General features: G+C 37.3%; 5 protein-coding genes and 1 long non-coding RNA gene across 7 annotated transcripts; 3 read left to right on the top strand and 3 right to left on the bottom strand.

Annotated features, from left to right (window-relative positions):
• The first annotated feature begins 57,298 nt into the window (after nt 1-57,298).
• MARCHF1 (membrane associated ring-CH-type finger 1) lies at nt 57,299-147,613 on the top strand. Its single transcript, XM_067297875.1, has 7 exons — nt 57,299-57,400; nt 100,316-100,366; nt 112,696-112,775; nt 113,066-113,803; nt 125,632-125,812; nt 143,580-143,727; nt 147,255-147,613. The coding sequence occupies exons 1-7, from the start codon at nt 57,299-57,301 to the stop codon at nt 147,554-147,556; spliced, it is 1,602 nt and encodes a 533-aa protein (XP_067153976.1). The 3' UTR covers nt 147,557-147,613.
• A 4,851-nt stretch (nt 147,614-152,464) lies between these two features.
• Nucleotides 152,465-155,966, bottom strand: LOC106484077 (uncharacterized). Its single transcript, XR_001292515.2, has 3 exons — nt 154,655-155,966; nt 153,521-153,636; nt 152,465-152,745 (listed from the first exon to the last, which is right to left on the bottom strand). It is a non-coding gene; the product is annotated as an uncharacterized lncRNA (long non-coding RNA).
• A 2,348-nt stretch (nt 155,967-158,314) lies between these two features.
• On the bottom strand, nt 158,315-178,892 carry TMA16 (translation machinery associated 16 homolog). The gene is given in 8 exon segments (XM_067297876.1): nt 158,315-158,420; nt 158,422-158,553; nt 159,532-159,574; nt 166,227-166,375; nt 167,430-167,514; nt 171,089-171,126; nt 177,419-177,531; nt 178,813-178,892. Coding segments are annotated over 8 exon segments (627 nt in total). The 5' UTR covers nt 178,816-178,892; the 3' UTR covers nt 158,315-158,356.
• Nucleotides 178,893-203,923: 25,031 nt separating this feature from the next.
• NPY5R (neuropeptide Y receptor Y5) lies at nt 203,924-205,255 on the bottom strand. The gene has a single exon (XM_013942102.2). It carries the CDS (start codon nt 205,253-205,255, stop codon nt 203,924-203,926), a length of 1,332 nt encoding a protein of 443 aa, XP_013797556.2.
• A 14,091-nt stretch (nt 205,256-219,346) lies between these two features.
• Nucleotides 219,347-220,885, top strand: NPY1R (neuropeptide Y receptor Y1). Its single transcript, XM_013942099.2, has 2 exons — nt 219,347-220,126; nt 220,246-220,885. The coding sequence occupies exons 1-2, from the start codon at nt 219,389-219,391 to the stop codon at nt 220,702-220,704; spliced, it is 1,197 nt and encodes a 398-aa protein (XP_013797553.2). The 5' UTR covers nt 219,347-219,388; the 3' UTR covers nt 220,705-220,885.
• A 39,893-nt stretch (nt 220,886-260,778) lies between these two features.
• On the top strand, nt 260,779-283,161 carry NAF1 (nuclear assembly factor 1 ribonucleoprotein). Of its 2 annotated transcripts, none has more exons than XM_067297872.1 (8): nt 260,779-261,644; nt 264,498-264,639; nt 268,006-268,099; nt 271,839-271,921; nt 273,006-273,166; nt 275,328-275,379; nt 279,249-279,354; nt 282,453-283,161. In XM_067297872.1, the coding sequence occupies exons 1-8, from the start codon at nt 260,917-260,919 to the stop codon at nt 282,875-282,877; spliced, it is 1,791 nt and encodes a 596-aa protein (XP_067153973.1). In that variant the 5' UTR covers nt 260,779-260,916; the 3' UTR covers nt 282,878-283,161. The 2 variants fall into 2 exon arrangements, with proteins under 2 accessions (XP_067153973.1, XP_067153974.1); XM_067297873.1 differs by having other exon boundaries at nt 279,249-279,317; nt 282,453-282,662.
• The last annotated feature ends 5,197 nt before the right edge of the window (nt 283,162-288,358 follow it).

The following is a 288,358-nucleotide window of genomic DNA, read 5'->3' as shown; positions in this document are numbered from 1 at the left end:
TAGGTTTACCTATAATAGGTGCTTATTTTGTTTATTTTGAAATGATTCATAATAATGGTGTGGTTTTTTTGTTGCAATAAAAATACCCTAATACCCATTCTTTGTTATTTTCATGATGAAGTGTGGTCTCTGAATGGAGAAGAGGATGGTATTTGCAGAACATGAGTTTATCAGTTTTTTTATGCAGGAAGCGGGAGGTGGGAAGGATTATGAAGAACCTTTGAAATCAGTGAATTTATTATATTCTTTTTCCATTTTTACAAAACACATCTGTTTATGTTGATACTGCCTAAAGTTCTACTTTTAATAAGACCAGATTTTTAATTTGCTAGATATGACATGCATCCAAAAAACCAGTCTTTGACTTGGAGTGCCTACAGTCTAAATATACAAAACACACATGGGTTGAGAATCATGTTCTACAGTCATGGCATTTTCTTTAAACATTTCAGCCTATTTCCTCCATTCCCTTACCCTTTCTGTCCCAGCTGAAAGAATGTTTCTTAAGAAGCAGCTTACAAGGGAACTTTTTGCAGTGCACTACCACTCCACAACAAGTAGTGAATCTTGGTTAAATCAAGAAGTCACAATCGTAACTGAACCGGCAGCGTACAAAAGCAGCCGCTCATAAGTGATGACTATGTTGTGTACGTAGTCACCCAGTTTGTTGAGTAAACTGGGATATGTGTTTCAAAGGAGACCCCTTCTCGGCTTTTTGTTTCTCCTTTACCAGTAGACACCCGTGCTTAGGGTAGGTGGCATATTTTAACAGTTTTCTAAAGGAAAGAGTTGCAATGATTGCAACTGTAAGGCACTTGAATAACTTGCAGGTGCAGATCTACAACCAGATTTGTGTCCTGCTATTAACTGGGTCTGGGAGTGAACTTCCAAGCACACAGCTGAAAGGGAAAATTGTGTGTCATGAATGTAACCAAACTCTTCTGAGCCGGTGCTGCTAATAGCTGTGTCTTAGTTGATGCGATCTCATGGCACTGCTTTTTAAGCTGGTAAGACAGCAAGGTCTTAAGGCTGTGAAAAGTATTTTATTCTTAGCTGAGTAATAGTGGAGAACAAAGCTGCTTCATTCACTTCTTTGTGTCTCATAGACACCAGCTTTTAAATCTTTCTGGTAAACACCTGTTACTGTATTGTTATTATAGGTCTTATTTTCTGTTTTATCACTTCAGTTCTCCTTAGTACCAGAGGGGGAAAACCATGTAGCTAGGACTCATTTTTAGCTGACATTCTGTTCAAGATCAGAATTTCAGAGGGGTAAGAGAGGACTGGGTTTTCATTTAAGTCAGTTCAAGTATACTGCTTTTGCTGGAAAAAGCCAGTAGGGTGAGATTTAGAAAGTAAAATATCTTTAGTAAGCAGCTGAGGAATACTGATGGTGGTGAGCAAGAGCAAACTAGGAGAAAGTTATAAAACCAAAAGAAGCTATTAATAAGATAAAATTGTATTTTAAGGTAAAAGATCCTTACAGTGTTAAAGTCTACAAAGTATTTATCAGTTGGTAATATTAGAAAGTGATAATCAGAATAGGATGTGCCTCTCATCAGTGCTGTGAATATTCAAAGGTAGAGGTGCTTTGAGACTTCTCTCTCTCAGAAACATGGAAATTCTATGTATGCATCCTTTCCTGATGGAATTTAATACTGCTACTACTACTAATAAAAAAACTGATGTTCATTTCCTGAATTGGAGATTCTGCTAACTCTAGGAAATGTTCATTTTCAGTTTCAAACTTATTTTTAGATTTCTGTTATTTTGACTGAGCTGGTTCTTTTCATTGCTGTCATGAAATGCGTTTGATATCTAGTGTGTCTTTTTTTATGGTAAAAGCAAAATTTCACTTTATATTTGAAGAAAACTCTCAGTAAATGGTATTTCAAGAAAAACTTTCAAAGATATTCAGTATAAGTTCAACCTGTCAGGAAATAAAAAGGATACAGTTGTCAAATATGATCATAGTGGGTTTTCCAAGGAATACAGCACCAAATTGTCTTTGAAACTTAGCAGCAGCAAGGCTTTTAACTGCTTTAGTCTCCTGAGAAAATCCAAAGCCTGCTCCCATTTTTAGGCATTAAATAAGTAGTATCCAAAGTGGACAGCCTTTAGGTGCAGAATTCAGAGGTAACCTCTTATGAAAAGGCTGATTTAACTGTTTGCAAGTTCTTTTTTTACGTTGAGGCTAGTACCTATTCCTAATTTGGTGCTTATTAAACTGACACAATATAATTTAATAGCGATATTATCCAAAGCCTTTATTTATTTTCCCTGGTCCTTTCCATTTTGGCATTTTTCAGCTACTTTATGACTTTTATCTAGAAAAAGAGCGGTCTGAAAACAGCTGACATTTTGAATAGTGAACTAATTTGTGCCATGACCTTGCCTCTTCTTTTAATATTATAAAAAAGCAGATTATTATACCACTGACTTGCTTTTACAAGTCTTCACTTCAAAGTAGCTGCTGGATTTCCCTAGGCAGTTTTGAATTGTTTTCCACTCGTATATTCAAGGGTTTTAAAAAGTCACCTATGTGTATGCCTAATTACTTTAAACAATTTTTTTTTTTTTGTACATTGGAGAAAACAGTTTTTCTACACATTAGCTGGAGTTCTTACAGTGTGATCTGGTGTCTGTATATTGTATCTTGCTCTGCAATCTGTATTTTGAGATGGATGTCTTTTGTGCTTTTGCACACTGGGTATCTTAATGATAATTAAGAGCTATTCCCTGCTTGCAGTGTTTATTACTAGAATATGTGTGTAAGTTTATGCTTGAAATGTGCAGCTTGTGTTAGTTTCCCATTCAGAATAGTTTCTTAGAGGGGGGAAAAAAAAAGACTCAAAATACAAATGCAAATGACAATTTCCTGTTGTATCATTTTCATTCCATGTAGTCACCCAGTGGTGTCATGCTTCTAAGATTGGATCTTTGCTGTGTAAAAAGCTGGTTCTTCTTGCTCCTAAGCTGGGATTTTGCTCGTGTCTTCAGTAGCTTTTTAAGTGGAGAGATGAGAAGGGTGTGGAATCTTGGAGGAGTTACGGTGTGGTCCTGCCTTTGGGAGAGAGGACCAGTGCGGGTGTTGGCACTGTTCAGAAAACAAGAGCTGAAGACCTGTGATCTGGACTAGCTTGTTTTATTTTTGTTATTTTCATGAAGTTGAACTGAAGGTGTATTTTCTTTTGCAGAATGTAAATGCTGTGCAGACCTTTGCTAGTTTTTGGAAGTCACTCATGCTGCATGTTGAAGAACTATGAAATTTGACCTTCTGTATCAGCATGTTGTCTTCTTACACTAACTTATGAACAGGGATGAATTTTACCCTGTAGCGAGCACAGGATAGCCACATGAAGAAAACAGTCTTAAGAATTAAATGTCTTCTGATGTCCTTTTCTAGCCACTGCTAATTTACTGATCAGAGGCCTTACAGGGTTTTTTAAACATTATGTGACACCCCATGTGAGATTTCTAAAGAATTGTTCTTAGAACCATTCTGGTGTAAAAAAAAAATATGTGGTAGTTCCTGATGGGGTAAGATATTCAGCAATACAAAATAACTGCTTTAAATTATGTGATGGAAAGAAACTGGTTAGCTTTATGGCATGGGTGGGGAATAGTAAATCTTACCTCATTACAGTCTTAACAATGACTTTCATTAACTGTTTTTAAGCAGAAGATTGACAAATCTGACTCTATTAAATTAGGTTCTCAAAACCCTTTTCTGACTGTCTTAAAAATGCAGTTTTTTGGCAAGATGCTATTCCTGTTTTCTCTAAAAATATTCTTGGGAAGGATGACTTCAGAGTGTGTATTGGAGAACAGCTGTAACTTTTTTCTTGATTGTTGTTAATTGTTGTGGGCAAATGATGGAAAATTGTGCTCACCAGACGTAAAATAGCTGTGCAGAGAAGCCTGAGTCACTCTGAAGTGCTTAGGGAAACTTAAAGGCACCATAACTAGTATGGGTCTTCTTGAGTTGGATTTTACTCCTCTACTTAAGTATTGGTATGACTATAGAGCAAAGTGCTTTTTTTGGTATCTTCATGTTGCGCAGGAGTTCACTCTAAAAATACTTGCTTTTGTGTGGTATTGAACAATATTCAGTTTTTCAATGAGTCTTGAAAGAACAAAAAAAATGTAATAGCACATTAAGTTTTATCTTGTATCTTCCAAAGCATTCGGGGATAGATAGATAAAAGTACCATCAAACTAGTCCTTTGATGTTTAGGAAGCTGATAATGAGTGACACAAATATATGACTTAAAGCTGGAACAGAATTGTGTTTTCAAGGAAATTGGGAATAAATATTTAAGATACTGTCACGGAGGAGTGATGCACTTCCCTCGTAAGAGGGAAGCAGCACTATGTTTATTGCGGTAAGACAGCGATTTAACAAAGTTCAATCATAAATAAGAATGATTTAATGAGGTTCGATTGGCAAGGTTCACTCAGTTATTTACTGCGTGAAGGACAGGGTCAGATGCGTGCGCAATGGAGACCCTCCTGTTGAGTCACGAGGTTCAGGCTGGACCCCCTTGCTTTCTAAACTTCCCCCTCAGAGGAGCCTGGGTGCAGCTGGATCCAATCTTAGTCCCAGACTTGGTCAACGATTTATGCCTAAGGGATTATGTGCACAATTAATCAGAGATAAAACTCAGCAAAGTTTTGCGAAGTTCGCAAAAGTTCCACATGCTATTAATCGCTTACCGAGGATCTGTCGCGGGTAAGGAATCTCTCAACCTCGAGGAGTAACCTTGAGAGGCATCCCTGCTCAAGGGGAGGTTCTGCAGTGCAGCCCACTGCCATGCAGGAGAGCTCAACGGGCTCTGAGCTGCCCCCTGTTTATGGGGGGGAGATGATTGACTCGTAGTCGTGTTTGCCTGCTAGACGGGCCTTAGTTGGTGCATGCTCAGTTAGCCCTTGCCTATGTGCTGTTTACAGGGTTGACGGGGAGAGACAATATTGGGCGGGGGGAAGGAGCACACCATCACAGATACATAATCCACAGAAACATGTAGAGAGGATTGCATTGGTTTGCCTGGTAATGTTTGTGTTTAAAAGTGCTTTTACTTCAGGAAAAGATTTTATTATGCTTCTCTTCTTGTATGCCCCCCCCCTATGAATTACCACTGTTAGACACCTAATTTCATGAAAAACTAAAAACCAAAACAAACTCTTGATTACTTGATCAAGAAAACACTATGTAAAAACCTGTGTAATTCTTATTTTAGTACACCTTTTCAAAAAACATTCGTAGATTGGAATGCAACAGTCACACCTTTCAGAATAGAAACTTGAGGAATTTTTTTTCCTGAATCTGGCTCCACTAAAATTTAAGATGAAACAACTGTATTGTGATAGTAATACTCAAATTTATATGGCAATGTCTACATAAAAATGCTGTGTAAGGAGCTGGTGAATTTTATTCTGAAAAATATATTGATGATGACAGGAAATTTAATCAGAAGACGAACTTTTGGAAGAGAGGCAGCCTGACAATGGAAGAGTGTGGGCAAGATAGGAAAGACTGCAATAGTTGAAAAATGAGAGACAGAAAATGCTGAAGCTAACTGGTTTGTGATAATATTTTTTTTCTTCTGCAAGTCTTGCAAGTATATGTCTGAAAATTCTGATGTTCAGGCCTTCTGATGCTCAAAATTAGATGATGTTTACAAGTATTTCTTAGTGTTGAATGTTCTCTAGTCTAGTCTAGTAGTGCATTAATGTAATGCCAGTAGTGTTGTCTAAATACGCTTGTTTTAGGGTCTTTGTTTTGTTTCCATGTTTCTTTTTGTGCTATTTAATAACTAGTTACAATATAAGTATCAGAGCAAGTAAATCTGATGAAAAATAAATATCCTTTTATTGGTTATGTGGATCTGCTTTTGGTATACTTTCATAGCTGCTCGTGAAACTATAAACTTAGTGTCTTACTTTTTGGCTTGTACTTTACAACCCTTTAGCATTCTCTTTATCGGGAGAGAATGAAGAGGGATAGAGAAGAAAATGCTTGTGCAGGTCTGCTTGTGCTGTATCATGCATTTCTAAACTTAATTATCATTATTTAATCAGAAACGTATTCCATGATTGTTAAAGAAACAACCTTTTTCATTGGCTCTGATTTCATTAAACTTCTCAGGCATGTTGAGTTTCAGCCGGCGAGCGTGCTTGGTTTTGAACTCAGTCAGCAACCCCTATAAAAAATGTTTAATTAACTTTTTGCCAATGTCAATATAGTTCTATTATACTCTGAAGACTAGATGAGCTCCCTCTGGTGGCTCGTTTACATTGAATTTTGCTTTACTAAAGTATCTGTTTACTCAAGTGAACAAGGCTGCTGACCCGATGAATCAGTGAGGGATCAGTTCCTTGTGGACTTGCTTTTTAATTGAAAAACATCAATAATTTTCTTACAAAAGAAGCACCAGCATTTAAATTCATGGGAGTTTTGTTAGCAAAATAAATGAGGAAGTATTAGGTAACTTAAAGTAAGCAAATAAAATCGAACAACTACTAAGTATAAATCACACAATAGATGGCAATAATTTAGGAGTAGCACCCCCCTTAAAATAGATCACTGTTTGCTCTTAAACTTATGAAATATTTGGATAGTAAAGACTGTGAAGACATTCAAGAATGTGAAGTCTGTGTTTTTAAAATGGTTAAATTCGGCAGCTGAACTACAATTTGAAGTAACATGAATCTGGTTATCAGGATTCATGTGGACTACTTCATAGCATTAAAGGGAAGCATAATGCATCCCTCTCACATATAGTCATCTTAAAGTTATGAAGCCAGGAGATTTTGTGGGTCAAAAACACCAACAAGTTTAAAGTGATTTTGCTACCTCTATAAATTTAAAATTCCATAGATCCTTTCAAACTCCATGCTGTTGTAATTTAATAGGATCCTTATATTGACAGTGAACCTTTCTGTCCCTGAAGCCATGGGAGAAGTTTCAAAGCCAAACAACAAGCAGCCTGGAGGTAAGGTTAAAAACTCCCTCAAAACAGAAGATATCTTTTATCAAGCTATTTTCAGTATAAACTAATTACTGAAAGAATATCAGTAAAATTAGAAAAAACGTAGTTCTTGGAATATGAATATTTAGCCAGAAGATAAAATCTGCCCAGGTTATTTCTGAAGGAAAGGTGGAGAAAGGGGTGACTGGAGATAATGGGATGGAAATGGCAGTATTTTAAATTTAAAAGAAAGAGACTGTAAATAAAGGGAAAATTATAATAAGAAAAAGCCATTTATAGGAAGTTCAGAAGAAATAGTATAATAAGTGTTTTGAATGACTTCATTTGCATTTTTAATACATTCCTTGCATTTTTTCAGAACTCTTAAGCATTCTAGGAACTAAGTTCACAAAACAACTAATGCTTAGCAAACATGAAAAATGTTATCTAAAAGTGAACCTTTAATAATCACACAGATGAACCTGGTTGTAAGATTTTATTTTGATTGCATAAATTGTGCATCTGTCTTCATTCTTTTTCAAATGATTATTATATAGCACAATTCATACTGTAAATCTCAATTGCAGTACTCTGCATCTGAATGAATACCTACTGCTTATCAAAAAAAAAACAACAAAGAAAAATCTTGGTCTTATAATTAATTATAGGTAGCTGGTAGCAGAATAGGTATGTTAGCAAATAATATCTTACTGTTGTCCGGTTGTTTTAAAGCAGTATCCTTCTGTGCCTGATTTGAGCATTGCCTTGACATTATGATCAGAACTGTGAGAAGTGAAAAGTCTAATTTTTGAGGAAATTGGCAGTGTAGTTTGAGAACAAAGAAGTTTACCTAATGCACCCTGGGACTATGTTTGCATTTTTGCAGCTGATCATATTAGCATCTCCGAGTCATCTTGTGACTAAGGAATATGCTGGTTCTTCTCATCAGTCTGTGCTACCAGCTGCTACCAAACTTCTCTTGCTTGTTCTACCAGCGCTCGTTCTAACTTGCTGTTTGTACTACTGAACTTCATCCCCTTTCTAATGCTCTCATCTATAACATCATCCAGGCCTTCCTGTAGTGTTCCCTGGCCCTCCTCTGTGTTGCCTGATTGCTTTAAATCTTGGCAAAGAACTTCAACCCATTCTTACAGAACAACATTAGAGCTCTGTAAGATACTTGTATTCATATTTGTAGAATTAATCTAAAAGCAAACAGATATGATGGATTCCATGGCTTGCTGTGTTTCGATGTTTCTGTCATAAAGATTGTTAACCACCATCTGTTAGGGATCAGATACTTAAAAATACTTTTACATGTGTTTTATTAGGAAGTGACCTAATAAGGAGAGAAAAACAATTCTTAAATAGAGGTGACGATGTCTATATTTACCGTTTACTTTTTAGTATTAGTTTCTTGGTAAGTACTGTTTTTCAGCTCATAATTCAGTAACTCATTAGCCTTTTCCTGGACAACTAGACTTAGAATTCTGATCTGTTGTAGTGTGCGGACAGTAGTGTTTTAATTCTGTGTTTATATGCAGGTGGGCATGTGCAGCCAGACAGCATAGCATGAAGATTTCTTGCTTGCACTAGTACAAAGCCAGGAATGTAATTTCATACAGTGTAATTTTATGAAATGAGATCTGCTTTATATTTTTATTGGGAGGCTCAGCAATGTCCCTGAGCAGACAGGTTGAGAGGTTAAATTTCATAACAAAGGTAGAACTAGCTGAACTGGAGGGGCGATATGAGCTCTTAGTGCTTGGGGGCATAGGCCATGTTTGTGTTTGCTGGCTACTGCAAATTAGAATAAACATAGTAGGATCCCTGCATATGATGTAGGTAACTAATTGGCATTGCAATATAGATAGTAGTTTCTGAGTGTTCGGATGCTTTAACTGCATCATTTAATTTCTTCTGTAGTGCATATTGGTTAAATATCTAGCCTACCAGCTCTGAGTAGAAGCTGGTTTCTCATTAACTTTTCCTGTTTGTTTTTGAGGTATGGTTACATTTAGACACGAATCCCAAATTGTCACTCCACCTTGCAAGAGAAATGGGCTGTTTAAATTATTGCCAGTTTGTGGAACTTCTTTTGTCTTCCTTTGCCCCTATTTCATGGGGACACTGTAATGTGATATGTGAATAGTATGTTTGGTTTAATTTAGATAAAATAAACTTAGGCTAACACTCTACTGGAAGCATCCATTTAGAAAATTTAGTGCTTAACAATGGAACTGAGAAGTTTTCTTAATTTTGCTATTTAGAAGATAGTAAGACAGTTGGTTTTAAAATCCCAGTGGTCACATTTTATTCAATTTTACTACTGTTTTGTCATTTCATACATCATTTGCATCAAATCTCAGCTGCAGCTAGGTAAACTTTTTGACGCTTCTTTATATTGTTACAGTGCGTTTACAGAGTATTCTGAAGAAAAAACAAAAACAAAACCGAAAGTGTGTGCAAAGACTGTGGTGTGCAGTGTTTTTCAAGAAGTCTTGCAAGTTATGTGCATATTACATTTATTCCATTTTTATGACATACTGATGGTAACTGCAAATATTGTTGGGCGGAGTCCTTTAGATTTGCAGCATGATGTTGCCTCACTGTGTCGCCTTTTAAGTTTTCCAAAACAAATCAGTGTATTTACAGAAAAAAGTAAAGTTTGGTAGATTTGCAGGTATATTTGCCAGTGTGAGTCTTGCCTAATGGAAGTGCAGGAATCATTGAAACATGAGCATCCATAGTGAGCTGTTTGCTATTGAAAAAGAGGTGGAGATGGGACAATCTCAAGCTGCTCCCTTTGGTGTTCATATACAGAATTGTATGGTGTTTGCTATGATCTTGAGAGAAAGCATTTGGCAGGCAGTACCTGTACGCAATGACTTGAGGCAGGTTGATGTATTGAAGATCTGTCATTTTAAATGTAATGGCAACATTTTCAGGTTCAGTGAAAAAAGGTGCCTGCATATGGCATAGCAATGGTAGGAGACAAACGCAACACTGAATCTTAACCCAGCTTTAGGTCCATAATTTCACCTTTTGTTTGCTGCTCCTTTCTGTTGTTGTACTTTGATGTCAAGTTTTATTTCTCTTAGTGTAGTCTTGAATATACTCCAAACCATTTCCGGTTCATAATTACCAGAATAAAAATAAACAAATGCTTGTACTTCAAACAAAACCATATGAAGCTCTTCAGGACCAAAATCATGTTATAACTTACATCTTTAGGCACTCAGTGAATTTCTGCAAATGCACTCATAGTCCTGTTCTCAGACTGATTTAAAAGGGCCAGTGTGCTGTTGAAGTCGCTTGTATTTCATTGCTGAAAATATAAAATCAGATAATTTTTACCCTGGCAGCCATCTGCCCTTTTATTTTATGTAACAGGTATATTTTAATAATTTAGTCTCTTTTCAGCTATTACGTTTTAATTTTTTAATTTGCTTTGACTTGTACCCTTCTGAGACCCTGGATTTTTAGGTGTTCTAAGTAGGTACTATAAGTGCAGAGATCTTAGAAGTGGCAAATATATTCTTCCATGTTTGTACTGATTTGTTTTTCAGCCTCTCTATGGAGCAAAAAGAACTATGCTTAGTAATGCTGATGAAATGATGTGCGATAATGTGCACTATCTTATGAATTAGCAACATGGAAGAAAAAAAATCCAAAGACATGAATTTATTTGAAACTGTGTTTACTGCTTTAATACACTATATTCATATACTTTAAGTAGTATTTCTCAGCGCTTCATCCAATTATGAAGCTAAAGGTGGGCAAAGAGGAAAGCTACCAAAAAAAAAAAATTAATGTTCTGATAACATCATGGCTACATTCAAGCCTAGATATATCAGTTCCACATAGCATTTAAAAAGTGACTTCTCATATGACATCTCACAGTCATTTGATGTCCTGACTAGTGAAAAAGACAAATTCTATTCACCAATTTTAAACAACTTTTAAATTTTGCTTTTGGTGGGGGCTTACTTGCATAAGAGTTCTGTCTGAAGCTCCTGCGTTCCTGAGGCCCCTCCACTTGAAGCCAGTCCACAGTGTGGAACAGTATTTAAGACAGATTCATCCAGATGGCAAAGATGATTAGGTTTCACCATTCAGAGGAAAAGATATCTGTAATACAGTCCCTGCTCCTTTGAAACATTTGGACATTTTCAAATAATTACTATCTTTAATTTTATTTGGCCAAAGATGCATTTTCATATTTGTCCTGACTCCATTGTTAACTTTGTACTGCACTGGGTTTTATTTATTTATTTATTCTTTTACTGGGAGAGGTGGGAGAAGGCACAAGGGATTTTTTTATTTATCCAAAAATTTCGTTTACCTCTACTGTCACGTAACTTGAGGACGCTGTGAAGCCCAAGGGATTGGTTTACATCAGTCTTCTCTTGTCTGCTTTAGATAATTGCTAGTTGCATCTTCAATTTAAATGATAGAAGCTTGTGCTAGTTAGAGTAGCTGTACCTCATCCCAGCTGATCATTATCTAATGCTGGTATCCGGTTCCACAGCTTCTGTGATGATCAGACTTGCTTGTCCATATCTAAGATGCAAATATGAGAGAGGCTGGAAGGCACAACAGGTATCCTGCATTAAATTTGCTATTATAGATGAGATCTGCATGTTCTTTTCTTTTTCCTCTCAAAACTTCATGTAGCAGAGTAAGTGCTATTTTAAGGGAAAGAAAACCAAATTAATTATTTATGGATACGAGCGGACTCCTTTTTGACTTATAGTTCTTAGGATAACATAGTAAATAGAGAGTCTGATATATGTGGTGTTTGCTTTACTCTGAAATATCTAAAGAAAAAGAAAAATTAGTGTTTAAAGAGTGTTACTGGAGGTTTGTGTATGTGTGTGTGTGTAAATAAATACATGCACATACGTAAATATACAGCAGTATGTAACCTATGTAACCTTAATTTTTAGCTAGCTGTTCTTTCTAAATCTGTTTGCTGACAGTGTTCATTATTTCCTTATTATTATTATTAGCTGTTTGCAGTTGTTATATTAGTTTACCCTTCTGTAATTTTGTTGTTTGTGTGGGTCAGAAGTGAGAGTCTCAATTGCTTTCATGCACTTGATAATATCAGAGGGAACCGGAGTTGTTCCTTTGCAGAAATTTTGGTTTACAGAAGGTTTTGTACCTTATATAGGGATATCTAGGACTGCTGTACATGTAAGTGCAGTAACAGAATGTTACCAAGAAGCCCAGCACCTCTTTAGGTAAGGCCACATTGTTTTGTTGTGCTCTGAAATAAAGTTATGATGAGGACAAATGAGGCGGTAAAGTTATGCTTACTCATAAAAAGTTTCTTATTAACGAAATGAACATCTAACTGACTGAGTTCTTTAATTTAGTGCTGAAGGCAATATACCCTTGAGGACACTGAAGGTATAGACTAGAGGTCAGGTAAGATATTTGGAGTATATAGGAAACATGATAATAGGTTGGAATTATTTATGAAGGTGTAAGATCTCCCCGGTTAGGTAGTGGAGTAGTAGTGTGTGCAGATATGCAACTTTTCTGAACTGGTTTTGAGGAAAATGGAACTCATTCCTAGACCTCAGGACTACAGGCTGTAAACCTGTACGTTTTTGTACATCATGTGTTCATAGCCAATGTTGCTTTTTGACAAAATATTTGGAGGCCACTCTGTCAACATTTAAGCATTTTATGTTCACAAATGCTATTTTTTTTAACTTGAGTACAGCTCGTGGTTTAAATACCATATAATGACTATGATACATCTTAACTAAAGATAATTCTATGCTGAGTAGAAATTAATTACCTTTTGTTCATAAAAGAAAGTGCTATTTACGTGGGGAAACATTATTATATTTTATTCAATTCAAGAATCTTGCAAAAGTTTGGAATTTTGAAAGTGATGGCAACAACTCAGAGTGGCAATAACATGCCAGGAAAGTGGCAGTATAATGTTTCCTTGTAATTATGTTACAACAAAGTTGGACAAGGGGGCTGTATCACTGGTTTTCATTCTTTCATTGATGCCACTATGGCTGGACCGTTACCCAGACTTCATCTGATTCTCTCCTTTCTTCACTGCAGTGTGCTTGTTTGCACCGGTATGATAAGAAGATCACATGCTCTTCATTAAATTAGAAAAAAAACATTGTGTGTGTGTGTGTGTGGTTGAATTCTAATCCCTTTTTGTTGTCTATACTAATCACAGAATCACAGAATCACTGAGGTTGGAAGGGACCTCTGGAGATCATCTAGTCCAACCCCCCTGCTCAAGCAGGGTCACCTAGAGCACCTTGCACAGGATTGCATCCAGGCGGGTTTTGAATATCTGCAGAGAAGGAGACTCCACAACCTCTCTGGGCAACCTGTTCCAGTGCTCTGTCACCCTCACAGTGAAAAAGTTTTTCCTCATGTTAAGATGGAAGTGTCTGTGTTTCAGTTTGTGCCCATTGCCTCGCGTCCTGTCGCTCGGCACCACTGAAAAGAGTCTGGCCCCATCCTCTCGACACCCTCCCTTCAGATACTTGTACACATTGATAAGATCTCCTCTCAGCCTTCTCTTCTCCAAGCTAAACAGGCCCAGCTCTCTCAGTCTTTCCTCATAAGAGAGATGCTCCAGTCCCCTGATCATCTTTGTGGCCCTTCGCTGGACTTGCTCCAGCAGTGCCACATCCCTCTTGTACTGGGGAGCCCAGAACTGGACGCAGTACTCCAGATGTGGCCTCACCAGGGCTGAGTAGAGGGGGAGAATCACCTCCCTCGACCTGCTGGCAACACTCTTCCTGATGCAGCCCAGGATACCATTGGCCTTCTTGGCCACAAGGGCACATTGCTGCCTCATGCTTAACTTGGTGTCCACCAGCACTCCCAGGTCCTTCTCAGCAGAGCTGCTTTCCAGCAGGTCAACCCCCAACCTGTACTGCTGCATGGGGTTATTCCTCCCCAGGTGCAGGACCCTGCACTTGCCTTTGTTGAACTTCATGAGGTTCCTCTCTGCCCACCTCTCCAGCCTGTCCAAGTCTCTTTGAATGGCAGCACAGCCCTCTGGCGTATCGGCCACTCCTCCCAGTTTTGTATCGTCAGCAAATTAATAATACTGAAAATTAGTTGGGGCATCTTCTTATGGACTTGCATTCACAGATTATTTGTACAGAGAACGTATGTGCCCTAAGTATAAGAGAGTATGTAGTAGTCATGGTGGCATGAGTGGTGCCGATAGACTGGGAGATGCCACATGTTGCAGGTTGGAGCGTAAACCTAGTGTAGGCATAGTGTAGTTCTTATTTTATGAGAAGTTTCAGTAACTTTCAAGGATCTGAGTAGGCAGAGTTAAGGTCCTATACAGCAAGGGAGGCAAGAATAAATATCTGAGAGAGAGCTATATTCCATCAACGTGAAGCTTACCTCAGGCTTGCACTTCTTATCCTCTGCTCCATCTTTTGTAGCACTGTTGTGTTCAACTCCAGATGGCGACTCCCTGAGCTGTAGTAAGAAGTGATTGGGGGGACCATAGAAGTCTGAAAATCATTCTCTAAATGTTGTGAAGTGCTTTGAGACTCTGGGAATTAAAATACATTGTAAATTGAATCAACAGTCCTGTTGTCTTTCCAAGATATGTTCTGATATTGTACTGCTGTTCAGAGATCATAGATGCATTCGCATTAGATGCAAAAGCTTTACATTTTAAAATTCGATGGAGTAAATACTTGAAAAAGCAGAGAGGGAATACAAGACCAGAGTTTGGAACTGAATAGTAATCCTAAATGCACTGCTGCCACTGAGCTTTATGGTGTGATCTTGGATATGTCCCTTAGCTTCCAGTAGTTCTTAAGGAGCAGTGGTGCTCTCCACATATCTACATATAGCAGTATAAAGCTTGACAGTTTTGCAACTTCTGTTTAAAAAAACTTGAGGAGGGGAGAACAATATTCAGCATATGTAGTGCAAGGACATGTTAATTTGAAATCTCAACATAGCAAAGAATTGTTATTAATGAGACCCTTAAGCAGAATGCAAGCATGCATTTATTTAATGGTAAAGTTTATCCCTTGCTTTAGATCAGACTTTTTTCTTTTATAGTTGTCAAAGGCTTACATAGGTTCACTGTGGGGGGGAAAAGGGGTGCAGGATTTATTCATCTTAAAAAGAACTAAGCACATGACACCCTTTAAGATCTTTATTCTGGATCACCTGGACAGACATAGATGGGATTAAAGAGATTGCTAGTTAACCTAGAAATCTCTGACTTAAATCTCAAATTTAGATGCTTTAAAATGCAGAATTATTGGCACAGTGTCAAAAGGGAAGTGGATTTTTTAAACTTAATTAGGCATGGAAACACACACTACAGAAAAGTTCCGTTTTAAGTTCTCAAAAATACTGTTTTCCTACTAATGTTTTTATCAAAGAGGTAAGTGATTATCATGACAAAGCAGAGCCAGATTTAGGAATTCCTAATCCAGTCCTTCCTCAGAGGAAGGAAAAGAGTCTGTAGCTTTAAAACTTTCTGGTAATTTAATAAGAATTTCCTTTACATTTTAGTAGAGTTTAAGATTAACAGTTAAACTTTACCAGCCTGGTATGTGGCATTTCTTGTCTTTGAATACTGTTAAAATACATTTTTGGATTAGAACTGTTTTGGTAAGCAAGGGTTTGTCTTTTTTCTTGATTTATAATCAAAATTCTGAAAAATCTTCCTGTGTACATTTCAAGCTGTTTAAACATACTCAAACTAATTTTGAAATATCAGAGAGTAAGGTGGAATACACATGTAAAAATTAAAATACGTAAAGGAACTGTGTAAATGGGAATAGACTTCATTTTATGCTTTGTGAATCTATTTCATTAGTACAAATATGTATATACATGCACACATATATACACACATGCATCTGTAAGCTCATAGTGCACATTACCATGCTGCTTTAATGTATTTGATACACCCTTAAGTTACAGTGTGTCAGTATAACTTAGTTTAAACCAGTGATGTAAAAATGGGATGACAGTGTGAACCAGGTCCTAATTTATGACAGTTAAATCTCTTGTAAGTTCTTCTAACTCAAACTGAGAAATAGAAGCTAAAATAGTGAAGGAGTGAATCAAGTGTTTTAAAATCCTCTGTATGTGACTTTATAAGAATATCCAGGTTGCATGTAAGTGCCTTTATTTCTTGGTAGAATTCAAAGCATAACCGTATACAGCTAGAAATAAAGGTGTTTGCTCTGGTTTTGTTGTCTTCTATTCCTATATTACTTATATTTCGACTTCTGATCTAGATATTTCTTTACTCTTTTAACAGAGCCAGTTTTGCTTGCCTTCTTAATATTTATTAAGAATAATAAATATTTTTAAGAAGTATAAATGTGAAGACTTTCCTTTCTTCATATCCTTTTCCATAATACTGCACCTTGGATACTCTTTTATTGTTTTGTATTTTGGCGGGTGGGGAGATGGTGAGGCAGTTTTCCTGGGCGAATTTTTTCTTGTAAGTGAGAGAAACAGAAGCTGCTGGGTAGGATGAGCTCACGTATGTTACATTTGCAGACTGTGTGTGCTACTGTGCAGCCTCTGTGTGTGTCTGCCTTTGCCTTACTCTGCTGCGCTTGCCCCTGGCGATGTCTCAGGAAAAGAGCAGCCCAGCAAAGGGTTAACTTCTTACTATCAACCTCAGAAAGGCACATTTGCAATTGCTCCCAGTCTTGTCTTCCTTTTTACACCTCATTCGCCCACCGCTGCTCTTCACTTCAAGGCAGATCCTTTGTACCTAAGCAGATTATTGTAGACGCGTGAAGGACACAGCAAGCTATCCGTGCTTTTAAAGGAGGAGATTCTGGCTCCAAAATAGGACACTAAGCTTTTCAGCCTTATGCTGCTTTACCTAGTCAGCACGATGCGGGGTCTCTGGGTGCTCAGTGGACTCCCGTGGAATCGGATGGGAAACAAAAGCAGAAGTGGCAGCCGCTGCAAATGTGGGAGTCAGTGCCATTAAAGGGAAGCGCTTGCTAATAAGGGCCTGCGGGACCCAGGTTTCCTTGGTTTCCACGACAGTTATTAGGTAACCCAGAAATTGAATTGTCTCCCACAATGCTCTTGGGGGCGAGGGGGGAAGGGGGTGCTCCGGGGACACAGCGGACGAGCTACGACTTGCAGTAGCTCAGCTCTCCGAGAATGCAGAACTCTCTGGATTATTATGCCGTACTTCTTTGTTTGCTGTTTCTTGGTTTTGCTTTCAATTTGCTTTGCTTTACTATTCTGATGGAAGACCCTGGCATGTGCTACACGGTTTCTCAAATAATATTTTCCCCTTTTCATTTAGAGCTGAGCTTGGCAAAGCAAGGATATGAACAATTATACAGGTGGGCTACTCAGGGGGAGTGAAGATATAAGGCATCCAATCGGGTATTGGCAACCTGCAGCACTGTAAAAATGCCCCTCCAACAGATTTCTGTAGTCCCAGCGCGGGAGACTGCCAGCAATGGGAGAAGTTCAATGGGCAGAAACAAAGAGAAGAGCAAGGAAGTCGAGGTAAGAGGAAGGTTTGATTTGATACAGTAGGACAAGCCTGCCATTGCTAGCCAATGTTTTTGGCTGCTCAGCAGGATGCAGTGTGCTGTAGCTACACAATGCACACGGTTGCAGCATGCTTTAGTACAGTGAAGCAATCTCCTGTGGTTAACATGTCTGAATTACAGAAAAAAGCGGCATATTAAAAAATGTTAACCCCCCCCTTTTTTTTTTTAAGTGCATGTAGTTCACTATTGCTGACAGTCAGCATTGTTCTGTATAAACTGTCAATTAGCAGTTTCTTTATAGTAAATTGGATGAAAAAAACATTTTAATAAGATTCATATCTCTGTTTAAAAACAATAAAAATACCATGTTAAAGCCTGCATTTGTAATATGCATGTGCACTTCATAGTGGATGTAGGCATGAGCTCTATAACTTAGCCTTTATTATCATTTAAAAGGCATCAGTGTTTTGTTTTTCATCCCTTGACCTCTTTTCTTTGATTGGTAAGTGTTCAATAATGTTGTTCCATCAGTAAATGTAGTATCCTGTTGTTCTAGTTAATAAGAAACTGTAATTTCATGTTATATTAATGGTTAGAACAAAGCATGTAGAAAACGTGTGCCAGTTTTTAATGGTATTTTTACAGGAAGGAATCTCTTTTTTTAATATGTGTAGATTAAATATATATTGGGTAAGACAGACAGAACCCTCCCCTCTGCCCCAAGAAACAAATAGCTTGTTTCTAGATGGTGTAGAAATATATGTTGGACATAATACAGACTTCTGCTTTTTACAAACATGTTTCTTGTCTCTGTGTCTTTCTGTTCACTGTTTCTATATGGAAAAAAGGAACTACTGGGAAAACAGACATGATCTTTTTTTAAGGATTATCTGAGAGACTGGGTGATAAACTGCATCCCTGAGAGAAGTGGTGTGTTAACTTTTTTTTTTTTTTTGTAGTTCATGTGACCTAGATTTCAGGAAACTGTTAAGTTTAACAGATGATTGATACTTACAACAGGCTTGCGTGATTGTTGTATTGGTAAGCTTGGAGACTTTTTTTTTTCTTTGAGATGCCTTTTTACTCAGTATTTGGCCTTGACAAGCTCACTGACTATGATTCTTCTGTTTTTCATTTGGGCACCTTTGTAAACAGTGTCCTTCCCTGGAAGTACTACCCAATTGCTTAACAGTAATGCTGTCATCAGAGTTCATAATGTCTAGAGATTTGTGTACTGAAACACAAAACTTAAGATTTTGTTTTTTTCTTCCAGTGGTTGGTTAATGATAAAGGTTCAGGTGGAAAGTGTTCTTCATATTAGGACCTGAGATGTGAAAAGCAGAAGCATAAAATGTTACCTAGCTTAAACTTGTTCTTTGTCATTCTTGTTTTGATTTGATCATTAGATTTAACTGAAGAATATGTGTAACGTTCACACAGAGGTCAGCTAAACATGATACTTAATTTAGGATGGTGGGGGGAAGTGTGGAGTTTTGTAAATAATAAGAATCATTTCATATGCTTTTCTATTTCTTTTTATCCACTATGAGGGCTTGATCGCATCATTTCAGCAATACTCTCATGTCTTGGAAAACAAAGCTTTTTCTTGAAAGTTTTGGAAGTTCTGTAGTAGAATAGAGCAATGGCCTGGTAAATTAAGTTCACAAAAGTTTCTTTTGTCTTCTACAATTAATATTAAAAAAGAACTTGTAGTATGCTCATTAAAATGTGTTTGCAAAACTGTCCTTTGCTGGACAGAGATGAACCATCCTGCTCAAATATGTGGTCATCTCTTATGGCTGTAATTTATGCAGAATAAATCTCGCAAGTATTACTGATAGATATTGTAGGTCAAGTGGTAAAGACTGGGTGTTTCACATAATATTGTCAGCTTATGTAAATTCTGGTGATGTTTAGGTTTGTGTTGTGGATATGCTTTGGGAATGGTGTACCAGGCTTATTATTGTCCAAAGATAGATTGCTTAGGTTTATGTACATGGTCCTCTATCCCCACAAACCCTCGCAACATGGTTCTCGCAGGGGGAAGCTTTTTTACTTGTACTCAACGTTTCTGTCTGTGTTGGTGAGGTTATGGCTTTTCAGTTCTTCTGGGTTCATGGTGTCTGCTGATTTTGTTTGTGCGAATACCTGCTTCCTCTCCCTTTCCATTAGCAGACATTTTGAGTTGAAAGAGCTAAATAAAGAAATGCAGTCCTCCAGCAGTTAAATGGACTTCCTAGAGTGGTGAGAGCATCAAGCTACTTCAGGAAAACATGGAAACGAAGTGTCTGAAAGGTCTTCCAATTGCTAGGATTACAAATTCTATGTTGAACTCTGTTATTGCTAGAGAATTTTAGATGATTTCCGTACAATAACATTAAAATTTATGGAAGAGCATTCAGCTCCTGTCTACTCGTAGAGCTCGCTGCAGTGGCAAAGTGTTTCAAGGTTCACAGTGAATTAGGTAAACTTGTTTGACTCAAGTGCGAGAACTTCAGCTACATAGGATTTGTGATGCCACTAATCCTGTAACACTGGTCAGTGGTTATAGTCACTCATAGACATGCTTTATCTGAAAGTTTTAATAAGGGTCTCTGCACACTTAAAGATGATTGCCAAATATTGGTCTATTTTTAAGAATGTTTTTAATTGCAGGGTTAATTAAGGGCTGCAAGTGTGTAGGTATCTGACAAATACTAGAAATTCCAACAAGACGACCGTGGCTAGAGGGAGCTTTTAAAGGCAGTCTTCCTATTCAGTATCTTCTGTGCGAGCAAAAACATTTGTGCAAATTATGCCTGTAATTTTTAGGTGATTTGTCTAAATAGTCAGTAGAAGTTGTAGTCAACAGCAGATTTTGTGTCAAATTTAACTATAGAACTTTTTTTTGTGTGTTGTGTAGTCTAACAACCATGTAGGTTTTTTTCCATAGTGAAACACCTAGAATCTTTAGGTATATTACAGCAGCTCTGCACTGCACTTCCATAGCAGGTATAATCTTCCACAAGTTTGATTCACTGATTTTAGGAAGGCTTAACACTCATTAATACTACGTGTTTTGGACAAAATATTTAATCGAACAAGTTGTCTGTCTGTCTGATTCTTTCACTAATGATATTGGAAAAGATTACTACAAAAATGAAGACAAAAGTGTAGCCTGTAGGATGCAGTCACAACATGATGCTGATTTTTTTGGGAGGGAGTTTCAGTAATTAACTTAACTGTCTAATATTCAGGAAGAATCGTAAGTACAGAGTGAAATATGTAATTGTGTTTCTGTGATGGAGAGAAACACTTGGGTCAGTGTTTTCAGAAAAGTTTAACACAGCTATTTGAAGTGAGTTAAATCAGTGACCTAAAAATCAAATCATGTCTTCAGAACACCAAATCTGTTAAGTTTTTGAAAACATAGGCTTCAGTGCCTTGGGACTATATAAATATATGTATATATATATTTAAATAGTTATGCTGGCTTCTGGTGGATTTTCTTTACTGTGATAACTAAGGCTAAAGAAATATAAACTATATGTTTCCTTTATAGTAAATGAAATGCCTGCCTGATGATTTTATTGATTTATTTATGAACATTTTATGAACTGAGGTTCATCAAATAGCCTCTGTTTACACTGTCTTGCGTACAGACATGAATTATTCTTTTGAGATGAGTTAAGTGCATAGAGAAGTTTTCATACAGTAGAGAAAATTGGACAGGGTGATGGAGTGAAGCTTAGCCAACTTATCAGGTAACACTAACCTAGAGTTTCTAAGGGTCATAGAGTAAATTGCCGTGACTACTGTGGAAAATGAACTTGAATATTGTATACTCAGATGGTAGAATTATATTTATAAAAGCCAATGATAAATGGCATGACATAGCAGAGAAAATAGTCCTTGCTGCCAAACTAAATTTTTTTCCTGATGCTATGGATACTGTACCTGTTTAACTCAACCATTATTTTTCAAAATGTGGTACTGGAAATTTTAAATGCTGTTCTTAAAAGGATTAACAGAATGAGCTCATATCAATGAGAAGCAAAAATTCAATCTGTTTAAGTAATCATCTCAGAGTATGAAATATTTTGATAGAGAAAGCAGACAGTGACAAACATGAGTCAATCTTCATACAGCTGCCTTGCAAGAATTTTCTTGGGGGAAAAAAAAAAAAGGAAAAAAAAGACTTTGGAACTGTAATATGGCTTTTGGATGCATTTCTGTGGGAATACCCCCTGCTTATTTTGATAATGATTCTTGTCTTCCCTGACCCCCAAACCTACCCCATATCCTAAAGTTGTTAGAGTATTTGATATCCTATTAGTTAACAAGCAATGGATTTGCCATATTATTATTGCTTTACTTCTAGTTCCAATCCTCTGCAGAGGAAAAAGACTGCCTGTAATTTACTGGTAAATGTTTTTCTATTTATGTCTACTGCATCGCTGTAGTCTTAATATATTTTACTGCTGCGACAGAGGTGATGATGAATATTAGTTTCCTTCCTAGAACTTCATAGAGTGTAATAAAATTCAAAGAGAAATTTTCTTTCTCTCCACCACTATGAAAAACAAGTGCTGCTACATTAGTTTGTGAATCTGCTTAATTAAACATCTATCTCACCCTTTTCTGATCCCCTCCCCAATGTTTATCATTGATGTGAAATTGAACTGTGCCAACAGCACAGCTCTGTGCTGCAGAAGAAACACTGGACCTACATATTCCAGCAACGTTTTCATATTCTGCTATCTCAGATGCAATGGGACAGCAAGAGACCTGCAGCTCTGCACTGTTATCATCTGAGGCCTTAAATGTGTATGTTGACGTGGGTGGAGACAGTATGGTGCTTTGGGCTTGAACTTGGTATTTTTGTTCTATTGTCTGTATCTTAAAAAAATCTGACAAACGCATTGCTTGAAATGATGCATGTCCATTTATTGTGAAGGGCATGCATTTTTTTTTTGTAAACAGATCTTCTCTTCAAGTGAGAAATGAGACTGAAACCTAATGGTGATTTCAAATGCCAAATTAGAGTCTCTGCTAGCATTTATTTTAAATGCCAGACTAGAGTTGCTCCTAACATTTACCTTAAAGCTTGTAAATAGCCTAGGAGATATTGACGTGCTTTTTGAGGGAGAGGCAGTAGCTGCATGTCCTTGATGGGAATAAACTGTTTTGCCTTTACATAAGTAATGTTACTTGTTATTTGTTTAAACAGTGTAATGTGAGATGAAGTATTTTAAAGACAAATATTTTTTGTGTGTGCTACAGTAGTGGTTATACATATCTATTAAATGATTTTCATGGGCAATAGTGATGTGCATGCACAGATAGTCGGTACTTGAAATCTGTCTGTAATTAGTAAAAACGTAGTAAAGAAATGTTTTACATATTTGTTTACATTGTTTTATTGCCTTACAACCTTAAGTTAAACAAAGTAATTCATTTTTTTCACATGGGGAAGCACAGCATTTAGTGTAGTTTGATTTGGTAACCACTTTGATCCCTTTTACCAAAAGGTGAAATCAGAGCAATGCCTGATACAGGTGTTTTAAGGTGTTGAAAATGTTGGTGCAGTTATGTCAGTGCTAATAAAACAGATGATACCCTAGTTCTTTTTCTTCGCTGGGTGGCTTCAGACATGTGATGCAAGGAATAAGATGATAGAATTGCAAGAAATTAATGAAATAATTCTTCAGTCAGATAGCAGATGTTTTTCGTTCTTGTTGATGTTTATGTTAAGTTCTGTTCTTAAGGTTTTACAGGTATAATTCAACAGATGGATAAACTGTCACCTAGCATATAGTAATTTGTTACAGGAAGTGTGAGGAGGTTGGTTTTTAAGTAGAGCTGCCTGAAGAGGGTCGCAGGAATCCAGTCTTTGTAGGAGGTACAATGTTTATCCAGCAAGAGATGCATGGGGGTAGAGGGGAGACCTCCGAGTGTATGAAGCAGGTAACTAGCATGGTTTGTTGACATACTGCTTTTCCTTCCTAGTTTGTCTTAAAGTAATGCTTGTGTTAGTGGGCGTGATTCTGTTACATGCAACATGTGACAAAAGCTCTAATCCTGTATATAGCCAATTTTGTATAGTATTTCTCAAAAGACACAGTGGATTATTCTTGTTTTCTAACATAGTTGTCCAAACGGCAGTCATGTCATGTTTAAATGGAAGTCCATGTGCATCTGCAGTTATAGGACACTTGTTGCTTCCTGATGAAGTTTTTGTGTAATTTTGTGGTGATAAATTGCTGTTGCATTTATTGGTTAAAGTGCTCCCAAAGTACTGCTGCAAATCAGTGTGGAGTGCTTAGTTACCTTTCTAAAGCATCTTTATCTAAAGGAAAAGTTCTTTATGAATAAGCCTTCCAACTTCTGTTTGGGAACTATTATTGTTTTGGTCCACTGTGTGGTTCTTATGAAAAGGCAATTTCATGAGAGTGGAAAAAAGGTGAAGGTTTGCCTAACAAGGTTAGGCTTGTTCTAATTTTGGTTCTTTATTTCTGTTTCATTTTCCTGTGAACAGAAAACATTTCTTCTGTTATCAGTAGGAAAATAGGAGATTGCTTGCAGTGCTTTTATTAGCCTGCTGTAGGACAAGGCCAATTCTTTACAGGGTGCTTTTCCTGATCAGATTACATAAATGCTACTGGCTGCATAGTGCAATTGTCAGACTTTCTGTGAAAACAAGATGATAAAAGCATATTTCACCAACTTGAGTTCCTGTGTATTGACTGTGTGTCAAATACCAGTATTGATTTTAAAATTGGTCTTCTCACTAATAAAGGATTTGAAGCTTAAGATTCCATATCTCAGTAGCCACGTTTCTCCTTATGTTTATAGGCAGTGCTTAAAATCTGCTGAGGCACGCAGGTCTCGTGAGGAAAGCTTGCTGTTTATAATTCCTTTTATCTCTGGAATTCCTCGTTCCAATAAATTCAGATTTTGGGCTTGTTTGTATATTTTCCCTCCCCCATTTTGATGTGGTTCTGAGCTTAAAATACTAAGTTTTAGATTTCTTTTCATTTGTATTTCTCTGTAATGTTAGTCTGAGATTTTATAGAGGAAACATTGCCATACTAGAAAAGTTATAGTAACTGTTTCCTGCTAAGTTCTGTTTAAAAAAACCAAACCTCCAACAAACAAAATTCCACAACCAAACAAAAATATCTTCCATCATTTTTTATTAGTGATTGTTGGCTTTTTCTTCAGTTATAACCTCCCATTCACTTGAGTTTCAATGCTTGCTTAGGTCCTTAATTAGGTTGAAGCAATGGCAGCTGCCATAGTCTCCACAAAATTGTCTTCTGATTAAAGACAGCTCTCTGACACTGGATCCTGGTTGGTTTCAACTATCCTATTAGTTACGGAAAAGCACCAGTGAGGCTTAAAGTGCATGAGTATACTAATAACTGTCACCTCTGCAAAACTTGTGATGTCAGTCCTACATGTGTATTCAGTTTTGCCTGAGTCTGGCTATCTGAATGAGAGTTTTTTAAGGAAAAAAAACCCGCCTGTGTTCTGGCTACATTAAGTACACAGTTGGCGCCCCCATAGTATTATATAAAAACATTAGTTACAGTAATATTTAATTCTTCTTCACAATGATGAACAAAATTGTACTGAATTTGACCCTCAGTCTTTTCTCTAAGGCAAAGCAGACTTTCCTAGCTTGAGGTCTTTCTCAGAGACGCTTTGAAGGGAGCTCGTTCTTACGGTGAGAGTGAAGAATTCTTTTCTGTAGAGCACAGACTAGAATTGCAACTCGTATCATCAGCTGTGGAAGGGAAAGGGTGTTTAACTTACTTGGTCTGCTTCAGTGAATTTTTATTAGCATATTATAAATTGTTCTGAGTATATTATAAATGCAAGCACTACCAGTTTATGCATATGCGCACTTGGGAAACTACTCATGACATGAAATGTACCATGATTTTTTTTTTCTTTATTTTTTAAATGAGGCTTTATTGTATATCTGCTGAATTCTGTGCGTGCTTACTTCTCTGTGAATACTTTCAGCGTGCTGGACAGTACTCAAGATCTACCACAGCCCTCTGGCCTTCCCTCCCCAACAAAGTCTGTTCTTACCTGTAGATACACTCATTTCTTAGCTCCTATTTAATGTACATATTTGTAAGTTTATTATTTTGAGGTTTTCTTCCTTGAATGTTATATTATCTTCATTTGAAAAAAGGAAAGGTTATGTATTGGAGAACGAAAAATAAGGAGTGGAGAGGAAAAGTAAGTTTTTAAGTTTGCAGTGCTGATGGCATTTTTGAGAGAGAATGATTAAGAGAAACTTGCTGCAAATCACAATAGAAATTTTCCACTTTTTGGTATGAAAACATTGTCCTAGAAGATATGAAGTTATAAAGACACCTATAAGCAAATTGGTGATAGTTATAAGTTAGCATAAACCTCCTTTAAAAAAAAAAAAAAGGTTTTCATGTATCATACATCCTTTTTTGTTTTTAAAATCATGTTTTTAGTTTATAATAAGTTGTTGTAACAATGTGGATATTTTACTATGAATTATTATGACAACTTATTCACATTTGAAGGACATGATTTCTTGTTCAGTCCTTGAGCATATTCGTACCACAAAAACATGTATATGTTCCCTGTAAGTGAGTAACCATGGGCCTAAATTTATATTTACGTGAAGGAATAGTAACTATGTGCAGAGTACTCTTGCCTTTTATTTTGCTTTGAAGTGTACCACTGTTAAATTATAAATATTTCTTATTAAAGGGATTCTCTTTGTTTCCATGTTTTTAAATGCATAAAGACTTAAGTGAGAGACAGTTGCAGTGGTGCCTTCAAAATGTCAGAAGAGTGAGTACATGCACCTGGAGTATGGTTTGCAGAGCTTGATCTTCAGTGTCTTTTGCGGATGCTCATGAAGTCAGGAGTTTGCGTGTTAAGTTCAGATAATAGGGATGTCAGAATTGGTAAGTAGGCTCTTGCTGTTTGCAGGGCTGGAACTGCTGGGTTTGTTTCTCCCAGACTTGAGAGTGGATGAAGCTAGAAGACAAGTTCCTTGACTTTGACTGCCATATACACTCTGACTTGTGACTGTTGATTCAGAGTTGGAAGGAAGTCATTTATCACACTCCTGTCTGGTTGAGACAACCTGCCATTTGGTATCTCCTTAGCCATGTTGGTTAGTGATTGCCTTTAGGGTGTAATCTCCCACAGCACCTTTTAATAAGGTAATTTAATTTTAATACGGTTTTAATTATGTTTTTCATGCATGTAGTAAATTTGACTGTTTTGTGGATTTCCTCCTTTTTTACTTTCTTCCTAAGAAAATTGGCATACCTGTGCAGTTCTTGCTCTGATTGCTGCTATTTTGACAGCTATATAATATGAGCTATGATTTTAGCAAGACAAATTTGGGGAATCTGTAGAGATTTCAAAGTATTTTGTACAGGCAGAATGGAAATTTGAGTCTTACAAAGCTTTGGTCTTGCAAAGCTTCCTTCCTTGCATAGATTTCTTATTGTCTTATCTGGCTGCTTTTTATTGCTTGTTCAGAGTATAAGGAATTATATCATCATTTCTTTTTTATGATTTTTATCTCTGAACCAAATAACTTAGAATGTGAAATTACAATGCATTACGATAAGGATAATTAGTTTTTTTTAATTCATGGCAAATATTTGTATACTATTAGAAATTTGGGGGATAGGGCAGAAGGGAAAATCCAGGAAGAGACAGATACAACTTTTAAATGATAGAAGGGGCAGGAAGGGTGTCTTCTTTAACTTTGGCAGATGAGTACACAGCAAGGATGTCTGGAAGAAAGAAATCCCATCAAGTTAAGAACTAGTCACTTGAAAAAGGTGAATCTGAAAAAATTCAGGGAAGTGAGAAGTCTTTCCATAAAGTCTCTACCATTTCCCTAAATTTTTATAGTTTGAGCCTCGCTATTTCATAGTTTTCGTTTTTGTCAATCTTGCTGCCAGATGGAAAACACTGAAAATAAAAAAGCATTGAAAATGTTCACAAAGTGCTGACAAGTGCACTGTATAAGCTCTTGAAAAAAACATGAAGAGCATTTTTCTAGCATTTCACCTTTGTAATGAAAAAAGGTATTTCTTATAACAATAAAGTAGATTTTTGGAAGTGTTAGTTGGAATTTGACAGTGTAGCGTTATTTCTAATGAGAATACAAACATTAACTGTTTCATATTCTGGAGTGGGATGATTCAACTTGAACAAGCAGAGAGAAAACGGTTCTCAGGCTGGTTTAAAGTGTTAGCAGATTCCCTCTGCTCTGTACTTGGCTTTGAATACACAAGAGTCACGACTTCATTCCCCCATCACTGCCATTCGCTTCAATTGCAACAGCAGTAACAATTTGCAGGCAGTGGAAGTGTTTGATTGTTCAGAATATGTTTGTTGACTGCATCCATGTTGTTGAATAAAACTTTTTGGTCACTGGCATAGAGTGCTTCATCTAGCTCACTTACTAGCCAGATCTGTCCAGGATTGTGTGCATATAGAAAGGCAGTAGAAAAGTAGTCCTTTGCAGTTTAGTTGCTGGGCATATTTGAGGTTACAGCTGTATCTTACAGGACTGTCATGCTGGAACATTTTTAAAGTGTTATGATAATATTTCATTAATTTTAAAGAGGTCTTTGTCTTATTAGAGAGATTTGTTCTTTAGTGGCAGCCCAGATTAAAAAAGCGCATGCTGTCCACTGTCATTTCTCTGAGAAACCGTCTCTTACCCTTAAAAGCAGACTTCTCCATTTGGTACTCTGCCATTACTGTAGTAACCTGAAGCACTAGTTTTATTGAATTGTGTGGGAAAAAGGGGATATAGCAAACACTTCACCCTCTTGTTATCCCTCATGGTGCTGGGCAAGATATTAAAAACATTCATTTCCATGTAGGAGGTAAATCTCAAGTACCCAGTGCAAGCATGGCATGGAGGGTGGGGGAAGGGAGAGACAGCAATGCTGTGTTAGTATTTTGGAGTTTTAATTATTTAGATTGTTTTACTTCTGTTAACTTCAGATGCTCCCTTTCTTTATCTTTGAGAGCCAACGAAAATGCTTGGTAGCATTCAGGATTGTCAGACTGTTCTACATTTGTAGGCAAGGCCAAAGTAATGCAAAGGGTTAACTGGCCGAACTGTGTGAAAATAGTGCATTTTGTTGAAGAAGTGTGTTTTGTTCATGTGAGTCTTTGCCTTTTTGCATGAACCACGTGCCTGTGACGGGGGACCGAGATAGCTGAGTGTGCCGTAGAGTTCCTCCTCGTCTCAGGGTAGATGGACGTAGAGAGGATTGTGATAAGGGAGTTTACCAGGTCCAAAAAGGAGCTGGTGTGATAAGTGCTGGAGCCTCAGTGTAGCTGGAAGGACACTGTATCTTTGGTGCTGAGTGCAAGAGTGGACAGTGCTGGAGCTGGGTGCAGTGGTGACTGTGTGAGAGTTGTGAGAGCTCTGCTGCTCTCTCCCGGTTTTCTAACCACGTCCAGCCTTTTGTTCGGAGTGCAGGAGTTCAGGCCCAGGTGGGCTGTGGATAGGCCTTCCCAAGGCATGTCAGGACTATCGCCGTTACAGATGGGAAGCAAGAGGAAGGCCTGTTCTCATCCCCTGATGCTGTTCGTTTCTCCTGCAGCGAGGAAAGGAGGCCATAGCACACCTAGGGCTTGTACTGCTGCAAACTCAGCCTTGCCTGCCTTGCTTGAGATGTTTCCAGGCTCATTAGTGAGGAGTCCCCACCGTAAGCTCACATCTGCAGGCAGAGCTGTTTGGTCCTCCTGAGCCACAGTGAATTAGTTGAGTCGTTGCTGCTTCTCTTTATAGGATCCACTGCCAGTCATTTAATGCATGAAAATAATGTTCTTTTTGATGACGATTTTTCTGTTCTATTTCTACGCCCTGCCCCCATCATCTATAATGCCTTTCTTCAAATCATCATAACAAAGACTGTGATTAGGACTGTGGTGGATAGCTCACCACGCTGTGTCTTTGGTTCTAACTCCAGATTTATTTTTCTGGGCCTTCATTTCCCCCACCTGAAATTACTATGGCACTGCTTTTCTACTTTTACAGAATGTTTTGAAATCCCCTAATGAAGTCCATTTTGTAAGAGATATGGATTCCCTGTGCTGTTTCCACTGGGTGGATCCACCTGAAAAATGGTTGGCTAAAAGTTTTCCAAATTGTTTGGTTCAAAGCATTTCAAACTCAAAAACAAAAAATCAAAAAATTCAGAATGTTTTTTGTACATTCTCACACGTTGCTTTTTTAGGTCTTTTCTCTGCAATCAAAAGACAGTGGCATTTAGAAGAAACTTTGCATTCTTGCTTAATAACACAACCCCAAGAATGATCGCTACTTTCCTTACTTTCAGAGATTTCATAGCATCTGTCACCAGCCAGCCTGGATGGAAAATTTTGAGTTCATTTGAGATCTTAATATAGAATTCTCTATTCTTGTGAATTGCTGTAGTTCAGGTATTATAGGAGAAACATGACAAAATCAATTTATCTCTGAAGCTAATGTAGCCTTTATTGTCAAATAGCTAAGCTCAAATAAATAGATAATGACATAACTGGAAATAGTTTTTCTGGTGTCACTATTTGTATCTGCAGTACAAGTCACAGTGCTGCTGCATACAAGTGACATACCTGGTTTTATAAAACTTTGAGATATCACTTTTCAGCTGTAAAAGCAAATCATTTAGTAAAATATGGTTAATCCACATCATTTTGTTAAACTCTCTTTTTCTGAATTAAAATAAGGGAAAATTCTAACTTCTGATTATTGGATTGTTGATTCTTACGGTGTGTTTTGCCAAACTGATTACCACAAGCAGTATGTGTATGTATATATATATATATATATATATATCCGTGTACAGTAATCTCATGTGCAGATAACTCAAGTGCAGGTTAAATGGATGTGACTGTAGTTTAAATGAATGTTTCATGTTCAACGTGACATCTTTTTTGTTCATTTTTTGTTTTTTCCCAAGCAGCCTTGTGCTAAGACTTGATACTTTTTGGTGCTGAGCACAAGCAAATTTTATTTGTCATTCACTAATCCTACCAGTTTTTCCTCCCTCCAAATTTCAGTTTATGAATATTGAAAGCTGGAATAACATTTAAGGAAGAACATATCGTGGTGAACAAATTCGGGCTTTTGAGGCTGTCTTGCTCTGCCCACTCTGGCAAATTTGAAGGAATTCCCAAGCTGTGAGAGTGCTCACACCCCCGCTGGTTTGGGGTCCAGGCTTTAAGCCTGCTTACAGTCCATAATGCAGCGACCAGGCTCCATGTGTGCAGGAGCAGGCACTGCTGCAAGCCCTTCCCTGGCAGAAATTCAGTGATTCAGGGTCTAAGCTCTAAATCAGCCCTAGCCCAAAGCAACACTTTCAGCTTCTATGACACTGCTCCATTCACTGTCTTTCTCTGGAGGATGTGAGAGCTTGAGCTAGAAAGGGAGTGTGTCATGGGACAGATTTGGGCCCCTTATTTTGACTAAGCTGGTTTAAGTGCAGCATTGGTTTATACACTGGAGAAGGGATGAATATTTCAGTAAACATTCACATCTAGCAGTTCTGTGCTAAAGATATCTGTATATATTTTGTATGTCAGATGGATTGTGGGTTTTTTGTGTCTCTGTTTCAGTTATTTGCACTCTTGTCTTTTATGGTAATGCTGAAGGGTTTTTTGAGCTTTGTGCGCCTATGTAGTTGATACAGCTTCTCTAATATTGTAACAAATTAAGGCTATAGGTGATTAAGGCTATAGGACAAATTAAAAGTGTCTCCAAAAGCATGGAATTGAAGTTAATGATTGTTCAGTATGAGTGGTGTTACTTGTGAGTGACAGAGAATCGAGTTTTGGAAATTTTAAATCCAACAGGAGATCTTGCCCAGTTTTATTAATTCTTTTGATATAAAAGGAGTAATTTTGGAGAAACTAGAGGTGGAGTGAAGAAAGAGCTACTTCAGGGTTAAAGAATGAGTGCAACTTTAGGTACAGTGTATTAGGGAGCTTTTACCATGTGTCCTCATAAAGTCAGCTGTGTTTAGGGCAACGTTAGGGCCACGAAAAACTGCACTGGGAAACATTGGTCTTCACTTCTGCGCCTGAAAATTAGATGTCTGAATAGCTATTATTTGTCACGTGTGTAAAATTGTGGATATAAAAGTAGCAGAACATGTCACTATGAAAATCAATTCTAAAAACTGAGCACTTGATAAATGCTCCATAAAATTAATATTACACAATAAAAAATAAATTTATAGGCCATGAAGTGTTTAGTGGAAATGCCTTAATTGTGAATCTGTGTTAGGACAAAAGATTTAAAGTTCTTTCCCCAAATCCTCACTTTGGAGAGCTGAGCAGCTGTTCGAAAGTGCCCCTTGACATTGGTGGCCGTACTGATCATGTATTACTGTGAGCTTGTACAGCTTTTATGACCACTGGAGAGCACAAGCTCTCTGTGATTTGAAGATGTCAGATGAGTGAAGGATGCGTATATGGCTGCTAGTCTCCAGAGTCTGACTTCTGCATGCAGAAGTCTCTGATAGAGGTGAGAGAACAGAGTAATTCCCTAACATAACTACTTTTATCCCAGTGTCATGAGCATGTGAATATATTTCTACAATTACATTTAACATTTTAGGGTTTTGATTTAATCTGAAACTTTAGCTTGAAAACAGACTGAAACTCTGCATAAAAATTAAGCAACGCCTCATCAAATAATAAAGGATAGATTGTAAAACCCTTTTGGAACAGGAAAAATTGTTGAAGCTCATGATCAAACATATAAAATATCTGCATTATATATAAAATATTTCTAAATGTTACATCATTATATTTTGCTCATTCTCATTCATCAAGCCTATTAAGATTCCAAGTGCACAGATAAATGCAGAGAGTGCAAGCTTTTATTTTTGGTTTGTCAGGCACCCTATTATTTTACACAAAAGCTTATGTCCGTGGAAAATCTTTTGAAAATACTATGATTTTTAAATTTGTTTCACTGTTAATAGGCATAAAACTTTGTCTTGTTCTCTGCAGTTTATATAATTAGAAAACTCTTGTCCTCTTTCTGAAATGCAAAAGGACATAATGCCGTTTAAGAGTGAACATTTAAAATGTATTTGGACAGGTAAACCAGTGAGATTTACAGCCCTGATAAACTGAGGAAAACACATTTGGTAGGCCAATAGGGGTTCTATTATATTGCACTAGGAATGTAATACTGTAATCCTTGCAGCACTTTCTTATCCTGAATGAGAACTGCAATAAACAAAAAGAGTATGTTTTTGGCAGTTTCATGTACCTTTTAATATTGTTTAGTTGTTATATATGAAATATATAATGGTGTAGGTAGGCAATAGATGCATAAATATGGACATTCCTGTGTTACAAAAAATCTACAATGGGTTCTAAAAACGAGATAGTGGAAAAGGAAAGAAATATTTTGGACGAGAAACTAATAGAAGGCTTTAAATCTTTAAACTAGACTTTTTTTCTAACCTTATTATGCCTCTACACAAAAAGTGTAGTTTCTTAAATTTCCTGTGTTTGTTCTCTTTTAATATAATCAATGACGGATAAGAGAATGGTAATACTGCAAACATTTTTGCCATATTCCTTTATTACTGTACATAACTAGAATGATTCAAAGCTAAATACAAGCAGTTCTTGTTCAGAGATAGAGTGGAAATTGATGAAGGATGAGGAAAAAGCGATGCCTCATAAAAAGTGATTTAAGGGAAAGCAGACCTATTATGGCAGTCCACACAATTTTATATACCTTAGTTATAATAAGATCCATTTTTTCTTCTTAAATATGAATATGTGTTTATATAAGATCCATAACTCTCATGCTAAGCATAGGCTTAGTCTCAGTGAATTTACTGTTTATTCCATTGCTTTGTAAGGCTTTATATTTTTAAAGTTGAAATGCTTTCAAGCATCAAGACATGAATCACGTCTTGTTACTACTAAATCATCTAGTTACCACTGTCATAATTAGAAGCATTGTAAACATGAAATTTCACTAGTTGTTGAAAAAATCTGTTTCAGCTGAGAAAACTAATGGAGTCAAGTTCAGGAATGTTATGTTCCTTCATAAAAGATTTAAGTCCATTTAAAAATAATTGTTACAAAAGGTGAACCATAATTAGTTTATTTAAAAAGTATATAATCCTAACTTACAGGCTTCCTTTCTTTCCACCTACTGCTAAAGGAGTAGGTGGAAAATCAACATCTTTAGGAGTCAGTGGCAGCAATACGTTTTCCAGACCACTGTCGATTAACAGCATGATTTTATCAAAGATGTCAGCTCCAAATGAGAGAATGTTTCAATAGTCCCTGAAGCATCAGAGTAGGTATTAAATCGAAATCAGGAAAGAGTATTCCTTGAATGCTGAGTGTTGTGTTGTGTTGTGTTTTGTTTTTGTTTTTAATAGCAGGAGAAAGAAGAATAACTAAGAGTTTCAGATTTCATTTTGATTTAGTAGTTGTAGTCTACAGTATTTAATTTTCCCAATAATATCCCAGCTTCTCTAAAATATTAGTTATAATTAATACATTGCAATTGCTTCATTACTGTTGCCTTAAATACAGTGAGTGTAATTGTTAACTTTGTTACTGTGACTTAAGCACTGCTGCTAATGAAGCACGTTGTTACCTGTGTTGGGTCCTTCATAGGCAGGTACTCCTCATTTCACTGCGCATGCTGCTCATAGCCTAGCAGTGAAAGCAGCTCTTTTCTCCTCAAAATGCAATGAGTAGAGCCCTGGATCTTTATGATTGCATGAGTATTTGGTCAATATTAAGCAAAGCCACAGAGTAGAAAAGTGCTTGTAAAACTGATGGGGATTTCTGGTCTTGTGCAACCCCACCAAGAGAGCCAAAGTCCAAGCTTTGAAAGTCTGAACTTTGCGGCACAGTTGGGTTCTGCACTTGGATCAGGACAGTTATTTGTTGCCTTCTATCCAGGAAGTGAAATGAACCCAAAGTCTAGACCTGAAATAAGATCACAGAATGACAAAGCAATAAAAAGAATAAACTGGGCCTGTAATTGTGAAGATTTAGGGTATCATTGGACTTAGCATTATTGCCAGCTTAAGTAACTGTATCCCATTTTCAGGGACTGACGAGACTTACGTTTCGATGGGCTAAATATTTTGGTGCCCAAATACCTTTAAATGCTCTGACTGAGATTTAGGTACTGAATTCCTTTAATAATCTGAGTTTGTGGCATAGCCACAGTAATTTGGAGAAGCTTCATGTTACTGTGTAGTAAGGGGATAGGTTGCATTTCTGTTTTCTTTTTCTTTTCAGAAAGTAATGATGTTCATTCAGTACATTCTCCAAGTGTAAAAATGCCCCAGATATATGCTTTTCTTTGTATTTGCAAGAATTTTTACAAGAAAGTGTGAATAGAGTGGTAATTAAGGAAAGAGTAATGTTTGTCAGAACGCTGAGTTCTTCATTTCAAAGTTACTTTGCAATGCATTTGCTTCTTTGTTGAAGAGTTAGTTCAGAATGTAGACTGCGTATTGAAGGGATTTTATAAGCAGGAAAAACAGTAAGAACCGATTCTAATTGGTCTGTGGTAGAATATTTCCAAGAAACTAGATTAGATGTAATTATCTTGGGAGGTTAGGCAACCCTCTTATCCCCATTAGTGTACTTACATAATACACATTTTAATACCATCTCACAGTAGAGCTATTGTTAAACCATATGAGATATACAGATACCGGGTGCTGCTGTTTCTTTCTAAAAGGCTCATAAGAGATACCACTATTGCTGCAAGTATGGTTTCTTGCCTTTGTCCTCTTTCTGACATAGCTTATTATGGGCAGTTGCAGCTCTCCTGCTCGCTTGGCCTCGGATATTTGTTTGGTCTAAAAGAAGGGAAAAGGTGTAGTGACGGGCTGGATTTCTTTCTCTCCTTTGGAAAGAGGACTGCACAGCAGATGATAGCTGGTTAATCTGCTAGTAGAAATCAGTAATAGGAAGAGAGGAATCATAATTTCATGCTTTTTTTTTTTTTTGTAATGAAGAGAGGCAACATTCTGGGCAAAGACTGATATGAATGGGAGGGGTATTACTGCATGTGTATGGTCCCATACATGCAGGTATATTGTCAAGTATTAGGTTATTATGTAAATAATACTAGTGAAAGAGAGATTAGAATTTAAGTTGACATTCAACAAACCCCTTATTAAATTATGTGAGTACAGTTCTTTCAAGTGGAGGATTAAAAATAAACTGTGCATTACAAGTAAATTATGTGACTGCAGCTCTTACTAGCTGTGTATTAGAAAAAAAAGAAAAAGCATTCTCTCTGTGCTCATCATGCCCCTATGAGTAGAATACTGTCAGAAATGTGTGAATATACTCTTTCAGTGGCTCGGTGGAAGATTTTTTTTTTCTATTTTTATTTGTTTAGGGTTTAATACTGGCAATTTTAGTGATGTGACAGACTTGAGGACTTTGCAAGTGTTGTCTCCTTTTGTTTTAGCTTTCTTGCTAGGATTTAACTTGCATAGACTGCTGAATTGAGGATGAGACTAATTTACTTTGTTTCTGTTGTTTTTCATTTAGAGAGGTAGGCTTCTGATACAAAACTTTTTGTATGGAATAAGAGTACAAGAACCACTACCTGGCATTAAAATAAAAAATTGCTTTTAGGTTTGGAAATGCTTTGTTTGGGTTATATTTTTTGTACAACGTATTTTACTGACCTTCTGCTTTAAGCTTACTGATATGGCCAAAGGCCAAAATAGTGCAAAAAAAAAAAAAAGCTAATAGGATGAAGTGCAGCAGCTTGATGAGGAAGGACTAAAACCTGCTTCGATTAACTCTTCTCCCCTTCTCTCCCCACTACAGCAGCAAAGCAACCACCAACAACCAGTTGGCTACATTTCCTTGTTTCTCAGCACATTTCCATAAGCTGATAATTCTATAACACCTTTAAGTGCCTATTTGAAAAGCAGATCTTGGACGTGCAACCTTCCATGCTGTGTTTCTCTGGTATGTTTTCACGATGGTGAATGGTTTCTTCCCGCACTGTACTCTGCAAGCTGAAGCTGTTGCAAGCAGCCTGCATTGGCAGAGGATAGACCATTAGCGTTAATACCTTTACAACTTTTGCCAATGTTAGTTCCGTGGAAACCTTTGGTATTAAAGATCCTTCTAGGGAGAAGTGATGGAATCCAGAATCTTTATCATGACATAATAATGTTGACTTTTATAACTATCATGGCAATAGATATGCTTATTTTAAAAGTGGTCAAATTCTCTTGGAGCTGGACTGAACCTTAAAACCTTTAAAACTTATCTGATGTCCTGCACTGTAGACATAGTCCATTATTAGCAATAGCTATTAAAAGCACTGGAGAATATAGGAGAAATGGTATCATGTCTCTAACTTTGCTAATGAGGGCGGTCGTCTTTAGATATAGGGAATCTACCAACAGCTAACCAGAGATAATATGACTCGACAAAAATACTGCTTAAATGACATTGCGTGTTTTTTCTGTTTGTCTAGTTTTAATTTAAGATTTGTGGTGCTTTTTGTCTGGCAAAACACTGGATTTTGTGTTTAATTCTAAGTTGTAGCTCTTAGAGAAAACCTGTCTTTTTCCAGAAGTTTGGTTCAGATGTTACAGTGGATCAATGTTTCCTGTAGCTTGTAGCTACTATATCTGTTTCTTCAGAAAACAATACTTTTTGTGTGTTTAAAGTTCTCACCAGAAGTTTCAGATAAATGCTTCAGAACACCACTACAAGGAGTTTATATGACCATTCAATATTTGCCTTGTATATGCCATACTGTATTTAAAAAAGAGGAGTTTTGATTAGCAGTTCCCCTGTTCCTTAGAGGAGCAAGATATTCTCCCTGACCACATTTAGATTAGAAAAAGTGTAATAGATGATCTGAAGGAAATAGGGCATTTACTGATGCGCCTGGTTTTGTGAGTGATTTTTTTTGTTTTGTTTTGTTTTGTTTTCCAAAGGCAAGGAGGAGATGTCAAAGATACCAGGCAATTTATGTAGGTTTTTGGTAGTTTTGAATTATTTTCTATTATCAAGACATTTTTTTCATCTTTAATTGCCTGTCATTAACATTTGTGACTGCCTGAGAGCAATATGGAATTCTCAGATCTTAAGTACAAAACATACAAATTAATATACAGAAATATGTGGAAATATTCTGAATAGTTTAAAGACCTTTTCATGTCTCACTCTTTTCAATCGCTTACGCTTTGTTATGACGTCAGTATTGATTGAGACTTCTGTACATAGGCATATATGAACAGACATACCTAAGTCCAAACTCAAAGCTTGCTTATAATTGTTACTGCATAGACAGAGATGGCTGCACTGATATGCTTTCCATAGTGAGATCTTTTAATGCAGATGAGCGAGCAGTAAAAAGCATAAAAATAAATTTATTAATGCAGTCTGTATTTGCACCTCCCCATCTGTGACCTAGGATGCAGTCATCTGTCACACAATAATTTACTGTTATTTCATGAATCTTTTATTTCCACCCCAGTTTTGTGTTTTATTAGACTGTAAGCTGATGTAGAGTGCTGCTGAGTTTGGCCCTTGGAACTGAGTTCCTTTGAAACAATGTTTCTGAAATTTCACTTGAGTTTTTTTCGGAATGTTTAGAATATTTTCTGTTCTATAAGGGCTCAGGTGTTAACAGGGTTATTTCCTATTCAAAAATAATGTTTTGTGATTATACAATTAGGAATTATATTATTGATTTTCTGCACAATAGCAAAAAGTGATTGGGTGAGATCCGATTTAAGTCACTTTCAAGATCTACTTGTTGCATAACTAAAGAAAGACAAATACTGTCTTCACTTAGAGGTGTAATTCTTTACTTTTTATTCCTGTTTATTACTTATAACCGTGCTGTTAAAACACAAGAAGAAATAAAAATAGGCTTGATACTATTCTTTGTGTGCAATTAATATTTCTTTACTAAATTCCAGACACTTTCTTCATTGTGAAAAACAGCAGAACTGCAAAGACAGGAAGAGAAAACATTCTGTAGCTAGTGATCTTTCTGGATGGTACATGAGAAGATAGGAGCTTCTCTTCAAAGCCTAAGCTGAATTGCCAGTGTTTGCATTTGAAAAATTTATGTTGTATTCAACATTTCATGGCAAATCACTGAAAAAAGAAATGCTGAGACCATTTTTATTATTGCTAATAAAAACACATCACTGTATAACTAAACCTTCTAATATTTAACTCTTTATAGTATTTAATTGAGCAACTTTCACTACCATCTGAATGTTTTCAGTAGTGGAATATCACAAGAGGGGGAGGTAAGGATGTTACAAAATGTCATTTCACTGGAGAATTGGCTTGCCACTGCCAGCATGCCAAAATTGAAAGCAGATTGCAAGTCTCAGAGTGCAATATAGATCCTATTTTCAGTAATGTTCACCTGATGCTGTGAAAGCATTAAATTAATCCTGTAGAGAGAGTGATAATGGGACACTATGCAAGGCATCCACTAAATTCGGTCGCTAACTGAAAAAGCATATACCTTTTCGTTTTTGGATTAGTCAATGTTTGTATCTCTCTTCCTCAGTTTTATAGCTTCTCCGTTCCTTACAAAATGTTGGGTAACACATCCCCACACAGAACTTGTTTTACATTTTAGCAATCTATAAATCATTGAAGTATTAAAGTACAGTTATAACACTTGTATTTATAAGAATTTGCCTTACAAAAGTAGCTGTACTGTTGTTAAAACTGCCTGGAAAATGGGTTTCCCACAAGCTCTGATTATTGCATCTTTCTTCCTCCAAACTTTCTTCTCACTGTGCACTAACATGAATGTTATATTTGGATCTTTTTTTCTTTTGTCATTGTGCTGTGTCCACCCATAACTTTGATGCGTTTCTTTCCTCCTAATGTATATGTGGACGTAGTTATGAGTAAAGAAAAAAACACAGTCAGCATCTGCATCAAGGGATCATATTTACTTTTTCTGATTCTTTTAAAGCTGGCTCTCTTGGCAAAGTATTTATTTGCCAGGCCAGATTTCAACTTGTTCTTGATTTCAAATCTAACTTTCTCCTCACTGAAGAAGTACTTTCCTGCCAAATCTTACTCTCCCTCAGTTGGCTTTGAATTTGTTCAAAAATATGCCATAAGAGGCTATATTTCATTACTTTCGTTTTTAAAATTGAATCAAAGGATTCCAAGAAAAGAATGAGGGGCATAAACTGAGTATCAGCTCAAAAGGTAAATGTTTCAAATACTCAAGGGTGCCTGAAAGAGCGAGCCACTTACAAATACACGTTTTCTAAATTATAGCTGTGATATTGTCAGTCATCACACGAGATGCGTGTGGTGTGTCCGTGGGTGTCAAATTAGAGTAGGTGGATAGATTGCTGATTCCTGATCTTTTATTTTTCAGAGACTATCAAACAATATTTTAATCTGTAAGGTTAATACTACTTTTGACATTTAGGATGATATGTCTTCTACCAGGTATTTGGTTTAAAGTCTTTTAAAAGGAGATACTTACCACAATATATGCAAACGAGGCTTGCTGAATTTTGTAGTTATAACAGAGAGATTATGGAAGTCTACTCAGAAATGTATTCATGCTGGAAGTTTAGTATTGTCCCATTGTAATATGAGCTTCTTTGAAGTTCTTTAATCTGAATTACAAAACCACAATTTTTACTTTGCCACAAATCCTTAATTCTTCAAATGTGGTTCAAATGAGTCAATGAACTGATGATTTACATTACAGGAGAGAGGCTAGATAACTCTTTTTTTTTTTTAATCTGAGATATCTGTTTTCAATATCTGATCAAATAAATTGCTGGCAGAAACAAGTGAGGTAAGGAAGATGTGCCAAAAGAGATGCTAACAAGATGACCTAATTGTTTCTAAATTATGTTAGTAGGGTTTTGTGTTAGAAAATTATTTTTTTTTAACATGAGCTAAGATCAAGTGTAAAGACAAGGGAAGGTACAATTTTATGTACAGCATATTAGTCTCTTTTAAGAGGAATGATCCTCTCAGAAGATTGTAATATATGGTATTATTTCATCACTACCATAGAAAATTAAACTCAGGATGTATTCTTCCAGAAATTTGGGGGAGGTTGTTCTGTTTTGTTTTGTTTTTCTGGTGCAGAACCCTAAACTTCTTCAGAAAGTCCATGATATTAAAAATTTCTTCAAAAGTTAATGAAGCTAGAGACTAATCAGACTGCTCACTGACTTTATTTTTCTGGCTAAGCTGAGAAATTTCTTGACAAACTTTACTGATTTTTTTTTTAATTTCTGGAGCAGATGTGTGTCTTCTATGTGAGACATAAATTGTAGGATGTGGTAGAGGTGAAGAAGTCTACACTTTTTTTTCCTTCAAAAGTTGTCGTAAAATCACCAGCTGTATTCCCATGGGTGTATTACTAAAGTGCCCTACTCACATGTACACAATCCTTGAAATTCTGGGAATGACAGATTTCACTGAGCCAGCTCTCAAACCAAATAAAATAGATTTGCTTAATTAGGTGAAACATGATCTTGAAATACAAGATTTTCCATTTTTCAGACTCTTAGAAAGCCTTTTTAAATACATAAGCCCATATGTTCCTCATGCTGTGCAAAACTGTTCAGAAGGGAGCAAAGCCAATTAAAAATTCAGAGATCTACTGGGACTAGGTAACTGAGGAAGATGCATAATATTAAGGGTCTGCACCAAGGATTTCAGTCTAAAGTCAAGAATTAATTAATTCAAGCCCACAAACCTTACATTTTTAGTTGGCTGCTAGAGGATTCCTGACAGCCCAAGTAGGATCTCTTAATGACATGTTGCAAGCCAGAAAGGACAAAGCCAGTGTGAAGATGCTATATACTGTGGGAATGCGGCATACTGGAACTTGCATGCAGTAATGAATTAGCTACTGCAAGTCTACCAGCTGCTTTTAGGCCTTCTAATTTAGGCAGAAAGCTGTTTTAGCTGTGTGAATATGGTAGGATTAGAAAGACATGAATGTTACTGTGAGGGCCGTTTTTATCATCTTCCCTTGCAATATAAAAATGCTGTGTGCTGCAGAGATGAAGAACAAAATTGACACCACATATCTACCCAAGACTTCACAAATAAACTTTATGGATATCACAAGTTTAAAATGAATCATCTAATATTAATGCAAATACCAAAAGTTTTCCTTCCTAAATCTGACTCCATCCAGTCCCAGTGAAGGTCATTCATTACATAAATCCTGCAGAAGACTCTGCAGAAGTACTCCATAAAAGCGTCTTTAAAAAGGGGTACAGGAGTGGAAAGAGAATCAGAAGAAAAATCACAAGAATCAGAAGAAAAATAAGCTTAATCCTGTCCTGCCACCTAATGAGTGTTGTGAAGATGTAAAAGTAATTTACCTAGACTTTGGCAAATGGCAATCAATTTTTCATTATGGGAATGGTTTTCACTCCGGTGCAGTGTGGCCCTGGCTGGCTTCATGTCTATTAGCCTCAGCTATGTCTGAGTTAGCAAACCTTCATGGGCTGTGGATGCTGGAAAGGGCAAAGCTCAAGTGGCTCTTTGAAAGTCAGCTTGGATGCTGTCCTGCTTAATATCTGTTTCACACCTAAACTGCCTCTAGTCCAGTGTTGGCTCTGTAGCTCGTATGGTTGCAGTCATATGGCAGCAAAAGTGAGTGTTCAGATCCAAGCTGCCTCCAGACAGAGACAGATATGTGATTGTGCATGTGAGGCACAACTAATTAATAACCTGGATAAATGACACATGGATAATTGAGAGTTTTCTGTAGTTTGATTAATGCTATAGTAAAGCCTAGGAAGAAATTACAATTCATGTTTTGGAGAATGATTTAGACTGTACAGTAAACATGTTTCATGTTCTGTTTTTTCCTCCTTCTGACTGTTGCTCATTAAGTGACCAGCCCACTGTGTGTATGAAATAAAGCAAGGAAAAATAGTATGTGACCATAGAACTAATGAGATTATAATACATATATACCAAGCTGTAATAATTTTGGTACTTTTTTTCAACCTGGTGTTTGATTTTGCAACTTCAGTGACTTCCTTCAAGTGATACTTAGTAATATTCAAAATTGGCAGATCCTTGTGTAAAATGTTGAAGCTGTCCTCCTTTCACAATGGAAATAGCTCACTTCCTCATATATTTACCTACTGCTCATGATTACTTACTTAAAAGTCTTTCTCAGGAAGCTATCATCTAAATTTCTTTGAGGGCCCAGTCAAATAATAATTTCTCTTCTGTGTTTACTGTGCTGTTGACTTCCCACAAAGAATTTGAAGAGGTTGGAGAAGCAGGATTTACCTTTGTAGTATTCTGCCCATTCGTCCCTATTACCTCGTAGTTTTCTGTTTTGTTTTGGATTTACCTCGCTCTGAAGGTGGCTGACTTAGTAATTTTGAAGACCATCACTAATGTTTTTTCTAAGGGTAGTCACAGCACTAGTTGCTTAGGCAACTTCTTGTATCTCTGTGAAGCCACAGAGTTGAGGCCAGTTTCCATCTGTGTGTGAGTTCTAATAGTCTCATACCAGAATAACTTAAACATTACCTGTAGCTTATGTTCTTTGGGAATATAGTTATGCTTTGCTATTAGCAAACAATACTGTCAGGTAAACCTATTTCAAATATCCAAAACTAACTTAAATAATTTTCTGTTAAACTGAGGTTACCCATTATGAAACAAACAGGATGATAATCATAGTTTATGGGAATCTTGTTTTATGCTTTGTTGGAAACTGCGCTTTCAAATATAAATAGTTAGGTATTCAGAATTAGGTTAAGCATATATCTGAAATTTAGATATGTGATAGTAATAGCTCTCTGGTGACTTTTTGTGGAATGTTTTTATCATAATTATTTCTTTAGCAACATGCATTTCATCAGTTCTGAACATATGGTGAGTTCAAAATATACTAGAGAGGTTTTTGGTGTTAACTGTGTTGTGTGTGGGTTTTGGGGTTTTTTTTTGTAAGTAGCTAAAAAATGTTTCAAAGATCCTAGTTAGAGTTATCTCCCAAAACTATTGCTCTTAACCTAAGAGTCACAGAAGGATATAGAAGTAGCAAAAAGCTAATAGGGCACTGTTACTGAAAACAAGCATCTCCCTATCTTGCTTGACACCTACCAAGTAGTTTTGGTTTGGTTCTGGCTAGTTGAAGCAAATCAGAAACTGGACCAGCTGCTTCATTTTCAGAAGAATATATAACATGTTTACCTGCTGCTTGATGAATGAAGGAGAAATTAATCATTCTCCACAAATAAAGACTGAACAGTGAGCCTAAACTGGCAGGGAGTTTAAATTGATGCCTTGCTGAAAATGCTACTGTTTGTTTCCTAATAGTTCTGTATCTTGAAAGAAAGAGATATAAATTTTGGAACACAGAATTCCCCCTAATGTATACAAATTGCTTTATGATAGAAATTGTATTTCAAACATTTTTCTCTCTAGGAGGAGGAACAAAAATCAGTGAGCATAAAATACTTTGTGTCTTGGCTGGTATATTTGCTTCTAATGCCATATGTTGTATACTGTAAGCCTCTGATAGCTTTCTGTTGACCTGATAAATTGCTTGGACTGATTAGTGCTTGTCAACAAAGTGTGTCTATATAATGTTGTCTTAATACTTAATTTATATAAATAGCATTCTCTGGAATGATCACGGTAACTGTACAGTATAAGACCCTAACTGGTAAAGTCCCGTAGTTTTTAAAGGATATGATTGATATTCTTCTCATCTGTACACCTTGATTATTTTGTCAGTCTCTGAACATGTAAAATGCACATTTTAGTACTTCTGAAAAGATTTCATCCACTGTTGCAGGACTTATTTTTTTTTCTTTCTTTTTTTTTTTTTAATGTGTTGTCAGTTAGTAGCAAAGAGAATCTGTAATTTTCACACTTTCAATACCATGTCTATTTATACCGCTGCTGAGCTTACATGGAGCAAAACATATTTTACTTCCCAGTGTTGTTTCTATTTCAGGACTTCTTTTGATACATTTGTAATTCTAAAGACTATGTGGTGTCTTCTGTAAAACTGTAAAAAAATATTCCTTCTGTAGTAGGGCCGCTGCTCTGCTAAAAAGCAAGTTTGAGCTGTCACGTTCATTCTGAACTGCTGCTCCTGTGAGCTGTTTACTAGATGGGAAAAGAACTTTCTGGAATGAAGTTTTGCATGTATGGTAACAACCCAGATATATTTATTTTTGTCTTTTGGTGGAACAGCATTTAAATGTCATTTTTAACAAAAAAATAAAGTAAAAATATAAACTATATTTTGCCTGGTGAAGTGATCTCAGGTGTCAGATAGAGGTATATTCTTAGTGAAAATGTATTTTCTATTTGGCAATTGTCCACTTTCTTTCAGTGCAGGAGATGCGTTATATTAATCTGTATTAACAGCAGACATTAACACTCATAATTAAGCAAACCGTGGTCCCATGGGTTGTCAGTGAAGACTTAAGTAAATATATACTCAGAGAATCAATATATTCTGTGTCTCAGAATAGTCTGTCTCTTCCCCGAGGACACCATTTCATAGTGCTTTGTTTGAACAGGAAATGGATAGTCATTTTAAACATTCTGGAAAGTCCCTTCTGTCCGCCTGGCGTCCTGATCCTTCAAAATGTGATATACCTTCAGTTCTCATCGACTTCATACAGAATATTTCAGTACTTATAGGATCAGACACAAGATTAACACAGTCCTCCTCTTCCTCCTTGATTCAACCAAACTATAAAGCGTTGCAGGGTGGATTAATAAGCCCTTAAGCATGCCCATGGAAGTTCAACTATAAGCACAAAAACAGCCAAAGACCACTGTCATATTGTAAGATTCCTCTCCTTTCTCTACCTGTTGCTTTGCTTTATTATATTCTCTGTGCACATTTCATTTTCCCATTCCTCACATCACAGTTCAGTGTGTTTGACCCCAGTATTTGAGTATCTCACCTGCTCTTTTCTATTTGTCTTTCAATTTCCCACCTCCACATGATTAGGAAGCCAGGATTTGACCTGGATTTGCTATACCGCAAATATTACAAAAGCTGAGGAGGAAGGAATCTTCATTTTGCTCTTTTGAGTCTTAAAGTGAGTACTTCAGTAGCAATAACTGCTACTGTCCCTCAATACACCTTGAAAGACTCCTTAGTTTTGCAGGTGACCGGCCTGCAGTTACATACAGTTTTTACTTTTAAAATTTGTTTCTCTCTGTTTAGCTTTCTAAGTAACTGTTAAAGTTGAATATAGGCCAGCTACCTACATGTGCCTTTGCATTCCTTTCTCTTTTGCATTATTTCACTATTCCAGAGGCAAACTTGAATTCTGTGGAACTATATACAGAAAGGGACCTCAGGCAAATCTTACCTGTTGAGGTAGTATTTAGCAAGGATGTTCTCAGTCCAATCATGCATTTGAGGGAGAGAAGATGGAAAGGCATTGGGAAATAGTGTGCTTTCTGTTAGTTAGCTGAGACTTGTAGCATGGCATATATTTCAAAATGGTAAATAAGTCTCTTCCTAATGTAGTAAAAATTAGTTTGTTAAAGTTATATGGGTCTGTAGGTGTACTTTTATGAGTGCCTACTAAATTTTGAAAGCTATTGGTTACAGGAGCTTGCCAGAATTTTGTTGGCGAAATTCTTATTTATTAACACTTTCTAGAAACGTTCCTAGTTTAGTATATTTTTCTGAATAGAATAAAAACATCAATGTCAGACAGGAAGGATACTTGCTTACTTCAAACGAGAGAGCACCTTCACATGAAGATGCTACATTTAGAGGTACTGATCTTGAAAGTAAATGGTTTAGAACAGAACTAGAAATATCAAATTATTGCAACCCTTGTTAAGCATTAAAGAAATAAAAATGGTTGAATTAAGTGTAAAATGTGTTAGTGTCTAAATGAATAAAAAATGAGCTTCAAGGAGTTGTACAGCTTAAGAAAGGAGACAACCTGTGGACCAGCTCAAGAAGATAGTCTATAGGGAGTGGAACAAAATGTGTACTTAGGCTGATACTGAAGGCAAAAGAAGCCAGACTTGGTAAGTGAAGAGGCAGAACTTTTCAGAAAACAGGAAGAATAGAGCACTAGAAAAGAGAGCTGAAAAAACAGCCAACCTCTCTTCTTACTGTGCAAGTTTTTAAGCCCAGGAGTGACCCTGTATCAGTGAATTTATGTTGCTTGTTTGGGCTGTAGAAGACTTGGGGGTTAAGCTCTTGTTGAACAGCAAATGTGGTGACCTTTGACAAGGAATTTGATGCAGGTGATCAACGGTATAATATCTTTGACAAGCTAAGGCTTGTCTCTTATCCTTCTTTGGTAGAAGGGAAAGAATAGCACATTTACCTCACAGAGCTGGTGCAAAAGCAAATCATTTTGAGCAGCTTAGTTACTACGGAGTAAGGGCACATTAAATACATGAAGATAGCTCATTAATTGACACTTTAGAAATACCCAAGTTAGCATCAGCTGAGCTTTCAAGAAGCCATATAACTGCTTAAGCATAGTACCATGCTGCTATGAAATAGTTCTCATGAGGGCAAGGCTTATGGGTTAGCAGTGGAGCTGCTCTTTGGTAAAGCAGTTAAACAGCTTTTGGAACAGGATCTTTGCACAGGACTGCCCTGTGTGTTACGTAGCTGCTCCAGGTCAGACCAAGGGGACCTCCGCACCATGTGTACTGCATGCCATTGACTCGAGTATAGCACTGGTGTTCACTGTAGCCTAAAAGAAGGCATTATGGGTGGTAGCAAAGTCAAAGGAGGCTTTAGCTGCTGCATGACATGCTTCAGTGAATTGCCAGAAGTCGGGATCAAGCCTGCTGGATAGCAAAGGATAAGACTTTGCTGTCTGAGCTGATGTACCACAGCCACGGCAGGGCTGTAAGTCTTTTTATGTTAACCCTGCCACTAAAGGGAGGCAGGGAGCAATGCTGTGTAATCAAGCATTATGTCTGTCTTCTCTACGATCAGGATCTCAGTTTCACAACTTTATATTTTGTCAGTATCCTTGCTAATGTCTCCTATCTTGGACATTCTTTGGAAATACTTGCAAGAGGGAGGATGCGTAATTTTTGCATAGTGGAAGTTTGAAATAGAATATAACAGCTGATGCTGTGCCTTAGTTTTATGCTTTAATTAGCAAGCACAGCAAATACTACATCTTTGGTATTTTTTTGATGGCTTGTGAGTAATGGCATGTGATAGATGTGATGTTCGTATTAGCTGCATGAGCTTTAGCTTGCTGACAACCAAAGAGTGCTGTGGTTATGATAACTCTATGCCCTGTATTGTTTGCATCTTTTAAAGGAGCAAAATCAATATTCTAAATGAAAAACAATTACTAAAACATCAGGGTCTGGAATTATATCATGTTTTTGTTGTTGTTCAGTTGTCAGTAGTGTTAGTCATTTGCTCTCCTATTCCTTTGGATAATTTTATAAAACATTACTGTTGCATTGGTTTCTGGCTCTTTTTAACTTCTTTTTATTCATAATAAATAGTGCTTGTAATGAATTTGCTCCTGATTAGTGAGCAATACTAACCTGAGTGATATCCATCAATACAAATTTTTAGATATTCTGTGACATGAAATAGTTTATTTGAATGACAGTTGACAGAAAACAGAGCCATCTCTGTGAACGGAGGTGCAGATGTTTTCTTGTTAACAACTACTTGAAATTAGTGAGAAGAAGATGCAATTTGATATTCTACTGAAAGTTATTTGTTAAAACATTTTTGATGTAAAATTGTATGCTTTATTATGAAGAAAATTCTGCTAAATGTTTTGAAGAAGTCTAACATTGTCATCAAGGATTAACTGGATATAGTACCTAATAAATTGATCTGAGAGCCAAATTAACTTTGATGTAAACTGGTAACACATCTGTTGAAGGCAGAAGATTTGGATTCCTTTTTAACAAAGATCAAATAAGTCTTTAAATAGCTGTTTCCTCTAAACTAACTGAAACATACTGTTGTAAATAATCCTATTTCCTACCATTGGGTTTGCACCTTCAACATACCCCCTTCTGATATGTGTTATGAAGATCATGACTTAAGATCTGGTCTCTGCTAGCAGGAAATCATGCCAGATGGCGTATTCAGGTTTTTTGGGGATAAACAGATTCTGGTTATTTAAGTTATAAATAATTACTGGTCTACTGGCCTAATGCTGCAATTACCAGTAACAGCTTAAATAACTATTCCCTTACATAAGTAAAGTATATGTTAACCTATGATGATTTTTAACTACAATTACCAGAAGGCAAATTTGAAGGTAGGCCTTAGAGTAGATGCCTAGGTACAAAAGTACAACTCAAACAGCTGAAGTAATACTTTATTTAAATTGGCTTCTAATTAGATAAAAATAAGTCTGGTGACAACTTAAAAGCAATTAGTCATGTCACTTTGGCTGCTGTTAGAAAGCAAATGAGGTTATACTTGGACAAATTAAGCATGAAAAAAGAAATCAAAATGGAAGGATTATGTAGCCCTTCTGTTTTTTATGTTTCTAGTTAACTCAGTGAAATAACTAGAAATGTTTTGTTGAATAGATAGAGAGGGTACCAGAGGACTGGAGAAATGTTAGTATGGTATTCTAAACTAAAATTAGTGGGATTCTTAAAAATGTCCTCAAATGGTATCAACTTAGGCCTGAACTTCATTTGTTATAGGACTTTTTAAAAAATGAAGCAGAACTTAAAAAACCTAATCCATATAACAGTAATATCTTTTCAAAATGTTTACCTCCCATTTACTGTTTAATGAGTAATTATTTAGTGGTTATGCTTTTATACTACGGTTGTTTGGGAGATAAATATTGCACATAGAGTCAAATTAATGAAGCATATACTTCAAATAAATGCCATATGTAAGCACCTTGAATAAAAAAAAAACAACGATGATGTACAACCACATTCTCTCTCTTCCTTCAAGAGTCAGCAGAGAATACATGCAGGAAATATGCTGAGTACAATGGGCAAAATTATTATCCTCAAGTTTTTCATTTAAACAAGTACTTTGTTTCATTTTGTTTCTAAACGCATAGTGAGCCTACTGGAACAAGTTAAAACTTCACAGAAGTGTTTCTGCTAGCTTAGTCGATTGCAGGCCTATCATTGTAAAAATACATCCTTCATCTCTAAATAAACCATGTAAGAAAGAGGAAGAACTTTGCAAGATAGGCTTCTCCTTTTACTTTTGGAGAACAAAATCTATTAGCTTATCTTAGCTTAGGTTTTGTGCCTTGTGCTTTTGGATAACTGCATGCATAACTTGTTAGTTTATGCTTTACCTTCTCATGGACTTTCTTCATGTTACACTTTCCGCTATTTCTGTGGCTCCCCTAAGGAATGTCCATCTTCTGAGTGCTCACTATGGCTTTAATACCTGCGTTTATCAGTCATGCCTTCAGGGTTGATTGAAGCTCTAGTTTAAGCTACTTGGCTTATGGTTAAATATATGTAAATCTACAAAGCAAAAACATGTACTTTGTTCCTGTTCTCAGATGTCCATGTTTATTCCACAACTGTGCTCCTTTCATCTTTGGAGTCTGATATATTCAGAATTTTCACACAAGGGTACTGAGGAAGGATGAGGCAGTGTTTTGACAATCTCAGCTATAGACAGGAACGTGCAAAGAGCACATACTGTTGCAGACGCATTGCTTGTGAAAGCTCTGAGGGCAGTTCAGTGGAGACATCTAACCTTGGTTGAGCAAAGCATTTCCAACTAGAGTAGTTGTAATATTAAGGGCAAGAACTTTTTAGAAAAGCAGGTCATACCTGATTATGGTGCAGAGGTTATTTGTTAAAATAATTTCACACAAAAAGTAGAATTAAACTCTGCATAAGCAAAAACAGATTTGGCAGCATCTACATGTGTCAAGAGTTATTTTTATATGAAGTCAGTAACCATAAATAAAGATTTCTTCTTTTAATTTGCCTGCATTTTGTTCTTGCACTCTTCTCTAGCACAGAGAGATAGAACAACTATGCTAGAGACTTACAGAGGAGAAAGACTATTATGGTTCTTCTAAATAGCCTTGTGTCTTTTAAAATTGCATTCTGCTTTACACAGGAGTTACTTCTCATTCTGCAAAAAAGAATGTGTGGACTGGAAAAACAAATATTCCCACACTTTAATGTCTTTAGTTACTTAAAGCCCGAAGATTCTTTTCTTGGAATACTTGTAAAGGTGTCTTGTCACTCTTTGGATATAGTGCATATGTGAATTATTTTAGCCAAAGACATGTTAGCTGCAATAATTTGTGAATCAGTCATCTTAAATTGATTTTATTTTCATTGATTAAACTGTTCTGAGTAATGAATGGCATTTGACTGTATCCTTAGTTAGAATTCTTTTGGTATGACAAAAGAAATGAGAGTCTTGCAGGACTAAGAACGATTAAAATATATATATATATATATATATATATATATATTTAGCAGGGTGTAACAAAAAAAGAATAAATCTTTGGCCTGTCATTAGTTGGAAATAATATTGTTAATTATGGTACAGGAGAGTCAAAATAGTCACTGCATAGTCTCTGTTTGGAAATTGTTTGGATAATATATCTGGTAATTAAAAAAGTGTTAGTTGATACTTTGAATGAAAGCTTAAATGAACAAGTAATTTAAGTTGTAGAAAACTTGAATATAATAAGGCTCAGAATACAAGGTGCACTCCAAAGAGGGGTGCTGATACTGTGGTTATATTTTTAAAGAGCTGCTGAGAATACCCATCTGGTAAGTATAAGTAAGTTACATGACTGCTCTGGTTTGTCTTTACAGCTAGCGAAATGCACTTGTGTGTGACTGGGTCCTTACTGCTCAAGTAGTGCCACAGTAGCACTTCTCCTGAAATCAGTCATTAATAAATATGAGAACGTATTTGTTTGAATTCAGATTCTTACATCCACTTAACAGAGGGGAGTTTGCTTGTTTATGCAGTAGCTATACAAGGAAAACCAACATGGGTTAGAGTCTTGGCTGGTTGCATCATTGTAGATGTCATATGTGCTTGTTTTTGTTGGTGTCTACCTTTTTTTTTTTTTTAAATGTGGCTAGCACATTATGTGTATATTTTAGCTAATTGCTGTGAGTATCAGTCAGGAAGATGCAAAAATTTTACTAGCTTGGTAGCCTCTGAGGCTACAAACAGCCTTAAAAAAAATTTAAGTTATAGTAATTAAATGCATCTTATCTGTTTCTTACAAAATTAGTCCTCATTTTGGAGGGTCAGTTGGTACTTAGAGCTTTCTATGAAAAAGAAAATTAGTTTTTACTGAAATTTTTCACATTTGGATATGGAAGTTATTTTTTTCTGGCTTTAAAGAGCTACCACTGAATATTTTAGAACCATTTCCATGATTGCAGATATTCTAATAAGACTTCCCCCCTCCCCCCCCCCTTTTTTAACATAGAGATAACCTTCAAAAAGGAGGCTGAGTTTCTTATTTTTAAAAATTACAGAGTAGAGTCGTCATGTTGTTATGCTGTGGCTGCACTGAATTGTTCTTGTGAAGCAAGGAGTCGCTGGATAATAGTGACTGGCCAGTGGCTTATGGCTGCCTTGTGTCGCAAAGACAGCACCAGCTATTGGGGCTTTCCAATGAATCCTGCCCATGAATTTAAATTTATATTTAAATCAGAATAATTGATTTGAAGTCACAGCTTGATAAGATTCAGACAAGACATATACAAAGAAAAAGAGGGACCATATTTCTCCCACCAAAGCTCAGCAATTGATGGTTATTTACATTTAAACATTCCTGCAGCTCTACTCCTGGAATATTTTGACAGTTTGCCAAGTCATGCAGCGTGTTCATGTGCTGCACAAATACCATCACTTTGATTGCTGTTGGGACTCTTAGAATACAGAGAACAAAACTATTTAGCTTAGATAAGGAACAGCATGCTATGCATTTCATTTCCTGCTGTTTTATGCTAGTTGTTAGATCTCACTAAGGACTGAGAAAACGGAAACATCTCATGTATTTTGTCCTAATTCAGCCTTTGTTAAGTATCTATATCTAGTTGTATTCCTGAATTAAGCTCACAGATTCTTTTCTTCTCTCCCCAGATTAGAGGAACAGTAATTTCTGAGATATTACACTTCTATTTCATATAACTAGTTAATTTTAATACATCATCCCCTACTTATTAAGTATTAACATTGTATCAGTTCTACTTCAATCTGTCATTTTCTATGTCCCTTAGTTTACCTAATTTCTAAGTAAAAACAGACTCCCCTGAAAAAGTATGAATAAAGTAATTCTTTTATTTGTAAATAAATGTATGGGAGCTGAATTGAGAACTCTTCAGGAAATTGGTCTGGAGTTGCTGTTCTTCAATTATACGTGCAGATGCAAAGTTCTCCTTTCAGTTGTGATCCATACAGTAGTAAACATAATTTTGACTCTCGCACTCTTGAGGGGCAATAAAGAGGAACTGCAGCTGTTTCAAGTAGTTGGTTGTATGTCGAAGAGGAACAGAACAGGATATAACTATAATCAGAGGATTCTCCTTCTTGATAAGTATGAACAGTATAGAAAGGATTGAATGATGTCTCCTCACAGATCCTGAGGGCCATTGCCATAGGTAGCATGCATGCCTTGGTGCAGGACATCCACTCCTCTCTAAAGCTGTAGTGCAAGTAGATGCTAATGAGCTCTAAATTAATATGTTTTTAATAGGTTGTAAAATTTAAGAGAATGCAAACTTCTTGCCAGCTAACATTGTAGAGCCTTTAACTATTAAAATGCTGTATACCTGTCTCAACCATGTAGAAATTCGGAGTGTGAGGATTTCAAGTAGTTAACTTTGTAATACTGAGCTACAGCTGTTGCCTGAGATTTTATGGCCCTTTGTTAGTTTTAAATACCAGGAGGATCCAGCTGTGCAGAGTCATTTTGTAGAATATTCCCCAGACTAAGTTGTTTTTGAATTTCATCTGTAATCAAACTCAAAATGTGCAGTGTAACAGTTTGTATGCTTATATGTGATGTTTAGAATTGTATTCTCAGACTGAGTTTGCTCATATCACCCCAAGCATGAGGAGTACATGGCTCTCTGGAGATACTGAATTTTGCATTAATTCTCTACACTGAAGCATCTCTGGAAGAATTTGTTGTACAGTGAAACCTGCAGCTATATAGATTCATTTCTATTGAAAGTTTACTTGAAAATTTGGTAAAGGCGAAGGGGCAATCAGAAAGAAAAAAAAAAAGAGTAAGTAGTTTGGCATAAAAATGCAAGTCTAAAATAATGGTAAAATAATAATTCATAAGAAGTACTAGAATATTAGAAAGGGTCTTCGGTGAAAATCTGCAGCTTTCTCATTTACTAAGGGAGCAAGAGTGGTGGTGTTTACAGTATGTGATGGTTCAAAAGGAACCTGAACTGCTCATATGAGTAACTGCTTACCAGTGGGTGTAGCAGATTGTCAGTCTGACCATAGACCTTTAGGGTAACCATATGGTTTATTCCTTCGGTATCTTTTCAATCACTTAAGTATACTAGGTTAACTTCCTTGCTTTTACAAAAACACATTTGTGTGCATTCAGTCCAGAGAAGGAAGTGTAAGACTGACAATTTTCAGTTTTGTTTTGTTTTTTTCCCCCACAGTATTTAAAAGGTTGGATATGCTTTTTAGAGAACTGTCAGGAAGTTTTCCATCTGAACAATGTTCTGGAGAGGAATATCTTTTAAAAAAAGACTGAAATTTTATTCTTTTAAAATCTGAATGAAGACTTTAAAAGTTCATGCTTTTCAAAGTCATATCCTTTCTTCGGGGATGAAATAAAGCAGTAAAGGCCTCCCAAGCAGTGAGCTGCACCAGCTGAATGCGTAACTATCTCTAAAGCCTGCTTGTTCATGTTGTTCCTTCAGAGGAACAGGGAAGTTTGAGATATTTTTTCAGACACAGCAAGCCAAAAAATTATATATATGTTCTTTTGGGCTGTAATCTTTACATAATATTCTTCTGAAGGAGACTTCAAAAATTTATGTCTTTATTCCAAATATGCATTTTGTGTGGGTTTTTTTAAATTTTTTAAGGAGGATTTGCTTTTCTCCAGTCAGCATTAGTCTCTAGCCTACAGGCATCTGCACAAAAATGCACAACAGTGACTTACTGATCATGGGAGAATGCAGTCCAGAGTTCTTAAATGAATTCTGCCCATAAGTCCTGTGTAGTGAAAAGTTCTGTTAAAGATTTGCTGCCTGATATTACCAAAGGGACAACTACTTCCCCAAAACTATTTTTCTATCTATGAAGGTTCAGGTGACATGGAGGTAGCCTGGCTCAGCATCCTTTCTGCAGACCTCACTTGCCAATGGTAAGGCAGCAGCATGTCTTTGCCTGGCCCCCAGTGCCATCAGAACCAGAGCAGCAGCAGCCGCTTGTCGCCTTTGCCATCCAGGGAATGGAACTGACCTTTTCGCCCTACTGCAATGAAAACCCACCTGCTGCACTTGCAAATGCCCCTCAGAGGACAGGACATGAAGAAGCACAGTGACAGGTTGCAGAGCAGCAGCACCAAATGGTGTGTCTCGTTTTGAAAAATCTAAACAATACTGAAATATTTTCTACTTGAAATTTTAAATGAAAACCAGGAAATTCCGGAGACATCAAAATATGTTTGCAGAGACATTTTGCTGTCTCAGGACATTTTGTGTGTCTAATCTAAAAAAATGAAAGAAAGAAGCAGCAAGGCTAGCTGAAGTAGAATTCAGGCTTCACCATTATTTCAGTCCTGCTTAGCTGGTAGATAATGTTTCAGGCACAAAAAAGATCTACTAGATTGTAGTAGAAGGATTGAAAAATAAAAATTCTGATTGGTTGTCTCATATTTAGTGGTTATCTTTCCAAGTTACAATGCAGGACAGTATGGGGATGCTTACCCTTCTGCTATTTGTTCTGATCCTCTTAGTTTTACTTGAGTACTTTGTGATATGTTGGATAAACAATGAAAAACTTTTAGAGCACAAATTCGTTTTTTGGGTCTATATACAGGTTGTTTAAATGCACAAGCTTTTCACTGGTACTCACTTTACTCATAAAAAAAAAAACACAAACAGTTTGATATGCAAAGGTCTACTAGTTGCATTCATGTGATTAAGGAAAATAAGCAAATAGTCTTCCTTGTAGGACTTGCAAGGCAGTAGATGCTCTGATCCAGGGAAGCTCGTAACTGCTGCTAAGTTGGTGGCAATGAGTTTAGTCAATACTTCAGTTAGCCTTCTCGTTGGGTAGCCCTTGCTGGATTGTACTCATGCCCCGAAGGACTGAGTTCCTGAAAGTCTGCAACTGAAATATTTTATAATTGATTTGACTCCGCAGATGGTCCACAGATTATATGGTAGTCTTTATACTATTAATGCTTTACTGGCATATCTATGTATTTCCTGTTAAGATTTCTAGAGACTGAAAGATGAGAAGTGTCAGTTCACCTGGAGACTCACAGACCTAGTGATCTCAAGTGTGATAAAGCTAAGGCTAGGTCCCAGTTATTCCTTCCTTTCAGTTCAATGAGGTCATGTGGAGAAATACAACCTCATTCATTTAATGCTTTTAAAATTGAATATTAAGGGTAATGTGTGACAATGATACGATCATAATTATTCAAGTTGGTCAGAATCGGGACCTAGGAAGATTAAAGCCTGCTGTAAACATAAGCATGACTTTGTATACTGCACAGAGAAGTAATATAGAAAAATTAAATCTACCTTACAAGCCCATAATACTCAATCACATTAAGTAGGTGCCGTTTTATTGTGTAAGATGTTTAGCTTTATCATATATACATTTCAGACCTATGTTTTCTCATTTGGAGTACTAATCTGTCAATCTGGTAGCTTAATCTTTTTATTTATTATATTTCATGATGCTATAGACTAACACACTTTAAATTTGAAATGTTATAAACCACCAGATTACTAATTGCTTCAGAGACTGTGAAGAAAAAAAATTGCTCCAAGTTATTTTTTGTAATTAATTAGCAAAGTTCTGCACTTTCAATTGGTAAAAATAAATTGTGAAAATTTAAAAGTACTTCTGTAGATTTCTTACACTTAATAGAAACTTACTAGTGCTGTATTTACAGAATATCTCAGTGTTACTTAAAAGGTGTTTTGTTACTGTTACAAACTAAAAAGAAGTTGATATGCAACTTAGTATGTGTGTACACTGATTTTTGCTATTTACAATACTTTTCCAGTTTAAAACCTCAAAACAAGCCAGGTATTCTGGTGTATGGGGGGATGAGTATGTACATGTATGTTTATTTTCACACTGTTGATTTGTATTCTATATCTTTTACTGCTTTAGAGCTATTTCTGCTTGTTTCAGGGAATGTGGGGTATTGTGTCTAAACATTATATGGCTTTAGAAATAGTACTATTCTCATAGTTACTTTATAATAAAATTCCTTTAAAATAACACTTTTTTTTATTAAGTGACACCTTAAGATTTAACATGGAGAAGGTGCTGAATTTTCTGGCAGTGAAACAGTGTTAATGCATGTAAGGTGTGCAATAAGTGTATAGCGCTCTGCTAAGCAGCATGGCATAACTTCAATGTATTTTAAATAAACTAGTTCTTTTAAAAATGTTTTCAGCTTGTTTAGATACCACTTAAAATGTTGTTTTTAAAGGCATGCATCCAGAGACATGCACGCAATAAGTTCAAAGTGTCAATGTTTCAGGGAATCTAAATTATTTTCAGAATTTCAGAAATTGAGAAGGGATAAGTGGAAGGAGAAAATGTTGGGCTGGTGCCAAGCGATAGCTCGTAACCCTCACAGACTTCCAAACAGCACAAGAACACCCGAGGTCTCAGGTGATGCTTCACATAACTCTACTTTGGTGAGTGAAAAGTTGCATTTCATGATGGTGGCATGTGTGGATGAACTTCAGAGGTGTTGAAATGATTTAAAGAAAAGTAGCATTTGTCTTTCGTTGCATTGCCTCAGTGTTTGAAACCCCTTGACATTACATCTATTTACCCTTTCCATTTGTTAGTTTTTCATCTTTTATGTTATGCATGGTCCACTCTGGCTTGCATGCTATGTCTATAAATCAGTATTGATGTTCTGTGAATAGTATATATGAGTTTATACCCTGCATCTTTAAGTGGAAGATAGCCCTTTGTGTCCTACAAAAAGCAGAAAATGTCCTAATTTTCATTACTTACACTCTTTGTGCTCTTAATCAAATGCAATGGCATTTGGTGCCTGATGAATATGGCTATACCTTTTTTAAAAGTACCTTGTTTGTTCTTTGCTCCTGCCTGTAGTAGGAACAAAGTATAATGTATGTCTGCACTCGTGTTAGAGAGAGATATTTTTAAATGATATATATTTCATGTGATGCTACACTGGGTGGTTGAGTTTCTGCATGTAAATCTACTGATAGAAGATGTTCAGACTATGTAAATTGTCAGTGGATTTATCATGAATTACGTTAAGTTGAACAAGTGACTCATTGACAAGAATTTTAATCCTGCAGTTTTTACTCATTCAAATAAATCTATTTACATCAGTAGAACTCCACAGGTGAGTAAGAATTGCTATTTGTAAGTAAAGACTTCAGAAACCTTATGTAACAGCAGAAATTGTCTATGTATTTCAGAGAATCACAAATACAGTATTTGTTTTTCTTAAACTGTATTGAAACTTTCAGACCATACTGAAATTGATTATTTGAAGCATGTTCAGTTAAATATGCCTGGCCCAATTTCATTTTAAGTTTAAAGTACTCACACCTTTTCCCTCTGCTAAGGAGCACTAGATATCAGCCTAGTTCCTGATGCTGCATCTGAGCGATTTACTCAACTGACAAAGAAACATCTTTCATTGTATTTTCCCCCATGCTTTTTTTGTGAATAGTAGTTACTGAGTTGTTACTTCAAAGCTCTCTAACAGCTATTTAGAAGATGTGTCTCTGCAACTTAATAGAGATGGGTATGTATACATCAGTTTTGCAGTGTTAAGTTTAGAGTTCTATATATTTTAATCCTTTCAGGAATATTTAGAATTTTCAATGTTTTCAATGAGGCAGGCATGTCAAATCAAGCATTAGTAAAGAAACATTAGCAGAGGACACTGAAAGGAAGAAATATCACACAGATGTGATATCTATACAGAAAAATGAATAATTGTTTAAAATCATTGATGAATATGGCATTCTGAAGAGAGTGAAGAGAGTTATAAATGGAGAGGTAGTAGTCTGTTTTGAAACTGGTTCAAATTCTTGTGAAAAAAAGGCCCCTACTTAATGTGGTAGAATTCTCTAGTTCAATGGCAGATTATACAGAATGTAAGTTTATTCTGAGGAAGAGAAGGGGAAAAAAACAGCTCTGAAAATTGCAAGTTTTATACTTAATATCCTAGATCATTGTTATAATTCATTTTCATTTGGAATATTTTACTTTCAGAGAAATAAAATGAAATTAAAAAGCAACAAGAGTCATGAGACAGGAAACTTCAAGTATATTATCCCCATATTTAACTAATATTTAATTAATATTAATGTTTAGGTACTATTAGTAATAATTAGGTTATAGCTATTAAGGAATTTAGATAATGCAAATTTGCATTTTTTGCTTTTGGCCTGACCACTAGTCACTGTTTATTGTTTGATTTTGTAAAGGAAAGCAATCAAATCTTCCAGATGGGATTTAGTACTGATCAACTGGGATACAGTTCATAGCACTTGAATTAGTAGGTGAGAGGAGTTAGCATGTTTTACCTAATTCCCATTTTAACGGTTTCAAAAATAAGCTTGTATAAAAGCATATAGATTGCTGCTCAGTTGGTGAAGTGCCTAAGAAAGCCAGTGTTTTAAACAGCTGGGGATGATACCATGTGTCCTATAATGTCATGATTAGCTGGAATAAGAATCTTCATGACCCAAAATAAAACAGAAATCTCTCTTGAGGCCTGTAAAGCTTTCCTCTTCGTTCTCCCCACTCCCTTCTCACTCAACCATCATTCTTCCTATCCCTCCCTCCTTTGTGAAATAGGTAGACTTTCAGCATAAGCTTTTGCTAGCAGCGTCTTCCCAATTTGTTTGCTGAAAACCCATATTTTCCTTGTGAACGTATTTAAACCAAGATTTTATTTCAAATCAGTTGTGATTTTGCTGAGTAGTCTTAGACTTTAAGCGTTGAAAATTTTTTCAGTCAGTCTGTAAAGATACGGACTTTAGTGCTAGGAAAAGCATCATGGAAAAGCAGAAAATAAAAAATGTAAAAGCTGTTTTTTGTAGTTGTCCGAGGCCACTTCTGATGAACCATTCAAATGCTTTCCTCTCAATTAATACTCACATTTTAGTGCATTGCATCTCCACAGTGGACCTGGTTCCTTTAGTGAGGGTTTATTTGGTCTGTCTTGGGAACAGTTCTTATAGTAGGAAGAAACAGCTCTTTGCTTCCATAGATAGTAGGTGACAAGTCTGGTTTTGCTGGGAAGCAAACTGGAGTGTATGTTGCATCTTCTTTTCACCTCTGCCTTATGCTTTTTGCTGACTTCAGAGTCAGCAGAATGTCTTCTGTATATTACATCTAAAAATTTGATGTTCCTACCCTCAGAATCTGATAGCAGATCTTCTCAGAAGCACAGCAGAAGTTTTCTTGTCTAACCTCTCAGTTCCCTTCCTTTTCCAGAGAATCTTGATGGAGTAGGAAAGTCTGGTTTAAGGCTGTTGCATCTTTGCCAAAATGCATTCGTTTAACCTCGCTTTCATTGTTACTTGGCTAACTGCTTTCTCAGGAACTGGAACTTCGTGATTCTTGAGTTTCCATCCAGTTTAGCAAATCCTGTTAATCTGTTCATCTCTCTGCTATCCTACTGCTGTGACAATTATGGATTTTCTTGAATCCTGCAGGAGATTGAATGTAGTAGTATAAAAGTATACTACGTAAGTTGTACAGATAGAATTGTTGATAGTAACTACACTTGGCATAGACAACAGGTTGTTGCAAGTATACAGAGATGTAGCCATGTACATATGGCTCTGAAATGCGATTCTGAAGTATGGATTGTAGTAGCTGTTTAATAGTAAAAGTGGATTTACCTTTCCCAGCTCACTCAATACAAAAATCCAAAGACTTGCATGCTGCATTTTAAAGACAGAAGCCCTTTTTCTGAACTGCAGCTAATGCTTTTCGAAAGAAACTTTTCCTGCCCTTCAGAAACACCTCCCTCCCACCCCTGCAAGCAGTCATTTCACAATGCCACTTTCCCGGAAGGGACTGATCCAAAAATTGCAAACATGGTTTATTAATTTTTACAAAAAGAAATATTTTGTCATAGTGAAAGAAAGAAGCAGGCTCATGGAGTAGAAAACAGATTATGATGATTAACAAATTGCTGACTAAAATACACTATTTTTTCCTTAAGTAATTAAATGGAATACTGAAGAGCTGTGCAGAAAAAAAAAATCAAAGTAGCCTGTGAAAACATTGAAATGAATTAAAAGGTTTTAATAACATCTGTTAGTTCATTTTATTGGAGGTCAAGCTAAATGTTCTAGCTTCATCCAAACCAAATAAACTCCCAATATTTCAGCAAAACTCAACTCAGTTTTTTTGGAAACATTTTTCCATTATTATTTTCAACTTTGTCATAAAATTATCCACAGACTTCATTCAGCTCATTCTAATTTCTTTGAATATTGGAGCCTCTGTGTTCAAAACTAGATGGAGTCCTACTTCAGGAGAGAATGCCACTTATTTTTTTAAAAAAAAATTTGGTACATTCTTTAATCAAGGGTGGCAAATTTCTCAAAGAATATTGTTTAATATTGCAATATGTTGGATTTCTGTTTTTGTATTTATAGCTTTAGATTCATATTCAGTAGACCCAGTATTTCTTTTTTCATACTCAAAACAATTTCATATAGCCCATCATCTTAATGTTGTGGGGCATAAAACTGGAATTGACTCCTGTGCTGTCAAGTTCACTTTTTTACTGTTTGCAAGTGTCCTGTTAACAGGTTCATTAACTTAAGTTTCTTCTTGAAACCACTTATGTTTTCTTTTCCCCACTATTAGTACTGAAAAGCTGTTCCAAAACTTTGCTTCTCTGATAGCTAGAAATCATTATGGATTTTTCAAGCTAAATTTATTACCAGTTTGTGCTTGTTCGTCCCTGTATATATTGTTTCTAAACTTTAAAAGTTCATCCTTTCTGCTGGTCATCATAAGATCTATTGTTAGAGCTGTAACATTACTTTCCATCTTTACTTTTCTGTAATAAAGGGACCTTTTTTTTTTTTTTGTCTCTGCATTTTTTTAGGGTGAGTTAGCTAGAAGAATGGAACCATATCACTCCAATGGCATAAATGCTAAATATTTTTATTAAGCAGGACAGGTACAGCAGGTAGATAGCAATTTCTGTTCTAGTGTTCCTATTCTCCCATACACACGCATGTGCACACATACAATCTGTGCGTAACTCATACCAATTGAGGCCTCCAGTCCTGTTAGGTGGACACCATGGGCTTGGGGGAGCCAGACACCACTCCAGCTGCCTGAAGTGTCTAAGTAGATGTTCCACATTGGGCTCAGCCTTCTGCATGAGTTGGATGTCTGCGGATTTGTTCCCTTAAGGGGCTATTGTTTTAACTATTTATCACTTTCTAATTCAGATGGTCTGCATAAGCTGCCAGTGGCCTCATTAGCCATGCCACCCCAGGCCAATCTCATTGATTTTTCCCTATATCTAAAGCCAATCAGTAGCCATTACCTGGGTTACCCTCACCTTCAGGCTTCTCACCACAAACGTCCCATAAGTATGTAAAGTTGTTAAGAGTTCGTTTGTGCGTCTTTGTTTCTTTTCTGTGCTTAACTTAGCTATTAGAACAGGGAAGGTGTAGGCTAGAGCTTTTGGGTAAGCCTCCCCATAGCAGCTCTGCGTGCTTGGTTTCTTCACCCATGCACACCAGAATCATCTAATGAGTTAAGAGCTGGGCAGATGTAGTCACAGTTTTGCTCATCTGAGCAGTGCTGTCGGTTAGGCTTCACCCTTTGACAGACTTACAGTGTCAGTCTTCACTGAAATCATTTTCACTTACTTGTGAAAGGATGACATATTTCCTGACCAAAAATGGAAGCCATGCAGAAAAATACTATCATTTCACATTTATAAAAGTAACAATAATTAAAATGTTGGAGCAATAAGACAGAGCTTCCCTGAATGCTGCTTCTATATCAGAGTAAATTATTATTATTATTCAAGTTGAAAAAGTGAGGTTTTATTTATCTTTATAACTTGCATGATATTTATGTTTTGTACATATAAATAAGTATGCACTTTTACAGGCATTTTTGCAAAATTTGCAAGAAATTATTTGCTGTAGATTGAATTACTCTAAGAAGGTACTGGCAATTAACATTTGTTAAAAATCTGTGTGGCTGTTTGAATAGATTGAATTCAATCTGTTCTTTTTTCTTTCCCCAAAATATTTCATGCACTTTGTTTCTCATAGCAACGTGTATTCACAAAGTTGGTGTGAATACATTTCATATAAATTATTCATAATTTGTTTCTTTTGTACAGTTGAAGCTGTCCAGTTAGTCTGTGTCACTTAATCAGAAAAAAATGGTATCTTTAAGTGTAGAATTTGAAATGTATTAACTTTTTTTAGTTTTGAGGAGAAGAGTTATATATCTCAGTACATTAGACTTGCTCACATAGCTTTGGGATGAAAGGTCAGAAATTACTTTTCTAGCAATTTTTAATATGTCCATAGAATTTTTAGATTTAGTTGAAAGCGCATAAAGCTGAAGTATAGGGTTATAGATACTTAAACAAAGAGGGGATTATCAGATCACCATTCACCTTCTATCTGTAAAATGAGTTCTAGAAAATGAGAAAATCAGACAGAGCCAAGTAATTAACCTGTTTGAAAAGGTGACATGGGTTATTCTCATTTTAGCTCAGTGATGCCTTCAGTCCCGTCATTAAGTGAACACCTACATTGTAATAGAGAAGTCTAGATGACAGCATCAAAGAAAAGTCTTTGTTTATTCATTTATCATCAGGGTAAATCCAGCAAGGAAAGCTGTGAACGCATGGTATTTAATTAAAAAAAACAATTAAAAAAAACAGTGAAAGATGATTCTGTAACTTTATCTTGTAAAATTTCATGATAATACTTAATCTTTAAGTTAGATTAGAAGTTAGCATACTACTACCCTTTCTGAGGATCCATATTTGTTGCATGGTATTTTACAGTACCACTTGAAATTACAAGATCTAGAGGCAATGTTAGGATAAGCTTCCTGCTGTGCTAACTGCCACAGTCTGTGCAACTCAGTCCAGTAAACAGAAATGCATATGCATAATTTGCTTTAAAAGCCTATACTGATACTATTTGCATGCTTAGAGTTAAGTATGTGCATATAAGCCTGTGCAGCAGCAGTTTATAGCATTGACAGAAAAGGTAACAATCAGGATTTCACTTTTGCCTTCAACCCTGTTAGCTGAAGTTGTACCTAATTACATGAGCTTATTGCAGTTTCTCCAATAGGATTCATTCTCACTGTCAAGTGGTTTACAGACTAATAATTACTGCTTCCAGAAAATATTCTTAGGTATCTCAGCAGGAGGAAAATGAGGCTGTTCAAACAAATAGGGAAGCAGTTTATGCATTCATTAGATTTTGCTACTGACAGAGATGGAAGAGGAAGAAAGTAGTGAACTTGAGGGAGGGAGCTCTGCTGCTCCCTAGACACATCTCTAATTTATTCTCCTGCTATGATATTGTACCTATGTCCATGTTTAGAAAGACATATGCTCATATGTGTAGTCTGCATTGCTATTTTTCAGGCCCTAATGTATTCTCCTGCTAACAGTCTCCCCAACACTACAAATTCGTTGGTGTTGGTTTTGTGGCATTGGAAGCTGTAAAGTGCACCATATCTCTGCAGCCAGCTGTTCTTCTAATGGGATAGAGCATCTACGTCCCGTGGAGCCGTTTCAGCCAACTTTCTGTTCCATACTCCACCCAACTTGTAGGTCGTTTTTCTTGCAGCGTAATGAGTCTACAGTGAGTCTACAGGATTGTCTTGTGAATACTTGGTAGCACAGCTCGTATATGGGCAGTTTGAGTCCTCAGTGCAGTTAAGTTCTCTGCAGTTTTTCCTGTTACCTAATGGAGACATACTATGGTACACAGTCTCAAGCAGGGATTGTTAAAATCTGCCGCATATGTGAGCTTCCCTCCGTAGAAGATTATTGGCCCTCAAAACCCCTGTAGATGGAAATCACAAAGACATTACAGATTCTTCAGAGGGGTCTTGAAATGCTCTGTTGATAATCTGGGAGTGTTGCATCAAAACCATATGTTCAGACTCTGTACACAGTGGAGAAACATAATTTTATCTATTCAGATTTAGGTGTATTCTCTTCTTGGTGATTTAGACTACAGTATTTCCTGATACTGAAATAATTCAATGTATTTTTTTTTATTATGATACCCTGAGTTTACGTAATCATGTTTGATGTTTGTTTTCTGAGGGTAATATTATTTCAGAATGTGATAACTGCTTCTTGTAATCTTTGTAATCTATAAATATTAATGCTCATGAAATGTTAATAACAGCTGATAAAAACAAAATGCAGAAAAATGAGCAATTCAGTTAACCGGTTTGATCAAAGATCGATTTTATAAATGCATAGATAATTACTAAATTGTCAAAACATCAGTCAAATTCCTGTTGAACTATAGTAGTGTGGGGTGTTGGAATATTTTATGGAGACTAAATATGCAGATTTGTTGCAGTTTCTTTGCTGGTATTGTTTAAGGCCATTTTATTTAAAACTGAGATAATACAGTCCTGGAGATCTCCACTTCTGCATGGCCAATTCAAGATATATTTGTCATTTTTAAGAGGTGCTTATCTTGCAGTAACTTTAAATGGCTAATGATGCTCAGTATCTCTGAAAATCAGGTTCTGTAGTCAAAAGTGGAGTTTTCACAAAAGTGTGAACCTAAAATTTGCTTTTAAACCATTATTTTGTTATTTCAGTAAAATGGTCTGATTTTCAGAGGAACTAATTAATCAGGATTATATGCTTAGGTTGCCTACAGTGATGCTTCTGAGTTTGGTGATGAATCAAAGTGTGATTTTTTTTAAGGTACAAGGTTTAATTCAGATAGCGTCTGAAAATCTGCTATTACTGATCAAGGTTCTACAGTATCAGGAGTTGTTTGAAATAACAGGGGACCAGGAACGGGAGTCAAAACTTTTTGTTCATTTGTTTAATCATGCAGGGCGGGGAGAGGATGAAGTGTGGAAAAGAATGGATAAAACCCCCCAAAACAAATAGGAAAAACTGAATTCTGTATAACTACAGATATCAACTACATTTGGATTTGTATCCAGTACAAATATGAATTCACTTATTTTCACAAAAATTATTCATTTTCTGCCATGTAATTTTTTATCACTCCACATTCACAATTCAACTTGGCATAGGTATTGAGCAGTATTGATGGACTATACTATCTGCAGAGTTGAATATTCACTATGCTGACACTTCCAGCTAAATGAATTTTTTTGAAATATTCTGTAAGTGCCTGCCTTTTTAGCATGCAAGTATGTTAAAATATAGTGTAAATAAATGAAGATATCCAGCATTAATTCACTGTTTTTGAAGACCTGTTCTAAGGAACCTTTGAACTTTTATGTGCACCATCACTGACAGGAGCCACAAATAGTAGTCCTGCTTCCAGTTTCTGTTCTTTAATCATAAGATCATTCCTCCTCCTTGCTTGATCTGAGCGTTGATCATATTTTCTTTCTGAACATGGAAATAGATAACATAGAGTATAACATAGTTAGTGGAAATGTGTTTCTTGTAAAACTTTTTTCCTGTGGCTCTGAAGACGTGATTAAAAGGCAAAGAATTCTCCACAGTGTAATGATAAAATGTTACTTTAATGATGCAAGTGACCTGAAGACTTTTTCTTTAATATTTACAAAAAGCTTTCACATAGTGCTTGTCAGGAGGGAGAAGTAAATCAAGAAATGCTAACTCTAATTCAGATATGAAGGAACTTCAGCAATGTTTTAAAACCAAAAAACTACCGTGGCATGTAATAATGAACAGAGTTTATGTTATTAACTTCTATTTTCTTGTTCAGATATCCGTATTCAGGTTGGGGCGGGGGGGAACAAGATGGGACACTACACTCAAGTCACTGCAGCATCACTTCTTTGCTGCTCCACAGTGTCCCTTCTGTCACTGAAACGGGGGAAATACCATGACTTCCAGTTGCGTAAAGCCGTAGTGGGGAAACCTGTTTGCTGCTGGGCTGTTACTGCATCCTGTCATGAATACGCTGTGCCCTGAATTTCGACTGGCACAAAGATCCCGTCTGCTGCCCACAATTCTTTGGGATTAGTGAGTCAGACAGAGGTTAGGTGTGGTAATTTTTTAAAATACTAAACACTGTGTTCGAAAGAATCTTTTGCAAAGAGCTGCTTCTTTAATAACATGGATGGCAGTAACATGAGTTAATCCTTTGGTCAGCCAGTGCCTGTCACTGAAAACATGCTGTTTATCAGCTTTTCAGATGCATGAGATGTGCAATTAGCTTAGTCATTTTGTATATTTATTCTCAATTCAAAGCATTCAGTAAAGCAATTAGTTTCTTGCAGATAAAAAAATAATAATTGGAAGCTATTTATTTCCATACATGAGAAAATTCAATATGCTCTGGTTATCTATCTGTTTAGTTCATTTTTGTGATGTAATTAACTGCATAAAGGCCAGTCAGAATGGGATCTGTTTGTACCTACCTATATATCAATGCATTCAGAAATTATTATCAAGTTGTCTACATAGAAAAGTACATTTGTGTCCAGAATGTACTTTTTAATAAAAAAACAAACAAACTAAAAGCAAAAAACCTCTTTTGTTTTCAAAAAGCTTTAGTCAGAGCTCTACTCACATTTTTATGAATTTTTTTCTAGGGGTCAATTGTTTGGGTTTTCTGTTGTTGTATTTTTCACTTTCTTATTGCATAGTACAGACAAACTGTTTCTTTACCAAAAAAAGTAAAAAGATGGGAGAAGAATTGAGAATTTTGCTTTTTGTTAGGTCACAGTGGATGACACGAAGTTCACTAGTGTATTTTTGCATTCAAAACAGTATAGTGGGTTGAATATGACCTTATTTGTATGCTTTTTGTTCTGCTGTGAGAGACTGGAAACCTAGTATTTGCATTTTCCTGATCATGAGCTTGTATTTTGGTTTACTATAGATTGCCTTCCCCAGAGAAATAAGTTGAAAAGCATTCTGGCCAGCTTGCAGAATTGCAGCATGCCTCTCTCAGGTAAATTAAATATAATTTCTAAATCCATTAGAGCTTCTTAAAAAAGAAGTGAATACATTCACTATTTCCCACCATTATTTAATTAAGAGAGTCCAGTTTTGAGCATTTCCATGTATTTTATATCAGATGCAGTTTAAAAGTTGAGACAAATGGAATAGATTCCATTGGATAACCTCCCACCGAAGTTCTATTTAAAATAATATGTAAAATTTATTTGTTTTTATTCCATATTGTGCAGAATGGAGGACGACTGTTTTCTAAAACAGCTTAGTAGCCGCTGCTTCTCCCTGAAGACAGCATAGTGTCTAATTTGATGCACAGTATTTCATTTTTTTCCCAAATAACTGCAATAGCTTACTTACCAAAAGACATTTGTAATACCACAAAATTGAAAGTGATCATTAACTAATGTAATTAAGGAGAATGCCATGTAAGTGTTCCTACCCGAACAAGTTCATGGCTTGTTTTAGGAGTTAGGCACACTATCGCAATCTCAGGTTTAGTGCTTAGACTTCTCCTTTGACCTGTGCCAGACTTTGTAGTGAGGTTGGAAATGGTGAAAACTCTGATGTCACTTTTCACTATATGTTTTTCTGCTCCTTTCCATCTAATCATACATTCCATGTAGTAGATAAGTTTTATAAATAAAAGACATCAGATGAGAAAAGCAAGAAACGTTAATTTATGCTACACAAGAACACTATAAAGTTTTTTCCATTATCTGGAAGCGTTTCAGGAACCATTCAATTGCCTTGGATCGATGGCAGCTCACAGAAAATACCACTACTTCAAAATCTTACTGGCTAAGTGTTTTTAAGTAGACCTAAAGGCCGTCTGAAACTGCCCCGGGGCTACATTATGGTGATGATTGTTCTTTACAGAAACACAAAAGAATTAGATATTTTCCTTTTTTATTTCTATAATATTTAATTTATAAATATTTTGGGAAAAGACCAATATTTACATTTCAGACATGAGAATTAAACTGCAGCTAAGTTTCCTGCTCCATGGTAAAGAATGGGGAGAGAAAATACGACTTTTTTTAAATGAGGAGGGGGGGGATCAACTATGTGTAACTGAAAAGTAAAAGACTTTCACATATACACTCTTTTTTCCTCCTACCCCAATATGAAATGAAGTCTAAGACTAAGAAATGCTATTTTTTAAAATGTATTGTGTAGAAAGCTTAGAATGAAGATTGAAAGTATTCTCATGCATTTAACTTGTATATTATCTTTAAAATATAATTAAAAAAACCCCTTGATTCAGCAGTGTGTGTGGGGATAACATGTCTGCACAAGAAAGTTTATTACTGTTCTGTAACAGCCTTCCAGTCGTAGGCTCTGGCTTTTGGTGGCCTGAGATAGTTAAATTCATGAAAAAATAATAGCTCAAACTGTTTTATAATCTTCACTAATAATTGTGCTGCCAAGAGCTGGCTGTGATTAAAGTTATATAGTCATAAAGCTGTTTTTTTCTTGAAAACTTTCATTTCTCTCTTGCGTTCTGTAAGACTCACCTTTTGAAGATAAAATGGCTTTTGCTTTGTCATATAACAGATTTATTTATTTTTCAATAAAGGAAAATTCGGTGATGAATGAGGTTTTTTTGGCTTAGAAAAGATATATTAATGTATTTTTAAAAAACAGATATTATTTTAAGATTTAAGTTTTCAAAACGATTCTAAGTTCTTGTTGTTTTAAATAATTAAATCCAAAATCTTTAAATACTTCTCAAACTTGAAAATCACATTCGGAATACATATACAGTGGAGTGTCCTTACTGTTTTCTTCCTTTTTCCATAGTGTAATACATTCACAGATGTACATATCTGTCTTTCCCAGTTCTAAAGGACTTTTCAGTTTGGAAGGAAGTATTGTAGAATTTGGTCTTTCAGATCTCAAGGTCTCAATAAGATTCAGCCTAGATGTCTGTTACAAAGATTCAACCATTTTTACAGAGAATGATTTTCAATGCAGCTTTCTACTGATTTATGTCTGAGCTTGTCACCTATATATAAATTTTAAGTATACTTCAACTCGCATAATATTGCAGGTTTGCTGTTTCAAGAGGAATACATTTTTGAAATGAGCCTCATTTGTAATCGAAGCTTAAGAGCTACACATTTGAAAAGTATTTGTTCTGATTTGCCAAATTGTATCTAATTTCCAAATTAGAATAGGTTTGGGCAAGGCCAGTGTGTACAGAAATCAACTGCAGAAGGTTCAGAGATTAATATTAAAGATTCATGGCTGATTTTGAGAGTGGACCCAACTCTGCAACCTTTATTTGTCATAGTTAATGTCTTCTTTCTTTGCTGAGTAGTCCTCTTGCTTATGAGAGGATTAATCACGTGGAAATCATAGCAACAGTCAGTGAGCTAAGATGAGAGTTTTAACCCCATGTGTGTATTATGGCACTATTAAGGAGCAATTTTCAGTTGGTAAGTGCATTCTTTAACTGATTTATAGATGGTGTGTCTATAAAATATGTATACTGTGTGAATTGAGGGATGAGAAAAGCTAGATTTGTTTGGTCCCACCTGATGTACTTTTAGCATATTTTTTATTCCATATCACTTTTCTGTTTATCTCAATCCCTGGACTGTCAAGAGAATACAGTAACAAAGAAAATCCATCCCTTATAGCTGTACCACCATGAGCTGTGATCTTGTCAGATTTTGTAAGATAAGCAAACTTGGTCGTGGTCAGTATGTAGAGACCACCAAGGGGGGTAGGGGGGAAGGGTCAGCAGAACAGATAGCTCTTTTCTTGTTAAGGTTATTTTTTCAACAGATGCTGTTTTTGAGTGTATTTTTTTTTTTCAGATGCATTGTTTTAAAAGTACAAATCAGGAAACTGTTCACCGTTCATCACTGAAGCTGATACTTTCATTTCAAAGAATTATTAGACACACAGCAATTTTAATACTAATTTTCTTATTCTCATATGTTACAATAAAAAAAGCTTTTACGTAAGCACTTAAGAGTATAAGATATTACCTACCATCCAAAAATGATTGTAATTCAAAGTAATTTTACTTTTTGCTATAGCTGCAAATTCAGTGTCTTTATATGAGGTTATTATGTACAGTAAACTACACTTTTGCTGTTAAAGGATGCTATAATGTGGCTGAGGTTGGTATTGGTCATTGTGCTTCTAATATCGAAATACTATGCCACTCTTGGAATTTTTTGTTTTGTTGTTTTAAGCAAAACAATGTAAAGATAATACTTAACTTCAAAACTTGAGAACTTTACATTTCTGTTCGCTTAACCAGGACAGACATAAAAATGGTTCCCAAAGCCAAACCAAAAGGTTCATCTAGCCCATTATCACATCTTCTCCAACAACAGCAGATGTCTGTGGAATGATACAAGTATCAATATTTCTGTGATATGCTCCTCAAATCCAAAGAGATTTGTAGCCACAGGCCTTCCTGATCCATATGGGATATCATAGGATATTTACCGGCCCTTGATAAATATTTTTTTTCATTAATTTTTCCAGTGGCATGCCTTTTAATATCCACTGAACATTAACTTTTAACATCTACCAGTTTTGCTGGTGGAGTTCCAATGATTAATTGCTTATTGTGTGAAGAGCAGCTACTTTTTATTAGTATTAACACAATCCCCAGACTGTTATTTACATGCATATAGAAGCAAGCGTAAAATCTGACAGAGATTCTTTAGAAAGATTTCTGGTTTTGCCTCCTTCAGAGCCCAAATTAAAAAATTGGAAAAGTCCCTGAGGGCCTAGTATATATTTTCTATCGCTGAAGAATTCTGTGAGCACTGTGTGAATTTTGCAAAGGAAAAAAATCTTTTAAATGCTCCGAGTTTCATTAGCACTGATTGATACCATCTCCAAAGTTATGCCTTGTCAACCTTTGATACAGTCACAATTAAAGAAATTATACTACATGCTTTTAAACAATTGTTCTTGTCAGATGTCTAAAGAATATGAAATACCTTTCAAACACATATCAAGAAGGGTGCTGCTCCTGACTTCAGGTTTCACTGTGGTGCATTCCCAAAATAACTGGAGCAGGAGGAAATTTGTCAGCACATTCACAGGTGCTGAAAATTCTAGTAAATGAAAGAGGTAGGAGGCAGAATTAACTGTTCCATTTTGGCAGATCCCACTGTTCTCCTCAATCTTTGTGCTGTGCCGAGACACTTTGGCAATGAGAGACAAGGACGTCGTGATGAGTAGTCAGAATGCTAACCCGGGATTCCCTTCCAGTCGCGCGAGAGTTCAGCCTCCAGCTCTGTCAAGCTCGTTCTTGTGTCACTTCAGCGACTGTTTGCGATGGTAGAAAAGAGCAACAGCTTTTCCAGGGCTGACCTGGGTGAGGGGTTTTAGGAAAGGACTGGCAGTTCAGTGCTAATAAAAAATGTTGTCTCTTTCAGGTATCAGGATGGCAGGCCGATATCAAAATGGGACATTGTTTTTAATGGTGAAAGTACTGAACGTGGGGGTGGGGGTGGTGGTTTCAGACTAAAATTTAGTTAAAATACTTTTTATTGATAATGTTTAGGCAGAAAGATCTTGGAATCAGGGCAGAACCTCTACAGAGGTGGGTTTTTCCTGAATGAAAAAGCTGTCTCTGAATAGATATAGGAAGAACATCTATTTATGGTCTGGTACTCAGGTTAGTTTTCTAGCCTCGGCAGTGGAGTTTCTCTCATCAGACATAAGCAAAGATGCCTACATTTAAACAAATCCAAAGGAGAAAGTTTTTGTTTCTACCTGAAAACAGATCATCTGTAATTTGCGAATGTGGAATTACGTTCCTGTGCAAAACATTCTCGAAGCAGATGCTCTAGTGCTGTTGTCGTAAATTCAACAGTGTGAAATGATTATACATGTTTTGAAAGTAATTGAAGTGCCTCACATAGCCTGATTTGGGGTGTCTCAGCATTATATAGCTTTTACAGTACACTAGATTCTTTGGCATTGCACAATATGCCTAGCTAAGAGTCTAATTTAGGTTTGGGTATAGGGCTGGATTTGGCCCCTAATTTCTGCAGACCCTCTGCAATATCTAAGCACTGTAACACCTCTTAAGAATTTGGCTTTCTGCTTTAACTCCTGATGTCGGATCTGAATCTCACTCTTGGTTTTATTTCAAAGTAGTTATTTTTCTGCCTGATATATTTACATGGGAAGTAGGCTTTCATCTGTCTTCATGAATTAAGCAGACAGCTGAGTTACCATACAAAGGTGGAGAAAGGCTTTATGTTCAAAGGCTTTACTGGAGTCATGTACTATCATTGGAAGCTCTTTCACTGGCAAATAATAATAAAAGCTTTTGATGTGATTTTGATGTGATGAAAAGCTAAAACAGGAGATCGAGACATGCGGCTATGGAGGGGAAAAGGGCCGAATGCCGGCTGAAAGTGAAAGCAGGAAAGTAGTGTTGTCAGCCTAGTCCTGAAGCTAGGACTGCAGGTGACCTGTTTATTTTACCGTCTCACTTACTCATCCCTCAGTTGGAGACATAATATTGTTATGTTCCTTGGCTAAAAGTGCGTAGGCAATGAACCCACTGTCACACGGCCGAGGTTTTGTATTATTCCATATTATTGTGTTCTCTTTTGTGCCTGTTGCTCTTAATTGTGCAGTCCTTTAATTTGTGTACTTATGTTTTATTTATGCCTTTTATTCATCATGTGAATATTTAACTGTATCTTTTTGTTGTCTTGTACCACTGGCCTCAAAGAGTATTTTAAAGTAAGTTTTCTAAGTGGGATCATTCTTCTTCAGAAATAAGATACCTTGGCTTTTTGTAAGAGAATTTTAAAGCATTTTCCTAACTTTCAGTCTGTTTTAGAAATAACTTAAGGCTCTCTATATTAGGAGGAATATTAAATATGCTTTTTGATGTTTTCTGTCAGGAAGGCATTAGGATGTGTAAATGCAGTATTTTTAACCAGTTAACTAGGCAATATTTTACAGTAGTCAGCAAACTGCATGATTCTTAATGAATTTAATAATTTTATCATTGTTCCATAATTTCTAATTCTGTTGTATGCATACCATGCTGAAATATATGTTCAGTTTCATCAATTCCAAGTTGAAATCATCAAGGTTCTTGTTAACTATAATAGGTACCAGGTACTCAACAAGATACTGTATTTTAAAAAATGATTAATTGCAGGGGTTTAACAAGTTAAAAGGAGGCACTGGTTTCCAGCTAAACTGCTAAATATCAGCATATTAGGTAATCTCTGTATATGAAAATGTCATCACTGCAACATGAGTAAACATGAGTTGTATGATCAAATACCTTATATTTAAAAAAGGTCATGTAATACTTCAGTAATTTAAAAATAACACCATACCTAAATGGTAAGGTTTATATTACTTATCTTTATAATTTCCCTTTTCTAATGCTCAAGCATTTGAGACTAAATTGAGATACAAATTTTACATTATTTACAAATAATTGGAAAATTACACGTCTCCCATGTCATCAGGAAGAGACTCTGGCTTTCTGAAATTATCCATAAAAATAATGAATAAATTTGCTTTACTGCATCCTACTCTTTTTAAGCTCAGTCAGTACAGGAATTTGCAGAGTGATTCAAGTACCTGGAATTTTTTAAGAAGCAAAATGAGCTCTTTACAGTAAAAGTAAAGTAATATTAAGTCAACATTTTTTTTATTTTAGTGGCTCTAAGCATGCCCAAGTGGTATGGCTAGGATTTGGGGGGGGGGGGGGCGGCGGCGGCAAGGGACAGGTGGGGTTGCTGCTGGTTTCTCCCCTTCAAGGGCAACCTGCTGGTTTGGGGGCATGCTAGCATTCCCGCTCTCTGGCAGGAGGGTGGCACAGGCTTCCTCCTGGATACTGGTGGTAGCTTTTACTAGGGGCATGGGCATACCATCAGGCACTTTCTGTTAATTCTTGTATTGTGGGTAGTCAAAAACATGAAGTTAGCTGGACCTGATTATGTTTTAGAGACTGTAATTTTGGTATTTTGCTTGGTTAAAGAGTCTGCGTACCATGACATGCAGGCCACTTGGGCATGGTTTGGTTTGGAAGCTCACTGCTGAGGTTATGATGTTGCCCTGCTGTCACCAGTTAGGTGTGTTTCTCACTTGATCATTTTGGGTTTTATATGTTGTGTGAATCAGAGTTCTAACAATAAGGCAGAGTCTTTTGTTTTTGTTTTTTAATTGTTTATTCATTATTGTACCCAGCTCACACAGTCAAATGTAAATACTAAATCCTGTATCAGAAGTCAATAAATAAACAAAGAGTAGATTTTAGGTATTTACCCGTATTCTAACATACATTTTTATGGCATATGTGTAACTTAAATATGTTTTATAGTAACGTACTTGTGAAAAGATGAATATTGATGTTAGCAACATTTTAGAAATTTGGATATAAAAGATACCTAGGCAATAAGATTGTGAAAGTGGTACTAAGTTTGGAATAATGGTGTTCTCTATAGTCTCACATCAACTGAACTGACAGCTGTGAAATTATGTGTAGTACAGAAACGTGGGGAAAAAAAAGAAATCTTTTCCCATGAATAACACCTATAATTTTATTATTGGATGAATGTTGTCCAGTGAAGTCTTCCTTAGAAGCTTTTTATTACCTAATTTTTCCCATAGGTTGAATTGAAATAATGTTTCTTTAAAGTTTTATAGCAATACTGATATATAAAATTCACTCAGAACAGTGGAGTTAGTCCAGTTTTTCAGGTTTACTATATCAGTGATATTTAAATATAAGCAGGACAGAATTCAGCTTATTTTTTGTACTTATTAATGTTACCTTATTGGAGTAAGATTTGAATAGCAGTATAAACTGAGTGATAAAGGGTTTTCACTTGTAGCACATCTCTCTTAAAAGAAGAGAGAAGCCAAGGATTCATAGTGCTGCAGATTCATTTTAGAGGAAGCATCTTGCAAAGCACTAGTGTCATGCCATAGCTGGAAATAATTTGGTTTGTTGTCATGGGGAATATTTGTAATTAAAATAATGTCATTCTTACCTGTATAAAAATAGTTTTATTGACAATTATTCTGCAAAGAGAACTTGAAAATGTGTATTTATCACAAATATTAGTAATTGCTTTTAGAATTAAACAGAAAATCACTTTACAGGGCAATAGATATCAGACTGATTTAATTTACAAATATGCCAACAATATAACGTAATCAGATAGCATTTCAGAACCTGGTAAGTATCTGTCCGAATTCTCCTCTAGTGACATACCATGTTCGAAAGACTAGCAGAAGCAATATATAAGGAGAGGTGCAGCTACATTTAATGTGAGGGTGAAACAGTGTGCACAAGCAAGCACCACCTGAGTTGAGCGTTGTTTTGATTCCAACACCAGCTGTGTAGGAATCAAAATAATGCTAAAAGCCAGTGGGAATTGTACTCTTAGGTCAGGCAGCCAGCGCCCTTGTGCTGTGCTGATGTGGCAGATGTTATGCTGGGGGCTCACCGGCCATTTCCCATTTACGGCAGTTCTGTGGCTTTGCTGGCTGTGGTGCCTGTGACCCTAGAATAAGTGAGATGCCGTGATTCTGCGCTGCCTCTGAAGTGTGCGTATCTGGCAGAATTCCCATCAGAAGGTACAGTGAGGGAATTTCAATATTTGAGTGATGTTGGCTTAGTTTTCAAAAGTCGCATAACTAATAAGCTGCTTTTAGATTAGTTTTTTCTTTAGTGCAAACACCACTTTCCATATTTGGAAATCATCCAAAAATTTTGCCTAAATTCTCTATATTCAAATGTTTTAAAATGATTTAGTAGGACATTTAGGGAAGGTGTTCACTCTTGGGCATAATCCCAGCTAAAACATCTAAATTCAAAATTTGCATTGGAATGAATAATCACAAACATGGGTTTAAAGCTCAGTTCTGTTGCAGTATTCAGTGTAAGTAAAACCATTAAAAAAAGGTAAGGCAAGATGAAAAGTTCAGGGATGTATTTGGAAAAGAAAAAGTAATCATAAATAGAAACAGCCTTTATATGAGCAAAGAGAGATGCCAAACTGGAAAAGCCAAAATTCTTTCAGTGTTGATAAGGTTTTTGAGAGGTTTTGAAAACCTTACTGAGATATTGGAGTCAAGGGTTATGCAAATGATGTTTATTGTTTTTTTTATTTTTTTCGTTCCTGTCAAGATAAAGAGGAAAATTAAAACTGGTTTAAAACAAGGAATACTGATCCTAAGGGATTATTTACAGGAAGTACAGGAAGTAATAAATTGTAGAAAAAATAATTATTAATCTGAGGTTTGATTTAGTCCTAGATTTATATTTTAGATACAGTGTCTAGTTGTGTATCATGTTCCCGAAGAATGTTCTTACTAAAATGTCTGGTGCTAGAAAAATGTGGTCTTCATACTGAAAACTGACCTCTTTTGTCCAAATTAACTAAAAAGTGCACCTAAAGCTTTTAATTGAAATTTGAATATTTATATTTGAAATGGCTATTGTAATGTTTCAGGTTTTTCATATGTCTGTTAATTGCTATGACTTCCTTGCTCATACTACATTTTCCATTTTATATCCTACAAAATCTTTAATAAGTTGTCTTAAAATGTCATGATATAGTCTGTAGTATGTTTGAGATTGCGTGCTTTATAGAGTTATTTGGGAGCATATGGCAATTAAGTGCTACTGCCACTTTACACTTGAAAGGAATTTCCAAACTGAAGGTTGGGGTTTTTTATTGAAAGTATTACTAAGCAAGTCATTCTTTTAGATTATGGCCAATTTTAAAACTTTTTTTTATTTTGTTGATGCTCTTACTCTAAAATTTAAAAAATCATGTTTTCAGTGGAAGGCAGACCATTTTAAGAAAAATGCGCGTTCAGTTAAAATCAGTTTCCCACTAAGCAACAATTTTGGTTAAAATGAGTTACTGTCTCCAATGAGAACTAGCAAATACTCTTTCCAAGCTAAAGTATGCCCAGAGGGGAATTTCTCCACCATTGAGTCCAGTCCCCTGCTGTTGTAATTTTGACATTATTCTTTAAATTATTCTCAGTTTTATTTTTTTGTTATTCTAATGATAAAGAATCTTCTATGTCTAGCCTAAATTTGCTTTGTGGATATTTTACAGCCATTTATTTTGTGCAAACTTTGGTTTATCTTAAATTTTCCCATCCCTAGTAAAATAATCACTGCAAAAGTATAGATGGCAGATATCCCATCTCAGCCTTCATTTTGTTAATAATCTAAACCAGTCAAACTTTTTAAGCCTCTCTTGGAAACTAGGTTTTCCATTTCTCTAATGATTCTAGTAGCCTTTCTGCCCCCATTCCAGTTTCAATTAGTCTTGCTTACGTGACTGTCCTTGTACATGCTATTCTCGATGTGATCTCATCAGTGCCTAGCACAACAATGATAACATCTTCCCAATACTTTTCAAAAAGCATTCATCTTTCTGTTGTTATCATTTAAGAACAGGAATATTAAATAAACTGTAGTTACTGGAGATTTTGGATTAATGCTTGCCTATACAAAATACTATGCAAAATCAAATGTATCCTTTAATAAGAATAGCAATTAAAATATTAATCTAGAAAAGGAGGAAAAATGCCGGGAAGTAAAGTTTTCAACCAGAAGTTGGTTGCTTAGTTTAGTAGAGATTGAAGCTGAAAGTTCAGTGAAGAGCTTGCATGTTACATGACATTAAAAAAAAAAAAAAAAAAAAAAGGCTGGTACAAAGCCAGTTAGTTATTCTTTGTTTACCACTGAAAAATACTGAGTGTTAGATATGGTAATTTAAAATATGTTATTCCAAATTAACTCTTTCAGAAAAATGGTCAGTGTGCCATTATGAACTGCTTAGCAGAATCTTCCCAAAGATTCAAAACTATATTCAGTGAAACTAGAAATGTAAGAATATATATAATGAATGTTAGAGAAAATAACACTGCATGTACTGTAATGATACCATTTAACTCAGTAGTAAACCCTAGACAAAGCCTCTAGAATGCTCTGTATATTTTGATCACATTATCTTGAAAATTATGAGTCAGAAAGATGTAGACAAAAACAATGAAAACCACTTAAGGCTTGAAAAAATGAAATATTAACAAACATAGGAAATAACTACTCAGCTCAAAGAGAGATCTGTATGTAACTCTAAGTGAACAACATAAAATACTGAACAACACAGAAAACTTCTTGGACTGAGTATTTTTACTTTCTCATAATGCAGTATTTTCTCATATGATCTGAGTAATGATATAAAGATGACACTAAACTGGGAGGGATGGAAAGGTTTCAAGTTCAAGAAAGTGCAGGTTGGGTGTTAGGAGTAGGATAGTTCCAGAAAGACAGGTGCAGTGCACTGTACTAAATGGATGGTTTCATTTTATGGTTGAGCTGAATTATCGTTTTGCCAGCACCAAAACATGGAGGGAGACCTTTCCCTGCCCCTCGTGGAGTAGATCTTCCTCCTTACTCAGTATTGATAAAGTCTCAAACTGTAGTTTGGGCACTGGGCTTCAAACTAATTCAGAGGTCCTATTGGTTAATGCAAAGGAAAACAGCAAGAACAATTAGAGGTCCAGAAAAATCAGTTTCATGGGAAAGATTGAAAGAATTTGGGTCTGCATTCTAGAGAAAACGCAGCTGTTGGAAGATGCATTAATGGCCTTAATGTAATCTCAGATGTTTACTGTTAACAGACTCGCAGTAAAGATAGTTAACTAGCTGGACAAGTGCTGCCCCATCTCGTCTGGAATTTCTTAAGAACTGCTTTGACAAATTGTCCTCAAGAGCTCTAGTGTTAATCCCCTATTGATGAACTGACAAGATAACTTCTGAAGTTCTCTGTGTTCGACAATCCCAAGAGAATGAAAGGCAAAAAACTTGAAAATTGTATAAATATGTTTTTTTTATCCCTAGAAAAAGCCAAAGTTGGAGGCAAGAGGCTGTTAAGGGATAATTAATAGATGTGTTTGTCTATATTTTTTGAAAGTTCCCTCTCTTTCCCCAAAGCCACTGAGCCTGGGTATCCTTCTTTAAATGTTTTCTTTGAAATCTCTTTTCATATTAAAATTGAGGTAAGATCTTGCGGGGCTATGAATTAAGACTGTTAATTCTGTGCAACTAATACACACCAGCTATTTTTTATTTTATCTTGCTCTTGTTTCTTGCTTGTTTGTTTAGCTCCTTCAAGTTTCCAGCACAAAACTCACTGTAGTGTATAATGACCTTTTATACCACTAATCCACCTGTCAGGATTTTGAGAATAGTAATTCTCAGGAGTGACAGTACATGAAGCATGCATGGCATAACTCTACTTTTGCTCTCTCTCTTTGATGACAGCATGTAAAATTATATTCCCACATCACTATTTAGCATCTGGTGTCATTTCCCAAAACGTATCTGGCAATCTTCTATTCTTTACTAGGTTTCTGTTGTGTGTATGATAATCTTCTATTAAAGGACTTTATAAAAAGTTGAAGTATTTAAGTAAACTTTACTGAAACTTTTGATGGTCAAGATAAACAGAACTACATTAAGGATCTTGGAAAATTGAGGGAGTTACTAGTATACTATACACTAGTTTTCTATACATGTGACCTGTGAATTGGAATGAGAACTGTTTATTCTTGATTATCCTGCCCATTAGCAAGCAACTTATGAAATGGATATAGTCTCTGATGATAATTCCTCTTTAGCTCATGTAGCAGTGATCTGTTGTATCAGAAATATCTCAATACTTTTCAAGTTATTTCGGAACTGGATCCAAGCAGAAAATAATGTTTATGTTCTCCTAAACTTATCAAGGTGAAACACCCTCCCCTCCCCCAAGACAACAAAAAACTTAATTCTCAGACAATGGCCAGTTGGGAATGCTAAGGGAAGGGGAAGGTAGCAGTATAAGCAGTTGGTGCTACTCCCCAGAATATTCTCCGAGCAGCCAGTAGATTGTGACTCAGGGAATTCCTGGGCAAGAAGTCATCCTATATGCGTCACCCTTGGATTGACTTTTCTTCTGTGAGTTCAGCCACTTTTTGATCCTCTGTAAGCTTTTAATAAGCACAGCAGAGATTTTTAAACATTAGGTTTGATTTAATGTTCTTTGTTTTTGTACTGGCAAGCTGAAAATTCATTTGCTCTTTTTCATGCTTATGATTTTGAGGACTTCTGTCATATCTCACCTTAGTTTTCTCCCTTCCGTTTGAATGGTTATAGTTTATTTAGTCATTACTTGTACAGAGGCTTTTCTGTCTATTGGCCATCCAAATTTTCTAGCAGGTTTCCCACTCTTGATGTGTTTGGGGGAAGAAAGGGGGTTATTGTAAATTTTTATGCCTTTTACAAATCATTGCTCATATTCTTTTTTTGGTCTCTAGCTTATTTTACATATAATCACGCAGAGGGTATGTGTCTTCCTATTTTCATCACAAGGACACAACTTCAGCTCTTGTAGTGTTCATTCACAGTTGTACATAAATTTTTTTCCAGAACTGAAAGGTACTGAATGCAATGTAAAAATTTTAATGTAAAATTTACCTAAGAGTTCAAGGCAAGAAAAAGCATCTTGTCTAATTACTTCATTAGCCAAGATACAGAATTTCACCTTGACAAATTTTAGCTGTAAAGGAGTATGGATAAATCTCGGCCCTCTTCACAGGGGTTAATATTACTGCCATTTTGAACAGGCATATGTACAGTCTAGATTGTACATATCTTTTATTTTTATGTCTGAGTTTGTCTTGCCAAACAGAGCATGAAGTGCTGAAACCTGGCTGGGTCACTTATTGCTCAGGTGCAAAAGTGATAGTCCTCAAAAAAGATTTTTCACTCACGTTTGCTAGCTTAATTGATATGCTGTCTCACAAGAAGCTTAGACCTAAAATAGAAGAAAGGAGGACAGATGTTCAGTGGTCGATAAGAAAATAATTTTTTTTGTGTCAGCTATGGATGAATTTGCAAATGCATTGCAAAAAACCTATGCGAGGAGAGTGCATTTATTTTCATTCGGCTACCCTAATTAAATAACATATAGTGGATTTTCTGGACACTAGTTGTTTCAGCAAAAATGGCAGTTTACAATACATTGCAAATGCGTGCTTAATAAGCTAGTGATACACCAGCTAAAGTCAATTTGACAGCTGAGTCCTGTCATTAATATATTGAAATGAACAACTCTTAAAAATGCTGCCTTTTTTGTGATGGTTCTGGTTTGTATCATTTTCATTATAAAAAATTATTATGAGCTGTTTATTACATTTCTCTTTTATTTCCTTTCTATGTTGTTTAAAGTGCCTGAGAGTAAAAGGGGAGAGGAAATTACCCTTAATATACCAGTTTTTTAGTTGCCAAATATACGAGCTTGTTGCCATGGAGATCAGTGCATAACTCGGAGGCCTGACTCGCTCACTGCTGGTGTGCAGCTCCTGTGAAAAAGCACCTTAATGGATTAGCAGGTGAATGCCTGACTATATTAAATAGCTAAATAAACAATAGGGGTCATAATGCCTTTATTCTAGGCTGCAGGGAATGTTATTGCTATCCCAAATATCCACTCGCAGATTCCAGTAAGGGTTTGTAAAGACATGCAACTTCTCATTGTCTGCTTCTGTTTCACATCATGTTTTCTTAGTACTACCAAAGAACATGTGCTGATTATAGCCCTTGGAAAAGTGCACTGTAAAACCTGAACTGAAAAGCCAGTGTAAATATGAACTCAAAGTTGCATGTGCTGGGGCACTTAAAGAGCAGGAATTTAGCTTGGAGCACAGTGTAGAAGTGATTAGAAGTGGCGGGAAAATATTATATTATATTTTATATATTATATTTTTATGCTTAAAGCGGAAGACTCGATTCTTGCTACTGACTGATCATCTCGGAGGTGGTATGGGGAGATCTTCCTTGCCCCTCCTTGATCCCAAAGCTGCTTCAGTGCTCTTTGTGCTGACTTTTGTGGTGACAGAGCTGGGAGATTAGCTGCAGCAGTTTTTAACCAGAAGTGCCCCCTAATATTTTTCCTACAGCTATGAGCTAATCCTGCTTTCGAAACGCACTGTCTTTCTCTCCTTACATTGTGAAGTTTCATATACAAACCTGAGAAGGGAAGAAATCCAGCTGTGCTCCTCCTTCCTGCCAGTTCATTGCAGGGGGCCGATTACTCGCTCTATGAGAAAATACCATAGTGAGAGACGGGCTCCGGGGATGTAGCGTTGTCTGTTGTACGGAGGCAGGGCTGGGGCATTTACGTGACTTCTCTCCCACAAGCATCCCCTTACATAAACAGCTGTTCTGTTACACTCTGCCTTACAGATATTTTACATCACAGAGGCTTAACATATTTTATCTGCATAATGCCTAATCTTCTGCTCTTTAATCTTAGAGCGTATTCTAATCCAATTTCCCTGGGAAGCATAACGTAGGGAAGGAGGTGATCACACTTTGTGATGACCACACTTTGAGTGGTGCGGGCTGAGAGAATTGAGGGGCTGAGATACTCACGTTCACAAGCACTGTAATTGTGACTGTCTTTTCCAGAGACTAGGACAGGGACAAGATTTCTAGTATCCTTTCCCAACTAGACTATGTGTAAGTGGTAGCCACAATTGTTATACTTCGTTTGTTGCAGTCCCACAAAGCTTGAAATAAAAGGGTGGGAAATACTATCATGATTTTACCAGAAAAAGCCTGGTGTAGTTTCAGGTCAATAAGCATGCACTGATTTTAAAAGAGAAATCATGTCAGTGCTGTTGTTATTGGGGTTTATGTGTTTTTCTTTTGTTGTCTGTAAAATTTCTACCTCTAATCACAGTATGAGGTTATATTCCTCATCCTGCTAACTGGTGTCCTGCTCAGAAGTTCTGTTGGTTTGACCTTATTTTTCTTCCTAAGTTTGCCTCTACTATGGGTGAGTACACCAAGTTATGTACCGTAGTGCTTCGCTGTATTACAGTTCAGTGGTTGTAGCGCATCTATTTTCTTTGAGCGCAAAAGGTTGATTTTGTTTCAGTGTAGATTAAATCAGGACATCGACCTTTCCAATGGGACCACCAAATAGACTCATGCTTTAGTTCACCTCCCAGCCAGGATACCCATTTGAAACATATTCTAGGAACTGTATGTTTCAAGTACTACTAGGAGCCATGCAGGAGTAACGGATCATTCATTTCAGGAAACACTAGAATTGCCCACAAGCAGATGAAAGGAAAAGTGTATTACTGAAGTGACATACCATATGGTTGAGCTTGGAAAGAACGGGTAAATTGAAATTAGAATATTGAAATTGTGTCGTCTTACATTATCTTAATTGTGAAATGAGAACAGCAAAGCAGATACTAAAGTCATTTAGCCCTACAGTGACATTTTCCCCAGTCTTTCCTGTTTTCCAGCTTTCTGTTACAGTGTTTCATGGGTCTTCCAAGTTAAAAAATAAACAAGTTCTGGGGAATTTGATTGTGTGCACACAAGTTTTAAAAGAAATTACACTTGGGAAGCAAGTAAAGAAAAAAAAGTTGTAATCCCTTTATGTCTTTGCTTGATTACTCAGCATTTATAATCAGTTAAATGCTTAATAAAAAAATTAGTCCTGAAAATTGAATCCATAATCCCATCTCTCAGGTGTGTCTCTGTATTAATTTTTTCTCTAGTATCTCAAATAGTGAAAGCTCTGCTTTTGCTTGTTTATAGCAACAATTGGCAAGATTGCTGGGTTTGTATGATGGAAAAAATTTTGGTCGAGAACTAAAGGTGATTTTTAGATCTAAGAGAGATGCCTGAATTCTGACACTAACAAATATAATATTGAGCCAGAAGCAAATGAAGTGACAAGTTTGGTCAGGAGCTATGGCTTTATATGGGGATTCAGAGAAGGCTTTTTGGGTATGCCAAGTTGTCCCCATGCTTGAAATGCAAGATTTTACTATTTTCACAAAATTTTTAAACTCAGAGTGGAAGGTTGTTATTTATAACTCAAAGCTGGTCAAATGGATATTTCTTGTGCTACATTTGTAGACAGGTTTATTTAATGGCAGCTAGCTTCTTTCTCTCCTTCAAGAAAGCATTGCTTATTTGCCTCAGTAATGAATACAGTTTTCATCAGTTAGGGAGGTCATGTTTATTTCTGCCTTGTACTGAAAGTATAGAAAAATTATACGTTTTAAAACTTGTTGCAGGTGAACCTTTTTTTAAAAAACAAGTTATTTTAGCTTTGTAAAAAGCTTGTGTTTTTTAAAGTGACTGTAAAGATATTTAACTAAAAACCAACACTTCAACATGAAAAATGTCCAAAACTGAAAAATGGTGAGGGAAGGTTTTTTTTTTCTTTTTTTTTTTAAGAGAGAATGGAAAGAGGAAGTTTCTCCCATTCAAAAATTATTCACAAATAAGAACATTGCTTTGAAGAAGCTTTTATTAATTCTAGTTGCCTAAATTAAAATAGAGAATACATGTTCCTTCAAAATATTGACATATGATAGGAAAGCGTCTCTTTCCAGTTTTAGCCATTAGCTAGAAAACTTTTTTAAAATAGTAAGTCTTTAAATTTCTGTAGCCAGTTCCAGTTAATCAGGTCAATCTGTCACAGCTCTTGCGCCTTCGTGCCAGAAAGTTAGGCTGCAGGGAGAGTGTTGCTTGATACTTTAGAGCAGGAATGAGTCACCTGAATATCATCTGCATTTTTATAGCCATATAAGCCAATGTTTGCCTGAGTGTGTGTAGTCTGGGAGAGCTGGTTCCCAAATATCTCAAAGATGCATGTGGTTGAAGATGTTCTGTGAGCATCATACTGCGAAGTGTGGTTTGTTACCTGAGACGAATGAGCCAAATCTTCAGTGGGACTGGTTCAGCTGACACCATGCAAGTCACCAGATAAATATCTGCCTCAGATACAAGTGGCAGAATATTGCTTGTTTTTTACAATAGTAGAGCTGTTAGTACTAGAAGCTACTAACGTACTTTTAGAAATTCAGAAGTGCACTCCAGGCTAAAAATCGAGAGCATTTATCACATTGGAGACCCACTGTAGTGAAAAGAGAGAAAACACGGTATCTATTTAGAAAATGGCAATAGTGTGTTACTCTATTTCATGTTAGCTATTTTGACTAAGAGAAGCAGGATTCCGTGGTGAGACAACAGAGAAAAGAATAAAGTGGAATCAAATGTGCTCGTTGTTGCCTGCAGTAATGGAAAAAGGCAAGCCTATTAACTGATACCTAAGACAGTAATTAAAGCGTTTCGTGAATAAGCAACTAAATAATTTCGATGATATTTTTAACAGCTAGTGCCTATGACGACAGCCAAACATAAATACATTGTTTAGCTAGGAAGCATGTCAAGATCCTCTGAATATTGTCTGCAAATACTCAAGTAAATTACAGCATCAGGATGCTGCTCCCAAACACATCAGTGTAGAGTCTATGCAGTAATTAACAGATATGAAGAAAATATATATAGTCTATTCTGTATTCTGGTAAGTAGCTATTTATAACCACCCTGGGAAAGTTTGGATTATTGTCTATCCTAATCATGCCAAGGACTTTTTTATTAGGCCTGAAGGTCTGGCTGGGAGAAATTAACAACTTCCTACAATGTCTTCACATTCTAGCTAATCAAGTATCTTGGAAGAGCTGTTTCTTATATTTTGGTTTTATTTTCTGTCTGTTAATTTATTAGTCATATCTGCAATCAGAAATTGTGCTCTCAACAATAAAATCTTCCCTTGCCTGAACTAGGATAGCTTATACTTTCTCCAAGATGGTCTCCCCACGGTCTCTTTTCCCCAAACTTCCTCCTTCTCTCCCACTTGGTGCTTCTCTTGTCATCAGAGATGTTTCCATTATAGCACAAAATCTGCTGGGAAAGAAGCAGTCAGTGATGGTGTGGTGTACTTGTCCATCTCTCAACACATCTTTAGGATTGAATAAGTAGGTCATGTCTGCCGGGGAACAAAAAACTTGTAGAAGATTTCTGTTGTGAATATGTATGACTTGCTGGGCTATTTTTTTAAATAAATGTGTGTATGCTGTATTCCACACTTCTTTTGACTTACATTATTGTAAGTGGAAAAGAGGATTAAGATTTAGCCTTTTACTTAAACGTTAATGTAGCTATGAAAAAAAAACAAAAAACTTTTGTATAATAGTTCCCCCCTTACTCCCTGATTGAATAAATGAATATATAGTAATAGGCAGGCATGTGAGTTCCAAGAATAAACCTGTGTAATTGTAGTTCCTCCAACATCCTTCCTCTACTGAATATACTGAATATTTCAGGAGGAGAAGAAAGAAAAAGTCGTGGCCTAGATCCTGAACCTTGCTACCTTAAAATATTCCTGATGTAACTGAAATAAAGATCCAGTCTTTCTACTGGCAGCCCTTCAAAAGATTGAAGTAAATGATAAGTGTCTGGGTTCATGCACTAAAAAACTACTATTAACTTCTGAAACTACCTTTCTGTATGAGAAGACTCACAGTGACTTTAGAGATGCAAATCTGACAAAGCTTACCTGTAAATAAAATTCAGCATTTCTCTAGTAGGGATCTGTGATATTATACACTGAAAACTTCATAGTAGGAAGATTGGCCAATGAATATCGTAACGTAGAGTTCTGAGAGGAAAAATACCTTGGTGTGGAGGTGAGGGAGAAGGGTTGGGAGAGTTGAAATATAAAGTGTGTTTTGAATTTTTTTGGAAATATTACTAGCAATTTTTAACACAACGTATGAGATTGAATTTTGAGGTTTCAGCTTTTTTAAGGACTACTGTTACAGAGCAGTGTTTTTAGGTATATACTGTTCTGTTATAAAAAGAATTATGTGGAATGTCAATTTTCAGGATGTTATTCTATGTAAAAGTATACAGTGAAATCAAGGGCTCTGATTTACACCAGCTACGATTGTAGCTGTATTGTCTTGTAGACAGTACAGCTTGTGTTACTGTTGTTTAGCTCATTTGTGGTGTTTTTTATTCTGCTTCCTGCCTTGAGACAAAAAAAGAAAGGTGGCACCTGTGCTTTAAAGAATTTGGATATCTGGATATCCTCTGGAGGATTTGGAAAAATGCTATTTCCTTATATTTTCCCTTTTGCTTGAAGTTTGAATTGAAGGAACAAGAAGGGCATAAAACTTGTAACCAGATAAAAGGTATGAAAAATGGTGATATGTGACCATACAGCACATAACATAATCAAGTAATGTTTTATAGCTCTGTTGTAATTGAGGAACTCTGTGTATTTAATTAATCTTCTGTCCTTTGATAAGTATTTGGCTGTTAGACAAGTACTTGGCCACAGAGTCTTTCATCTCTGATGTTAATTGACTGGAATCCAGCAGGTCACAATAATTGGCAGACAACAAAGCAGCCTCTGAATTACAACTTCTTCAAAAAGTTAATTTTTCCTTTCAATTAAAAAATTTGGATGTATTGATACTTAATAGAAGGTGAATGCATATCATACTGTGAACTAAAAACTGGATGACATGGTCCACGGTTATCTCTATGAATTCCTATCTACTACTTCTTACAGCTATTTGCTGAAATTTGCATACTGACCACCAAGAGTGTCCATACAAGAGAGGGTTACTGACCAGATAGCCAGGAAAACATCCTGAAGGATGAGAGGAGGCTCTCTCACATTAAAAAAAAAAAAAAAAAAAGGAGTATTTGGTAATTGCATTAACATTGATTAAAGTTCAACATGGCAATGAAAAGATGAAGTCTTTTCTTGGGACTTGCTCAGAGTTTTGTGGAAAAGCAGAGTTTCATGACATACTGGGAGCTTTGTGAAGGAAATATTGTGGCTAGTTTACTAAAGTTGTATCAGTACATGATGGAATGAATAAACAGATCTTTAGAGATCAGGGAAGAAAATACTGATACGTCAGGCAGAAAAGATATTGTTATTCCACTTAAGTTAATTGCTGCTCCACTTTCAGCAATTTAGTGTTCTAAATGTGCTTGAAATGAACCTGGAAGAGTCCTAGGAAGTTAAAATCGTGTATTTCTTCTTCCCAAGCTAGTCATAAGCTATAGAGTTATATTTTTGCTTCTGTTCTCTGGCCTAATAAATTATTTTATGCAAAGAATGATTTTGGAAGCTGTTCCCATCTGCCACCATCACAAGGGAGAGCACGTTCAGAGAAAATTTTTTCATGCACTTTTGATGCCCTCAACTAAAATTTGAGAATTTTGGGTCTAAATCTCTTCAGACTGTGGAGAAAAGTGATCCCACCTGTCTCAGGTCCTAAATGAGTGTTCTGAGAACCAGACTATTTATGCAAAGTATAGTGATGTTTTGTGCATGCTAATGTGCTTTAGGAATCAGATACGTTATTTCATGTAACGACTGAGACATTTCTGGCCATGGCTGGAGATGGACTTCTAGGTGTTTGGGAATTCAAAACTGAAAATTCTTTGTATGTCCAGGTCTTTATGGCGGCTTAGCAATTTGAACTTAATCTGAACAATTAGCGCAATTTGAACTTAAAGCTATAAGGACTTAAAGCCTTAACAGTTGGATCCAAAGTGAATAGACAGAGGATTGCTGATTGACTTCAGTGTTCTTGGAATAATTTGGGTCAAGAATATTTTTATCAAAATAAGTATTTCTCCAAAATGAAACTGCTTATCTATAAAATATAATAATATAATGTGTAGTAACATTATCTGTAAATGATAGTACCATTTAAGTATGCTGCAGTGAAGTTTATTGTGTTGCATTTTTGTTCAGCACAGAAGAGAGGCAAAATGATAAATGATGCCATATTTAAGAGGATCTCTTCAATTTCTTGTTCCATATGTCAATCTGATTTAAGAAGGGTGACACCGTGTGAAAGTAAGTGATAATTAAATGGTTGGTTTGTTTCACAGGACTGTATTTGAAACAAAGAATACAATGCCATATGAGTGTCACACCTATGTAAAAGTAATAAAGCTGAACTGACTGTCCTATATTAGGAAAACAGATTGACAAAGTAAAGCCTGCAGACTGTTTGTTATTTATTTTATAAAGCAGTTTTCTTGGTGGGCCATTAGGTGCTTGTCTTGATTTTCCATAGCTGAGTAATTCAAAGAAAAAAGGTATAAAAAGAGCATTTGCAGTTTTCAAATACAAGGTATCTTTATCAACAACAGTCGAACACAATCTCCCTTAGCAGGTCTCCAGTAATAAATGAATGTAAATCAAGTGCTAGTGCAATCATGCAGGTTGTTCATAATTGCCAGGTAATTTAGACGTTAGCAACCAAGTAGCAGAAGGTAGTTTTGGCTTGTGGAAATCTATCACAAATTATATTGCTACCTGTTATAACTAAAGTGCTCTGATTAATGCAGTGAGATGCTAGAAGGAATAAAACAGACTGTAGTTAGACATCTGTATAATAATAAAAAAACCTCCATATTTTTGCTGGAGCATGCTGGCAAATAATGCCTCCATACAAAAACATTGGGAAGATGGTTTTTGGCCAAGATTAGTTTCCAAATGTGACAAGTAAATCTTCTGTAGACACTATGTGTCACAGAAGGTGGAGCCTTGTATTTTATGGACAGTTCTCTGACTCAAAATTAACAGTAATGAATTGATGCAATTACCATCCCTCCCTGTAGATTACCCTTGACTTAAGGAACTAGCTTGTTTAGCTGCATGTGGGCGCAGGACTCGTTTTACTTTTTATGTGCTTCCATATTTTCACATGATGGTGAGAATCAGTGATTTTTTCTATGTTTATTTTTCTCTCTCTTGCTTTCCTTTTGTATCTGCCGTTTCCTGTTTTTTATTTTTCTAATCCCTTCTTCAGATTTAATTAATTAATATTATCCTGCTGTGCATTTTTTCACTTAATTATGTTTTCGTATAGTAGTTCATCCATCTTGATCATATCAATGTGTGTCACTCAAGTATACACTACCAACTCTTCCTCTGTTTCTTCCCCTTGAATTTGAATAAGGCAGTGATGGCAGGTTTCAGTTATCCATTATCCATCTTTGCAGCTTATAATTTTTAACACTGTGGTCAGCTTTGGATAAAGACAGGCATCATGTATGTGTCATTAGAGAGAAAAATACTACTAGGAACTGTCATTTTGGCAGCCTTTGTTTTACCAGGTACAAACTGAAGAGCAAAAGCAGCTAATTACAGTAGCTTTTTTATGCAATGTGATGCTTGATGAATTTCTTCACCAAACAGTTACTGAGCTGACAGGGAGGGATACTATTTTAGACGTGTATTTTTGCATACTGAGAATGATTTAGAACAACTGCTTATAGAGAGTAACCTTGAATTGAGCGCTTGTGATTTTTCTTAAGGTTAAAGTAAGTGAAAGGATAAATGAAATTGGTTTAGCTTGAAAAGCAATCCTGACAAATTGTCAGCTGGCTAATGAATTCAGCATGAAACCTAGGACCGAGAAGGGGTGCGCGGATATTTCATGTCTCTTTCAAAAATGTAAAAAGCTCTGTGAAATTAGCACCCTGGGTGAGGCAGGAACTTGTCCATATGGGCTGTAGATTTAGATGTAGTGTCTGAATGTGTGTGTATGCTTTTCTTGTTTTTGTTTTTAAGATATTGAGAATAAGCACATAACTCGGAAGCAGTGAATTAAAGAGAAAGCTACATTGTGGGTATAAGCAAGTGGAGAAGTGGGGTGAAAATTGCAAGAAGGTGTTGGGGTTGTACAGAGAGACTTAAAACAAGTAGTAAAAGGTTCTTTAACTATATAAAATTACAAGAAAGAAAAGACCAAAAAAAAAGAAAAAAAAGAAATGTGGTAAAATGAGTGGGTAGAGATTAGAAACCCTTTAACTTTAGTACCTCAATTTTCCACAGGGATGCTGATGCTGTATAGGAGCAAAGGAAGGCAGTTAAAAGGAACAAGTATACTACATTTGAAGTCTAAAAAAAGATCAGCTAAGTTAGCTCAAGTATAAATACAAGGCTTGTTTTTAAACAGCATAGAAAGAGTTGGCAGTGAAGATTTTTTTAAATCACTAATTTTCTTTGATAATGAATAACAATAACTTGGTAACGTTTCCTTGCCTAGAAAACCAGTTATCGAAGAAAGTAAAAAGGAATAGATTTAACCCCCTCTGAAATACAGTAAAGGATTGCAAATTGTGATATGGCAGATTATTAATGACACTGGACGAGACTGCCTGTGGTACAAGAAACAGTGGAAGTGATGTGTTTTAAAAATAACTGGAAGGAAACCAGAGTTCTCAGGTGGAGTTCTTCAGCAACTCATCCTGAGTTGTCATCTTCATTCAGTCTTCTTCATCGTCTCGTTGTTGATCTTGACAGATGAAGTAAGATTTTGCTTGTGACAATTTGTGGAGCCTGTGTTGCTGCTTGATCAGGATGTGTCTCTTTCACTTCCCTCCTTGAGTGGTCATCACAATCGGTTATTAAACCTTAAGCATGTGGAGACAGAAATGTCTAGTTCCAAAGACGGATTTGGTCAAACTGACTTGTCTCAGCTAGCCATTAGTCAAGTTCCAAGTTTTCTGACCAAAGAAGGAGTGGAATTTTTGGGTAATTTTGCAGAGGGAATATGCAGAGCAAAGTCCAGAGTTTTAGATACGGTTTGATTATTTTCTAAACATATTAACATGGAAAGATTGTGAGAGGAAACTGGACTCAATGAACTCAAGACTTATTTCATTACTGTATTACTATAAAAAAAATGTTTACAGCAAATGCCATTCAAGGGTATATGTGCTGTTAAAACATAACATAGTTTGCTTTCTTATTTTTTAAAAGACTGGATAAATCTTTCTGGAAAACTGTTCTGTAGTTGATGAACACTTACTGGGTTTTCATATTAATCTGCGTCTTCTGAAGCTGAGAATATAGATAATATTTTGCTTAGTGCAGAACAAACACTATCATCACAGAGCTTCAGATAAAATGTTTTCTTAGATTTTGTTAACTTAGAGACTGGTTAGGCTTGTAGATTCTGATGGATAGTGACATTTGGAAAAAAAATAGGTGATATAAGGCTGGTTTCATTTTGAAAAGAACAGCACCATAAATCTCTGTCTGTAGTTGCAATTCACTGTGTTGCTCTAGATCAAAGGAGGCAGAGAGATCCCCTGCCACCACGCTGTTACTACACAACAGTGTATTGCTTATTGCCTAAGTCTGTCCTGAGCAACAGTTTCACCTCCTAATGGAGATAAGTGAAGAGATTTATCAAAAACGTGAGGTATCATATTCAACAATACAAAATACTGGTACTTCTTATTCACACTTGTTTATACAAATTCCCTGTTTATACAAATCCCCAAATAATTTGACAGTTTGGACATAGAAATATACCATACTCAGCTAAGTCAGGGTGTTTTAGCACATTGCCTGCTCCAAATATACTTTCTGAAGGATATGTATACTATTTGGGATATTTCTGATATGCTGGAAGTTCATAAAATCTCAGTCTCTGGGAAACTTCCCTTGTGGTAACTTGTACAAGTGCTCAGACCTTGAGTCACTTGGGGCTGGTGCTGGACTGCTGCAGTGTTTTGTTGACCTGGATAAAGAAATGGGCAGCATGCAGCAGCCAGCAGGAGAACCTGAAGGACTGTTCTTCAGATCAGGGCAAGATTTGGTCTTTTCTTGGGCCCAGTGAGGGAAGTGACGCTTCAGCTTCCGAACTGGATCAGATTGCTCCTCTTGGTCTGCAGGTGCAGAAGGAAATTAGGGACACTTCCAGACTTCAGTTCCTGGTTATGCTAATAATTGCAGTAGGGGCCAGTACGCTTTGCTCTCACAAAGTGAGAGGCGCTCATGAGCAAGACCCTTTGGCTGCTGTGCGTGGTTTCTGTGTTGTAAGATCCTTGCTTGCCGCTGTACATTGGTTTTCTGAAATCCTGGCCTTTTGCATTTTTACCTTTGTCCCTTTAACCTCATTCTCATTAGTATTAGGCGTTGCCAGAAATCGTTTTCCGAGAAAAGTTTCTGACTAGCTTCTTTTCTCTGAATCAAAGACAGTTGCATGATGCATAATACCTGTTTACTGAATTGTGTTGAACGTAGTTCCAACTGTGTACTTCTTTTGTTTGTAATTTTTTCAAGGATTTGTAGGATTTTTCACTTTAGCTAAGTGTGGTACAACAAAGTCATATCTGACTTTTGATGTAAACTCTTACAAGAGTTGCACTTACATGAAGTAAAGATGTGTTTCCACCTCCAAATAGTCTTGAGTGTTCAGTATATGCTGTTTTCTGACTGTGTTCTGTGAAGGTATGTGCCATGTTTCAGGGCTGATTCAATGCTTGAATTTTTTTAATGTAATGGTATATTTACTCTGGTTTTAAAACAGTTTGACCTTGTACATCTATGCAGTACACAGAAAGTAACTGAACATTGTAACATGGAAATTACCTATATAATTGGAGGTAGAAGTATCACTGTGAAACCTTTATATTGTAACAGCAAGCATACTATTGACTCATGTTGGCCTGTGATGAAAATTACTCTGAGCCTCATTCAACTGTAATTAGCATTTTCAAATCAAAAGGATACTGGATCAGATTCTGATATCTCTCATGCTTGTTAGCAGCTTATGCTACAAATAAGCTGTTGCATTGACTCCAAGCATAAGATAGGATAAGATGTGGTAGAGAAGGAACCTAGCCCACTAGAGATACCGGTACAAGAAGCAGCATTAAGTAACAAAATATTATGTCTGTGTTACGCAGTTGGTGGCATCATAGGTGGCATATGTTCCACGTAGAGGAAAAATGCTGAAGAAGAAAATTACTTGCTAAAATGTTTATCTCTAAACCTTATCGCAGTCAAAGAACCAATGTGGGATTGGTACCATCTCATTTGCTGCCAATCTGGCCACAGAGAGCACCTTTGTCGCAAAGTTAGTCACAGGCAAATTAGTCACAGACAAATAAAGCACCTTTGGACTTGCTTCTTGTGACATTCACCCAGCAGCCCACTCGGAGCGAGGTTCCTGATGGTTGCAGTATAACGAATACTCCTCTGCCTCCATATGTGTATGGAAAATAGGCAACTTTTAGGGCACTAAAACTAATTCCTTTATGTTGCACTGGATTAAATAGTCTCTTTCCACAGATCATAGCCTGAATGGCATATTTGAAATGCTTCAGCATCCTTAGAAGCTTTATTTGTGATAATCAGCTGGTTTCGCACTGCTGTGCTTTACAGTATTGACCGTCAGTCTGCTGAGATTAAACTTCAGAGGCTTTTTGCCTAGTAATCTCGTAGGTGGTTTGACATAGACATTGAATTTAGTGAATGAACATCTTAAAATTTATCAGAAAAGTGAGTTACTTGTTTACAAAAAGGGAAATAATATTTTTCATACATTTTCAAATAAAGACTTAAATACTCATAATTTTATGTTTGATTTACTTGTATGATGCATTTATAACAGGAGTTATATTGCTATCTGTTGAATATTTAAAAGTAGAAAAAAAATTAGGTAAAATATGTAACCACCCAGAGAATAATTCCACAAATAATTAAAGATAACTGTCAATGCATGAGGAGCTTCTTTCCCAATATTATTTTAGGGCTAAAATGTGCTTTGAGTTCCGTCCTAGACTCAAATTCCTCCCATCAAAGCTTTTTAGAAATTGCCAATTACTGTTGGGATGCTATCACCAGCAAGTGATTTCCCCACCCTGCTCTGTTCTGTTAGAGGACAGTTTATCCCAGTCCAAACTGGCCTAGAGGCATATTGTATACTCTTATCAGTAGTAACTCTGCCATTACCTTTTCAGTACTTTTTATTTTTATTTCTTTATTTCTTATTGCTTTTTTCTAGATTCCTAGTCTCTTGAGTCCTAGTTCATAGACATACTGCATTTTTTAATCACTTTTTTTTAATGTCTTTCCTGTTTTACTCATTTTATTCATTAAAGCAAAGCCCTCAGACATCATACTAGATTTTGTGCTGTCTCTACCAAAAGATGACCTTGAATAGGATTATCAACTTTTCACTCAGGTTTAAATTTAAATGCCAATTATTTACTTTACTCTCATGGTAGAAAATGTAGCTTTCCCAATGATATGTAATAAACCACATAGCTATGTCAGAAACAAGCTGTTGGACAGGCATTGTTATTTTTTAATGCAGCCTCATATACTACAGCTTAAGTAATTTGTTTTCTAAGCAGTCAGATTATAAATAAATACATAAATTCTTGTATTTGTTTTAATAATTTAGGCCCACACATGAGAAACTGGGAAGTAGTTCTTGAATAACGTAACAGTAGCTGTAGTGTGGTAGACATTGCTATCCTGGCTCTGGCAATGGCCAGGAGCAGATAACTAGGAAAAGAGTATATTTATATAGCTATACATGTAAGTACATACATATATAGATGGATAGATGTTATGTATATGTAGATGTTTTGTTTATGCATACATGTGTGTCTGAATAAGATATAAATATATATAATGTATATTTTTATTATTTTGACATACTTTTATTATTTTAGTTATTGTTAGGCTTTATTATTTTTTTATTATTTTAGGTGGGGGTTGCATCTGCATCACAATATATAATATCCCCAGAGGACTTTTCTCCTGAGTTGGCCCTTTGAACCCAGCAGTCCTTTGGTATTCAAAACATTTTGGGTGCCAGTGTTCAGTTATGCGTGACACACAGTAATTACGCAGTGTGTTTAGGCGTTAATTAAGTATGTGCACTGAAGTTTCCCTTTAGCAGATGAAGCAAATGTTTTGTGACTTTGTCTTTCCATTTTCATGTTAAGACACTGAAACAAGCATATTGGGTACACACCTCAATTTTTATAATGTTAATTCCCACTCGTTTTGTCAAGATCCTTTAACTTCTAGCTATGGATATGGTTAGCTGAGATCATCTATGTTTCTGAGAGCTAAGGCCTTAAAGTGAAAGCAGTCTCTGCTCCTGTTAAGGATATGGCAGGGGAAAGAGGGCTGCAAAGAAAGCTCCTGTATGAATGGCATGCAAAACATGTTTGTTTTGCTTGTGTTGTGCTCTGTTTATGAGACACTTCTTCTTGTGGTATGCTGTGGTATGATTTTGAGAAAAAAAATCTGTTAGTTGCAGTGGTGTATAGCACTCTTAGCCTGAGGACTGTGGGTAAATGCTTGCAGTGAGTAGTCACTAGCATGCAGCAGCATCTTGTATCACCAGGATGCAGAGGTTAGAGCCTGCAAAACAAAAAGGCAAAATATTTTGTGTAAGGGTTTTTTTGGTTTTGGGGGGTTGGGTTTTGTGTGTGTGTGTGACACAGAAAGTTGCTTAAGCTTCTCTTGTGAGTTGAGATGCTGTGATTAGTTCTTGGTGCTACGTGCAGCCCTCAAAGAGATGAAATGCAAGCCGTTCGCAAGCTGCCTGGGAGGGGGGAGCAGGGCCAGGGCAGAGCGAGGGCTGGGGCCAAGGGCAGCTCTCGGAGCAGGGGGCTGCCAAAGGGAACATAAAAACGGGCTTAAAATGGGCTTTGCTGCCCAGCAAGACTTAAAATCACTAACGGTGTGTGTGAAAATTAGCACAAGCATCAGAAAGCAGCCAGCTCATCTAGCAGTTTCCTCTCCAGGATGAGACCAAACTGTTACGGTAGTATTTTAGGAATCTGTAAATACTACCCTGTTCCTCTGCCCACCTGGAGTTTTTCTCTTGCTTTAATAAAAATGCTGTTTGTTAGCAGAGTAAGCTGCATTTGGAGGTTGGGGAAAGCTGTATATTTCTGAGCATCAGAAAATTTAATGGGCCTAAATTCAAGGGGGTCACTGCAAAAAACATCCATTCAAGAACCCAGTCCCATACCAAAATGAATTTTTATGAGGTGTTTTACTAACAAAACAATGTTGTAATTCTTTTTAATTCTTCTAACTCATTGCAATCCATGTTGTTTTTTGGTATGGTATGGTGGGACAGGGACATAAAAAGTCACAAAAGGAGCAAAAGATTTTTACTGTTATTATAGAAGTTGAGTAGTGCTTGAAGCTGATGTATATACATAATTGTTCCATTTCTTTAAATAACACAATAATAAAGATTCCTTTAATAAAAAGTAAACAAGGATCTTTCAGACAATGTTAAAATACAGAAAACAGCAAACAAAACACAAGCTTTGTGAAACACTGTGTATGAATTGGGCCACGGGAGCATACGTGTTTAACAGGGAGCTAAAAAAGAAACCTAAAAGGCCATCTATCATGGCTAGGAGGAATCTTGGAAGGAGGTGTTTTGCTCTTGTGTTTGTCGGAGAAGAAGAAGGTTTGAGAATTTTAGGTAGAGATCTCTCTGAATATTTCGTTTCTGCTTTGCTGAAGGGCTAGGACTGTGCATGTGTAAATTTAGGAAACTCAGGCAAGAAGATCAAGAACCATAGGGACAAACAAGACTTAACAGCTAAAAAAAAAAAACACTTGTAGAGTTTAGCATTAAAAAATTCCTGCTGGGAAGTGCTAATTTTTACAGATGAATGCTAGTTTGAAATAATCTGAAGGACATAAGACATGTGCCCGATGCAAAAATGTAAGTATTGATGGTTTGAACATATAGTTCTTTGGATGTAGTCTTTTAACTATAAAATAATATTGAATGTGCAGAAAACAGCATTTTTATTAGAAATTTAGCAAATTCATGGGGAAAATGTTCTTCAATAAAGTAAGTTCCTCTTTACTTACAGTAAAAAAAAAAGGAAAAAATATTCTTAACGATGTATGTCATAAAAATAAAGCATTAAAATAGAAGTACACAGACATTCTTTAAAGATATATTTCAAGAGAGATTTTTCCGTAACTTTGCTATTTTGTTCTTTCTATGTGAACAATGATGTGAGTTCAGTGTGAATCTGAATGAAGAACTCCGCATTTTCCATTTATATATGCTTATGTAGTGTAACTTTTCACATGTTTTATTTATGTGCTCTTCAGGATAAATCAAGATCACCTTGAAATACTTGAACTCAGAAATTATGATAAAATTTTATTTTTTCTCTTGACTTCCAAAAGTTGCAGAGTCACCATTCTTTCTCACAACTTAGACTGTTCAGTGGATGCGGAAGTACTTTTCAGGGTTTGAATGCTAGGAATTTTCTGTTAGAAGTATCAAGAGCTTGTCGCAATTAAGTAGAGGAGATATGTGCCCTAGTGAAGAATAATGTAAGAAGCCTACATAGTGGTAGTCAAGAAACATGTTTTGAAAATGAATCTTTAATGACAACTTATTAAGAGGCAGAAAGTTAGAGTTCCAGAGTTCACTACACTGTCAGAAAATATTTCTTTAATCCAAGTGATGGAGGATAAAGGTTGCATATCTCTAGCATGGAGTATCTTAACTGTGGTCCCCATTCATAATTTCTAACTGTGAAAGGTGAAGTAATTTCATGGGTCCATAACTTCTATTATTCTGAGGTCAAAGCAGAGCTGTTGTGAACACTGACCCAGAATATGCAAAGTATATTTTCTATGGATATAAATGAAGACATTCAGAAGTGTATATATTTAATGTTGTCTAGAAAGTATAAGCATATATTAATTTATTAGCCATATTAGCCTAAACTACCATGGATAATTCATCACAGAATTAATAGTTGAATCATAGAATACTTTAGTTCAGAAGGAATCATTTGGTTCAGTTCCCTGTTCAAAGCAGAGCCAACCTGAAAGACAAGATAAAATAAATGAGTACTGACTTGGACAATTTTTTTTTAAATCCTTCCTGGAAAAGAAGCAGCTCTGACACACAAACCTGAAGGTGTTTAACTCCTGAGAATAAACCAGTATGGTAGAATAAAATGGAGAGTAATGTACGGTCAGGGGGTTCAGTGGTACTGGTTTTTTGAGGGTTGAAGTAGTGCTAGTGAAGATGAAGCAAAAGGAGAGGTAGTGCCGTACATTAGTATTTGCAGTGCAAATGATTCACGGTGCTGAGGGATAGAATGAAAACATAAGTCACCTGCAGTCTAAAGAGAGGGATACAATGCGCATATGAAACAACAGATAGGTTTGAAACTTTCTCTAGAGACTAATAGGTTAATATACTACTGGGTCTATTTTTCATTTGGTTGTGTTTACTGGGGTTGAGATCGAAGCAGCTGTTTTCATATAAAAATGACAAAGTGTTTTTTCCTAAATGTTTGTTGACAAATTACCTAAGCTAGTTTGCTACTGCAAAACTGTTCTGAGCCTGAAATTATAGAGGAAATTTTAATTTCTAGACTAGACATGCATGTTAATGGGGTAGGATATTTAACCTGTTTTAACTGGCTGCTTCTGTATTAAAGAATCTTTATCTGTATCTTTAAACAAGAGATAAGGAGAGATGGGACATCATAAAGTTGAAAGGCTTTTATTAACATGCATATAGGAAAATATTAATATATGTGTCTGAGAACTGAAGAAGAATATAGAAAGAGAACTTAGTGCACTCACAATTACAAAAAGAGCACAAATTCATCTTAGAAGTTGCATTACATTTTTTCATGTCTAATTTTGTTTTCCAGAATGACAAATCCCCAGGGCGTTCCACAAGTAGATCAAGTAACATTTCAAAGGTATGTGGATCTATTAACACATTTCATTTATATAGAATTTAAAGTAAATTGAGCTTACTAAATATAATATAGTCATTTACTCCTACGTGCGTATTCGGGTTTTTTTATAGACATGAGATTTTAAGTTTTTGTTGTCTCACATTATAGCTTCCATGCAACATCCATCTTCAGATAGAAATATATGATTAGTTATTACCTTAATATGTGAAATAGAGATAAGTAAATAACAGTTACACCTTTTCCCCTGCTTTCCACAACGGATTAATAACCTTAAAATAAGCTGTCATTGACACCTTGGTTAAAGGCCTTTTCTCCCCCTGCCCCACCCAAATGTTAACAGCTCTAATGCGGAAACCCTATTTACATGTCAGCATTTCTTACCTGAATTCCTTTTGCAGGGGTTTATAGGGTTTTACAAAGCCAGGCTTTTTTATTTTGAAATAATTTCTGCAGCAATCAGTAGATGTGCATTTTAGAAATGAGGCCTGTAAGTTGTCAGTTAGTAAGCAATGTTTTCAGACATGCGCCTAACTTAATCTGTTTCTGATGTTTTGTGTTATGGTATAGCTCGTTCTTTTGGATCGGTTTCACTGTGTGGCTACCTACCAGTGAAGCTTTTTAAATGCTTGGAAACCAAAGGTTTCCACTTTGATTTGTGAATCCAATGGCATTTTTGCAAAAAGGGAGGGTGTATATGTGTGTATACCTAGAAAAAGAAACACTTGCCCTTTCAGATTAATATTGCACAGCACAAAGAAACAGTACCAAATCCTGCATCCCAAAACGATACTGGAAGTTTCTGGATGACGTAAGTAACCTACCAAAGGCAAGAGTTGAGTCCGGTGCGGGGCTGGATCCTGCACACAATAAAAATTTCCATGGACATAAAAATCCAGTCAGCCTTGAAATATAAATTACAGTAATAAAAATACATTGTTTTGACTTTGTATCTTTTACTGTTTGCATTTGCCTGTATGAATAGGCTTAAAAGGGTTAAACTGAGAGTTGCGTTTTAGCAGTTACTGCATATTTGCGTATGTGAGGACTGGTTGCATGTGGAGCTCTTGGTGCAGAGCCAGAGAGGATGTTCCTTGGTAGCATTGGCCTTTGTACCACCCCGGTTTGAGAAACTGAATATATGAAAGAGTCTCCAAGTACAGATTTGTATTGCATAATTCTCTTAAGTTGTTTATTCATTCAACTGCTGTGTTAGTGTTGGAGAGAATACCTGAGGTTTGAAGAATATGCTTAGGCAATTTTATGTGCTAGGTATGTTTCTGAATTATATGGTATTACAGATGAAATTGGATTGTTGAACATTAAATATGTCTGATCCAGACATAATGAAAAGGAATCCATTTACTTTAGTTTGTCATCTATCAGCTACTGATCATTATATACCAGGTACTAATCATTATATACCTCTTCAATTTACAGTTTTTAAAATCTGACATTTACTAGAGTGGAAAAAAATCAGTGCTTAAATTTTGCAATTCACTTTTGATATTCAGTGACAGTACAGAAATTTGATATGTTGTGAAGACTTTGCTCGTCTTACGTATATGCTTCTGATATGAATTTCAGGAATATACTATTTTAGCTAAATGAGAAAAGTTACAATATTTAGATATGATTTCAATACATAATTATTTGCAAAGTCTGCTGTAATACATGAATGTAAATGGAATGGCTGGCCAATGTATGTCTGTACATGTACTATTTTAAAATTAGGCCAACTGGAATATTTTCAAATTATTTTCATGTAACTATAAAATTACATAGCTGTAACTATGAAAGATATAATTTTTTGACGTGAGGAATATCCATAGAGCAGGAGTAATGCAAAATTCTGCGCTTCTGCTCTCTACCTGACTCAGCACTGATTGGATAATTTTTTTTATTTGCGGGTGCATGAGTAGTGAAAATGGTTGAGAGTGGTAAGGCTGTAGCTCCCGCTGTCCCTTCGCCTGTAAAACGCTGCTGCCGTTACACATCCCGCACTTGGCGCTCAGGAGGGAGGGAGTGTTTGTTCAAAGTAATTTGCTCATCCATCTGCATGTTCTTTCCCAGCTCATTATTGAAATCTTGAGAAACCCGCTTGTTCGGTAACCACTGAGTTAATTGCAGGTTTTTAAAAGTAATCTCTCGTCATTTTGTGCCCTCAGTCTTCTGCGCCTTACCCAGTTCTATCCGTCTGTTTCCTGGTAGCGCTGGCGCACAGTCAGCTATGGCTGCGCTCAGCGAATGTCCATCTGTCCATGAGATGAGAGCTTCAGCCTGTAGGTCACTAAAACTGCCCTGGGGTTCTGCGAGCAGCTACTTCAGGGGCTGGTGGTCGTTCCAAGCAGAGACCCTTAGTGAAATGTATGAGCGTCCAATTTCTGTGGCACTTGTAGTAATAATCTAGATTTTTCCTGTAGAATCAATAAATCCATAGCTAGGTCTTCTTGCCTCCTGCCCCACTGGCACTGGGAATAATAGATCATATCTGGGATTGATCTGTATTTCCTATTATCACACAGTGGCAGAGCAGAGGCCTACTTACTTAATATGGCTTTCAAAACCTATCCTACTGTAATAGATATAAGCACAAATATAGAAATATTGGAAATGTGAGTTGCTGTTATTTTATTTTGATTTTATATTTTATTTCTTTTATTTCTTTTTTAATCCTCCCCCTTTGACTTTTCTCTCATTCTCCCACCCATTTTCCATGGTGCTGCTAGTAGAGGCAACTCTGTCGTCCTTTGTAGGAAGTAATCTTATGCACTGCTCTGGATTTCAGAATTTGAATTTTTTTTTTTAGATTTATTTAAATCTAGGTTTATTTAAAATATAAGTAAAGACTTGACTTTGTTCATTAGCTATTTGCCACTGGTTAGTTCTCTGCACCATATCTTTTCTCTGTAAATGTTTAATGTCTTCCTAAATATATGAATAATTTAAGGAGAATGCTAGTATGATAAGAATCTGGTGTATTCATTTCTTTCCATTGTGGTTAACCAGTGGAACAAATCTCGTGTTTGAAATACAGTCCACAGAGGTTATGCTTATATGTGCGTGTGAGGCTGCCTGGTTATGTTAAAATGCCTTCTGGAAGAAATGTTTCTAACACATTATAATTATCTTTCTGCATGTTAATTATGATTCAAGAGCTCCTTAGAGAAGGATGCTCTCTCTGCTGTAAGATTTGAAATTCTCTGATGGGAACTTTGGGCTTATTTTCCAGGGAAGAGAAATTCAGACTTGAAGCAAATTGCCTGATTTTTGTTTTGGCTCAATTGCTTCTCAAAAGCCTGGAGCAGGTGTGTCAGAACACTTTTTATTTACGAGTCTGCAGAGCATCTATCTAATAAAATTCAGTTGAGTTACATCAGGAAGAAGTGAGTTGATCACTTTGAAATATTCAGTATGATAATATTCATTGGTCTAATTTAGAATATGAAGAATATGAAGGAAACAATGAATTTCACTGTATGTTTTTCTCCACCTTATTCAATTTCTTTACTGTTTTCTTATGGGAGGTCAGGTTCCTCTCAGCAAGTTATAAATGAAAACCAAAACACACCAGCATTTTAAAGAAGTGCTTACTAAAGTTTTAGATAAAATACTTATTGATGCCAATTTATTGATTGTTGATTCGAAGTACTCAGTTTGAGATTTTGAAATATAACTTAGATACTGTTTTAAAGGAATATTTCAAATGACTGATTATGCAGTTAGGCATATATTAGTTTTCTGGTAAAGCATTATGTTCTGTTTTTTGCAATTATGATGCAGAATTCATACTATTTAAATGGTGTACCTTCTATTTTATCCATTTGAATTAAAGTATAGAATTTTATTTAATCTCTTCCATTAAAATAGAATATTCTTTAATATGGGTTTTAATATTCTTTAATTTTCATCTTCTGTCAGTGTGAGGTGAATATATGAAGAATAGTATATTACAGTTTAGGTGATTTACACAACTTGAAGCAGAATTCAGTATTACATACTATGCATTTTTAATGGGTAAGTATACCGCTGTATCTTCAGCAGTGACACCAATACAGAATGCACAAAACTTTCAACCTGAATTATAATGAGCACCAATGATAGGTTTTAGGGTGGTAAAAGCATAAAGGAACATAAATATTCCTTTAAAAAAAAAAAAGTTTGTTTGGTAGCTTTGTATAGGATTGCTGCGTCTCCCAGTTAACTGTTGCATGATTGAGTCCTAAAGAGCAAAGAAAATTGTGTGACCCCCTTGCTTTCTGGTACAGGGGACTGCACAGCTACCAGTTGATCTGCATTTGTTATTCTTACTATGTTTTGCCAGTCTCACACTAATCATATATTGCAATTCTCTTCCAGATTGCTATGTGTTTTTTTTCAAGAAGCCATGTAGTTCCATCCTTTCAAAGCATAGCTCCTAGTTGGCTGTAATGGGCTTTGTTAAAAAAAATCTAGATATAATACTGTATCTCATCAGAACTGAGAGAAAACTTAGAGCTTTCAAAAAAGACAAAAAGACAAGAACAAACAAGTTGTTAGTCTTGTAAAGTGTAAAATGCCAGTCTTCAAAAGCACTGTTACAGTGAATAATATCGTGTATACAAAACTAGCATTAAAATTTGAGTGTGAATGTTATCTTAGTCATCTAAATGATGCCTCTTGCTCATAAACAGAATCATTAATATCAAAGGTGAAGACTAACCTGGCACTTAACTCTCATTATGATTCTATTACTGCAAAAAAACAACAGTACAAAGTAAACAAGTTAGTAGAAAAATATTTTGTTCATCAAAATGTAAAACAGAGGAAGGCAAAAGCTAGAACTAACACAGTGGCATAAAAATTATTGCTGCTTTCTTTTCTCTTAGATGTAAATGCTTAGTTTCTTTGTCCAGATAATACTTTCTGGTTGCCCATAGAATTTATTCTTTATTTACAATAACCCTAACAAAGTGCATGAAAGCAGGATTCATCTAAATTTGCCTGAAATTTGAACTTCTAAATAAAATTGTATTAAAAATTGTGTGGACAACCAGTACAGAATAATGCAGTTTTAATTTCTTGATCTGTTTTAAACTAGTGTTCTAATAAAAGAGAATGCATACAAAAATCTGATGTAATTTTCTGTGTAGATTCTATTTTGCCAATTGCAATTCCTACCAATAGCTTGTGCTAACTATACCTATACATGTCACATCAGCATGTGTGTAGACAAAATTGCATAAATATTTGAAAAGGGTTATGTACGATAAATTTTGTGTTTATACCAGCATACCTTGTGCTGGTGTCAGTTCTGCAGATAAACAGCTGATAGTGTCTACTTACTAATTTCAGTCCTATTGTATGACATTCACTGTCATATAGCTGAAGCAGCTTTGATTTCTTCCCACTGAACAAAGTATTCAAGTTATGACATATGTTTAATGTTCATTTTTTAACAAGAATCATGATAATCTGTAACATAGCTACTCCATACATACTCCAGCAAATTTTTATATGACTTTTTTTTTTCATTGTGGCACTCAATAGCGTATTTCAGGTCTTTGTCCTAAAAAGAACCCAGTGAAGCAGACTTTATTTCTGCACTGATACAGAATTACTTTTTGCTGCAGTCTGAAGTTCTTTACATTTCATAAAAATATGGTGTCTCCTATTTTTCATGATGATGTGTTGTCACAGTTTCACTGTCATTTTGGCTTAGTCATTTCCATATTCTGTGTACAGCTCTTCTGCTCTGTGGCATTTAGGTTTCTCTCTTTCTTAGGGCTGGAATAAATAAATACTGAACACAGCAGAGTAGAGTTCAAATATAACAGTGATACCCTCACAGATGGGAGTTTATTCAGTCTATGTCCTTTATAGTTCATCAGACCAAAGAATGGTGTGAGTCTGTGCGCTCACATACCTAAGCACTTGTGGGAGAATAGCAAGAATGCTAAATGATTGACAGTTGTTTAGTATGTAAAAATATTTTGAAGCTTTAAGTCCTACAGATAGAGGGATATGTGGATTATACGCTGCCTTTAGAATAGAAAGTCTAAAGGATGTCCTCTGAATACTGATATTGACTATCATTATAACTAAAATACTACAAAATCTGGTAACAAAGAAGATGCATTTTTTGTGCTTCACCTTTCTTGAGGCTACATTTGCATCTAGCTGCTTCCAGACACTCAAGAACTGCTGGTTTCAGGGCTCTGCACCTTTTGCATACAGACTAGCACATCCTTGTTTTCAATTGCCTAAGCTGTTGACTCAAGGAGTAGCGTACGTTTTTCTGGGAACTAGATAACGTCTTTGTTAATAAAGTGATAATGCCTAGAAAGAGGCATCCTGAAAAGTTTGGAGAGAATCATAAATCAAAAAAATTGCATTGCTGCAATAAAAAGACTTTTGCAACCTGTAACGTGAGTGATAGTTCAAAGCTTAGTTACCAATGCTTCTAAGCTTATAGGAAGAGAGGAATTTTCAACAGACCCTACTAGGAAATATACCTCTTCCTTTAAAATAAGGGCTAACGTAACTAAGTAAGACCAAAGGGGAGAAATTTAAAAGAAGTTCGTTAAATCAACAAGTCGGAGCTGTAATTGCTTCTGTTAGTTTCATTTTTTAAATAGCAGGATATGTTTGCCACTTATGATTTTGGTTTTACTGTGCTAGAAAATAAACCTGCTTAAGTGACTGAGATTTCAAACCATTCTATAACATGTTCATGCTCATTTTCAAAGGTGCTGAACAATATTGTTCAGCAGAATTGTAAGTCTGTTTCCTCTCCTTCTTTCTGTGTTATTTTTCCACTTTTGTCCCTTCTCTTCAGAGGGGGTGGGAGGAGGGGAAGAAGGGCAGGAGGGAAAGAAAATGTTTAGGGAGGAAATGCTCAAGACAAAAAACCAAAAACTCGCCATGGCAGAAAATGTAACAGAAATCAAGTTACCGGTTCATTTAATGGTCAGTGGATAGCCATCAATCAGACAATAACGACTTCTAGATCTGAACTCCAAGCAGTAAGATATACCTGCGTGTAGACTGAGACGTGAACATGGGTCATTGCCACCATGTTTTTGTTCTTTTGAGACCTGAAAAATTATCCAAATAAAAGTGTAATTAAGACTGCTGTTTTCCATAAAACTTGTGTTTTTGACAAACCAGGATTTTTAGAAGAAAATATTCAGACTGGATCTCCTGCTGAGCTTATTACCACTTGAAGATTAATTATGTGCAAACTGCTGTGATCTTCTATCCATTCCTCAGTGTACCATTATTTTAATAGTTATAGCGTTTCAGCTCTTTGACTGTATCAGCTGGTGGGATCTGGAGGATTCTGTGATACATCACGGCTAGAAAGCATGCATACTCCAGGAACAAAAGCATTAGTCACGCTGCCTGTCTGCCCTACCTTCCCTCCGTTTTGTGCGACTTTCTGCTTTAACAGCGTTCTAGGCTGAGCAGCTTTCGGAAATGCCGGTGGCCTTCCCTATCCAGGACAGAGGCACTGCAGGATTCATTAGCTTTTCTGTTGGTGTCTGGGAGACCATCTTATGTCGGCTGTGCATTATATCTGGTTTGTTACTTTGAAGCTTAACTCCATTCAGATATGAATGGTTTGTATGTGTGAAACATGTTTCTAATGAGCATTTCTCTTAGGTAAAGTAAAGTCCTCCTTTCCTCTTGAAAGGAACACAGATTGACTCATATTCATGGACTAGCTTGAACATGCAGTGTTAAGCAATCGTCGGTGAGAGATGACCCATATTTTTTGTTGTTATCTGGAAAATCCTGTCAAACTGTCAACATCAAATTAAAGTGAGAATTAAATGCAGATGGGAAATTCTTATTTTCTTTGTGAGTTTCGCTTCATTCCATCCCCCATTTCTGTCTTTGGCGCAGTCTTTTAACAGCGACACGTGTGTGTGATATCAGTATCCCCTTGTGCCAGATAAATGATGATCTCAGTTGTCCTGAAAACTCTGTATTTAGCAGTATTCTGTTTGAAAAGCACACTCTCAGCTCCTGTTGAACATATTGAAAATAATTATGAATAAAATACCCTGATGTGTTTGTTAATTGAATTGCATATCCTTGACAGGAGAGTTCATTTAAACTGGCCGAGACAGCAGAAGGTGGTGACTAGGGAATCCATACTAACAACGCTTTTGAAATGCCAGACCTAATCAGCTGAAATTGGCATTATCCCTCAAGCATCTTCCGTGTGCTGATGTCACAGCGAAATGAGCTGCCTTGCTTATAAATGGATTGTGAGACAACTTTATTTTGAATTGCCATGTTTAATTATGCTACTGATATAATTTGCTATGATAAAATTAGTGCAGCTCTTGTTTAGTTTTCTGATTTCAGTGAGTTGTACACTGTAGTTGTTTGAAATAGATACCCATTCAAGGAATACTATTTTTAAAATAATTCATTATTCAGCCTGCCAAGTGGAATTGGAGTTCACAGAATCAATCTGATCCCCCTATTCAATAAATACAGGACCTCAGAATTCTCAGTGTGTTAAGTAGGATATTATAGCAATAAGATCTGTGTGCTTGAGACTGACACCTGTTTTATATACAGTCCCATAAGAGCTTGTTATCTGGATTGATATGCTATGAGGAGAATATATTCAAATGATCTTGTTTTCAGTTTGTCAGAGATGCCTATAAAATAAACTTGATGCAAATTATAGGATTTTGTGTTTTGTTTCTAAAGCTAGCAATAAAGATGATTAAAAATGATAGAAAACTTACATATGAGCAGAGATAATGGACTTGCTCAATGTTGTGTTTTGCGGTGACACGGTATAGCAGATACTCCAAGCCAGCACCAGCTGAACCTGAGCCGTGTGCGGCTGCACCTAGGTTAACCAGCCCACTCCGTTGGTTGGATGAAGTGCAATACTGTACTGAGACACCTATATATGGTCTAGGATCTAGCCTTATACTTATGTATGGCTGTGCTCTGTAAATACATCAATTCACTAAATGCTACTTTAGATATCTTCATTGTGATGCTGGATTTACCAGCATATATATTTCCTAAAAGAGTTTGGGATGTTTAGCTTAGAGAGGAGAAGGTTAAGAGGGACTATTACAGAAAGAAGTGAGGTTAGCTCAGAGGCAGCGTTGGCAGCAGAACAAACAGATCCGGTTTATACCGACAGAACGTAATTAGAGTGAAAGCGTGAGGGATTTAGGAAAAAAGTTCTGGAATAGCCTTCAGGTTAAATTAGAATTTACAGGTTTAAGTTTTCTTGACTAACTTTATGAATGATTATATTTGTATGACGTGATACCAGGGACAGACTTGCTGTTAACTGGTTCTTCTGTTCCTATTTAAGCTGCAGAGATAACGCTGCAGTTACTTACAGAATAAGGAATATGCGTAAGCAACTCTGTGGAGATGGCCCTTGAGTGCCCATGCAGAATGTGGTTTGCAGGCCTACAGTATTGACCAACCTGAATCAGGCACAAAAAGTTGCTTTTTTCCATAAGTAAACATTAGAAAATGAGTGTCAAAACCCACTAACTTCCTCAGTTTTAGAAACCACTCCATTAGTTCATTTTATCATTAAAAAGTTATTTTAAAGCAGTTAAAAACAAAACTTGTATTTAAAACTTGTAGAAACATTTTAAATGAAACACCACCAGAAATGAGAATCTGTATCATTTTGGGTGTAACTTGGTTTGCTGGGAGTTTCCTGCTTTGTTTTTGAGGATTTAACTGGTGCAAAGGCTTTGTGCCCGCCTAGATGTCAAGTTTGCCCCAATATGAATTAAACAAACAAACAAACAAATTTTATTTTAAGGAATTGATGGGAATGGTTTCAGAAGAAAATAAACCTTCCCCTGAGGTACTTGCAGCTCAGCATATTATTAACATTGTTATGTGGTTGCAGGAGAACTAGGAAGTGAATTTGACTGAAGAGGGCTGAAACAGTCCAGGCTTCTTTACAGCTAAGAGTGAAATGTAAGATATAAGCAATCAAATTTGTAATGTAATTTTTATCTGAAAATAATTAATTTCACTCTGTCTCCAACCCCAAATAGTAAGTGTAAAAGCTTTTCAGACTGTTTATTTTAATGTTGGCTTGATTCCAACCATCTTAAGACTCGTCTAGCTCACTTCCTGCTCTTATAGCCATAAAAGTTGGAAGTTTCTTGAACTTGCGCAGACCTGCTCCACAGTCACTGTGCCACTGCAGCCGCTCTCATTCCTTCAAAGGCTAATGCTGTGGCAAGGTGATATAAAGTTTGCCTTTATGCCATGGAGACACCTGAGCACTGTTTAAGATCAAGCCTAGCCCCTGAAAGAAGCAATGGTACAGTCCTGCAGCTGCGAGGGGGGGGAAGAAAAAAAAAAAGGGGGAAGTAGTCACAAGAGATGAATTCAGTGGCCCGCACTCAGCTCTGGGGCTGGATTTCTCCAGCAGTCCTTTGTCTGCTGCGGAGTCTGGAGGGATCTTTTCTCCAGTATCAGCAGCATGTAGCGCAACAGCATGGGACTGCTGCTGCTGTCTGCATCTTTCTCCTAATAGTGACACTCAAGTAGCTGTGCAAACTGCTTAAGGTGTGCCTGCTCGCTCAAAGCTGATCACAGAGGTTGAGAGGCAGAAAGATCATATGCCCAAACTTACATATCTCATCTGTTTCTAATTCACATTCCCTTACATAACATGTAATTGAAATGATGCCTTTTGTGGAAAAAGAAATTAAATACAAACAATTTTTCTTACCGATGTTTGTACTTTTTTCCACACATTAGATTGCAGATGCTCTAATGTTCATCCTCTGCCTCACGGACCCAGCCAGCCACTGAAAAGCCATTTGAACATAAGGATTGTACACAAATGCCTTTTCAGTTTGATTTCTTGTGTTAGCTGAATTTTCATACTGCCAAGTTTCATTTACTGAGACTAGTAGTAAAGATTTAGTAAAAGTTTTGGTGTTGTGATAGTAGCAAATTGAGAGAGAGCGAGCGGTGCTTGAATTCCTAAAGTCAGAAAAAAAGCACTGTTTCTAAATCTCAGCTGATCTCCCATTAAAAACAAGAATACACATAGTATTGACTAATGGTTCCAAAGGATCTAGGCATGCAATATAGTAGGTATTAGGAACCTTGGATTAAAATGAAGCATCAGGAGGTGGTTGCTGCATTTGCCTATTTTTGCTTGTGCTATTAATTCTTAATTTTCATACCGACACCACAAAAATGTGTCTGTGAAAGGTGAGCTAGGAATAATTTTAATTATGGATTCTGCATACAATTTGTTTTGATTTATTAGTACAAAAGTTTGGGATGACAGGCTTTGTATTATTTGTACTTCATATCTTTGTACTGTTGCCTTGTATTCATTCTTCCCTTGCATATGGTCTGTGTGTTGTGAAACTCTTAGGCTTGTAATATTTTGTCTCCATTTGGTAGCAGTGCTCACAACGGGAGAGAGTTGCATACTAAGATACAATGCCCATATCAGCTAAATGAAGGTTATAGTCTTAAGAATATTTATTGAGCCCTCTCCCCACAATACTATACGTACCTCCAGAGTGATCCTGAAAAATCACAGGGCCTTGGGTTTAAATTTGGATTTTATATAGCTATGTCGCCAATAGATTGTGAGGCAGATTGAAATGGTTTATTGCTAACACCATCAAAATATGTTTTTAGTGGAAGTATTGAGCAACTGAGTTTGCAGTTTACAACAACCATCTTATGAGCAAAATGTCATACACTAAACGTGTTTTATATCTCTCCTGCTGTTTGAGAATGTGATCAGCTCTGCAGAGTTGCAGCCTGCACTTTGGTGTTCTCAGGCTCATCAATTTCACATTCTTTCAACTCTTCCAGATGATCTGATTGCCTTGAAAACCTTTTAAAACATACCTTAATTTTCTCAATGTTCTGTCAGCCCACTCCATGTAGCTTTGCTTTGTGCTCACCATCACTCAGCATAATGTAAATGCGCTTCACCTCATTGTGAAAAGAATCATCCTAGTTTGTTTTGCATGATATAAAAACGTCCTTTCCTCTCAGACACTTGCAGTAGATCACAACTAAATGAAATCTCAAATGCTGAAAGCTGCTTCCTCAAACAATGACAAAAAGTAGTCATGAGCAAATGAAAGCAGCTGAAAATGTTCAGTCATATTTAGTTCCACAAATAGGTTTTGCTTTTGGTCAGGCTTCCTGTATTTTGCGAACCTGCATGTATTCAAGAGTACGCTATGAACAGCAGCAACAGTTGTTTTAATTTTGTAATCATGTGGCAAAGCAGTAAAATATCTGCAATGTATTTCATGGACAAAGATTCCAAACTGTCCAACTTATTTCAACAGGCAAGCAGTCCTACAACAGGAACAGCTCCCAGGAGTCAGTCGCGACTGTCTGTCTGCCCTTCCACTCAGGACATTTGTAGGTATGTGCTGAGAAAAATATACTTTAATCTGCCTAATATTTGTTAGTTGTTGTCTTTATTAAATAATATGTAGCTCTTGCTTCTGCTTAGCACTGTTCATAATACACATAGATTTTAGTTTTATTTTGATCTCTATTTTGGTTCTGGTTTTGCTTTTCAGTCCTATTTTTCTGTTAAATTTCATGTTCTCATTTTCATCCTTTTTTTTTGTGTGATCTCTCTCTCTCTCTTTCTCTTTCCACCCACCCTTACCATTTCCATCCTTTTCTTTTGCTTAGTGCTTTGTCTAGATCAACTACATTGCATGATTTGTCAGAAGATGAGCTTGAACATACAACCCCTGTCATGGTGCTGACCCCTTCTAGTAGGGAGTCTGGTAAGAAACAAGTAAAACGAAGGTTTAGGCGGAAAAAAGAGACTGGAGACAATGGTGAGCATACAGAAAAGCAAGGAAAGGAGAAGGACTGTAAATTACATCCTGAAGCTACAAGATCCAGTTGGATTGCATCTGATTCATCATCATCATCAGATGAGAGTCAGTGGGCTCAGGTTAGGAGGAGAGCAAGAGAAAAGGTCAAAATGCCCAGGAGAGGGAGAAGGAATAGATCATGCAGTACCCAGGATGGGTCCTCAAACAGTAATGCTGTTGAACTTGTCACCCTGGGGACAATGGGGAAAAAGAAGCAAGAGGTATCTGATCCTGAGAATCCTACTTTAAATCACCGCAGAAGAAGGGTTCCAGGGTTTAAGGAATCTCAGTCTTCAGCATCATCTCAGGAAGTGAGGATTTCCTCAAGAAAATGTGGAAGAAGCAAAGGGAAAAGCTACTACAGAGATCGGCAGTCTGCATCTTACCTTAGACACAGTAAAGATATGAAGGACTGCTTTGCAGAGGGAGGCTCTGGCAGCAACGCTCTGGCAGTCCCAGATAACGGAGCACCTGCTGGGGCAGAGTCCAGTGTGGCTGATGCTGTTCACAAGTCTCCAGTGTTGTGTGATGACTGGTCTGATGATTTAGAAGTATGCAGGTTAGTCTACTGAGAAAGATTTAATGTTCTTAATAGGGATTTCTTATCACCATGGGCTAAGTGCCCTTCTCTTGACTGCTTTCTGTCACTGTTTCTCTGTAATAAACTGCTAGACAGGCCACAGGAAATAACCCAAAATGTTTTCTACGGAAAGGTTATGATATCTCCATCTGTTACTTAAAAACAGTAGTCCTGAAGGGAACTAAATGTCTTTTTTTGCTACGTTTTTCTTCATGAAGACAGACACACTATGTACTCTGGCAGAGTATTACTGTGTTTTAAATCTCCAACCAGAGCCAGAGAATGAAGCAGGAGGCCAGATAGCTAATGGGATATGGAGTTTTTCACTCTTAAGTGATCAGTTCAAATCCAGCTTTGGTCTCTCTTTGTCATTTATTATTGATTTACATTACATAAATTTATGGTCTTGATTCAGTGTCTTCTAGAGTTGCCATTACCACAGCAATCTGAGGGATGGTCTCTGCAAAACACTCTTTCCAGTCAGGCATAAATTGTACAGAACTTTGCACTGCTGTATTACATGAATGTGTAGAGGCTGTTAATCTGGTATCCATTGCAAGGATGGTAAAGATACAACAGAAAGTTTTGGCAGAATAAGTATTAAAGTTTTGAGAAGGAGAAAGTAACTCTCTAGCCTAGAAGAGAACTGGCCTCTGACAGTCTAAGGTCTTTGTGTTGAAGTGTGTAATCAAAAGGTGAGCGTTTTCCCCTGAAAATGAGGGCAACGTTGGCACTTCTGAGCTGTGTGAATTTGGTGTAGAAAACTGAGTGGGCTTGAATCACTTGATTTAGTAGTGTCTTGAGAATGTGCCATCCAGTAAGTTTAACAGAACTGAAACAAGTATTTATTTTTTTAAAAACTGGTGTGCCAGAATTGACTCTCATCTATCAAGTGTAAATGAGGATCAGGCTTAGTTTCTTGATACGGTAACGGAAAACTTCTCGCTTTTTGCTGGGAAGAAATTTGCATGGAAATGTAAACAGAAGCAGAATGAGGAAGTTCACTGTACCGCAACACTCAGTTTCACAGTATACTTCAACCTAGTAACACACTGCAAAGATCCTAACTTTAAAACCAAAAAGATAATGTGCAAGCATTGTGCTTTTTCATAGCAGGAGATATAAGACTTTACTAATACTAGTGCTATACACTCCTTATTACATTTATCAGACAAGAATGGACGTTTCAGTTATCTGCCCACTCTCTGTCCTCACAATTTAAGATTCTTCAGAGCAAGGTCCACCTATGTTTGTACATCAGCTTGCACAATAAGGCCATGTCTCAGGCTCGGGACCACTTTGTCTTACAGAAATGCAAAGAGGCAGCAGTAATGGTAACTGTGTTTTATATTTTTGTAGCACTTGAAGTATGCCTACATGGTACCATGCAGAGATGTGCAGAGATAATTGAGCCTGATCTTCAGAGTTGTCTTAAATTTCAGAGCCACTAAGCCTACATATATACGTTGAATATTCAATGTAGTAGGCACACTGCATATAATAGGGCCATTTAATTATTATTAACTGAATATAAGCCACTCAAAAACTGAAGTAAGTTATTTCAGTATAGGGCTTAGCTGTACCGGGTTAAAAAAGAGAAATTAAAGTCAAAGTTTTGTAACTATCTCGTGTAGGTCAATCCTAACTGCTGCCTAAGTCCCCAGACTTAGTGAAAAGTAGACTCCAGTCTTTTCTCTGTCTTCTCAACCCATTCAATTTTACTGTGATTATTCAGGCATTGTTTGCAAGACTTGGAGCTTGACTGAGGGTAAAATTTTTGGACATACATGCAAACTTTTCAGCTAGGCTCCTGTTTAGTAGAGGAAATTTGACAACTTTGATAGGGATGTGTCCCTAGGCTTACTCTCAGTGGAGATGCTCTATGAATGACTAGAGTTAAACTCAATGCAGTTGATCATTTGGCATGTTGTGCAAAATTTGTCGAGAGTCATAACTGCACTTTTCTTCCTTTTCAGGGATAATGCTATATTTCTTGTTGTCATTGCTAGGCGTATCACAGCTGATGATAATACATTTAGGAAAACTGTTACAAAATCAAAAGCAAACCTGTTGCAATCTATCTATATCTCTTCTAATAAGTAGTTCAGGTGGTGGCAAACCACTTAAGGTTACCTAGTGTTTTCTAACATCCTATTTTTCATAGCTGAGGAGTTATCTTTCTTAATCCATTTGCAGACAGTTGAATAAAATGAAGAGATGTATTAGTTGTTACTACCAATTCAGTATAGACTGTAGTTTCTGTTGGTCAAGATAGGTCCATGCATTTAATTGACACGTGATCATTGTATCTTGTTTTCTTCAAGAGGTGTTTCTTCAAACTTTTCATCATAGGTAGTGGTTTCTTCTAGTTGATGTCACAAAACTGGCTGAGATGAATGACTCTCACCTAGATGGGATTGTGTGGAGACAGCAGAGGAACAGGGATCTAGAACCTCTCCTGGTGCCAGTTCTTTTATCTTTGTGTGTTTGGGTAGGCAGTTTTTGTGCTTTACTTCCTCATGAAATATTGGCAGTGAAACACATTTATATATACACATAAGGATATGAACTGTTTGCTGTACATGCATTTAGCTGCATGGGTGAGAATATGAGAGGACACATCCTGTTCTAATACAAGCAAATTACGGTCAATATATAATTCATCTAGTCTGACACAGGCATTTTGGATCACTTCAAGTGAGACGTTTCCCCTCTTTTGTCATTCTAAAATGATGAAACAATGGTATGACATCCATCATGATCTACTGTCTTTACAACCTCTTTCTTGAACCTCTCCCTCTTCTCTGGAGTCCATTAGAAGGCAAGGTTTCTGCTTCTCTAATTATGGACAACTACCTAAGTTTTGACAATGCTGAGTTGTTACGGCACCTAAACTTTTTTGAGATTCACAGAGTAGGCTTTATAAATCATGCAGTTGGATTCCCCCTTTTCCTAAGCTGCCCTATATCTGAGATTTTCCTCATATATACTTCATTCTGCAACCTGCCATGTCTCTGCATCCTTGAAGAGCAACCTCAGAAATATCTTTTTCTGGTCTGTACCACGGTAGTCTCCCTAAAGGGAAAAGTTATGTGTGGGACCTCATAAAGTGAATGGATTGTGAGAATTTAGTTCCATGTTTTTTTGCATAAGGAAAAAAAAAGTGTTAGTTGATATTACCACTAATAACTAATATATCATAAGTGCCTCATGCATTGACTCTGAATTAATGCTATGATATATTTATTTTTATTATTTATTATAGGACAACTGAAATATATTTTCTGTTTCACTAGTTATGTTTTTGGTCTTAAATATTTTGGTAGTACTGATCCAGTCATTTCAATGATAACACTGAACTGTAATTAGTTGAAGTGGAATTCATTACAGTGAAAGAAACCACTTGCATTTAAATAAGAGAGAGTTTCTCACTGTGATAAAATGCGTATCAGAAGCAGAATTTTGTTTTTTCTGAACTCCATGGATGGATCTATATATAGTCAGGTAAATGAAGGCTCTCATTTGAGGAGTAAATAGAAGAATGGGATGTGCCAGAATAATGGGAGAAGAATGGGGAGAGGTTAAGGATTTAACCCTCATTTGAAATATGCATGCTGAAACTGTGAAGCTGTATCCAGTAAATAAACTGCAGTGCAAAATATGTAGACCTGAAACACCATGCAGAGCCCTCCAAAACCACTAAGAACTACAGGGTGCTGAACTGCCAGCCTGTATAGTGTCAGGATGAAGATTGTTCTTGACTTGCTCCTCCCTGGGATGAGAGTGCCGTACTCGGGGTCTCAGGATGATACATCCCTTCATGAGGTACCAGAACTCTGAATGAGATGTCCTGCATGTTGGCTCCTCACCCCTTCCTTTTAAAGAACTGAGATTGCAGCTTACTTTCCTGTTTAAAGCCTTCTTTGTACAAAGTGACTTGTTTGATAGTGTCTCTCTCCTCCTGTAGATGATGGTCTAGTGGTTCATCACTCTTTGAAGCAGTATGAAATCCTGGTTAATTCTCTTCTGTGCCTGCCAGTTCAAAGCCCCATCTGTCACCTCTTTAGCCATCTGGTTATGCAGTCTCTTCTGGAAGCTATCCATGATTTGGAAGGATATAAGGAAACCCCGAAGAAGGCGGCCATGTCTTTGTTGTGGTTAGGGTCACTTGCTGAGGCGAAGTGACTCTGGGTTCTGGTTTTCTCTCTCAAAACCTGTTATTATTTTATCTAACATCTGCTTAATGCGAATAGGTGAAATGGCACCACTTTCTGCTAGAAAGTTTGGGTGAGAGGAAGTGCTTGGTTTTAAGGGTCCCATTATTAAACACTTAAAGCTTGCTTATATTCTATAGGGAGTTTAATTATTTAAAGCTTTGACTTTCACTAGAAGGGTGGGAGGAAATCTAAATTCATTTTTTAAGTTGTAGTCCTTAGTTCTTTAATCTTGTGTTTGGTGCAGTAAGTCTTGTCTGACACCTATTTTGAGTAGCACTGACAGTACATCTGGGGCAGGAATTACTCATAACTCTTTACATGGTTAGACATACTATTTATCACCTATAATGGAAGATTAATAGAAGGACAAGAAATGTGGATGAAATAAATGCTTTAGTGTGGTTTTGCTAATGTATTTTGTTCTTGGGTCTCTTATAAAATCTGATCACGTTTACAGAAATCAAGAGAGAGCTTTACCCAGACTGTTACGAAATTATACTGGTGTGGTGCAACATTCTGAAAATGTGTTTTTCTCTAGTCAGATAAAGGTAGCTGACTGTATAGCATAATGGAAGGGCAGGAGCGACAGGGCAGACATATACAAATTGATTACATTCAGTACGCAGAATTAATGTGCTTCATTCATGCTGTGTTTAAATGGAGAGGAACACCAATTTGTCATTTAGATTATTTTATGATTTAACAGTAGAAAAAATGGAAAACAAAATTAAAAAAACAAGCCTGCAAAATGGAAGCAAGAGAAACATAGCATGCTGTAGCTTGTTGCTGGCTGAACACACTTAGAAAATTTAACTGTTTTTTTCCAATGAATTATGCAGTAGCAGAGTTCGATTTTTTTTTTTTAATTAATGAGTTTATTATTTGCTGTGAGTTTTTCATAAACTGTTTGCTCTAACTTTAGGTTCTGTCTATCTGTGGTTCCTCACCAAACCGCTACAGAAACTGGCAGAAAGGCAGAACATCTTTTTTTGGACTAGAGAACAGTTTTCTGTAGATTATCAGACAATAACCAAAGCAGTTTGTGGATCCTCTTACAAACTTGTGGAATTGTTTCCTTTTGGTCCACTTAAAATAATCTAGGGGCTCACTGTAATTTGTGCTGGCTGCTAATCATCTTCACAGCCAAAACCAGAGCGAGTCACTCACTTGATGCAGGATTCGTCAGCTGTGCCCTGACTAAGCTCCCTTTAGTAACAGTGGGACGCAGCACTGGGATGTACCCACTGAATGTTCGTGAACAAGGTAAGAATTTGTCTTTGAATAATCGTTGTGAGTCCAGATTTACTTTCCAATAATGGGCAAGATTTTGCCTGCCTATTCAGTACTTTATCATTAAAAATAGTAATTTTTGGAATAGGTATTATCTTCCTTGAGCATATTTATACAGGGAAGATGTTTTCCCATTTTATTAGTTGTATCTATTAAGAGTTTGAAAGCCTTTCTATTCTACTGGTGTACTTCTATCCCCAAGAAAATGAGAGTATGGGTATTGGGCATCAGCCTTAGTTTATTGTTGTGCCGCAGATCACAGTGTGTAGAAAGTGTCAGTAAACATACAACAATCACAAGACAGTAGTTCCTCCTAATTTAATCAGCAAAGGGGTCTCCACAGGTGCTCTAGTTCAGATAATGAGCCTGCTTGAAGCAAATCTCGTGCACGCCTTTACTGTTACCATGTTCTGGTCCTCATTGAGGGTTGGTCTCAGGGTGCTCAAACTATACTCCCTTTGAGTGAAATTAGACTGAAAGATGTACTTGGGATCCAACTTCAAATCAGCATTAAGTCCACAGAACCAGTTCAAAGAGTAGACTTTGGACTGGTCCAAAGCAACTCCAAGCAAAATGCACACGATGTGGATATCAGGTTTTTAGCTGTTTTTCTCAACAGATTTGCTGCACTTACACTGCACTACTTGTTAATGTAGATTTAGCTGTATAGCACCCAGAAATATTAGAGGACAATACAGCTTTTGCACACACGATGTCATTTATAGCTATTAAACATCATCATACATCATCACTGGCAGTGTGCACATGCCCCCATATTGTCCAACACTCTTCCATTCTTGAAAGCCTCAGAGGCATTCCTCTGGGTTGTACAGATGTTAATGAAGACAAAATTTGGCCCGGTGCATTTGTAAGAAAGTGTGTAAGAACTATCTCCACTACCTTGCTGTAATTAAGCCTTTTGTCTGTAAGTAATGGCCAAAAATCCTGGAAAATTGTATTAGGTACTTTGTCTTTGTAAGTGCCAAATTGACACCACTTCTTTAACACAAAATCCACTGAAGGGGTTCCGATTGTGCAAAATAACTGCAAACTCTTTTCCACCTGCACTACTCCAATGTCGAGATTCTTAACGTAGCCTGAGGGGCAAGGATGGACATGCTGATTCATTCGTATCCTTGATCAGCTTCCTTTGACAAATAGTCATTTGTGGAAATCAGTTGTATAGATAATCTCATAGACAAGTGCGCATCAGCTGCATAAGGACAGGACGCGAAATTTCAAGATGCACATGAGACTTGTGAAATAAGTGCATTCTGTACTTCACTACAGCAGCACAGAAACTGGCCTATTTTCTTAGTTACAGAAGAGTAAAGTGGATTAGTGGAATGCAGGTTAGGATAACTGCTATTCTGCTAATAAGGGTAGAGTTTAGCAGCTGTTCTCTTGAAAGCAAAATTGGTACCTTGCATGAGAAGAAAAAAGCTACAAACCTGTTGCAATCTATCTCTTCTAATAAGTAGCTCAGATGGTGACAAACCACTTAAGGTTACCTAGTGTTTTTTAAGATCCTATTTTTGGTAGCTATGATTTTGCCAAACTAAACCACTGTAGGGAAAACTTGAAATTTTTCTATGTGAGCTCTTTGCTTAATACATTGTAATTGCCCATTAAAAGTGAGATTATGCAAGAACCACTGGTTTGTCTGTATGGAAAAAAAAAATCTTAATTTGATGAGAAGTAAGGGGAGGGAGAGTGCGACAGTCATCCAGGATATCTCTTGCAGCTTTGAGGAGAATCGGCCTAAATTCAATTAGTGTATGAATATCTACAAACTTGCTTTATACTTCCCTTTCTGCCTTTTAACATTTATAATAAACAGGATCGGGGAAACAAGGGAAAAAAATTTCATAGTCATGGAATTGAAGACAGTTTGATAATACCAAATTCTGTAGATGTCTAACTTTTGAGTGCTTTAGCAGCATCTCATAATTTTAATCTAACAAGAAATTTCTCATATATACACACACACACACACACATACATGTATGTGTATATAGTGTCAGCGTGCTCTTTGTGAAGGAGACAGTATATCCTAAATTACTAGCAACTTTACTTGCTTTTGCATAGTCATTATGGTGCAATGTTTAATATGTCATATACAGTTTCTTAATCACTACTTTATCAGTCAAGTTTTCAGCATCATTTGATTGTGCTCAAGGCACAATATTTTATCAACTAATATTCTAAACAAAAAGAAATACTGAAAATTAAAAAAAATTTTTTAGCAAACATACTTAGCTTTTAATTTCTATTTACATCTCTAAAAAAATTAAAAACTGTATTATTCTATGTTTCTGTTTGAGAATTGGGTTTTCTGTAGGGAACGTGCAAAATAAATCCGCAAATGTTTTTGTATAAATTATGCAAAATCTTTCGCAAAGACTAATTTTTTTTCAGTTTCTCATTTTTTATTATTTTTCCCCAAAGTGTTTTGTCATTTTGCTAATTTATTACATTATAAATGATGAAGGATTTTTGTCAGATATATGCACAGTGTTTGCATAAATTCCTCCATTTGGTACATCTGTGTGCTGAAGGTTGCAGAAATATTTCTGGGCTAGAGAAGTATGTAACTGTGTAATAAAACACTCATATAAAGCAGAAACATAGGCATAACAATGACTGTGCATTGTTACAGTATTATTTCATAAAATTTCATAGTGAGCTTCTTAAAGAAAAGATATCTATTCTGTAATCTCTGTGTGTAGGTGTATGTCTGTATAGACACACACGTACAGTTTATGTGTATCTGACTCAGAAGAGCGTCTAATACCTTATATATTCTCTGTTTTCTGGGGTACACATGATTCATAGAGCAAAAACTCCTTTGAAGCTTGGCCTAAGCGCAGTCATGGTTCTTATCTTTTCCCCTAGGCAATCAAGGTCCTGTTCGTATGCAGGGATCTTTAAAACAGTGAGCTGGCAAAATTGCAAAATATTTTTCTGCATGCCCAATCCATGATTATAAAGGGATTCGGTCTCATCCAGCGAACTGGTTTCCTTCTCTCCCCTCCTTTTCCAGAGAGTAAAAAGTATTGCACTGTAATAAAGCCCGTTTTTCTGCTGAAGGACTAGAAAGTTGAGAAAAGCTGAGTACATAACTTCTCTGAGTGTGTTTGAACAGCTGAAACTGCAGCTATTAACCATGATCAGTGCTGTTCTACAACTTGTAAATAAATCAGTATTGGTTTAGCAATTTTTTGTTTGTTTGTTTTACAGTGAAGAGTGATTTTTTTTTTCATTCAACTCATTTCAAATGCAGATGAGCAATTTTTCCTGAAAATTTTGCTCTCAGGATGAAATCAGTCCTGTAAAATGCCAATCTGATGGCTGAAACTTTTGAACAAATGCGATCATCTAAAAACAGGAGACTGGAACAGAAGTACTTTGCTGTCCATTTAGTTTAGATACAGTTCAGATAAGTCTGTGCTTTCTATTGCTACCTCAGTTCTGTTTGCACAACGCATTTTTCAAAAACATTTTGCACTTTATTTTCTGTAATTCATGTTAATGACTACATACATGATAGGTCAATCCAGCAGAGGGCAAAGATGGACAAAATTCTGGTTCAGTGCTCATGGCTAATCAAGATATTTACAGGTTATCTGGCCCAAATCTTTAAAAGATATTTAAGCCATTCGCCAACAGTCTATTGCAATGGATATTAGGCACTCAAATATCTTTAAAGACTGTGATTGTATGTTTAGGTAGCACCAGTTTCTTCTAAGCTGATTTCTTCTGAATAAACAAATTATAAAGAACTAGGGTGCACCAAAGAGTGTTTGAGCTAATGAAAACCATGCCTATAGTCATTTTGCCTGGATTTTAATTCCATTTCAAGTTTGATTTTATTCTCATTACATACTTCATGGTTAGAAAGCTAGAAGAGACCATTAGATTATTTAGTTGGAGCTTTCATATAATGTAGGTTCTTAATGTCACCCTGTTATTTATACATGGAGCCTGTAACTTCCGTACACCGAAAGCACAAATGGAATGTATAATTCGTATAATTTTTTTTGTAAAAGTATTTCTACTGGAGAATACTTTTATTCCTTTCAAATTTGCAATGTCACTTCATTTGAAGATCCCAGTGGACTCTTAGGCTTGTATTTTAGCTCTTAAAATAATGTAAAACAATTCTGACAGTAGTAGAAAAAAGACTCTTGGGTACCTAGCTTACTTGTCTAATTTCTAAATAGCTTAAATGCTAAAGCCTGTAAAATAAATTATATATAGCTTGGATTAAAATGAACAAAGACTACTAGTTTTCCTTTGGGGAACAACTTTAATTTAAAAAGAAAATGATGTTGTTTTTTATGTAACTCTCGTCTGGGAATGCATTTGTTGGAAAAAGAGCTGTTTATTCAGTGTTTTGAAAATGTAGTTCTACTTAAGGTCAGTAAGAAGTCAGCACACAGAAACTTTCCATATAAGAACTTAGCCACTGATGCATTTAGCTTGGCTGGGTTAGTGAAAGAAAGAATGTAAATGGAGTTCTTGTAAAATACGAATTTGTCACAAAAAATGTTTTTGTGCAAGATACAAGTTGTGGGGATTTCCTCCTCCCTCCCTTCCTCCCCCCTCCCCTGCCATGGGGTAGAAGAGGCTGTTTAGTCCACAGGCATCACTGAAGATGCTGAAAACTTGGCTTTCATGCCGGAGGTTTCCTGAGCTTCCTGAGCCTTTTGGTGACTTTTTTGTCTCTGGCTGTGTGTCTGGCAAAGCAGCTTTGCTCTGCTTTCCCAATATTGTAGTTTCATTTTCTCATGGCTCTAGGCTGTACCATGGGAGAATAGTAAAGCTGCTGGGTTTGGTCCATGTTTTTCATTCAGGCTTTCAAATTTCCTGCTTCTCCTCCTCCTGCTCGTAGACTAGGCAGCGTCTGTGCTGTGCTGTAGCCAACCGTATACCGGGTGTCTCTGCCAGGCTGCCCTGTACCTTGTGCCGTGCTCCCCTGCTACGAAGAATGTCACAAGTCTTCCCTAACGGGGCTGGTAGCAGGACCTACCTCATGGCAGGGCCATCCCTGGCCCTTTTCCTACCCCCAGAGCTGTGTGGCCGCAGTTGTCTGCGTAAAGGGAGAGTTATTCCTTCGACTTGTGCAGGCTCTTCTGCAGGCACCTAACCGAGCAGGCCTTTCGTACGGGCTGACTTTCTAAACTGAAGTTTCATTTGCGTGACACAAGGATCGACCGTTGTTATTACTTCTCTATTTTGAAGTGACACATCTCAGGCTTCAGCTTAGTTTCCCCCTTACTTGCCAATTGGACTCTTAGAAGGTGAATTAAGAGCTGGGTTTTTGTTGTGTTTTTTTCTAGGGTGGCGGTGGGAGGGGGGTTACTCTTCATTGAGGTGAACCTTCCTTCACTTCAGCTGTTTGGATAAACAATCTGCTTGCCATAGGACTTTCTTTGCTGTTATAGGCTCCTGCCAATAAAGCTGTCATTGGTTTTGACGACTGCTTTCCTGATGTGCTCAGGAGTTTGTTTGGAGCTGAGCAAGATCACCAAGACATTTGGACACAGGTCACAGGAAAAGCGATCACCTTGTGATATTAGGACACTGATGATTTTAAGCAAAACTGCAAAACCGCAGTGTGAAAAGCTCTGTATCCCATTACGAGGCAACAACCGCTCTGGGACCAACCTCTATTTTAGGGTCTACTTACAGCTGTAGTTTTTGTCTTCCCAGATAATGCAGCTATCTGCTTCAAGGGACAGTGAAGACTGAAAAAGAGGAAGGACCATGACTTTTTAACTCCTGCCTCCCAAGAAGTGTGTGCATGTGTGTGTACGCTATGCTAAACACGTTATTCTAGAATACTCAAATCTTTAACCATATAACTCCAAAGAGGTATCTTAGGAGGGTTTTGTACTTTTCATACTGGATATTTTCAGTTTGGGATTACATTCTGCTAACTTTGAGTATTTTAGCGAAATTACTTACAGACCAATAACTATTCAACCCTAGCTATATAGAAGATCACAGATTTGTGTCTTAAAGGTTTTGCCTTGCATAAAAGGGAAAACCAGTATTATTTCTATCGATTCACCTTCAGCCTGCATAGCAAATTCAAAGAGAAATAACAAACTGAAGAGAAATTAGGAAGCAGCAGAAAGGAACAAGCAATTATGTTCCTGCTCCTTAATCTAAAAGGTTGTATGCTTTGACTCTTATGAATATCAAATCTGAAAATGAAGCAGTGTAAATAAACCAGAGCCTTTGCATTGCTCCTTGGCAAGTTCCCTTACTAGCTATTGCTGTCCTTCCTGTCAGGATCTGTCACTGTGAGGGAGATGATGAAAGTCCCCTCATCACACCGTGTCGCTGCACAGGGACCCTACGCTTTGTTCACCAGGCCTGCCTGCACCAGTGGATTAAGAGCTCCGACACACGCTGTTGTGAACTCTGCAAGTACGACTTTATAATGGAGACCAAACTCAAACCTCTTCGGAAGGTATGGTACTGTTGAATTTAATTATACTGAAGTGTCAAATGGATAGAATGGCTGCACAAACCACTAGCATTTTTAAAGAAACATTTACATATCCAAAATGGCTTTTTATTTTCTATTGCTAAATCAGTCCCAATGATTTTATTTCTACATTTCAAGTTAATTGATTTACAGCAGCAGAGGATTTGGACCAAAGACTCTTCCTCTTTCAGCACACATGCAATATAATTGCAGAAATAACAGTTTTTCATATTTAGAACTTTTATCTTCTCCTTTTTGCTAGTGTCTGATTCACTTATTTTTAAGCCAGAAGGAGATCTTACTTATTACATTTTGCTCCTGGATAAGACAGGCCAGTGCACATAGCAGTTCTTACACTGAGCCCAGGTTGAGACTGATGCTTATACCAATGTGGAGATGGCAACTCTGAAGTAACACAATCAGTTTAGCTGCATCTGTTCTAACTGTGACACTTATGGGCAAATTAATCATTCGTATATTAAGGTAAGTTAATGGAATCTAAACTGCAGGGTGACCTAGCATCCTGAAAGTCAAATATATGTTATCTGTGCTCAACTATTTTCCAGAATAAATCAATTTAATGGTACATGGCTTGTCAGTATAGGGAAGATGAAGAATTTGTTAAATGTGGGTTTTGTTTTCTTCAGAGTGAATAATTTCTTCTGTAATTTTTCTCTAAAAAAATCCTCATCCTGTTCAGATTTTTTTGCATCTTTTAAGTTTGAACCAATCTAGAACATGGCAAGTTTTGATTTAAAATAAATTTCAATATGAGATCTCTTGAAAAGCACGTAGAAACTATCAACTTATAACTAGTATATTTATTTCCTATGCACATGCATTATGTAGTGTTTTGATAGCAAAAGGCATTTTGTTTTTGTCAGCCTTGCACAGGTAGCAGCTCAGAGAAAGGAGAGCAAATGGCACTCCTCATTTCTTATCCAGAGAAATTGTTTAGTAAGTCTCTGGTGATAAACTGCTGTTGAAGAGAATTGGGATTGATTTGACATGCAAAGCCTATGACGGGAAAGGACACAGTCTCGGGTCCCAGGTAGATCTTGTCAGACTGGCAATTGAAATAGATGTAAATAAAAAACTGATGACTAAAAACTTAGTTATATTGACTCTGTTTTTAATAATTGCAGATAAATTTTAACTAATGTGCCCGGAAGGAGATAATTGTATAAAACCTCCTGCCTGTAGCATATCTTTTAATTTTTTCTGTATACACGTTTTCGTTTTCAACACAAATTGTCTTAACCTTCCACCTAACAAATACACAAATTTTCCCCAAGAGAATACACAGATATCAGTATTTGAACAGAAGCCTTATCCTGACTGTGTTAGATTATAGATTGTCTTTAAAAACATAGAAATAAAAATTTATAGCATACAGGGGAAAAGGAATGAAAAATGTACATAACTCTTCATAGCAGCAGTAGTTACTTTTAATTGTGCCCCCCCCCCCTTTTTTTGAAAGAAATGAATGCAATACTGGCTGACTTAAGAGTTGCAATGTAATTCTTGCAAGCTGTTCATTTCTTCATTGAATGATTAATACCTTATTAATCCGTTTAGCCACATCTTGTATCATTGGTTCTCAGGTACAATTCTGATTTCAGACACACCAAGGATGAGCCTTTTCTTTCAGAAAGGGTATTTTAGTTTCTGCTCAAAGTTTTAGATTCTGCTCAAAGTAGTACTCAACAGTACTCTCTGAGAGTACTCTCAACTCTCTGACAGTAAAATGCTGGCTACATTCTCCCCTTCAAATGCCTTGCTAACTAATATTTGTCTGTATAAAATGGGCCCAGCATCTAATTACAGATCCTGTCTTATAATTTGCACCCATTTCAGAAACCAAAATCTGGAAACGTTTTTTCAAATAATTTTAAGACACTCTTGAAATCAGATATCTTATTTGTGTTTATCGTTTTCAACTATGACATCCTTCATGTGTAATGTTAAACTAAATGTATCATTCCTACTATGTGTATGCAGTATCATCTTCTTTTATCACAAATTTATGGAAGACTATACCGTTAGGAGAAGGTGTTTTGTTAACGAAGCGTTTTGAGAGCTGTTACAAAGACAAGGTAAGGGAGGAAAGAGTGATCATAAAGAGATGTAAGTACAGCTGTCTGGTGACTTTCCAACTAAACAGCTTTATGAAAAGCATTAAAAGTGCTGGTTTGTTAAAACCTACATATTTTGCAAAAACGGAAAGTTCCAATGGAATGCTATCCGTTTGCTTACTGGTTCTTTATGCAAGTTTTTACAGAGCCTGGAAGCCTGAAATCTCAGCTCTGGGGCATTCCCTAAGAGTTTAGGTTTTCTGAAGACTGCATAAAGAGTGGTTACCAGAGACCAAAGTGCTGCAGGCCTGGGCAGCTCACAAAGCTGAAGCTCTCCACAACCCTTTCCCCTTGTTGCAGGATCTGCAAATCATTACAGTCACTCACAGGATTTCCAGACTTTCTTGGGGGCCTTAGATTTGGTAAGGCTTGGCTATGTGCTAGACCCTGAGAGTCTTGACTGTCCAGCACTAAATCCAGCTCTGCATTAGTGAGTTAAAAATTCCTAAATCTCCTAAGCAGGGAAGATGAGGAATTCTCTGGTGTTAGTGACAGGAACATTATGGGCGGCGGCAGCTAGCGTCTAAAACTGATGCAGTTCTTGTCAGCTTTTCATTTGCCTTATACTAAGTGGAAACGGAAAAAATGCACTAATTTCAGTCATAAACTTTTGGCAATCCTGAAAAAATGATTTAATTTCAGTGTTTCCTAAACAAAAGACCACAGATTTATTTCCAACAGAAGCCTACAAACTTAGTTCCATAAGGACCTGTGTTTTTTAATATAACCAGGAACTAATTTCCCCTACAATGAAAATTTTTGGCAAGCTCCAACAAAAGATGCTGTTTCCATGATCGTCAGACCTGGATTTGAAGTGGGATTCTGCAAGTGAAAGGGTCCCATCTCTTGGCCAGCTTTGATTTTTACTCCCTGCCGTATTTATGATGTGAGATTGTAGAGTCTGGTTCTTGCCAATACAGTGCATTGTTATAATCCATTTCATCATAACACCTTTGTAGCAGTCTAACTGCTGGTCTCCTTAAGGGGAAAATTACAGACCACAGAGCTTAATTGCAGGTATCTATACTCTTGTTTTTCCGGTATCACAAAAGCAGGATTTAACTATAAAACAACACTGTTTTAAATCGACTGGTGAATTATCTTGATGCATGCTTCAGCCTTTCATGCACCCTCAATATTTCCTAACCCCTTCTATCAGAGTCTAAAGTTGTATAACAAAATCGTGCTTGGATTTTGTGCCCTACAGCTGTTAGCACCATAACTGACAATGGGCAGCATACCTCTATTAAAAGTAATAGCCTCATGTCAGTATGCACCAGTTACTTAATTTCAGAATCCCTGAAAGCACCGACATCCAATAAACCTTAATCATTTCAGTGAATCTTTGCACGAAATAATCTTTTTAAGTGATGATCAACAGGCACTGCAAGTGTTTTGTATATTTGAACAGGTTTAATTACTTGGCTAAATTTGAATTTAGTGATTAAATATTAAGCTCTTCAGTTTGAAATACTGGATGTATTGTCTAATGTGTCTATTTTATTTCTCCTGGTCTCCATTATGTCTATTTATGCTTATAAAAGAAAATGGTTATATTCGTAGCTTTACCTTTCAGCATTTGCAATGCATAATGCAGAATTTCTTGTTTAGAGAGTGACTTTATTTAGCAGGCAGGGAATTAGAAGGTGACAATAAGCTTGTGCCAGTTTCCTGTTCAGCTCTAGCAGGTAAAAACTGCACCCTGAGCAAAGCAGTTCTTCTTTCAAAAGAATGGAATCCTGATAAAGCGGCACCTGCATTTCATATCTCTTGAATCTAGTATTTGACAAGGAACTGAATCAAAATATTGTGAGTATAAAATGGATGAACATGTCAAATTAAAAGGTGCTTAAAAGGAGGAGATACCTTCAAATGGAGATTTCTCCACAGTGTCTCACTATACTTCAAATACTTTTCATATTTAAATTTTGCTGTCTGTTTAAGACTTCTGGTATCTCATGAGATATTTTGCCTTGATATATTATCCCAACAGATTATTCTGTGTTGTCAGATATGTCTGTTTTCTCTCCTGATTTTGTTTTACCTTTGAAATTGTTTCTAATTGATGTTTTATTTATGAGGCATAAGCAATATTGCACATTGTTACCATGTAGTTACTCTTCATCATTAAGAATGAACAAATCATTTTTTTATTTAGGGAAGCATTATGTACCAATTCAGGAGGCTTTTTTTGGGGGGGGGAGGGGGGGAGGGGGTTGAAAGGTATCTGTTTCTGTTATATTAAACAGAAGGAAACCCAGTCTATAAATACTGATAATCAAAGAAACCTGATCTTGTTTATTGTGAATGTGTACTTATATCTTCTAAGTGTTTATTACTCTTGTGTTCTGTATTTGTTTATATACTGATAAATAACACATCAAAATCTGATATAGGGTTCATCTCTTTGCGCTAGTGCATTTTACACCCTTGAACTCTTTGGGACTTCTTAGATACCCGTCTGCTGTCATTAGAGGAGGAGGAAGGAATACTCTCTCTCAACTTGGTATCATTTATTTTATAAATAACTAGCTTGTAATAAGTGAGATAAAGTGTCCATGCCAGCTCTAACTCCAATACAGGATTTGCAATATAAAGTCCATGTTGGAGATAGTATGGTTCCCTACTGCCCAGAGTAGGGTATTTAAGTCCTGGAGAGAAGTTATAGAACAGACTAACTCAAATGTCACGCTCTCCAAAGGAAGCTAAACCCTGTTTAATCCTTTCAGTGCCTGATGTGGCTGGATTAGTTTGTTTAGGGGAGATTTCAACTGTTTGGTATGACATTGATTTACATATTGAATTGAAAGCAAATATTTTAATATAATAGGTTAAAGATATTCTGTTGCAACAAGACCATCAGATCAGGAGAAGGGGTTGTGTTTAAGAATTAGGGTTTGAGCCCCAGGCAACTTTTGGAAGAGGGTAAAGCCCAGCTCTAAGGCACCCTTTATCTCGAGAAATCAATAATCCCACAAGCTCCTAAAAAATGTTGGGGGGAAAATTAATCACCTATGGAAACAGAAAAAAAAAAAAAACAAAAACCAAACCAAACCAAAACACCCCGCCCAGAATGCTACTTGGAGAGCTGATAGCCAAAAGAGAAGTCTAAAGCGAGTATTTTAAGTCCCATTTCTCTCCCAGATTTAAGGCTTCACTGTGTACTGCAGGGACGTATCTGCTTCTGCTCCCTCTATTTGAGTTAGAGCTGCATAGGTTGCCTTTTTTACAATACAGCTGTCACTTGCACTACTCTTAATCCAGCTGTTAGAGCTCTTAGCTAGTGTGTGAGAGACCCAGATTCAGCTCCCTTTTCTAAGTGGTCAGTGAAATCCTATGCAAAGAGTAAATCTTGAAGAAATATGACTGCCTGGAGGAATTAGTTCAGGACTGGATCTTTGTGGATAAATCTTCATTATTTGATAAAATTTGTTACTATACATGATAGATTCAGTGAGGGCAAAAGATGTTAAGGGTGTTGATTTATTTTTGTTTAAATGCCAGCTGCACTTGGATAATTTGTATTACACTCCTATTTAAGTATATAGTGTTGACTGCTGAAAGTGATATTCCCTGCAGAGACATCTTTGTGAAATCCTGCTATGAAATCAAAAGTAGTCTCCATTAGAAACCACTCCTCCCAACAGAGTAGGCTGTCAGAGCCAGAAGTGACCTGCAGAATCTCCTAGGGGGAAAAAAAAAACCTTTGAGCTGTCATTACTGTATTGCTTGCTGTTTACTTCATATTGCCCTGTGCTGTGAAGTATGAACCACCTGGCTTTTTCATCCCTTTTATAATAAGACTCATGATAAGAAGTGATAGCTAATATTGCATAGGTCAGGTAACATTGACTTGCTGTGGGATTAGTTCTCTTAACCCAATTTGGTGACTACCTTTCAGTCCTTAACACACAGAAAACCCTACGTTTCCTTTTGATTGCTGGTGCATCTACACAGCGTTGTCAAGGCAACCTGCTCCAGTGTTTCTTTCTTAGAGCAAACTGCATCTCAAAACATTGCTAGCCTCAAATCATTTCTTCTAAGATGGGAGGTCAGATACTTCACCAGTATGCACAAAGGCACAAAGCTATTACTTTCTTATTGGCTATTCTGTCTTTATGGTGAATAACTTTGTGCTCAAGGGAGAATGTGTATATTAAAGCTTTTAAAGTTAAAATAATTCTATAGCATTTATATCCTATTGTGATGCCTCAAGGATGCAAGGGACTACTTTGTTCAGACAGTTGTATTTCTAATGTTTGAGAGATAGTAATAGAGCATTACTGTTAATTTATATGTAAATAGATCATGCTGCAGTTTGCAGAGTAAGGCTGTCTTGCATTTTGTGCCATAACCAGAATAATAGATTACACATTTTTCATAATGGTAGAATTTGGGTTAGCTTTCTGTCTCCGTATTGCTTTCTCTTCCATTCAGCACAGCTTTTTCTCACAAAGCTGTTCCAATTTAGATGGATTTCTGACTAGAGATGCTGACCTCTTGTGTCTCATACCTTGAAACAGTCATAAGATACCCTTGGGCTTGCAAAAAGACATCTTACTATGACATTTTGCTGAGACCTCAACATATGCAGCATCCTTCCTGGAGGGGGAACAGGATGCTTTTGTTGTTGTTTGTCATCTTTGAACTTTTTTTTTTTAAAGAAACAAAACAATCTTGTTAGAGAAAATGAAATGGAAACTGTTTCCTCTTCTAATTAGCTGCTAGTAACCAAATTTTCTACTTCTGCTGGGCAGTAACATTTACAAAGATAAAGGGAATTCAGGAGATTGTCCAGCTTAAGATATTAGTGATGTTGTCCACTATTGTGCAGAAACAGGAACATGAGCTCTGTCAGGTACAAATCCTTTTCGGCTTCCTGAAATCGTCGGAGAGCACCTGCAGCACTTGGGCATTCGCAGTGGAAACCAATGCAGTTCACAGGTCGCTGAAATGAACAGTTTTGTTCCGAGCTGTTTTACAGATGCAACTTGCATTTTCAGCAAAAATTGCATGTCCATTTTACTTAGAGGACAGTTTACTACCCCATCGTGCAGCTCATCAGCCTCTTGGTATTTTTTTAACTAAATGAGTTTTCGTTTTCGTGTTTTTTTTTTTTTTTTTTTTTTCGGTCATTTCAGTGTTCCATTTTATAGCTCGGCCTCACAAACAGTTGTAACTGAGCAGCTGGTCAGCTGAACCTTTGAAATTAATGAACAGAATCCCTCGATACTGACTTTACCACTAAAGAAAATGCAAATGGAATGACATCCTGACACAAAATGTATACTTCTTAAATTTTACATCACTAGCTATGAGAATCAACCTAAACATTGACCTAAACCATTCATTACTGTTCATGGACTTTTGTAAAAATGCCATTTTTTACTGTTTAATTTTGAAGCTAAGGATTTTACCGATTCTAATAGGAGTGGGCTGCTGTTCATCATCTGATTGACTAATCGGTAATGCATCTATTAACCTCTCACATAACTAATACATACAATTTTACAGTGTTTATTTACATCAAATTTATTTTATGCGAGGACTACTGATGTGCGTATGATATGAACTGAGTTTTAGTTCACAAGCTGATGCTTGCTTATTGGTGGGATGCATGCAAAAAATGGCTTCTCTTGGAGCATGGCAATGGTACATATGGTACTTGATCTAAATTATGATCAAAGGGGATAATTGTCATAATTTATTCCCTATATTTTATGATTTTTAGTGTTGATTTAATTTTCTTCCTGCAGCATTTTATTCAAATCACTTTGAAAAAAGAGCCTTTTTCTCCAAGAATTTAAAATCTTACTTTATTCATCTGCTGCAATTTGTATGTGACAGAAGTGGAATGTGTGGCATTTGGTGGCGGTCTTTCAGAATGAACAGCCTCCCTCAGCTCTTCACCAGAGCACTAGGCTGTAGTTTTGTGTTAATTAATGTAGCTTTTCCTCAGCACAAATTTTCTATATTGCATTTTTATTTAATTGGATCAAAAGAGTCTCTCTTCTGGGAAAACTAAAAGACAGAGACAGTAACGGTAGCTATTCATTGGGAAATCAGCAGTAGTCTTGCTAAAGTCACATTTATTGATAATGAACCACATCAGCTCCTTTTTTTTGGGAGTGTGGTAGATCAGACGTGTGTGTGCGGTGCATATGTAGTTGCAAAGGGATGTCTAGATGTGGTTAAACTAAAATATATCTAAAAATACCCAGTATTGGTATACAAGGACATTTAAACCAAGTCTTTGTAACAATTCAGACTGATTTGGTTAAGGGAAGCTCAGAAGTTGAGTTATATCTTCCAGACAGTGCAGGTCAGTTTCTCTTAAAACTCTAGGAAGAAAATAATGACCATATAAAAAGTTACTGTTCAAGATCACTTGTACTATTAATTTAATGGGTATAGAGGGGAAAAAAAAGAACCAGTAGATCATTTTTGAGATATATATATATGTGTGTGTGTGTGTGTGTGTGTGAAGGATATAAAATGAGCTGAAAAGACAGGCAAGATGTTCTAGAAGCTCATCCAACGCTACGAAATGGCTACTCTTCATTCAGTGACATTTGAATATGGTTGCCTTCCATTTCACATGCAGCTGTACTCCTTTTCTCACAAGATTCGCTACCATGTCAACTGCCCTTTGTACCCTTCCTTCCTCTGCATACTGCTGTAGTTCTCTCCATTGCTGTTACGACGTGATGATGAAGGCCCTTGAAGTGTAGAGATGGTAATACAAGTTTCTTTAGGCCAGATTACGTGGTAAGTTTGACAGATAAATGTCTTTAGGTTTTTATTCTGTAAGGTACAAATGAGAACTCTGAGGAATTTTACATATTGGAAAGAGTGAATTTCTAATGTATCGAACAGTAGAAATGGGAGAAGCAAGCAATGTGAGAACAAAAAACAACAAAGCACCTTTAGGACATGGCCGTAATGAGAGCTTTCATGCTTGCACTCATCTAAGAGAAGGCAAATTTAGGTGAAGATGTTTTTTAGGTGTAAAGTGAATTAACTAATTTTGTATGGCAACTTCTGAAGAGGACTTTGTACATCCTTTATAACTACAGCAAAATAAACAGAAAGTGTATTTGTTGATTTATCTTTCCAAGTGTCACCAGTTTTGTTTCATCAGCTCTAATTTTGAAATGCCTGCTTCTCAGCAGGCCAGACAATTAGATATTTAGGGAATTAAGCAGTGTAATGAATGCAGAAGAGAAGGTGGTTCAGGTAAAGACTCTCTAACAAAGCTGTGGTCATCTATTATAGCTATATCTTAGGTGCCTAAGGGAACATAATGAAGATGCAGTTCTTTAGAGAAATTTCACTCTTCATTAGACAAGACAGAAGAAAGTAGAGGCATACAATACGGTGTAATGGGATGGTGACCTCCATCATATCGCTATCCACTGCTCTCATTTCTCCTTTTCCTGTTTCTCCCCATGCTAGCCCAACTTTCTGTCCACATCCATAACACCATTTAAGACCAAAATACACTCAGATGTGCAAAGGGAGCGCTTGCTACTTGTGAATCAAAGACAGAGACTGGCACAGACCGTTGAGAGATGATATGTTGTAACTGCTGTAGCAGATACTGTTGAGAGATGGTATTTTATGATTGCCGTGGTGGAGGAAGGACTTGTGGCTGCTTTGACCCAGGCACAATCTATCTCAAATCCAGCACTGAACATCTGTCACAGCTGCTCTTGTATTGCCCATAGAGGGCAAACCACAAAATGCAGCAATCCCACCTGCTTTGGTGGGAAAATGAAATCTCAGCATAACTGTTCTTGCAGCAAAATTATGATCTGCACTTTGTGGCATTGCAATTAGGTTGATTTTTTTTTTTTGGTCCAAGTTTATGTTCTTAGAGACCTGGACTATTATTTTAAGGCATTTTCTACTGAGTGTCTTTGGAGGAAAATGTCATACCTTCAATTGGGTATGCTGCTATTTTGGAGGCACAGAGTAGACAGAGGAGGAAGGAAACTTGACTAGCTGCGAAGAGAAGAAAAGTGACATACAGAACAGAGGTATTCAGTATAGCGAATGACTGTAGAAACACTGTCGAGAGAGCAGGTAACTGCAGCAGCTGAGTCTGTGGTTGACTAACTGTGATTCAAGTTTGTGGAGAGGCAGATTCTACCCGCTTTGTCCTTGCTTCTTGATGAGTTTCCCACAAACGGCATGTTTTCTGATTTTTGAGTATCCCTGGGCACCCAAAGTGAATCTCCTCTAGATGCATGTCTTGTCTTTCTGTTTTTAGTCCCAGACATTCCCCACAGTTTCTCCAGACATTTCATTAAGGTAATAGTTCACTCCTGATCAGTGGTTTAATGTTTCATTTGCAGTTCTTGCAGTTTTTATCAGGATTATCTTTTTAGATAAGGATATCATAGTAGCTGAAACCTACCATGCTAGGAGCTAATGATCCTTTTTCTGAAAAGCTTACACAAAAGACAAAAAAAAAAAAAAAGGTATTTACAAAAGAGAGGATTGTGATAGTGCCAAAGACTGATCACGTAGACCTCTATTGAACAGAAAATTGATTAATGTGGTAGGGGCATTTAGAGAGGATTCCTGGAAAGTAAAAGCTTTGTAGAGTACTTTTGCGTTCTATATTTTGTGGTAAAATAATTTCTAGCAGATGGGAGCTATGAAGAAGCTTCCAATATGGAGAGATTAGGCTATAATTACTTGCCATGGGGGTTCTTGTACTTTTCTCTGAAGCATCTGTCGTTGGCCTCTGTCCGAGACATAACATTGGATGGCAGGGACATGAGGTCTGGCAATTCCTGTGTTTCTGAAGTGTAGCATTATTGCATTTAGATCTGTGTTGGAATTAGGATGCAGGTACTGAAGTTCTTGTAGTTGGTAAATGACACATATTCTCAGTAGTACTTCCAGACTGCAAAAACAGTCATTTTAGAAATTATGTGCTCAGATTGCTTAATACCCTCATTTTGCACTTTTTAAGGGTTTCCTAATTGATGACATACACAGTTTAAAATTCCATAAGTTTTTGAAGAGTACATATTGATTGTATCACTCAAGTCCAGCTCTTTTAACTGTCATTTCAAAAAGAAATATAGAGGTGTGTTTATTTTTATAAAAATGAATTATTCTCTTCAGATTATAATTTTGAGGTGTTTACCAAAAAGAAATGTTTCATTATGTAGTTGTTGTAATACTCTAGGCATGCATATCACATGCATACAAGTGCATTAAGTGTGTTTATTTTTAGAATTGTACCCACATAATTTATGGTTCAGTTTTAAACTTCTTAAGTGGGTGTTTTGAATACACCACAGAGATCAATTTGAATTCCAACAAGGTTTGTTTTGTGTCATATAAGGAGATTTAATCTAAAGAGAAATTTCATTTAAACTTCACTCAGGTCTGCTAGAGAAGGATTTGTACCAGTTGATCTAATCAGCTGGTTGGATTGAGGTAAGGTTGTGATATGGCTGCAGTGATACACCGTACAACATGTTTGTTTGTTTCTCATTTTATTTTTGTGTTCAGTGGCTAACACGACAGGGGTCTAATTCTGGTCTTCCAGTCTTGATGCTTACAAGAGTTTCCTCTGGGATGTATCTTTTGACAAAAGACAATCACAGATGTATTTTCTGTGGTTTATCGAACCAGCTCAGTTCTTCCTGCTGCTCTGGATGTTCAGGGGGAAAAGAGCAAGGAGGAGATGTTGCCGTGGCCCAGTCCTCTCTCCCTTTAGCCAGGGGGACTGGCGCGTTCTGGGCAATTGAAAGAGGAGCACTTCTCCTCGCAGAACAGGATGCAGTGAGACATGCTTTGTCCTCCTTTAAGATGCAGTTCCTCTGGTATAGACTGTAACCAAATATTGTTTAGATGGCACAGTGTGGCCCAAAATGCTTTTACTTAAATTACAAGGATTGAAGTCTCTTCTCTGATCAACACTTCAAATCTACATATGACTATTTTGCTCTCTGGACATGTATGTCTTTTATTACTATTATTTCTTCCTTCTCCCCCCACTGCACAAATTCCATTCCTGCAAACTACGGTTGCAGCTGCTTTCCTCCAGCTGGTAGGTTGATAGTAGTGAGCAGTTTACTGTGGAGCTGTAGCCAATTAGTACTGCAACAAGTGACCAAAAAACCCTCCCCCAAACCACAGAAAATAAACTCTGAGCTACGTGCTGAGACTACTGAAATGTCTTGAACGCTCAGCTCGCTTCATCGTACACTGTTCTGGTTCTTAAAAACTTTCTTCAGAAGTCCTGGCTAGATCCTTCAGTCCTATTTTGAGACAAGAAAGATGTTTTAGTGTGTACTCCTAGACTGCGTGCATGACACAGCACCTAGTAAATAATTTCAGGCTTCATTTTGCAGGCATGATTATTTCAAGACAGAGGTTGGGTTGAAGTCTTTCTTTATCCTGTAGAAAGAAAACAGAAGACAGAAAATGCTGCATGACAACTTTAGTCCTAAGTAAGAATAGGAAGAAATCCTTCCAGCTGTGGTTGCTGTTTACATTACATTCATTTTCATTTCTTTGCTAAATGATGGATAGGGAGAAAAATGTCAGAATAGAAAAATATGTAATATTAGCAATGTCATGCCTCTACTAGATTCCCCAGTCAGGCCTCCTTACATGAAATTTTAAAAAACAGGGTTCCTGAAAATATCCGGGAATTAAAAGTCCAAACATTCATAGCATGTGGCAAAGCAGCCCATAACTTTCACCCTGAATTTAGCATCTCAGTCGTGAGTCTCTGCAGGAGAGAGGCTTTTGTTGTAAACGTGTATGAATCTGCATACCGGGAGTAGATGCAGAATTTGAGGAAATGGGTGTAAACAAAATTTTTTGGCCAGAGTGAGAAAAGATTACCCCTAGCACAAGGGAACGTGCATACGCTATTCCGTGTTGCATCTTTGTCTCCTGTGCTCTGTCACAGGGATGCTACCCCTGGCTGGGCAACAGAAGTACAGTGGAAATGTGGCGGGGACGGGATGCAGTAAATCTACAGTCTGAAGTTAGGGAAAAGGAGTACAGGCAGCAAAGTTTGCACAGGGCAATTCTATGGTGTGATAGCAGCTTTTGTGTGAACAGCATGAAGCTTTTGTTTCTGTACTGGGCCATCCTGAAACCGCTCAGCTTGATGTATAGGATGGAATTAGAATTGCAGATATACTTCTGCCTATAAGATGGAAGGCTTTATTGCTGTCTGTAGGACATGAAGCAGCATCCCTAAGCAGCATCCCTAAACACTCAGACAATCCATCTTCGGAGGATGTTAGAAAATTTCCATATTTATTTGTGGTATATTGATTAACCGTGGTTTTGTTAGCAGTGACATGCAAGCAGGCAAATTTGGTCCTCTAAAGCAAATACTAGGGATGTTCTCTAGGCTGTTTACAGGCAAGAGAAGTGGTCAGCTATATAAGATTTAGATGTTCCATGTGTAGAAGCAGGCTATTCAGATTTTTTTTTTTTTTCTTCCAGAAGACCACATTTTGGAATTGAGGGGTGCATTATAAAATCAGTAACTGTTTCCTTTAGGTTTCAGAGTGAGATAGTCTTTAAGAAACAAAAATGAAACACAAGGTAGAAATCTCGAACAGGATGAAGATTATTCAAGATTATTACAAACTTTTCAGGAACTGAAGTATAAGAATTCAGGTTGAGGCACATGTCATACAAGAGGTAACTGTAAGTAGTAGTTGGGGTGGGAGAATGTTTCAAAAGGTGTGTGAAAGAGGTAGCATAAACTGTATTTTGTAATTCATGAAGCTAGTGGGATTTAGTCCCATCTATGTTTCAGTGTGTGGTTTTGTTTTCGATCAGGTTAATAATCTTGCTTTCTTTCCTTTGAGCTTTCTTCATTCTGGCTTCTTGGTAGGAACTTCTGAAGGAGGTACACAGTCTCCTACCACCCTCCAGTGGTTTCTACAACACAGTGCAAGTGTAATGTTTCAGGAAGAAAAAAAAGGGGTGGGCGGGTGGGGAGAGCGGTCTATACACTGAATCAAATACACTAAAAGGCATATAATCCCCAAAGAACTTTTCCTTTTCTTAACTTTTCATTATTAACCCTACTTTTTGTCATATTGCTAGCTGGTATCTCCTTAAAGGAGAGAAATAAATAAATGTTGTTTGGAGACACAGAATAAAAGCATATAGGAGAATGCAACCCTGTTGGCACTGGAATACGCATTCTGACTTTACTGGAAGACAGAATTTATTAATGTTTATCTGCTGTAACTTACTTCCTTCCCAATATACCAAGTTTAGTTTTTAATTTTAAAAGCAGCTTCACAAGCATTTCAAATAAAATACATGGTAGTCCATTTTGGCAGGATTTTTCTGGGAGTCAACTGTAGGGATAGAAATCCAGATCTCTCTTCTCCTAGCAAAGCTCAGGCTTCAGCCAACAGGGTGAAGTGCTTTGGGTCTTTTCATTGGCCCATTTGAGGTTGTATTCTTTGCTGCAAACTAGCACAGCTTCAGTAGGGGAAATGAAGGGATATTTCGAGCTTTCTTATTGGGATACATGTTGTTGTGTTGTGTGGATTTGTTTGATAACTTGTATAAAAGGTCTTAGGGTTGTTCAGGATGTTAAGAAGTATTCTAACACTCCTATTCTATGGATGCATAAGATATTCATGTGGTTGCTTGCATTTGCACAATATTAAGCTGCCTGCATCTGTGATGATTTTGAGCCTGTTCATAAAGTGGCCAGTATTAATGAATCTGTGAGCGGTCACAGTAGGATGTACCACAGTGAAGGGGTGCTGCAGAGTAGGCTGGACATAAACTACGATGTTTATCAATTTACTTACTAATTTGCAAGTCATTATGAAAGTCTCCTCCTTCTGTTACTGCTTTCATTTCTTTCTGTCCTTCCAGTGTTTAGAGTATCTTAGGAGTATTAACATATGTTGCCAAAGAAAATTGCATCTGAGCACTTATTTTTGTGTTATTTTTCTGGTTTTGGTGGCATCTGACACTCTACCCATGGTTTGTCACAGTGTCATCACCTTGATAGTGGTACAGTTTTCCAGATCACTGATAAAGATGAGTAAAATGTGATATAACTTATTTGTATCTTACAATTATTTATTGAATATAGAGAGCGATGAGAATTGCAGAAGTTGCAAAATACAGCAGTGGTGAATTTACCAGTGGTTGAGGAGGCATTAATGTGCTGTGTGACATGACAGCAGCTGCCAAATATCCAACTTGAGGCTATGTTGAGCCCTGCCCCCTGCCTTTGTAAAATTCATGTGGCCAAAGGTAACTTTGTCTTCAAAAATAATGCCTATTGAAAGGCTTGAATTGAATTTTCATTGCAAAAAGATGAAAGTCTCCAGGTCAAATGCTACATAACCTGGTGACTGTAATGATAATGCCACAGTCTGTTCTGACTGCTGAATACTACCTACATAAACTACAGTGAATCTAAGGTTCTATTTTTTGTTTTATTCCCTTTTCTTTATGCCTCTCATTTTTCCAGACTACTATTCAAAATCCAGCAAGTTTACTTTACACTTCTAAAAACATGTCTCAGAAGCTGAAATATCGGCTCTTTTTATATTACTCAGGAAATCTTTCAGTTCTTCTAAAGAGTTATTTAAGCCTTGTGCTCATACCTAAGACAAATTCTGGCAAGGCCTAGAAAATGCTCCAGAGATCTGGGTTTGAGGCAACAGGTCAGAAACATGTGCAAGCTTTAACTGCCATTAAAGAAAGAAGTTTGTCTGGACCAGTATGTACTGCTCTAAAACTACTAACAGCTGGCAGAAGCCCTTCTGAAAGTTGGCCACCTTGCTCATATAACATTGACATTTTTTAGCTTTTACTGCAGTTGTATTCAATGGAAATCTGACTAGACAGCAAATACTGGTCAGATGATGAGTGGCCGTACTGGTTCAGATCAAGGTCCCATCTTGATCAGAATGCAATCTCCAACACTGGCCATACAGAAATATCTACAGAAAAGGAACAAAAGAGCAAATGTATATAATGTGTTCCCTAAATACCCTAAATACTCTGTTTCAGCTATTTGCTGTTGATAGGATCTCCTGAGCTTTATGAGATATGTCTGTTATCATCACAGGATGTTTCTTTGCTTATGGTATCTTTTGTATGTAAAACTCTTAAATATTGTGCTGTATCTGAGAGATGTATGAATTTTAAATTTACTATTAGCTATCTGTTTACTCTTGATTGATTTTTTTCTTGCAGCTTTATGTTGTGTCTTTGGCTGGTATGCGTACTAGCAGATCAACAGGCAGTATTAATTTGATTTGTACCAAGCATAATAAACGTGTAGTTGCATTTCTACTGAATTAGCCAAGGTACACTACAGCAGTAATTAGTTTCATAACAGCCATGGGATAAGATACTTGATCAACCATCAGTTCTACAAGAGCAATGTTACTTCTCAAAAACAAAACAAAACCCCCACCAAACAAAAAACCCAAACAAGTAAAACAAACCTAAATTCATACCGTCAGAGTAAATTTATACTTCAGTGCTCTGAAGTGGCCAAAATTTTTGATCCGGCCGTATGTGCCTGGAAACTAGTAAAAACCACAGTCTGAGTATACTAAAGATTTACATAAACACAGTAGCAGTTTAGCTCTTGCGCTGGTCAGTGCTACTGCTTGGATTCTGTAGCACAGTTCAGTTGTGCATTAACATGATTGTGGGAGAGGTGGCACTGTTGCATTGGGTTTGGCAGTTGTTTCATTCAGGAGATGCTAGTTATGGCTTCCAAGATTATTCATCTGAATTGAGGAGGCATTTTGCTTTTAAATGTCATATCCTTTCATCTGTTTTCAAAGGCAAGCATTTTGGTAGAGATGGGTTTTATTTTAAGAAGTGCTGAAAAACGAATGTATTCATAGGCAAGATTAAAAAAATCACTTGGAGAATTGCTTGGTTCAAATGCAGAGACTAACCTCTTTCGTCTTAAAATAGCCATAACTGAAGCCAGCATTTAGTGCCATAATTTACAAACATATGGCTAGAAGATACTTCTTGGATTACCGAGACTGTTTAACTGCTATCATGTACAAGCATTTCCATGTAATTATCTTTTCAAGTTTATTGATTTTAATCCTCAATGCAAGTGCATTTCCTGTACTCTTATATTATGGAAAGGCTATTCCCAAACTACATTCCTCTAATTTTAAGCAACTATTCAAGAATAGTTTAGCATTGCAAGAAAATGTTTGATTTTTTTTTTTTTAGTTCTCTCATCCCCAAAAGTGTGTATTAGGTTAAGTTAAAATAAATATTCAGCTTTTTACTTGTCTATTAACATGTTATGACTATACTGCAAAGAAATGATTTTAGATGCCATTCAGAAGCAGACAGAAATAGAACAGAACTCTTCTTCCTAATTCTACATTCAGTGAATCTGTGAAAACAAGGTCATTATGAATGTTACACATGTGCACATATTACTATTCAGGATATTATTAAAACAAAAGGATTTGTTAATTTTACTACTGCTTGGTTTTTTGGTGGAAAGAGACAGAATGGCCTAATCAGTTTCTTGTAAAATTTTACAAAACTGTTTCTTCCTTTCTTCTTCATTCCTTTTTTTATTTTTATTGCAGTGGGAGAAACTACAGATGACAACAAGTGAGAGGAGGAAAATAGTTTGTTCAGTCACATTCCACGTAATTGCTATTACATGCGTTGTTTGGTCATTGTATGTTTTAATTGATAGAACAGCTGAGGAAATTAAACAAGGCAATGACAACGGTAAGTATCTTTTTATTTTCCTCAATCGTGTTGATGATGCAATGGATGGATTTGAAATGCAGCTATGTAAGTGGTCACTTTCTGTTCTCAAATAATAGCTCCCTAATGAAATGGTTACATCAAATGCTTTAATGCAGAAGTAATGAACACCTCGCTGTTACAAGCTTGTGTTACACTGCTGCAGAGGGATCTCAGCTGTAACCATTACAAGAGCTTAACTAGCCGGCTGGTTCTTCTTAGCTTAAGCTCCCATTATCTGGCTATTTCTAAAGGTCTGACTAAAAGACGAGTGAAAATCGAACAGCTCAGTGCAAGTTCAGTTTCCAAAATATCAGTTTATTTATATTACCCACTTGAACCTCTATATGCTGCAAAACAGGACAGAGCCCTTTCATCAACAAGCCTCCTAATATGGAATTGCAGGAGATGGAGTTCCAGCTGTGTTAGCCCTTAGTGTGGGAATTCAACAGCACAGGAAAACCCTTCCTGCGTCCTTTCAAACAGAATTTCACTGTGAATGGGATTATTCCAGCTGGGTTTCCCAAGAAAACTCAGAAATAGGGAAAGACGGGGAGAAGAGAGAGGGGGAAGATAAGTTCTTGGAAGAGCTTTAGAAACAAATTACTTCTTAATTACCAGTAATAAAACACTCCCTCTGGATGCCATAAGCAGGATTTCAGCCTCATTATGCCTACTGATTACTGGAACTTCATTAATGTAGGACTAATTTATTATTCAGCTAGTACATTTTATAGCAGAATAAGTCTATTAACTAAGCAGAAACAGTAAAAAAGTGTTTCTTTTAGTTGCCTTAGCTCCTAGATACTGAAAGCCCTTTATATATTGAAATTCAGAACACTGGTTTATTGCTCCAAAATATTCAGTTAAAAGGACAAAACTGAACATTCCAAAGGAAAAATGGATTACACTTTTCTTAATTTCTTAGAAGTGTTTACTTTGGGGCCTAGCAAAGTAACAGTCTAACCTGGTGTGATATGCTAGCCTGTATTTTTCTTTCTCTAGTTAGCAGATTAAACGTGCCAGATAAGGACATTCAGAAAATAACTTAACCCTTGTGAAGACATATATTCCCTATCGTCTGATCTTGCCTTTCAGGGATGCTCCTCTCATCGAGTGCTGGTTCTGCTAGTGCCCACCGAACTCTCTCTGTTCTCTCTTTGGTATTCACATTGTAGTCCTTAGTCTAAAATTTGATCAGACAGCAGCCATGTTTCTAATTTATTGTTTACAAAACCTGAGAAGTTAAAATAATGATAAATGCATTTGGAAAGGAAATCCACTGGCTATATATGTTACACTTAAAAATGTATGTTTAGCATAAATAGGGGTTTTTTTGCACTATACTAACTGTGTGTGTAAAGTATACTGCAAACTGATCTACTGTTTTCCATTTCAAATCCACATATGATTTGAGGATATTCAGTCTTAAATACTACTGAATACTAATAATGATGAGCATGATGATAAAGATGAGGAAAAAGAAGCTTTTCCTTTTGATCTGAATTGACTTTAAGAACTAGACAGTAGAGAGACAAAGGTCTCTACCTTTGTGTTATACTTTGAAGTTAACATGGAAAATAAAACAGGCAGAGTTTTGAGCCTTGCTAGTTAGATAAATATTTGATGATACTCCTGATCCCTGCCTTTCTTGCTTATGAGAGGAAAATATGTAACAAGAAGCCTCAGTAAGTCGTCACAGATGAATATATAATACAAAGTCTTGTTTTACATTCTTTCTAAACGGGTAATCCTGTTTTTCATCTTGACAAACTTGCCCTGAGGACAGGACTAGCAATGGCTTTGAAGTTCTATTTATGAGTAAAACATAAATCACACCATTCATTAAAAAGGGGAAAGGTATGGGCTGTGGATAAGCTCAATTTACACAACAAAACAGGTAACACGAATATTGTTATACAGAATGTGTAAGGATCATCTTAGTTAATCATGTTATGCTCAAAGTATTCACAATGTGTACAGAATTGTTTCCAAATTCAGTGAATGCTTCTCCACCTTAGAAATGGACACAGAGATTCCTCAGAGCTACTTACAACGTGCAAAAATAAGTGTTCCTGGGGAAAACTGTTTCACCTCAAAATTTGCTTATTGGGGAAAAAAGTACTTTTACAGAATCAAATGTGTGTGTTCTGGAGAGGAGGAAGGCGTACATATAGTTTGCTTTTCTCTCTTTTTGTTCTTTCGTTATCTCTGTTTAAATGGGAAATGCTGGGAAAGAACAGTGAAAACTAGAAAAAAAAATCTTATAAGCATATTTTGAGAAGGAGAAAAACTAAGTAATATTACTGTCTGTTAATATTGCATAAAGTTAAAAATCAGTATTTCTTAAAATTATTTAAAAAGGGAGTGGTGTCTTTTCCCCTTATGGAAGCATTTGACACAAATAAGTGAATGTGTAAACCTTGTGACTGCTAAACCTAACCAATAAACCTACTCTGATTGTTCAATAACTAACATCTTAAACGTAAGCACTGAGATGTGCCTCTTGTGTATAGCATTTAGTCTTTAAATGTGATGAGGCAATGTGTTAGGGAAGGAGAGCAGTTGTTTCTTAATGTTTGAAAAAGCAGCTGCAGTGATGTGAATTAACTTAGGATTAGAGTGATGTCCTTAATACAACAGTAATTTATTCTGTTAAAGTTGTAAGACTACTTTTAGGCCAAAGCAGATCATTTAACATTATTCATATTATACCAAGTTCAAATGATCTCTTCTGTAGTTTTTTGGTGTTGGCATCCACAGATTTTTCTGTACATACAAAATTGATACAAAGAGAAAAATAAGACCAGATATACCCCAACTGTAAAGCAGTTACTCTTTTACTACACAGGATATAAATTCTGCTTTTTTGATGTGGGTGGGTTCAGGGGGGCAGCACAGACAGAATAGTAGGGAAAAGAAAGGTCAAAGAAGGCAGGTCATTCAGCATTTGGAACTCTTTCCACTAGATTTGTTACTACACCTTGACTTCAGCATGAATATAAGACCAGCTAAATAACATTATGAATGCTGGTGCTCCACAGCCTGCAGGTATCTTAGAGTGTCATGCTTCTAGGAGGATGAAGAAAAACTTATTGTTAAAGATGTATGTAATACTGCTAGGCATCCAGTTATCTCAGTTTATATTTTTACTTAAGCAAACCGTAAACTATGGGGATATTACTAAAGAACAGCAAAATGTTCTAATGTTCTGCTTCTCAGCTATATCAAGTATTGCTCTTCTGTCAGGGCCTTGAATTTCTTATTTAACCAAGTTGTGGTGATATCAGTTGATACTTGGGGTCAGATGTAGTTTCTTTGCTGGCCTTCTGCTTATAAGATAGGAAACAGATGCTGTTTTCTACTTTCTACATTGGGGCCACAATTTCCCCCATGGCATGTGTATATCTGGGAATTCCTAGCAAGTGGCCTTGTTTCAAAAAGCTTTAGTGATATTCAGTACTTTATTATATAACAATGGTAATGAATATAATCCTTTTATTTCAAAGGTGTCCTTGAATGGCCATTTTGGACAAAACTTGTTGTGGTGGCCATTGGATTCACAGGAGGCCTCGTCTTCATGTATGTACAGTGTAAGGTTTATGTGCAACTGTGGCGCAGGTTGAAAGCCTACAATAGAGTGATCTTTGTTCAGAACTGCCCAGACACTGCCAAAAAACTGGAGGAGAAGATCTCTTCAGGCACTCGGAACTCCGACGTCAAGGATGCGGTGGTTGTGCCAGTAGCACAGACAGGTACAAACTCTCAGCTGGCAGATGAAGAAATGGCATCTGAGGTCATGCCAGTTTGACAGAGACAGCATTATTTCTTCCTTGCAGAATAAGGTGTAGTGTTTTCTACACTACAAATGCTAAAAGAGAGTAGAAGTGACTGTGCATTTTTTCAGTTAAAACAAACAAACAAAAAAACCCCCCAAAAGATAACAACACAAAACCCAGAATCCTGACAAGGAAAATGGATCCAGCAAAGCAACTTGTTACTGTAAGGAATGTGACCGTTTGTGAAGTAGTTTCTCAACTAGTCAGCCAAGTGTAGTGAAAGTGCAAGTGTAGAAAGTGCAATAGAGAACAAGTTTCACAGACAATGCCAAATCAATGTGACAAGATGACCTTTTTTTTTTTTTTTTTTTTTTTTGAAAAACTGCATAGCTGGGAAGTAGAAACAGACCTGCTCTCATCATTTTGTTTACAGAAAACAAAAACCTTTCATCTGTTTGTTACTACTAAGGGTCTTATTTGCTCATTATCTTCTTAAAGATACACTTCAAAATAATAAGTCAAGTTATACATGTTAACTGAACAGAAGTATACAGAGCTGTATCACAGCAAACACTCTCTAAGCCTAAGGTAACACAGGTTCATGCAACTATATTGCAGCCTGAATATTTTGGCAGCTGTATCAACTTAAGGATATTTGAAACATTTGAAGGGTAGCATTGTTTCTGAATATGTCTGAATTTTTGAGAGTAAGGAATTCCAAACAGTATAAACTCATGCCTCTGTAAACTACAGCTATTTTTTTAAACTAGCAAAATAAGATGGGGAGGGAGAGAATTTGTAGATATCCATCTGGAACAGCAGCTCAGCTGTTTATTTTACTTTGTAAGAGTGAATTAGAATTCTTTTTCATAAATTGGATATACAGAGTTTTAAAGCAAAACTATAAGATAAAAATGCAGTTTACTGCAGAATCACGTAAAATTAAATTGAATAGTATTAAAGGTTTGGAAAAGGATGACAAATAGGGAAGATGGAAGCTTTTTTGGTTTTATTTATTTTTTTAAGATTCATGATACAGAAGGGTAGGCATAAGAGAACATACCTAGATATCTTAAGAGAATTTTAGTTTTTAATCTCTCTGTTCTGAACTGACTGAAAAGTAAATCAATGGTTTCTTTCTGTACACGGTAAACTTGAGGTGTTAGAGATTGAGCAGTTCAGCAGCTACTTTTGTTTTAAGCATTCTCATGTAAAAATGAGGTGTGAATAGCATTAAAAGGTGCAATAGATAAACAAATGTAGATATAAAACTGTGTCCAACAGGGTGAATTATATAAAGAGCCAATTTTGTGATTCATTTTTCATACCTGTGATGTTGACCATCAGGACACGACAGCCAGTATTGACTTGGAATTGTTATGTGTAGGCTTGAACAAGTCTGGGGCCTGAATGTGACAAAAAAAAGCTGGAAGCTCCTTTTTGATCTTGTATTTAGGCAAGGGAGGAAGAGCAAGCAAGCAAATAAAGAACCAGTGAAAAGATGATGAGAGACCACTGGTTCATTCACAGGGGGAAATCTGCCATAATTGGCAGAGAACTTGACAGTCTTTTACAGAAGTTTTGTAGTTTCTAATGGTAAATTTCCTTGTTGCACGCTCAAATTTCTACAATTAAATAACAGAATCATCCCATTCTTGCAATTGTCGAGGGTATGGGCCTAATAGGTATTGGAATTTATATATAAAGCATTCCTTTGTGAACATGTTTACACTGGCTTTAAGCCTCAGAGCATACCCCAAGTAGCAGTTGTATCTGTTACCAGATCATTATGTTCCTTTGCTTTGGAACTGATAACATTATTTGGCTGTGACAAGTGCTTGTCATTTGGCTAGACAGGATACAAAGTCTTGGTGCTTGAACAGGCCCTAAATGCATATTAATATTTGTCCTCAGTTGCTCCAGCTGGGTTGGATTTATGTTCAAGTCTTTTCACATAATGACATTCGCTTTTCATATAAAATAACTAACTTTCCAATTATACAGTTGCAGAATTGGAATTATAACAGCTTCTCATTTGTGATACAAGAGTAACCAAATCAATTCTGGGTTTATAATTGTGGAAGAAGCTTCAGAAGGTCTTCAGAAAGCCATGACAGTACCAAGGAATGCCTAGTAACTGCAGGTACTTAAGATATTCTACAAAAGGCATGGTTTTCTAAGTGTAAGCCCACCTGCTAAAAAGTAAATCTTAAGATATTCAACCTTAGATACTTAAAATTACTAGATGCATTTACATGTTTGGATAGATGTTTACAACAAAACCAGATGAGTCACAGGAAAATCGACTGAATAGGAATAATATCATGAAAGATAATTAAAATGTTTCTGAAACAGCAGAAAGTTTCTTACTGACAATTCCTTTATGTTCATTTAAACAAAATTATTCCCTTCTTTAGCCTGCTTGTTCCTTGACTTGCTGTAGCACCATGATCCCCTAGAAAGTACTTTATCCCCTATTTCGACAGTTTACTGAAGACTCACTCATACTGTTGTTTTTCTTGAACAAGTATAAATTTCAAATCAAAGAAAAAATACTTGAGGCTTTTGAAAACAAATCTATGGCATCCAACAAGATTATTGCACATTTTTTAAAATGTACCGCAGAGTCAGCAACAGAACACACAACTTGCAAAATCATTTTATACTAACAACTTCAACTTCAAAACACTATTTTGGTGCTCACCACAACTACTCAGGCAATTGAGCTTCCAGTTAAATTTAAGAATGGAGAAAAACCTCAGTTGAAATTCCTCCTCTCCCTTTGAAATATTTAGTTGTGGGAAAAGCAGCAAAATACATTGTCTGCTGAAGTCAGCAGCAGCATAGGTTACAGAAGGCTTGAAACAGTCTTCAACCTCTTAAAGCATTACAGTATTACCCCATGCATCCCTCTCTCTTCCTAGGTGCAGTGGATATTCCAGAGCTTTTAGGGATTTCATGCTAGACTGGAATTTGTTTCTTTAGCAGGGTGGGACCTCTTCAAGAGGACAAGTTGCTATTCATATCAACATGCCTTGGATACAGGTCTGCATGAATAAGGAAGGTGCATGAATACAGACACTAGACAGCTGCTTATCAACCATGCTTTTTCATTCCTACACAAAGCGCAATATTCTGTATTAATTTAATGACTACAGGATTCTATGCTGCAAAAGCAGTGTACTTAAAGTTTTAAGATACAGTCTAAGACTTTTTAATGAAGCGCATAACGATATAGCTAATAAAGAAAGATCAGTATAGAACTGCCCGTGTAGCCACAGTGTATCCCAGGCAAATGCACTGAAAGTGGTATTTAGCTTGACTAAGACCCACAACAGCAGAATACTCAGAGCTGCCACTACAGTGAAGAGCTTAATCTGCATTCTTGTTTAAGCAAAGCTTTAATGAAGGTAGGTGGAAGTAAACTTGTCTAAGATCTAGATTTTTAAACAATATACTTTCAACCTGTGAACATGCATCTTTTCCTGATTTTTTAAGTTATCATTAGCATTATGAAGATTCTCAAGTATGGTTGAGAATGGTGCCATTCACACACTGCTGTATCTGAAAGCAGTGTTTATTCTTCTGTCCTGTAGAAAAAACAGTAATCTCCCCATCACCAGAACAAACCATTTATAATTTCTAATAATGCAATGAAGGTTACTCTATGATGAAAATATTTTACTGTGTGTAATATTTGGAACTACAAGTTTGTGTTTCTTGTTTAACTCCCTTCTCTTTTGCAAAAGAAAAATTACATGTTTTTGTGGGTGAATGTGTATTGAAAGACAGAAGGAAAGGGAAACAAAAGTAATATATCTATCGTGCTTATTTGTTGTGGAAAAAATTTGTATTTGTATTAAACAAATGACCCAAAAGTACTGTAGTGCTCTACATCTGTCACTTTGTTATACAGAGCATCACAAGCTGAACAGCAATTGGCAACGCCACACTACTGTGAGAAAGGTGAACACCATACTCAGCTGCATATTTAATACTGATAATCCTGCTGGACTGCAGTGCCTGCTTTTGGGTACCACACCTGAGCAGAATGCTCAGGAAAGCATGTCACAGTAAAAAAACACTTGAAAGAACTATATGGTGGTTTAACTTGCACAACAGAAGACTGAGAAGGGGATATAGAAAAACAGGCTTCAACTGGATAATGAACTCTCAGAGAAAACCCATTTTTTACATGCATAGCAAAATGGACAAGTAGTAGTGGGCTTCAATTGTAGGAGCAGTTGAGGAGGAGGAAAATATTTTAAAATACATAAAAAGAGCAACACCTTGGAGTAAACTGGCATTATGTGATTGCAGAATGTTCAACACTAGAAATCTTTGAAGAGGGTTGGACAAATGTTAGACAGTTAAATGGTTAAAGCTAATCCTACCTTACATTGTCAGAATGGATCAGATGTCCTTTTTTATTATATTAGGATTCTACTTAGTGAGATTGTCCTTTTCCAAAAATCCTAAAGAATAAATGCTTCTTTACTGAAAAGAAATTTTAAATGTTAGCCATATAAAAGAATATGTATATTTGAAGTCATGTGTAAAAGCAAAAAAAAAAAAAAGAAAGAAAGAAAAAAAGGTGTCCTATCTTGATAAATACACAGAGCTCAAACCAAACTATAAAATTAGTTTTCAGAAAAGGGTTGTGTCTGCCTTCCTCATACCATGGTCCTTGATTGTGCAAGAGACTGGGCTAAGTTTCAAGTCCTCAGTTCTAGCTAGAACAAGTCATCATGTGGCTAAGACTGCTAAGAATAAGTTCCCAACATGTGAAGAAGGGTTCAAACAAATTACATTCCCTACATCCAAGGCCAATAGATAGTTCATTTAGTTAAAGCTGACCTAACTAGTTCATCATTTAAATCAAGGATGGGTTCATGAATCCCTACAGGAAATAATACAGAAGAAACAGCATAACCAAAGAAATTCTAGTAATATTGATATATTCACTCACATTTATTAATATATGCAAAAACAGAGCTAAATTTATTTTTAGAATTAAGAGACTTTAGTTTATAGTTCACTATACATTTTTGCTTTGCATTCAAGAGTTACAATCTCTTGATGAAGGTACCATTAGAACACAAAACATACTTGCTTGTTTCCAGTTTGTTCTCTGTGAATACATACAAAGAGAAATACTCTAGAAGGTATTTGTTTACACCTTCCCCAATAAAAAGTTGACACTGTTCTGCATGAACTTTACCTAAAAGCCAAAACGAATTGTCAGTTAACAAAGCAATCATACAACTAGTGCTCTGAACAGCATATCACATTTCCACCACGTATGACATGGATCTCAGAAAATAACCTCAGATAAATTGTATGCTGTGATAGAGAACACAAAGATTCTGGGTCTACTGGAGCGGGAGGGCTCGGGGGCAAACTTGCCTATTACTTGCAAATAGTTACAACCTACACTAGCTGAATCACTGAACTTTTGTTTTAAAACAGCTCAAGGGTAATATACACAAAAATATGAAAATCAGCACTATTCCAAACAATGAAAGAAGATGGAGGAGAGGATCAAGTTCATTTTTAAGTGTGTTAACTAAATTAGGTCTTATTTTAGCAATGGATAAGTTCTCTTGAAAACTACACAGGAAACTGTCCAGCCTGTCTGACATACATAAAGGATAACTTTTGTTCTGATTCATTTAGGTTCTTCCAGTTCAGTAAATGGCATGTTATTTTTTCTTCAGAACTACCATATAGTTAAAATGCCTTTAGACTTTATGCACAATTTATAATTTGAGGAAATCAGGCCGTAATGAAGTAATGTTATATATGGATTATTATATCAGTGTATGCATATGTTTCAGAGATAAACAACATGTTCTAGCAAATTTAATAATGGTTCACCAACAGCACAGGAGTGAGACATAAAGTAACAAGATTTAGATGGGTTTTATTAAAATAAACTCAGAAAAGTAGAAACCAACAAAAACTTAATGGCTCTCAGAAGCAAGGTTGCTACTTACAGGAGCCCTGAAGAATGCAGTCAAAAGAATAAATCAGTCTAGAAGAAAGTTCAGGCTTTAGAGAGTCTTCTTGAAGTGCCACTTCACCTCTAGAGTTTGCTATTACATTTCAAGAGCTGGGGAAAAAAGAAGAATATTTCACTAAAAAAGTATGGGTAAGAATTTTTGACAAGTTAGTGTCCTAAGAAGAAAGGCAAGGTCACTATGTGAATTTTCAAATCAGCATGTTACTGTCTTGGTTGACTACACCTGAAACTACATGAATAAGAGTTAATATTAATAGAATGCTACCTTCCTATCTTTTAGGAAATACCTGTTTTTAGACTGAGTTGTAGCACTTTGGTCTGATGACTAGTTTACATAATAGTTTTTTCATTTGTAACAGGTAACTAGTTACACAGGGATAAAAACTCCTCTTCCTTTTAATAAAATCAAGCTGTATTTGCAATATGAGTAGTTAAGGCTTAGGGAATCTGATTACAGCACTACCACAGTAAGTCTCCCAGTCACTTATTTAATTTTAGAGTTTCATTATAGGAACTCTGCACGGGATTTCACTAGCTGTATTTAAGGCAGTGCATGAATCACACAATACCTGATTAGAAAAGTTTCTTACTTTACCTAAAACATCCTTCTTCTTAGAAAGAAAATCTAGAACTCAAGTAAGTACAATGAATTTTTACTCTTGAAAGAGCTAGAAGGCAAAAATGAGATGTATTCATCATATCATGCTGGGAAGGATACATCACTTATGACCCAACCAGCCAATCTGACATACTTCTGATATGCAGCCTTTTCATTGCCCTTTACTAGAAAACTGAGCCTGGAGGATTCCTTATGTGGACAATTTTTCCTACTGAGGAAAAAACAATAATGATGTCCCTTTTTACCACTCTTCCTTATCTGCCAGGTGTCTAGCAAAAAAAACCAAGCGAGAGTTTCTTTAGAAGCTGGACTGTAACAAACATCATACACACTTTTGGTTCTAGACTCACATAGCACATACACCTATCTCTGTAATGACACTGCTGGCACAATCAATGGCAAAAAAAGCTCTTGCATAAGATGATTGATAGATAATCTTTAAGTATATTCCTTGAACTACTCAGGAATGGCTCAGGAGATGGCTCATACTTGTTGCCTTTTTGACTTGCTGCACATCCTACTGCACATACTGGAGTTCTGTACGGACTAACACACACTGTGGAAAAGGAGAAAAGAAAAAACACAACAATGAGACAGACTAAGTGCTTGCTTGTGCTAAGACTGCATGCTTGTTTCTCTACATCAGAGATATCCCAAGTCTCATCCCTTAGAAATGACTATATGGAGCAGATGGGAAACCCACAGTGAACAGTTCCATTAATTGTCACATTTGTTTCTGACATTAAAGAGCTGTAAATTAATCGACTGCATACAGCCATCTTTCAGAAAAATAGCTTTTTTTTTTTTTTTTTTTAAATCAACAATTGACGGACATGAAAGAAAACCATACTAGCATTGTAACAGACTGCTGGAATCAAAGTTGGCCGGTTCTTTCCAGCTGAGACTATCAATAGCATAAGCCCTAGAACCACAGCACAACTCAGGTACTACTGAGAAAGTTTGAACCAGTTCCTCAGAAAACTCTTGGCTTTCCAAGACTAGTTGGAGTAATTAATAGCATACCTTAGTAAGTAAGTATATTGCTAAGAGACACAAATTAAAAACATATATAAAAAAGCAAACAAAGCTCTTATATCAAGGTGGGGCATCTATGTTAAAATGTTACTTTTTGTTTGAAATTGTGTAGGCTTAATTTATTTCAAGTCCTAGCAGTTAAAGAAAATTGAGTTTAAAAAGATTTAACTTTAACAATTAAAAAGCAGGGAAATGTGAAGCAACATATGACAGTTCAAAATGAAAGAAATCTTCCATTAAATTATTCTTTAACCAGAAAAAAAAACTGTCAGGTACAGAAAATTAAAGTAAAGGAGTTAAAATTTTTAATCCTTAGTTGCAAGTAAACACAGTTTCAAGGTATTCCCTACGATAAGTACATTACACTATGTTGTAAGAACAGAGAACACTAATATTTCCCATTCCCTCTGTTAGCAGCAACGATTTTCTACATTTTAATTTAAAAGAAACACAGTAAGAATTCAGAACGCCTGAGAGCGTTCATCCTTCTTCCATTATAGGGAAGAAGCTCATCAATATACAAAACCCAAATAGCTGGCTTTAAAGCACAAGCATGAGATGATTATAGAACAGATTCCACGATCTCGTCACAGTAATGTATGTGAGGCAAAAGACTCCCTACTCTCCCCCGCCCCGCACCCTTCAGTCTTCTCAGCGTAAAAGCTCTCAGCCAAAATTCTCATCATGGAATTAAAAATAAGTAAACAAAAATCAAACTTTGGGTTTCTTCTTTCCCATTGCCACCATTAATATTGGGGGGGGGGGGGGGGAATACTTACCTGGTAAGTTGATCTTGCACATTATCAGCTTAAGCCCAGGTAGTTTGTAAATTCAAACACACACAAATACTTGTCAGCTACATAGCAATTTTTCTGATAATCCAATATAAAAAGTTCACAGCCAGAAACTGTTCTTTTTTTCCCTACCAACAGGTCAACAAGATAGTTAAAAGTTTAAAAGACAGCTAAACAAGCAGTGGATACATGGACTTTAAGGGAGAAACCCCACAAAACTGAACAAAGTCAAAGCTGTAAACATGTTCTTGAAGTGTGAACAGTAAATATTAGAAATCATTTCAAATATTTGACTATCACATCAACCACAGAAGTAATACTTACTTTTCTTTTTTATAATGCCTTATTAGTGAATTGCTTCAAGGAATACAGAACATCTCATTCTCCATACCATTTTGTGATGATCTTTTTTTAAAGTATTCACAAGATCATCAGCCTAATATAGTGTTGTTATAGTGATTAATTCTGTATTATATCCAATGTGAAGGAAAAGCCTTTTTTTTTTGCCATGATTCTGCTTTCAAAGTATATCAGAGGTTGTTTACAAGCCCACAATATGAATCTTTCTGAAAGGCAAAATCTGTCAAACCAGTGAACGAACACATACATACACTTCTTCAGTTCAGACCAGTTACACTGGTTCAGCTTCCAGAGTTCAGGATTGAAAGTTTTATAAATCAAAACAAGCTGAATCAATCTGTAACTTTCACAACACAGCCCAATTTAATGAAGTTAAAAAATATCAAAGGCCTGCCCTGAATTTCAGCATCCTTATTTCTAAAACACAAACACAAAGTAGTGATGTGACTGCCTAGAGATACAACTGGTGTCAGAGCATAAAACCTCTAGCCAGGTTTAGGACTTGAAGTCTACCTGAAGATGCATTAGATCACTCGCACAGTGCCCCAGGCCTGTTAAATTTATTCAGGCTTCTTCTTTAGAATGATTTAAGGTGGACAATGGTTAATTCCATCTTACTAAATAGCCTGTTTTCCTAAAACACAAAAGGATAGCACAAGCCAATTTTGTCAAAAGGAAAAAGTTCCATATAACTGTTAATAGAATAACCCTCAGCAGTAAATTGCTGCACATCTAAGAAACTACACAGCTGGAATACCTGTAAAAGAACTTTTGGAAACCTGTGGAACTACTTACCTTGAGAAGGCTTTCTTGTACAATACGTAGAACTGTATTGAGGCTCAAGCACAGAAAGATCATCCATGGGGAACAACTATTCCTACAGTTACTAATAGGCATTTGAACTGTGACTGCTACATATGACCACGACATCTACACTAACAGAGATGTCCTACTTAATGCCTTTAATCTGCGAAGGCATTTGCCTTTGCTGGTTTATGTTGTGAGGTTTTTCTTTTTTTTGAATTTTACAGCATTAGAAGTGTGAATCTGCTAAGAACCTTCCTGAAAGACACCTTTAAAGACATCTAAAAATTGCTTCTTAAAGTAAGCCCCCTCTTTAAAAGCCTTAAGCAACTTAATTTACAAATATACAGCTTTCTCAACTGAGGCATCAGCACAAAAAAACATGGACAAAAGATCCCTTTTCTGCTTAAGATATCCTAAAAACAGACTGTATGAACTTTAAATTGCTTCTGACCTGAAGTCTTCACCACAGAGTGGAAAACAGCATAATTCTCTCCTTTCAAATTTTCTTGACAAAAATAAAATATTTAAGTCTTTCCAGCTGTGTTCCTGAAACAGGATTCTCAGAGGGTACAAGAGAAAGAGTTCTTAATAATTAACTGACACTCCATGTAACGCATCTTCTGCATATACATTTTCACCAAACAGGAAAGCTTTTCTTCAATTGAAGTTGACTGGTCTATGACATGCAGTACTCCTATTAGTAAAATGAGGCTATCACCGCTCTCCACAAAACTGCATGTGCCTAAAGACACCCCAGGCCCTGCCACAAGAGATGGATGAAGTTGTCACTAGCTGGGTCCAATGTTTAACAGAGTACCATTTACACACTCAGTGACATATACTTGCCATTAACAGGAAAAGGTAAAGGTTTCCTACCAAAAAGTATTTCTAACAGCTGCCTGAATCATGAGTGCTATAGCCAGGGAAGAGGTAGTGCATTATTCAGGATTTCAAGATACAAACTATTATTTCTTTGTCAGCTTAGAAGCCTGCATCCTAAAGAGCAGGTATAATGTGAGAGGTAAAAACACAAGTAAGATTTTAGGTTTTATTTATATTCTCAAGTTTTACCTAACTGCTTGCTCAAAGTTTGCTCTCTAACATAGGTACACAGTGAGTTAAACAAAAATGCAACTAGAAAAGCCTTTGCAAATATAATTGAAAACACTAGCTTTATTCTTGTTTCTAGTGCTTATTAAAATAGGTTTCTTGCAATTCCTTTCAGCTGTTTCAGCTTTTGAATCAGCTGGTGCTCATTAAACCATGTCTTCTTCTTTATTCAACTCTTTAGCTTCCACATCTGCCACCTCAGCATGGCTGCAAGCAGCATCCTTAGCAGAGAACTTTCTCATTTTAATGTTTGGCAGTTTCTTCAGATCACCATCCCATTCTCTTAAAGAAAAAAAAAAGTCATGATGTCATGAAAAACAATTAGCAATGTAAATAGCAAGAAAGTAGCAGAGCTAATTCACGTTTTCTCTAAAGATGCTAACTCAAGTGAGCCTGCTTTTCTAAATTATACTATCAGTCCCACTGCAGCATGAATGATCTCCAACATTTTCACCTGATCTTGTACACTACTGCAGCTGCAATTTCTCTATAAAGAATTTAAGTGCTTTCAGATTTGACATTCTGAAAAAAAAAAGTATGACTTACTTCACTCCCACAGATTATTTCTATCCTCTGTTACTTTAGGCCAACTGATTTAGGTTTGACAGACTAAGCTCCCAGTCTTGCAAACAATGAAAAAGCAGTTTGGCTAAGTTTCTTTATTTGGATGGTCAATCTGCAGAGCTACTATCACGTGTACATTAGGCCTTTGTTATGATTTATGTTAACTGTTAACATCTCATGTAACTGACTTCAAGAATACACAAAGCGTTAGTAAATTTTAACTCACATACTGAATATATTACTTTGAAAGGCTGCGTAAAGGCTGAAGGGATCATTTAGATATCACATCAACTCTAGTACTCAGTTAATACAATACTTGCTTGATTACAGTAAGTGCACTCACAGATAATTTTTCTCAGGGGCAAGGACAATATTTACCAATTATAAGATGAACATATTTGTTTTGGCTCTACCAAGATAGTAAAACAAGAACATTTCCATTAGATGTCCCAGTACAAGAAGTCAATTGTGTATTCATAAACACAGAGCAGCCAGAGGTCTCTGCTTTGGGTTTTTTGACTTTGAACACTAACAGTGAATGTTAATCCTTTCAGTTAATCTGCTTTTTCAAAGATGGGGAAAAAAAAGTTCTTGATAGTTCTTACATAAATTCTTTTTATTAAAAAAAAAGAGGTATAACATGCCAAAGTCAGAAATAGTATTTTGCACAATAATGAAGTGATAATGAAAACTTACCTGAAAATTTTAAGATGCTTGCTGTTCACAATGTCTGGGATTTCTAATAGGAGTGAAATTAAATCCTATTAGATGTGTTACATCATCCAGTAAGTCTTTTTTCAAAGTCAGAAATGTGAACTAAAGGGTTGAACATATTATTTCAGAGATAGAAGCAAATGAGAATGAGGATTCATATTAGAAAGGTCCAAGAATAATACTTAAACAGGAAGACCTCTCATTGCTAAAGTAAAGGAAGTGAGATTATATCTATGAACTGTTCCAGAATTCAAATGTACCAGTTACTGAAAATCCAATCCTGACAACTAGTAAGAGCGTGCTTCATTTTCTCTGAACTGACACATCCAAGAAATAGCAAAGCAACATATGCATTTATAGTTTCCCTTTAAAAAAGTCCGATAAGAAAACTAGGAGAATAATTTACTATTTGTCTTAAAAGCACAACTAGCATGCTCAACCAAGATCAAGTTCTGATTATGCTAGTTTTTAAGACATTCACTCACCCACCAAATAAAAGACAGTTCTGCTCTACAGAACTTACTACAAAGATACACAACAGATAGAAGGTATGATAGGAAACTTTGTTTTCAAAACTGACCTAAACATATAATCCTTGCTGTAAATTAATGAGTACTGGGTGCTTCATAAATATTTTGCAATGCGTTTGGAAAAGAATTGCAAAGCACCTAAGTGACCGCTGCAAGCAAGACAGATCAGTGGTAGAGCTGGGAACGTAACTCCCAATCTGAATTAGAAAATGTAACAAACACTTAAATACACTTCTGAAAATTTACCATGTAGCACAAGATTAAGAAAAAAATACACGCATGTAAAACACAAACATCAGGAAGAGTACAGTAAGATCTCATATGTTTAAACAGAACATATCCTTGGATTTTTTAATACTACTTCCTTCCACCAGCAATGAAAGTTTCTGATCTCTAGAGAGCAGAGAATGGCTATCAGATAACAATTAGTCTCATTCCAGTTCAGTTATAGTTTCCATTGTTAACTATCTGTACTACAAACAAAACTCTTACTACTCGGAAACTAGCACTGCGTGGTTGCTGAAATGCCTGGTAAATACTGCAGTAAATGCAATGTAATATTTATATAGAACCCTGTATTTTCTCATGAATTGATGCTACTCTCACTTGATCAGAAATAAACATCAATAGCTTTAAAGACTAAAAGTAAACATCAATAGTTTTAAAGACTAAAAGTTTTTAAAATGACAAAAGGTTTGCCCTGAACCATCTTTACCACCTTTGGTAGCAAAAAAGGAAGGCAACCAGCTTGTACAGAGAACTATAAGACAGATTCCTTCCCACCCCTGAGTAACCAAAACTGTGTTCCTACTAGCTGTGTAATTTATAAACCCATACAGAATTTTATCTAGAATACTTAAACTGCTTTGCCTAGAGAAAGCAAAGGTATGATTCCCGTGACCCATGTTTAACATTTTCACTAATTTATGGATTTATGCCTTAGGAGCCTTGAAACTTTTGCACAGCATAAAATCCCTCATTACTATCTATGAAAAACTGAACAGATTTCACAAGCAGCAGATGTGTCAACAACGAAGACTACTATCTATCTCTGTAAGATTAAATCTAATTTACTACTTTAGGTCTTAAAATTGTGACATTTCAGGTAGTTGTTATACTGCCCTTGAACAAACCCTAAATATACAGGTTCTGTATATTTACAAAGGTGCTGCCTTTGTTCATCCATCAGTTTTCCAGAGTCTCACAGTAGTAAGCCAGATGATATCAGTGCAGGATTATAGATCATTTTGCTATGACATAATATAGGATGACACCTGTCATTTATCTTTGTAGCTGGATAGCTTTTACTGTTCAGAAAAAACATTGTTTTCCTTTACATTGGGCTATAAAGTCACCTATTGAAGAATGATAATATACGCAACAGGCCTTGATACCAATTACTTTGATTTTTGCATCCTGCTTTGCAGCAAATGAGATTCAGTGGATGTCTCTGCTACTACTCACAGCTGAGTGAACCAAGGCAAAGAATTGTTTACCTAATTTTTGTTTTGTTTTTTTATACATCTACTGATTTCTGGGTTCTGATAAACACCAACGCTGACCGCAGGTCCATCCTTCCCAAAGAGGGAAGAGTTGAAACAAAGCCACAGTCCCTCCTCCCTCTTCCCTTCTCCCTTGTCCCCCGACTCTTGCATTCTTGGCAGCACACTGCCAAGTGCTGGAGTGTCCTAGCTGCACCATGAAAGACCAGTTTGTCCCTTCTCTCAGCCATTTCACAAGGAGAAATGCCTACTCAGTTAGCTCCTGCCTTAGGAGAGGACTCAGTGATGTTAATAGTGAGTTTGGCAGAGGCGGCAGTATGCTAACTTGGGCCAACTGCCCCAGAAATGGGCTGAGATTCCTCCTTGTTCCTTCTGTCAAAGTGCTGAGCCAAGGTACTGTTCAGCATTATTCTTAGACAAACCAGGATTAAATTATATGACTTTCAATTTAAGCTCTTTCAACTGCTTTTTCAGTTGAAAAAAAAACTGGAAAGCTAATTACTTTAACTTACGTTGGATTTTTTCCATGTGGAATATTTTAATATTTTATTATCCATGGCTCACCCCTGGGCCAAGAGAAAGCAGGTGCTGGGGTTGGGAGAGTTTGGGAAAAAAGCAAAACAAACAAACAAAAAAAACCCCTCAAACCCCACCCACAAGATTTGGAACTGAATTGCTCTTCTCTGCTTTGGCAGTGGCAGAGTTTTTAATATCCTCTTACACATAATTTACAATATCTTATCCCATAGAAACCACAAAATTGCCAGATTAGGAACAGAACTAGGAACTATAGTCCAGTAGAAACAAAGTAATGATATACTACTATAGAATAAATAATTTTTGTCATTATGCTGCAAAGTTGTATTAGCGCTATGTTTTCAGATTAGCAACACCCTTGTTTTAGTCAGCAGTATTTCCTTAGCATACACACGTTTCATGTTTTTTTGCTGCTACTCGTGAACTTCTTACTTTGCTTTAAAAATGTTAAGGCACAGGAAGGTGCTGTCTCAACTAAAGATGGAAAAAGGACCTTTCTAACTGTTAGGATGGAGAAGCACTGGACCAGATTACTTATGACACTCTTCAGAACCTTGAGGACGAAAACTTCTGTCAGCAGTCGGTCTAAGTGACCCTGCCTCTGTGCACAGGCCTGGACTAGATGGAGTCTAGAGAAAAAAGTGGGAGAGAGGAGCTGATGCTGGTATCATCAGAGCACCCTTCTAGGGCTCTGTCTTGCAGCACAGTCTGTGACAATTTGCTTAGATGTTTTATTTCCTTCCAGAGTACAGTTTTTCATAGCAGTAATCATATCTCTCTCCCAAAACACTAAGATCTGCGCAGATCTACCCAAATTTCACGTGGACTGAAATGTTACTGGCCTAAAACAGACTGTAAGCAGCATAATCATGTCCATTAGAACTGTCATACAGAGAAACACCTGAAGTCAGGTCAACAGATGATATCAGACGCTGAAGTTAAAAAGGGAAAAGGATGTTTAGAAAACTGTAGATGCTCTTTCTTTAAAGAGCAATTCAGTTACACGATAGTGATTGTTACAGCTAACAAGCAGTACAGAACAGTACACTAGCAGATACATTAGATAAAAGATGTATCATTTACAATTAAAATGAACTTCCTTACATCCTGAAACTTCAAGAATTAACTAATGAAACCGGTAAGTTTAGCTTTAAAGGTCATTTTACATTATGCTTCTGTGAGAACATGGAAGGTAATTAAAAACAGTATAAAAAATGCAGGATTTTCAGATAAAGGAGTTATGACGTGTTTCAACCGAAAGCATGCTGAGTTCCAAAGCCATACATATCTTGTCAACTTCCAGGATTCCCTTTCAACAGCTTTGCTATGAAGACCATTAAAAAAAAATGCAAATGACAATGTCGGGAAGAAAAATAGCAGTAAAATTAGTTTAGCTGTATTTAAGAAGCAAGGAAGCGACAAGTAACTGCCGACATAATTCAACAACCTCATAGATAGACTGGATGTTCCCTTACTGGTAATATATTTTTTTAAATGACTAAAATCTACTATGCATTTGCATAACAGTCAATAAAAAAAGTTATCTAAATTTCTATTTCATACATCTGTTATATATAAGACACCAAATTTTTTTAAGCTTTCTTAAACGCAGACAATTCATATCATGCAGTCTCTTCATAACAAATGTGCATGCATACAAGAAATAATCCAGTTCAAGAACAGAAAACACCCTCAATACTAAGTCAGTTATAAGAGCTCCCCTCATTGAAGCTTACAGTGATAATGAGCTAGAGCATAAAAGCAGTTTTCAGCTGATTTCCATTTATCCCCAATCTCTAATTACAGTATTTAGCAGCAACTATTTTCTGAATGAATAGCATGTCCTAGACAGAGAGCAAAACCTGCAGCAGCTGTGATAACAAATAATGAATGATTTGAGTGTGTATTTAATATGTGAAGTTGCACCATGCTCTCCAAATGCTTTACTTACTAATATTATAATAACTTCAAATGTTGCTTATGGTATTTCTGGATTCTTCTTTATTTTTGTGTTGTGCTTGTGCATCTGACATCTTTTTATCTAGTCCTATTGTTTCTTGTCAGTTTTTCCACAAAGTAATAAGGAAAAACAGAAAAGCTAAAATTTAAAAGCAAAACCAGAAAGGAGATTTGCTACAACTGAGCAGTTTTGTGACATTCATATCTCTCTTCCTATGACTTTCCCCCACACTTCTAAAGAAACAAAGATGAATTTCCATTATGCATGAAGTCATAAAGAACTCCTTTTCTATAGTACATGAAAGTATTAAGTAACACTAGGAATATTTTTAGAGCCATACATTTTTTTTAATGGTAAAATCCATTTGGGAGGGAGGGAGGGAAGGAATACAACACAAACCTTGTTGTACTCCACATCCTAACTGCAAAGCAATGCCATGTCTAAATTTCTTCCATGATTTTTTCACTATTAGCTGCACTGCCTTTGAATAGTATTTTAGCATCAAAGCAAAGTTGGACACTTGGCTCTAACATGTTCATTTGTTAAAGAAAAATACAAATCAAATTTCAGCATTATTTTGTACTTCACCGCTCTCAACAACTACTTGTTTTTTTTCTACTTTTGTTATTCCTTTTTGTTTCTCCCTTATTTCACCAGTTTACTGCTGCATCTCTTCAGCCCAGTTCCAGCTATCTAATTTTCAGTCTTTTATTTCTCTTCCTCTCACAAGTAACTTGTATCTGTGTGCTACCTTCCGAAAAAAGAAAATAAAGAGTTTAGGTGTTTGCTTTTTAAAGCTCTAATGCTTGTTTTGTGGTTTTCACACAACTGTCCTTCTCAGCTCTGTTGAAGATTTCATTAGATGCTCTGTTGGCATAGATGGCTACTCCCAAAGGAAAATAAATGGTAACAAAAAAGTCAACAAGAATATCTGGCATTTTGATATTATTCAAGCTTGTGATGCTGACCAAGCACAAGCTAGATGTTTAAAAACCTCAAAGTGCTTTCAACTTGACTCTTATCCACAAGATTTTCATTTAAATCTTCAGAGTATTTGAGGGTCTTTGATTAACAGGTAAGCATTAGGCTTTCACACACAGAGTGCACTTTCACTTCATCAAATATCCTCCCTCCCAAAGAAAGGGCAGATCTCCTCCACACAAGAAGAACAAGAGAAAACCCATGTTTTTCTACTTGTGTGGCATATCATTTGTGAGTGCAGAATAGAGCTTCAGACAGGTCACAATGGCCCATCATTTCTTGCTGGACTCCCTAAATTTTAAATGGGAAGAATTCCAGAAATATTCACATGTTGGAAATACTCCAGCACTACAATTTCTGCTGCAGTCACTCTCCCACATGAAGAGGCAACCAGCACATCACAACCTCAGTGGAAGAACAGTCTCTCTCTGAAGATCCTTTAGGTCCTTGAGTTTGTAGGGGCCATGATTTTCTTCAAGTTCACAAACCCTAAAGCCCACTCTCTCATGATATGAAACTTTCAGAAGTTCCTCATACCCCTAGCACACTTTGGTGGAAAGGGGCAAGTCAGGCCAGAGGTTTATCCCTGATAAGTTTTTACATTTCTGGAAGAACATTAAAGTAAACTGTGTATAAACACTTTATTGACACAAGTCCAGATAATGAAGCCCACCTATAAAAGTAATAAATTGTAGAGAATATTATGCTGGTTTTTATCCACATGGTCAAATGAAGTCTTCACGCCAACACACATTAATATATGCATGCCTATAAACACGCACACCCGCTGAAATGAATTTTTAAGCTAAAAATACTTTTATAGAATGAAGGACTGAGCAAGCTGCTTGACAGGATTTATATTTGAGATGGGTACATTAAATCTCACTTCAGTTTCAAAAAATCTATACTATTACCTGCATTAAAGAAGCAATGCAAGCAAAGATGCATAACTGTCAGAAAGTAAAGCAGAAACATATGGGTCAGATATTCATCATTTATCTTTATTCCCTTCCCCCAACTCATCTGCAAAGCATTCCAAGAATTCCTAGCAGTTTCTTCTGAGGAAAGAAAAATAAAAATAATGCCTAGAAATTTCACTTTGCGTCTTGTTCACAAAGCTAGAAACTAAGCTGTGACTGCAGGATTATTTCCAATGCCTTTACATACCTATTCCATAGCCTTCATAGAGCTGTCTTTCGCGTTCTATGGTCTGCCTGATGACTGTTTCCCGAGAACCATGCTGTCTTCCTTGTCTACCTTTAATACTGTTTTGCAACTCAATCTGCTCCAATTCAGTGTTAAATCGACCCATATAACTGAAAGAAATGAAACGCATTTATGCTAGAAATAGTCAAACAAAACTTTTGCAAAACAGAACTACTTTGATTATGCTTATTTTCTGAATTTTAAGCAAGTCAGAGATACATTTTTCAGGTTTGACATGTTATATTGATCTTCAAAATGGAAGCTCCATTCAGAACTTACGGAAGCAGCAGATGATCCACATCAACAATTGTTTTTAATCTTCTTTTTTATTCAGAAAGTTTTATTCAGACTCCCACACTATCATAATTCACCTCCAGGAGACCACAGCACTAGATCTAAGTCTTCCTAACTTTTAAGTGCTGAACTTCACCATCTCAGCAGTGGTTTTTAAAGTAAAGTTCTTCTTTGGCATATTTTATACATCATCTCCTAAACAGCCAACTGAATCCAAAAAATAAGGTTTTTATTGCCTTTGCAGTATCACTAGAGTTGACTAGCAGGTTACAGGTTTCATTAACAGTACAGGAAATATGTCAGAGGTTCTGAAAGGAAACTAATTACGGCACACCAGTGCAAGAAAACACATCTATCATACGATTTAGCTAGCAGGGGAAAAACGGTGGCAGGCCATAGGTACATATTTTCTGCAGCACAGAAATATCAAAATTGGATCCATACAAAGGAATTCTGTTCTTTCTTGCCCTAAAAATCCACTCACCCGAATCTGTTTAATTTTCTCAGCAGAGAAAATTAAAGAAAAAAAAGCAAGTAGAATGAAATGTATGCACTTAAGTTTCGCTGATTAACTCAACAAGTAAATTTATGGAATTACTGTAGCCCAAATCATTTGAAGTCCTCCACACACAACAAAGCAGATATGCTTTAAAAAAACAAAACGACTTACTGCATCAACTCTAGTGTGTATACATACATTTTTAATACATAATTGTCCTCAGTCTTAACAAAATTAACTACTTGATATTTTTAATACTAAATTTTTAAAAGTCCTCCTCTGATTCACCATTGTTTCAGAGATCTTATTTAAGAACATTCTTTTTTAAAGACAAATCAAGCTTTTTATCCCATTTTTAACCCCCGTCTTACTTTTCAATCAGTTCACCAGCTTCCTTCTTTGTGTAGTCAGTCTTACTGGGGTCAAGGTGACTTTGAAACCATTGTAATTTTTCTCCTACAAGAATAAAGTGAACATTAATGATGATATTATCACTCTAGTACAGATTAAAGTATTTCAAAGTTTTTGAAATAAACTCCCATTTTTCAAGGTTTTTGAATAGCATCACAGAAATTTGGCTCACTGATATGGTGTGCATAAGATTTAAAGGTAGCTGTAATAAAAACATTTCAAAAAGCATCATTTCAGATGTATTTTATGTTTTCCTTTACTACAGAAAAAAGTTATTACCTTTTACTTTAAATTATTGGAAGCTAGTGTCTACAATATCACTGGTATTAAGCCATTCTGGACAAGCTTTTTAAGATGTCAACTTAGGAGGGCCTAAGGGAAAAAACAACGGCTGAAGAACAGGTCCAATTACCACAACTTTTGAACAGATTAAATCGAAAAGGTAAAGCGTCAGTCATATTTGAATGAGAAAAATATTCCAGGTTTCATCTGTAATTTATTTGGGAGCACAACATGTCTGTTATTCTACACATATCATCTTCTCTTACGAATGCTTAAGCACAAGCATGGAAAAGCTGGATAGTCATGGGATAGCTCGCATGACTGGAGTGCTGTCATGGATGGCTACATGCTTTTTAGGAAAGAGAGACCAGGAAAGCGAGGTGGTGGAGTTGCTCTTTATGTGAGAGAGCAACTGGAATGTATTGAGCTGTGCCTAGGGGTGGATGAAGAGCGAGTCGAGAGCTTATGGGTAAGGATTAAAGGGCAGGCTAGCAGGGGTGACACTGTTGTGCGTGTTTACTACAGGCCACCTGATCAGGAAGAGGAAGTCGATGAGGCCTTCTACAGACAGCTGGAAGTAGCCTCACAATCACAGGCCCTGGTTCTCATGGGGGACTTCAACCACCCCGATATCTGCTGGAAAGACAACACAGCTAGGCACAAACAGTCCTGGAGGTTCCTGCAGAGCATTGGTGACAACTTCTTGACACAGGTGGTGGAGGAGCCAACAAGGAGAGGTGTGCTGCTGGACCTCGTACTAACAAACAAAGAAGGACTGGTGGAAGATGTAAAGGTTGGGGGCAGCCTTGGCTGCAGTGAACCTGAGATGGTGGAGTTCAGGATCCTGCAAGGAGGAAGCAGGGCACTGAGTAGGATCGCAACCCTGGAGTTTAGGGGAGCAAACTTTGGCCTCTTCAGGGACCTACTCAGAGGAATCCCATGGGTGAGGGCCCTAGAAGGAAGGGGTGTTCAAGAGAGCTGGTTAATATTCAAACATCACTTCCTCCGGGCTCAAGAGCGGTGCATCCCTATGAGTAGGAAGTCAAGCAAAGGAGGCGGGAGACCTGCATGGATGAGCAAGGAGCTCCTGGCAAAACTCAAACAAAAGAAAGAAGTCTACAGAAAGTGGAAAGGGGGACAGGCCACTTAGGAGGAATATAGGAATGTTGTCAGAGTATGCAGGGATGTGACGAGGAAGGCTAAGGCCCGTTTGGAATTAAATCTGGCAAGAGATGTCAAGGACAACAAGAAGGGCTTCTTCAAATACATCAGGAGCAAGAAGATGACTAGGGAAAACGTGGGCCCGCTGCTGTATGGGGTGGGTGCCCTGGTGACGAAGGATGCAGAGAAGGCAGAGTTACTGAATGCCTTCTTTGCTTCAGTCTTTACTGCTCAGGCCAGCCCTCAGGAACCCCAGAGCCTGGAGGCAAGAGAGAAAGTCTGGAGGAAGGAAGACTTTCCCTTGGTGGAGGAGGAGTGGGTTAGAGATCATTTAAGCAAACTTAACACCCACAAATCCATGAGCCCTGATGGGATGCACCCACGAGTGCTGAGGGAGCTGGCAGATGTCACTGCTAAGCCACTCTCCATCATCTTTGAAAGGTCATGGAGAACAGGAGAGGTGCCTGAAGACTGGAAGAAAGCCAATGTCACCCCAGTCTTCAAAAAGGGCAAGAAGGAGGACCCAGGCAACTACAGGCCAGTCAGCCTCACCTCCATCCCTGGAAAGGTGATGGAGCAGCTCATCCTGGAAGCCATCTCCAAGCATGTGGAGGAAAAGAAGGTGATCAGGAGTAGTCAGCATGGCTTCACCAAGGGGAAATCATGCCTAACCAGTCCGATAGCCTTCTATGATGGAATGACTGGCTGGGTAGATGAGGGGAGAGCAGTGGATGTTGTCTACCTAGACTTCAGCAAGGCTTTTGACACTGTCTCCCATAACATCCTCATAGGGAAGCTCAGGAAGTGTGGGTTAGATGAGTGGACAGTGAGGTGGATTGAGAACTGGCTGAATGGCAGAGCTCAGAGGGTTGTGATCAGCGGTGCAGAGTCTAGTTGGAGGCCTGTAGCTAGCGGTGTCCCCCAGGGGTCAGTACTGGGTCCAGTCTTGTTCAACTTCTTCATCAATGACCTGGATGAAGGGACAGAGTGCACCCTCAGCAAGTTTGCCGACAATACAAAACTGGGAGAAGCGGCCGATACGCCAGAAGGCTGTGCTGCCATTCAGAGGGACCTGGACAGGCTGGAGAGGTGGGCAGAGAGGAACCTCATGAAGTTCAACAAAGGCAAGTGCAGGGTCCTGCACCTGGGGAGGAATAACCCCATGCACCAGTACAGGTTGGGGGTTGACCTGCTGGAAAGCAGCTCTGCGGAGAAGGACCTGGGAGTGCTGGTGGACACCAAGTTAAGCATGAGGCAGCAATGTGCCCTTGTGGCCAAGAAGGCCAATGGTATCCTGGGGTGCATCAGGAAGAGTGTTGCCAGCAGGTCGAGGGAGGTGATCCTCCCCCTCTACTCAGCCCTGGGGAGGCCCCATCTAGAGTACTGCGTCCAGTTCTGGGCTCTCCAGTACAAGAGGGATGTGGCACTGCTGGAGCAAGTCCAGCGAAGGGCTACTAAGATGATTAGGGGACTGGAACATCTCTCTTATGAGGAAAGGCTGAGAGAGCTGGGCCTGTTTAGCTTGGAGAAGAGAAGGCTGAGAGGAGATCTTATCAATGTATGCAAATATCTGAAGGGAGGGTGTCGAGAGGATGGGACCAGACTCTTTTCAGTGGTGCCGAGCAACAGGACGCGAGGCAACGGGCACAAACTGAAACACAGACGCTTCCATCTGAACATGAGGAAAACCTTTTTCACTGTGAGGGTGACAGAGCACTGGAAGAGGTTGCCCAGAGAGGTTGTGGAGTCTCCTTCTCTGGAGATATTCAAAACCCGCCTGGACGCGATCCTGTGCAACCTGCTCTAGGTGACCCTGCTTGAGCAGGGAGGGTTGGACTAGATGATCTCCAGAGGTCCCTTCCAACCTCAACCATTCTGTGATTCTGTGAAAAGAGTAAAATAAATATACATACACATGTACAAAACAGATGTTCTGTCTCTATTGACTTGTTGTCATGTATGTTGCCAAAAATTAGGCTATACTCTGAGCCCTAAGCTCAACTCTGCATAAGTAAATATGTCAAGTATCCTAGCACTTGTGCAAAGTTCATATTAAGATTATAGAGACAGATTATAGAAAAAGAAACTCTGAAGTACAACTGGAGTATCTATGGAGTTGGTAAAACTTAAATTCTATGACAGAGTACTGTATTCAGTAATTGAAGTCGCCACTCACCAATAATACTCAGACGTAAAGCTTTTTCAGTCTTCAACCTAGCAAAGAAAAAACAGAAATATTAATCAAGAATTAGTACTGTGCAAATAATTATTTTCCTTCTCAAAAAATCATTCTGAATTCAAGACAAAATTCAAGATAAAATTTCAAACAGAAATATTTGCCAAATTGAGAACAACATACACCTTATTCTGATTCATGTAAAAATTCTCCGTTGTGGTAAAATTACCATCTGAAATTCTGAACTTTTTGCAGTTGATTTTTGTAAATATTTTGAAATAATTAAGAGCCAGCATTTTTTCTAGTTCCACCTAAAGAATCTGCAAGAATAAATCTCAAAGCATCACAGCTGCAAACAGCACCACTAAGATCATAACCACTCAAGTGAGATTAAGAGGTTGGACAAGAAAAAAAGCTAAGGAAAAACAAACAATAATAAACAGCACCACAAGGAGACATTTGAAGGCTTCCACTTACTCCTAAGGGGTCACTTCACACCATATCAAGAAATACTGTAAAAACTTTTGCCTTCCTATCTCAGAGCATGGTAATATTAAACTGATATATTTAAAATGAAAGCACAGACTTCTGAATAATTTACAAAATATGCACAATAGAAAGGTCATATTCTGTCTCAGTAGGAAAAAAAAAGACAAAAATCCAGCAATAAGTCAGCTTTAACTACCAAAAACCAGAGAGATTTAACAGTTAGTCAAAACATGACTGGTGTCGATACATTGCTACTAATAGAAGTTCCAGGAATACTGCCATATGTTCAGGTTTCCTAAAGCATAGGCAAAGCAATGTTCCACTAGCACCAATGAACAAGTACCACTGTCTCATAAAAATATCTTTGTTATTATCTAACAGAGCAGACAAGTTGCCCAAGTGAATGAAGATTCACAAGTAGACTAAGAAAAAGTATCTTGATAGTAATATAAGCGAATTTGAGTGCTGATCAAAACTTGAGAACTGATAAGAGTGACATAAGAAAGAAAAAGAGGTGCAATTCAAGTAAAGATTAGTGAAGATCATAGCCAACTTCCCCAGATCAATTGGTCTGTCTGCTCTTAATATGGCCTAGATTAGTCTTTTGTACTGCTACCACAGCTTCTGGACAATAAGCTTATTATTACTTTCATATTTCAGTGAGAATACTTGCACTGAGGAGTGACTGCACAATGGGGCTATCAAAGACTTCAGCAGCCTACAGCAGAATTTCTCCTTCCTTTCTCCCAGTGTTGCACTAAGTACTGAAATTCCTTGTGGGTAATGTCTTCCCCTTTTCTACCCATCTTTTTGGGGGGAAGGGGCTTTTGAATGTGTGTTTCATAGCTCAATACAATTTCCTTTCTTGTTCAACATGTACAGACACGTTCACAGTAGTGATTTCTTTTCCTCCTCCACATAAAAAAGTAAAAAAGGCTGCCCAAGCCTAAACTGTAAATAGTCAGCAATCCTGTACTTAGCAGGTACTAAGGAAAAAGTATAAAGAACAAACAGTTACTGATACTTCTACAAAAGACACCTTCCAACAAAATGCTGTTCAAAGGCTTTCTACACCCGAGTGGTGTCTTTGTATTACTCAATACAGTCATCAATAGAAAAAATGTACACACATTCAAAAAGTGGTTGGCCAAGTCTGTGCAAGAATACGATCATAGCATCTTTTGGCAGTTAATTTCACAGCTCAATTAAACTAATTTCCTAGAGTCATTTGATGACCCCTGATCCTTATTTTAGAAGAAAAAAAAAAAAAGAAGAAGAAGAATCAGCTTCTCCATGCCACAGAAGCGCATTTGTCTCTACAGAGAAATTATCCCCTCTACTCAGTGCTGGTGAGATGATACTGGGAATACTGCCTCCAGCTTTGGGCCTCTCCCCACATTCGAGAAGTATTATTTCTATGATATAAAAAGCATGGTCAAAAAAGTATCAGATTTGCAGATGGGACCCAGAAAGAAAATACTGTAGAGATGATGAGGGAGCTTCTCCTGCTGACCACCAGAGAATGTACCAACCGTACAATCAACAAGCAGGTTTGTCATTAGACACAGAAGTAATTTGGAAAAACATTTCTGCAAAATTTCAACTTTGGGAAGTCATTTTCTAGTGAAAAAGTCTTCAGTAAACAATTGTAATTAGCCTCAAATTTGGAAGAAATTATGCAAAGCATTTAATATCAGCTTATTATTATTAATTATCAGCTGCCATTAACAGAAAAGATTCAAGAGATCTGTGAAAGGAACAGGGAAGAAGAAATTGGTCTGGGCTACTTCTTTCTCCTAAAAGACTGAAAAGCTTTGCTCAGTTTCCAGCATTAGAAAGGAATCTTGTCTTTTTCAAAGCTCTGCAAATTGGGAAAAAAAAGCAAAACAAAAAACAATGCCATAATCATAGTATATTAAAGAAACTGAAAGCTGAGTAATTACATTGAAAAGACTGATTAGCAGTTAAACTGACTGTTCTTTAACAGTTGCTTTAGATACTCACAGTATCTAAAAACATAGTCTTTGTTAAAGATTTAGCAAGCTTATTAAGACAATAGATATCTCAAAAGAAACTGGAACCCTTAACGAGACTTTCAGAGAAACCAAGAAAGAAAATAAAATTCTTCATGCCTTTGAGTTAAATTAATTTTGAAAACAAGTAGCACAGAAAAAGTCCTCCAACTGTCTAAGTTCTAATGCAAATTATTTTTAGAACACCATAATGGAACAGATCTAAGTAGTGCAGGTCTGTGAACAACACTAGATAGGACCTAGAAGGTCAAGGAATAAAGATCTTATCTATAGATAGATTATTTTGCTATCATATTACAGTTTCGATAGTCTAGACTGACACACTATTTGTAGTGGAACAGTTTCCCTGTGAAAAATGAAGGGCTACACTGTTTACCATCAGCCTAAAGGACTCACAACTGAAATGGTAAGAGAACTTTTAATATTAAAAGGTAGAAAGCAAGAAAGCTTAAAAGAAAAAAGAAATCTTAAAAAAAAAAAAAAAAGGACCACTATCTATTTCCTCTAATTTAAATATAGAGAAAAATCAGCTTAAGCCCTTCTGCCCTGTGAAGACATTAGGCTCTACAGATCCTCATAAGAATTATGCATATGCTAGTATTTTAATGTGTTCTCATAAAATGTTGCTTTTTTCCAGGTGACCTGTGACACATAAAAAGGTGGTCTGCTTGTTTTACTTGGAAGGACTCTGCTGCCACGGTTAGCCCTTTTTGCCACACTTCAAAGGAGAGGAATAGAGAGGCTAGACCAGTGTCCTTAAACAGACAAAAACCTCACTTCTCAGTTTATTTCTTGTTATGTAAAATTCTTTTTTTAAGAAGTAAATAACTTTATAAAGGAAGACCAAAATAACATGGTAGGCTTGTCTAGCCTTATCCCTTACTTGTGTTAGCAAAAGCATTTGAACTAAAAGTAAATCCTCCAAATAAGAAGTTTTCACAGATAACTAACCTGTCATTGTATGCAGGGAAAACTACTAGAGCCCAAACGAAGTGCAAGGCACATTTAGCTGTCTTTAATGGCCATTGAGAATGGGTGCTAGGAGATGGAATGATGATGTAACAATTTTTCTATAGATACTATAGTTAAGATAAGATATTAAACTTACAAAGCAAAGTCTTAAATATATGCCTTCAATATGTCCTTGAGTAACTTGGCTCTCCAGCTCTGAGAATTAACTGCTATTCAAACAAACAAATCCATTTTTAGTATTACAATTATTTATGCTGCATTCCAAGATGCATCAAGTGGAACATCCTCTGTAAAGTTACAAAAACTGGCAGATGGTGAAGATAAAAGACTGGTATTGTCAGGTGCTGGGTTTTGGTGGTTATCTGTTCTGGCAAGCACACACAGAAACCTACATAGCAAAGACTAGGTACTAGAACTAACTCTCAGATGGGCAAGTCCTGAAATGAATACATTTGGTGGGAACCGCTGAAAGAAAAAAACTTCTAATAAATTAAAGAATTCCACTTCTGTTTGTCTGTCATTGGGGTAGCCAGGACTTTTTTTTTTTTTTTTTTAAAACAGCTAGCTAAAGTATTTAGATCATCTAGAACATCCTAGAAAGGACATGGATGTGATACAATTGCCTACTGTCTAGAGAACCAGTTAAAAACTTAGTAACGCTTACAGTTTAATGAACACTGGATGCTCAGAACTCCTAAGTGGCCTTCTGGCTCCTAAAGGAATTTTGAATCTAAATTTTGCTCCGCAGACTTCACTTAGCAATGTTAATAGCATAGTCCTTTCTTGCAGAGGTAGTTTAGGTAGTCCAAGACAACCTGACACTGCTCTGAATAGTCTTAAAGCAGTAAACCTTTTAGCTGTTCAGCAGTAGAAGCACCTGTGTTAGCATTAAGCAGCAACACTACTTCATGTGGACTTGCGATAGAATGTATGTTGCATTCTGCCGCTTGCCAAATCTAGCTGCCTCGGTAACAAAGCCTGGTCAGCACTGTTCATCTGCCAGTATCTTTTCATTCTTTTTCATGGAAAGGATGACCTTATTACCATGATACTAATGCATTATGAGAAGTGAGCAAGGCACTTGGTACTCTATTTGGAACGAAACAGATTGGTCTATGCAACCTCTAATAGATACTTTTAAAGACTTCTCTATGAAGGAAAGAAAGGGCAAGTTAAATGGGAGAACATTATTCCAGTGGGAGTGCTTTGCCTTTAACTTCTTGCTGCTACAAGAGAAACCAAAGATAGTACTCTCACCAAGAACATGTCAGTACAGGTGCCTATATCAGTATAATTCTATCCACATAGACAAGCACTACAAGACTTGATTAAGTGGGCCAAGTCATAATCAATACCTCACTCCTTCACACAATAAATTTTCTTATACTTGTTTTTCTTTATGGTGAAGCCACAGATGTAAGGCCTAAGAATCAAGTATGATTCAGTTACCTTTTTGTGACTAAGCTTTCTGAGTGGCAGTTACGAGGCAGGAAGAGAGAGTTAAGTGATGAAGTAGTCAATCTAGCCCTAGGAAAAAATAATCTTAGTTACACCCAGAAGCAGTAGGGAAAGCTTCTTGCACATTAGGAGACTGCCCAATCTGCAACACAGGCTGCTCATAAACTCTTGCAGCAACTCTGCTGAGGCTACATGATATGACACAGCTGTGCTACTAAAGGGTTCCTCTCCTGTAAAGGCAACTAAAGGGTTCCTCTTCTCTAAGAGCAGCCTTGCAAGTTTGCTCTGGATAAAGCTGTACATTCAGCCCCAGCCATAACAGTTGCAAGATCTCTGAGAAACTGCTGTCATTTTCTGGCTTTCAACCACAACAGGACTTCTCCAGTGTAACACCTTCATACATCTGTATGAAGATTTTGGTTCAGCTCACATGCTCCAACCATGTACTAGTGTATTTTCATAAAAAATGCTTTAAAGCTACTTTAGAAAACTACTTTGGTATCTTTCTAAACAAATAATCATAGCATACCAGCTTTCAAAAGGGGTTTAGTATGTGCAGTAGAGAAAAGGCAAGCTGAGACAGAACGGATCCCAAATATCAGTGTTCTCCAGCTATCTTTTCCAAACCAGTTTAGTGCTAGACAGAAATCTGCTGTGAGAGGGAGAAGAAAAACTTAAAGAAGAAAACTAAAATTGCCACGGAACAGCAAGAAATCACCAAAAAGGAACTAATTATTCAGTTTTATTCAGAAGTCTCTTCTTTAGGAAGGATACCAAACAAGGCTTTTTGGTTTTTCTTTTTTGTGATCTCAGCACAAGCAGCTAGAACCTCAGCAGGATTCTTAGTAATCTTGGAGAAAAGTTAAACTAGATGACTAAGCTTCTCAGTCAAGTCAGTCCCTCTCTTTTAGTAGGGGGTTTCATAAAAGACACTCAAGCACTCTAAACATTTCCTGAAGGCTGATCAACATCTGAGGAGTTTAGATTTTTCCCCCCCCTTCTCTATTTGCAGTGTAAAATACTCATGGCAATGTTCAATAATAAGTGACACTAAATCACTGGTATAATGCCATTCAGATTATAAAAAGCAAAATGCTCTAATAAGAAACCTAATTTGCAAGGATTACGCCAAAATCAAGTAGCAGAGCTACATACTATGTATAAGCTGATTTCATAAGTATAAACCTGTCAGATCACATGGTCTAGCAGTTAAAGGCTTTTTTTTTTTGGGTTACCTTAAGGTTATATCAGCATAACAGTCCTCCCTACACTATCCCAGCAAAAAAAAAAAAAAAAAAAAAACAAAACAACCCCTATTGTGATGCCACCCTTTGGTCTGCACACAGAATTGTGCACGGATTCTGCACAGTCAACTCACTTTTCTTTCTTTTCCTGTTTGTGTGCTTCCCTTGCAAGTTGTGCAGCCTTTCTACTGTAAGGATGGATGACTTTCTTCTCTTGCTTTCCTCCTTTGCCTTTTAGTAATTTTGGCTGAAAGAAATTAAAAAATGCTGTAAGACACTAAAGCTAAGCAAAACATGTTAAAAGGAAGCTAGGAGCAAGCACCATCACAAAGACTTAAAAGCTCATGCGTTGGTATCTCAGAAAGCCCTTAGCTTATAGTATCAGCGTAGCAGCTCCACCACTTAGATCTTGCTCTCCTCAGTAAGACAAGGAGCAACAAAGACTGCCAAAATTACTTAAACACAGTCCATGCAGTCAAATGTAGCTATTAGAAAACAAGAAGTGCTGTAAGAAATATTATGTAGGGGCTACTCTCAGAACATGCATCTTGTAGAACTCTGTGGCTAGGAAAATAAGATTACCTCCTTTAACTACTTTGCAGTAAATGTCCCCAATCAAATTTCCATCTGCTCAATTGCTGCATTGGGATTTCTCACAAAGGTCATATTTAATCTGTACAGCATAATGTTTCGTATACCTCCCCTGTCCCCCACATAAATATGCTCTCTCCACAGACTAACAGTATGCCTCACACTAAACCAGCAGCTTTTTCTCTAGCTGTTCACATGGCATAGAAAGGGAGCAATAACTTGTAAATCTGAAACACACTGTAACACTAGTTTAAGCTATGCTAGATTTTGGTGAGAAAAAAAAAAAGTCTGAACAAAACCGAAAGGCGTTGTCAAAGAATATGGAACACAAGCTCTGTAAAATCTTTAACTGCATATAAAATAAACTCTGTAAGCAAAGAGGCTAAACATGCAAATGTAATCCAGAAAACACCAATCAATAAATTTGCTTTAGTACATCATATTACCGGTGTTACCACCACTGTTTATGATTGCAGAAAAAAAGCTGCTAAACTCGAAGACAAATTACCCTGAACACCTAAAGAAATCTAAGAGGCATTTTACACTAGATTCTTACATTAACTTTACTCCTTACTTCTTTTCCTCCTTTAAGCTGGAAGTGCTAGCTAGCACGTATAGGCCCCTCGTCCCTCGCTCGCTAACTATCCTACCAAAAAGGCCGAAATCGTCCGCGTTATTTTAAAACACCGTAAACCTCTGGAAGACGAAAGCACCCTGGGGACGGGCAGGGTCCCTCGTTTCTCACCCCGGGCCCCCGGGCGGGGAGGGGCCGGCGAAGGTTTCTGAAACACAGGCGCAGCTTCGCCGCGCTAACGGCCCCCTTTCAGGGGACCCCGGGGCCTCTCCCCGGGAGCGTCGGAGGGGAAGGGAGGGGAGGGGAAGAGGGAGCCGCGCGGGGAGCCCCAGCGGCCCGCCGCCCCCCCCCCCCCGGACGCACCATGGCGAGCGCAGGCCCCGCACGTCCCCGCCGCCGCCGCGGTGCCTCCGCCAAAGGGGCCCGTGCGGCCGGCGCAGGCGGCGCGAAGGCAGTTCCGGGGAGGCGGCGCCGGCCGAGGAAAGCGGCGGCCTCGAGGGCCACCTGGCGCCTGCGGTGGCCGCAGCCCCGCTGGAAGCGAGTGCTAAACCGCGCTGGAGCTGGAGGCTCAAATCAATCGCGCCGAAAAGCAGAGCCCTGCAGGGGCTGACGGGGTCGGTCCTCTGCTTGGAGAGCCTTAACAACAGCGGGGGGGGGGGGGGGGGGGGGGGGGGCGGCGGCGGCGGCGGCTGCTGCTGCTGCGGGGAAGGCGTCAGGGCCGCAGGTCTCACTGACTGCCGAAGGGGCTTTATCCGTGTGCGGCGGCGGCGCGGCGCCTGCCTCCGCCCTCTCCAGCTGACATAAATCGGCGTGCAAGACCGTGCCGTTTGTTTTGTAAAGCAGGTGGCTTGTTTTCAAAACTTCAAAAAGAAAGCAAATAGGGTCAAAAACTCTATTAAACACAGTCTCCTTCAAACCCAGTTGTAAAGTAACAGCCAGAAGACAAATGCACCAAGAATATAAAGGTACAAATATGGACAGTAATGCTATGAGCCAGTAGGAGGGCTCAAGAAGGAAAACACATCAAGGAAAGGCAACCGTAGGATTCATTAAACTCAACACATCAAAACAAAGAGCTGAAGCACTGTTAGGCTAACTTGTTTGATAGTGCTTCAGTTCCTTTGGACAAAAGGCTGGAAACTGTGATATTGACCACGCAAGAGCAGAATCTTTTACAGACACTTGTTTCAGTGTAGAGAGGAGAGAAATCCCAAGCTAGCCTTCCCTCTCCAGGGAGGAAGGGGCACAGCAAAAACACACAGCAGGTGCTAATGGAGAGACTCTTATAAAGCTGTCAGGTGAAAACTAGCTGAGGAAATGAACATATTTAAAAGAAGCTTTTGCAGCACTGGCCAGGTCAGGCCAAGCTGGTGCTCTAATGTAGGTAAGTGCTTCAGCAGGCTATGAGGGGGACCAGCTTCTGCCTTCCAAGCATTTGTGCAGGATGGATAGCTTTACCCTTTCAGGTGTAAGTTAAGTGTGTCTGTGCTTTGTTCTAATCTCTTTTTATTTTGTGTGTGGGGGGGGTGTCCTCCTGTCATGAAGAACTGTGTAATGATGAATATAAACATGAAAAAGACAATGCTTTCATTTTCCTTTTAAAGGATAATGAAGTGATGGGACAGACTATTTGCTCCTTAATAGTAGGGAAGAATGTAGGCTTCAGTATTTGAAAATACATTTGATAACCAAGAATTTTATGTTAATCTGAAAAAAAAAAAAGTAAGCATAGTGACAACCATCAGCTTCATAAGAAATAACACTGCCTTCTGTATACCTAACATATTTAAAATCATGTCTCCCTGACCTGAATTTTAAATCCTTCTTTTACCTAAATAAGTTTAGACTTTTGCTATCAAATAGCACAGGAATCTTATTAGCAAACTAGAGCATAGTCCTGTTTTAATACTGTTCAAATCTATATGGAGCTGGCAACTGGGAGATCCAGCTGAGGAAACTAAGTTTTAGATTCCTCATGTATCTGGATGAACCAAAATGTTTCTGACTGGAGACAGCTGCTTTAGAGTGAATGTCAGCAGCTTTGTCCACACTATGGAGCAAATGCTCCCAGCAGAATATGGCATAAAACCTGATGTACAGTAGTCTCCTTCCAGACTGCTTGCCTGGGTCTCTTGTCATAGAGATATGCTGGGTGAGAAGCAGAGGGAGATCTATAACTGGCCTTCCTTCTGATTTGAAGGACATGGATGGGACACATTGGAGTTGAAAAGGACCCAGGTCCTACAATGCAGGATTACTGAGACTAATCCTACCTAACCTTAAATATTTAATTGGGGCATTAAGAAAGAAACATAGGTTCTCTAGATGCCTGTTATACTTAATGGGTATCTCCAGAAGCTTATTCAGCTGGTCTTTTGTCATTGACAATAATGAAACCCTTGAGTGATCATGCTTCTAATTTGATGACCTGGTTACAAACCTAAAACAATGCAATGCAAATGTGCACTGATTTCTAGTCCAATTTTGTTCTTTAAATACTTTGTAATCTGGAAAAAAATTTTGCTCTTTAGTGCTTTATTCTCCCCATTTACAAAGGATCTGCAAAATGCTTTGACATCTGTGTGGGAGAATTGCTGTGCAAGTTCTCCTAAGTCATGTATTTACAGTGCGTATGTGGGGAAACATGAGAAACCAAATTTGGCATATTGGTATCTGGATCTTAATTTTTGGTTTTTTGCTTAATTTCACTCATCCCATTGTAAATACATAAATCAATATAGATGGATACCTGGCTGTGGTAATTTTTGCTACAGTGTTCTGTATCAGTGAGGCAAAATAAAATGTGTTTAGAAGGTATAGATTAAATATTCTTACATCCAAAACCAGAATTGCTGTTAAATTCTGGTAACTATGGAATATCATGTTAACTATTATAAAGCAATAATTACAGTACAGTACTTATGAGACAGTAGCCATACAATTCTGAACAGGAGACCCCCATATAATGACAGTACCATGCAACAGATTTTCAGAAATGTTGACATGTAAGAGTTGGATCAATTTCTGAATTCTCATGAAAATCTCATTTACAATGTTAAAGCTACATTAATTAGAATGGAGAAAGGTTAAGATTGTAGTTATAGGACACACTTAGTTTAATAAAATGCAAACTTCCTGAGTTCAAGGGAATCAACTAAAGGTTAAAGCAATTAACATCTGAGTTTAGAAGAGATGAGAGTAATGAGTTAGGAAACTATAACATCAGTGAGAGAATAGCTGTCAGACATAGCTTTGGCAGGACCTGTCTTAGGTAGGAGTGTATCTGTAATAGAGCTTTAATCAAAGACACATGTAGAGTTTCTTTATTATATTCCATCTTGTCCATAAGACTAATCAATAAGACAAAAATAGAAAAAACCCTGCCAAGTTATGTTTATAGCTGTTTTTTTAAGCTAACCTGTCTTATCTTTGATTTGTTATCATATGTGCTGTTACCTTAAAGAATGAAGGCTTTAGCAATATGATGGTAGACATAAAAATAAATATATCACTAGCTTTAAGTTCTGTATTTTTGTTTTAGTTACTATATATTGCACATTCATGCTGAATGATATGCTCTTAGGAATGCAGAGTTCAGATCAGCTCACAGCAGTGAGGATATAAATCAAACTGGTATGGTATTGTTCCTGGCATTGTTTATATATAGATAAACTGAATAAGAATGATGAAGTCACTGAAAGTGAAACATAACCTGGGTCATCTTTAAGTGAACCCGTAGGAGAATAAATTAGATTACAGCAAGCTCAGCATTGTCATAGTTAGTTCACTGACTGAACTTGAGCAAACCTGAGAATGCATACTCTAGGTTGAAGAAATGCCTTAAAGTAAGGGTTTGGGTTTATGTTTTTAAATTAAATTCCTGTCAATTCAAGGCCAATTTTTCAGTCTACAGATTGTAGACTTTGCAGATTTTCAGTATACAGATTGTGAGCATGTTTATCTGCCTAGCTGAGGTGGTATTCCTAGAAATGTGAATTTAATGACTCAGAGTTTTAAATTAAGGAAAGAGGGATATATTTTGAAATTCATGTTCTTCATGTGGATTGTAGAAGATTTTCCATGAGTTATCTGGGATTTTCTTTAAATTGTTTGATTATATTCAGCAGATCTGTCTTTACTCCTATCATTGGTTCTGGTGGATTTTCCAATGATATCTTAACTTCCCTAACTTGTCTTAGTGTCTATTACAGCAGCTAAAGGAGATTATATCCAGTTCTGTGTGAGGACTTTGAGCCAGGTAGTCTGTTAGTTTATCAGCAGTCACATGTTCTGGTATTATGCCTTTTTGATTTCTGTGACTGCTGATAAACTAAGAAAAGGCAGAGGAGGATCTATTTATCTAATTTTCCTTTTTCTTTCCTGTATAGTTTACTGCTATTTCTAAATTATACAGCACAAGAAACTAGTAAGAACAACCTGATATGCTCTTTTAATTATGTTTCATGCTATCTGTTTCTGCATTTCCTAATTTTCTAAATGCTGTTACCTTTTAAAAATCTTTCCTTTCTAATTACACATGAGCTCTTCCTAATGAATTCTTGTCACTAATCAGAAGACCACTTAATCCTTTTGACAGAGCCTCTTAGGCTAATGCAATTACTTGGCATAGTCAACCATTTTATCAGTCTCCCTAACCTCTAAAACTAAGGCATTTGTTCCTTTATTTGTTTAGATTTTTAAGTGGTTCTCCTGTGCACTATATGCTTACAGATATTCTAAAATTTTAAGTAGGACTTAGCATGTTAAAAACACTAAAAGTTAAATAGCAAAAGTAGTCATCTATGTAAGTACCCTACAATGTATTGTAAAATCACCCTCTTTTGTTCCATCTGTTTCCTCTTCTTCCCCATTTCCCCCGTATTTCCACCACAACCAAAAAATCTGCATGTGGTAAACCATAAATTTTTCAAATAGCCCAATTCTTCTCTGTATTTTATCTTCTCTGATAGCATAGCAGCCATGCAGCATATGCTGAAAATTTCCAATTTCAAGACATGGGGCATACAGGGATCTAAGTTTAGAACTTTCCTATAGGAAAGAACCTGAAATGGGACTGTATAACATGCTGCCACTGTATAGCATGGCATCACCAGCAAAGAAAATCAGATCTGATCTACTCCCACCCACACATCAGATCGTTAAGATATTCTGCTTTGCAGACTACCATCCAGACCAAATTCCAGCCAAGCTGCAAGTGAGCTGGTAAATATGCACAAATCTACTATCTGGAACTCACCATTTCTTATGGGTCTTTGGCATGCCCACTGGCTTGATGCTCCATTAAAATGCCAGACAGTTCAGTATGCTGGCAGATACACCTGGGCAAGCTGCTTGTAGCCTGGAGGGTGAATTATTTCTGACTCTGCTTAAATTTCTGTCCAACCCATCTGGGCACTGATGTGAAAATACCCCCTTATAACCTTTAAAACATGCCTATTTGTGAGTATATGCAATCAAAATTCATGATATAATGACTTAGCTTTTATTCTTGTAAGACTTAAGATATTGTAACCTTTTCTTCTTTGATAATGAATTGAATCAACTGCCCAGTAAATTTATCAAACCATTTCTAAATTTATCAAGATCTTTTCAGTATACACACAATAGGAATGGAAACATAAGGAAAATTTCTTTGACCACATAGAAAATGAGTGAGTTAGTCTAATAATTCCATGTTTCTGTGAGACATGGAAAAACCTGAAATGATCTAAATCTCAATGTTTTGTATACTATTAAAATTTGAATGACAGTAGACAATTTTTTTGTCATACCTGTTGTCTGTTTTGAGTGCTGTCTGGCTTTCTTGTCTCTTTCAATCTCCTTTGCTTCGGCACTGTAGCTGCAGCAGTTGAGCAACTATTATTATATGAATGTACTGTATAATATTTTAAATGAGGCGAGTCTGGAAATTCTATTTGCCTGAGATTGATGGAAGCAAGTGTCATCCCTCAGACCTCAGGAGGTTTTCACTGGCTCTTGTAGTGTGCTTATTGGGATGCTTGGGTAACTATGGGGCTATAAGTAATTTCTGATTTTGATTCTGTTGTTCATATTTATTTTTCCTTTTAAAAAAGCATAAGCAAAGTGAAAAGCTCCATTATTTTTAAAATTAAGTATTGCTATATAAATCTATATAGAAATAACCAATGTTTGCATTTTCTAGTAATTCATAATGGCTTTGAAATCACACAGATGGCTTTGAATCACAGAATTAAATGGTATGGTTTGGGGCTGTGTAAACTGTTACTGACAATTGCTGCAGTATAGCAGATAGTATTTCAGTGTGTGGTAAAACTGGAGGTTACAGGCCACTATGTAGGCCTGAATCTCATGTCACCCTCCAGCAAAATTCTCCTAATCTGCTATCCAAGCATTGCAGACCCTCCATATTTACCAGTTTGTTAATTAAGGCCTGTTCAAGCATAGTAGCTTGTCAGTGATTGGATTGCAGAGAGCTGGTTAGTATGGCTAATAAAACACTGTCTCATAGCAACATACATGGAAATAAAGAGGCCTAAGGAGAATTGAAAGGGAAGTTCATCCATTAGGAAATCTTAAAGACCTGTAAATGATACTTGTGTAATGTTTTAAATATGACCATGTGTCTTTATGATGTTGAAATGATCTCTAGGCACCATTCCTTATGAGCCTCCTTATATTTGAAAACTATTTGAGACTATATTACGTCCAGAAGTGTCAGCTTACCTGAGGTTTCAAGGTCTGGTACTAGCAGATACAAACAATACACAGTGGAGCTGTATGATAAGTTTACAGTGAGATCCGTAATGCAGAAAAAGACTATTACTTCTTCTTAATTGCAAGGCTCAAAACTTATTTACATTCATGTTTAGAAGCCTGCTAGAGCCCAGCCAGAACAGTAGTGTGTATATGTAATATAAATTTGCTATTTGGTTACAGTAAACACTTTGTATGGTTCCTGACGCGTCAAGAACACTGAAAACTGCAGAGCTTCAAGCCGCACATAGTTTTGTATCTGCTTTATTAAAAAATAAATAGGTAGCATATTTGCCACTTTTTGTGCATTGTAGATGTATATAATCCTGACTCTCATAAGTCTAGTTGAACTGTTATGCATCAAAATTACATTAGTTCAAACTCTAGCACAAGTTTGACTTGAAATTTTGTCAGCTTTAATATTCAGCATGAAGGTGTCTTGTGTGTACATACCCATTTTGGAGCATCCACTGTTCAAGGGCTGAATTGTGCAAACACCTTGCTCTTCTGTCTTCCAAAAATGTTGCAGTACTTAACAACATTGGGCATCATTATCTTTGCTTTACAGAGAAGGAAACAGACACAGAAGTCTTAGATAAAGTATTCACACTATCACTTTATATTATATGCAGAATAAAATTCAGCACTCTTGGGGGGGGGGGGAGGAGTGGGGAATATTTATTGTGAAATCTGCCTGACAAACTTGTGTGTCTGAATGTCTCCCAGAAATGGAGTTTGGCATGAAACCTATAAATTATACAACTCTGTTTTTTTACAAAACCAATTGGAGCTAGTAGATTGTGCACTACATGTGTCTAAGGAGACATGAAACTCCCCATGTACTCAATTCACATTAATAATTAAGTGTTAAATAATGAATTGTGTGGGCAAGTGCAGATGCCCATAGGTGAATTTGAACTTTTCACTTTTTTCCTGACAGATAAGGCCAGTATCTCTAGCTGACTCTGCCCTTATTTGGTTGACAGGCAGCTATTTCTCCTAACAAGCTCCTGGAAATGATTTAATTTGTATAAGCAGAGAAGCAAAACAGATCAATTAGTCTGACTGTAAGTTTGATACTGCAAAAATGAGAGAAAGAAGCAGTTTCTCTTTCTGATTTTCTTTTTAATTTATTCTTCCAATTTCCTCTGGGAAATTAAAGAAAAAGCTCCAAATGACATGTGACATGCTGTAGTCTCAATTAGTTTATAGTCAAACAGTGCCAGAACAGGGAGATGGAACTTTATTGCATGGCATCATATGGAATCTAGGAACTAAGTTAATCTGCCATCCTTGTCTGTAATGATCTTTTTAGACAATTTATAATACAATAGAACATGAGTCGGTTCCACTGAATGTTCCTTGGTTTACTTATGCTTGAATGTTATCTCATTATGTCCTGCTGGATGCATTTAAAATACAATCTCCTTTCCTTTTCAGTTATTAGCTAGCAGTTCAGTTGAGCAGTTTTTTATTCTGTCTACTTTATGGTAGGTGGTGTATATTAACATAGAACTTTTCTTGGTGCTTCTATGTAGGTACATTTATGACAGTCAATCTGCTGACGTGCAGTGTCGCTGTGGCTCACTGCTGGGGAGAATCAGAGCAATCATGTTATGAGCATTGGACTAGAGCTGTTTAAGTGAAAAGAAAGTGCAGAGAAAAGGTATTTGAATTTATTTTACTGCTGCCAGGAAATTCTGGGCACTAGTGAAAAAATATTAATTAACCACAGATTTCTTACAACTAGTTTTATTTTTCAGATGTTTCACTTGTTCCTATTTTCATCTTATTCAGCTACTCCTAACTTATTGCTTATAAATATAAATAATTGTGGTCACTGTGATTATCTCATCTCCAATCAGTTGAGGGGACACATGATTGCATGTGTAGGTTACTGTTTGTCATACACGTGTGCAGAGTGCCCTGTGGTTTTGCTGCTGCTTTTTGAAGAGTTCCAACAGCACACTGGTAGTGTGCAGAGGCCTCCTCTGTTTTCCTCACAAGGTTGCAGTGACTGTCAGATTTCACATATATCACAGGAAGAAGTATATATAAAAGGTGTATCTGTATGTACTATCTTTATGTACATGAAAGCTCAAAAAAGGTCCACCATATCAAAAAATATTCTGTTTAAAAAAAAAAAAAAAGAATTGAAACAAACTATCAATATGTCTGTGTCTCACTTGATCCCACTAACTATCTAACCTTAATCTAGCCAGATAAAGCAGGGTGTATTTTATCATCAGCTTATCTGGTGATGTTTGAAAAGCTTGGGACCTGGTTCTGATAGGAAAAAAGTTATTGCCGAGGGGAATGTTTCCCAGATCATGGATTTGGGTAGCTTCTCGGCAAACTGGGTGGTGACATACCTCTCTGCAGGCAGGCTGTCAGGAGGTGGACACAGACAAGCCTTCTCATGACAGAAGAGTGCCCTTTGTAAACCTCAGCCTAACTAATGCCTGACTTGAAAGAGAAGGCCTTTTTAAAGTAAATGGCATTTTCATGCCCAATATGACTTGTCTCAGTTTGGTTTTTCGATGCTCTGTTGAGCAATTCAGTTAGTTATATAGCAGTTTTAACGAGGTGGATGCATTTTAGTGAGGGGAATGGAAGGTCAAGCTGAAGAGCTTGCTCTGAAATTACTTGACAGTTCTTGGTGGGGTACTATAATAGAGGTAACTAATCAGAAATGTCTGCTGACTAAGAACTGGAAATAACTTTTTTTTTCCCTTCATAGTTCTTATCTACTGTATGGGGATCACACTTGGAAAACTGTTTTTGTTTGAGCTATTGTTCTTTTGTAATGAAGCACTGTGTTTTGGGTGAGTTTTTTTGGAAGTTGAGCTGTCTCTTCTCCTTCATCCTAAACCATTGCTGTGTGAACTTTCACAAATATGTTGCTAGCTGGATTTTTTTTTTCTTCTCTCCACTATCAGGTATCTTTAAGGCATTTAAAATTTTTAGCAGTCATGATAGCTCTAGAGATTTTTTCAAAAATATCTAAGGGGTCTGTTCATGTTATCACTATTTGAAAGCCAGTGGATTACAGTGCTGAATTCTTTCACGTATTTTTGAAAATTCCTTTTAAATTTGACTCTAAATTCATATGTAATAAACTTTGCTTTAGAGAGAACTGTTTAGTACTTAAGATTTTCCAAAAATTGGTCTGATTTTCCCAAAACCTATCCCCTAAGTAGAATTAGAATTGGCTTTGAACATCCAAAGACATTTTGAAATGTTACCATATAATATTAAACATGAGATTAGAAACCTAAATTTAAGCTCTTCTGAATATATTTTTTTAATTTTCTCTTGTGACTCTAAAACCAAGATGCAGTAACCAAGTGCCAAATACCATTTCTCTATCTTATCAACCTAATATTTACATGAAAATAACTCCAAACTGTGGCATGATATACAGTGCTTATTACTAGTACTTGAATAGAATTACTGGACAGTAAGCTTCAAATACTTGATATCAGCAGGACAATACCTCAATTTAATTCAGCACTACCTAGATGATAAATATGAAAATCTTTTATTAAATTTCTTTTAGCCAGTTGTTGGACTGGCATCAAATTATGCTTGTCTCTACAAGATAAAGAAGCTGCTACTGATGTACCTTTGTAAACACATGTACCCTGTTTTACTGTAAAAGCATTATTATTTTAGTTGTAACATGTTAAATTTTTAATTCACTGGCTAACCCATCAGGTCTTGATAGGCAGGTATCACAAGCAGTATAGTTGTTTGTTTTTGACAGTATCTGCATAACTGTTGCCCTAAATTAATCAGTTCTGAGAAACTGAACTGGTAAATGTCTGCATAAGTCATTCAGGCTGATTGAACTACAGTTAAAGATTTTTAAATGGTTATTTACCTCATTTACAGATCTTATTTCAATCATTCTTTGCTTTCTGTAAGCAGAAAGAATTAGTGATGGTGCCTTTTTTAAACATGTTGGCTTAAAACTTCAACTTTTGGAATCAAACTCTGTAGTAGACATTTCTAGATGGATTAGAGCAGTGGTAGGTGCAGCTCAGAGCCATGCCAGTGGCAGGCAGACAATACTTTAATCATGCATCCATTTTTTAAATAATTCAGAGGAATCTGTGGCCTCATGATTAAGTTCTCTTATCACTTATCAGGTGTAAAAAGGTATTTTTTAGATAAGTGCTGGTTATGCTGTAGATAAAGTTTGCCAAGTCTTTGACCTTTGCAATACCTTTGACAACAAATTTACAAATTAATTATGCATTGTGTTAGTAATATCCATTTATAATTTGCAGTATCAGTTCAACTGGGAGCCCATTTTGTACTGTATTCTTCAAAGGGATTAGTGGGGATTTTCATTAAAGCCATCCCTTTCTGAAGTTCACCAGCTTCTAAATCTTTTTGGTAGTTATGTGTTTACCTGCTGGAGATCATTTGATTCCTTGATCATTTTCTGTTCTGTTATTTTTAAATATAGGTGACCAGAATGATATATGCAATCAAATGGAAAAGCATACTATTAAAGTACTGCATAGCACCTTGTTTTATTTGCCATGCTTTAATTGATTAAAAATAACCAACTTTTATAATCCCTTCCAAAATGGCATCTTGGCAGTCATTAGTTTACTGATTTAGAACAGCTGAGGACCTGAGTCAGAGGGTTTTTTATTTTTATCTGCTACTTAAGTAAGCTGGTGCTTCCAATGATCTGCCTAAAAGGGCAAGTCTTTTATGGGACAAAATAAATTGGATCTGAACCAGCTTTCTTGGCTGTACCTAGAAGCAGCACAGTGGGTATCTGAGGTATTATACCTTGTGTCTTGTTCCTGTGTTATTCTGGATCACATTGCATGCCTGGGTCTTGCTCTAGTCTGGAGTCAGGATATGACAAGAGGGTGTGCACAGACCTGAGAGCTGAGCAGTGCTCCCAGGTCTCCCAGCTTAGATGTAGCATTGCGAAGGAAGGAACAGCAAGGAGAGAAATCTATGGTTATGGTCTTTTCTGCAGGCCCTTAAGGTAAAAGTGGAAGATGAGCTATGCACTCTGCTTTACCTGCCTCTGAAGTATATGAGTTGGGATCATGGCTCTAAAATGTATGTTGCATCCAGCAGATCCCTTCTCAGGAAGGGATCCAGTAGTTTCCTTCACAACTTCCAAGACTGAGAGGAGTAAGAAACGTATTCTCCTGAGTCTTTTCCATGCTTTATTTTGCCACTGATAATGCTGGTGTCTGCAGTGTTTACCATTGAATCCCAACTCCCTACCCCCAACAATTTAGGTGTGTAAATTTAGGCTCTTTAGGGCACCTGTGATAATTTATCAACTATTCAGTATCATCAGTGGTCTGCCTATCACTGGTTTGATGCAGTAATGCTGGCTAGAAAATTTTCCTCAGATCCTTGCACCCAGTGATACCAGCCTGCAAACCAACCCTTTTAGTTTTGCAGGAGATATGTCCCTTTTCCCAGACTCATCCTAGACCATGAGCACTCTAAGGTGGCTTGCTTTGCATATCATTCCACTGCAGCAAGTCACTTCCAGACAAGCAGTAAGCCCTGTGCTTACTAGTGTTGTTTGGATTTACCCTTAATGCTATCAGACTTCAAAGATACAAACATAAGAGTTTATTTGAGCAAAGCGAAAAACTAAGGTTAAAAAAGAGGTAGTGGAGAATGAAACAAAATGCATTCTTTAAGTCTGTTTCACATGGAATTTTCTCAGCTGTCACTTTGAATCTTTAAAGCATATTTTAGCCATAGGGACCTAGGGATCAACTTCAGTACTCTGCCTCTGAATACTACATCTCCCAGTTGTATCCTGTGCCTCCTTGCTATACTGGAGTCTATCTGGTATAAGTGAAGCACTGTTGATATGCTTTGCTGCTATAAGTGAGGCAGGGGAGGTAAGGTCTTGTATTAGATCATCCAACATGAGCTTTAAGCTACATATTTATATAAAAGTATTTCCTTTTTAACACACTCTACTGTATTTCAGCTTTTTTGAGCTTGTAAAGAGATTAGTGCAAGTGCAAGCTTAACTGGGAATGCTTCTCTTTGATCTCAAAGTTCTGGAATTATTAATTTTCTGCTCGTGTTTTCCTTCTTGCTCAGGAAACCAGTTGTATTGCAGCTATAAATTAGTCCTTCCCTTTTCAGGCAGAACAATTTACGTTGTAAACACTTGTTTTTCTAACTGTTTGCAAATTGCATATCATAGAAGTTATCCACTGTGTAATAGTTTCAGTTGTCCATAGCCTTTCTGACACACTAATGTGACCAAACATTATACTTTGATCAACCAGATGTCGACATTAAAAGCAAAATGCGCAGACTAACTATGAAACTAAACTTTGTTTCATGAACACTTGTTCCCCTGGCAGTTCCTACACCAGCAGCCTCTACCCACACAGACCCTTGTTGTGCCAACACTGTTTAAAACAGACGCACAGAAAAACAGATGCATAAACTTCTCTGGGTTAAAAACCATCTCAAAACTGGTGGTGTTTTCAACCTAGATAAAGTTCACCATTGTTTGCCGTGTGGCTTTACAAGCAGCCACAGCTGAGCTGAATTTGAGAATGAGCAGTGAGTTCATGTTAAGCTACTTAGGCCAGCATTGCTTGTAGAAGAAATATGCATGAAACTATGCTCTGAGCAGCCTCCTGCCCCGTGCACATGTGGGTATGGTCATTCCCCCAGTGCTTAGTTCCCAGTAAAATGGAAGGGTATTTGTTACATATCTATTTTCCAAGGCTCTTGGATTAAGAACTTACCTTTGAACACACATTCTTATAGCACTGGCAATATTTAAACTCCCTTTGCCACTGGACTGAGATGTGATGTAGAAAGCAAGCAAACCTGCTAGCTCATTGGCAACCTGAGGGAAAAAAACTGAATTTGAATTGAAAATTAACATTTTCAGGGGCTGTGATGGAATAGAGAAAGTGTTCTTAAAGTTAATGCTATTTACAGTAGATCAAGCTAGCATATATATGTAGGTAGGCAGGACAACAAATGCAAGTTTTGCTCATTAATTGCAGAGATTGTGGCACTAGCAGTATTTCTGCAATTAACATGCTATATTTAGCTAACCAAATTATATCTGTAGTGACCTGTTTCACAGATACTGACAGACTACCATTAAAATAGCAGTTCTCTAGCCACTTGCTTGTTGGACTGTGTTGTGTCTATGCTAAATATATCATATTCTTGATTCAGCTGTGATATTCCCACAGATCTTTCATTTCATCCTGTTTGGAAGTATTTAAAATCAGAGAGAGTGTAGCAGCAGGATTTGGAAAGGACAGTGGGAGAGGCCGGATATTTCAATTCAGTGCCTCATTCTAGATGAAGTGCTTACCTGTCTACTGCAGGGAGAGAGGAGAGGAGAGCAGAGGAGGGGAGAGTAAGCCAAACTTATATCAAGAGTATCTATAGATATGTGTTGAGCAAGTCCAAAATTTGGTAATAGTAACTATAGATAGGATGTGAGAGGCAGGAAAATATTTTTTATATACTTGTTAATGTTTTCTTCCTTTATGAATACGTGGGAAGTCTGCCTGCTACATGGCACTACAAATGAGCAGGGTAAAAGAACAGAGCAGGGTAAAAGAACAGGTAGAAAAAGATCTAATCTTCTTTAGGGATCAGACAAAGTAATCTGTCTGCCCAGCATATGTCACCTCTTGTTGCTTGCAGAGGAAAACAACATGGTCCTGCTGAGAGCCTTCCGCTTTGGTTCATTCTTAGGCTGTCCCAAGGCACCGTTTAGATGTGATGGGAGTCTGAAACTGCACTTGCTCATTCATCCCCTGCCTGATAAATGCCTGTGTGCATATGGCCCTGTCAATACATATCTCTGAACAAGTCTTCAAAGATGCTTTACATAAACGCTGCAGTATTTCCAGAAGGATGTCACTTAACTGCACAAAATTTGCAGTTATGACAATATTTCAAAACTTGTATTTGTCAGCATTTATTGACAGAGCTTAATTGTTTGATAATATTTTTCTTGACTTACTGTTTCACGTTGTAAGGTGGTATTTGAAAAATGGAGCCTCTTTCCTAGGTCTTTTTTAACCTAAAAAGTATCAAGAATTAAAACTTATGAGTACATTTGTGAAAAATAACAGTAAAAGCTTTAAACACTTTCTTATGATTTGGAGTGTCCATAACACAATTTCTGGTGGCTAAGCAGCAGCTGAAGGTAGATACAGTGTGTTAACCAGTAGAGGGCTCCTACAGTCTTCTAATTTTATTGAAATTGGAAGCCTGAAGGCCTGAAGGTGTATCCAGAAAAAAAATGATGCAAGAACAGCACAAATCTGTTTGTTCCTAAATGTGCCACAGCTACCATAAATATAAAATTTAATTCAAATTGTACTGCTCTATTTTAATGCTTTTTCAGCTAAAATGTGAAGAATAAGAATGCTGTTGCATCTTTGCTCAATTTCTTCCTTTATAAGGCTATAGAAAGCTACTCTGTAAACACCACCACCATGCAAAGTAACTACAATGCTTAGCTTTGCCAAGGAAAATCCAGACTTATAATTCCCTCCATTTTTGGGGTGCCTAATATGGCTTCAATTACTATTATGATATAAGGATAGATTTCAAATAGGAAACATGAATTTTTTTTGCATATTGTTTATCCCTTTTTACTGTCCCTTGAAGAACCTTATCTATCATGAAGGATAAATTTATATTGTGATACAAACACAAAATCAGCCAGGCCATAACCAAGCCCCCTGTGCCTTTTATTCCTTAAGAAATACAGACAGCAAAGCCTTTAGTTGTTGTGGAGAGTGCTATTGCAAAAATACTGTAACAAATGCTCTCTTTTCTTCTGCTTTAAATAAAAGAAAGCAAGCTCATTTGGGTTTCTAATGACCATTAAATAGTCTCTGCTTTTTAGTTCTTGCTTATCATTGTAAATTACAGGTATAATTCTGCTTAGTCTACTGTAAGCATTATCCCGTGAAGTTCTTGCATGGATAATAGAAATAAATTTATTACCATGCCTGCAGTTAGTAATATAAGCAAGGAAAAAATGTTAATTTCTGGAGTGTTCTTTAAAGGAAAGCTTTTTCCAGCTTGTTTGTTTGTTCTTTTTTTGGTCATAAAATTCTGAGGATAGTCATGTCCTTTTATATAAATTCATAATTAATGGGACAAGACAAAATTTCAGCAAAAATAACCACCAAACTACGGAGAAAACCCTTTACTCTTCATGTAATATAACAAGTGCCATTTAAAAATGTTGCAGTGTTCCCATAACACTTTAGGGGAGCTTCATCTATTCAACTTCAATAGGAGACAGCTGTGTTCCTTTTTTCTACTGATACTCTCATTAATTATTTTCATGGTAGTAATTCAAAAAAATCCTTTATCAGGATCAGACCTATTGTGTCATGTAATAAAACAACAAAAATGGAAGGAATATCTTAATAACAAAAAGTAGTTTGGTACTGGAGTTATATTACAAGTGAAGTCACTTGAGTCAGAGGACATACCAAACTCTACCTTCAAAGAGTTAAAATGAGTTTATCTTGATAGAAGAAAATAAGCAAAAATGCATGTCCAAGTATCATCATTTTGGACATAATATTAGTAAGGCTGCAGAATCCAGGCTCTGTTGCATTAACCAGCCAGTCCAGCACTGATGGATTTCTTTGCTCTGCTTCTGGGAAGTGTTCCCTTATTCCCCTCCAAAAAGTCTCACACAGCTGTCTTCAACACCTTGCTGGAAGGTCTCTAATTTTAGGCTGTTTCAGATCAAGAGGGGAAAACAAGTACCAGGGAGCTGGAAGTCTCACTGACTGCTTTTTTCAGCTGTCTCCTCTCTTATGTGAGAGGAATAGCACTTGAAGGCCCCTGCTGACTGCAGGTGTGATGATGTGTGAGGGAGATTGGTTTCATGTGAGCTCCTGGGAGCTAACTACAATTTGTGTGACATAAATGGTCTTGGAGCAGCTTTCCTGAAGGAAGGACTCCCTCACAACCATATACTCTAGGAAGATAGCTGCATCCTGAATGATCTTCAGTCACCAAATGATCTTAAAAAGTGGTCTCAGGTAGCCTGTATTGCAATACAGTTCTGCAGCAGGAATAAAGTTCTGATCTTCAGGCATCATGATTTTCAGTGAGGATCAGATGAGGTTATGCTTTCTGAAATGTGCTCTAATACTTTAGGATATTAATTGAGAGAATGCATCATCAAGGCTTCAGATAATTCCCCTTAGGAGATGCATGTTGGGCCTGATGGAGTCTTAAAAAATATGTAATTGTTTTGCCTGTATTAGGTCCCAGTAGTTACATAAAAATGAGTTTAATTTTCCTGCAGTAAACAGCTTGTACTTCTTCCAGTTGTGTTAACACCACAAAACAACAAAACCAGTAGAAAGTAAAGATTTAGGTTATATTCTGATCCCTTGCACTGCTCCTTAATGCTTAGGTGAAAAGGCCAAAATCCTTATGAATACTAAATGAACCCTAATTTGGTAGAGGTCCTGATAAAGCCCAAAGAATTATTAGTCATTAAAACAGAGTAAGACTATAATCTTGCTCAAGATAAGTAAATCTGGATATAAGGCACAAAGCAGCACTAAGATTATTTGCTGCAACAATGTTTATCTTCTTTCTTAGTTATTTTTCTTTCCTTACTAGAAAAAATGCAGGTTTATAGTTGCAATCAAAATTACAATTAATGGTCTGTCTATCATGAAATAGGGCTTGTGTTTCTGTAGTTCCTCTGGGGCTGAAGAGATGAACAACTGTAAAACTGGCCATCACTGAAGTTATTCCACTGATGAAATTTTGCACCAGAAGGGGCCTTAAAAATCTTGTGATACATTGTACTATTCACAGGGACAGTAATAAATATTCCCCATTGAAACATGTCTGACTAATGTGCTATTCAACTAATGTAGACATGATCCTTCTCCTACTAAGACAAAGCAAACATTGGCTCTGCTTTTACATCCAGTTAAACTAATCTGCTTTAGTCTTGAATATCAGATCATTATTCTGATAATTTCCCAGAGGAGTATTTTTAAGCCTTATTGAAAGGATAGTCTTATGAATGTGAATACAGGGGCAAAATGAGCTGTTCATATTTGTTCAGAACTGAGTTTGAATTGTGACAATATTTTCTTTTATAATATTTCCTAATATTAGTATGTAATAAAACTTTGACATTAAAATATTTTGTAATTTTTTCTCTTTAAAAGCAAATGCAGTTAATAATCCTGTTTGAACAGTGGTACTGCTTTTATTATAGTGATGCTTGTTGTATCCTTAACGCTCAGCTCAACGTTCTGACAAGAACTTTGACCACATCCTCCTGCCTGTAGCGCTATTTTGTCTGTGAAAGTTAACTCTCTTTTTTTTTTTTTTTTTTTCAAAGTTTGTGTCAGAATCGGTAAGACTTTCTACCAAGAACATATTGTATTAGGTTATTTTTACTTCATATAAGGAGGTGAAGTTTTTTAGGAGGCCAGGAGGAATGTGACTAACTCTGGAATACCACAGATGTTGCTAGTATCTCTGAGCTTGCACGGATTTAAAAACAGATACTGTGGTAGGACTCATCGACATGTGCATAACATCATACCACAGTATGGTGGCACAGAATGTCTTAATGATACAGAATGATGCATTATGTTTGATCAAAGGCAAACCTAGATGTATCAAATGGTTGGAAAGAGAAATGCTTTTGTTATAAAGAAGTCTTTTGAGAGGAGTAAGGACACGGATATACATACTCATTTATTAGCTGTCACTTCCTAAAAATTCAAAGATTTGCAATAGGTCCCCTGGTCACATGTGGGATGAGCAATGTTCAATGGTACCGTCCCAAACCAGTTGTCAGTGACGGATACTGGAGAAGGGTGTTGCTCTAACAGATTCCTTTGCCACAGGCATGATAGGGCTAGCTAATGTTACTGTGAATGGATTTTCATTTCTCCTTCTGTCTTTCATTTCTTTTCCTGTCAAAAGTCATTTCAATTTCACAGAAAAGCTAAGAGATCTCTATTAAACTCATCAAGCCTCTTTAGTTTTAACAAAATATTTGTAAATAAATTGACATAGGCAATATTTACCCATTAATCTGTCTCCTTTTCAGGAAAGTCAGAATAATGTATGTGTTCAACACACTGTAGAGACTAGAAAAAAGATTTCTGGTTAGAAATTTCATGAATAGAGTTGGCTGTTGAGAGGAGCACTAAAGATAAGTGAGGTTTAGGAGAACTGAAATTTAACATGAGTGGTAATAATAAAAGTGTCACAACTTTCACTGTGAAGTGCTGTTAATTCAAAAGCCAGATCCTGCAGCTATTTCTGATGTACAGCTCTCTTTAATGAGAGCTCCATACGCTAAGATTAGATCCTGAAAAAAGCACGTCTGTGGGTGTGTCTATCAAAACAGGAATTGTTCAGACCATTAGAATGAGCAGAACCGAGATTTATTTACTATTGTACTAGCATTTTAAAAATAAATTCCTTTTAATAGGAATACTAGTATAAATATTAATCTAGTATAAATATTAGTATAGTATTATATAGTGTGTGTGTATAGTATATAGTCTATGTGTAGTATATATACACTATATATAATCTCTATATAGTAAATAGTGTATATAGTATCTATATAGTATGTGTATATATAGTAAGTAGTATAAATACTAATCTGTGATTTAACTTTCAGGGCAAAATTTACTCTGAAAGAGTACAAACACCTAAGTGGTGTTTGTGTGCTTAAATGAGACTTATGTAGTACATACTCTTGATCTGAATCACTATCTGTGGGTCAATTCTACCCATAATGCGTAGAAGGATTGAGAGATCTAGACAAATACTAACATATCTTTTGATCTGTTTTTTATTTAATCAAGCTTTATTATTATGGCTTAAGAGAGGGACAGAGCATGCCAGCATCCAGTGGCGAAGGGGTAAGCTCCACCATGACGACCTGTCATCTGAGGATGAAATGATGCATGGAAAGAACGACCATCTGTGTATACAACAGCTAGCTGAGCAGATTGGAGGAGAAGAGCCAAACTTTTCCACTGTGTCTCTCTAATTACCTAAACAAGTAGGGGTGTGAAAGGAAAGTGGCATAGCCGCAAACACCAATAGGACGTATCAGTGAGCATCGGTGGGAACATGTAGCATTTATTATCGTGAACACCAGGCCAGAGGGTGAACACCATGCCACCTCTCCAATATTTCTCAAAGGTACCAACTCGTCTTATCTCATGCGTGACTGAAAGTGAAGATTTCTCTTCCTGACTGTGCTGAAATCTCCTCTTGTTTTTCACACACTTTCAGGTTGGTGATTTTTTTTTTTTGTCCTTTCCTCAGCTGTTCACCAGGCTGGTAAAGACACTTTTGTTGCTAGAACTGCCAAGCTCCAGGAGCAGAGCTACATTCCCGAAAAGGTGCAACTACCAGCAAAAACAGTGGCAACGCGGCTTTCCTACCCTGCTGTTTTCTTCTTCCACACAGACGGTAGCCTGCTCTGGCGTGCCCGCTGCTCTGCCCTGCCACCAGCCAGCTCCCCATGGCGGCAGTGCTCCCCGCTGCCTGACAAAAGGCACGTGTGCATGGCACCGACTGCTGGCATTACAACTCGTGCTGACTTATCCAAGCTAGTCTGATGTGTCTCCTGGGGTTCCAAACTCTTCCCCCAAACCCTAAATAAATACCCCAGCGGTTAGTCCGTACTGAGCTCGCGGCATCCCTGGGCCCACCGCCTGGCTGGCTCAGGGATGGCATCACTGAGCCAGCGTTTCTAAATATGCTGCTTCTTCCCTGCTGAAAGAAGGACAAAGGCTGGCCATTAACAGCATTTAATTTTTGGCATTTGCAAACAGTCAACTTTGTCAATGATGTTGTTTTGTAGGACTGAATAAAACATTTTCCTGAGATGATTTGCAACTTTAAGAGTTGCAACATTCATCATACATAAATACCAGCTGTTTGAGAGTCTTTTTGCCTTTTTTTAGTGAATAGAGAGGGATCATGGTATCATAGTATTCCTACATTCTTCTGACTCCAGTGGGTATCTGGCTCTGCAGCTGGTGTTTCCTGATTGCATTTAGCAGATGCTAACAGAACAAGACTACTACCTTCTCAACTGTTTAGATTTTTAGTTTTAGAAATAAATGACCTACAGTAGTTTAACTAGGCTAAGAACTTGATTAAATGTGCTATTTGAAAATTCATTTTAATGTGATTTGTTTTATATGAATTATACATATCTATGTGAATATATACCTATATACATATGAGAATGATTTCATGTCATTGTATATTGTGGTGAGATCCATCTTCCCCAGATTTCACGATCAGACTTTGAGGAATATTGAAGTACATAATGGAGACAACACAATTATCATAGTCACTGTTGTATGTGAAGGCTATAGGAGTATCTGCTGCAGCTCAACCCAGATTTGGGATACTCAACAAGCATGGGGTGGAGGGGATCACTGTGCTTTGGTTTGTTTGTTTTTTTAGGTTCCAGACTGAAAAAAATGTTACACCGATGGTTTAGTTCATTCCCCTCCCAGTCATTTACTGTTACTGTCTTAAGAATTGCCTTCTGCCTGATCTCACTCCCTATTGCTCCTGACTGCTTCTTATGTATTCCTTGCCAATTCTGGGACGGGGGTATACTGGCTGTTGAAGGAAGATGGTGGAAAAGTTATTTCATTTTTGTTTAAATTTCAGAGAAAAGAGTGATATTTTGGAGATGTCAAGACATAATGATGATTGTTCTGTAAATAAAAAGGAAATACATGTTCTCCCACCACTGGTCATTTTTAAAAAAAGGCAAAAAGATAGATGACACAGGACTGAAGAAGTTCAGTAGCTGTCCTAGTTTAATTCTCTTCTGTTGTCAAAGTACAGCTTCTTGTACTTTGATCAGGCTAAAGAGTAGGGAGCACAGTTATTGACTCCATCCAGGAAAATGGATGGGGGTTATATAAAATCACTGGGATGCAGCCTCATTTTTCCATGTCTCAGAAACTAGAGGAGGAACTTATTCATGTGCTAAGATGTTTGTGTGGTGTGTGACATATACAGTAAATGTGAATGGAATTTGATCTGAAAAGAGTCATTACTGAATAAGGTACTATTACTGTGTATTATAACCACCTTCCTAAGTACAGAAGGTGGAAATGGTTGGAATTATGAAAGTATATAAAGAAAGGACGGAAAAAAAATAAATAGCAAGTAGAACTGAAAATAACAGTAAAATGAAAAAAAATAAAGTGAGAAGGAATATTTCAAGTTGAAACAATGACTGCTTTCTTATTCTCTCATCCTTTTTCATTGCATCACATGGTATAAATAAGGTTAAATGATATATTTTGATGACATGAAAATGTGTAGACATCAGTGGGCATAAATTGCTGCAATTTCTGCAGAATTACATGCAGGTATTCTGGATTCAGATTTAATTCTTTTTTTCCTAAGTTTATCTACCAAGAGTTATCTATAAATATTTTTAAAATAAGTTATTTAAAACTTTTTTAAAGCCATTTTTAAAAATATTGCTTCAATATCCTGTATTCTGTACTGTTTGTACTCCATAAAATGACATACTGAGGGTTTTAGGAGATGATAATCCTCAAAATGGAACAGTCAGTGTCCAGGAAGTAACTATGAAAGCATATCAATAGTAGAAACAAAGAACAATGGGTTACTGGGAACTAGACTTCAGGGAAATACCTTAATGGCAGAAGCAAAGATACTACTGACTGATATGTAATAAACTCCTTAGCAGAAAATAGCTTGGGGAGAAAAGGTCTCAGAATTGTAATATTGCAATAAAAATAATTTATCAATTCCTTCAAATAAAAGAACTGCTTTCACTTCTAAATATTGATGTGAGAGGAAGTATTTCAAGGCAAAAAATACACTATGAGCCTTCCCATCCCTCATTTTAAGAAAATAAAAATTTTATTTCTCAGTTTGGAAAGGCTGTGTAAAATTACTGGAAGAATAAAAAGAGAGACACACAGTATGTGAGAAAGCATTTCCTAAACTTCATTTCCTAATAGGAAAACATCATAGAAAAGATAGGAAGATAATTCTTCCTTACATCAGCATAGTTATATACTGAAACACTTCTGACAATATTGAAGTTATATTTCTCTTCTGTTTACCATTTTAGGAAATGCAAAATAATATTAAAATGAAATATATACAGAAGAAAGAGAGATGACAGGCAATTCTTTTCCTGGGAAAAAGGAAGCCTGTTTTTAATGCTGCCACAGACCTTCTATGTGATTCAAATTGATTCTTTCAGGCCAGTTTTCTAGAGGACTTTCTCAAATGACTCCCAGAGGAGCTCACCACTGGAAAAAGCAACTAAAAACCGAAGAGCTTATTCAGGTGACAAAATATAGATTTTTGTGCTTTATTTTCAGTGTCGGTCTTTTTGAAGTTTCATTTTAGATTATTGGGAATAAGTCTATGCCTTTTCAACATCTACTGTAACAATCCTGGCAACCTACAGTCCTTAATCTGAAGAAACTAGGAGGGCTGGATGTAGAGGAGCTATGTGAGGCACTGATCATCTGTAGGCTGTGATGTCCTGAATTACTCCCAAGCCCAGGAAAGACAGTGGAAGACAAAACTGGATGAACTGTGTTACGCAAGGATACCCATCCTCCTCTTTTTCTTCAGTGAGCAAAATTATGGCTCAGAGTTGGAGAGGGGCTTGGCTGTCTGGTCAAATAGGCGGTTCTGGGCTTATTTTGATCTGGTTTTCTGCTTGTGCGCTGGGGGGGAGGATTTAAGACCTGATTTCTGTGAACTTCTGGTTGTCCCTCCATTAATATAATCAGGCAAAATGTGCAGTCTCAAAATCCGCAGGCTTCTCTTAATGACAGCAAGCTTTGTGTACAACGTGGCTGGTAATACTTGGGCAGAGCTTTGGGAACTGGTGTCTAGTCCCAGACACCTCTGGCCCACCGGCGGGCTGAGGGCAAGGCACACCGCCTCCAAGGCTTATTTCTCACCTTTATGAAATTAGAATTGTATTGCTCACCTGCTCTGTTAACCCTTTTGAGACCTATACTGAAAAATGCTACATAAGAGCAGGGAAATACTAATTCACAGAGAAGTTAAGGCTGGCTCAACAATGTCAAATACTTGGAGATTCTCTAAATAAATGTGCAATAGGAACAGTTTTGTTATTAGAGTTCTTATTTTTAGAGTACTAATCATTTACACTTTTAGGTATAATGTTTGCCCACCATCTCATGTAAAAGCTGCCTAGTAATACTGACTTCAGATGCCATATCAAGCTTTTATCTTTTTCAGGATTTTTGCTGATCATTTTCTGTTATTTTTCACTTGTGACTATTAAACACACTGAGTATTTCACATTAAATTATCTGCTATTTCCACTTTTTTTTGATCTTCATTTCTATCATGTTGTGCAGTCCCCCAAAGGATGTTTTTTTCCAGTGCCATCAGATTAGAAATCTTAATGGAGAATAAAAAAGATTCATCAGCTAGACCTGGGGAGAAGTTTTATAGCTTAAAACTCAGGTGGACCTATAGCAGAGGCTTTGTACATTTACTGAACCCTGAGGGCAAAGGTGGGTTATTGAGTTAGAGTAATCAAGAGAAAAACAGAATATATATTCTTTGTATTTGTGTTGCAAACTGTAATATGACTTCCTTAGTGAAGATGCATGTGATTTAAATTTGTAAGAAAAATACCTCTCTGGTTGAAAAGGAGAGGGAGGGAGGGGCAGAAAGCATGTGTGTATGGGCGTACATGTATATCTGAAGGTTGTTGCAGCTTTCCAAAGCAGGTTGATTCATCTGTAAGGAAGGGCAGTAAGATTCTGCTTTCTGGCAAAAAAAAAAAAAAATCCTGCTGTCTTTCCTTTTTTTTTTCTCTTTTCTTTACGCTATCACCTGCTTAGATGACGAAGGTTCTCCCTGATCAGAAACATGTTGTATGTTCAGAATACAAGTAAAAGGACATAACTATAGGACTTGTCTGAAAATTATATCAAATGATATAATAAAGACAGGGCAAAAATTGGCTAAGGAAATCAGAGGTAGGTTGTAGTGAGTAAATATAGCAAGATGGAAACAATCAATACAATAATAACTAGCTATAAAACCATTCCAGGTAATAAGAAAACCTGGGAATCAGCAGCAAAGGATCTTGCAAAGATATTGCAAAGTATGAGCTAAGGAAAAATATTTTTCTAACCACATCCAGAAACAAACATTTTATTTTATTTTATAAAAGTCAAAATTGGCACTGAAATAGTCTGAACAATAGTTACTTAGTGAAAGATACATATTTTATTAGATTCTTACAGTAATTAATACTGATCTGTCTGAGTTAGTCTTACATTTGCTACTCATTATACATTCTGTATATTTCCAGAGTACAGATCAACAATATTTGAGGCAATGAAAATGGTATTCCAGTTTTGTACACTGGGCATGATTTCCTATGGAGAACAGATAGAAGAAGAATATTACAATATAAATATATATTTCTGCTCAATGCAAGACATACATGCAACCTTAGAACTAACCATTCACTTGCGATGCTACTAATCACAACCAAGTCAGACTAACTAAACTAAACTAATTTAGTTTGTAAAGCTATACACGTTTGTATACTTGAAATCCTAACCTTTTTGTTTGTTTGTTTTATTTTATACTGAGGCTCATAAAATCATGGTATTTGGCTGCATGGAATAAGGGACAATAAATCAGCTTTTATGCTGTTGTTTAGAAACCCATATAGGATGGGATTCAAGCAGCAGGACATCATGCCCAGTAAATGACATATGCAATATACTAATTTAAAATGTCTGTTAGAAATGAGATTGGCATTGAAATCTGTTACAATGTGGAAAAGGTGAAGGGGCATCCAGCTGAAAGCAAAAACTAGGATCAACACTGTCAGTCTGCAAAAAACTCTCCTAGCTCTTGTCTTAATTCTGGTGATGGATTGGGATACTGTAATCATGTCCTGGATCTCTGTATTTTCTTTTGGTTTCATCTCAAAACAGATAGGTACCCCTGGGATGAACTTACTGGATGAAGAGAGCTGGCTTTTTTCTGTGCAAGAGCTTTCTGGGAGCTCTCTGAAATTAGTGTCCTGATGATGCCTTAAAATAGCTGGCATCACACTTGAAGTCTTTTTGCTGTATCTTCTATGGTGCTTTCTGATAAATGCATAGCTCCATCTGGAATGGCTGGAGGGCTGCACCTGAGTGCCAGTGCTCTTAGATGGATGAATGGTTAGGTTTATCATCTCATTTTCTTCAAATTTGTTTTCCACGTTTGACAGCCTTGAACCTATGCTCCTGCAGACACTGGTATGGCTAGCAGTTAAACATACCAAAGGCAATATATATTGCATCAATAACAAGGATATTGTAAAGGCAATTCTGTAGGAATCAGAAGGCCATGACTCAATGCACAAAAACCTGCCTGCCAGTGCCTCTAAATTCAGAGTTTTGCTGAGATCTACAACTTTGTGGAAAATTGGCAGAGGGGAGCAAATGGCACAGCCAAGGGCCCAAATGGTTGCTATTAAGATATAGCCTTGTTTTGCTGTTAAATTGCTAGAAAGGGGATGCTTTATCATACGGTATCTGACTACAGCAATAGACATTAACATTAAAGTGGAAACTAGAACAGATGCACATTGGAGGAAGGGCATTACGTGGCACATGAGAGTGCCAAACATCCATTGGTCAAGCAGGACAGATGTCAGTGTGAAAGGCGAACAAAACAGCACAACTAAGATGTCAGAAAAGGCCAAGTTACCAATAAGAATGTTTATTGTTGTCTTCTGCTTGCGTTTCATCAGAGCCATTAGTATAAACAGATTTCCCATAAAGCCAGCCAGACTTATAAATGTGTACAGCCCAATGAGAAAGTACTGTATGTCATCAACACTACTCTTATAGTCCTCCCAGGCAGAAAAACTCCTTGTAGTAGCAGAGGTGTTCTTGGCAGGTGTCCTGTTGTTATGGTCTTTGGATCCTAAATCCATATTCTAGTCCTGCTTGGAACAAGAAAAACATTAATTAGCTACTGAAGGAAAGATGATACTGGTGTTAATGTATATATAATAAAATATAATTTTATCTCATGTCACCTTAATGCAATTAAATTAATAGTGGTGTTATTCTGTTGTGAGGCAAATCCTGCATAGCTTCAGGTCAGCACAAGCCAGTTTCATAGGTTTTAGCACGTGGCATTCAGCACACCTTGGCCTCAGTACCTGGCTGCTCATATTCGGTGATTACAATTTAAGGATCTGCCTTATGAGGCTGGCTTTTAACTATGTTTTGCTATAGACCAAATTTGCAGATTTGCTATTTGCATATATAATGATGTTTTGCTATTGTCAACCTGTCCATGCGCGAGCAGCTAGTCACAAAAGCAATCCATTTAGAGTCAGCAAAATTACTCCTGTGAGTAACAGCTCATTGATACCAGTAAGGAAATTCACAATCGCCATCTGGGCAGGTGCCTAATCATTACATGACAACAAACTAAAATGGGAGCACCGGAAAATATACGATGTTTTGAAATACAATAAAAACTGCAGTAGTATGTCTTACCTTGCTAGTAAAAAACTGATACAAAATAGTGGAAAGTTGCAAAAAGAATAAGTTTCTAAGGATAGCTACTGTCCCACAGGGGCCAGTGGAATTCCTAACATGATGCTTATACAAACCATCTTCTCTTAATTTGGAAAAATAGTGTTGAACATAATGTTGAACACTGCTACTCGAGCAGAAGGGAAAATTGCTTAAAAAACATCCAAACAAAATAAATAGATATAATACAGAGAGGACAGTGTTAACCGTATGCAAACCCCACCCAATCATTTGAAAATTCATTCCAGTTTAGATGCAAAACCTGCATGTGTTAAAGCTTCTAAGTCAAAATTCTCAAAAGTGCACATATCAGCTACAAATTTCCTTAAGGCTTAGAAAGCTCAGGCAAGACAATGCAAAAAGACCTAAACAAAACCAAAACACACTTAAAATGAGCAGAAGGTTTTTCACTCTTCTTCATTCTAGCTGCCAATGAGCACGACTTGAAGTCATTGGAATTGAAGTCAGTGACTTCTGAAATCAGCTGAAATTTCTTTCTGTTTTCTAAGTCTGAGTTAACATAAATTTTATCCGAGTATTTCAGAGGGCTCTGCCCTGGAGAAAATACATAATCCCCTGCTTCAGGCTTATGGAATTATATCCCTATTATGTAATAGCTACAATATTTTTGTTTCCTGTATTCTGCATAGAGGAATCATGATTTTTTTTTGCTATGACTGATGCTTTGTGGATTTCAATGTGTGCATGTACCTATAATCTGCAGACTTTCTTTTGATTTTGACACTTTCCCCGAAAATTTCAAAAATTGCAAAGTGGATCTGCTGCTCTACAAGCTTGCTCTCTTGCTCATAGGGAACAAATTGCTCACTCAGCCTCAGTGTCCCTGGCAGTAAGCTCCAAAAAATATTTCCCTCCCATGCTGTTGATCTTCAGTCCCCAGTCTTAGCATACCACTGATTTCAGAGGGCTCTCTGCACTTACTGGCATGTATCTTCCTGTTTTGTTTTAACAGCTGCTTCTATTTTTTGGGACTCATTCACTCTCTGTCACTGGGTCAATCTCAGTGTAACATGCAGTATGTAGCTTTCAGCGAAATGAAGATTCCTGAAAATCCCACAGTAGGAAACAGAACTAAATAATACAGCCTCTTTTGAAAATGTTGTCCTCATATTTGAAGTGTATTGCTAAACTGAACAGTAGTCACTACAGTGCCAAGGTGCTCTTAGGCATGTTTTCAAGATCAGATTTAATCAGTCTGAAGGTATCTGACGGAGATTTTCTAGCTATGAGCTCCAAGAGTTGGATCACTTTCATCACCTACATCCATCAGTCAGTATGATTTCCTCAAGATAAATGAGGTTCCCTTTTCTGTATTCCTCTGCAGACACTCTCTGAGGCTGTGCTCAGTTACACCTGCATGAGCTCACACCTTGTGAGTTTTAAAGGGGTTTGCTTAGGTCTCCTTTAGTTTCTATAGGATGCATGAGATAGAAAGCTAGGATGCATGAGGTAGGAGTGACTACAACTTCATGCCAGAATCCAGGGTGCGTAGGAAAATTTACTGTGAGAATCAGATTAATTCAATTAGCATTCAATACAAGGAGTATTTGTAGTTCCCTTTTACAATAAAATGGAATTTATGACAGCTGATGTACCATGATCTTGAAAGATTTTAAGTAACACCTCCTTAAACGTCATTTGTCCATGCTGCACCTTAATATCACTCTTTTAATTCTGACTCTTATTTTCATCAAAATAATGCTTCACAGGACTTTTCAATTACAGTTGATATAAGGCCTGAGAGTAGCAGAGAGAACTTAAGTGGTTATTCAGTTTTAGCTGAGTTGAAGACAGCAGATAACCTACAATGTGCTAGTTAAATACATTTAAATTCTTAACATTCATTTCATTATTTCATGTAAAAGCATTTGCTTTATATTTAAAATACAAAAAAGTCACTATTTAGGAGAGTGAATAGGCTGAATATTTTTCTATTTCCTTACATATTTAAAGGGAAATTTTCAATAGCACAAAAGTTTGGCAGGCACCCATCCTCCATTGAAGGCATATGTGCTTTCAGAAAAATTTCCTCCTGTTAGATGAGATGCTTATATTAAGGTTTATTCAGGGGTAAGAGCTTATATGCTACAGTATTAGTACCTATTAAGGCAATTCTGACTGGCTGGTGCCTGTATTGTCTAGCCTGTTCAGTCTGTGTAACGGTGTCCATACAGGACAATTAATTTTTACTGCTGTGAACAAATTACAGTCCTATGATTCCTTTTTCTTTTTCTTTTAAACTTTAAAGACAAATAAAGACAAATATATATAAGGAGGAAGCAAAACATGAAAATTCTCTTAAAGACACAAACTCCCTTCTCTCCTCCAAATACTGGCATGGTCACAGGACTGTATAGGAAATGAAGTTATAGATATTGTTTTTTAACTTGTACACCACTTAAACAGTTACACCAATACTTTACACCATCATGAACAGTCAGGCTGTAACTGTCTGATCATCTAAGCTTATGGAAAACACCGAGCTGTGTAGTTACTGCTGAAGAAATGATGCCCTTATATCACTAAAGATTGAGATAGTGTCTGAGCCAAAAGACGCTGCTGAAGAGTCCCACTCTCGGTGCAAACTAAAGATCAAATGCTGCTGCTTCAGACGTTCCTGTTCTTTACATGCAACAGCAAAAACTAGTCTGGGAACCCTGGAGATTTCAAAAGGTTGAGATTACTTCCGAAGTACAGAAGAAAGATTTTCATGCATGTTAATGGCATGTCTCTTTATGTGGCTAATTAAAAGAAGCATTACAACGTTATCCTGCAAAACAAGAATATGGCTTTCCAAAATAAGCAAAAACCAACTAATAAGATTATTTGTCCAGACGCAAAGTGATGTAAGGTGATGGGGTATTCGTTCGCCAGAAGAGAAAACTTGGAATGTATGATTAAAATACACGCTGCGCAACACAGCAGCTCCCAGCTTGCAAAGGAAAAAGAAAAGAAAAAGATATATTGTTTTTGTTTCTAGACCTCGCTAGGGAACCCCACGGCATCGCTCAGCCCTGCGCGCACGAAACGCACCCGCGGAGAGCCAGCAGCACTCATCCCCGCCGCGGCGGGCGGCGCGGCTCCGGCCGAAGCGCGGCGGGGCGGGTCCGGCAGCGGGGCCGGACCCGACCCGACCCGACCCGACCCGACCCGACCCGCGGTTCCGGCGGCTCCTGGGCCGGGCCTCCTCGCTGCAGCTGCCGCGTAAACCAGGATTTCCGCGCGTTTGCCGACAGCGCACTTGCCCCGCGTAAAACTGCGCAGCCCCTCCGGAGGGCTTTGCCCGCACTCCGGAGGGGGCTGAGCCCCGGCCGCCCCCTGCGCGGCTCCCCGCGGCCGCGGCTCCCGCTGCGCGGCGGCTGCGCGCGGCTCCGCGGCCGAGCGCCCGCCTGAACGTGCCGCCTCACCTGGGCGCCGGGCGCGGTGCCCCGCTCTGCCCGCCGGGCTCATGGGGGTGCCGCGGCCCCGCTGCGGTGCGGGCCCGGGCCCGGGTGCGGGTGCGGGCCCGGGCCCGGCTGGCTGCTGCCGGGGCTCCTAGGGCCGGCGGAGAGCCCGGCCCTGCCGGGGCCTCAGGCGGGCCGGGGCCCCGCGGAGCATCTCAGCGGCCCCGTCGTGCCCCCGAGGCCGGTGGAGGTGGCAGCCCAGGTGGCACCCATCACTGGAAAGGGGTCCGCGGCCGAGCGACCGCAGCTCCTAACGGAAAGGATGAAGGCGACATCCTCCAGGCTGCCTGGCGGCGGAGCCTACACAGGTGCTGTCGTCCCTACGGAGGCGGGAGGGAGTCGTCGCTGGCCAGGCAGATGCATCCTAGCCTAAAGGCTAGACCTGGTTCCTCTTGATGCTGCCTGAAATGCTTGCCGTTCATTCGCTTACAGCCATGATTAGGGCTTAATTTACTTCATGGATGCATTTCGGTAGGCTATTTTGTGCGATATGTGGAGCATATTATTTCAGCATTAAATGGTATGACAACTATAGTTTCCATGGAAATATAATGATACTGTAAACAAATCCTGCACTCACCAGTATTTAAGGGAAGCTCTCAATTTTTCCCTCTGAATTCAGGACATAGCAATTTGCAATAGTGAAATGCTCTTGATGTTGTGGAACATCAAGAAGTCTGAAAATAGCTAGGCAATCACAGAGGACTGCTCTGAGTGCTCTTTAGTCCCGCTCACTTTGGCCTGAGCTGGGCTTCAGCAGCATTCACACATACTACTCAAACCCTTTAATTTTTAACATTCTTTAAAACAAGTGGGAGGTGATGCATTCCCCAAACAGTATTTCTCTCTGAGTTGAATAGCTCAGTTCTTGCAGGGGCAAATACCTGAAGGGAAGTTTTAATTTGATCAGGGCTGTCAGTGGGAATGCAGGGCATTTTTAAGTGAACAATATTTTAAAGTGTAAAAGCTGTTGGGTATGTCATAGGATAAAACATTAAAAGACAAATTCTGCTGTTCACACCAGCCGTTATCTTCTAGCAAAAGAAGTCTCATTGATCACTGTCCAATTATAGGACTACCAGAGAACTGAGTGACATGCAGGCCTCTGGGAGCAAAAGTGGCAGAATCTGACACGAAAACGTAGTGACTGCTATTTGCCAAGGCACTCCTTCTACTCTTGATACTAACACAGTACTACTGGAAAGCTGTCAGTATAATTAGCCTGTGAAAAATTGTACCACACAAAGACAAAACAGCTGCAGCACCCATATTGTAAGGTAACTTTGGAACACTGAAAGTCCAGTTAGGATCTCTATTTAATTTAGTTTAAAAAAATTAACTGTTCCATTTAGGTTAAATGATGAAGGAACAATTAACCTTAATCTTCAGCGGATGAGCTCAGTATGATGAGAAAGATTGCATCCCGTGTTCTCTTTGCCTGTTTCTGCATTATTCACCACCCACTGCTGGTGAATCATTGCATGTGCAAGCGAAGTGCAGGGAGCTGGCAGGTGGAAGTGACATGCCAATCCATCTCATCATATTAAGACAGCTCTCCTTCTGTTAGTCACAAAGGAGAACAAAATTAATAATCCTTTATAGGGCTGAGCAGCAGCTCTTAGCATTTTCGACCATTTTCCCATCTAACACTGATGGCTTTGAAGCTTTTCACACAAGTATGTGACAGGAAGATAGAAACCCTCCCTTGGCCTAACCAACTGTGCAGGGGACTAAGACTCACATTTCCCCAGGTGCTGAATAACCTGGGTGCCCCATATTCCAGGTGAGTTTCCTGCATTGCTCGCCCTGCTGCTTGGACTAGAAGGTCCCTCCTAGAAGGAGCTGTCAAAGGGAAGTTTTAGAGACACTGTATCTTTCTGTGGAAACTTCTGACTCCAGAAAAATGACATTCTCTTTAAAAAAAAAAAGTTTGCCAACAGAGCCACAGATGGGAAAGTGTAGGAAATTGTGGGTTCTTACATCCTATTGCTATGAGTTCTGGGAGTTACACTGTATCTCTGTAAAGGTACAAACAGCCTACCTCCATGTTGTCCATTTCTGTGACAGGTAGTCACCTACTACAGCTTCCCAAACAACTTCCATATGGAATTAAATTGTTCTTAGCAAGAGCAATCACTAAGACAAGAGTTTCTTCCTCAAAACAACTTACTCTAGGAACAAAATATCATACTTGTTTTTTTGATCATCCTGTTTCAGGAGAGTTCATCAATGAGTAATGTACAGGCAGGTGTGGTTTTTTTTTTTTTCCACCCAAACCTGTAAATAACATCAGATTTCTCTTAACAGTATTTGGACAGTTAATTGCTGAGACTTGATCACATCAGAGGCAAAGCTTTACTCAAAAAAATGCCACTAGCATTTTTTCCTCTTCATTGGTTGTGTACCTCTGATTGCCAGTATCGCTACTGAATAATAAAATAGGTGATCTGGAGATAGGAAAAGGTAGGACTCAGGACTGACACTGGATATAGTACAAGTTCCCTAGAAGTCAGTCACTGGATCAGCATCCATGCAGTCATTGAACCCATGGAGGAGTCCTCCAGGAAGTAAAAGTTCATAATGATGGAGGATACCTGCTCTGATGGAGCTGGGGGAGAAAAATGGTATATTAGAGAGAGAGAGACTCCTGGATGAGAATGGCACAGCAGAAAATACAGGAGAGGACTCTATCAGATTTAAGAATGCAAATTCATTTTGGCAAGTTTCTTATCATATTCCCAAATATATCTTTCTTTTGGGAGTGTTGTCTCAATATATTTGAAAATTTAGCTTCTAAAGGCTAACTGTGAAAGACATGAAGACTCAAAGCTCCAACTGAAGTCAGTGAGAATGGAAGAATGCCTCTGAAAAATCAAGGTTTAAACAGCCAGTGTCCAAATTCCACAGCATACAGTCAGTCACCCTGAGTCAAAGGCTACTGTGAGTCAGTCTAACATTATTATAAAGTCTGCTGCCAATGGAGCAGCTATCTATCAGCAAGACAGTCTAAAATGGAAGGACATGGCTAAAAATAGTCTGAGGAATTTTATGAGAGCCACAGAAAGCATTTCTGTTGGTTGAATTTGTTTTTCCACACATCAGTCCAACTGTTCATTCCACACATGTACAAAGTACTATTAAAAATCCCAGTTATGTTTTGCTTCTCTAGATATATACTTGCCACATCTCTTCCTCAGGGTCTTCTTACCTTGCATAAAACAGTTGGACATGAATGCAATGAGCCTTGGACTACTGAAAAGGTAGTGATGCTTGAGCTGTCTTTGCGATGAAGGGCAGGACATCTGAGTAGGTAACTGACCATTTTTGTAAGAAGGGTTTGTGTTACCTAACAGCTTGAAACCTGAATGGGCTGGCTGTAGCTGTAGGAAACATGTTTTCTTCTGTATTTTAGGCAAATAGACAAAGGTTATGTCTCAAGTAGTCTTCAAGTAACATTGCATATCATCAGGCTAGCTTTAAACTAGTTAGCTTGACTATACTGTGGAACTGCAGCAGCATGGCACTCAGCAGAGATTGACCACATAATTATTCATGCAGCTTATTTGGGTTTGTGACACTAGCAGTCAAATGAAGTGTAGGTTTGGGGGCAGTTGTAGTCGTTGCAGTATAGACATGCTCTTAGACACACAGAGGATTTGATGCTATTCTCATTGTAGTCAACAGCAAAATGCCTAGTTAGTTAAATTATTTCAGTGCAAATTTTTTTCCATGTGTTTCATAAAAACATCTTGTTCCCTTCTCAATGCTACTGCTTCAAAGAAGCACTATTGTCTTTTACTCCTGCTGTTCTATTTCATTAGTTAAAATACTTTTATTCTGTTTATTGCACTTATTCTCTTTTTGCAATGTAATGCCTTCACACAAATACACATGCACCCACAAACAAACACAGTCTTACAGCATAGGGTGCCTTTGATGCACTAAAATAATTTACTCCAAGGAAGAAGATAATCTATCTTGCTATCTTGCTACTCCAGTGTTCTTGTGCCTTGTCAGTGATTAGGAGTAGAAAAGAGTTACAGAGGTATTATTTGACATCTTTTTGAGCTTAGTGCTTCACCTGTAATATAATACTGCTGAGACTGGAGACACCTAGAATAGCTAAAAGAGCTGCTAATATCTGATTTTCTTTTAGTACATACTTGATGCTGTGCAGCCTTTACTTTACAGCATGCATTTTATATAGATATAATGTAAAAAGTTTGAAAAGAATATCTCTCTTTATTAAAATTATTATTTATTAGTTATGTTTATATTTTGTTATTTTAGTGCTCACATGTATATGAAGTGCTTCAGAAACGATTGGTATAGCTCCAATAGATTCAATCATCTGAGGTGAGCACACAACACAAGGTGTTTGTGTGACAGGACGGAATGCTTGTGTTAAGACTAGGATTATAGCAAACTACGCTTTAAAGGAATGCTTAGGCTCCAAAGTTAAGAATACTGAATTAACTTAATGGTTTTTCAACACAGCATCAGCCTTGGCTTTTACAGGCCAGAGGGCTCTTCTGAAGTACTACCCAAACCTTATTTAATTAGATCTGTTGGCATTATCATAGGATTGATATGGGGATGAGAAAGATGATGAGCCTGTAGTTAAAATTCAGGACTTCTCTTACCAACTCCCCAGTGTCCTGTGCAGACCCACTGCAGGAGACCAGGCTCAGTGACTTGGGTAGCCCCTTCCATTGCTCCACTGCTCTGCTTAAGGCCTGACCTTGCATCCACTTGCAAAGTGAATGAGCTTCTGTTACCGTCTCTATGATTTCAGGTCCTTGAGTGGCAGATAGGATCCTATCTTCAATCTCTATAGGTGATAGTTATGTTTATATATTATAGTATAAAAGATGTATCATGAGATTTTTTTCATCTGTTTAGATGATGTTTGAAGTTCTTGTAGAATAACCATTAAAATATGAAGTATTATGAATCGCTTCATTTACTGATGAAAGGGAGACAGTTCTGAGATGAACCCTCACAACTAATGGCAATATGAAGGAGAAAGATCCTACTTACTTGAAACTTTGGAAATTTCTATGGCACAGATAATGGCATTTCTCTATTTGGATTTTGCTAGGACACCATATTAATGCCTCCTATTCTGAACTTGTCCTAAAGATGTGTAAATACTGCATCTCTGCTCTTGGTACCCATTGGCAGAGTGCTAGGATTCTGCATCATAGAATGCTTATTTTAATTTTTAAAAAAGCTGTCTTACCCATATGGGTAAAAGCATTATAGGGAAATAGTGAGATCCTCCTGGCATAGAAAAGAAAGGCTTTTTCCCTACCTAGCCACACAGAGATTGCCCTTAAAAATGTATATATTGGATAATAATTCTCTTTTTCAGTAATGTCTTGAATAGTTCCATGTCCATAATCAGCGAAGATCTTCAGTTATACATGTCCTAAAACATCACTGGTTCAGACTAAAATATGCCCTTTATGGGATCTTCTGCTCTAACTTTGATCTTTGGGTTTACAGCTTTGCTCTGCTCAAATGGAAATTGGTGCATGTTAACAATGAACAGTTTTTTTTAAGTTCCCGAGTGGCATTATATACAGCCTGCAGTAACCTCCTGGCTGCTGCTGTTAAAATGTCAGCAGTGCCCAAGTTACTGGTTTAGAGCAACCTTGAGGTACACCTGCATTTTCCTTTCTCACAGTGAGGGCTGCAGTTTAAACGTACTTGAGCTGAGCTCCTAGAAATACAGGATAAACGCGAACCTCAATGTGGGATTCTGAAACCTTCCCATGAAGCTCATTCTGCAAAAAATATTACAATCATTTATTATGTGCACCTGATTTTTTAGTAGTAATTAATATGGTTCTTCTCTTGAGAGTAACCAGCAACATAACAGTGTTGTCATATAATACAGGTACGACTGAAGGTAAGAATGTAAGAGATTGTAACTTCTTACACTTGAAAAATTAATCTGGAGCCTTGGAAGAGTTAGGACCTCTGTTTTGTAAGCATTCCAATTTCTTAATGTAGCCTGCAGGCTACATGCCAGTTATATGATTTTCAAAGTGCTTTTTAATAGATATGAGTTTATCTGAATAGCTTCTCTTGGACTTCTGTTTTGGGATCCAGACCCACTGTTTTTTATACCTATTAGAGCTGCTGCAGCAGTGCTTTTAATAAGTGAGAGAGCAGGGTATCTCAGGATCATGAAAAGAATGAAGAGAAAATAAAATTAGTATTTGCTTTTTATGAATGTGTTCAGTAAATAGTGGAAGTCTGAAACTATCCTCCCATAGCTGGTAGTAGTTTGCAGAGCTACTCATGCCAGCTGTATTAAAAAGTCTGGTTGCTGAAAACTGCAGTTTTTATAAGAACAGGAAGAGCTGGCTGAGGCTTTCCAGCTCTGCATGTCTTTATGAGGATTTGCTCTTTACTTTCAGGGGTCCATTCTCTTTCCAGCTCCCTGGAATATCCCAGTGGTGAGTATGAACCTGCAGAAATGCCTTTCTTTTTCCACAGCTCATATAGTATGATGAACCACTTGGCTGGCATGAATCAGAAAGACACCTGCAGAGGGACACACTGACAGTTGTATTTTCTTGAGGTTTGATATTTCCTTTATTGACTTAGTTTACTTTTAAATAGTTTCATATTACTTCTAATTGGAAAAAATAATAACAGCAGCAATTCTCATCAAGCCAGTCATCACTGTTCATGAAAAATACAGGCCATAAGCTAGTTGTACTGGTTTAAAAGGACAAAACAAACTTTAGAACTTGCTCCTCGTAGTTAAAATCGCCTCCTATTCCACTTTCCAAAAAGGTTTTTTTTAATATCATCTTAACTTTGGCCACAAGGTGGCAATAATTTGCAAACAAAATGCTGAAACAGCCAGACAGCAATTTGAAACTGTCTCCCTTCCTGAGCTTTTCTCTGTGCTCTTCCCCCTCCTCTTTTGTTTCAATATTTAATTGCATTTATATCTGAATTACTAGGCAACCCACCCCCAGATGTGTAATTTAAAGGTGATGTGCTTGCAGTGAGATTTTCAGGATATGCTCAGCAGAACACCATCATGTGATACTGGGATAAGGTGGAGTTTGGCTTTAAGGGGGAGTCTCCAGCCTTCCTCACCAATCTTTAGGATCTGAGCTGGAGGAATACCAGAGGCGCCTTCCCCTTTCCCTACTCCTTGTTCTCCATCCACCCTCGGGAGCCAACCCCAGAGAAGATCAAAGACAGGCAGAGCAATTGCAAGGTGAGTTTCTCCTGTGACTGCTTTCCCATGACTAAGTGTGTGGTTGTGTGCTGTTTAGGCTGATGTTTGCTTGCTCCATTAGGTGCAGATGACAAAATCCCAGGGAGGGGTAGGCTTCAGGTTGGAGTTGCGAGTGTTTGGGTAAACCGTCAGCTTGGGCTAACAATGTTTTGTGCTTCCCTTTGAAGAGCTCCAATAGTTTTTATGCTGTATCCCCAGTCACCTCACAGCACGCTATTTTACCCTTTTGATCCTTCAGCATTAAACTTTTGATTGAAATCCTTTTGGAGACTTGGACGGGTGTGTGTGGTGGGGGAGGCTGTGCAATCCCTGGGGTGGGGGGGGGCGTTGCAGAGGTGTAAGTCCCCACCCCAACACCTGGGGTGGGATGGGATCTCTCCTTCCTGGCTTGGGGAGCTGGCGGGGTGAGGGACAGGGAACAGCTTGGCTGTCCAGGAGAAGCAACCCCATCCCCTCCTGACCTCTAGTCCCTTTTGGAGAGGTGGGCAGGGAGGAAGGACTTCCCACCGCTTGCCATCAGCACTGCTTTTCCGAGCCGGGCCCCAGCAGACGTCCGGGGGCTCTAGGTTTCCTCTCTGCTTTGGGGACAGGAGAGGGAAGAAGGAGCATCAGCATTTTCTGGTTTTGAGTTTGATATTTAATAAATAACCAAGAGCAGAGCTTGACTAAGGGAAAAGAAAACCCAAGAGCATGAAATCTAGGCCTGACACCTTGCCGGTGCTGAAGAGGTTGCAGCTTATGAGAGTACCTGCCTCTCCCCTCCCTGCAGGATGTTGCCCCTTGCCCATCCTGCACCCATCAGTGTCCCGTTCAGTCCCAGCGCTGACCTGGCCACCCTGTGCTGCAGGTGTACCAGTGGAGATCGTGTTTAAAGCCGAATGTTGATTGTCAGGCTGGGATAAAGTCATGCTGTTGGAAATCGAGGAGTCCTGACTCCTCATTGCCTGCAAACACACACACCTCTGGCATGAAGCATCTACTTCTGGAGCTGTCTGAAGCAAAGCTTCAAGAAGCCCCAGGGCAAAGAGGTTCTCTACTGGACTCTAAAACGGACTATGCAGACTAAGGAGACCTGATAAATGTAGTTAGCAGAGGCAGTAGCTCTGAGAGTTAATGTTCAGGTGCATGCCTAGCTAGCTGGAAAATCAGAGTAGCCAAATCTCAGGCAGAGATGCCTTTCTCTGAAGCCTGTGACATTAACTTTGTCAGTAAGATGGTCACTCAGAGGTGGACTACGTCTCCTGTTGTGGTTTGATGTAGCCATGCGGTGATTATAAAGAGCCAGCTTCAGCAGAGAGTGCAAAGCCAGCTGAGGTGAGCTTGGGAGGCTGGTGACAGCTGGCGACTGGATCCCGCATTGGCACTGCCCCGCTGTTGCTGACCCTCAGAAAGAGCTGGAGCTGCAAGCCCAACCCATGAAGGCTGGGCTCTGCCCCAAGGAGAAAGAAGCTCCGGGTCTGGTCCCTGGCACAGGTCTAGTTAATGAGATGTCTGTTTTTGGTAACAGCCAAAGATGATTCTGCTTTGGAGACTTATGTCTGTTGTCACTGAGATTTATATGAACTATCACTTAGGATACCCCATTTGGGGTGACTTGTAATAAAGTAGATTATAGCGGGATATGTTTTTGCACCATTTTTGTTAACTGCCGTATGGGCTGGGCTTAGAATCCACTTGTGTGAATTTTAGAGGTCATTACTTTCATTACCACAGCCTAAGGTTAAGTGAGCAATAAATTTAGCTCATGGGAGAGTGGGCAGAGGGAAAATTCCAGATTCAGGATGGCCGCTGCTAACTGCAATTTGGAGTAGAGGCTTGTCATGTTATTTGATTTTCTCTCTTTTTTTTCCCCCCTCCTGAACACACATGCTTGAGTTTCTCTGATTTTAAAAACAGAGGCCTTGCAAAGGGGATGTTACTTAGGCATGCCTATTTGTGTTGCATGGGTAAATACATTTTCTGCAGTGTTTAATTTTTGCTTTTTTTGTCCTTCATTTCGTTTTGTTCTTTCTTTGCTGTACAGCCCTGCTAGCTGAGATTAAGGTGTTCAGAGCTTCTGATTTGCCTTGACTCAATGCCAGTGCTGCTGTGGGCACTTGGCCACTCAACATCAAGTGTATGTATTAGGTAAAAAGCAATGGAGCAATTTTTGGAGTAATTTTTCCACCCCTCACTTACTTTAGTGAGATTGTTTTTTTCCCCTTGTTATCCTATGGCTGGATAAAATGCCACTTGGAGCACTTTGCGAAAGCAAATTGTTGCAGATTAAACCTGTGACAAGGAGATCTAAAAAAGACTGAGGAAAGGCTACCGTGGTCTAAGACTGAAATTACTCCTCAGCCCCGTATTTCGTGGACCTGTAGGGCGCGAGCAGTAGCAGTTCCCTCGCCCGCTCGCAGGCGCGCGTTTTCATGCGTCCTTCTGCCTTCCTTCCCGCGGACTGCAGCCACCAGCCGCGGGGCGCGACCACCCTCCTCCTGCGGGGAATGCTCCCCGGCCACGGAGCGCCCGAGCTGGTGGTGAGCTAATCCCCAGGGAGAAGCGGGGCTGCGGCGCCCCGCGCCCACGCTGTGCCCGGCAGCAGCACCCCCGCGGGTCTCACCCCTTCGCAGGGGGTGGTTTTGCACTCCCTGAAGCAGCTGCGCTGTAAGCGGGGGCGTAGGGGGGGCAGAGCAATAAACACACCTGCCTCTGTCCCCACTCCAGGTCGTGCGAGGGAAATGTGGGACCGAGGATTGGGGTCTGCTCAAGGGCTGACGGGAATATTTTGAACTTTGGAAACGGTTTGGATGAAACCCGTGGCAGCTGTACAGCAAACTGCAAACAACATGAATGCCTCAGTTCTCGTCTCGCCTGGAAATAACTCCGTGCACCTGAATTTTTCAGAGAAGAATTCCCAGATCTTGCAGTTTGAGGATGAAGATTGCCATGTGCCTTTGGCCATGGTCTTCACTTTGGCCTTGGCTTATGGGACTGTGATAATTCTGGGCATCTCTGGGAATCTGGCCTTGATTATCATTATTCTAAAGCAAAAGGAGATGCGCAATGTTACTAATATCCTCATTGTCAACCTGTCCTTCTCTGATCTTCTGGTGACCATCATGTGTCTTCCCTTTACCTTTGTATATACTTTAATGGACCACTGGATTTTTGGGGAAGCCATGTGCAAGTTGAATCCTTTTGTGCAATGTGCCTCAATCACTGTCTCTGTCTTTTCTTTAGTCCTCATTGCTATTGAACGCCACCAGCTGATCATCAATCCCCGTGGCTGGAGGCCGAATAACAGACATGCCTACATGGGGATTGCTGCCATATGGATTTTAGCCACAGCTTCCTCTTTGCCTTTCCTGATTTACCATGTGTTAACAGATGAACCCTTCAGAAACATAACATTTGATGAATATAAAGACAAATATGTGTGTTTGGACCTGTTCCCTTTGGACACCGCCAGGCTTTCTTATACCACGACTCTTTTGGTCATTCAGTACTTTGGACCGCTTTGTTTTATATTTATTTGCTACTTAAAGGTAAGAGAGATTCCCCTTTGTGATCTGTCCTTCCTTCTGTCTGATGTTTGTTTATCCTTGCAAAGTTTATGTTTGCAGGTTAAATCATCCCACATGTTTCTCTGTTGAATTTTCTGCAGATATACATACGATTAAAAAAAAGGAACAACATGATGGACAAGATGAGAGACAATAAATACAGATCCTCTGAAACCAAAAGGATCAACATCATGCTGATCTCAATAGTGGTTGCGTTTGCAGTTTGCTGGCTGCCTCTCACCATCTTCAATATTGTGTTTGACTGGAATCACGAAATTTTGCCTGTTGCGACCTGCAGCCACAATCTGTTATTCCTGATTTGCCACCTCACAGCCATGATCTCTACTTGTGTGAACCCTATCTTCTATGGGTTTCTCAATAAGAACTTCCAGAGGGACTTGCAGTTTTTATTTCATTTCTGTCACTTCCGCTCCCGTGAGGAGGATTATGAGACTATAGCCATGTCCACCATGCACACAGATGTTTCAAAAACCTCTTTAAAGCAGGCAAGCCCAGTTGCATTTAAAAAAATAAGTAGTGATGATGATGACAAAATATAAAAAAAGTAATAATAATCCTACACCAAACTGCTGGAAGTGTGAATACAAGTGAGGTGTGTTCGAGGACAAGCACAATCATGTAACAAGTATAAAATGGATAAAGCTTTTCTTCCTTTTTTCAAGGAACTTTGTTGTCACTTTGAAATTATATGCTGTGCATTTCTGCACCTTTTGCTGCTTTAATGTTCACAGCAGTTATACCTGAATCTTATTACAAGATATAGTTGGACCTGCTACTGCCTAGGGTTTTCATCAGCTATCTTTTGTTCTGTTTTCTTTGTATAATTATGCACTTTAGCACAAAGATTTATATTGACTTTTTTCCAAAGGAGTATTTTTCAGGAGTGTCCATCTCAGACCATTAGAAACAATATGGACCACAGAGAGGCTGTCACTACAGAGGACACCATGTGCATAAAATTAGGATATTCTGATTTGAAGAGGTCTTTTTTTTTTTTTTTTAATCTGGCTTTTGCTCAATGTTAAAATCCTTTAAAATCAGTATAGGCACATGAAAATGTGAAACCTGTAGAATAAGTTAAATGGGGACACGCATTTTTCTCACTCATAGAGGCAATTCAGGCTGTAATCACTTAGGTTCAAAGACAGGATTAAGAGAGAAATTCTGTTCTCATTTACGAGAATAAAAACCTAGAGTAATTCCACAGAGCACAATGGGATTACTCTGATGTTTCACCACCGTAAATGTAAGCACAAATGGGCCTTTAATCCCAACTGATTATAGCTGATTTTAATAATACAGGCTTTTTTAGTTTAAAAAAACAACCCCCCTTTTTCACCTGCCATCATTGGAAGGAGTTAGTGTTGCTGGGATAAAATTCACTGTCAGTCCCAAGCCTATGGACCCTATAAATTCTATTTAACACCTATGTCAAGAATCTAAAGAGGGATTGAAACACCCACCCTCTGCACAGGGTGGAATTCCGTCCTCACAGGTGACACTCAAAATCAGGTCTAGGATAAAAAATTCAGCTTTAGCTACCTGAATCTTTTCATAGTGATTAGCTCCTATCTGTATAAATTATGTACAGCCTTATAGAATTCTGTGTTCAAATGCAACAGTATAAACCTGGATTATCTCCAAGACAATGGATGATTTAATCAAGATTTGCACAATTTAAAAGGAGGATATAGTTTGGTTGTAATTGGTATATTAGCTTCCAAACTCACAGTTTCTGTAGTTGATTGAAGTGTGGAAATATTTGCCAAATATACACAATAGAGCTCTGTGTGTTATTGCTTAAAATATATATCCTCTAATTACACAAAATATACAGGACTAGATCCCCAGCTGAGGGAAACCCACATAGCTTAACTGCTGCAAATGGAACTACAACATTAGCCAGCTGAGGTTCTGCATCATAAAGTGTACTTTGCTGTACAATCAATGCCTTTTTGAATAACCAGCTTTTAAAAATACAAGATAGCCCCTATTTTCATTTAGCAAGTTTGCTTTAAATCATTCTGGCAGAGAAGAGGGTCTTTAAAATGGGTATACATGTAAGTGTAGCATAAATGGCAATCAGACCTGATATCTTTTAGAGCAAAGAGATCTCAGGATGTGATGGTGAATTTAAAATGCTCTACTTTGGTATGGATAAATGCCTAAGAAATGAAAATTATTTGATTTGCCAATATTTAAAAGTCAAAAACTGTGCCTTGTGCAGTCTTATGAATAGTGTAGAATATTAAAATAGCAATGTGGTGTTGTGCATTATAATTCCATGTATTTCTTTATTGGCAGATAATTTACTTAAAGAAGAGCATGGCCGAGAATAGAGAAGCAAAGTATTATACATAAAATGAATTACAAAGAGAGAACTTTGTTTCAGAGCTTTGCCCTTTTGTGTTTTATGAGATTCCCCTTTTCTGTGTGGTTCTCTATGGAGCATGTTGCTAATAATTTAACAACAGGCTCCTGGAATTATTCCCCTATCACTTCATGTTAATTTTCATATACTAAGGGGTGCGCATTTTCACAAAGAGATATAATATAGAAATCTAGCTTTGTTTTTCTATTAAAAATATCAGTGTTCTTTTTCCCATTAGAAAAAATCACAGTGATTTTTTTCTGATTAATGCTTTCCCTTTAAAAAAAAAGCATTTTCTTCCAATACAGTGGGAGAAGGAAACAGAATTACTTGAGCAAGTACCAGTTAATTTATTGGAAATGTTTGATTTGGCTGAATTAAATGTGTATACAGGGTGATACGTTAGAACAACTTTAGAGGAATCTACATGTGCACAGAGACTAAAACTAGTCTGCCTAGGATTCAGAGGTCTTCAATAGGGTAGCAGCATTATTCCTATGTTGACCTTTCTCTTGCTAGAGGTATGGTCTCAAATCATATAACCCATCTTTTTCAAGTGATACCATCTCATGCTACCTGCCTGAGAATGTGTGAATCAGGTGGTTTTCACCCACCAAGCCTGCTGAACATGTTAAAGCCATGTCAGCACGTGTAAGTTGGAGTATTCCTTAGGCTTGGCTGCATTAAGCTGGGAGCTCTCCCAGGATCAGGCTTCTTGCATACGTTTCCTCCCTTCCCTGCAAGAGGCACTCTGCTGTTTCCAGCCCCTGCTAAGGACACAGACTAGTACACAGTCACACAAATAACAGCGGTTATGCTGCCTGAAATGACAGTGGGAAGTGAACACTGTATAAAAAGGAATGTGTTCATCAGGAAGACGAGTTTGGCGGATGTCGAAAGCTAAACCGTTGCTCTTCAGAAGAATTTTTATAAGGACAAAGATGAAAGTAGTCTCTCCGAGGGGCTGACCTGACATCTGCAGGGTGTAGATGACATCTACTAAGAGCAGTATTTTTGTCTTTGGTTTTATGACTTGACACTGGAATCCTCAACCCCCTTGGGGACTTTCCCCTCCTGACACCTGGCTACAACACTAATATTCTTTTTCACCTTCTGACTCTGCTGTCTTGCAATAAAGTACCATCTATTATTAACGGATCTTAAAAGCAAAATTTGATAGTGGTTTATATTCAGACTCTAAATGAGCACATGCTTACATCTGGCCTTGTTTATCAAAATCTGATTCTGACCTTAGAAAAATGTTCTAAGATGACTGAGACTGAAGAATTTGCTTAAAATTAATCATTCACCTAAACACTCTGTTGAAGAAAAGTGAACTGCTGGTCGGGAACTCAAATGCTCTCCTAAAAATCTGATTTTGGATTTCAGCTTATTATAGGAACAAATTAGCGGCATATAACTTTTCTCTAGATTTTTCTCTGAAGTCTAGGGCCTGATAATACTTCAGTTTAAGGTTTTGGTTCAGACCTATTCCTAATTCCTTGGATCACAGATTTTACCAAACCATTGTATAGAGAATGAAGACAATAAGGAAACTGATTTTGTGTGTGTGTGTGTTTTTAAAGAATATATAACACTAGGAGACATGGGATTAAATAGCACCTCTGACTGCTACAGATTAAATTAATTGAATAGAGAGATGGGGAAACTGGGTAATAATCAAATGAGAAGTTTCATTGGCAGCCCTTTCTCAACTGAAAGATATAAACAACTTATAGCTCTACCCTGTCTTCTTCATTCCTCCTCATATTATTTAATAGGGGGGTATTTCCCTTGAGATGAAAACATAAATACCTGAGTCATTACTAAAGACTGTGTCAAAGCAAACTATTTTCTTCTGCCCATTTTTTGTGGAATTTCAAATATTTGAGGATGACATTTCAGAGAGGAAAAAATGTCCAGCTCTAATCTCTTATAATCTAATTTACCTGTGGCCAAAAATAATATATATTCAATATTTTCACCTGTGCAAAACAGCATTAGTGGTCTAAGTAAGTTGATATTTTGAAGGTTTGGGAGAGAATGCACAAAGACCGGAGGATAGTAATTTTCCTAATGTCCTCCAATAGCGACTCAAGGGCATCCACACCTGCTCTTCTACAGGTGCTACACACCTTCTGAAATGTCTTTCCCTGCATTACCTATACAGGGAGTTAAGGGAAGACGGGCTTCCAGGGCTAACATTAGGCCTAGCAAATACTGCCTCCTGTCCTCCAAGCTCTGTGTTGTTAGAACCATCAATTTACACATCATAAACTTAAACTTCATAAATTTATACTTCATAGGAACGTGTTTCTGAGGAAATCATAGGAGTTTTTACTCTGATTTTGTAAAATGCCCAAGTGTGCGGTAAAACTCACCTCCATTCAGGACAGTACTTTATACATGTGGTAAGCTTTAAATAGTTACTTGCACTAAAATTCTGTTCTAAGTAAGTAGGCAAATTTCTCAGAATTCACACTCCATATAAATACAAAGTTTACAAATCCCATGTAGGTTGGAATTACGTCCATGCAGAATATCCATCTCATTACAGCAAAACTGGCAGCACACTCTATCTTATGTTTTCCAAAGATCTGTGCTGAAGATCTGGTCATCTGACACAGATTAGGCTTAGTCTCAAGAATTTGTGCCAGGTGCAAAGGTGTTTGAGGTTGCAGCACCAGTGTGGCTCCCCATGGTCAGCTAATTTGCTACAAATCACACAGACTTTCAGATATAAAGGTAAATAGATATCTCTTACCTCATAAATAGGTATCTCTTACCGCAGTTTGGAGAAGAGCAAAGAAGCAGAAATTCTAGGTGAAGCCTTGATACAGTCTGTCAGGTATACATGAAAGATTGAAAGGCAAACTCAGACATTTATTCATGTTTGAGGCCAACAGATTGATATGTAAATGGTTTTAGGGCAAAATGGTGATCAGAAGGTGATGTGTAAATAACACGTTCTCTACTTCTGTTTTCATAAAAGGGATATGTATTTTTACAAATGACAAGCAGGACTCTGAAAGGCTATTTCAAGATTTTTCACCTCAGATGTATCTAGATTTCATTTTGAGACCAAGGAAACAAAATGTTTTTGGCACAATGGAAAAAGAACAGCTTTCCCATAGCACCCACCCACTACATGAGTCCATTTTATTTCATTTCAGCACAACATGGAGAGCATTTGTTCATGACAGGAGTAATGCCTTGATCGACAATGCTCTCCTTGTCTTTCTTGGTTCTTGTTCACACTGACACCATGCTGCTGTTTTTCATTCCACAATCTATTTTTTTCCCACAAGTGATGTCATTTTTATTATGCTGTTTTTATTGTTTCTTAATAAAAGCTGTCTGTGAAAAGACATTCTTGAAAGATCCTCTTCTATGTGTGCCTGAATATATGGATGCAAGGTCATACACGATTTGTAGAAATGTTACTGGCAACCTGATGAATTTTTGGGGGGCGGAGGGGTAGAAAATGCATTTGTTGCATATTGTTATTCAGCCCTTTTTATTTAATGTTTCTGTAATCATTTGGACCTTGATTCATGTAATGCAAATGTCAGCTAAATCCACATATCTAGCGTTTCCTATTGGCAATCAACATTTAGAGACATCTAGCTAGTAGGAAACACTAGGTAACAGAACTTGCTTCCTTACCTATGGTTCTCATGATTGCCTATAAGCTTCTCATTGTCTGTAATACACTTGAAGATAGTTAATTAAAAGTGTTACTTCTTTCTTTTTAAGATTACTAAATCTCATACATTTAATAGATTTAATTGATAAGACTGGGATACCTTTTCCAAATTTTTCCATTTCTACATTATTATTATGACTGTGATGTATGAGGCTCTTCACTTGGGCCTTGATTTATCATAAATTTGAGTGCAGGAGTAGTCCCCTGGATGTCAGTTCCCACATTCATGGTTAGTCAGGTGCAAAGGTAAGAGCCTTAAAGGTCTTACACTGTGAGCTTAATGAAAGGCCTCCCTTTGACTTCAGTAAGCTTTAGATAAGGTCCCTGTTTCAAGTGACACTAAGGTGCAGTACATGTCTGAATATCTGCTTCCTAGAGAGGGCAGCAGGCCATAAAGAGTGACTTTTTATAGCCATCTGGACTTTGCAGAGATGCAACTCCACAGTCTTCCGTGTCACTCTGAGGGACATACCAAAAAGACATTCTCAGCTGGTACCTATAGTAAGATTATTCTCTTAGGTTCTTCAGTCAGTTTTACTATTATACATTTTCTTGATACAATTACAAACTAAATGCATCTGCCAAGCTGTCTGGCTTGCTGATTTAAACCGATTTGCTTCACAGAAAATTGAAGAGGGCACTAGCAATTCTGAATGTAGTTTTGGTTCTTGACAGGCGTACATATTTATAGATTTTCCTTACTAAAAGTGTGGGCATTTTTAGTATTATTGCTGTTGCCTTTTTTCATGTTAAAAAAAATGATCAGTAACACCTGGACAGCACAGTTTCAAAATCACTACATGCAGTAAGGAATCTTAGCCTGCAGCAGGGGCTTTAACTAGCAATAGTGCTCCTAAGAAGAGACTTCAGCAGTCATGAACAAAAACACTGCAAATCCTGCCTTATAAAAGGGTATCTTCAGAATTAGGTAAGGGAACCTATCAAAATATATAGGCTTGAATTCAAATATGAGTATTTTTGTGGAGGGAATTATGCATTCAAATAACCCGTGACTTCATGAAATTGTAGAGCCTGAGTCTGATCTCACTCATACTAGTCTGATACTGTGCTAACTCCTCTGACACTGTTGAAAAGATTCTGATTTAGGTAGGGCATGTAAATGAGGTCAGTCTGGGAAGGATGTCAGTTTTTTAGGCCTGTAGATCTTATATTATCTGGGATGAGGATAGGATCCTGAATATATAACCCTAGTGCTTTTTAAGGAAATAATGCACCTTAGCTGCCTTTTCTCCTCTTCCTTTCAATAGCTTTTGAACTCCTTCACAATTTTCAATCAGATCTGACAGATTTGTCCAAGGTAACAAGTTGGTTGAGGATGAGATGGAATTGGGCTAGCTGAATACTTGTTCTTTAAATAAGTTTGTCCTTTTAAGCAGGACACACATCTTCTCAGTGTTATCATAGGAAGTATTATATGCTACACCATAAAAATAAAAATATATGTTTAATACCACTGAAATACCACTTTAGACTGCTGCATTTTATGTAAAAAGAAAAAAAAAGCTCTGCACCTTTAACATTTCTTGTACTGTGTTTCTCTGGTTTGGAAGGAACAAACTGCAAGATCAGAGATTTCTCCACAGAATACAGCTGCTTCTCTCTTCAACTAAACCTCTCAAAGAAGCTATTTTTATCTCCAAGCTATGAACTACTGTGTGTTTCTAAATCATATCTATTGGCAATCATATTTATTATGCTGCAGTTAGTGTTAGCTTTCCATTTATTTTACTCCAGCATTATAACACCACCGGAGACACAATGTTCTCAGATGTCAACTCTTTAAGTATCTAGAAAAACACAACCTGATTTCACTAATCTCTTAAAAGACACCAGACTCTAAAAAAGCCTTTTTACTTACTTTGTAAACATTTCAACTCTAACACATTATGCGATGTATTGCTTTTACTAATCCATTAAACAAGATCTAAGTAACCTTTTGTATTGAAGTATTGCTACTTATTTCACTCTGATGTCCAGATTAGATATAAATTTTTAGCTAGATCTATTAAAACTGTAGTTGGTTTATATACTTGGTGTTACAAATATACTGAATATAAGAAGCAAATAATTTGATATAGTCACTGTACTCATACAGTTTTGAGAAGATTAGGAGCTATGCAGATAAGAGCAATTTTATCAATGCCTAAGTAAGGAAAAGCATGGAAAACTCACACTTGTCTGCTATATTTGGCAGCAGCCAGCTGGCCAGCATTATATGAGTGATGAATACATTCTTATGCCTGAACCAGGAAGGGGAATATGGGAAAGAGTATCATGGGAGAACTTACGTGGAAGGTACTGCAATGCTAATTTGTATGGGGATATAAAGGGAGAGCTGGGGCAAATTTGGTGGGATAAGGAGCAGTGCATAGATCCATGAAATCCAAAGCTTAATTTTGATATTCAGAATAACCTATGGTAAGAAATTTATGATAATTATTAGTTTCGAGGTCAAGCTATCGTATATATTCTTCTCACAGTTTGTGTGTGTCTGTGTTTTTTTTTAAGTCCATGGTTATTTGAATAGTAAAATACAGTTTAACATGGCTCCTGTGTCAAAGAGAACTTGTCAAGTGAAGGTGCTGACAGTAGGAATTATTCCTTTGTAGTTCCAAAGTCTGCTGCATTTGAAAGAGTTCTGATTGCACTAATATACTTTTCTTACTTGGTATGATATGTTAAAAAAAAAGCTACAGATGAAGCAGTGTTTCTGATGAATATATATGCAATAATACTAGCTGCATAATGAAGACACAAGTATTATTCATACATTCATACTAAAAAAACTGGTGCTAGCCATGTCACACTGAATATTGCCATTTGATTTCTTACATGGTTTTCTTAGAAATGCAACACTGTTTGTACAATGACTGTGATTGCAGCTAGGCAAAAAAAGAGCCAAACAAAATCTCTCTATTCAGAGGGTATATTTTTACATGATTTCTTAATCCTCTCCCTGCTGCCTCACTCCCCTCCTCCAGTCAAACATCTCTCCAACTTGTATTTTTAGTTCAGGGCAGCAGAGACAGAGTTCTGACATTTTTAAACACTTCACTGAAGGCCTGTAGCAAAATTGAGACAGTCTGAAAACTCTGCTGTTTTTTCAGTGGTTTCTGAGTGAGGATCCCTGCTAGCAGGAGTATTTAATTAGATATTGAACCACTCTGCTGCTTTGGCCTAATGGTTAGCCAAAATTCAAGAGCAGATAGGACTGTTTTCATTAGACAGAAGCTGAGTTAAACATATTCTTGGAGCAACATTTGTTTAGAAACATCTTATACAAACAACAACAGGAAGCTTCTTTGAAGCCCAGTTCCCAGCGAGCCTTGGTGTAAGAAACCCTGCTTCCACTTCCTCCCAGCATCGTGCCTGCCCCTCTTCGTACTGACCCTCCCTACTCCCACTGCCAGCAGCCACTACCACAGGCGCGGAGATGCCGATTGCTCAGACCTCTTTTGGTTATGGTTCAGGGTTAAGCAATCCTGTTCTCCACCTTCCTCTCTTCCCACGCCTACGTATCACAATCACTTGTCACGCTGAATGGTAATATCAGCTGGGGCACCCATCCAGTTTAATAATAACCTAACGACAAAGATGGGATGTGGATGAGGAAATCGGTCCAATTTATCACTTGGTTACACAAATACTTGTTCTGGTGTGAAGTGCAGGGATTAGTGGGGGGAAGGAGTGAATGACCGGGGATGGGGAATGCACAGTGCTTAGGCTGCCAGGGCCGCATAAAGATGCTAATCAAACTATGCCTAAATTCGTAATAAGAAAAATGCCTGTTAATCCATCAATGTTAGCTCTGACCTGCTATGGGGTCTCTTATTTCAGGTGGCCACCCTCTTATGAACAGCTGTTTTGCCAAATGAAAAGACTTGATTGGTCCTTCTCTAGAGCCTGGAGTGCTTATGGGTTTAAATGAGTCTGTGATTGTCTTTTGATTTAAGCCTTACCTGCTGATAACCATTACCAATTTTCCACATAAAAACACATTCTATGTGTTAGTCAGTTCTGTTCCAAGAAACATAATGATCATGGAAGTACACATTTACTAGTGAATGCTACAACCATGTGCAAAGGTCCACTGTGTGGGTTCTTGGATTCAAAGATTGGTATTTCTGTGAATTTATTGTGGATTTTTTTTTTCCATCTGGAAATGAATTATCTATGGAACAAATAGATTGCTGCAGGAACAAACAGATTGCTGCTACATCTAATGAGTAAAGAAAAAGTTATGCTCTTGAGTCTACAGACATGCGTTCAGGAAAATGCAGTGGTCAAGTGGTCAAAATCTGAGAAAACTGTCTTGCTTAAATCAGCGCAGGATACTTTTATCAGCAATTACTGTGTTGAACCACTGTGAACCCAAATTTTGTGCTCGCTTTCAGAGTTCTGACTTACAGGGAGTTGCCTTGATTTAGCTCAGCTTGACCTATGAATTCATATATGGTTCAACTCAAGTCTCTCGTTAAGTGCATGCAGAATATAATATATAATACTAATAAACCAAGAGAGCCCATTTCTAAGTATGTATTTATTTCATACTGAGGCTGATCATTGAGGCTGGATCATACAACATATTTAAGTTAAAACAGCTGCACTTTCTTGAGAGAGAGAGATGATAACCAAATCGAAATGGATTTCTTCTCTGGCTTTAGTACAGGTTTCATCAGAGCAGAGAGTAGTAGGAGTTGCTGCTTGTGCTTTATGTCCCGGGTTTATTAGCATTTTGCTGACACTGGGGTACTCCCAGGTGTTCTCCCCTTCTTTTGCAGGGTTTGTTCCATTGTTTTCCTTCTGTTCTGTTCCTCTTTTAAAAATGCTTTCCCTTTTCTGCCCAGCCTTTAAAATGAACTCACTTGCTCTCTTACTTACAACATAAAAAGAATTTGCTGGCTAAAATTTAAGACAGAGTTTATAATGGTCATGGAAGATAACTGTGTCTGATTCATACAATGTTTGAAATAGACCCTGCACACTAGTTATATCACTTTTTTGGAGAATAAATTGATCAGTATTTTCCAGAGAGAATTTAGCACTTTACAGAGTCGGGGTTTTGGATTCTTCCTCCTTATTGTGGTTATTATTTATATTACAGTATTTACAGTATCTGCAGGGTCTGTCTAAGATTTATACTGTGGTCAGCATATATACTGCGAAACCTAACCCAGAAACACCAAAGTTTTAACTTTCAGAGACACGTAAAAGACTTAGGCACCTAATAATACCTCAAGCATCTAAAGTTCCTTTGGTGCATAAACATAATAGTGGTGAAGATAAGGAAGCAGAGAGAAAGAAAGAAACGTGTCCAACATAATTAAAAAAGAACTTGGAATCCGTGTTTATTCCTGTTAGTCTCTAGCCTTGAACTATTCTTACTACTTGCTTTTGCATAGCCTGTTTTGTAGTAGAAATGAATGCTGACCAAAGGGCCAAATTTACAGAAGGACTTGGGGAACGGCTTACATATCAGAATGGAAATCTGAAGGTAGAGCAAATGTACTCATACTTAATGAGCACATGGATGAAAAGATCAAAATGCTATGCATGTGATAATGATCAGACTGACTCTCCCCAATATTTTCCCCCAAGGTTGTTGCGTTAACATGTGATATAACCCACACTATCATGAGCAAGGAGAACCATAGTAAAATAAGCCAGCATGAATTGCTATCACCCCTCCAATTTCTTAAGTGGATGCTAGTCACTGAAAACCTTGTTTAGGTGCCATATATGTCTGCAGAGGCATACAACCTTTCGAGAACTCAAAATGGTATAGCTTGTCTAGTGAGAGATGTGGTGGTGCCTACCTTCAGCTCTCTATCTTGCCAGTCTTTGGGACGTTCCCACTTGGGCTGAAAATATGTTTCAGGTAACTTAGGTAATAACTGCTACATCTGTCTTTAATAATCTGGGGGATTAAGAAAACTGGGCTATAAACTGTGTCAATTGACAAAACAGATGACCCATTTCTGTACCTATCCCATGCTGTCTTCTCCCCATTCTTCCCCCAAAACTCAAATAGAAAATAAAAGCTCCTTTACATTTCAGATATAATAAATTGATGTAGGATAGGAATATGGACTTCACTGCAATGTGAGACCTGCATTCTTTACCTTGTTGCTTAATGCCTTTACTGCATATCAGCTGTGCTGCATAATGCATCCCTTGTTTTTTGTTTTCTGATTGTTTGGATCAGAAAACTTGCTCAAAAATTCTGGCTAAACTAGGGCATGGCCAGGCAGACACTTGGATTCAGAATATGGGAAGCTATCTTGGGCTCCCCTTCTCTAGAGAAAACTAGAAAGGATTAATCCTCTGGGAAAAATAAGACATAATTCCTTCTCCTGCAAAGACTGCTTGAGATGTCACAATTAGGACAAAAGGATTTCCACCCATGGTGTAGGACAAAGTGCCTATTCAAGGAATGGTATTGCAATACCCATGAAATAGAACTTACTGGAAAAGCAAATCATAAAAGAAAAAAATGGGATGTATCTGTTGATGATGAGTTGATAGAGGGATGTGTGTGCATGCGTGTGTGTGTCTGTTTCTATGTGTTTGTTCATTTATTCATTCCTTCATTCCTGATTTTTTTTTCCCTCTTGGTCCTGATCATTGTGATAGACTGCCTGAGTCAGTTTTGCTTACAGGAGATGAGCCCAACTTTTCCTTGTTTCTCATAGTTACTCATGTTACTCATCCCATAGTTTCTCATGTTACTATCTTGTTAATGCCTTTCTTTAGTGAGGGGCCTGGCTATCATTATAAGTGAATGTATGCCTGGAGTACTGCTAATAGCCATGTTGGCATGACACTGTTCTTGAGTTAATCTTCTCAGCTTGGTTAGAAATAGTTCAAGGTTGTCTGAGACAATGCACTGTGATATATATTCATATGTTGCTGCTTTGCAGCACTAACACCACCCACGTCAGATAGCTTAACGTTAGTGCAAATAATTCCAAGCAATCTGTAGCATAAGGAATAACTTAAAATTCTTAATATTGTGAAGACTGAAGCAACTGTTACAGTGGGTACTAGATCCTACAAGCACATTTTTCTTGCAGCCTACTCAGTAAATGGAATTAGAGTTCAGAAATTCTTGCCAGCCTGTTTGCTAGTTCTTTAAGTGGTCCAGTTGGTACATTTTGGGAAGCAAACCTCAAAAATATGATGGAGGTAATAGGTGATAACTGGAAGTGTCAAGACATGAGTTCTCTCCGTATATGTGATTTATGCTGTCTTGATCTAGTTCTCCAAGTAATAGGGGATCCATACAGACAGCCTACCTTTGAAATAATAGCTTCCTCAGAAAAGCTTTCTTCATGAATCTGGAGTTTATGAAGTTTGTAGCTGAAAGAAATACTTTCATATCAAAGTAAGATGAGTAAGGGTGAGCTGCTAGGGTAAACACTGAACGTATAAAGTCCCGTTATGACAATCCTATGCAAAATGGGGCAAGAAAATCAGAAGTAAGAGGAGATGGCTGTTGATAAGAAACTGACAGGACAACAAGGGTAAGAGAAATAGCATTGATAACAAACCTTTTGATTTAGTGCCAGCATCCTTTACGACTATGGGTCAGAGAGGGAAACAGTATTCACAGCTATCTCCTATAGACCAGATCACATACAGAGACAACAGAGCATGGAAATCTTTTGGCAACTATCCAGTGTGGTGAATGTATGAGGAAAATGTGTAATAGCTTCCTTGGACACTGAAATTGGAGTTAAAGTAATAAGAGATCTTCCTGCTTGGTGATCATACTTAAAAAAAAACAAGTAAAAATATGGTTTGGGTTGTGTGAGAATGCCATTGTTGAGTTTTAGTCAGCAAAACACAAAAGAAAAGATTTTATATCGTTCAGTGTTATGTAACTTCTTAAAATATTTTTCCTCTTTATCTTGCTAAAATTTTAATGAAAAATGCTGTTTTTAAATGAGATAATGACATTTTGTTTTTAAATATTCAGAAAGAAATGTTTCAGCTTTTTAATTAAAACTTTACATTTGGAGAAGCAAACCATGAAATTAAGCATTAGAACATATCTGAAATTCCTATTCCCTCTTCCCCCTCCTCAATATTTGTTGAATAAAGCCCAATTTGGTGAATAATTTAGTCCCAAAGAAATGATATTTTCTGTGGTTTTATTACTTTACAAAGATACATTATCAGCACTAATCCAATCCTTACTCACTCTCATGATATCCTGGATGCTACATATAATCTCACATAAATTACACCCCTTTTAGTGTAAATGAAAAGCATTTGTTTACTTTCACATTTTTCTGCATGAAATTTTGTTGCATTCCATGTTTGTGGGTGGTAAAATATTATTGTATTATTAGAAAGATGGTTTGTAAATTCTAAAACTTCGAATAGTGGGGTATTCAGTTCTCATCCAGTATCTTCTAAATAATGGTATGGGACTAAAAAGTCCCATTATGACAATTCTGTGCAGAATGGGGCAGGAGAATCACAAAAGGATACAGAAAGTCTGCACTGTAACTGCTAATCTCCTCTCCCTAAAGAAGGGAATAACTCAAGAAAAAAATGATATAACCAGAGGAACATGGAAGGAGCAATGGAAGAGAGGCTTGGGAGTATGACTTTGAGATCATGTTCATCTTAAAATCTGTAACAGTGTTTGTTTCTTAAAAAAAAAAAAAGTTTGCAGACTGCCTAAGGTCAATATGACTTCAGAAAATTAGAGAAAACTGTGATATATCTTAATTTTTCAAATGTCTCTAGAAATCTTTTTAAAAAATTAAGATGGAAGCTAGAGAAAGGGATGAATCCCTTGCAAAGGACAGGAGTTCAAGGCAGGTCTCTTTTCACTGAGCAGATTCCTCATTTCTTCATATGTTTTTCTATAATAATTCTGACCACACATACTATTCACAGTCTCCTGTTATTTTTCACAAAAAAACCCAAAATACAGAATCTACTGTACTTTGTGGTACTGTGTATTAAAATGCTTATACAAGGAAGAATAAGCTCAGAGATGTGTGGGTGATAGCTTTGTTATTGTAGAAAGACTAAGCTTGAGAAATAAGCACCAGTCACTATGGCAATGAACTAAAACTTGCCATGTGCTATTGTAAGGTTCTTTAAATTCATTTTTTTTTAATGTAACATACAAACAATGAAGGAATAAGTGATGATTTACAGCCCAATCCTGCAAACTATACCAAGCTTAATGCACAGATCCCATGGTCCTGCAAAATGAAATAAAAACTGAGACAGAAGGGGAAGGGGGGGGGGGAAAAGAGGGGAAAAAATGAGAGGGAGAGAATACTGAGGTAATACTTTATCAGTCTTTCTTGACAATAGTTTTGTTAGCTTCACCTGTAAAAGCTTTAGCTTCATTTTGTTTAACAGACACTTAAAAGCTAATTTTACTTTGAAGTTTGGCACGCAGAAATGAAATCTCTCCGCTTAGTTTCAGGCATGTGATTGAATGTTATAATTCATTCATTGAAAGCTACAGTCTCCTTGGGACTGTTCATGGGACTATTTGCGAGCTTTCTACTATTAAATAAAGTATTTAGGAGTACGCAAGCAACTGACTGGATGTAGAAAAAATGCATGTCCTGTCTTTAAAGCTTAACAGTACTAGCAATGACTTGTCATTGGAACAATACTTCAATCAGTAGCCAGTAAAATAAAAATGAGTACATGATTTTATATGTCCTTATACATATAACATTATAGAAGAGTTTTTCTTGTTCTCTTTCAGTCTAATAACTATGTCTACATAACCCTGTAATGCAATACCATGTGCAGAGGTAGTATTTTAAAATTGATTCTATTATCATGATAAAAACTTCTGAAGAACAATTTTCAAACTATAATGATTATTTTATTAGTATCACTTATTCTTTTTAGTAACAAATTGCACTTCAGAGCCAGCACTTGCATACTGGGTTTCTTTTCATTTTGACCATACCTGTTACTATCATTTAGATCTGTTTAGTTGTTAAACTATCATAAGAAAATTTCAGTATGAGATTTCTAAAAATACAGCTTCCCAGGCTATTGTGCTTTCCTCCAGGCTCTTTTTTAGGGATGCAGTACTAACAGACCGCTTGCGTTAATTGATTCCAGTCTACTGCAATGACAGAGCTGTTCTTTGGTTTTATTCTGAACATGGGCCTTTCCTGTTGATTTTGGAATGAGTTTCTGTGGCTATTATAAATCGAACAGTTTAGTCAAAAGTACCAGAAGTAATCAAAAATAGCTAAAAGAGAAAGAATTGCTTTTGTAATACCAATAATTGAATTTCTGTCTGTTAGCTAGAAAGAAAAATTAGATTAAGCAGTATACAAAATACAAACTAAGCGTTGTAATTCATGCCAACAAGCTACATGAGTCCTCAGTTTTATTATATTGGAAGTTGTCCCTCAATTTTTTTTAAGGGAGAGGAAATGTACAGAGAACCAGGCTATGCTGGGTGTGTATGTGTGGAGGGAATGAACCGTAACAGATTGGACAAAATATAGAATTTTCACTCCATTCCCGATATTTTGAGGCTGGCAATGGTCAGTTATCTTTGTTCCAAATGTAGCTAGTACAGGATATTGTGAGATTGAGCTCTCTAATAAAATACAACATAACAGGTACTAATCACATTGCTAGTGAGCTGCTGAAAGACATTCAGATGCCATTATAATGCTATAATAAGAACTTGGGGAGAACAAGTATAACTGTGTAACCTAATTGAATTCAGGAAGGTACAGATCTTTATAGAATTACTTTCCATTTAGACTTAAATGTTTGTTTATATAATCAGAACCGTCACTTATTAAAATAATGTAACTGGGTCCTTCATCTCATTTGTTTCCCTGGCTACAGTAGATGTGGTATGTTGGTAAGGACAAATAGTATCTGTATGTTTAATCTACTGTTTTTCTTCCTCCTAGCTCTCTGGTATCTGTGGACCCACAGGTGCACTTTTCCTTTTTTCCATCAAACTACAGTTTTGATTATACTGACAGATGCCACAAGGCAACAAGGAAGTTGATTGCTGAGTGTCGTGAAAATAGTTGCTTATGAGTTCATCAGGCCCATTTAGGGGAATAATTATATTTTCTGTGTTTATAAGTGCAGGATTCAGATGGCCAATTCCAGATACTCCATTTTTTTTACTCAAAAGGAATGAATGATCTGATTATGAACATCAGGAACTTAGTACTGAGGTTAAGCACCCAAAATCAGTATTCTGCATTGGTTTTGTCAGAATGTTATACTGCCTTTTAAAGTCTGAATAAAATAACCATTGCTTTTCTTTCAAAGTTACAATTCCTGTTTATTATTATGTATTATAATTATCTAGATCATTTCCTTACAAATCTTATCCTATTTAAACCCCCCATCCCCTTGGAATTGCAAGCAACAATAGGTTCATTGCAGACTGAGTAACATGGAATTCTTTTGTGATGCTGTTTTGGGGGCAATAAGTTTGGACTGATACATGGAAAACAGCAAGCTGATACTTGATCATAACCAGATTTAAGAGAGAACATTGTCAGGGTTTAAAGAGAAATAAAGATTTTGATCTAACAATGCGTATCCCTTCCGCTTTCCTTAATTAATTTTAACCTGACATACATTGCAATTGTTTAGACTACCCAAGTGGTAAATTAAAAATCTTAAATTTTTAAATTCATGAATGTATTAACATTGGGTTAGGAAAGCACGCTGACAATATTTTAATATCTAAAGAATATAACAGCACTTCCACAGGGATGTCTTCCTACTTTCATTTATGAGTCTTCTGAAAGCTTGAATAACTTATAAAAAAGAGCAAAACTGAATTTATGGAGATAATATAACAGTCTCACCTGCCTCCACCGTAAATAGATTGCATTCATCTTAACTGCCCTCTCCTTGATTACATTTCATATTTGAAATGATTATTATCCTAAATTATTTCCTGTTTGAAGTATAGATTTTTCAAATCAGTCTGACAGGCATGCATCTTACTGAGGTGCCTAATTGCCTTTTATACTGAAAGATATTGCTTGAAAAACACGCGCTTTCTAAATCCAGATTGATTCATACATAAGGAAACATCTTGACAAGACTATTTTTTCAGCAGGCAGTACAAGGTCAGCAAGTGGTACAAGTTCAGAACACTACAGAAGTTAAAGCTCTGAATGACTCAAAATCTCTTTCTAATCTTGTAGAGAAAAGCCTTCTCTATTAGGATTGAAACTAAGTACTAGATCTTTCAGAAAAAAGGCCAAAGATTTTATGTGCTCAGAGAGTGTGTTTTGCCTGATCACTCCAGCTCAGACTATAAGGCATGCAGTTTCAGAGCACATCAGACCACCAACAAAGGTAGTCTGAATGGAGACTATGTGGGAAGTATTATCCTTCTCATGTTCTTATTCTATGAATGAAAACAAGAGTTCAGGTCCAGGACTGCCAGACTAAAATATTTTGCAAGCATTTAGTTCATTTAACTACTTTTGCTGTTCCTCCTGTTAAAAACAAATTGATTTCCATTTAAAGAAAACCCTAACATTAAACCTCAGTATAGCCTGCTTCCTTTAGTGTTCAGAATGACTGGCTGTAATAGTATAGCAAAATTAAAAGACGCAACACGTACTCATGTCATGTCTGTAGGTTAACACCTACAGAGGACTGAGGTGTGACATATGCCAACCCAAAAGTGGAGTTAAACACAGGATATTTATGCCTCTGAGGCAAACTTTTTTCTATATGTTTTCACTGAAAGGGCCGAAAGGAGGGCCGGTCCAGAGCAATACACATTTAGCCTGGGTAAGTCAGTATGTTTCAAGAAAGAAGCAACTATCCTTGATATAGTGGTAAGACATAAGGTTCTTTCATTCTCTTGCAAGATCAATAGTTCAAGTCTCAATCTAGTTTAATACCAAGAAAAACAATTGTCAGTAACAATCTTTAGGAACCCTCCAGGTTATCTTTTATTCCAGTGGGCCCTAGATATCTTCTTAAACAGTGTGTGTTTGTGGAATTATATGCAACTCTTATGACTTGCTTAAAAAAAAATGTTAGTTTTTCTTCCCCAAGTTAGTTACCTTCCCATCAATAAACATCTTTGCACATTTGTTTTTTCATTAGAGTCTCTAGCATCCTAATGGAAATGAATGTCATAAGATTGTTCTTTCATGCTAAGTTAATATGCTGGTTTCGCAGACTGGAGGATGTTTTCTCAGCAGGGAAATAATAATTCTGGAAACAATGGATTTTCTTAATGACATCTAAATTTTTATAACACATCCAGGGCTTCAAGCCAAGCCATCCACAGCATGAGTTTTCCTTCATTTCATCAGTGATTATGTTGGCAACTATGCATTAGCAATGATCCTCATTTTACTCATAGGTGCATAAATAGGTACACGCAAGAGCTAGCACAGTCAGTGTTTTGAAATAAGCCCTTCCAGTTAACTATACAATATCCACCAACAAGATATGGCAATTCCAAGACATTCTCAAGGTTATATTTCCACAGATTACAGTGTAGCATTGGCCATATACCTGGCTTTTAGGCCTTTTGGTAAAATGAAAGGCCACCCAGTTTTGTAGAATTTGTAAATAAAAGCTACATTATTTAAATAGTTTTAAAGTAAACCTTCTGTATCTTTGGAGAAAGACTATACAATTGTTTCATTTTGTTTTCCCCATTCATTTCCCCTCTAAATAATTAGTTTTGGTGTCAGAACCACCTATGTATCATGGATGTAAAAAGGAGCAGTTGTATTTACTGTTATAAACATTCCTTGATTTTTTTCCCCCCTTCCCTTAATCCATCCTTAATGAGGTTTTAACCAAGTGTGAATTTACTAGAGAGGATAAGGAGTTAACCCTGCATCAGTCCTATTCAGGGCAGCTTGTTTCTTTGGGATTTCCAGATCTTCAACGACTTGGTTCAAACCAACTACACCAGTAGTTCACACTAGGTTGCTTGACTCTTGAAAATCTGGGATAAATGGCGATGTTGCACCAGTCTGTGCTCTGTGCACTGTCTGCTTGTGTCCTGTGTGAGCAGTAGGCCCGACGCATCCCCAGCATATAAGACTCACAACGCCTGTGCTAGTGGACATAGTATTTTTCCAGTAGGAAGACTGTGTTTGTTCTGTTATGCAATGTGTTTGCAGTTGTGAAGCCCTGTATGGATTAAGGCCTTGTGAATACCTCTATGTCTTTGTCTCAAGATGCTATATTACCTGTCAAATGATAAAACAAGTCAGAAAAAAGCTATTTGACATTCTAATTCTAGAAAACAGGTAGCACATAATAAATAGGGAATTTCAGTAATCTCTTTGCAATTTTACTAAATGCAAGTAAATGAGGAAAGTCTGTAATATAACAATTAACAGTTTCCTCTGTTTAAGAACGTCTTTTGATCTTGATCTCATCTCATTCTTTTAGCTTTAGAATGCTTTAATACCATTAACTAAATAAGGATAATTACACTGTGCAAACATACTTCAGCAGTTTTCAATGACAGGGGAAACTGGAAGTAGTTGTGTACGCACAGCAGAAATGCACGTTGGATCTGTTTCTAAAGAACATGAGATAAAATGATTGAAATAGACCATGGATAAAGTAAAGTGCGTTTTCTAACTCATACATGAATGAACATGTGGGTGAATCATGATGAATTTTGATGTCAGCAGTAGGATGCAGAGTCAAATAAGCAGCAGCAGAAAATGATATTTAGGTAAGTATAATAAAGGAAAGTGTGTGAAAGTCAGTGATTCCTCCTGTGATGCAAGTGAGGCGGGATGTTTGACAGAAGGAAAGGTCTTTTGGTACATTGGAAAAGGACATGATAGAATTAAATTAAATTGCCAGAACTGAGTTCTCTCTGGAACTCTAACTCTTCAAAAGCTTCCTCTTGATATGCTTTTGTATCTATAAGACTCTGGTTATGTTGTTTTAAATAACACTGATTTAGAACCCTAGATTTATTTATGAAGCATTTTACTGGGAATATTTTCATTTATTCTTTCATCGTCATTTATTCATGTTATTATTAATGTGATTACTTAATGTGGCACTTCTTAAACAAAGTTAATGACTGTAACTGCAATAAATTCCCTGAATCTAGCTAGCTTCATCATTGCCAAGCTACTCTTGTTTTTTAACCCTGGAGGTTTGACTGCTCTGGTTGGTGGAATTTACAAATATACACATGAATATTTTAAATCCTAAATAATGATAATCCACTATGGTAAAGACATTTTCTCATGTAAAATGAGTACTACCATAATTTGATCTCTGAGATGGGGAATATTTAGGGCGAATCTCCAGAGAGCCCACTTTGCCTGGAATTTAAGTAATGGTAAAACTAATACTAATACTTCTTCTTAAAAACTTCTTCACTGTGAGGGTGACAGAGCACTGGAAGAGGTTGCCCAGAGAGGTTGTGGAGTCTCCTTCTCTGGAGATATTCAAAACACGCCTGGATGCGATCCTGTGCAACAGAATCACAGAATCGCTGAGGTTGGAAGGGACCTCTGGAGATCATCTAGTCCAACCCCCCTGCTCAAGCAGGGTCACCTAGAGCACATTGCACAGGATCGCATCCAGGCGCGTTTTGAATATCTCCAGAGAAGGAGACTCCACAGCCTCTCTGGGCAACCTCTTCCAGTGCTCTGTCACCCTCACAGTGAAAAAGTTTTTCCTCATGTTCAGATGGAATTGTCTGTGTTTCAGTTTGTGCCTGTTGCCTCGCGTCCTGTCGCTGGGCACCACTGAAAAGAGTCTGGTCCCATCCTCTCGACACCTTCCCTTCAGATACTTGTACACATTGATAAGATCTCCTCTCAGTCTTCTCTTCTCCAAGCTAAACAGGCCCAGCTCTCTCAGTCTTTCCTCATAAGAGAGATGCTCCAGTCCCCTAATCATCTTTGTAGCCCTCCGCTGGACTCTCTCCAGTAGTGCCACATCCCTCCTGTACTGGGGAGCCCAGAACTGGATGCAGTACTCCAAATGTGGCCTCCCCAGGGCTGAGTAGAGGGGGAGAATCACCTCCCTCGACCTGCTGGCAACACTCTTCCTGATGCACCCCAGGATACTGTTATAGGTAAACGCGACAAATTGACAACCACTCGGGCCGGGCTGCATAAATTCCAATTTAATGGAATAATTGAGCAAGTCACAAGTAAGCAAAACAGCGCTGGGCGGCCGGGGAGTCTCCTGCTCCACCAACGGCGCGCGCAATCCCCCGCTCACAGTCCCCTTATATGCCTGTAACTTCTGTGGTTGCGCCGGCTGTTGCTGGGGGGGGGGTCGGGATGAAAGCTGGGGTCTTCCTCTGCGTTGTGCGTGGTGCCCTTCAGGTCGCGCGCATACATTTCACAATACAATATCGTTCTGCTGGCTCAGTACAATCATTGTGGTGATAGCCCGTACTTAGCGCCTAGTTTCATCGTAAAATCACTTCACGAGTTGATGTAACAAATTATCACCTATCACACACTCAGTCTTTCTGCTGTTCCTTTGAGGATATATATCTGCTTCCTGCTGAAAACCTTTAACTTTCACCTTTGAGATACCTCAGCATTTCCCACCCATGCCACCTTCAGGAATCTCAGTGCTCCCCCCACCCTGAATCTGCAATGCCCCCTCTAAGATACCTCATCTTTTCTCACCCATAATGGTCTACTGTCACCGTGAGGTACCTCAGCGTTTCCCGCCCTAAAATCTCTGCTGCCCACTTCAGACACATCGGGTCCGCTCCCCCACCGCTTCACTGTCCCCTCTGTGGAAAATCAGCGTTTCCTGCCCACAGCACTGCACTGCCCTCTTCAGATATGTCAGCGCTCCTCCCTGCTCAAAATCTCCATGTCCCCTCTGAGAGACCTCGGTCCTTCCCGGCCCGAGCCCTCCCCTGTCCCGCTGAGGTACCTCAGCGCTCCCCCTCACGGCGCTGCCCTGCCCCTCGCAGAGGCGCGAGCGCTGCCCCGCCCCAACCGCCCCAACGGTCCAGCCGCCCGCTCCCTGAGGTAAACCACCGTTCCGCGTCCGCAGCTCTGCACTGCCTCCTTCATACCTCTGGAGTACGTCAGAGGTACATGAGAACATTATCTACATCAAATGTAATGGAGAAGCCTATAGAAAGGCCAGAACTCTAAAACTGCACATGCTAGAAATTTTAACAAAGGCAAATGCCATACCTGGGTAAGTCTGTCAGTCCAGAACACCACCAGTGCTCTAAAAAGTAATTCAAGACTTAATTGATAGTTTGCTAAAAATAACTTTTTCCCTGTGTGAATTGACATTGTGCATTGTACATTAACAAGAAGTCAATTATAGCCTGCATGTAATTCATAGGTAAGGTGTATCGTTACTCAGATGACATTATTATAAAAATACTTTTGAAAGGCTATAAAGAAAACAGGTGAGAACTGCAGTTATGCAGTTTGTTGGCTATAACCTGCCTCTAAAACCAGAAGGTATTAGAGGGATATGAACTCATATTTTTCACCAACCTTTCAGGGATAGGCAATACTATATAGATAAAATTTGCCTCTCACTTCATAATTTCATGTGAGAAGGCTAGAGCAGAAAATACAGACACACAGACTTGTGCAATGCTCTCTAATGTTTTAATTTACATAGCCCAGTGGTATAGTAACAGATAATACTTTACATGATGATTTCTGCATTTGTAATAATGGATTGTGGCAAATGGCAAACCAAGAAGCAGTGCTGCTTCTCTACCAAAGGGGAGGGACAACCTGCCACGGATAAGTAGCTGTGTTGATCAGGTTCAGTGTTCTTAATTGGGGAGACATGCTGGAGCAATCTCTCCCGATTCTTCCTTTGTTGTCATTCTTGTAGGAGCTGTGACCATCTTTTGTACTTTCTTGTTGTTTCCTTTGTGCTTTTATCATATATGGGATGTTTTATATATGTCAGATATATGTTCTTTTTTTTCTTTGTTACACCCTAAAATCATTCCTACCTAGCTTTCAAAGTTGCCTTCTTTTAGAGACATTAACTGACCATTTATGATTTATGTTTGTCCCTGGGAATCTCTGTTCTCAGTGTATGCCTATACTCTGAGGCCCCAGTTACTCCTGTGCTTGCTCAAGAACCATAACTGATTCTACTCACCATATTAGGTCTTCTTACAGAACTTCATAATTTTAAGTATCTGAATTCCAGCATGGATTCTGCAGATTTCCTTAGAGATTAATTAACTACAAGTTTCAAAAGTTCATACTTTAAGTCATTGAAAGGATACTCCATTGCTTCCCATGCTCCAGTTCATAAGCGGTTATGCAGAGCTTAATGTCTCAGAAACAACAGCCATCTCTCAGAATACAGCCATGGATTTAGACTGATATGAAGCGGAACATACTCAGAGAAAGGTCACAAATTCTGAGAAGTACTGGAAGCAAAGGAAATATGACCAGAAACACATTCTGCAAGAAAATACGATTGTAGATTGAAAAAAACAAAAAAACCCCGAACCTTCTACAATGAAACAGCAAACCTCCTCAAAGATCCAGGAAAAGGTGTAGGATTGAGTAGGTGCCTTTGGTGCATAACACCAACACTCTTCTGATGGCAAAGAGATCAAGATGCCATTTACATTCTTTGAGGGCTCAGAATATAAAATATTAGGAAAAAGTTGATATTAATGTTCTTGGTCTAATCCATTTTCTGTGAGGCAGTGACAAGAGGTATATTGAACTTCCACAGACAGAAACAAAATAGGTGAGTTCGCTCACTGAAATACATGAAAAAACTTCTATAGATATCAGAGAGTCTAACATTTCACTCTTATCTGTTTGTGTGGAAATTCCTATTATTTATGCTCAGCCTAAGTATGAACTTTCTGTTAAAAATGAAATCAATTATTAGGACCATTGAATCCTTCCATGACAGCACAGAACACCTCCAGAGATTTGGAGCTCCTGTTCAGGCAATCCATAACTTATCCTGAAGACAGCTCCATACTGAGCTGCAAGCAGACTAGAAATGGCACTGGAAAGCTTGCTTGCCTAACTTCCTCATAACATGGCCCTTTTTTTTTTTCAGATGAATATCAGTGAATATGTGAATAAAGTATGCACTTTGATTTGTGAGACACTAAGAAGCATTATAGATGTTAAGATTTTTCAGCCAATTTTTGTATTTCTCAAACAGAAATGTCCAGGAAATACAGTATTTGAAAAAGAATGGAAAATATATCAATATATAAATACTGCCTTTCTTCAAAATGAGATCAGCTGGTGCAAATCTATTAAGAGTATACATTAAGTAAATGGAGATCAGAAAATGAAACACTTTATCTGTGAAAACATTTTAATTCAGAACAAGTTACTGCAATTGGTGAACTTGTGTTCTGAACACGCTTCAGATAGACTGTACCATCTGGAATTATCAGCAATTTGATGAAATGCCAGATTTTCAGTTTTGAATTCACTGATATTACTGGAATCTGTTTTTTATATTATTTGTTGCAGATTCAGGAACAATATCAAAATGTACGTTTTGCAGAAAAAGAGAAAATTTTGCGTAACAAAAACACCTAACTATTCCTATTTTTGAGACCACTGGTTTATAATTAAAAACCAGCTAGGAATACATAGCTGAGTAATCACTGCATTAGCTAAACAACCTGCTTTGCAACATTATAAAGATTTTATTAATATTATTCATTTATTTGATCATAGTCAGCTTCATGAAGGAAACCCACACCCAAAACATGACTTATTGATCTTAAATTCAAATCACAGTGTAGTTTTACTGTACTGTGTAATCACAGATGACAAAGAAGGAAATGAGTACAGAAATTATTAAATGCATTTGGCAATAAAGTAATAAATCAAATGAAGAGCATGTTTCTTATTTGTTTCAGTAATTGTCCTTCAAGAGCTCTATATTTAATTTTCTTATTTTGTGTATAAAGGTTACTAAGAGTAAGTGCAATAGAAATAGATTTTAAAAAAGATTAAAAAAGAGATAAGCACTCAAATAATATAGTTGTAAAATATCTGCTTTACATTCATACTTCAAATTTACTCATTCTTTCTCCTAGCTTTTGTTTTTTGAATTTCACATTAATATGGCTATGTGATCACTAAGAACAATTCTATTCCTTGATCATTATCCCTGCAAATACCCTAATATTGCTTTCATCTGCTCTTTTACATTATCTTTTTTCCAAATAATTGAGTTGCTGGTTTACAGATTTTTGTCCGAAAAGTAGGGCTTTGTATGTCAATATCACACACGTCACAATGTCAGTCTCACAACTAATGCTCTTAGACTGTGTTCTCTCTGAGAATTACTGTTTCTCTTTCAACTTTTACCAGCAGCCAGATCTACTGTACTTTCCGACAAGCATTGTCTTGTTGTAGTGTTTGATGTAACCTTTTTTCTCTATGGAAATAATTGCCCTATCACTGTTGCTTCATTTCTCTCCATCTTTTTAAATCAGTGTTTTCACCAATCTGTCACATAGAATGACTTGTGCCTTGACAGTAATTCCTCTTATTCTCAGTGAATCCAGTCAGTTCTATCTGGCACTAAAGGAACTGATTCCCTGATGACAGTGTGACCTCTGATCAGATGTCATTTGTATTTACTGTCTGTACTTTCCCACTCTTGTATTAAGCTCTTCAAAATACAATGATATTTCTTCCTCATTGACAGAGAGAAAAGATATCAGTACTGCTATTAAGTTAAGGTACTATATTTTTGGTTCTAAAGGATGGAAAGTTGGGAAATCAGAGCAGAAGCACCAGTTGCCTGAATGAATAAGATGAAGGTTGAAGATACTATGAAGTGAGTCTAGAGAAAGGGCTCCACTTATATACTTGCAGCACATGCCATCTGTAGTTTCTCTTCTTTTTCATGAACTCCTCTGCAACTAAACTCTTTCCTCTGCTCTGAAACCAAACAGAGTGGTTACCTAGGCAGGCTAAAATGGAGGGATACTCAGCTGCCTTCTCTTTGTGTGTGCATGTAGCCATTTTGTGTATACTTAATTTCAGGTTTGTGGAAATAAGGAGCTAAATGATTCACAATAAACAGACATTCCCAGATGAACAGAAAACAAATGAGCAGCTCTGGATTGTATTTCCTTTGAATATATTGAGTTACCTGAGTAAGAGAATCCAATTAAGGAAATTATAAGCATCTCTTAGTTTTACCATAGACAGCCACGGTTTTTTTTAAGTTCAAGAGTGTCACTTTCTGGCCACAAGATGAATGATGTCTTTCTCATTGACAGAATTAAAATTAATTATTTATGAAAGAGTTCATTACAAGGGTGAGATCAGATGACATGTCATTACCTCTGCTAGTATTTTGTTTTTCTGCTGAAAACTTCTGGTTTCTTAAAGTGATCTGCTTTGGGAACACCTTACTGCCTTCTCCTCTTGCCCCCAAAGAAAACAGGACAAAACAAATTAAGTGGTCTAATGTCAATATTCAGCAAAGTATGATCTTGGATAGGGGCAGTACACATCGGATAGCAATGGACACATTGCTTCTAAGCTGGAAGGACTGAACTTCTAGTGAAGTTTTGCTTCATCTTCCACACTGTCTCAGAATTATGTTTCTGATGAAAGTATGTTAGTTTATATGGAGGATTTTATCCATAAAATAAGGTAATCTTTAAAGAAATACTTAAATCCATAAGAAGATAATGAACTATCAGATATGATCAGCCTCAACCATTGTCACATAAGGCAACTTCTTTTTTCAGTTCCAGAGTAGAAAAGGAAGTCTAGAGTGTTTTTACTGCAACTAAAACAGATTCTATGCTCCTACTCTTAATTATGATTTTGTAAGTGTCTTAAGGAATGGCCACTCTGATGCAAGTGAATGCAAGTAACAAGGCTCAATTTGTATCTTTGTAGCAGGTTTTCTGAAATCACTATCAAGTTTTTATTTCCATCATGAACATACCTCTTAACTCTGTATCTATCACTGTATCCTAGACTATCTGTATTACTTTTACATTGGCTAAGGGGCAAAGAACATAGTAACTATAAATCAGACAATTCACTCTGAGATATGCTACTAATTAGAATGGTGAATATGTATGGTAACTAACCAAACTGGTATAAGAATGTGGTTAGAGATTTATTAGACTTCTGTTCCTAAATCAGTTATAGAAAGAAAATGCAGAAATTGTCCAGACTGGAGGTAGAGACAACACAATGTTAAGTGTGATATTTGCAGACACAGTCTTGAGAGCCAAACATATAAATAACTAGTTTCAAACACACTGGTTATGCATTTAAAATATGTAGTATGAGAAAAGCTTAAAAATGATATCTTATATTGTGAGTCCCTTTAAATCCCACAAACATAGTCTTCCCATTCACTTCACAAGCTAAGAAACAACATACTTGAAAGGATGAAACTCAATTATGCTTAAAATGCACTGGCACCTGATGATATCATTTTTGAAAAAAGAGGAATAACTACAAGTATTTCAAAGTCCTAGTATATTTAAATTCACAATAACTGCTGGATAGAAAACAGAAGCTGAAGAAAAAAGACATGGTCCAAAAGTATGAAGCCTCTCAGCTGAAGAGACTTATTAAATACAGATGGTAAATGAGGATAAATCTGTTCAGTCATAACTTCTACTAGAATATGACCATTTTTTAGCTTAACCAATAAAGCAGTCAAAGCTTTTCTAGTCTCCTCTGAATCCATCTTGAACAGTAAAAGCAATATAAGTCTATTGCGTATCTCCCAAATTCAGAAAGTAAACCCTAGATATTGACTGATAAATGGAATTTTGAGACATTTTGTTTTAATTAACCTAAGCAATAAGAGAAGTAAGACTATTAAGGGACATAAGCCATTTCCTGAAACAAACTAAAATCCAATCTTAATATATTAAGTGATGTGTCTTGTAGCACACTCAATTTTTTTGTGAGAGCATCTACTAATTATTATAGGTAAAACACAACATGGAATGTAGCTATTATATTCATTTTTTCAGTAAAAATGCTTTGTGCTTTAAAGTGCCATATGGTGATTGAAATCAACCTTCTGAGCAGGAATAGTAAACAAACATACAGTGTATGAAATTGATTAATTGTTTTTTTACTGTTGGCTAAGACACCTATAGCTCTGTCAGGGAAATTCTGCACAGAAATATGAGTGAATACACCATGCAGCACATACGTAGTATGTCTGACTCTGAGGCAATGTCAGATCAACCCTATGTACTACTGATTGATCTACATGTGTACAATAACTCAGTGCATTTCTTCTGTATCTGACTGACCGTACATAAGCAGTTCAGCCACAGAGTTCCCGTGCAGTGGCCACTGCTGCTGGACTTCTGGGTGTTAGGATGTGTCAGTGGAATCAGGCTCTTGTGAACTGCTGCTCTGGACAGGTGCTACATACTCTGAAATAGGGAAAGAAAGAACATAAAAAAAGCTGTACTGGTTTAGACCAGAAATCCATCCAGCCCAGTGTCCTATCCACAGCAATGGATGAAGGTAGTTGCTTAAAGAAAAAACATAATTAACAAAGCTAGCATTGATGTTCCTAGCCTCCAGCAATCTATGGCTCAGGAACTTTCTGAGGCAGAGATGTTATCTTTGCAATTTATAGCCCTGAATAGATTTCCATGCCATCCATGGAAACTTCTAGTAGCAATCGCATTTTGTGGAAAGGAGTTCCATAGCTCAGTTTTATGTGTTGTGTGAAGAACCATCTTTCTCTTTTTTTCATTTTGACCTGCCTCATGCAGTTTGTAATGTTTTAATGTCATAATGTTTTGATTGTATTGCTTTAATGCCTCTTTTTATTGTAAAGTATTGTTTCTTATTCATATCACTCATAAACCTCTCTGACAGTACATTTTGATTGTCTTTTTGCAGACTGAAGACTATTTAGTACAGAACCTTTTTCATACCTTTGCTCATGCTTGTCATTCTCCTCTACACGTGTTCCAGTTCCACTATATCCTCCCTGAGCTGAGGGACTGCATATAGTATTCAAGGTGCAGAAGCACAGTGGATTTATTCTGTGGCATAATAAACGTTTCTGTTTTGTTCTCTATTCCTTTCTTTTTCTTTTTTCTTTTTCCTTTCCTTTTTCCTTTTCCTTTTCTTCTTTTTCTTTCCCTTTTCCTTTTCTTTCTTCTTTTTGTCTTCTTCTTTCTTTTTTCCTTTTTCCTTTTTTCTCTTTTTCTTTTTCCTTTTCTTTTTTTCTCTTTCTCTTTTCTTCCCCTTTGCTTTTGCCTTTGCCTTTTGCCTTTTTCAAATTCTTACCAAGTGCTCAGATAATTATTTAGTAGGACTATTTATTATAATCCTAATGTCTCTTTCAAGATTTGTAGTTAATAGGTCAAAGACCATTATTGTATATGTAAAATTGGGATTTTTTTTTCTTGTGTGTATTATTTTACAGACTTTCATTCTGAAATTCACCTGCCATTTTATCACCCAGCCATTCAGCCTCTCAATGTTCTGTGATTCTTCACAGTCAATTGTATCGTTACTATACTCATTGATGTAGTATTGTCAGCAAATGTTGCCATGTCATTATTTACACTTGTGAAAATAGGTAAAGCAAAATTTTCATATATTGCATCTAATGCTTCAGGCTGAGAAACATCACAGGTAGTTTAAACAGTCCAGCTCTTTTGTGTATTCAAAATCCATTTTTTAAAATTAATCAGCAAACAGACCAGAGATCTTGCAAAGCTTCACAAAACATGGTTCAACACTAAAATAATAATAATAATAACAATAATTCAGATTACCTTTTACCAAAAGATATTGGCTCAAATTATGGGACATTGGATATTGGCATTTTTGGTCCCATTTGCAGTGTACCTCTCTCTCTTTGCCTTTTCAAAACTGAGGTAATCTATGTAAACAATGCCCACTTAATACTATAGGGAGAGAGGATGTGATCATTTCATCTGATCTGCTTTACTTTTTTTCTGAGGCACTGTAGTGGCATTGCTTTTGATCTTATTGTACAGTCCATAAAACAAAAGGAAATATTTTCTGTTTTGTGATGCAGGAAGTGGATGTTTCTCCTGTCCTGGATCAAATATGAATCACATGATTGTCTGAGATTGCAAGAGACTGGATTTTATGACCCAGGTCTCTCCCAGGTCTCTGTTCCTTGTTTCCCAAAGAGCCTTGTATCTACAACAAATTACTACTATCAAAAAGAGAAAGGATTAAGTCAGACAAACAAGAAAGGAAGGGAACATGGTATGATGGGAGAAGAGAGTAGAGGGCACATAAAACTCGCAGGATAGATGCAGGCATGATGTGAAATGCAAATCCCCTGGAGGGGAAACTGAAGCTTGGGAGGGAAAACAGAGGGAGGGAATTTTAGGAAGTCCGTGAAGGATAATGAAAGCACAAGTGTGTCATAAAGGTAGTTTAAGTGTATGTGTGTGATTCTGGAAAGAAATGGAAGCATGTAATCTGTGCTTGTGCATTCCATTGGGAAGCAAAGTATATGACCCCTTAATTTGGAGCTGCACAAACATTCAAAATCATAATGTGGAGACAGACCTCCTTCCGGCTACTCTTGAACTAATGATATTGGATATTATTTCATATAGTAGAATCAATGTCCTGTGTAATATACTCAGTCTAATTTCTCTTTTCACTTTCTTTAGGTCCCTGAGGCATCCTGGGTACAACCTGTATATCTAATGTGAAATGTGCTTTCTTGTTCTCTTTCTGACTCTATTATTTCTGAATAATCTTTAAGTAAGTGCTCTGAATTGTGTTTATTTCCATGTGTGTCTTACTGGTGTTGGTATAAGAAGAAGACTCTATCTAAAGGATTTCTCATTTTATCTGAAGGCACTGAGCTCACAAGCATCCTAATCTCTCCCAAGAATGAATTCCATATTTCATTAGGTGGTTTCCAGCAAGGCTACTTCCTACAGACACAAATTTTACTCATGAGGATGATAATTCACTCGTAGCTCTCATATGAGGGACAGTATGATGCAGATCTTCTCTATCCAGTAGCTTGGATCAGTCCAGAAGAGCTCTTTGAAGAAAAGGATTCAAATCTTGTATTTGATCTGATGTTCAGTGAGGAATCAGTGATGAGATTTGAGCACTAAGGCAATGTGCTTTCAGTAGCCATTTTTGCTAGGCAGAAGGACTTCTGTGTTCTGAGATGTTTTCATTTTTTGTAAAGTTTTGTAATATTTTTTGTAGGTACAGAGAATTATAATAATTGAGCCAAAGGCTAAACATACATTGGTTCCCCATAGTGAAGTCTGAATGCAATAGAAAGATCATCATGTTCCAGCCAAACAGATGGAAAAATCAGTATGTTTTGTGGATGGAACTCCCTGAATACCAGGAAGAAGTATGAAGGCCAAATGAATATGCATAAAATTCATGAGGACATACTGATTTCTCAAAAAGTATTCAACAACGAGACTAAATTTGCTATTTTCTCATCTGATGGTTTCCTGAGCCGCCTTGTAATCTCAGGTTAGAGTCCTTTCTTCAGACACTTCAAAGAGGTGCTTTGTCTGATTTCCATAAAGAACAGTTTTTGTTTCAATTCAAGAAAGGGAATTTTTAGAATTTGTCGTAGTCCTTGTGTTCTTCAGTTTCTTAACACTGGTCTTTCGGAAAAAAAAAAAAAGACTAGTTCTTCATTATGGCTAGGAGGAGATAAAACTTTCAGTGCTAGTAGCTTGGATATTGTATCTTAAGTTTTTAAATACCTCAGATCTTGGGTTTTGACAGAAGATTATTGGCTGCATAATCAAAATATATAACCAGATCACAAAAGGGATATGAGTTAACACTCTGACTTTTGGATTAGTTAAAGCAGGAACTACATTTCAGACACTAGTTAAAGAGCAATGAAATGTTGGTAGTGATGTATGCTTTTGATCTAGTTTACCTTGGTGGCATAGCCCTTTACAGAAACATTAGTGAAGAATATAACATACTGAGATTGTTTTGGCAAAGCTGGAATGAATCTAAGATATATTATTATGGTAGGAGTATCCAAGTGCTAAAATGACCTGGCAGGGTATTTCATCATTCTTATCTACCACTGTATGATGATGGTACTCTTTGAAAAGTGGTTTTGAGTGTTTAATTATCTTTGACCTGTTATCACCCTAAATTGATTGATTACCTTCATATTAGTTCTCCAGCAATGTCAATATGGAGGTACGAGCAAATACATGATTTAAATGCCTATATGAAGATGTTTGTTTATATCAAACTTTATAATGATACAATGGTTTTGTGAAGTGAGGCCTTGAGCAACAGTATCTGTTTAAGCAGACCCTGTCTCCCTCCTATTTCTGGGTGCCCCTTAATATGCTCCTCTTGCTGCTCATCACCCCCTCAAATGTACAGACACAACTGTTTGTGAAACTCCATTATGAACTAGACTAGGGGACAGATCCAAGATGAAAATAGTCATTATTTTGACAGCAGGACAGAACTACCTACCAAAACTATCTCCAGAATAAATAAGTTCTGAGGAAAAGACTGACTGTGACTGTCCTCACTGAAAAATACCAAAAGGTGGGACTGGTTTCAAGAACTAGCCTCTGCTGCCCAGGTAGTGTCCTCTCATCCCATGATCCTGCAAGCAGTTAAATCCAGCATAGATTTGTAGTTGCACCAGATGTCATAGACTTGCCTTTGCCTCTCTCCTAACTACTCATTTCACATTGCCCAGCCCCTTTATGCTAGTGCTAGCATTAGTAAGGCTACATAGTGAAATTGGGGGTCTGAGACTGACCTGGCTGAAAACTAACCTGGGGGGAGATAGTTTAATTTTCATTGGATCATTTTCCTCCTGTGACTCACTCATGGCTGCATAAACACTAGCGCTGGCACAAGGAACAGGACAGAAAATGAGAACGAGGGGAAGGGCAAGACCATCTATTTTGCTGGCAGCATCAGTTTATGCTGCATTAAAATGATTATGAAACTATGGTGTAAGAAATACAACATGCAATGGCAGGTGTACAGAAATCTAGAGCAAATCATATGAATACAGGGAGAAACACCTTTTAGATTCAGTTATTACATGGGTAGATTAAAGATGATATTTTTTAATTTCTTCACAAATTTTATGCCTAATGTCTGTCATGTATTGATGCTTTAATGAGTGCCTGTCTACCCAAAACATTATTGCAAGCACTGAAAGAATACCAGGCTGTGCAGCCAAAATGAGATGGGTTGCTTAAAGGTATGTGTCAACAGAGAAAAAAAGTCTTCTAGGTTCCAGAGACAGTCAGTAAAATGCTCTGATAGCCATGAAAATTTAACACAAGGTTGTGGGAAATGTGTCTGAAGCACAAGAATTTATGATAAACAAGCAGATTATTAAAACGTACCTTGTTCTTTTTCTTTTCTCCCAAACTTACATCCACCCTGAGGTCACTTTATGTAGGCCACACTCAGTTTTAGAAAGTATATTACTCTCTCCAAATATGACTCCCAAAAAACTCCAACAAGTTGATTTCAGCTATGCAGACATTTGAAATTTCTGAGCTATTTATACATGTACAGATGAAGCTTGGATACAGTTGGTTTGGCAAGTAACCGAATTATGCCTATATTGGTATAATTAAAAATATTGGACCAGAATCATAACTAGGAAAAGAATGTAATAGACTCTAATAAAAGAGCTGATAAATAAATTGTACAAACTCTTAGAATAACTGGAGGTGAACCAGTCAACCCATCAGTGAAGGGATTTGAATAGATGAAATTGGCTGTGGGCAGCTCAGTCATCAGAAAATTCCTGGCTATATTTGGAAGGACAAAGCAAAAGAGGAATGTCTTGGGTCTATAAGAGGAAGTTGTATATTTTTCCAAATTTAAAAATACGTTTGAGGGGAAAAGTCTTTTAAACTTAGAGGTCATATTGTTTTTTTCATCTAGTTTTAACCTGCCCAACCCTTTATACACAGAAACAACAAAGGAATTTGTATAATTTAACTCTGTACAATTATTTGAAGCTTTGGAATGAATAAAAATGTTCTGTACTGTACTGTACCTATTTTAATCTTGTTTCAGAACAAGGAATTTCAGCTGTGCAAGCTACAATATTGATTCGTCTGAATAGATGAATTATAAATTGCAATTGTGATAGAGGAAATTCTGTTGACCTGACTTCCCCTTCTTCCCACTGCTCCTGACCATGAACACCTTAACCTCCCTCACAATACTTCAGTGATAAAAAAGGCTCTGCTATGTGAACAGTACTTGCAAAACTGTGGCAAATCTAAGGCCATCTCAGAGCACAGTATTTTAGTGGATATATAATACAGTTGTATATGGATGGCTGAATCTAAAAAAATAAACTCTATATAAAACTGGTTTGAACTGGAAAATCAGGAGCGTTTTCCCTTGAAAATAGACTATAACAATATGAATGTGCAATGGTATGCAGGCACCACAGTCATCACCACCAAATGAATATCCCACTCTCTCTATAAGCATCCAAGCAAGAGTGATCACCCTTGGACCAAGTCTTTCCTATAAATTGGCATATGGGCATGTTAGTATGCAAGAATTGTCTAATACAAGGGAAGTGTGGCTGATTGTAAATTTTTTCTGATTTTGATTAGTAAGAGAAGTAATAAGAAAGTCAGTCTTTTTCTACTCTGCAGTGTGTGGAGTCCACATGAAGCTTAAGGCTACTTCTTGTAACAAAAGAAAATTGTTCTTCTGAGTACTGTTTTTCTGAGCCTGCAAACAGAACCAACCTTTCAAGAAAGTTTTTAAGTGATTTTTTCCCTTCCCTGGAGTATTTATTCTCAGATGTCAGAGTTACAATTCAGATGTCAGCATTCTAACATTTCTGGTTATTGTAGAAGAAATATTCAGCTCATGCACTTAGTTATCTGTGTAGGACAGAATGAAAGCAATTTGGGGGACTATAACAAGAATTTTCTTTCCTTTTTTAAAAAAGTGAAATATTGTAAGGGTTGATGTGAAATGCCAACCTTTTGCTCTGAGCCACTTGGGATAAGTTTACAGTGGAGACATAAAGTGTGGCCAGTGGAGACATAAAGTGTGGCAAGGACACCTACAGATGTGATTTTTTGATAGAACTGTGCTGGCAAAAAGCCCTGCTGTAACTGCAGTTTTATGTATTTAAAATGCTTTTTCCAGTACCATTACTTCAGTACTAATCAAACTTGTACATACACTTTCTTTTTTCTCTCTCTTTATTCATAGCAGAAGGACTGGTGCAGACCTGAGCTGGAAGAGTTGACAAGCTGTATAAACATGTTGTGTCCCCACAACATGTGAAGGAGCAGTGAATGCTGCTCTGGTCAGTGCTAATGAAATTGCTAAAGTCTTTTCAGCTCTCCAGTTAAACCCTTGCTTGTACCAAAGCATTTTTGGTGGTGTGATTCCCTTCCTCAGTGCAAGTTTTATGCTTGAATCCACTCTGTAATGGAATATCCACCATCTCTCTGCCCAAAATAGAGAAGAGTCTTCAGGAGGAGAAACAACTTGCTGAAGGGTTTCTCTGACCCCATGATAGAATACTAGATAAGAAGACAACAAACATTTTCTGTCCATTTGTACTGTACCTCTGAATTTGTAACCATATTTCCCAGAAGTTTTATCCTGTCATGCTTCCTGTACACTCCTAAAACAACTAGGGCTTTTTCCTGTTTCCATTTAGAGCTGTGAGGAGTAATTTGCTTACTATGAACCTGTTTAAAACTTCAGTCAGTATTGTTAGAACTTTGTGAGAGGTAAATTGAGTGGTAATAAGCAAGAGAAGCTTATAAGCAAATGAAACTATCAGGATCCTGTAATAGCTCACTTTCAGAGTTACTAAAACTATTTTATTATTTTTGTAAAATCTAAACCTCATGGCTAATACATATACCAGAAAACTTACAGTCTAAGCAGTTGTCTGTTTTTGCAGATATTTAAAATGGTATTTCCAGGGTGTTCTTTTTCTTGCTTGTTCTTTTATTTTTAAAAACATATCTTAACTGACACAAAGATCTCAAGGAAGATCTAACCAGGTGGCTGATTATACTGATGAAACACTGAAATTGGCTATACACAAAATGCCAAATTACCAAAATAAAATAACCTAAAAAATGAGAAAAATGTGTTTAGCTAGAAGTACATTTTTCAAAATTACTGTTTGTTCTATTAGTTAAAGTACACTGTTCTTATACTGCCCATAATCTCTGATATCATTCTGTATAGTCCACTAAATTACAAAAGCATAAAATGTATGAATGATAAATGTCACAATAGTAGTTATTTTTATATTTCAAATATATAATTAGGAAATGTCTTCCTTTTTTATTCATGCCTTTTCTGCTCTCCTCTTAAGACATAAAAAGCAGCATACTGAAATCTCCAAGCAATTTTCAACCTTCAAGTTCAGGAGAGATATCAGGATTAAACTATGGTTTTTAACAGATTCCTAAATTGCATCCAAGGAAATTTAATAAAACATTGTAATAATAGTTTGAATGGTGTCATTTTAGCTATAAAAGTATGATGGAAACAATTATGCACACCTTTCTTAGCAGCAGAAATAGATAAAATAAATGTATAAAACAACACCTCCAGAGAGCTTCATCAAAAGAAATCGTAGGCAGAAAACAGGCCTACAATCATTTCTAGCCCTTTTGTAACAGATGACACGGGATTCCAGGCCTAGTAGTAACATTTATTAAGCATTTAGACCCTAAAAACAAGTGTTAGAGCTACCTTGATTCAAGTGATCATTTATCAGATGATCCTTTTGCTAGAACATCTTAGTGCTTGTATTGCTGCTTTGCAGATTACTTAAAAATGTCCTGGTTGAATGGATGATGTTTATTGTGCATGGTGCCTTTCACTGTCCTCATTCTAAGAGAAGTGTTATCTTATATGCTAAATGCTAACCTGCAGTGTTCAGACAAAGTATCTTCTTGTTCAAAAGATACTGCCAATTCTGCACAAATCTGGAGGAAACTGTCAAAACACAGTCAAGTTGCCAGACTACAACTACAAAATTCTTATTAAAACACTTTAAAAAGCAGGAAAGACGTGATTCATGAGACAGGTGAACTAGTTTGCTTACAGAAGTGCTTACAGAAGTGCAAGGCAGAAACTTGCATATGCTTTTGCATTATTAAGCACTTTATATTTAGCACATCAGATTAATTTTCATTTCCTCATCATTCAGCTAGTTCAGCCCTATACTATCACACAGATTATTTTACTTTTTTATTAGGAAAGAATTTGATCTCCTCCCGGCCACACTGATCAACTTCCTCACACAGATGAACTCACAAATGCTGTATTACAGACAATTTCAGGCAAATCTTAAGCCCCAGTCCTCCAAAACTAAATAAATGAGCAAAAATTTCAACCTAATGAAAAACTCTGCTTGCTTAATTTTGAAATGAAACCATTGCAGGATCTGTTTTTGCAGGATTGGGTTTTAGCAGGACTCTGCCTCTATTTAATTGTATATATGTCTCCTCATTTCTGTCACTTCATTAGGGAAGAAAACATATTTGCAAGTGAGATTCAATACAAACTATTTTTATGAGTCTTCAACATTTAATTCCTGTGCAGCTGTTTTGGCATCTAATTACGGTTGACATTTACTTGTGTGAATTTCCACAGATCCTTTTTGTTAAAGAGCTTGCAGTATAGGGCTGTAATATTCAGACCATGTGCCTTTACAGATCCTAACTTCAGGATCCCAGTGTAGTCAATGGAGACAAGTAGATTCCTAATCTAGGTATTTTGATTAACTGTGAAAGTTTACTGGGAGTTATACTGCTGAATTACTCTACATGCATATATGTATAGGCTTAATTTTCCTACTAAGTTCTACTGGTTGTATCTTCTGTGTCATGTTGCAAACAAAGTAATATTCCCAGCAGAGTGACTGCAGGGGAGGACATCTATTGCCTGTTGGATGTTCACTCCTGCCTGTTTTGGGGTATTTGTGAAGCACTCCTGTGACTTTCTTTTCAATGTAATTTTGACATTCTGGAGTAGAATGAAATGTTGAGTACCCTTTGAGCTATAAGCATGCAGTTCTCTCAGAGCTGGAGGGGAAGTTTATTACATAGAAAATGTGCACTGGGAAATGTACCTTCCTCTTCTATGGTCTTATCATATATTCAAATCCCAGTCCTCTTTGGCACTCTCAGAATTATCACATGGAATACTTTATTATCTCATGGGGTTCCTCCTCCTTGGAACTCTCTTGCACTGTGCTGCTCACCCAGGGCAATCCCTGTAGCCTGGGACTGAAGACAGCCTTCAGTCCTGATTTGGAAGCCAGAGCAAAAGGAAGTGTCACGAGGCTCTGTGAGGGTCAGGAACAAATACTGCTGGTGCAGGAGTACAGTTAAGTTGGAGTCTGGGAAAGGGGCCTTTTTGTAGGCTCGCAGTCAGCACGACCTCTTGATGTTGCCTTTTGCAGACTTGGTTTTGTCAAGGGTAAATTATGCTCAGTAGAAGATGTGTCTTGTCTCCTGAGTCATTGACCTGGGAAGAGCTTTAAGTCCCCAGAACCATGAAAGCTGGGACAGGGGGTTCCTCCTGTCTCTCCCACAGGAAAGGGTACCATGTATGCTAGGGCCTGGAATAAAAAGAGAAATGACAATTCCTAATATGCCAAAGAGTTCCTCCAGAGAGTGTATGAGGCATTGGACAGACACCAAAACCCCCTCAAGCTACAGAAGAATAACAACAAAAATGTATGGTGAACCTAGAACACTAAATGGACATGTATGTTGTGGTGAATGGTTTGATGACCTTAAAGATGTGGTCAGGTGTTATAGGTAGCAGGTTAGGTATTACTATAGGATTAAGTATTGCTGTAATAGATATTAGCTTAAGTGCTTCTGAAGTTTTAATTACAGGAATCTTTTGTATGTTGTCAGCATATTTATGAAATTTATTATCAGAATTTATTATCAGAACTAATACACTCCAGTCGGTCCCAGTTAGAATTATGCCCATGTAGCATAGAGTAGCAGTGACCTCTAGCTTTGTCTTTCAAGCAAACCTAAGGAAAACAAAACTTACCATGTTTGATTTAATCATGAAATTTATCAAGCATTAAGACTTAAGTAAACAAGATTTAAAATTATGACAAGATGCAAGCTGAATACATATAATTAATTATGGTTGTTATATTATCAGTGGCAGTGTGTTCTGCCCATCAATTAACAACACTTATCTCTCTTCAGTTTTTAACAGACTGGTCTATTTTAACAAAAGGCCCAGATCTATCAGAGGTTAGACAGGCCTCATAATGAATTAAACCTTAGGAAATTAAGTCAGTGACTTTCTACTCCCCCTTAATGGCCTCCGCGGTCGCCCCTCCCAGACCGGGGCGGCAGCCGTTGAGCTCCGCCCCTTCCCCCCCCCGCAGGAGACGTTGCCCCCACAACCGCCGCTCCCCGCGCCAACCGCGGTGACGCAGTACAGAGGCACCGCCCCCCGCCGCACTGGCACGCCCTCCTTGGCCCGCGCATGCGTCCTGCCCTGTCCCTCGCCGTAGCTCAGGCAAGCACTGCCACTACCTGCGCGCCTCCGCCGGCGGCCGGAAGTCGCGTGCGGCCGTGGGCGGGGCCGCCGGCCGCGTGGGGCGGCTGGAGAGAGGCGGGAGGCGCGTGCCGCGCGCGGGGCCATGGAGGTGGTGGCGCAGCTGGAGATGCTGACGTTTGAGCGCGGCCTCGGGCCCGGCCCGCAGGCGCCAGTTGCCCCGAGCCCCCGCGAGGGCGACGGGGAAGGAGAAGGGGAAGGCCGGGACCCGCCGCCCCAAGCCGAGGAAGCGCGCTGCTCCCCGCCGCGGGAAGGGGCACCGGTACCGGTAGTGCCGCCACGAGAAGGCACGCCGCCGCCGCGGGAAGGGGCACCGGTACTGGTAGTGCCGCCACGAGAAGGCACGCCGCCGCCGCGGGAAGGGGCACCGGTACCGGTAGTGCCGCCACGAGAAAGCACGCCGCCGCCGCGGGAAGGGGCACCGGTACCGGTAGTGCCGCCACGAGAAGGCACGCCGCCGCCGCGGGAAGGGGCACCGGTACTGGTAGTGCCGCCACGAGAAGGCACGCCGCCGCCGCGGGAAGGGGCACCGGTACCGGTAGTGCCGCCACGAGAAAGCACGCCGCCGCCGCGGGAAGGGGCACCGGTACCGGTAGTGCCGCCACGAGAAGGCACGCCGCCGCCGCGGGAAGGGGCACCGGCGCTGCTGCTGCCGCCGGCGGAAGGGGCACTGCTGCCGGGAGGGGCGCTGCCGCCGCCGCGGGAAGGGACGTTGCTGCCGCCGCCGCAAGGGGCGCCGCCGCGGGAAGGGGAGCTGCCGCCGCCTGCGGGTCCCTCTGGGTTTCCTGCCGCCGCCCCGTCGGGCTCAGACAGGTGGGTTCGGCCCGGCAGCGGCGGGGCCGGGGGCGAGGAGGCGCGGTGTTCCCCGCGCCTCGCGCTCGCTCCTCTGAGGTGGCTTCCGCGGCGGCGGTTCCGCCGCCTCGGCGCGGGCCCCGGCCCTGCCCGCCTGCCCGCGCTGCGCTGAGCGCCGCCTCCGGTGCCCGCGGGGTACAAGCCGCTGCCCAGCGCCGCGCGCCTGGGACGCCTGACCCTCCCCTCTCCCCCATGAACGCCTGTGCTTTCGGGGCTTCCTCTTTCCCACCGTGAATCTACTGAGAACTGGGGAGGAACCTCGTCAGTTTCCCAGACGGTTTGAGGATTGCTTCACTCTTAGGCTCGGCTGGGCTGTGCGTGGGCTAAATGCATTTCGTGGTAGGATTTGTTTATTCCTCTCGCGGTATTCAAGCTACTTGTTCTTTAGCTTAACGTTTTCTGAAATGAGATGCTTAAGCTGCTGCTCATTTATATCTTTGTTTTCATTACTATTGTGGTTTGACTTCAACTCTTCTTGTGATTAGGAGAACCAAGAGACACTAACATGCTTTTTCTTAAAGTTTGCATGGAAGCACATACTGGAGCTTGTTAGTTACCTGCAAATGGTATATAATTTGAAATGATTTTCTTTTGGTTATATTTGGCTAACACTTTTATGGTGATAGAGGCGTTGCTTCATTAATAAGTCTCCAAAATGATGACTGTGAGGGTATATGATTTTGAGGGAAAACATGAATTTGTTGTTGGTGGCCTGCAGAACGTCATGGTTGGTTGAGTCACCACGACAGTCTTAATGTTTTGTTTGACATTGTCCTCTTGGGGTGCTCCTATGTCACTTATAAGACACCTTCCGTGTTATTGCTGGAAAAATGTAAGTAAGATTGAATGTAAGATTCAAGATGAGGGTATACATTGCGAGCCTTTAACTAGTGTTCAGGTGTTGACACCTCAGTGGAAAAGGTGGTTCTTCACCTATGTGTGTTTGCAAAAGGGTCTGTGTTCTACTCACAGCTATGCTTTGATGTTCAGTGTAGTTGGTGAAATGTAACCTTGGGTCCAGACCCTGTTACAGTCTTAGTAGCTGGCATGCTTTTTGTCTGGTTTAATGAGTTCTGTGTCTTCCTTTGGGCCACTGCAGTTTTATAACAGCAGGAAGAATTTGTGCACTTTCTAACTAATGGAGATTGAGGTGAAGTCTAAGGATCTGCTCATAAAAAGAGGATACTGAGCTTCATTAATGATTAATGGATTAAAGCTTGACTGGGGAAATACTTTGGTTCCTTCAAGTTTTCCTAGAACATCAAGAGGTGATGGAGAGCAAGATTTCTGAAGTATGGCTGGGACTTCATCTGTAGTCATTTTGCTTCCAGAATCTGTTGCCCTGATTTCCAGATGAATATTTGAGATGAGTTTTTTATGGCTTCAGCCTACTTGGCTGGCTACCTGCAGCTCATCCCTCTTTTTAACTCTCTTGGGTAGTCTGACTGATTTTGTTCTTTGTCTACCCATCTGTGTTGATTTTGTTCCAAGAAGTCTATACTTGGCTTTTACAAAGGGTCTGTTCAGGGAGGTGCTCTTACTTGTTATCTCTTTCTTTTAGCATTTGTGGAAGAAATAGCAGCAACAGGTAATTCATTGTCATTGGTTTGCTTGTGAAAGAGACAATGCAATGTCAAAGAATCTAAAAGGGAACGTTTATGTGGTTTGTTTATTGCTTTGTTTGTGAATCCTCCTTTACTGACTGCCAGACTACCAGACTAGGTAAGAAAGGATAGATGTGAGTTTATGAAAGTTTGCTTGTCTCAATGTATGTTTGTGTAAGGTTTGCAACTTGTGTTTTTAGTCACCAGGATTGACTACTCTGTGTATTTGTTTTTCACACTAACTTGAAGAATTTAGCCTTGTGCTAAAAGGACCATGCCAGTATGAATAATGACTGGTTTCTTACTTTGCTTCTTACCTGGAATATTAAGGGTCTAAGACTATGAACATCTTTTATGTATGTGCCAGTGAGAAAAAAGAAATGACTAGTCTCTGTGAATACATGCTTGGGGAATTCAGACAGGCTATGAGTTATGGAATTCATTCCTCTTTATCTATAAAAATTAATTGCGCTTTTTTTTTATTGCCTTCGTAGTGCAAGGTGCTTCTCTTGGAATAAGTATTTTCTTGACTATCACTTAGCTTCAGCCTAATATTGGGGTTGTACAGCAAGAATGATTTTGAGCTGTAGCAGGTAGTTTAATGTACTATCTTTTAATTTTTCTGTTATGCTTAGTTACGTAGAAAGATGTTGAATACTGGTTATTTAAGTGGTTCATGAAATGGAAATGTGCTGATAGTGTGTAGACATTGTAGTCCTAATTTGACTGTTTTACTAGGTGCTGTACTAAAGTGATAATCCTGTGATTCTTGTTTCATTTCGCTTCAAGCCAATGAAGTGTAGGTCCCAAACTGTGACGTATGTCTGACAGTAGGAGCTGTGCCAATGGAACAGTGGACTTTTGGATACACCAGTCATGGGGTAGCTGGGGGGGAGAAACTGGACTAGGAGAACTTATTGAGGAGACTGTCTCATGTCATGTGCACTGTTCAACTGTGAAACAGTGGGGACCTAAGCAAGCCATTGTAGTTAGCATTTGCTCGAACTGCTGAAGCCACTACTCTTATCAGCTTTTTTTATGATCTTGGCCAGTGATTTGTAGGTTCAGAAAAGGTTGCTGCTTAAATGTATACATTTAAGAAAAATGCATGTAGTATTCAAATATAATTGGGTAATATATAATCTAGCCACTTTTTATATAATTGTAATGTAGAAGTCCATATACTAACCTCAATGTCTGCTTTATTCAGTGATACAGATTCAGATAGTTCATCAACTGTGTCTTCCTCCTCTTCGCATTCTCCTTCAACAGTATCTGATGATGATGATCGTCCAAATGAAAAGGATAACAGATCTTACAGTGTTAAAACAAGAGATGAGTTGCCTCTTGATGTAAGTGAAATGTATTATCTTTTAAGCCTTTTTACAGTAAACCAACTTAACATATGTTAACTTAAAATATTTAAGTCATCACAGAACATAGTGATCGAGTGTATATTTTTACACTAGTTCAGGAATAGCATAATTAATACCTTGAAACGTGTTCTCTTTCAGTATATTAAGACCCCTCTGAAGTGAGGTGCCCAACTCAGGTTCAGATTTGTATAAAATCACAGTTGGAAGAGGTCTAAGAAAATAAGTTTCTGGAAAAGGGTATTACAGCGCCTTTTTGCATTGTCTGCATATTGCAGGCTTTCACTGCCCTTATTTTGTGAGGGGTTCTTGAAGGTCTGATTCATCTTGCAGATAAATTTCAAATACGTAAAAATTTTAGAAGCCTTCTCAAGGCTACCAGAGATTCAAATTGTATTGCCTCTTCTCATTTGATCAAAGCTGTGAGTGGTCATAGAACTTTTTTTGTGCTTGTTAAAAATTTTTATTGTTATCTTTATTACAGTTCTGTTCCAGGTATGGCAGATCGGAACCTTAATTTGCATCAAGATGCTGTCTTTTGCTCTTTATTCTCGTAAATAACATACTCGTTAACTATTGCCACCGTTATTACCCCTAATCTCAAAATTAAAGGGTTTAAAAGAATGAGTTTTAGTGATAATCTGATAATGGATACATTATTTGTGATAGATTATGAATAAAAGGGTAATAAAATACTTCAATGTCAACTTTTACATTAGCAGTACATTTTCATCAGTTATTCTGTGTGGAGTAGATCTTTCTCCCTCATAACAAATATATTCTAGAATTAGAAGGAAGTCCAAAGATGGGTACAAGAAATGACTAAAGTGTGGAAAAAGCTCTGAAGAGCAGATATTACTTGGATATAGTTACCTTTTGGCTTTAGTACTCTGTAAGAGTTTGTTCTGAAGTGCTGGGTGATTGTCTGGAAAGGCTGAGGTGTGGACACACATAAGTAGTAACAACAATAGTAGGCCATAAATATTGTGAACAGCAAATTGTTCTTTTAGAGCCGCTAAATACACTGCAGTCAAGAAAAGCTGTAAGGATGTTCTTTTATCCCTGAACTTAATCAAAGACTGAGAGACAGATATACCATTGTGTACTGAGATTTTGTCTTGGGGTTACAAGAGCTTTGCTCAAGGTAAGTCAAGAAATTGAGTGACAGGGATTATGGTTTCGTTTTACATGGCTCTTGTGGTAGATAGCTGATGGATCCTTTGAATGTTACTTAGTCTATGCTCACTGTTGGTGAAACTTCTCATTTGCACTACTTGTTATGGAAGATCTGTGAATAACATTAGAGTGTAAGCCAGTAGGGACTTGTATTTGTGTCCGAACATATTCAACCAAGAACTTAGCTTCACTGTAGAAATGTAGAAGAGTACAATTTCTGCTTACATGTACTTACACACACATTTCAAATTTTGGTGATAATAGAACAATAAATGCTTCCATGACAACATTTTTAACAGCACTGGACTTCTGAACAAAAATACCTGCCTAAATAGATGTACTTAATAGCTTTTATTTAAATCAATACACTGAAATTGGTAAATAAAATTCAAGTTAATGTGAAAATGCTCTGATCTGCTGTTTTATCTTGTTATCTTGCTATCTTCAAGTCCAGCCAATTACAAAAAATCGGCTTCGTTAAGTACTGTTTTTAGACTAGATGAATTTCAGTGGTTGAACAAAACTAATTTTAAGCTCATGATAGCTAGTTCTAGCAACTAGATTTACTGTATCTTGTACTAAGCTATAATACAGTAATAGAAATTAATCCATGTAAGGATGTAGATCACCTTATGTTAATTTTAAGAAGTATAATTTTTAAAATAATACACATTTATTAAAACGAAACATTTTCCTTTTTGTATGGCACTATGCTTTTACCAAAAAGTCTCTAATAATAGCTGATTTACTAAAGCATGGGTCAAAGATAAAGTAAAGATTAAAGAAAGTCTGTTTGGTTCGAATATGTGCATAGGGGAAAAATCTGCTTATATTAAGGAATGCTAATGGAACTACCTTAGAAAACTTCCTGCTTTGAAGTACAGGATTGGTAAATACTGAACGTAGTATGACAGATGACGCTGTTTCAGAATTTGAAATTTGTGATCAAAATCTTTTCTTTCTTCTTTCTGGTCTTTGACTTGTTCTAGCAGCCATGATTAAGTTAAGTCTTAGCAGTGAATTTGGTTTAATGTTAAAAAAACTTACTGTCCTCTAAATGTGTGGGTGTTTCTATCTGAATTCTTATCTTGTCTCTAGTGCTAAATTGTATGACCTGGAAAAGACTTGGCCTCAGTTTGGTTTTTGAGTTGCTCTAGCAGTCTTTGCCAAGGACTTATGTTAAAAATGAAGATCAGGTGAAGTTCTGGTAAGAGACAAGATAAGATTCTTTTATTGGGGGAATTCTATTTTAGAAGTGGGAGATAAGTTTTAAAAATGCAATTCATTGCTGAACTTAGGACCTCCAATTTCAGAAGACGTTGAGTTTGAAGCTAAGGCGTACAAGGTAAGGTTGCCCTTACCTTGCATTCCATGTAGTCCATATTGAATTTGCAGCAGTGTAGTATATGCATAGAAATCTTGTGTATAATAAATTGGAAGTAGATGATGAATTTTGTTTTACAGAATCTGTAATAGCAGATTTTGATGCTTACGTTTAAGGAAAAAGCTTAATTTGAAGAATATCCACTGTGCGATACTCATTTGTAACTGTATATCTGAAATTAGGTGTTTTTTCAAAAGCATTCTCTAAGATTACTATTGTGTACCAAATAAAACTTTCAGCTAAAAATCATTTTCTTCATGTAGGTTATTGTGATCTTGACATCTTCTATAATGGTTTAAGTTAAAGAGTTAATGGACACCATTCTGTCAAATCAGATAATATATATTGTGTACTTCATACTGTGTTATCTCTTGCTATATAATTTTTTTGTAACCACATTCAATGGATGACAAGTTATCTAATTTGTGATTACTGGTTATGTAATTACTGCGTCATATATTGAACTTGATTTATCTAACTTGAAAGTTCACAAAATGAACAAAACTCCTGCCCGTGTTTGGTTTTCTCCAGTTGAATAAAATTGACTTTAATGGTAATGGAAATATGTAGAGCAGTGTCTTAACAGAAAGGATGTCTTCAAAGTTAACGTTTTCCCCAAAATGAGTTCATTTAGAATTATTCTAAAGCAGACATTTCAAACTGTAGATTTTAAAATCTTCAAAATACTAGTAGGTTTTAAGGATGGTCAAATTTATGCAGCAGCAAAGTGATGAATGTCCTATTGTGAAAAGATTGTCTTCTGAATATTGACTTAATATTTTCAGGAACTGCCTCCTGTTGAAGACTTATCAATAATTCTGCCTGATGAGGTTGAACTGAAGCTCTTTGGGACAGTTTCAAGCATTATTGGACAGCTGGGTAGGCAAGAAATGTTTACTTTGTGTTTTTAATTACAATATTTTTGTATCTCTTTATATTAGTTGTGTATTTAACTGTTCCCTCAAAATGTCAGTACTGCAGCATTCTGTTTCATAATGCTGTTAAGTATTTGATATCCTGTCCTTGTACAGGGGTAGGGAAAGGGATAGTAGATTGCTGAATGAGAATTCATTTAATGGATAGACTACAAGTTACATCTGTGCTGAATTCTTTTATTTGGCTATTGGGAATACGCTTTTAAAAATGTAAGGTATTATGAGTATTAACTGCACGTGGTTCAGTGGGACACTCATGTTCTAATTTTTTCATAAACTTTTTTAACCTTGTATTGTGACTTTTGTATTACTTCTAGGAACAATAGGTTTTAAGCATTTACAATATATTAAGAAGTCTTCAGCTCTACATGCTATATTTAAGTTGTTTTTGAGATGGGAGGTGGATAACTGAAAGCACAGATACAGTACAATGTAGTGCTTGCTCTTTGATGATGACCGAAAAAGACTTGTTTATTTAGCAGTGCTTAGGTAGTTTGTGTATTGTGTATGTTCATCTTTTTTCTGTTCATTCCAGTTCTGGCACCTTGACCAAATACAAGGTGCTGGTGTCAGTCGTAGGACAGCATGACTAATGTGATTTATAGATGCTGGAGGGTAAGCTTAGAGGATTGAAACATACAGTGGATGTAAGCTTAGTTTAGGCAGCAGGCATTTAGGGATACTTTCAGGTCTGCCTGGATCTCAGACTTTGATATGTGAAATTAAAGTTTTGCAGAAACTGATATTAAGAAAATTTTTGTAGTATGTTTGTCCTTAAGCTTATTTGAAATGTTCCAATACTGCTTGAACTGTTTTCAAAGCAATTTGTTAATAAAAATTGGAAATTGAAACTAATTCTGAAGTTAAACACTGTTTGAGCGAGGTACCAAAAAATTAAATCAGATAGTCTTTACTATTAAAATTTGTTTTATTATAAAATACTCCTGGTAATACAGACAATTCCTTTGCAATAACTTTGTTGCTGGTGTTGGTTTTGAATGAAGCTTAATCTTATCCATGGGACTGAAGTTGGCTTGAAAGAACTGAAGATGGTGGTCTGGTCATTGTCTTTTTTGTTCTACATGTCCTTTCTTGCTTATTGATAAGAATAGGGACTTCAAGAGGGCTGTTTTCAGCTAAAACAATAGTTTGGAAAGAGATTAAAAGAGAAATGGGTGAATGATAGTTTGCCATTATTTTTATTTCTGATCAAATTATGTGAATGTTTAAATAAAGCTATTTTTAAAGACTTAAATTTTGAAAGCCAGCCTTAATTTCTAATCCTTACTGGTGAGTTGAACCTTTTCCATTTTGTCAGTTTGCTAACAAATAAATTCTTGAATTTGCATTCTGCTTTATTTAACTGAAATATATGAACTGTTGAGTTTATGCTGATTGTTTTAAGTTAGGAAACAGAATAATAATCATACATGAAATAAACCCATGAATATGGAATAAAACCCAGTATACCTATGTGTTATTTTTAGATTTTACTAGCTTGTTTTGTGAGTTCTTCTGTCTATATGTTCTTCTCTTCAATCCTTCTGGAAGGGGGTGTCTGAGTGGCCTTAATTTCAATTGATTTGTGCCCATATTAGGGACTCTGCCAGCTAATGGTGTTTTTTTATTTTATTTTGAACTAAACTGATACCTGAGTGTATACAAGGTTTTTTCTAATATGGGAGAGGGGTTAAAGTCCCATTTGGAACTCATAAATATTATTTTGACAATAATTTAGTATCCTGAATGTTCTGTCCCTTCTGTGTCTCAGAAATCTCCACTGTTCTCTATAGCAAATTTCAAAGTTCATCAGTCTGCAGTGTGATAATGTCTTGTAAGTAGGCTATTTCATACTATGAAGTGAATTTAAAGCTAGGATGAATAATACAGATTTGTGCTTGCTTCACAGTAGCTAAAAGCAAGATAGTAAAACTTTCTGTGAACATTAACTTCTGTTCAGCGTATCAGAATTTCGCAGAACTTCGCAGTGTTTTGCTGCAAGGTACTTAAAGAGAATAGAGAAATTCGGAGTGTGGATTGTAGCCTGGAAACTAAACAGCTTGGGTATATGTGAAAAACCTGTCCTGGGACTGTGCTTTGGGTTATGGAAAAGCAGAAGCTGAGGGGTTTGGGTGGTGTGGTGTGGGGGGAGTTATAATCCAAATAGGCTGTAGGTGGTAATGTTTCTCTTGGATTTCATGGGACTGGCATGACTTGTTTGCAGAATGTTTTCCGTAGCCTACTTGAAGGCTGGGAGCTATAAATGGTTATTTCAAGCTGAGAGTGTTCTCTGAGATTTACTTGTTTTTGTTTTTTTAAGGCATTTTTCTCATGAGAGTTAAGCGATATATTGGCTACTTTTATTGTATATTTTGTCTTATAGGTGGGCAGAAAATAAACTAATTTCCCTACTTCTCTGGTATGTAATTCAATAAATTAGTAAGTCTATAGCATTGTCGCAGCTTGACATGTCACAAGATGTTTGTGCATTGAAGTAGTACTGAAGCTTGAGAGTTTTAGCGTGATGAGGTGCTAACTGCTGAGTCCTTTTATGTGAATTTAGCACAGATAATTCTGCTCGTTTGTTTTCAGTGGAGTCTTATAGTGACACTATGTGCTTGAGTGACTTTGTTTGATGGTGGAGAGGTATTGAGAATGCTTAATTGAGCATTATGCTTTCTTAGAGGAGGAAAAAATTACCTTCAGAGTCTGAATTTGGAATTTTTGAGTGTAATGCTGCTAGGTCTCTGTATTGACAGCTTTAAGCAGAATTCCTACTGAATTTAAAAGAAGACTGAAATATTTCTGTAGACTAAAGCAACAGATGTAAGCAAAAACCAAATACAAGAACAAACTATTCTCAAGATTTCAGTAAAGAATAAGCTTTTTACTTTTTTGAATCTGGCAAACCAAAGAATGCTGTAAATTCATAACCTGTATATCAGATCAGGTATTCATCACAGCAAGAACACACTTCTGTGTTCCTTTGTACGTGCACAAGTCTCTTAAGTGTTAAGATTTTCATCTTTGAGTATTAGAAGGACTTGTTTTATCTGACCACTCATAGTTTCATTAATCATAGATTAGGCCTAAATGTAGTCTAAGACAATTATATGACATTAAAATTTAGGAATGTATTTCAAATTGTGTATCTTCATACATGGATGACGCCACCAGTGGCTACTCTGATTGGACTGCCACGCATCTTTTGTGTTCTGGTCTGATTCTTACGACTTGCAAGGAAAAGCTATAACGTAGTTATCTCCATTCTGTTTTCCTGGGGGATTTTTTTTGGAATATCAAGAAGGCAGACTGTAGTTGTGCATTTACAGTCAAAAAAACAGGTTACTGCTACTGTGCTCTCAAATATGAAACAGCTTGGGGAAATGAAATGGATATTCCACATATATGCATCTGAGACTCCTCTTCTGTACCTTTATATCCTGTCTCCTTTCTTCTTCCCTCTCTGGAGAAGAGTAATTCTGTAAACCAATGTAAATCTTGGCACTTGAAGAAGGAGTTTACAATTGTAAGCAGTTCAGTGTGTGTGCAAGAATTTTGGGTGAAGCCTAATTAAGTTTAGTTGATAAATAATTGTGTTTGTTTTTTATTCCCCTGCAATTAATTACATACTGCTGTTTGTTAGAGCATAAAGCTCTAACTGAAGATTTTCTCTGTTTTAGTAATAATTGAGTCTCTGAGAGGTCTACCTCCAGTAAATGAAGACAGCATAATTTTTAAAGAAGATCGGCAAGCAGCAGGAAAGGTGTGTATAAAGCATGAAAACTGTTATGCTAATATAAAATTCGAAGTATTTGGTGTTCCAACAAGTAGTCTTGAAATCAGCTAAGTGAGATTTAAGTGTTTCCTTGATTTCTAGCTTTTCTTTGTGCTTTTGACTGTTTCTGTGTAGTCACTTTCTCTCTAGTCATTTACTTCTCTTAATCTCTAAAATTACCAGCTTGGATTTTGTGACACCTTTTTTGAATTGCAAGTTGTGATAAGTTTCTGCTATTTTATGAGAGGGCTTGTGGAAAGGGAGTGATTGCTTTCAAATACATGATGTGTTAATAGGTTGTGCTCTTTTATTACCAGGAGTTGGGGGAAAGATTGCAGAATTTGGAATGTACTTCCAGGAAAAATGGGGAAGTTTACATGGCTGTATTCTTCTGCTGTGTCATTTCTAGGCCAATGTGTGCTATATGCAAGTATAATGAAGCATATTTGCTGAGAGGGGCATTGCATTGTATTCTGTGTATTTTCCAGTGAAAGAAGGCCATCATCCAGAACTACCAATACCTTAATATTCTTTTACAGTAGATGTGAGTGAAACACAGGAAAACACAGGCTGAAATTTTGTATGTTCCCTAGAACACCTCGGGATTCTCTGCTCTCCATGGAATTGGGGAACATGCATGAGAGCTTCCGTAACGGCTTCTTGTGGCAATGAATTTTGAGGAATAAACAATCAGGAGATTGTTCTATGCATAAAAGATTTGAAAGCATAAGTGGAGAGGGAAGAAGAGAGATTTGACAAAATGAAAAGATTACCATGATAAAGGAAACGGGCGGTGAAAGTGGTGCAGTTGGGTGGGTGAAGGCAATACCAACGCATGCGCGCACTACTCTTTCACATTATGACTTAAACAGTAGTTGAGGAAATACACAGCAAAGAAAATGAGGTTATAGAACTACAGCATGAAGATGACTTTGGTGCTGCAGTTTAAAAAGATATCAAGCACTATTCTTAAATACAAAATATTTTAAAGCTTTACAGTTGTCTACAATGAAATTGACTATCTATTCTTGGTAGTTTATTTAAATATATCTTAATTTTGTTTGTGTTTCAGATATTTGAGATATTTGGTCCTGTTTTACATCCCTTTTATGTACTGAGGTTTAACAGCTCTGAGCATATCAAAGCAAAAGGTATTAATGTGCAAGACAGCATGTATTTTGCTCCATCAGTGGAGGACTTCACCCAGTATATATTTGCAGAGAAACTAACACAGTGAGTCTGACTTCTTTTCTAACCTGGTTATAATTTTTTTTTTAATGCAGCTAAAAATATTGAATTTAAGTTTAGCCTTGATGAGTGAGAAACTAGGGAATAGGTTTGACAGTAAAACTCAGCTGTGCTGTAATAATATTTTACTGTTTTGCTTTTGAAAACAGTGCAGAATAGTTGTAAACTACAAGCTATTAAAGCGTTATAATTACTGAAGTTTAGTAGCTCCTTATTCAAATTAATGTATTAATCTTTTATTCTTTTCATGTTGTTGTGCTACCTAAAATGTAACCAGAAACAGTTTCTCTGAAGAAAATTCATTGTTTCCTTTTCCCCCACCCTCAAACACATACACATGCATGTGTTTTGCAAGATGGACTTTTTTCTGATTTTGTTGTTTTTCAAGTTCTTGTTATATAGCATTACTAATTGTTAGGCTTTAGTGAGACCACTATTATGATCTAATACTCGATAGTAAACTTGATCATAATAAATTCTGAACGAGATGACATATTTGTGTTCCTTTCCTGTAATTATTTCATGTTACAAGGCCAGAATTGAAATTTAATTATCAATAAAACTGTTGTGCAGATGGAGAATAACTATTTTATATGGCAAATTACCTGCTCTAAACTTGGGGGAAGGGACAGAATTTGAGTGGCAATGTAGGATGATGTTCAGAAACTTCTTGATAGTATTTGTCTCATATTCTACCTGAGTAATATAGAACATATGAATAAATGAGAAGTACTTTGTACCATTTCAAAAGAGGCCTACTCAAAGATAAAGACTAAGAAATAGAGCATAATAAATGACTGCTAGATATTAATTTTCTAATTATTAATGAATTATTGTCCAAAATAACTACAGGTTTAAAAAAGGACCTTTATCACACTTGTGTGACCTAATCTCTGTTTATTAGCATTAATTCTCATCTGGCTTGTAGATTTTTCTGACCAGAACCAGCAGTACTGGTGTCTGTGTTAATTACAATTCTGCCAGTATTCGTGTTGAATTTTTTTTTTTTTAGTGACATAGATTGAAGTGTCAATGGATAGTGTAAAACTTTATGAATGAAAAATCATCTACTGCTAAAAATAGCTTTGCCTAGTTTTGCCTATATTTTCCAATACATGGAATAATTCTGAAGAATTTCATGGATTTTCATGATTCCTCTGAGTCCACCTTTTGTTGGACCTAGAAGTCGTGGAATATCTGAGTTCAGAAATCAAAGACTTACTCTCTGGTTCTTTAGAGTAAAATATTAAATATCTTAAAGCTTAAAAAATGTTTTGTGCTTTGCTGAAATGGTGAAGGCTGACTAGCCATAGTGTTATAAGCTGCATAAAGAACAGTAAAACTTAAGACTCAAACTTTGCAGTCAGTAGTACTGCGTATTGTCTAATGACCACAGGTTTGGGTTTGATGGTGGTCTTTTTTTTTCTTTTTGCATGGTCTGGTATTTCTGGCAGGTGCTTATTATGCTAAAGTAACAAAAGGAAGGAAGGAGGGAAGAAATTTCCTCATAATAAGAGAGCACCTGTTGAAGGCCTTAGGCATAATTTTTTATGCATTAGTACCCAGTCGCATTTTGCAAGTAGTAAGAATTTTAATTCTGAGCTTCCTTTTGCTGTAGAAATACTTAAAGCTTGTATCGTCCTGGACTACTTAATTTTCCTTTTTAACTGGAAATGTGTTCTGAGTACAAAGGAGTGGAAGGGAAGAATAAGAAAGCTTGTGACTGTAGGCAACGTAAGAAAGTTGCAATGAACAATCCCAATTCAGCTGGACAATCTGGGATCAGCAAGATGTGTTGAGAGTATATTGGTCAAAGCTTAATATTAGCTATGTAAAATGTTCTGTCTTCAACCAAAGTAGGAACACTTTTCAAGTGGCATATGTTCTGAAGACCTAAGTTGACAAATATTACTATTAGCTTAGAAATGACATTAAATACCAAATGCTTCCTTTAAAATGGGCAACTTTGCTTTAAGAGATTTGATACCTTGAAAAAAATGTTGCTCTATTTGCTACAGTACAGTTCTTGTAAATTATTTCTAACCTGGAATATATTGCTACTACATGATTCAAACAAGAAAAATCTCATATTCTTTAGATCATTTCCCTTCCTCTTGACAGTCTAACTTGTGGCTTTTCTTTTTAGGGAGAAAGGGTCAGATGCATCTTGGAAGAATGACCAAGAACCACCACCTGAGGTATTAATGGCTTGTTTGATTTACCAGTTTTGATTACACAAGATGTACATAGAAAAATGTCTGTGCAGAGTAACTACGTAGTGAGCAGGCTTAACTTTTTATGCAGTCAAGAGTTGGGTATAGTTTTTATTCTTTGAAAAGATGACATGCTTTCCTTTGAGCTGGCCTCCCAGTCAGTGTGGAGCAAACTAGTTGTCTTATTTTCTGCTTGTTTTTGCAGTTAGATAAATACATATCTATCTTCAGTTCTTCTGGTCCTTCAAGAACATGTTTGGCCATCTGAGTATTCAGCTTTGAGTAACAATGCTTTTAGCTTGCCTCATCGTTTTACTTCTGATAAGGATTTTTTCTGTCCTTGCTGTTCTTTCACTGCAGCTCTGTCTTTCACCCTACCGCAAGCAATTATTTTACTTAAAGGCCAAGCAGTATGCTTTGCAGAGTACTGACAGGATGTTTAAGCTGCCTGCTCTGTTAGAGTAACTTGACACTTCTGTTGTCTGCTCCTTTGTAGGGTTTGCCTGCTGCTTCCTCTTATGGAATGCTAGTTCCGTGCGAGGAGGTGAGCTCCTTTCATGCAAAGGCAGTCCTGCAGGATCGTGTAGGAGGGAGAGCTCCTTGCTCACACCCATTGATGCCATTTCCTGTAGGGTCCCTAAGGGCTTGTTCTGGGACCTCCAGGCTTTTTGTCCAGTGCTCCTTAACCACACTCTAACTACACTTTTTATGATAATTCTCTTCCTTAATAAGAGGCCCAAGGCTGGTGGTTTCATTGAGATGTTTTCGTGAGACTGATATGTTTTCTAGCTCAAAACTTGAGTCATTTTTCCTTGCAATTTTTACTTCAAGTCTACCTTATCCAAAGAAAATAATCAAAATCTCTGAAAGCATTGACTATCCTAAAAAGAGATCTATGTAGCTGCTTTTTGTGAATTTTATGAAAGTTTAGGTTCAGTATATGTTTCTCATTCAACTTCTTTTTAAATAGGTAGGAAAATTTTTCATGTTCTAACCAATTTTTGCATTCACAATTCTTATCCTAGGCCAATTGTTTTGGCTTGATGGAGAAATGCTGTGACACTGGCTTTCTTATGCTCGAAAATGTCTTATAATGGTATTACAATCTGTCAAACCCAGAACATCACTTTTTCCAGTATTGTGAGGATGTGTTTTGAAACCTTTTTTTTTTCTTCCCACAAACAAATGAATCGAGTTGAGCAGCACTGACTGTTCTTGAAGAATGCTTGTTTGACAAATCTGGATGTAGATTGTTTCCCTTTTTTGTATCAGCATCGTCATTTGAGAATTAGAAGTGTTAGAATTAGACTGTATATATGTGCTAATAGAGTTTTAAAAGTTTGTATATACTTAAACTATATTTTCCTTGTAACTAGTCTTGAATAACTTAATTTCGTAGAGTGACTTTTTCGTGTTGATGATAGGGTGCTTATTGGTTAATGGTAAGCTATTCTTAGTTTTAGTAATGTTTTTAAAGCTTTTCAGGAGATAAGCATTTAAATACTTCTTTTGAATTTGTGGGAATCTAAGAAACTTTAATATTTGGCTATATAGAGTCAAATCTTTTGTGGATATGGAGCCATGGCTTTTTCTAAAGCTGCTATTTGTTGGTGTCAGTGCTGTCATTCTTAATATCTTAGAAACTTTCTCATAATCTGATTGCAAGCTTTTGAGGCCAGAATTGTCCTGTGTTCTATTAACGTTACAGGCTATTTGGTGCATGGTCAAATTTGACTACTTTTTCCCTGCCAAGAACATGAATGTACAGAGGGAGATATCTACTGTCCTTTGCTTTCGGAGGGAAATTTGAAAGAAGTCAGTGATGAACGAGGACAGTCAAACTTAATTGTTTTGTGTGACACCTTTGTTACAGTGGTTGTTCTGACTTTGATGTGTCTGTGTGTGCTGTTTTTTTGTCTAACATGTTGTAATCATTAACTGGACTATGGGCAACTTCAGTGGATATAGTATAAGCTAAGATCTAGACGATAACCATTGAGGTGGTACAGAGCTGCTTTTGCTTTGAAGGCACTAGCCATTGGAAAGGGTGTGGATAAAGTTTTATGTTGGTGATGGCTGAAACAGTCTCGTACAACCAGACTCTTTTAGAGCCCTCAACTGGTAGTTGATTCTTACGGCTTTTCCGGTCAACTCCCATGGTGAATTGTGTGCAATTTCTGGACTCGATTCTTTTTGTGATACTGTGAAGCCTTATTTTTGTGTGAACATTAAATTAATTCATGTTAGGCCTTTATCTGTGCTGTTTTTTTAAGATAGGGTTTAAGTTTTCATTTTCTGACAGGCTTGTAATTAGCCCTGTTTAACTGTAGACTCAGTAATATAATCTCTCTAGGCCTTGTGTTCAGGGTCACAGGATGGCAATGTGTGATCTGTTTGCTGCAAAGCTAACAGGAGATACTGTAGTTTCTCTGTGAGATAGCTTTTATGGAATGTCAAGTGAAAATCAGCTAGAAACAGAAGGTACCTCTTGTTCGTCATTTCTGTTCCATCAGAGGATGATGTATTGAAGTCCTTAGAAAAGAACAGGAGTTGATAAAATGTTGTTCTTGGAGGTATATAGCATATTGTTGCATTCTTCATGGCTTTGGTTGCATGGGTAAGAATATGATCCAGTTATGCAGAACAGGAAATAGTTGTATTCTGAATTAAATCTTAAGTGGTTTGTCAGCTCTGCATTAGCACGGTGTTGTTGAGGTGTATGCTCTGACTGTTTGCTAAAACTAGATATTAGTAAGCAGTACAAATCTTTCTCTCAGAATGTGGGGAGTAGAGGGGACACACCTGAACCTGCTCCCTGAAGTCAGTCACTAATATCCTTTCCTGATGCCAACTGTAAGCTAGGATTCTAAAGAGAGCAAAACCTTGCCCAGCTGGAACACGGTGATGCAGTTGCATTGTGTGTGTTGGAAGTGACATCATTTTTCAAAGCTGAATATTTCTGTAGAATAACATTGCTATTGAAAGCCTAAAAGGAACAATGTTGTTAAAATGTCACTATTTAGTCTAGAACTGTCACTAAATGGAAATTTTCTGGACATTTTTTCAATGTATGTTTTAATGTACTTTAATGTAGTTAAAATGTGCTGAGTTTATGGCTTTAATATTAAATAGCTTATTAATATTTTAATTTATTAATCCTTATTTTAATTTACCTAGTCTGCAATTTGGATAACTTATAGGCCTTTGAAAGCTTTTTTTTTTTTTTTTTTGAGAATAACTAGTGAGCTTCCTCAGAGATCCCTCAGCTACTGCTGTGTTACTTTTTTACTCTTATTTTGGGTAAGGATCAAATGATTTATTGTTTTTGATAGAGGCTGCTTCTTGGGGAGAGTGAAATAGAATCCTAGGTAAACTCTCCATTGCATTACCTGCATGTCCTGAAATCTTCACTGCTGTTTTTGGCTGTAAGCTGTAGAAAACACACAAATAATTTGGATACAAGCTTATTTTTTTGTAGTTAGATGGCAGTAGTGAGTTCTTTAAATATTTTTGTTGTGTAAATGGTTGATCTTTTTTCTTTTTTTTTTGTTACTAATATCTAAACAATCAAAAAAATCAACAATGTGTTTAGTACTTGGATGTTGTTGGTGTAGGAAAATGAGAAGGTGTAAGAGTCTGCTTGCCTTGTGAGAAACTTGTAAAGTGCTAGGTTTTTGATTGTGTTGAGAAGCCAGTTGAACACGATAGCTCTTTGAATACAAAAAGGAAAGTGCAGTCTTAATATTCTTCGAAATTGACTGCATGGTGGAATCTTTTCTAAATAATGATTTGTTGTTAGAACTGAAGTTCTTTATGCAGTCTTTATATGACTTCCTTTTAATTTTTTTAATCAGGCATTGGATTTCAGTGATGATGAAAAAGAAAGAGAAGCAAAACAAAAGAAAAAGAAGCCTCAAAATCAAGTAAGGAAGAAACTGAAATCAGAAACTAATGAATCAAGTGAGTGAATACTATGGGAAAATATTTTCATTTTTTTAAACTTGGTTTGAAATTCACAATATCATCATTGTTAATCAATACTTTTGTGTTTTTCAAGGTTCTATTTACGAATTTGTGGCTACATTCCTTTAGCCTTTTATTTTATTCTTAAAGAACGAAGTTTTTCTTTCAGTAAATTGAAAAAGGGGAAGTAGTATGGGGATATGGCATTCCTCAGATAAGACTCAAAGGCTTTAAGACAGTGTCAACTGACACACAGTGCAGATATGGAGTGTGGAGCTTATTTATTGCGGAGGTCATTGGGGCATGAGTTCAACCTAAGCATTTGAATACAGGGAGAAGATAGAGGAGGCCATAGGCCTGCCTCTGGAATCCCATTTTCCTGACATTCAAGGAGAGGACATGAGTTGTAGATGAAGTATTTCTTCCTCTACCCAAAAAGAAAGCTCTACCTCACCCAAGACACGTTAATACCTCTCTTTTAAAACTAACAGTTACCTGTGTAGCCCACTGAGTACCTTTGTTCAGCCAACACAGTCATTAAGTAAATTAGTCTATAGTAGTTTAATAAACTAGGTGAAGTTTTTCATAGCATGCACAGTTGTCTTCACCCTCCTTCTCCTGCTGCCTGCAGATCTGTTTCAGGCATATACTTGCTCCTGTGTTCCGGTTGCAACAACCAAATTTTCCAGTCTCTTGCCCTTATGCTTGCATGCAGCCTGCTTTTGGCTGCTATGTTGGTTGAAAATCTTAATGCACTTTCTCTATTCTCACTGACCTGCCTCTGTTGTATGCTTTCTGCACCGTTCCCTTTAAACACTACTGGCCCTCTTCACTCCCTCCCCCCCCCCCACTTCCTTTTCTCCTACTGCTCATGTATCAGCTTGCTTTTTCTGTCTTCTGCTTCTCCACTGCGCAGTGCTCCCCCTTTGATTTTCTTGGACTAGTTTCAGCCATAGGCTTGATGCTGCTTTTCCCTTTTTACAGAAGGCATCCCTCCTGCCCCCCCCCCCCCCCAATCCCCTGCCAGACTTGAACCCTTTTTCTCTTGAGCTCAGAAGTCAGCGAGTGTTTTGTTAGCTGTTTTCCTCTGTACACAGCTTGTCCCTCCCTTCTAACCCTTAAATAAAGCTGTAGTCTTTCTTGGACTGGCTTGCGCCTTGTGCATTTGGCAGTTCTCCCTTAGGAGAAAGGTCTGAACCCTGTGCAACAATTTTCCTTCATTGCTGATGATTCTTCTCTCCTGATTTCCGCTTCTCTACACTTCATATGGCATGTTTTCCACCATATCTTTATTCTGGCAGCTCATTGCAGACCTGCCTCTGCTTAAGACTTGCTGAGGCTCTTCCTGAACTATGCTCCATATCTGAGAACAGGAGGAGCTGTCTCAATCTGTCAAGGGAGCATGGATGAACATTTGCTGTGTTTCTCTATAAAAAACGTGCTTTAAAATTGACATTGTGGGCAACTTGGCTTCTTCTATGGAGTTCGACAGCAAGAATAGCTGGCAAGTTGGGGCACAGACTCAGCTGGAGGCTTACTTGGTTACATCTTCATAAAACTCTAATACTAAGTGCATTAAAATTGGTTCATTGCTAGCAGCTTTGATAGAAAAAAGAACAAGAATATATATTGCAGTACTCTGACTTCAGAGCTTCCCAGAAGACTAGATGCACAAAGCAGTCCAAGGTCCTAATCCCCCATGAAAATGAATAGAAATTTTGGTATCCAGCTATCTTTATGGATTTAGCTTTTCAAAGATGAAAATGCTTTCATATAATCTAGTGCAAAAGATTAGGCCCATATAAGTTCTTCAAATTCACTGATTTTATGTAGTGTTATGTATCTAAATACATTTGTGCTTCTAACCCTAAAATCCTTTTGAGATCATGTTTCAATTTAAATTCTACAGCCTTTTGAATGTTGTAGCTCTTTGGAACGTTTTTAGTATTTCAGTGCTCTTACTGTAGTCCTCTTACAGTTTTGTAGCACTTATCCCATTAATACTCTTACAATATTTATATAAAATGGTAGTACATTTGTTATGAACCTTAAATATATGCTTATGATGTGTCCTATACAGAAAAACAAAAATTTATTTGAAAGATGGATGCTGAAAATTAATTGGCTAAAGATACAGCCTGACTTCCTTCTGACAGACTAAGCTATTTAAGCTTCAATTATCTCCATAAACCAGCTATATTAGGGTTCATTGATATGGTTTTTTTTAAATGATAGCATAAAACCAGAATACCAATTTAACTTTGAATGTTAAGAAATCATTTAAGTTTCAGATAGTCTCCTGTGTTTCTGCTATAATATCAACACAGATCTGAAAGCTGTATACCACTTCAGTGCAATGCTGTGGGTGGTATGCCTGCTCTAAACACAGGTAGATGATTTCATGTCTGTCATATCTGTCTGCATAGATGTAACTTAAATAATAAGTTTTTACTAAGGTAATTTTTGAAAATAAAATTTTGCGTTCTGTTCTGCTGTGTATAAGTACGAGGGCTTTTAAGTCCACCAAAGAGACTTTGGAAGACTGTGAATGTATGCTTATATACTTAATATTGGATAAGTTCAGTAGCAATTTGCAGCAGAATGAAGATTTGAAAACCTATTGACAGAATAATGAATGCTGATTTAAATCTTCAGTTTTAAAATTTGTTGCTCCTAAATCTTGTGTGTTAAACCTGAGATTTCAAAATATTCACACTTTGAATGCCCCAGCGGTTCATTAATACAAATGAAAATGCATAGAGGGAATGAAGGTGAAATTTCATTTTAGTGCTTGAGTTTGCAACCCTCAGGATTATTCTTTGTATGTTATTCTGGTAAATCAAGATGAATTGCTAAATAGTCTTGCCAATACTTTTTTCATTTTTTGAAAGAATTACTTTTCAGTTTTCTTTGAGTTCTTGCTTTATGCGTGATTTAAAAACTGAGTCTATAGTCTGTACCTAGTTTTAGACTCTTTTGATATAGGCTATGTATTTGTGTTCATATTTGAAGAAAGATCTTGGAAGACTTGTGAAGACTAAACTTAATCTTTTTTTCAAAATACTAGTAAAACTATTTTCTTTCTTTTTTTTAAGGTGAGAATAATGGACTTCATCAGTCAATGCAACAGCCTGCTTCAGGTTACTCAAGGGGATACCATGGCAGATCAAGGGATCCATTTACTCCTCGATCAGCCCCTCCGGGCTTTTTGAGACCGCAAGCAAGACCTCCACAGCTATACTCTTCAGACAACAGAATGCATCAGGAATCTCCCATGTTTGCACAACCTCATAGAAAAGAAAATCCAATGATGCAACAGTATGCCTATCCTCCTTTTCCTCCTCCTCTTCCAGTTTTTGGCTCTGTTAATGAAATGCATCACCTTCCACCTTCAAATCTAAATATGATTTGGACAGGCCCAAACGTGTACAACCCATCATACCCATTCTTGCCGCCTCCACCTCCACCGCCTCCTCCACCACCTCCGGATAGCAATCCTTCTCAGTTCAGGCCTTACTAAGTTTTCATAAAAATCCATACAGAGAGTTGCAATTTGTGGGGAGGAAGAAAAGGCTGTCAAGACCTCACTCCTGTGTTTTGGAGATGCTTCAGTTTTCTGCAAGAATAGAACAAATCCAGAGTTGTGATGCCTTGTGGGACATTCACAGAAAATTATTTTTTTGAATATCTGTGTTTTGCTTAAAAAAAGTATGATAAAAATAACCAAGTATTAAGTAATGGTTTATTTTTATAGTGTCTACCAGGTTGGGATGATAACAAATAAAAACCTTTTGGAGACTGGTATGTAGTGGTTGAAATTTGTTTTGCAACAAATTAGAGCTTATATAAGTACTGTCTGATAGTGATGAGGATGTTCGGCATAGATGGTATTTGAATATTTTTAGATCAGTTGTATGTTGCTGTGCTAAACTGTCATTCCTTTATGTAACCATCCAATTTATGTAAATTTTGAAATCTGTGTAAATGTGGGAAATACCACTGTTAAACAGGATATATAAACTCCTGTTGTCCATATTTTAGTTAGTATGAAATTAATGAAATATGGAAAGCTGAAGCTGCATGGCCTATCCTAAGTAGACGGAGTAACTGAGGGTCTGAATTTGGACCAGAAGCTAAATTACTCTGTCAAATTTATTACTGTGTGGTAGGTAAAGAAGAAAAAACCCTGTAACCTATGGATTAGATGTTTTGAAATTAATTTTTGCACGTAAATCTGCATGGCTTGGGGAAATCCAACCAGTGCAATTCTGCTAGCTCCTTTTTGCTGCTAGTGGAGGAATGCTCATAGATACACACAGCAGGTCTTCAGCCTTTCTAGGAAGAGATCATCAGACCTGACAGGGAGAGAAAGTATGTCATTTCAGAACTCCCTTGTTTAATTTTGTATCCAAAATGCAGATAAAACTTGATTGCTGTAAAAATTTTATAGTCAAAACTGTCTCTTAAAGATCAAGGTCCATCAACTTTCTCAGCTTGCTGCTTGAAGGGGGGTGGTGGAATTATCAACCAAAGAGAGCCTGGAGCATGCTTCTCCTGCCAAAAGAGTCAGTCGTACAATTGCACTTTCTCGGCCTCCACAGAAGTGCTCCAACTGATTTACTAGAATAAAAACTCTTTACTTCGCATGAAGAGGAAAAAAGTAGTGGTGGTGGGGGGACATCTCAAAGATGATTTTCCTATGGAAGAATCATGACTAGTGTCATGTGAGGTCCTGCCACTGAAAAGAATTGTCATTGGTAGAAGTGTGTGGTAAGTATTTCTATTCTCAAACTCTTACTGGCCTCATTAGGTTCTTTCGGTATGTATTTGAAGGCTAATAAAGCTCGGCAGGTATTGCTTAGTATTATGACTTAGTCTAATTCCAGATAACTTGAGAATGAAGCAAAAATTTAATGCACAGATGGAGATGCCGTCTTGTCCGGATGCTGTTACTGAAAACTAAAATTTCTCCTCAGTTTGATGCTTTTGAAGTTTCATGTTTATAAATACTTCAATAATGCCCCTATTCTGTAAGTAATATCTTTAAAATGTTATTTCATAAGTATGCAACTGAGAAATCTATGTAAATCTTTCTCAAATTTTATAGCAAACAGGTAATATACAGTGGTGGCAAAATACTTCTCAGACAAAACAATAGCATTTCAGGCATTAATGTTGAATACGTTTTTTGCTGCTTTTGTTTTTTTTTGATAGTGAAACACAAGTCCAGTTCTAATCTGTTGCAAATGCTTATGTTCTGGGGAAAGGGAGAAAAGTGAATTTCTGGCTGCCTAAACCGTAGCCCAATAATACAGTATTGCCATTGCTAGTGAAAGGCCACAGACTTTATATCGAGTTTGCTAGGCCTCAGGACTGAGGCTTACCAGGTTTGCTTTGGCTGAACTCATCTTGATGTGCCTGGAGCTCTTTCTTTACTTGGTTTAGCTGTAATAGCAATTTTTACTGACCAGGTGGATATACCTGCTTGGTTTTACTTATGTTTGTATGATGCACACACAGTTTTTATACAGATGGTAGTAGCAAGTAGTTATTTTGTGCAAAATGAGATACTTGTTTTTAATGTAATGAGGTAGAGGAATACAGGCTTAGAGATATGACACAGGGTGTGGTGCAGAGGCATCCAGGCATGGGATGACAAGAGACAGGGCAGGGGCTGGCACTGGAGACCCCAGGGCTTCAGACAACTCACCAGTGGTCAGCTGAAGAAATGCAAACCTGGACAAAACTGGTTTGGGGGATAACAGAACAAAGAGTAAGTATCTAATGCATGTAAAATGCACTGTATATAGTAAAATCAGTTGTAATGTGAACTTGCAGACTGGTGAAGAAAGAGCAAGGTGTACAAGAACGTTAGCAATCCTAAAACTGATTCCAAGCGGATCCTAGATTGAGGAGGAAGAAACCATTGCCATTAACCTTATCCTCGGGCTTGGGATGCTGATGACTTGCTGTATTCTCCCCACTGGCCCAAACTGAAGCCATCAACCTCAAGATGCGAAGGGGCAGTTGAAAGGTAAGTATACATCAGAAAAAGGGGAGATAGTAGCAAATATTCATACAACTTTAACTGTATTTTTACTATTGATACTTTGTTCTGTATAGTAGTGCTCACTTCTTTCTTTTTCTGTAATAATTAGATCTGGACTAATTTTTTTTAACTAGACTGTTAAGATTTCAGTTATGCTAAGGTGCTTCCTATTTGCAGTAAGATTTTGCATGTAACAAAACCTAATACAAAATTAGATTACATAATGTAGTTGGATAGAAGCTTATTGTAGTACAGATTATTTTGTTAATGCTCGATAGTGAGCTGCAATACAAAATAAATGTGAGTGCACACCAAGCACTATTATGTAGAAATATAAATTTTATAGATCTTCTGCATTTAGTGAGTACGGGTCACATTAAAGGACCTGTTAACTGAATTCAGTGAAAATCAGCCATGATCACTGAGTTTGAAATATCTGGAGATTGATTTCATTGCCCTAGAACAGGATAAGCATGCAGGTTGTATGCAACTTCTCATAGAAGACTTGAGAATAAGTGTTATAATAGACTTTTAAAGTAACAGCATCTTATTTTGAAATTAGAGCTAATGCAGCTGCCCTTTTTTCTTTTCTATCTTGAATGTAATCAGGTACCTGATGAAATTTAATAAACAATTTGTTTGAAGCAATAGTGTTTTATAGAGATTTTTAGACTCTTATTTTGTGTGCTGGATACTTTGGTAAAGCAGTGTAAACTTGCAATAATTTGGGGAGGTTAGAAACAGGTGTATTTGCAACTTCAGCAGTTTGGGGAAGGAACATAAAACTCAATACATTTGATTAAAAAAAAAAAAAAGTGGCTATGTTATGGAAATATTGCTAGCTTTTATCTTTAATCGTCAGATAGCTCTTATTTTTGTCCCCAGCTCTTTTTGTGAAGCCCTAGCTATGAAGCTTGGAAGAATTTGCCTGACAGATTTTGAGCAGCAAGAATAGCTGTTTGTGTTTGGCCTAATATCTCTCATCTATGTTTTATGTGAAGTTTTTTTTTTTACTGTAATTGGTGTTGCTACACTTCTGTGTTACATTAAACGCATTACTATGTTAAAGTGTGAGCGCAATATGCTTGTAATAAGATTACAGTAACTCGGAAGCTGAACTTAACTTCTTTGTTTCTGGGATGCCAAGTCAGTCATAGGTACAGATCCAGGGCAAATGAAGCACTTGAAATGCATCTTTCTTTTCCTTCTCTTACTGGAAATTGAACTGTAGTATACTGCAGCTCAATCCTTAGTCAGTGCTACCTAGGAGCAAGTTGAGGTTTTTAATCTGAATTAATTTGATGTATAATCCAGACAAATCAAAAAGCCAGCCAGCCAATAGAAACCATGAAATGTATATTGTGTGGACATCAGGTCCTCAGCACCAACACTCTTTCTTTACGGATCAGCTCCCATTAGTCCACACTGTTTGCTAATGTAGACTTAATGTCATGTATTCAAAACACATTGCAGTAAAACTTCTTTTCTATAGATGCTCCTTAGGCATTATTACTGTAATTAATGTTCTTAAGCGGCCCGTAAAGATGGAAAGGCTTAAAACCTCAGTCCCTTCTGGCTATCAGTAGCATCCAAACCTGACATCTATTGAAAATACCAGCAAGCAGGCATTTGCTAGGAATTCAGCAATGACATATGTCTCAGCAGCTACTTAGTTGCTGGGTTAGTACACTGATATCAGAGGAAATGTTGAAGCTGGTGTTCTGTTGAGCAAAGTGGTTGAAATATATAGAATATCTTATCAAAAGAAGCATCATAAATTTATGAAGCAGGTTATGAGATACAATTATCTGGTCAAATATTTGGATGGGAGAAAAGGAGAAGAGGTGGGTCCCAGCTTCCTCAATGCTTACTGAATGCACTTTATATTAGACCCAGTGTTCCAAAATAAAAAAAGAGAACTGAATTCCAGAATTTTACCTTTCATACATACGCATACTGCTTTGCAACTCTGCTGGGTAGCAATTTGTCTTGTTCACCATGCTTTTAGTATAAGAATCTTGAAGTTACACTCTTCAATGGCCCAAGATTAGCAGGACTGGTGGAAAAATGTCATCATGCTGCGTCTTCCCTCTGGAGTAATTTCACCTGTGAATTCATTTCTTATGTTCATTATTACTAACTGTTCTATGCCACTATTTATGTCTGAATACCATCTTTTTTAAATAAATGTATGTGGTATGGGAGTACTAAGATGGCTTGCATATGCAGTGTTAAACTGTGTTTCAATTTTTAGCTAAATTGTAAGGATATATAACTTCCAATGAAAATGTCACAATAGTGTTTTTTTCCATTCAGTGAGATATAATTGGGAAGTTTGTAGCAACTTCTACTCAAAAGGAGAAAGTGTGTGTGGGTTTTTTTTGTTTTTTTCTTTTGTTCTGCTTTGTAGCTATTCTCCCCTCTCAAAGGGGGAGTATAGCAGTGCCAGCATCAGAAGTTTTGAGTCCAGGACAGAATTTTCAGAAGGCTGATGGGAGTCATCCCTATGAGCTAAAAGTAGCCAGTAGCTCAGTGACTGTCAGGTGTTTGGGCTGCGACAGTCAGGTGCACATTTTCAGTAAAGTACTGTCTTTCAGTGGGGCAATACTATTTATTTATGATTTATATGATGTCTATTTTCTGATCCAACTTAGAGTGCTATAGTAGAATCCTGTCACTTCTATAACATTTTTAGTTATTTCCTCATGTCATTTAACATTTCTTCATGGTCTACTGTACAGAGTAGGCTTAAGGCATGGAATGAATGAAGAGCCAGGGAGGGGAGAAAGTCAAGTGAAGGGAAAACAGCCATAAGGAGAGAGTTGACCATAACTGCTCTAAAGGTCGAGGTTTAACCCATAGATATACATATGGCTGCAGTAAGCTATTGTACTTTATAAATGAGTATGTACCTACGGTAACATGGGAAAAATCAAAATTAGAGGCATATGC

This window comes from Apteryx mantelli, chromosome 5, assembly GCF_036417845.1.
Source record: "Apteryx mantelli isolate bAptMan1 chromosome 5, bAptMan1.hap1, whole genome shotgun sequence".
Lineage (NCBI taxonomy): Eukaryota > Metazoa > Chordata > Aves > Apterygiformes > Apterygidae > Apteryx > Apteryx mantelli.
This window is presented reverse-complemented; position numbering and strand designations above follow the sequence as displayed.

Excerpts from the sequence above, each read along its gene's own strand:
- MARCHF1 (XM_067297875.1), top strand. The coding sequence starts at position 57,299 with ATGTTGGGCTGGTGCCAAGCGATAGCTCGTAACCCTCACAGACTTCCA. Across the intron at positions 125,813-143,579 it reads AACTCAAACCTCTTCGGAAG|TGGGAGAAACTACAGATGAC; the intron begins GTATGGTACTGT and ends TTTTTATTGCAG. Across the intron at positions 143,728-147,254 it reads TAAACAAGGCAATGACAACG|GTGTCCTTGAATGGCCATTT; the intron begins GTAAGTATCTTT and ends TTTATTTCAAAG.
- NAF1 (XM_067297872.1), top strand. The coding sequence starts at position 260,917 with ATGGAGGTGGTGGCGCAGCTGGAGATGCTGACGTTTGAGCGCGGCCTC. Across the intron at positions 268,100-271,838 it reads AAGCATTATTGGACAGCTGG|TAATAATTGAGTCTCTGAGA; the intron begins GTAGGCAAGAAA and ends TCTCTGTTTTAG. Across the intron at positions 271,922-273,005 it reads ATCGGCAAGCAGCAGGAAAG|ATATTTGAGATATTTGGTCC; the intron begins GTGTGTATAAAG and ends TTTGTGTTTCAG.
- NPY5R (XM_013942102.2), bottom strand. The coding sequence starts at position 205,255 with ATGGATTTAGGATCCAAAGACCATAACAACAGGACACCTGCCAAGAAC.
- NPY1R (XM_013942099.2), top strand. The coding sequence starts at position 219,389 with ATGAAACCCGTGGCAGCTGTACAGCAAACTGCAAACAACATGAATGCC. Across the intron at positions 220,127-220,245 it reads TATTTATTTGCTACTTAAAG|ATATACATACGATTAAAAAA; the intron begins GTAAGAGAGATT and ends AATTTTCTGCAG.